The sequence below is a fragment of the Cetorhinus maximus genome, chromosome 5 (genome assembly GCF_964194155.1).
Source record: "Cetorhinus maximus chromosome 5, sCetMax3.hap1.1, whole genome shotgun sequence".
In the NCBI taxonomy this organism is placed as follows: domain Eukaryota; kingdom Metazoa; phylum Chordata; class Chondrichthyes; order Lamniformes; family Cetorhinidae; genus Cetorhinus; species Cetorhinus maximus.
In genome coordinates, this window is record NC_135883.1 from 63173117 (window position 1) to 63461474 (window position 288358).

A 288358-nucleotide genomic window follows, 5' to 3' on the forward strand; every position below is an offset into this window, starting at 1 on the left:
TGTGTGGCCGGAAGTGTGTTCCACTTCCTTTTGCCTTGCTTCCTCCTGTTTCCAATGCGATTACAATTAAAATTTAAAGAGCCGGCAGCATGCACTGGAGACAAGTGCAATTCTTCCATGGGGGGATGCTTTTCATTGGTGAAACCTGCTGTCAGCTGACAGTGCTGCAGCTACAGGTGGGCTATTAAAGAGCCTCCTGGTCAAAAAGGGAGGCTCTGCATCATAGCCACAACTGTCCTGCCCAACTCCATTAACATTAGCTTAAGACTTGACAGCACAAAGGTGGTGGGTGGTTTTCAAAATTAAATTTCACTTATGTTGGTTTCACTTTATTCATGCGTGCGTCATTGTTAATTGTTGAGATTAGCTTAGCCAGAGAGCTAAAGTACTGGCACAACTCATAGTTGACATGCATTGATGGTTACAGGGGTGTTGGGGACATTCCCTTTATTGTGGAAGAAACAACGTTGTTTTTATTTGTGTTCACTCTTTATTCAATGTTCCTGTTAGTGTCCAGTGCTGTACTCATCACTCTGTGGGACATTGCCAAACTTGCAGGCTCAGTTGGTCCTTTCTTCTATGCATTGTAAAGGGCATTGTCTGAGATCACTCTCAGCGGGATAATTTAAATATTGTAGGTGAATGTTGTGATATGCCTTTAAAGGATAACAGCATGACACCACTAGAAGGGAAGTGTGTCATGCGGTCTAGTCTTAGTTTCACTTTTGACTTTAAGCAGAGAACACACACAGCTCTGTTGCTGATGTCTTCAAACTTTCTAGCAATATATAAATGCCCCCTTGTGCCTAGTCTAAATAAGTGAACCCACACGTGTTTATACAATCCCTTATGAGTGATTGGTGCCTATATCCTTATAACAACATAACTGTGAACTTAAAGCTCTGTAAGGACTCTGTCAGCCAACACCCTGAGATGGATCCACATTTGAACACTACTGACAGTGCCTTATAGGCCCCTCATTTTTTTTACCTTGACTTACTCTCCCCACCACCCCTCCTCCACCGCATTTAGGGATGCCAGGCCATCCCATTTCACTCCACCATGCCCCCGACCCCATTCCACACCACCTCCCACCCCACCCCCATCCCCACCCACTGACTCATACTTGCCAGTTCCAAGCCTCCAAGCAAGCAAACATTCTCCGCCCACCCTCCCTTCTGCTGTAGAGTTAGACAAGGAAAACTGCTGACCTTACATACAACTGCACAAAACCGACTGGTGCCCACCACCTTTAACCGAACATGAGCCAGTTGCCATGAGATTCCTTTGCGCTTCTGACTTTATCTTGAATATAGGGCATAATTCAGAAGTGCTTTATGCTAAATACTATTCATGACATGCAAATATATTACAAGTATAAACCTACAACAGGCCGGCATGAGACTCGACAGGCTGCAAACACACTGCTGACTTTATCTCTGCATTTCAACCTGCTGTTAGGAAATTTAGGTTTTGTCTAATTAACTCACCCCGCATGTTTCCCACTTTTCCGGGCTCCATAAAATCCTCCCCGAGTGTATCACCAGGGATTGAGTGACTCATTTTATCAAGTATGAGCTGACCAAAGAGAGTTATTGTAGATTTGTGAAGCGTGGGTCATGTCCATCTAAACTACTTCAATTTTTTGCAGAGGTCAGCTAGGAGGAACTGTAAATTGTGTGCATTGGAAGGGTGTTTACAAAGGGAGCAAGAATTTTGGACTTTGCAACAGCAGTTTCAAGGGTTAATTAGTTTCCAGAGGAGCTGAGTTTGGTTAAAAGTGTTAACTCAATAAAGGAACTGTTAAACTGACTGTTCAATTGCATGCTGGGAAGGCTGACCAAATTTGAAAAGTGTTAACCAGGCTGCCTGGAAAGTTCTAAATGAGGGAGCCTTGAGAGACTGGAAAATCATGGTAAATAGCAGGTGCTGTTTGTTAACATCAGTCTGTATGACCATGGAAGAGAGACAATAGAGAATGACTAAAAAGCTGGTTCTTGTCAGCAAGAATGTTGTAAGAGCAACCATTCTAAAGTGAACAGAGAACTCAATCCACAAGACACATCAAATAACCACTGAGCACAATGGAAATGTATTATTAACCTTCCAGTCTCCTGCAGGAGAAGAATTGGCCAATCTCAATTTCAAATTCTACTACTGATTTAAAGACTGCATGGCTCTCTATCTATAAAACTGGCTGTATTTTAATATTAATCAAAAGAATTGATTAAAAAGAAAGTTTTGTTTGATCTCACCTGTCATTACCCCAAGATCAGTAAATAGTAAAATAAAAACCCTGGTGAATGGCCAATCATGGCCTATGTAATAATGCTGAATAGTTTAACGCTAGGCTGTCAGGAATTAGATCCTTCCACGAGACCATCAAAACAGATACAAATTCTGCCACTGGATCAGTAAAGAGTAGAAACATATCCCCCTCCTCCCAGCGGACGACGAGGCATGCCATGTTGAGAAATTAATAATCAGAAAGAAAACAACATGACACGAATACTTGCACAATCAATTTCCAGTTTTTCAATGACCTGGCGCATGTTTTGAATTTAATATTGTTCTACACTGCAAAATACTTAAGTCTCCATGTGAAAGAGAACCACCATGTAAATTGCTGCAGGCAGATGTATACAAAATTAAATAGTAAGGGAAGGAATAATGTTTTATCTTTTGCACTAAGGGGACTGAATCAGGGGCTGTTGATAGGAATGTCTGCAGTGTTGCCTAATTCTATTCTCTAAGCACTTCAGAGAACCTTCATTTCCATTTCTAGCAAGCCTTGGTTTGGTAATGACATTTTCCCATGCTGGAATAAATAACATTGAAACATGCTAGAAAAGCTACAGCTGGAAGCAGAGATGTTGAAGAAAACTTGACCCTGTTAGTCACTGTCAGTAAGTTTTGCGATGGAATGTTATAGCTCAGTTCGATACATTGCAGAGAAATCCAACTCTTTTATTATCGACTTAATTATAAGGAGTCATTAAATTGCAAAGGGGCGAATTTTTAGCTTGTCGGACGGGCACAGGCCCGACCCAACCCAGCGTAAAATGACGCCCAATGACATCAGGCAAGCGTCCCAATGTCATCACACACTCACGCGATATTTCGGTCGGTGGGCGGGCACCAGAGTCGGCAATAAAAAACCTATTAAGGCCATTAAAAAGGTCATTAAAATAAATTTTTTGCTGCCCATCCAACCTTACGGTTGGCAGGCAGTTGAAAAGGCCAAGTGTCCTTTGCATTTTTTTAGAAAACCTCATCCGCGGGCAGGATGAGGTTTCCAACGTCAAATAAAAATAAAATAAAAATTTTAAAATTTCATTTATAACACATCCATACTCATGTGACAGAGTCACACGAGGGGGCATATTTTATAACATGTCAGAAATCTTTATTTTTTATTTTGAAAAATGTTCATCTCCCTGAGGCACAGAGCTGCCTCAGGGAGATTTTCCAGTGCGCACCCGAACTTCGCGCTCGCCCTCCTCCCACCCCCCTCTCCCACCCCCCCGCCCCCCCAAACACAAGCAGCGCTGAACACTGCCGCTCGCATTTCACGCTGGGCGAGTCTTAATTGGACGGTAGCGTGAAATCGCAGTCCAGCCCTGATTGCGGGCAACGGTCGGCTTCCTAACTGCTCCCACTGAACACGAGGGAAAAATCCTCCCCAAAGTGTTTGAACATAAATGAGTTACACCCTTTGTGATATCTGCAATGTTTTATTGTTTTTTACTATTCAATTGATCTTGATCAGACCCTGCACATGAAGCTGGCCATATCCTTAGACTAAATAGCGAGATTCCACTGATTTCATTGCTCAAGGAAGGTGCTTCAAATGAAGTACACAGACACTGGCAGGAACATTTTTAAAAACTTCCAGTAAACATTTAATTGCACAATGTTCAACACCATTCGTGACTCCTCAGATACTGAAGCAGTCGATGTCCAAATGCAGCAAGACCTGGACAATTTCCAGGCTTGAGCTGAGAAGTGGAAAGTAACATTCACACCACCCAAGTGCCAGGCAATGGCCATTTCCAACAAGAGAGAATCTAACATCACCCCTTGACATTCGATTGCATTACTATTGCTGAATCCCCCACTATCAACATCCTAGGGGTTACCACTGACCAGCAACTGAACGGGTCTAGCCATATAAATACTGTGGCTACAAGAGCAGGTCAGAGGCTAGGGATCCTGTGATGAGTAACTCACCTCCTAACTCCTCAAAGCCTGTCCGCCATCTACAAGGCACAAGTCAAGAGTGTGATGGAATACTCTCCAGTTGCCTGGTTAAGTGCAGCTCCCACAACACTCAAGGAGCTTGATACCATTGAGGACAAAGCAGCCTGCTTGATTGGCACCACTTCAACAAACATTCACTCTCTCCACCATCAATGAACAGTAGCAGCAGTGTCTACCATCTACAAGATGCACTGCAGGAACTCACCAAGGCTCCTTAGGCAACACCTTCGAAACCCACAACCGCTACCATCTAGAAGGACAAGGGCAGCAGATAGATGGGAACACCACCACTTGGTTTTCCTTTAAGCCACTCACCATCCTGATTTGGAAATATATCGCCGTTCCTTCACCGTCGCTGGGTCAAAATCCTGGAACTCCCTCCCTAACAGCACTGTGAGTGTTCCTACACCACATGGACTGCAGCGACTCAAAAAAGCAGCTCACCACCACCTTCGCAAGGGCAATTAGGGATGGGCAATAAATGCTGGCTTAGCCAGCGATGGCCACATCCCATAAATGAATAATTAAAAAAATACAATGCTACCAGATTACCACCCTTAAATACATCAAGGAACACTTTTTAATGGAAAGAAAGCCAATAAACAATTATGTTCTATTAGGCTACCCAATTTCATTGGTTCATTGGAGATTTTACCTTTGTAATTATGTAAATTAATTTTAGCAGAAACTTGAACTGTAGCCAAACCAACAACAACAACATACATTTATCCAGCCTTTAATGTAATGCAATGCCCCAAGACGTTTCACAGGAACATTATAAAACAAAGTATGAATCCAAACCGCATAAGTAGATATTGGGCAGAATTTCTCTCTCATCTGGCTTGTGCACGCCTGATCTAAACAGGAGAAAAAAAACACGTGATGACGTTGGGCAAGTTTCCTGACATCATCACTCACTCGCACAATATTTCAGTTTGTGGGCACGCGCGGGAGTCACCAGTGGGCCCACTGACAATTAAGAGGGCTGTTAAGCCCATTAATTAAATGGAATTTTTCCCTGCCCGTCCAACCTTATGGTTGGCGGCGGGCAAACCAGCCAAGCGGCCGTTGGACTTTTGAGGAAACCTCATTCATGGGTGGGATGAGGTTTCCAATGTTAATTAAAAATAAAATAATTTTTTTTATATCTCAGTTCTAACATGTCCCTGCTCATGTGACAGAGTCACATGAAGGGACATGTTTACCTTAATTTTGTAATCTCTATTTTATATGTTATAAATCTTCAGCTCCCTGAGGCAGCTCTGCACCTACTGGGAGCTTTCTGTGAGCGCACTTGCGCACATGCGCTGACTTCCTCCCCCCTACCCCCACCCAGGCAGTACTGAGCGTTTCAGCATGCAGTTCGCACTGTCTGGCCGTTAATTTGCCAACCAGTGTGAAATTGCAGTTGGGGCCCGATCACAGCGCCATTGCGCGGCCGCTCCCATGTCTGTCCACCCCGCCCGCTGATGAGGAGAAAATCCTCTCCATTAAGTCAGATGACCAAAAGTTGGTTAAAGATGTACGTTTTGAAAAATGTCTTAAAGGAGGGAAGCAAGCTTGAGAGTGGAGAGCTGCAGGGAGGGTATTTCAGAGCATGTGGTCCAGGTAATTGAAGCCACCAATAGTGGAGCAATTACAATTGGGAATACACAAGAGGCCAATTTGACTGGCAGAATTTGAGATGCCATTTCCCAATTGCACCCAAAGCAGAAACACCACCTTTGATCTACTCTTCTACATTTGCAATAAGTTTTTAATGGGCTCTAAATTAACAATTTTCCTCAGAGAAACCATAACGTGGAAGAAATACCTGAGGCTATATGAAAAAAATGTGAATGTGAACAGTTTCTAATGTGCCCACACAACTGCCCTTGACATTGAATTTGAAATCTTACACAAAGGAACCACAGGCATAATTGGGGCAGAATTTTGCATCCCGCAGGCGGGCACACGCCTGACCCGATCGGGTGTAAAATAACGCGCAATATTTCAGTCAGCGGGTGCGCGTGAGAGTCGGCAGTGTGCCCGCCGACAATTAGGAGGCCTATTGTGGCCATTAAAGTTTCAATTAACGTGGATTTTTCGCTGTCCGTCCAGCGTTATGCTTGGCAGGCGGGCGAATCGGCCAGGCGGCCTTTTCCGATATTAATTTTAAAAAAACGTTTGGGCAGAATTTTTATTATCTATATGTTCAGGTGAGTGAATACTATGTGAGGACATTTTTTTCAGAATTTCATAATCTTTATTTTTGGATTTAAAATTCTTCAGGTCCCTAAAGTAGCTCTCTGCCTTCAGGGAGATTTCATTGTGCGCTCCCCCGTGCCTGCACTGACGTCAGCGCTCGTCTTCTTCTTACCCCCACCCCGGCAGCGCTGAGCTTTTCAGCGTGCCTTTCACGCTGGCTGGCTGTTATTTGGCGAACTAGCGTGAAATCGCGGTCGCGGGCCGCTCGCGGGTTGTTTCCCGGCTGCTCCCGGGCCTGCCCACCGTGCCCGCCCGACAAGCCGAAAATCTTGCCCTTGGTGCTCAGAACCCCTCTTTGTAACTCACTTACCTTTCAGATTTAGATAGTGAAATGATTTGCTAATTTATTAAATGAGCAAACACCATTTCTCCAGGATTTCCACACACCTTTGAGTCAAGTTGCAGCAGACGATCAGGAGAACTCCTGACCCCCTCATCCCATTACATCTGTGCCAATTCTGTGAAAATGTTCCATGAATATAGTGCCATAATAAAGAGGAATGATGTAGTAATTATGGATTTATTTAGTGTGCAATGTACCTTTCGGAATAATACTTGTTAAGGAAGATCGCATGATCTGTAGTAACCAATAGGAGAATAGCGTGGGCTACCTTAGCAGTCAGTGTAGAGATAGAGTTGGAGTTGAAAGCACATGTGAGGCAGAATTTTATCCTCAGCATGTGGACGCGCACCCGAGCGTAAAATGACACACAATGACGCTGGTGTGCATCCTGACGTCACCGCGCACTTGCACGATATTTCATTTGACGGGCGCATGCCGGAGTTGGCTGCACGACCACTGATAATTAAAGGCCTATTAAGGGCATTAACAAGCTAATTAAGTTCAAATTTATGCTGCCTGTCCAACCTTATGGTCGGAGGGCAGGCGAAAAAGCCTAGAAGCCTTTACATTTTTTAGGAAACCTCATCCACGAGGTTTTCTAAAGCAAATAAACATTAAATAAAAATTTGGAATTAAAAACATGTCCTATCTCATGTGACGTAGTCACATGAGGGAACATGTTTTATTACATTTTTACTGTCTTTATTAATTTTTTAAAGAAGCGCTTCAATCTCCCTGAAGCAGCTCCATGCCTTTCATGCGCAAGCACGAACTTCATGATAGGCCCGGCTCTCCCTCCACCCCCTGCCCGCACAGGTAGCGCTGAGCACTGCCGCTTGCGATCCACGCAGGGCGGGTCTTAATTGGACCACCTGCATGAAATCAAGGAGCGGAGCCAATGCGGGCCGCTGAACACCCCCGCAAAGGGCAAAATCCTGCCCGTGTAGTTGCTGCTGAATATATTGTAAATAAACTTTAAATTTCCACCCAAGAAGTATCTGCAGATCAACTCTATCACCAATAGTATAACTCGGCCACCCTACAACAAATAACAAAGAGAGAATGGGATTAGATTAGGTTGCTAAATGGAGAAAAACACTGCCAGGAGGCTTGAGACTTGGTACAGTTGCTTTTACGTTGTGAGGTGCTACAATTCTATGACGTCTATTTGATTGGTCAAATGTTCTTGCCTTATGACTTTTCCTTATATGCTTGTTTTCTTAAGAGGCGCAGGAGGAGTGATTTCTCCTCGGGGGCTACGAGATGCTGACCCAGGATACGTAAAAATGGAGAAGCGCTCCGTTCCTCTCTAATGGGGGAAAAAAATCTTCAAGGATAAAGGTCATTCACCACAGTGATAAAACTAGATCTTTATAATATTTCAATACACAAAATCAAAATTCTATACTTGACATAACTTTGCAAATTAATATTATCGCAAATTATATTTTATATTTACATTGTAAATTAATATTGAGTTGGAAAGTCCACTGTCTATTAAAAGCAGAATCCACTTCGCCATGGTAACTTCACCGGAATTGTTACACAAGCTCCAATTACTTTCGAATTACAGTGATGTAGCAGAAGGAGCTCGGAGGAAATATCTAGTCAATATATAACCACGTATCTTCTCACCAACCACTTCAGAATAGCAGACCAGTACAAAATATAAGATAATGGAAAATACTTTTAAAATACTTACAATTACAGCAGGTATAATGTGAACACTATTGAGCCTCATCCTCTTTCGCCAGAAAGCCACTGGCTTCAGTGAGAATTCAAAATTAGCATTTCTGTGGACCATTCATGCAAAATGCTCATCAGATTGGTTTTTTTTTCAATTGTTTTAATGATGCAAACGGCTATTTTCAAATTAGTGGAGTAACATGAGTAATAGTAGCAGCAGGATAATTGTGTCTAAATGATGAAGATCCTGTTTGGACAAAAACACGGTTTACATAAATTTAAATGTAATATTTTTCATGAGGATCCTTAATAATATGATATGTAATGGCTTTCAAAAACTGACATAGATTCATATCACATCAAATCAACAACTGACATGGGGGGCTTTCAAACGTCAGTTGATAAGAATTCAGGACCGGCATGTTCCTGCTAGGAGGAAGGATAAGTATGGCAGGTTTCAGGAACCTTGGATAACGAAGGATATTGTGAGATTAGTCAAAAAGAAAAGCGAAGCATGCGTAAGGGCTAGAAGGCTGGGAACAGATGAAGCCTGTGGAGAATATAAAGAAAATAGGAAGAAACTTAAGCAAGGAGTCAGGAGGACTAAAAGGGGTCAATAAAAGTCACTGGTAACCAGGATTAAGGAAAATCCCAAGGCCTTTTATACATATGTAAAAAGCAAGAGGGTAGCCAGGGAAAGGGTAGGCCCACTCAGGGACAGAGGTGGGAATCTGTGTGTGGAGCCAGAAGAAATGGGAGAGATACTAAATGAATACTTCTCATCAGTATTCACCAAAGAGAAGGACTTAGCGGTCGATTTGTCTAGGGAAGAGTGTGTAGACAGCCTGGATCATGTTGAGATCAAAAAAGAGGAGGTGTTAGGCGTCTTGAAGAATATTAAGGTGGATAAGTCCCCTTGACAAAAATCTTTGTATCCTCACTGGCTACGGGTGAGGTCCCAGAGGACTGGAGAATGGCCAATGTTGTTCCATTGTTTAAGAAGAGTAGCAGGGATAATCCAGGAAATTACAGGCCGGTGAGCCTTACGTCAGTGGTAGGGAAATTATTGGAGAAGATTCTTCGTGACAGGATTTATTACCATTTGGAAGCAAGTGGGCGTATTAGTGAGAGGCAGCATGGTTTTGTGAAGGGGAGGTCATGTCTCACTAACTTGATCGAGTTTTTCAAGGAAGTGACAAAGATGACTGACGATGGAAGGGCAGTGGATGTTATATACATGGATTTCAGTAAGGCCTTTGACAAGGTCCCTCATGGCAGACTGGTATAGAAGGTAAAGTCGCACGGGATCAGAGGTGAGCTGGCAAGATGGATACAGAATTGGCTTGGTCATAGAAGACAGAGGGTAGCAGTGGAGGGGTGCTTTTCTGAATGGAGAGCTGTGACTAGTGGAGTTCCACAGGGATCAGTGCTGGGACCTTTGCTGTTTGTAGTATACATAAATGACTTGGAGGAAAATGTAACTGGGCTAATTAGTAAGTTTGCAGAGGACACTAAGGTTGGAAGAGTTGCAGATAATGAAGAGGATTGTCAAAGGATACAACGGGATATAGATCGGTTGGAGACTTGGGCCGGGAAATGGCAGATGGAGTTTAATCCGGACAAATGCGAGGTAATGCATTTTGGAAGGTCTAATACAGGCAGGAATTATACAGTAAATGGCAGAACCCATAAGTGCATTGACGGGCAGAGGGATCTGGGTGTACAGGTCCACAGGTCACTGAAAGTGGCAACGCAGGTGGATAAGGTAGTCAGGAAGGCATATGGCACGTTTGCCTTCATTGGCAGGGGTATTGAGTATAAAAGCTGGGAAGTCATGCTGCAGCTGTATAGAACCTTGGTTAGGCCACTTTTGGAATATTGTGTGCAATTCTGGTCGCCACATTACCAGAAGGATATGGAGGCATTGGAGAGGGTGCAAAGGAGGTTTAACAGGATGCTGCCTGGTCTGGAGGTTATTAGCTATGAGGAGAGGTTGGAGAAACTCGGATTGTTCTCACTAGAGCGATGGAGATTGAGGGGCGACTTGATAGAAGTTTACAAAATTATGAGTGGCATGGACAGAGTAGATAGTCAGAAGCTTTTTCCCAGGGTGGAATAGTCAATTACTAAGGGACATAGATTTAAGGTGAGAGGAGAAAACCATAGAGGAGATGTGCGGGGCAAGTTTTTTAAGCAGAGGGTAGTGAGTGTCTGGAATTCGCTGCCAGAGGAGGTGGTGGAAGCAGGTATGATAGTGGTGTTTAAGAGGCAGCTTGACAAATACATGAATAGGATGGGAATAGAAGGATACGGACCCCGGAAGTGCAAAATGTTTTAGTTGATGGGCAATATGATCAGCGCAGGCTTGGAGGGCCGAAGGGCCTGTTCCTGTGTTGTACTTTTCTTTGTTCTTTGTTGTTTGTTCTTTGTTCAAATGACAATGGGCCTTATAATGTGACCCATGATATATAGTCAAGACACAGTTCCAGTTCGATTGAAGCCTAAATTCAGAATTAATGTCACATCCAATGTAAATTCAACTGGTGGACTAAAAGCATCAATTGAACCAATTACTAGCAGTAGATCACATCACCTTAGATTAATTTGGCATTTTCCAATAACTTGAAACCATTACACTATGCTAAAAGTGCTAAATAAGTTATTGTTGCTTATGAGCACCACAAATCACATATAGGCTGACCATTAAGGTCAATTTTGTGGGATAGTCCTGATGACCCTTCATTACTCTGGTGGAAGATCGGTGGAAACCCTGGAGAAGCAACATAAATGGTCATTTCTCTCAGGGTTTCACCAAAGTTACAGCAGTAGATCAGGAAACCTCCTGGAAATTCCAGGCAAATATATTAGATTGAATTGTAAACTGGAAAATGATGACTTAACAAATGAGGATATAAGGCTGCCTAGAGCAGAATTGGCCTAAAAAAATCAATGTGGTAAGGTGCACTGCTATTACATCAATGAAAAATGAGTGGCGCCCCTGATGGCCTGGAAAGATATTTGTACCAGACTTTCATGGGTGAATTCCTTTGCACATCGTTTGTTGGAAGTAATGGCATAAATCTCATGCAACACAGGAGTAATCTACTAGTGCACTTATTTGGTGCTGACATTCAATCACATGATGAATACTTGTACATATAGTATTGGCATATTCTAAGATGAGTACTAGATTGAAGGAGTGTTCCTTTAGTTGGAGATGATGAAGCAGGAGGTAAGGCAATGGTGCCAACAGCATAACCTGAATAGATGATTTTATTTATGAGATGCGCTTTGATGCTCCGTGCAGCTGTCTGTGAAAAGTCCTTGGAAGATCATAGTAATACTCTCCTCCTAGTAGGTCTGGCTTCAAAGTAGTCAGCAGTGCCTCCAAAACAATAGCCAGGTTTAAACCTCTTTGTATGGCAAAGTTCTGCAGGAAATATGATGTGTGGCATATAATCTGAAAGAATACTGCAGTGTCCCTCCCAACGTGTAAAGGCAGCAAGATCACCTCTTTAAGACAGAAATAGTCCCCTTGGTGACCATTATTGTCACTGTAAAGGGGAAAAAAACTGCTTTTATATATTGCCTTACACAATGAAAACACTTGATGCAACTAAGTACTTTTTTTTCTAAGCATAGTCGCTGTTGTAACCTAGGGAAACACAGAAACCAATTTGCATGCTGTAGAGTCCTACGAACAACAACGTGATAATGATCAAATAAACTGATGTAGTGATGTAAGTTGTGAGCTACTTATTACCTCTTGCTCTTTGGAGAACTTTCCTGTTCTTTTTCGATCTGTACTGTGAGACCCTTTACATCCACCTTATTAAGTGTATAACTTAAGGATAAGTATCTACAGATGGGGGGCACTCATTAGATAATTATTTGAACACATATAGAGAGATACTCAGCGGGAGGTTGAGGGAGTCATTTGACCTGTCTGCCTGTCCCTTTTCCATGGTTATGTCCGTGCCCAGAGGTCCCTGGAGGGGGAGCAGGCAGTGTTAGCCAGTACACTCGAGTCATTCTGCGACCGGTTGACCCCACTGAATTGCATCATCAGCCCAGGAATGTTATTTTAACCTGATAGGTTTCCTTTGTGGTTTTTGTTTTAGTTGCAGTACCCCTTTAAGGGCATGTTAATGAGTTGACTTGTTCATTTGTTTATTGTTTACTCAAAAGATGATAAAGGGACAGTTATTGGGGTGGGTTTTAGGGTTAGGAGCTATACTTTTATAATGCCTCACTTTGTGAATAAATCTAAAGCTGAGTAAAGATTGACTTCTGGACTCCTCCATCACCTGCTGACTGTAGGAAGTTTAACGCACTTGAGAAGGCAGATGGGGGCTCATTTTAATGTCTCACCCAAAGACACCTCCAACAGTGCAACACTCCCTTAGTACTGCACTGTCAGCCTAGATTATGCACTCAAAACTCTGGAATGGAACTTAACACATAAACTCCTGCCTCAGAGGTGAGAGTGTTACAACTGAGCCAAGACAAATGTATTTGTAATGCTTATCTATTGTTGGTTTGCTTTCTTTTCGGTGGGGTATATTTCAGGGACTGGAGGCAGGCCTTACCATCCATGGCACCATTTTGAGGAAGAGTAGGAGATTAACCCTGGGGACCTGACCAATGCTTTTCCCTCAATCAGCATCACTACAACTGGTTATCTGATCATTATCGCATTGCTATTTGTAGGATCTTGCTATGTACATATCGGCTGCTGCATTTCCTACATTAAAACAGTGATTACACTTCAAAAATATTTAGTGGTTGTAAGGTGCTTTGTAGCATCCCAAGGATGCTATATAAATGCAAGCATTTCTTTCCTCTTTCAAAATGGGTCCTGATTCTATCCTTAAGATACATCAATAACATGGTGGAAATTCTCAGCTATTACGTATTGTAAATAATTTTATTCTAAAAGTGTTGGTCTATGCATGATTGCCAACAAAACTATTTGCTTCACATTTCATTGTTACTTTGTTCTGAAGGATCATTAAAACACAGCTTGCTTCCTCAATACTGTTCCGATTTTCAGAAATAGAATCCGGGCTCTGCACGAATATATGAAAATGCTATAATTCAAGCGCATTCTCCATGGATGTTGAACATAATAAGGGGATTATATCTTGCAACTTTACGTTTCATTTATAGTTACAAGGGTTTGTGAGGACCAATTATCTTATACTTTGCAACCTTGATAATCCATTACCCATAGAATTGCATGTTTCAAGGAGATCTTGTATGGGGGTATTCTGCAGCTTTCCGATGGGGACCTGTTGGTTTTCTACCTATGCGATAATGAGCTTAATCAGTGAAACAACCACTAATTGTTGAAATCATTCATAAAGGGACAGCCTTGTTGGACCAAATTCTCTGGGTGGATGTTGAGAATTCATGCATCAGGGGAACACTTCAGGCGCAAAAGAAAAATACTGTGGTTGCATTTCAGGTAATTGGACACAGAGCTCAGTTTGCTCCACTGGGTTTTCCATCCATCCATTTTGTTAGATGAAAAATCGTGTGCACCTACTGACCTTTGATTTCAAATTCCCTACATTTATCCCTAGAACTTGTTCCCTTCACTATGTCCGACTTAATTGCATAACATTATGCAACACCCTTACAGCATTTGCTTTTGGGTGCACCTGGACAATTTTCAAGCCAAGGGAAGGATATGAGCAGTTTGTTTTAGTGTAGTACAAAGGTGTTGTGAGGGCATCCCATTTGCATCGTCTTTTGTCAGACAGATGTGTTCAATACTCTGGTTTTTTTTATTCATTCACGGGATGTGGGCGTCACTGGCCAGGCCATCATTTATTGCCCTTTCTCAGGGGGCATTTAAGAGTCAACCACATTGCTGTGGGTTTGAAGCCACATGTAAGCCACACCAGGTAAGCTTTTACAACAATTGTTTCATCATTAGATCTTTATTGAATTCAAATTCCACCATCTGCTGTGATGGAATTCGAACCCAGGTCCGCAGAGCAGAACCCTGGGTCTCTGGATTACCAGCCCAGTGACAATGCCACCACGCCACTGGAGTGTAACTCTAGTGTGTTTCGTATATTCCAAAGAATTTAGTTATAAGAGATCATTTTCAATTTCAGCTGGGAATAAAAACTTAAGGAATTCATCTAAAAACTAATCTGATTCCATGGGGAGAATTTTGATGTCGGCGAGCGGGAGCGGGGGCGGACCCCACACGCCGATGTGTAAAATGACGCGCGGTGACATCGGGCATGCGTCCCGACATCACTGCGCGTCATTCCGATCTTTCGTTCGGCAGGTGTGTGCTGGAGGCAGCTGCGCACCCGCCGAACTGTCAAAGGCCTGTTAAGGCCATTAATAAACTAATTAAACTAATTCTCCATGCTGCCTGTCCATCCTTAAGGTTGGCGGGCAGGTGAAGAACCCAGGCGGCCTTTGTGTTTTCCATGAAACCTCAACCACGGGCGGGATGAGGTTTCATCAAGGTTTTATTAAATTAATTAAAAATTTTTTGACAATTCATAAACATGTCCCAGCTCATGTGACACTGTCGCATGAGGGGACATGTCTGAATAATTTTTATCTTCCTTTTTGTCAAACTTTAAAACGGAACTTAATGTCCGTGAGGCAGCTCCGTGCCTCAGGGGGATTTCTGCACTCTTTCGCGCATGCGCGTGAAAGAGCGCAGGCCCCGACTCTCCCTCCTCTCCCCACCTGCACAGGTAGCGCTGAGCGGTACCGGGCGCGCATCACGCTGGGCGGGCCTTAATTGGCCCACGCACGTAAAATGGCGGCGCACAGCCGGTCACGGGCACCGATCGGCTCTTCGCCCACTTGTGCCCACTCCCGACCGGCCCACCCAACAGGCAGAAGATTCTGCTCCATAGCATCGGAAATCAAGATCTGTGTAATGCTGAAATTTTACCATATGTGGCAAAAATGACAATAGTACATCGTAAAACAATAAACAATGGAAGCTTCTGTTGTAATAGCATGAGGATTAAAAAGTAATGAAATGAATTAAAAAACTTAAATTGCAATATATGCTGCAGGTTGCTCATTTGTCTTCAATGTAACTTAATTAAAATTAACTGAATTCATTATTAGAATTATACTTCCAACTCGGAGCATTGCGTAATTTCAATTTGTGGAAAGTTACGTTGTTTTAGTGCAAATGCAACTTTGCATTATCAGGAGTAAAACGTGTTGACTTTGTGACATTACAATGGCAGCAAGAAAGTCAACATCAACTTTATGCTGATGTCCACTTACAGACACCAACAAAAGGTTACTGAAGAGCAATATAGCAGAGTTAAGTTGGTATCATGGAACTAATATGCTATAAGAGCAGTGGAGGTGGTGGCGTAGTGGTATTGTTGCTGGACTGGTAATCCAGAGACCCAGGATACTGGGGACCCAGTTTGAATCCCACCACAACTTTGAATTCAATAAAAGTCTCAAATTAAAAGTCCAATGCTGACCACAAAACCATTGCTGATTGTCATAAAAACCCAACTGGTTCACTAGCATCCTTCAAGGAAATCTGCCATCCTTACCGACCATCATACCTCTATATGTGACTCCAGGTCTGCAGTAATGTGGTTGACTCTGAATGCCCTCTGAAATGGCCTAGCAAGCCACTCAATTGTAACAAACCAGACGGACCACCTGGCATCGACCTAGGCACCAGAAACGACAACAGCAAAGTTCTCCTTGCTAACATCTGGGGGCTTGTGCTAAAATTGGGACAGTTGTAATGCCTAGCACAAAGGAAGATGGTTGTGGTTGTTGAAGGTCAATCATCTCAGTTCCTCAGGGTTGTGCCCAACTCTCTTCAGCTACTTCATCAATGACCTTCCCGCCATCATAAGGTCAGAAGTGGGGATCTTCACTGTTGATTTGCAACTCCTCAGACACTGAAGCAGCCCATGTCCAAATGCAGCAAGACCTGGACAATTTCCAGACTTGGGCTGACAAGTGGCAAGTGCCATTCATGCTACACAAATGTTGAGAGATATATTAACCATTGTGCCTTGACCTTCAAAGGCATTCCCCCATTATCAACATCCTGGGGGTAACCATTGACCAGAAACTGAACTGGACTAGCCATATAAATACTGTCTCTACAAGAGCAGGTCAGAGGCTAGGAATCCTACGCCGAGTAACTCACCTCCTAACTCCCCTGTCCACCATCTACAAGGCACAAGTCAGGAGTATGATGGAATACTCCCCACCAGCCTGGACGAGTGCAGCTCCCACAAGACTCAAGAAACTTGGCACCATACAGGACAAAGCTGGATCTGTGCTGCTGGTGGGACAGGACACACCTAGGGATGGTGATGGTGGAGTCTGGGACATTATCTGTAAGGTATGATTCTGTGAGGATGACTATGTCAGGCTCTTGCTTGACTAGTCTGTGAGACAGCTCTCCCAATTTTGACACTAGCCCCCAGATGTTAGTAACGAGGACTTGGCAGGGTCGAGTGCCGTTGTATTTTTCGATGCCTAGGTCGATGCCAGGTGGTCCGTCCGGTTTCATTACTTTTTTGTGCCTTTGTAATGGTTTGTTACAACTGAGTGGCTTGCTAGGCCATTTCAGAGGGCATTTAGGAGTCAGCTACATTGCTGTGGGTTTGGAATCACATGTAGGCAGACCAGGGTCCCCACAGCATCACCCTAGGTCTCTGGATTACTAGTCCAGCGACAGTACTACTACGCCATTGCCTCCCCACGTTCCGCCCTCCCTCAGCTGATGAATCACTGCTCCTCCATGTTAAGCATCACTTGGAGGAAGCACTGAGGGTGTCAAGGGCACAGAATGTTCTCTGGGTGAGGGACTTCAATGTCCATCACCAAGAGTGGCTCAGTAGCACCACTACTAACCGAGCTGGTCGAGTCCTAAATGACATAGCTGCTAGACTGGGTCTGATACAGGTGGTGAGGGAACCAACAAGAGGGAAAAACATACTTGACCTCATCCTCACCAACCTGCCTGGCACAGATGCACCTGTCCGTGACAGCATCGGTAGGAGTGACCACGAAGCCCCGTCTTCGCATTGAGGATATCCTCCATCGTGTTGTGTGCCACGACCACAGTGCTATATACAATAGATTTCAAACAGATCTAGCAACTCAAGACTGGGCATCCATGAGGCACAGTGGACCATCAGCAGCAGCAGAATTGCACTCGAACACAATCTGTAACCTCATGGCCAGGCATAACCTCCACTGTACCATTACCATAAAGCCAGGCAATCAACCCTAGTTCAATGAAGAGTGCAGGAGGGCATGCCAAGAGCAGCACCAGGTGTATCTAAAAATGAGGTGTCAACCTGGTGAAGCTATAAAACGGGACTACTTGCATGCCAAACAGCTTAAGCAGCAAGTGATAGACAGAGCTAAGCGATCCCACAACCAACGGATCAGATCTATGCTCTGCAGTCCTGCCACACCCAGTCGTGAATGGTGTGGACAATTAAACAAATTACTGGAGTAGGAGGCTCCACAAATATCCCCATCCTCAATGATGGAGGAGCCCAACACAGCAGTGCAAAAGATAAGGCTGAAGTATTCGCAACAATCTTCAACCAGAAGTGCCGAGTGGGTGATCCATCTCAGCCTCCACCGGAGGTCCCCAGCATCACAGATTCCAGTCTTTAGCCAACTCGATTCACTCCACGTGATATCACGAAATGGCTGAAGGCAATGGATATTGCAAAGGCTATGGGCTCTGACAATATTCTGGCAATATTATTGAAGACTTGCCGCGCCGCTAGCCAAGCTGTTCCAGTACAGCTACAACACTGGCATCTACCCGGCTATGTGGAAAACTGCCGAGGTATGTCCTGTACACAAAGAGCAGGACAAATCCAACCCGGCCAATTACCACCCCATCAGTCTACTCTTGATCATCAGTAAAGTAATGGAGGGGGTCGTCAATAGTGCTATCAAGCAGTACGTGCTTAGCAACTGCCTGCTTACTGATGCCCAGTTTGGGTTCCACTGGGGCCACTCAGCTCCTGACCTCATTACAGCCTTGGTTCAAATATAGTCAAAAGAACTGAATTCCCGAGTTGAGGTGAGAGTGACTACCCTTGACATCAAGGCAGCATTTGGCAGAGTGTGGATCAAGGAGCCCTAGCAAAACTGGAGTCAATGGGAATCAGGGGGAAAACTCTCCACTGGTTGGAGTCATACCTAGCACAAAGGAAGATGGTTGTGGTTGTTGGAGGTCAGTCATTTCAGCTCCAGGACATCACTGCAGGAGTTCTTCATGGTAGTGCCCTTGGCCCAACCATCTTCAGCTGCTTCATCAATGACCTTCCTTCCATCATAAGGTCAGAAGTAGGGATGTTCACTGATGATTGCACAGTGTTCAGCACCGTTCACGACTCCTCAGGTACTGAAGCAGTCCATGTCCGAATGCAGCAAAACCTGGACAATATCCAGGCTTGGGCTGACAAGTGGCAAGTAACATTTGTGCCACCCAAGTGCCAGGCAATGGCCATCTCCGACAAGAGAGAATCCAACCATCGCCCCTTGATGTTAATTGCATTACCATCACTGAATCCCCTACTATCAACATCTGGGGTTTACCATTGACCAGAAACTGAACTGGACCAGCCATATAAATACTATGGCTACATGAGCAGGTCAGAGGCTAGGAATCATGTGATGAGTAACTCACCTCCTGACTCCCCAGAGCCTGTCCAACATCTACAAGACACAAGTCAGAAGTGTGATGGAATAGTCCCCACTTGCCTGGATGAGTGCAGCTCTTATGACACTGAAGAAGCTGGACACCATCCAGGACAAAGCAGTCTGCACCACATCCACAAACATTCACTCCCTCCACCACCAACGCACAGTAGCACCAGTATGTACCACCTACAGGACGCACTGCAGGAATTCACCAAGGCTCCTTAGAAAGCACCTCCCAAACCCACGGCTACTACCATCTAGAAGGGCAAGGGCAGCAGATAGGTGGAACACCACTACCTCGAAGTTCCCATCCAAGTCACTCATCATCCTGACTTGGAAATATATTGCCGTTCCTTCACTATCGGTGGGTCAAAATCCTGGAACTCACTCCCTAACAGCACTTTGGGTATACCTACACCACATGGACTGCAGCGGTTCAAGAAGGCAGCTCACCACCACCTTCTCAAGGGCAGTTAGGGATAGGCAACAAATGCTGACCTAGCCAGCAACGTCCACATCCCATAAATGAAAAAAAAACACTGATTTAAAGGAATTTATACAGCAAATAGCATCAACAAGTTAATCAATTAATTCAGCAGTGAACTAAAAGTTAATGGAGCAGCCAACATCAGCAAAATGATCAATTATTACAGCAGCAACATTAGAAAATTAATGAAGCAGAATTCAGCAATGATTTAATACATTCGTAGACCAGTAGACCCACAAATAATAAATTAATGGAGCAGCAGGTAGCAGTGAATTAATTTGCAGAGTGGTGAGCAGACCAACAAATCTATACATTAATGGGTCAGCAGACATTGGTGAATTACTGAACTAAAAGAGAAGTGGGCAATGGAAAATTAGTAAGTTAATGGGGCAGTAAGAACAAGTGAATTAATAACTAGGAAGAGTAATGCGCTAAAAAGTCAATAATTTAATAGAGCGGTAGGTAACAACAAATCAGCTGAACTATTAGGAACAGGTGTAGACCATTCAACCGCTGGGGCTTGCTCTGCTATTTAATAGTACAATGGCTGAATGCGCCACAACTCCATTTTCCCACCTTTGCTTCATACCCCTTGATAGGAGCCATACTTAGATAATGAATGAATTATTAGTTATATGTGCCAGAGTATTACTGAATGAATGGACCAGCATGCAATATAAAATAAATAAATGGAGCATTGGGGACCATAAAAGGAAGAAACTAATGAAGCAGTGGATACTGCTGGCTTAATAGCTCACCACCGAAGGCATCCATGCCTTCAGCTACCAAGGCCCTGAATTCTGGAATTCTCTCCCTTAACCTCTCTACCTCTCTCCTCCTTTCGGAAGGCACTTAAAGTCTATTTCTTTGACCAAGCCGCTCATCATCCATTCAGGTATATTCTTCTTTGACTCAAAATAAATCTTTTTTTCTGATTGTGCACCTCTGAAGCACCTTGAGAGATTTTATGGTCTGCTGTTATATGTGATTCTGTGCTTGGGCAGCACTTGCTGAACAATCCTGAGTGTGCTAATAGCTACACTAACAACATTTAAGATAATAGTTTGAACTCAAAATGTGGCTCATTTATGCTTGCTAGATGTGACATACATTCATACACAGAGACACATTCTTTGTAAACAAAGGGATATGTTCAAGCTTTGTGCCTTTTGTTGAATTATCTGGGAGCGTAGGAAGCCCATAATTGCTCATTGCTTTCTCCATGGCAATGCTTCAGCCAATGAGAGTTGACTTGCCAACAAATCAGTACCCTTTTCTTCTGTAGTATAAATTGTTATGCTCACTTGAAATTTGGCATTCTTGCATTTGTACTGATGAGTGCAAGACATCAATTCTCTGTAACATGTTTAAAAGTTTATTCTTTCGCAGGGTGTGGGCATTGCTGGCTAGGCTAGCATTTATTGTCCATCCCTAATTGCCCTTGAGAAGGTGGTGATGAGCTGCCTTCTTGGACTGCTGCAGTCCATGTGGTGTAAGTACACCCACAGTGCTGTTAGGAAGGGAATTGCAGGATTTTGGCCCAGCGATAATGAAGGAACATGATATATTTCCAAGTCAGGATGGTGTGTGGCTTGCAGGGGAACTTCCAGGTGGTGGTGTTCCCATGCATAGCCTTGTTCTTCGAGGTGGTAGAAGTCACGGGTTTGGAAGGTGTTGTCGAAGAAGCCACACCTTCCAGAAGCGCATCTTGCAGATGACACGCACTGTTTCCACTGTGCGTCAATGGCGGAAGGAGTAAATGTTTAAGGTGGTTGATAGGGTGCCAATCATGTGGGCTGTTTAGTCCTGGATGGTGTCAAGCTTCCTGAGTGTTGTTGGAGCTGCACTCATCCTGGCAAGCGGAGACTATTCCATCACACTCCTGACTTGTGCCTTGTAGATGGTGGACAGATTCTGGGGAGTCAGGAGGTGAGTTATTCACCGCAGAATTCCCAGCCTCTGACCTGATCTTGTAGCCACAGTATTTATATGGCTAGTCCAGTTCAGTTTCTGGTCATTGGTAACTCCCAGGATGTTGATAGTGGGATTTTCAGCGATCATAATGCCATTGAATATCAAACTGAAATAGTTAAATTCTCTCTTGTTGGAGATGCTCATTGCCTGGACTTGTGTGGTACAAATGTTACTTGCCAGCATCAGCTCATGGCTGAATATTGTCCAGGTCTTGCTGCATAAGGACACAGACATGTCTCTCTGTTCAGCAATATTCAAGATTTTACTATGTTAAAGATGCTACATGAATGCAACTTCATGTTGTTATTTATGGGGTTGCAAACCTGCATGCCAACATGCCAGTAAAAATGCTTGGATCACCAGTGCTACCCCATTAATATTTACTAGTTCAGAATCAAGGTTTAACCGCTTCACACTCATCTTAAGTTTCAAGATAATTTGCATCTTTGCATTAACAATCCTCTCATTTTTGTAGGACTGAAAGACTCTTTTTTTACTGTGATGTTTAGCTTGGCAGCCAAACTCCTGTCTCTTTATATTGCCTTTCTGATTGCACTATTTTGGCACCAGAGGGGTTACCGCCAGCTTCCTGCAAGCTAATGTTCGAAAGGAAAAGGGGCCAAGGGGGAGGTGTCAGGTAGGAGATCAGACTGACAGGAGGTGCTCTGGACCTTCTCAGCCACAATTCAGCATCTGGAGGGAATTAGCTAACCTCACATTGGCAGATATTATTGGAGGCTTCTCTCCCAGTGACAGCTAGACCAGTTGACCCCACCCAGCACCTCAATGAGGTATGAATGCTTGCATAAGCCTAGGTTCTTCAGAAGCCGACTAATCATAGCAGGTCACAACTTACATAGCTTTGCATGAAAGAAGGCATGCCATAGTGATTAGGAATCCGCCTAGGAATAACTCAGGTTTTATTTATCATTGGAGATTTAACATTTATTTTAAATAATTCTTTTTAACTTGTTGTCTCTTTCTTAATCTGATCTTTCTTTCCTTCCTTTATCTGTCATTCTGTACCTGAGGGGGTTGACAGGGTAGGGAGTTGGAAAGGTAGATGGGTGGGGGGAGGGAAGGCGCTGAGCAAAACCAGGGGTGACCAGGGGTAGGGAGCAGGGTGCGGTGAGCAGAGCTGGGATGACAGGGGGGTGGAGGTGGTGAGCAGAGCCAGGGGTGACAGCAGGGAGGCTGGCGGGGGGAGGGGTGAGGAGAGCAGCGATAATGTTGTGGGAGGGGTGAGCATAGCAGGGCTAACAATAGGGGTGGGGTGAGCATAGCAGAGGAAACAATGGGGGTGGGGTGAGGAGAGCAGGGGTAACGAAGGGTGCAGGGTGAGGAGAGCAGGGGTAATAATGGGTGCAGGGTGAGGAGAGCAGGGGTAATGATAGGGGTGGGGTGAGGAGAGCAAGGGTAATGATGGGGCAGGGTGAGGAAAGTAGGGGTGAGGTAATAATGGAGGCGGGGTGAGGAGGAGTGGGTGAGGAAAGTGGGGGTGAGGTGAGCAGGGGTGCCATGGAGTTGAGGAGAGCTGGGGTGGGGGGGTGGGGTGGCGGTTGGGGGGCAGTGGGGCGGGCAATACCAGAGGTACAAAAGCATTATTTTGACACCCGTGTTGATATAAAGGGCTGCACTCTTGAGCAGGCACCACCCCTGTTAGGAGTATCCCCAAATAAATCAGAATAAATACTAATAACAGGACAATTCGCCCATATTTTCACGCTGACAGATCTCGGTGGGGCCATCAGCTTGGGCCCTCCCAGAGTCATTGAATGCAAACTGTAACTCTGCATTCCAGCATAAATCAGCTCCCCAGCAGTTATTACTTCCGTTACGGCCCTCAATAGCGCCAAATCTCCCGGCATTCGCTGCTTTGCAACCTGTTTCCCTCGCTGCATCATTATCAGCTCATACTTTCAGCAATTTCCCATGCAGAAAATTAGTAAAACCTTAAACTGTGAAGTTTAAATAATGGCAGACATTGTTAGAGACCCTGTGAAAGCAAATTATGGCCCATCGTGTGATTTGCCACAGGATGTTTAACATGTTAGAACTACCCAGCAATCCTGCTATCCAGTGGTGCTACGGTGCTGACTGAAATACATAGTGTGATGTTTCCCATTCAATATCATGTAATTGAAATGCACTCACCCAAGGTTGAATGGGCATATTCAAAGTGTGCCATCACCGCTGGCAGAAAGCCTTCGGGGTAGACCATGTGAGATAATGGGGCAGCTCTGCTTCAGATTATTTTATGCTGAGTCATTGTCATCCTGTTAAAGATTTGATGCAAATGTCTATGGGAGGTTGAACAGAAAATTCTCAAACACACAGCACTCTCCCCACCCCATCCCATCGACCTTGTAGCCCTGTACAAATTTCCACGTTTATAGCTTTGATATACTATAGGCAAGTTATAGATGAGTGTAATTGTGCATGGAAAAGCAGGCCATGAATTCAAATGAAGATTTGCTGAGGCTATACCTAAACAAGCATTGATATTAAAGGACAGACAGGCTTCAGCTAAAGAGGATTGAATATATTGTGCGCTGGGCTTCCTCTGTGGTTGAAGTTTATGACATTCTTTCACAACTCAGTTCTTTCCAAAGCTGATTTAGGAAATAAAGCTTCAAGCAAGAAAATGGCACGGACATATAATGCTTGGAAATTTTTAATTAACTTTAAATTATTGAGTTAGGTGAATGCACAAAAGCAAAAGAAAATTCTGCCAAGCAATATCCCTTACAAATATAGAATGCTAATTTTAATATAACCTAGAGACATAAGCTGTGAATCTCTAATTTAAGCATTAATAAACTTAATGGGATGTAAAGGAATAATTCTTGTATTAATGACGTTTAAATCAACCTAATAGAGACCAAATGAGAAGCTTCAGGCTGCAAAATACAATTTGAGGTATAATACTGAGAAACTTTGCTTGAAGCAACTTACTCTGAAACCTTTTCTTCAACACTTAGTGGCTTTTAATTAGGTCTTTATGAGGAAATGTGATAATTGTCATGTCAGGGCAGTGAGAAGATGAAGCTGATGGCCTAGGTGGATCAGAGAGGGTAGTGAGGACTGGCACACATGATAGCATCAAGCCTATTGTCAGGAAAATGAGCACCGATCTGCATGACTTGCTGCATGTGGTCACAAACAAGTTGAATAATGAATAACCTAAAGTCCTTTCTGTGGAGAAACACAGTTGGTTCCTGATGGGGAACACACAGGGTCACTTGCACTTCCCTCAATTTAGTCTACTGCATTCTCTGCCCCCAATGCGGTTTCCTCTACATTGGAGAGACCAAACGCAGACTGGGTGACCGCTTTGCGGAACACCTTCGGTCTGTCCGCAAGCATGACCCACACCTCCCTGTCGCTTGCCATTTCAACACCCCACCCTGCTCTCATGCCCACATATCCGTCCTTGGCCTGCTGCATTGTTCCAGTGAAGCTCAACACAAACTGGAGGAACAGCACCTCATCTTCCGACTAGGCACTTTACAGTCTTCCGGACTGAATATTGAGTTCAACAATTTTAGATCATGAACTTTCTCCTCCATCCCCACCCCCTTTCCGATCCCACTTTTGTTTCCAATAATTTATATAGATTTTTCTTTTCCCACCTATTTCCATTATTTTTAAATGTATTTCCATCCATTGTTTTATCTCTACCTTTTAGCCTATTTCGATCCATTCCCTTCACCCCACCCCATCCCCACTAGGGATATCTGTACCTTGCTTGTCCTGCTTTCTACCCTTAATTAGCACATTCCTTAGATAATATCACCACCTTCAACACCTCTTTGTCCTTTTGTCTATGACATCTTTTCATGCTTAGTATTGGTCTCAGAATTCCATGTGCAATTTCACAGGGAGGCAAAGCCTGATACACTTCAAGATTAAGTCATCACAGACTGAGCTGACTGAGTCCTAAAGGGCATAGTTGATAGACTGGGTCTGCGGCAGGTGGTGAGGGAATCAACAAGAGGGAAAAACATACTTGACCTCATCCTCAGCAACCTGCCTGCCACAGATCATCTGTCCATGACAGTATCGGTAGGAGTGAACACTGCACAGTCCTTGTGGAGACGAAGTCCCGTCATCACATTGAGGATGCCCTCCATCGTGTTGTGTGCTACCACTGTGCTAAATAGATTCCGAACAGATCTAGCAACTCAAGACTGGGCATCCATGAGGCACTGTGGGCCATCAGCAGCAGCAGAATTGTACTCAAACGCAATCTGTAACCTCATGGCCTGACGTATACCCAACTCTACCATTACCATCAAGCCAGGGGATCAACCCTGGTGCAATGAAGAGTGCAGGAGGGCATGTGAGGAGCAGCAGCAGGCATACCTAAAAATGAGGTGTCAACCTGGTGAAGCTGCAACACAGCACTATTTGTGTGCCAAACAACATAAGCAGCAAGTGATAGACAGAGCTAAGCAATACCACACCCAATGGATCAGATCTAAGCTCTGTAGCCCGGCCATATCCAGTCGTGAATGGTGGTGGACAATTAAACAACTCACTGGAGGAGGAGGCTCCACAAATATTCCCATCCTGAATGATGGAGGAGCCCAGCACATCAGTGCAAAAGATAAGGCTGAAGTATTTGCTACAATTTTCAGCCAGAGGTGCTGAGTGGATGATCCATCTCGGCATCCTCCGGAGGTCCCCAGCATCACAGATGCCAATCTCTGGTCAATTGGATTCACTCCACGTGTTATCAAGAAATAGCTGAAGGTACTGGATAGTGCAAAGGCTATGGGCCCTAACAATATTCTGACAACAGCACTAAAGACTTGCGCTCCAGAACTTGCTGCACCCCTAGCCAAGCTGTTCCAGTACAGCTACAACACTGGCATCTACCCAGCAATGTGGCAAGTTGCCCAGGTATATCCTACACACAAAAAGCAGGACAAATCCAATCTGGCCAATTACCACCCTGTCAGTCTACTTCTAATCATCAGTAAAATGATGGAAGAGGTCATCAGCAGGGCTATCAAGCAGGACTTGCTTAGCAATAACCTGCTTGCCAATGCTCAGTTTGGGTCCTGTCAAGGTCACTCAGCTTCTGACTACATTATAGCTTTGGTTCAAACATGGACAAAAGGGCTGAACTCCAAAGCTGAGGTCAGAGTGACTGCCCTTGACATCAAAGCAGCATTTGACTGAGTGTGGCATCAAGGAGCCCTAGCAAAACTGGAGTCAATGGGAATCAGGGGGAAAACTCTCCTCTGATTGGAGTCAAATCTAGCACAAAGGAAGATGGTTGTGGCTGTTGGAGGTCAGTCATCTCACTTGCAGGATATCACTGCAGGAGTTCCTCAGGGTGGTGTCCTAGGCCCAACCATCTTCAGCTGCTTCATCAATGACCTTTCTTCCATCATAAGGTCAGAAGTAGGGATGTTCGCTGATGATTGCACTATGTTCAGCACCATTCGCGACTCCTCAGATACTGAAACAGTCCATGTCCAAGTGCAGCAAGACCTGGACAATATCCAGGCTTGGACTGACAAATAGCAAGTAACATTTGTGCCACACAAGTGTCAGGCAATGACCATCTACAACAAGAGAGAATCTAACCATCGTCCCTTGACATTCAATGGCATTACCAACGCTGAATCCCCCACTATCAACATTCTGGGGGTTACCATTGACCAGAAACTGAACTGGACTAGTCATGTAAATACTGTGGCTACAAGAGCAGGTCAAATGCTAGCAGTCCTGTTATGAGTAACTCACCTCCTGACTCCCCAAAGCCTGTTCACCATCTACAAGGCACAAGTCAGGAATGTGATGGAATACTCCCCATTTGCCTGGATGAGTGCAGCTCCAACAACATTCAAGAAGCTTGACACCATCCAGGACAAAGCAGCCTGCTTGATTGGCATCCCTTCCACAAACATTCACTCCCTCCACCACCGATGAATAGTGGCAGCAGTGTGTGCCATTTACAAGATGGTACCATCTTCAGAAACTCACCAAGGCTTCTTAGGCAGCAACTTCTAAACCCACGACCACCACCATCTAGAAGGACAAGAGCAGCAGACACATGGGAGCACCATGACCTGGAAGTTCCCCTCGAAGCTACTTACCATCCTGATTTGGAAATATATCGCTGTTCCTTCACTGTTGCTGGGTCAAAATCCTGGAACTCCCTTCCTAACAGCACTGTGGGTGTACCTGCACCACATGGACTGCAGTGGTTCAAGAAGGCAGCTCACCACCACCTTCTCAAGGGCAACTAGGGATGGGTAATAAAAGCTGGCCTAGCCTGCAAAGCCCGCATCCTGTCAATGAATAAAAACAAAACTATTCACTCATACATTTTTTCCCCCTGATCCCATTTACTAATTCTATACTTAATCCATACTGAACTGCACCTAGTATGTACCTGCCATAAAGGAAGTTGACATGTATAAAGAGAAGATAATGACCTCAAATAAGTGATACGGAGGGCCAAGCAAGTTAGTGTGTAAAATGCTCAGCAGGTAAAAATTTAAACCAGGGACCGTCGCTTTGTCTCCAAAAGCCTGGTGGGCAAGATGTAAACACAAAAATGAGCACAAAAAAATGAACACAAAAAAATGTATTAGCAACACAGTTCAGCCACTCATACAGCTTTCATAATTAAGGTAACAGGGTTGGAGAGTTCCCTAAGGAACTTCTGAACTAATAGGAAAACAAATGTTAGAGGCTTTACCATTAATTACAACATAAGCAGAATAATTTAAGTGGAAACTAGTTAACCACAAAATTACCTTTGCTAATTTGTTTATTAATGCATAGTGCCTGACCCTGTCTAGAGCTTTAGAGATGGCCAATAACTCCCCAAAGTGTTTGCAGGGTTCATGCTACATGTTGATAACATAGGCAGCAGAATCTCTAATAGAATGACAATGCCAAAAAAATACTAATTGTCACGGATTCAGCCAGAACTTTCAATTTGTGAATTAACAGAAGCATCTAAAAAATCAGATAATACCAGTTCTGTGTAAACATTTATTCTGATTAATTCATCTTGCCTCCTATTTTTGTCCATTTCTATCCTCACTACCTCTGCTTTTGAAAATGGAGGTTTCTTGCTGTGTTATTGCTGCATGGGTGCATATTGCTCTCAGGTGCTTTTACCAAGCAATCATTTTTTTTGTGTGTGTGTATTGTTGAGATTATTATATTATGGAAAAGATCTTTCCTGGTGTTCTCACCCAACATCAATAGAACCACTTCCCATGTCAAATGCAAGATAGCAATTCACAACAAGAATCCAGTTCTCCTTAGCTCAGAGCCACTAATATCAATTGCACTGTTCTTAGTGTTACTTCATTGCGATCAGCATAGAACATGGAATGAAACTTGAAATCTCCCTGATCCAAACATCTCAAACATCTCAGCTATTCACAACTGTGTCTACAGGAGCCATTGGAACTTTTAGCAAGCGAGGTTAGAAGTCGCATAGGACATGATATCCTTATGGTCTGTCTTTCTGAGTTTAACCACCATTCCCAAAGGTCTTATAATAGTACAGGCCCTGAACCTTGATACTGACCATAAGAGTAAAAGAGAATAGAGCAATGGAGGGGTATTTTTTAAATCAGTTTCATTAAGAAAAAAGTTAAAGGAGAGGTCGCCTTTCCCTTTAAGAAAGTTAGCAACAAAGGACGGGATCTTTTGGATGACTTGCCCCGCCACCAAAAAAGTAGGCAGTCCCTGCTGCCATTTGCCGCTCCATGGAGCCTTAATTGACTGGAGACTGGAGTTCTGCCCCTTACCTAGGAGGAAGTCCTGCCTCAGCGACCTGTTGGCCATCTTATTGGTTATCAGTTCTGTGGTCCCATCAGCACCACTGGAGGTGGTGGCCACTGCTGGGGCAACAGGCAGTCCCCAAATTCTAAGAGTCGGGAGCCCAGAACCAAGGTTAGTGCAGGGGCTTCACATGGTTGGGGACCAGAGGGCAACCCTGTTGCTGGTTGTGGGGGGGGGGCATATGGGATGAGGGGTAGGTTGGAAAGACTAGGGGAAGGAAGAAGCACCCAGGGGATCTAGACCTTGGGGGCATTGCCTGACTGGGAAAGGGAGGGAGGTGCCACATCCCTTTCCCACTTGAGACTTACCTGCCTGGCAGTAAGCCCCCGCCTACCCACCCGCACCCCCGCCACCCCACCCTTGACTTCTTCCCACTGTTCTCAAAACTGCAGCCCAGCAGGAAGCAACCCTTAATTGGCTATTAATTGGTCACTTAATGGTCACAATTGCAGTGAGGGCTAGGCCTCATCTGGCCCCTGCTCTCATAAAATTTTAGACAGATCAGGGGCATGCGGGTGGGCAGCGGAAGGCCACCAGAGGAATTTTAAGGACACCCCCCCAACCCCCAGCCCCCACCTGCAAACCTGCCACAGGGGCATGACAAATTCTGCCCAATAGTATAAAGATATAAGAAGAGTGGGAAGGAGAACCAAGCAGAAAAGCAATGACTGCCTGTAGGGCAAAACAACAACAGTTGCCAATTATAAAGAGAAAATGCTGGATATACTCAGCATGCCAGGCTACATTTTGAAGCAAAAAACAGAGTTAATGCTTCAGGCTGGTGACATTTTTTCCCAGTTAGCAAATGTTACAGACAGAATTTTAAGAAGCTTACAAATATTTGCCGAACCTCCCAGCCTAGTCCACCAGTGTGCCCTTGATCTTCCAGTTGCTTGCTATTTTAATTCTACATTCCGCTCCCTCTCTAATTTCAACGCTCTGCACCTTTCTAATGAAGCTTAATGGAAGCTAAAGGAAAAGTATCCAATCTATCCATGAGGGGCTTCACAACTCCACAGACTCAATATCAAGTTAAACAATTTCATGTCATAACCTCTGCTGCCACTGTCCCCTTTATTCCATGGACTTCAACTTTACTGACAAGCCTATTGTGTTGCATATTATCAATCGCCTTTTGGAAGTCCATTTACGCCATATCAACCACTTTAGCCTCATTGACCCTCTCTGTTACCTCATCAAAAAACTCAAACATGTTTGTTAAACGTGATTTGCCTCTAACAAATTCATGCAGGTTTTCCTTAATAAATCCACATTTTTATGAGTGACCATTAAGTTTGGCCCAGATTATCATTTCTAAAAGTTTTCCCACCATTGAGGTTAAATTATAATTGCTGGGTTAACCTCGCATTACTATTTTGAATAAATGTATAACATTTACAATTCTCCAATTTCCTGGCACTATCCTCATATCTAAGGAAGGCTGGAAGATTAGGGCTAATACTTTTTCAATTTCCACCCTTAATTCCCTCAGTATCCTCAGATACATCCCATCCCATCCTGGTGAATTATCAACTTTAAGTACAGCTAACCTATATAATGCCTCCACTTAATCAGTTTTAGCCCATTCAGCATCTCAACTACTTCCTCTTTCATCTTGACTTTGGTGTCCTCTTCTTTCTTGGGACAGTCAGATGCAAGTTACCCATCTTTTCTCATAGTCTCTGATTGCATTTCTTATATATTTTTTTTAAATTCCCCCTGGACTGTTTGTATGTTCTATAACATTTTCCAGTTCCGAATTTGTTTGGGGCTGAATTTTCCAAGCCTTGTCGTGGCAGGTTTGGAGCTGAGGGTGATTGCTGGGAAAATAGGGAGGGCCCCTCGCCACCCCCCCACCCTCCCCCCAACCCTGGAGTGGCTCTCCAACACATTTCCATCACCGGGGATCTTTCCCAGGGGTGGTTTGTGATATTGGCTGCTTATTCCACAAGAGGTGGGCAGCCAATAGTCATTATTGAGGCCCCAGTTAGGGGTGACTTTGTGGCCTCTCCGCCATTTTACCGACAGTGAACTGGCTCAGCCACCATGTGTGGAGGCTGCCAGCTCAATGGAGGTAGCCTCCCTATGAGAGGCCTGGAGGGGCCATCAGAGCCAGAGGCTCCACGCCACAATGAGGAGGCTGCATAAAAGAAAGGCCACAATTGCGGACCAGGCAGGTCCAACAGAGAGGATTTCCTCCAGGCTGAAGCATCTACAGGTCTAGATGCTGGTTATTTGAATTTTGATGAGCAACCCAGCGAAAGTATCTCTTTGTTGAGCCCTGTGCAGGCTGCTGAGGCTCTAGATTGGGCCTGCAGTGTCAAGAGATCTCCCACCCTCCTTAATAGTATGGTGAGCGCAGAGGTGGCCAATTAAAAGGATTGCCCTGCCAGTCTCGCTGATGGCAAGTGTGGGCTCAGAAGCCCCAATGTTTCCAACATCAGAGCCCCAAAGCTCGGGAAAAAAATCTGGCCCATTAACTCTGGGCGGGATTTCCCGGCCCTGCCTGCCAGCAGGGTTTTCCAGTCCTGCTGAAGTCAATGGACATTTGCCTGGCTTGACACATCCATCGCGTGGGACCTGCCATGCCAGGGCTAGAAAACCCAGGCCTCTGTTTCTCTCTCCACAGCCTGGGCAACTGGAAATTTCCAGCATTTTGTGTTTATATTCCAGATTTTCCAGCTTCGGCAGGACTCCTGTCTTTGCAACTGTTGATAATTTGTTTCAATAGATGTGGCAAAGGTTGAGAGCATCAATCAAGTTGGCTCAGGATGCTTCAGGCTGACTGAGTTGCCAGGTTCATTAGGCAACATTTTTACAAGAAACGTCAAAATAGCAGACATTTATTGACCAAAGATACAGTGCCATAAGTGACAGAAGGCGATGAGGGAAGCATAAAATCTTCCATGCAGCTGAGAACAATATTAGTTACTTCACTGGAATAAATAAAAAGGTCAAAGGATGGAACCATCCCAGATTTGCACTAAATGCGGCAGTGGGCGGATAAAATGTTGTTTTACCCATCTGTCGCAATGGCAGCTTTTCACGCTGTATTGTCCCAGACCCGTCGCATTAATTATGCATTCCCGGGAAACACGCTGTTTCCATGGCGAGCGGGCTCTCAATCACATACCTTGCCGCTTTAGCAAGCCGGGCACCATATTTAAATTGCAGCCGCGCACAAATCTCAGTGCTTCCAACCCACAACTGCTGCAAAGAAGACATGGCCCTAAAAGGCAAAAAGACTGCAGCCCCCAGGTTTAATGATGCGTCCCTCGAGCGCCTTTTGGACGCAGTGGAGGTTCACCGTGATGTCCTCTACCCCCACTCTAGCCACAGGATGGGCAGCAGCATCCGATTTGGGAGGTGGTGGCAGCGGTGGTCAGTGCAAAAGCCCTTCAAAAGAGGACAGCCACCCAGTGCCACAGGAGGATGAATGATCTCCCCCGTTCTGCCAGGGTAAGTCACTCTTCTCATCACTCTCAAACTCACACACTCCTGGCACACAGCAACAGGGATAGATTGCAGACTTGGAGAGGAATTCCTGCAATCAAGGTCAAGGACTTTGAAAATAGAGCTATCCAGCTGGTCGGCGAGGATCGGGACCGTCGCTGTTCTGACGGTGAGGTCAGCGCTGCTCTATCAAGTGAGGATCTAGCAATGCAACATCCATCAGACAACCATACTGTGAGTGATGTGTCCTGTTTCACAAGCCACTACCATGCAATAACTATGTCCCCTTGCTTCCACAGGCACATTGGGGAAATGGCCAACAGGGTCTCCAATCAAGCCTCGAAGACACTTCTGAAGAGGAATCTGGAGGCACCCTCCTTGAAGACCCATCACAGCGCTCACCCACACTCTCCACCAGCACAGAGACACATACCTCAGTAGGTCGTAGCTTTATAGTATCCTCAGGATCACAATCTGGTGAGCACATCGCACTGTCTGATTCACAGAAAGTGGAGGCAGGGACTTCCTAGGTATCCAGCACTCGGAGGGCTGCTGGAGGCCAGTACTTTGTTGAGTCTGAGTCAGATGACAAACCTCTGGGCTCGGTCATGTCATAGTTGCTGGAGCTGCAAAGGCAAGCTCAGGAACACCAGGAAGGGATGTCCACTACACTCCTCAGATTGCAAGGCACGATGGAGGAGTCTGTCCGCCTTCAGGTTCAGGTGATAGTGTCAGCATGTCATGGCACCGAAGTCAACACTGGTAGGATGGCAGCCACCATGGAGACCTTGATCCAGGATGTCACTCCTGCACTGCTGCACGGGCTCAATGCCATAGTTGGCCTCCAATAGTGTGTACACGAGATGGGTACGGGGCAGCTCGATCTCACTCCAGCCACCCCTTCTTCTCCAAGAGTCAGCCTGGGGCCCTTGGGCACCCATAGGGAGGAGGATTAGCAGCTGCATACTCCGGTGAATTCCTGAAGTGCATCTTGTAGATGGTACACACTGCTGCTACTGTGCTTGGTGGTGGAGGGAGTGAATGTTTATGGATGTAATGCCAATCAAGCAAGCTGCTTTGTCCTGGATGGTGACAAGCTTCTTGAGTGTTGTGGGAGCTGCACTCATCTAGGCAAGTGGGGAGTATTCCATCATGCTCCTGACTTGTGCCTTGTAGATGGTGGACAGGCTTTGGGGAGTCAAGAGGTTGGTTACTCGCTGCACGATTCCTAGCCTCTGACCTGCTTTTGTAGCCACAGTATTTATATGGCTAGTCCAGTTCAGTTCCTGGTTATTGGTAACCCTCAGGGTGTTGATAGTGGGGGATTCAGTGATGGTAATGCCATTGAACATCAAGGGATGACGGTTGGATTCTTTCTTGTTGGAGATGGTCATTGTCTGACACTTGTGTGGCTCAAATGTTACTTCCACTTGTCAGCCCTAGCCTGGATATTGTCCAGGTCTTGCTGCATTTGGACATGGACTGCTTCAGTATCTGAGAAGTCGCGAATGGTCTTGAACATTGTGCAATCATCAGCAAACATCCCCACTTCTGACCTTATGATGGAAGGAAGGTCATTGATGAAGAAGCTGAAGATGGTTGGGCTGAGGACACTACCCTGAGGAACTCCTGCAGTGATGTCCTGGAGCTGAGATGATTGACCTCCAACAACCACAACCATCGTCCTTTGTGCTAGGTATGACTCCAACCAGTGCAGTGTTTTCCCCCTGATTCCCATTGACTCCAGTGTTGCTCGGGCTTCTTGGTGCCATACTCGGTCAAATGCTGCCTTGATGTCAAGGGCAGTCACTCTCACCTCACCCCGGGAGTTCAGCAATTTTTGTCCATGTTTGAAACAAGGATTTAATGCGGTCAGGAGCTGAGTGGCCCTGGCGCAACCCCAACTGAGTGCCAGTGAGCAGGTTATTGCTAAGCAAGTGCCACTTGATAGCCCTTTGATGACCCCTTCCATTACTTTACTGATGGTGGAGAGTAGGCTGATGGGGTGGTAATTGGCCGGGCTGATTTGTCCTGATTTTTGTGCACAGGACACACCTGGGCAATTTTCCACATAGTCTGGTAGATACCAGTGTTGTAGCTGTGTTGGAACAGCTTGGCTAGGGGCACGGCAAGTTCTGGAGCACAAGTCTTCAGTACTATTGCCGGATTATTGTCAGGGCCCATAGCCTTTGCAGTATCCTGTGCCTTCAGCCATTTCTTGATACCACGTGGTATGAGTCAAATTGGTTGAAGACTGGCATCTATGATGTTGGGGATCTCTGGAAGAGGCCGAGATGGATCATCCACTCAACACTTCTGACTGAAGATTGTAGCAAATGTTTCAACCTTATCTTTTGTACTGATGTGCTGGGCTCCTCCATCATTGAGGATGGGGATATTTGTGGAGCCTCCTCCACCAGTGAGTTGTTTAATTGTTCACCACCATTCATGACTGGATGTGGCAGGACTTCAGAGCTTAGGTTTGATCCGTTGATCGTGGGATTGCTTAGCCCTGTCTATCACTTTCTGCTTATGCTGTTTGGCACACAAGTAGCCCTATGTTATAGCTTCACTAGATTGACTCCTCATTTTTAGGTATGCCTGGTGCTGCTCCTGACATGCCTTCCTGCACTCTTCATTGAACAAGGGTTGATCCCCTGGTTTGATAGTAATGGTAGAGTGGGGGATATGCCGGGCCATGAGGTTACAGATTGTGGTTGAGTACAATTCTGCTGCTACTGGTGGCCCACAGTGCCTCATGGATACCCAGTCTTGAGTTGCTAGATCTGTTTGAAATCTATCCCATTTAGCATGGTGGTAGTGCCACACAACACGATGGAGGGTATGCTCAATGTGAAGGCAGGACTTTGTCTCCACAAGGACCGTGCAGTGATCCCTCCTACCGATACTGTCATGGACAGATGCATCTGCGGCAGGCAGGTTGGTGAGGATGAGGCCAATTATGTTTTTCCTTCTTGTTGGTTCCCTCACCACCTGCTGCAGACCCAGTCTAGCAGCTATGTCATTTAGGACTCGGCCAGCTTGATCAATAGTTGTTCTGCCGAGCTACTCTTGGTGGTGCACATTAAAGTCCCCCAGCCAGAGTACATTATGTACCCTTGCCTCCCTCAGTGCTTCCTCCAAGTGGTGTTGAACATGGAGGAGCACTGATTCATCAGCTGAGGGAGGGCGATAGGTGGTAATCAGCAGGAGGTTTCCTTGGCCATGTTTGACCTGATGCCATGAGACTTCATGGGGTCCGGAGTTGATGTTGAGGACTGTCATGGTAACTCCCTCCTGACTTCCACTGTGCTGCCACCTCTGCTGGGCCGATTGGACAGGGCATACCTAGGGATGGTGATGGTGGTGTCTGGGACATTATCTGTAAGATATGATTCTGTGAGGCTGACTATGTCAGGCTATTGCTTGACTAGTCTGTAAGAGAGCTCTCCCAATTATGGCACTAGCCCCAGATGTTGGTAAGGAGGACTTTGCAGGGTCGACTTCATCACAGACAGGGCGTCACAGTCAGCAGGCTGCCTCCACCTCCACTGTGGATGTCCGGGGACCAAGACGTAGTGGCAGGTTTAGGAAAGTTAAGAAGAATTAGTTGCTCAGCTTGGGCACGGGTGTTAATCACTTGTACACACTGTTCACTGTTGTCAATAAACTCCTAAGAATATCTCCCTGCCTATGGCTCCTTGTTCTGATGAGCAGTCACTCAGAGGTGAAACCTTTCTGCACAAGATAAAGGCAGGTATCTCAGTCCAGGGCCTCTTCCCCATGCTCTGTGCAGCCTTCAGGCCAAAGTGATGGTCTGGCCTCACACTCCCTGGACACATTACTGATGCCTGCACCTCGGTGGTGCTTGTCATTGCTGCCAGAATGTTGTGGGCAGGTGTCACAGAGTTCTCTCATTCTCTCTGTGTGCCCTCAGCACCTTTAATGTGGGGCTGGCCCCCAACTCTTCAGCATCTGTGACCAGTGATGCTGTGCTCCTGAAGGGGTCAGGTGCTGAAGGCGGACAAAAGATCAGGTGCTTCTCAGCTTTCATGGTGGTGTCTCTATGATTTGACCCTGGTCATGGAGCGCAAGTGAGCTGCCCTCGGCCAGACAGGAGTCAGACATTCTCAGAGGCTGTGTGAAGATCTATGGAGTGTCCTCACTGCATATCGTCATCATCCTCCAGCAATCAAGCGACTATTAGGGTCTCCACCGCTTCTCCATGACAGGACAATTCTCACAGAAGGTATTCGTGCTGCCATAAGCCAGACTGGAGTCAAACATTCACAAATGCGATGTGAGCATATATTGGGAGTCATCTCATTGTATGTTGTCATCATCCTGCACAAATCTAGCAGCTATTAGGGCCTCCCAAGTGTGCCTGCCTCACCTAACCAATGCGAGGGCCTCATCCCCATCATCGTCACCTCCGAGAGCCTCCTCACCCTCATCTCCATTGGCATCCTCCTCATCAGAGGAGACCTACAGTTTCTCCATGTCCTCCTCAGCCAGTTCCTCTCTCCATTGCAGCACCAGGTTGTAAAGGGCGCAGCAGACAACAATGATGCGTGACACCCCCAGAGGACTATAATGCAGGCTCCATCCCATCAGTCCAGGCACTGGAACCTTATTTTCAGCATCCTGATGGTTTCCTCCACCAAGTTACAAGCTGCAGCATGAGCCTCATTGTACTTTCGCTCTGCTGCAGTCTGACGCTGCCTGTTATGGCTCACCCAATGGTAAATGCTGAGTTGTTCAAATCCCAATGGGAAACTTGAAACAACTGCCACAACTTGTTTTGTAATTTGTATAAATTTTGAGATGTGTGCCCTGAATTCAGTCGTAATAAGACCACCAAGTCTTATTGGTTTTTACAAAACTAGGTTATACATTTTTTAATAAGAGAAATGATTTTAAACACATACATAGATCTACAAATTACTACTATAACTTCTAAATACCCTACTTAATCTGACTCCCAATTACATTTTTGTTAAGGCAATAGTAAGACACATGAAACAGAAATTTTCGCTCGGTGGGTGTGTGCACGACCCGCTCATGCGTGAAATGACCTGTGTTGACGTCAGCCGAGCGAGCCGACGCCAACGTGCAGTCACGTGGTATCTCGGTCAGAGGGCACACGCTGGAGCCAGCAGTTAAAAGGCCTATTAAGACCATTAAGTTATCAATTAACGTAAATTTTTCACTGTCCGTCCAACCTAATGTTTGACGGGCGGCTGAAAAGGCCAAATGGCCTTTGTGTTTTTTTGGAAACACCATCAATGGGTGGGATGAGGTTTCCAAAAGCAAATAAAAATAAAATAAAAACTTCAATTTTTCATTAATAACATGTCCCTGCTCATGTGACAGGGTCACATGAGGGGACATGTTTCATTACATTTATATTTTCTTTATTTTTTTATATATCTCTTCATCTCCCTGAAACACAGGCTTCGCTCCTTTATACATATTTTCCCACTTTGAATGCAAATTCCCATTGTTTCCCTAGGTCTTTGGACTTTAAAATTCTCTCATAGCACTAAGTTTTACCAGTAATCTTTGGGAAAAATAAACACATTGGGCAGGATTTTCCACACCCGCCTGCCGCCGGGATCTTCCGGTCCTGCCACAAGTCAATGGACTTCTGGCTGAGCCACCGCCTCGCCCGCGGTGGGTCCCACCCGCGATGGGGCCGGAAAATCCCAGCCAACGTTTCTAAACTTCACCTGGCTAGGTGACGCATTTCACCCCTCCTTTGAAAACAATCTAGCCTGGTTTATTTACAAATCAAATGTCCTTTTACACCTTATATTCTAAACATCCCCCATGTTTACCATGTTTACATCAAAGCCTTCAGGCCAGCTGCCTTTAATCCAATTAAGTCTCTCTTGCACACATACACACACACACACACACACACATACACACACAGATACCACTATTTTACAATAAATTCCAATAACATTATGAGAATTAATACATCTTTCTGACACTGCCACATGGGTGTCATCAGCCACGGCCTCTGCAGGTAGCCCTTGTTCCCAACGAGCCTTCCCTGCAGCTTCTGTGGGTCCTGGAAGACTACAGGGATCTGTGACTGACTGAGGATCTAGGAGTCATGCACAGTTCCTTGAAATCATGCGCACACTACAGGATGCATTTGTGGTGGTCGCACACCAGCTGCACATTCAGCAAATGGAACCCCTGGTGGTTAATGTAGTTGACCGTGTGTTACGATGGAGATCTGAGCGCCACGTGAGTGCAGTCGATGGCATCCTGCATCTGTGGGAGACCTGAAATCTGGGCAAATCCAATTGCTCTTGTATCCTGGCTGTCCCGGTCCCGGGCGAAATGCATAAAGTTGTGTGCCCTCGCAAAGATGGCTTCCGTGACCTCAAGGATGCATTTGTGAGTGGAGGCTTGTGATATCCCTGAGGTCACCTTTGGAGCCCTGAAAGGAGCCACTGGCATCGAAATTGAGTGCCTCTATCACTTGCACGGCCACTGGCAGTCGCTGCCCTCCTTGTCCCCGTGGCGCCAAACCCTGCAGTAGCTGGCAGATTCCCTAGACATGCGCAGTCTTCGGCGACACTTGTTCTTGGTCATCTGCAGGAATGTGTATATAGACCCTGGGCGTCACTAGACACCAACCAGCAACAGTTCGCAGTGGCTCTTAGGCAGCGTATGCGGGAGCTCCAGCGGCCCCTTCTTCCTGAGGTTGCTGCTCCTGCCTCTGCATAACCAGGAGCCTCAGTCACTCTCTCCTCCGTTGTCTTCGCTCTCTGTAGGCCATCAGGCATACAGCTAGTTCACCTGGCCCCATGCTCCTGATGTACTCTTCCTGCAGGATGAAAGGGAGAGACACGTGGATTAGCATGGGTGTACTAAGGAGCTGGCTTGGTTAAGTCTGAAGGCTCCTTAATACTACCCAGAGAGTGCTGGCCACCACTTGGATGGTGATTACTGCAGAGATTACTGCGCTGCATGGCTGTCAGAAACCCCACCCACCTCTGACCCACTCCACCTGACCAATTGGCAGCAGCTTTGCCCATTGGACTGCATGTTGTGCCCTCAGCTCAGGTGCGGGCATTCTCCTAACCCGCACTGCAAAGCTGCACTGTTAGCTTGAACCACGGGGGAGACTGGTCCAAACCAGGATGATGTCATTGCAAGAGGCTGTGAACACCTCCAGCAGTGACTGCTCCATGGCCAGCTTTAGCAAGGAGATTGTACACTGTGCGCAGTCATCCAACTGTTCTGCAGTCTACTAAAATGCTCATGGCTTTGCAGTCTGGGGCGGGGGTGGTGGCTAGGGGTGGGGGTGCGGGGTGTGAAAAGCTTTAGAGCACTTGATGGCACTTTAATGCCTCTTCACCGCTTGAGTGGGCAGAAAAGGAAGAGACCCAACTCCAATCATGCGGCTGCGCTTTGTCTCAGTTACAGAGGAATGGTCATTTTATACTGGTTTCACTCATGCATGGCCGCTTCCCTCGCCCACCCTACCCTACCACCCCGAATGCTTGCGCGCTATATTCAATGGCTGTGCGGTCCTTGCCCCCTCTTCCCCCCACCAACCAGATCGCCTCAACAGCTGGGCTGCCCTTAACTCCGACCCCCCCAGTGCCCCACAAGCTTGAAGTCCAACAGGCGACCTTGGCAGCGCTGCGCAACTTTGCAGTGTACTCACCTCCGAGTTCCCCTCAAAGTGCAGGCCGCCAAGTGCGCGCCTTTTATGTGTTGTTGTGAAACACGTGGCTGACGTGAATGGACGATCCAACCAGGGTGGGGGGATGTTCCAGCAGGCTGGCCTGATAATTATATGCTGATGTATTACAATGAGATTCCCGACGTTGGGAAACGTCCCAACGGTGGGAAACATGGCCTGCCATCGGCGGGCTGAGTGGACAATCGTGAACTGGCTTCACGCCATGGTGAAACCGATCACATCATGTTGTCCAATTACACCACCGGTCATGCCCGACTCCAGTGAGCACAGAAAATTCCGCCCTTTGAATTACATTAACTGTTATAACTACCAAAGAATTTCCATAAAATGCTTGAAGATAATATTCCTCAAATTCAGTACTTGTAGACTGATCAATTTGGGTAATGAGTTAGCTAAATGTTGAAGATTGCATGATTGGTTTCACCAAGTGAGGCTGAAGAGTATTCATGTCTGGGTCACCCCACATTCAGACTCAATGCACCTTGCTGATCTTAGGCTGATTAAAACCCAACTAGCGCTCAATAATTGTTCCTTTTTAGTCTATTCAGCCTACTCTACATTTTCTATTTCTGCCACACATCAATAAACTCTCATCCCTTTCTGAAACCACAATTGATTCTTTCTTCATTGCATGGCATATGCCTGCATAAAATCAATTCATAGAGCAACAAAATTAAGTTGAGAATAGCACAACATAGCTCAAGCTTTCTGGCTCTGCATCATTTTAGGTAGGCACCAGTGACAGCCAGGTAGTTATAGAATTACTTTATCTGACCTGTGTGAAAATCCAATGTCAAAACAAACTGTTGAGAAACCCTTATAAGTAGAATATTTTATTCCCAATTAAAAACTGCACACTTTCTCTTCGGGCTCAATTTGACATACCCAAGTTCAAGAGGCCTTAGGACCACTAAGTAGTTCTGCATTTCTCCAATTCTGGCCTCTTGCGCATCCTGAGTTTCTTCGCTCCATTCTTGGTGACCATGACTTCAGCAATCTAGGCCACAAGTTCTGGAATTCCCTCCTTAAAACTCTCTGCCATTCCACCTCTTTTTCCTTCTTGAGATGTTCCTTAAAATATACCTCTTTGAAAATTCATTTGATCACCTGTCCTAATATCTCCTTATGTGGCTGGGTGTCAAATGCTGTCAGATAACGTTCCTTGGGAAGTTTTACTGTATTAATGCTATATAAATGTAAGTTGCTTTTTCCATCTTGACGTCCTAAGGTCTTCTAAGTTCCACACACGAGGCATACTCATGAACAATGCCAATCTAGGTTCTTGTGAGTGACTTCATATTGTTAACATAGAGTCATCTTGGAAAAGGGAAACCATTGCGTAGGAAATGACTGTTGAGTAACAATTTGCTAAATGATCAAATATGCATAAAAATAAAACCTAGGAGAAGGGCATTATTTATAATCTTTTATAGACAGTCTTTACAAGCGTATTACCCTTTTCAGTTTTTAGTCCTTAATTGGTTTTGCCTTTAAGCTGATTAGTTACTAATGTTTATAGAAAGTCTGGGGCAGATTTTCCTTTCCAGTCCTTGAGGATAAAAAAGGCTTTTGGAGAAACTGCATTTATTATGAATTCAAGCACTGCCACTCTGCCAAGTACTTACACCTCAGTGCTAAAGAGAAGAGCCTGCCTCTCTATATCGCCACGCCTAAGGATTCTATACCAATGAATCTGCAGTAACAGGAAGACACATACATATGTAAATGTATCTCTGCTCCAATAAATCTCTGTAATTAAAAGATATTGTGTGGAGATGCTAAAGATCAAGGTAAATTCCTTTTCATGCCAAATTCTATTGAGCAAATTATTACTGTCACTCTGGTCTCAAGATATGCATTATTAAGGAGGCATTGTAACTATGGAAACTAAGATTTTCATCCATGTGAAGTGACATCTAATTTTTAGTGGAAAAAATAAATATTTGCCTGCACTTCATACATAAATATTGGTTTTCTTCTTTCTCTTGCACTTAGACGTGAAGGCAATCAAGCTACTTAGAATCATAAAATCAAAGGAACTTGCAGGGCAGGAGGCTATTCCTGCATGGTGCCTCTATTGGCTCTTTGAAGTCTCGCATCCCAAATTTTTGTCCAGAACCTTGTAAATTTCTCATCCTCAAGTACCTGTTCAACTTCCTTGTAAATTTATTTATCGAATCAGCTTTTGGTACTTTCTCAGGTAGGAGCATTCTGGATCACCACAGCTCTCTCCGAGTGAAAAATGTTCTCACTTCCCCTCCAGATCTTTTACCAATGGTTTTGAATCTATGAACTCTGGTTATTGATTCATTCGCCAGAGTGAATAAACATAGAAACATAGAAAATAGAAGCAGGAGTCGGTCATCCTCTATCTCAAAGCCATGCTCCAGCTTTCTCCCCATACCCCTTGACACCTTTAGAGTCTAGCAGTCTATTTCCTTCTTAAGTATATTCAGTGACGGCCTCCACAGCCTTTTGTGGTAGAGAATTCCACAGGTTCACCACCTTCTGAGTGAAGAAGTTTCTCCTCATCTCAGTCCTAAATGGCCTACCCTGTATCCTGAGACTGTGACCCCTTTTTCTAGATACTCCAGCCAGAGGAACCATCATCCCTGCATCCGGTTTGTCCAGCCCTGTCAGAATTTTATACGTTTCAATGAGATCCCTCTCATTCTTCTAAACTCCAGTGAACACAGACCTAGTAACGCAGTCTCTCCTCATTCTACAACCCTGCCATCCCAGGAATCAGTCTGGAAAATATTCGCTGCACTCCCTCTATGGCAAGTATATCCTTTCTTAGGTAAGGAGACCATAACAGCAAACAATACACCAGGTGTGGTCTCATCAAGGCCCTGTATGACATCCTTGCTCCTGTTCTCAAGTCCTCTCGCAATGAAGGCCAACATATCATTTGCCTTCTCAACTGCTTTCTGCACCTGCATGCTTGCTTTCAGTGATTGGTGTACAAGGACAGGTCCCTTTGTACATCAACATTTCCCAATCTATCACCATTTAAATAACACTCTGCCATTCTGTTTTTTTCCTACTGAAGTGGATAACTTCACAATTATCCATGTTATACTGCATCTGCCATGTATTTGCCCATGGATAAACCAGGGAACTACAGGCCAGTCAGTCTAACCTCAGTGGTGGGCAGACTATTGGAAGCAATTCTGGGGGACAGAATTAATCTACACTTGGAGAGGCAGGGATTAATCAAGGACAGTCAGCATGATTTTGTTTAGGGGAAGTCATGTCTGACCAATTTGACTGAATTTTTCGAAGAGGTGACCAGGTGTGTAGATGAGGGCAATGCATTTGACGTAGTCTACTTGGGCCTCAGCAAAACTTTTGATAAGGTCCCACATGGGAGACTGATAACGAAGGTAAGAGCCCATGGGATCCAAGGCAATTTGGCAAATTGGATTCAGAATTGGCTGAGTGTAAGAAAGCAAGGGGTGATGGTGGAAGGGTGTTTTTGTGACAGGATGCGTGTCCAGTGGGGTTCCACAGGGTTCGGTGTTGGGTCTTTTGCTGTTTGTGGTATATATAAATGATTTAGACTTGAATGTAGGCGGGTTGATCAGTAAGTTCACGGATGACACGAAAATTGGTGGGGTGGTAAATAGTGAGGAGGATAGTCTTAGACTATAGTAGGATATAGACAGGATGGTCAGATGGGCTGATCAGTGGCAAATGAAATTTAATCCGGGTAAGTGTGAGGTGATGCACTTGGGCAGGACAAACAAGGCATGGGAATACACGATGAATGGTAGAATCCTGCGAAGTACAGAGGAACTGAGGGACATTGGTGTGCATGTCCACCGGTCCCTTAAGGTAGCGGGACAGGTAGATAAGGCAGTTAAAAAGGCATGTGGGATACTTGCCTTTATTAGCCGAGGCATAGAATATAAGAGCAGGGAGGCTATGCTGGTTAGGCCACAGCTAGAGTATTGCGTGCAGTTCTGGAATCCGTATTATAGGAAGGATGTGATTGCACTCGAGAGAGTGCAGAGGAGGTTTACCAGGATGTTGCCTAGGCTGGACTGTTTTAGTTATGAGGAGAGATTGGATAGACTGGGGTTATTTTCCCTGGAGCAGAGAAGATTGAGGGGGGGCATAATTGAGGTGTATAAAATTATGAGGGGCATAGATAGGGTAGACAGGAAGGAACTTTTCCCCTTGGTGGAGGGATCAATAACCAGGGGGCATAGATTTAAGGTAAGGGGCAGGAGGTTTAGAAGGGATGTGAGGAAGAATTTTTTCACCCTGAGGGTGGTGTGAATCTGGAACTCACTGCCTGAAAGGGTGGTAGAGGCAGAAACCCACAGAACATTTGAGAAGTATTTGGATGTGAACTTGCGTGGTATACAAGGCTTTGGGCCTGGTGCTGAAAAATGGGATTAGAATGGTTAGGTACTTGTTTGACCGGTACAGACTTGATGGACCGAAGGGCCTTTTTATGTGCTTTAGACCTCTATGATTTTATCACTGTGTAACTCTAATACCAAACCTAGGATAACCTGTTCCCTAGTTGGTTCCTTGACATACTGCTCTAAAATTCCATCTCGTACACATTCCAGGAATTCATCCGCCGCAGCATTATTGCTAATTAGGCTTGCCCAGTCTATGGGCAGAATTTCACCCATGTCGGCAGGCTCAGCGGCGGCGGTCTGACTGCTGCCCGCGAATGGGGCTGGAAGGCAATTTCACGCCGGTAGGCCAATTAAGGCATGCCCAGCATGAAATGCGAGCGGCAGTGCTCAGCGCTGCCTCTGCGGGTGGGCGGGGGGTGTGAGTGCGAGCCGGGTGAGCGTGATCTTGGCGTATGCAGACGAGTGCGCGATTCATAGGGCTATGTCTTCCAGTCGCCGAGCGGGGGCGGGACCCACTCGTCGACACGTAAAATGACTTTGGGTGATGTCGGGCATGCATCTTGACGTCACGGCGTGTCATTCAGACTTTCAGTTCAGCGGGCGTGCACCCGAGTCAGTTGCACACCCGCCAACCTGTCAACGGCCTATTAAGGCCATTAACAAAGTAGTTGAAGAAATTAATGGACCTGCCCATCCAACCTTAAGGTTAGCAGGCAGGCCGGGAGCCCTGGTGGGCTTCTGAAATAGCATAAAACCTCATCCAAGGGCGGGATGAGGTTTCACGAGGGTTTAAAAATCTCACAATATTTTAAAATAAAAGTTATGGACATGTCCCAACTCATGTGACAGTGTCACACGAGGGAAATGACAGGGGAATTTTTTTCTCAGCTTTATTTAAAGTTGAAAATGTGAGCCAGTCTTCCTGAGGCAGAACTTTGCCGCAGCAAGATCTGTTGGCCCTTTTGCGTGCATGTGCAAAAAAGCCCACTCCCGGCTGAGGGAATCCACTCCCCCGCCCGCACAGGGCATTGTGCTTCCTGGCGGATGTCACGCTGGGCGGGCCTTAATTGGCCCGCCCACGTAAAATGGCAGCGTGCCCCCGATTGGGGGTGCCGATCAGGAACCCGCCCGCCTGCGCCCACTCCCGCACTTTCCCTCCCCCCACCCCGATGGGAGAAAAATTCAGGCCCATAACCTCCCTGAGGCATAGACCTGCATCAGGGAGATGAAGTGTTGAAACAAATAACAAAGAAAATAAAAATGTAATGAAAAATGTCCCCTCATCTGATTCTGTCACCTGAACAGGTACATGTTATTAATTAAGTCTTAAAATTTTTATTTATTTTTTATTTGTTTTAGGAAACCTTATCCCACCCATGGATGAGGTTTCCTAAAACGTGTAAAGGCCGCTTGGCCTTTTCGCCTGCCCGCCAACTTTAAGGTTGGACAGGCAGTAAAAAATTCAAATTAATTGATCATTAATGGCCTTAACAGGCCTTTTAATTGTCGGCGGGTGCGCTGCCGACTTTGGTGTGTGCCTGCCAAACGAAATAGCGCGCAACTGTGCATGGATGTTGGGACACTCGCCTGACGTCAACGAGCGTCATTTTGCACTCAAGCGGGTCGGGCGCATGCCCACCCGCCGAGATAAAATTTTATCCTATATGTAGATTAAAGTCACCCACGATACATTAGCACCATTGTTACATATATCGTTAATTTCCTGTTTAATGCTGTCGTCTACCTTACACAGCTATCTTTTTAAAATTAATTTATGGGATGTGGGCATTGCTGGCTGGGCTAGCATTTATTTCCCATCCCTAATTTCCCATGAGAAGGTGGTGGTGAGCTCCCTTCTTGAATCGCTGCAGCCCATGTGCTTTAGATACACCACAATTCTGTTAGGGAAGGAGTTCCTGGATTTTGACTCAGCAGCAGTGAAGGAACAGTGAAATATTTCCAAATCAGGATGCTGAGTGGCTTGGAGGGAAACTTGCAGGTGGTGGTGTTCCAATATGTCTGCTGCCCTTGTCCTTCTAGATGGTAGTGGTCGTGGATTTGGTAGGTGCTGTCTAAGGACCCTTGGTGAGTTCCTGCAGTGCATCTTGTAGGTGGTACACACTGCTGCTACTGTTTGTTGGTGGTGGAGGGAGTTAATATTTGTGGAAGAGGTGCCAATCAAGCAGGCTGCTTTGTCCTGGATGATGTCAAGCTTCTTGAGTGTTGTTGGAGCTGCACTCATCCAGACAAGTGGGGAGTTGACACTTCTGAATTGTGCCTTGTAGATGGTGGATGGACTTTGGGGAGTCAGGAGGTGAGTTACTCATCGCAGGATTCCTAGTCTCTGATTTGTTCTTGTAGCCACAGTATTTATATGGCTAGTTCAGATCAGTTTTTGGTCAATGGTAACCCCCAGAATGTTGATAGTGGGGGATTGAGTGACAGTAATGTCATTGAAGGTCAAGGGGCAATAGTTAGATTCCTTCTTGTTGTAGGTGGTCATTGCCTGTCACTTGTGTGGTGTGAATGTTACTTGCTGCCTGTCAGCCAAAGCTTGGATATTGTCCGGGTCTTGCTGCATTTGGACATGGATTGCTTCAATATCTGAGGAGTTGCGAATGGTGCTGAACATTGTGCAATCATCAGCGAACATCCCCATTACTGACCTTATGGTGGAAAGAAGGCCATTGATGAAGCAGTTGAAGATGGCTGGGCCGAGGACACTACCCTGAGGAACTCCTGCAATGATGTCCTGGAATTGAGATGATTGACCGCCAACAACCACAACCATCTTCCTTTGTGCTAGGTATGACTCAAACCTGGGGAGAGTTTTCCCCTATTGCCTCCAGTTTTGCTAGGTCTCCTTGATGCCATGTTGTGGCCAATGCTGCCTTGAAGTCAAGGGCGGTCACTCTCACCTCACCTATGGAGTTCATCACTTTTGTCCATGTTTGAACCAAGGCTGTAATGAGGTCAGGAGCTGAGTGGCTCTGGCAGAACCCAAACTGAGCATCAGTGAGCAGGATATTGCTAAACAAGTGCCACTTGATAGCACTGTTGATAACCCCTTCCATTACTTTACTGATGATCGAGAGTGGACTGATGGAGCGGTAATTGGCCAGATTGGGTTCATCCTGCTATTTGTGTACAGGACATACCTGGGTAATTTTCCACATAGCTGGGTTGATGCCAGTGTTGCAGCTGTACTAGAACAGCTTGGCTGGGGGCACAGCAAGTCCTGGAGCACAGGTCTTCAGTATTATTGCCGGAATATTGTCAGGGCCCGTAGCCTTTGCAGTATCAAGTGCTTTCAGCCATTTCTTGATATCACGTGGAGTGAATTGAATTGGCTGAAAACTGGCATCTATGATGCTGGGGACCTCCGGAGGAGACTGAGATGGATCTTCCACTCGGCACTTCTGGCTGAAGATTGTTGTGAATGCTTCAGCCTTATCTTTTGAACAGATGTGCTGGGCTCCTCCATCATTGGCAATGGGAATATTTGTACAGCCTCCTCCTCCAGTGAATTTTCCACCACCATTCACGACTGGATGTGATAGGACTGCAGAACTTGGACCTGATCCATTGGTTGTGGTATCGTTTAGCTCTGTTTAACACTTGCTTCTTATGCTGTTTGGCACGCAAGTAGTCCTGTGTTGCAGATTCACCAGATTGACACCTCATTTTAAGGCATGCCTGGTGCTGCTCCTGGCATGCCCTCCTGCACTCTTCATTGAACCAGGTTTGACCCCCTGGCTTTATGGTAATGGTAGAGTGGGGAATATGCTGAGCCATGAGGTCACAGATTGTGGTTGAGGACACTTCTGCTGCTGCTGATGGCCCACAGCACCTTATTGGATGTCCAGTCATGAGTTTCTAGATCTGTTCGCAATCTATCCCATTTAGCACGGTGGTAGTGCTACACAACATGATGGAGGGTATCCTCAATGTGAAGGCGGGACGCTGTCCCCGCAATGATTGTGCGGTGGTCAGTCCTACTGATACTGTCATAGACAGATGCATCTGCAGCAGGCAGGTTGTTGAGGTTGAGGTCAAGTATGCTTTTCCCTCTTGTTGGTTCCCTCACCACCTGTATCAGACCCAGTCTAGCAGCTATGTCATTTAGGACTCAGCCAGCTTGGTCAGTAGTGGTGCTACCGAGCCACCCTTGGTGATCGACATTGAAGTCCCCCACCCAGAGTACATTCTGCACCCTTGTCACCCTCAGTGCTTCCTCCAAGTGGTGGTCAACATAGAGGAGCACTGATTCATCAGCTGAGAGGGGGCAGTATGTGGCAATCAGCAGGAGGTTTCCTTCCCTGTATTTGACCTGATGCCATGAGATTTCATGTGGTCCAGAGTCAATGTTGAGGACTCCCATGGCAATTCCCTCCAGACTGTATACCACTGCGCCACTACCTCTGTTAGGTCTACTCTATCAAAGCCTCTCATCACCTTGAAAACCTCTGTCAGGCATAAGGGGGTGAGAGTCACTTGCAGAGTCTCACCTAGTTTCGGAGCCATATTCTGGACAAACAGGAATGTGTAACTCAATACCAAGCAATGTATGAAAACAACAATCCTTATTTGACCACTATTAAGCAATTATTAATGGTTAAAAGAAAATTAAAGACAGATAATGTTATTAAAAAAAGTAAAAAAAACACTTTATATTTCGTGTAAGCCTCAGGCCTACACAGGTCATGTCTTTGTCTTTTCTATTTCAAGGAGAACAGTCTTAATTTTTCCAACCTTTCCTCATAACTGAAAGTCCCTCACCCCTGGTAACATCCCTTTCCTCTGTACCCCTTTACCCTCTTTACATCTTTCCTGAAATGCAGTGTCCAGAATTGTCCACAATATTTCACCTGAGGCCTAACCAGCATGATCTCTTTGCTTTTACATTCTATCCCCCTATTCATAAAGCCAAGTAACACATATGTTTTTATAACCATCTTATCAGCTTACCCTGCAATCTTTAAGGATCTGTGTATATTTACACCAAGGTATCTCTGATTATCTACATTTTCAAAATTGTGCCATTTATAACATACTGCCTTTCCATATTGGTCCTCCCAAATGCATCACTTCACACTTCTCTGCATTGGACCACATCTGCCATATGCTTTTGCCCATTTCACTATCTTGCCTATGTCATCCTGAAGTCTGTAGCTATCTGATTATTAACTATTAGTTTGACAAGTGTTGTATCATCTGTAAACATTATGGCCAGGATTTTCCATGGAACGGGTGGGCTTGGTGGGAGCGGGCGGGGGCGGTCGTGGAGCCGACTGCTGTCTGCGATCGGCTCCACACCGCAGTTTCATGTGGGCGGGCCAATTAAGGCTCGCCCTGCATGGATCGCGAGTGGTTCCTGTGCAGGTGGGGGGGTGGGGGGGGAGAGGAGGGAGAGTCAGGCCCAGCGCTCTTTCGCAAATGCGTGCAAAAGAGCGCTTCAATCTCCCTGAGGCACGGAGCTGCCTCAGGGAGATTGAAGCGCTTTTTAAAAAAACAAATAAGTGCAATAAAAATTTAATGAAACATGTCTCCTCACGTGACTGTGTCACATGAGATGGGACCTGTTTTTATTTTTCAAAAAAAGTTTTTATTTAATTTTTAAAAGCTTTAGGAAACCTCATCCCGCTCGTGGATGGCCTGCTTGGCCTTTTTGCCTGCCCGCCAACCGTAAGGTTGGATGGGCAGCATAAAATTCTGGCTAATTACCTGGCTAATGGCCTTAATGGGCCTATCAATTATCGGCAGGCGCGCGCCTGCCAAATGAAATATCGTGAGACAGCACAATGATGTCGGGACGCACGCCCCGACATCATTGCACGTCATTTAATGTTCCGGCATGTTGGCCACGCACCCACACGCTGAATGGAAAATTCTGCCTTATAGCTCTACCCTGTGCGGCTGAGTCTCGCCCATTTGTAAAAATGGAAAAGAGTAACGGACCGAAAGCTGGCCCTTGTGAAACACTACGGCAAACTGCCTCTTTAAAAAATTCATTCACCGCCACCATCCTTTGCTTCTTGTCATTAATTCTATATCCATCCTGACACTTTCTGCTAATTTTCATGGGTTTCCATCTTTTTAATAAGCTTCCTGTGTGGTTTGTTGAATGTCTTCCAAATTCCATATATCCAACATTTACCATGCCAACTTGATCAACCTTCTTTCTCTGTTACCTCAAAAAAGAATTCAATCAATTTCATCAGGCACGATTAGCATTTAATAAATCCATGCTGGCCCTCCTTGATTAACCCATGCCTTTCCAAATGGAAGTCTCCTTTTTCCATGAAATTAGTTTCCATTCACCTCCCCACCACTGATTTTAGGTTAACTGACCTTACTCATTGATGTTCAATGTATTGGAACTTCAGTAGAGCATGTCAAAAGGAATCATCCATAAAAGCAACCCCTAACTTTAAGACAGATTTAGTACATATGTAAAACAAATGTACTTAATATTTTTATGTAATTTCTATGTTGCGTCTCTTGGTCTGTTTTATATTTTTTTAAGTGAAGAATGTGAATTTTCCACCCCAGTAAAGACCCATTGTTTCAATTCTTCCCCCATTTAGTGATACGATTGATGTAGACAAAGTATCCCTGTGGCTCCACTCAGTTTAAAAGGAATTCTGACTGGTTTGGAAATAAACCTTGGAGCTGCCTCATCCTGGACAATCACTTTATGGGCATAGTACCAAACAAATGTCAGTGATTAAAAACGGAGATCCTAAACATGTGCTTGTTATTCATGTACACCAACATACAAAACACATATAAAAGTATTCATTGTTATTAAAAAATATCATTGAGAAAGTTGAGAACTGTTCATGGCCCATTTGTTGACTGGTTTTCTTACTTTGTTGCATACAAACAATATTCTGTGTTTACTCATTAACTATGCTCTTGTCAGCTATGCAGTTATAGAGCAATGTCATTGAGTCTGTAACAGGAGATACCAATTTAATATGAATTCATTATTGCTTTACATAATGTGATGAGCATTAAGATGGCTGTTGCTCTTTTGTACTCTCCTGCAAAACATGGGCATAGCAAATAATGAGCCACAAGGTATCTTTGAATTAATATTTTAAATCATTTGTATGGTAAGTAGGTGCATGTACAACTGCCTGAGAAAAAATAGTGCACTCTCTAGACCTGGGTGTGTAGGTATTTACAGTACGCCATGATATGTTACCATCGCTACAAGAGTTAGAATCTTTTTCTAAGGAACGAAGATAGATTGCTCATATGTTTATTTCTCAAAACTGCTATAATAAATGTTTGTATAACAGAAAATATATTTGCATCTGATAGAGATTTTCTTATGTGGCACATGCAGTAATGTTGAAGCCATTGCTTAAAATAAAACAGATTTTATTTGTCAGAGTCAAAACATAATTGAGTTAAACATGAACCTACATCTGAGATGGATGATAATGACTGACCTTTTGTGTGAACTTTATTTCCCAGTTGTCGATGATAAAATTTATACAGTCATGCACTGGTCATTTTACTGAATTCATTTGATAGCATAGACCAAGTACGATTTTTCATGGCACTATTTCTTGAATGTGCTCACAGCCAACAGCTGCCTTGCACACTATGGAAAGGTATGTGCCAAATGACAAACAGCCACTAATGAAGAGTAAATTTAAGATAATAATTATAAATGTTTCTTCAGTAACAGCAATGGTATTAACAGACCTGCTTTTTAAATTTTTACTGCTTTAAGAAGTTGTCCTTTTTTTAACAATAGTATAGCATTGTGATATGCAGCATTAACTTAACCTGATGTAAATCCATTTCAGTTTAATTACTATTTCCTGACCAAAGATTCAAAATCAAATACTAGGGAATCCATTGCTGCTCGTGGTCCGTGGGATGATGCACACTTTCTTTTAAAGTGAGTCGGTGAAGCCCAAACAGCAACCATCCTTCCTCTTCTCAGTAAAGATCCTTTCCATTTACCAGGGCTCATCTCCCTACTTTTCTCCTGTTGGGACACATGAGAGCGCAATTTGGTGTCTTCTTTTTTTCTCTTCCTCCACCCCCAATAGGGCCTTCCCCTCAGTAAATGCTTTCTCCCTCTCTAGAATAGTGTCTGTTTCCCCTCTTTCTTTACCCCTCCTACCCTGACAAAGGGCCCACTTTCCTACAACACTGTCTATTTTTCAAATTCCCAAAGCTTTCCATTCATTTTTCAAGCTCTGAGCCAGGAGTACTGAAATGTACCCCGATTATCACAATTTTGTTAAAAATACAGAATCGAAGAATTCTTCTAAGTGCATTTACAATGTTGTTATGTGTAGTAGCTGATGAACTGCTATCTCGGTATCACATCAAAAAATATTTACCCAAGAGTCAGAATAATCTAATTTTAAAAATTCATTCTCAGGAGGTGGGTGCTGTTGGCAAATCCAGCATTGATTTCCCATCTCTAATTGCCCTTGAGAAGGTGATGATAAGCCATTTTCTTGAATTGTTGCAGTCCGTATGGTGATGATACTCCCACATGCTGTTGGAAAGGGAATTCCAGGATTTTAACCCAGCGCTGATGAAGGATTGGTGATATATGTCCAAGTCGGGATGGTGGATGACTTGGAGGAGAAGTTGAAGGTGGTGCTGTTCCCATCCACCTGCTGCCTTTATTCTTTTAGGTGGTGGAGATCACAGGTTTAGGATGTGCTGCCAAAGAAACCTTCAATGCAATTGATTATCCAAAAATATGAATATATAATCAACAGGTGGAATCTCGTGCCCTCCACTCTGGTGAGTTTGGTGGCACAGCATTTAATCAGACAGGTGGCAATGTCTAGGGCCCTGCCACCTTCCTGCCTCCACCTGATTTAAGTCTGAGGCAGGAAGGCCTGTGGATGATCCTCCTGCCTCGCTGCCAATTGAAGTGCTTAAATAGACAATTAATGCCCACTTAAGGGCCTCATCCCGCTGCTGCACAGCAGGGAACTTGTCATGCAGGAAGCATGACAAGCAAACTCATGTAGGGTTTCTGGGGATCCCTTGTTCAAAGACACTCAGAGCCTGATCAAGAAGGAACCTGACATCGGGAAAGAGATGGACCTTGCTGCTGACCTCCACCCACCCACCACCACAGCACCCCCCCCCCCCACCCCTTGACCCCCACCCTTCAAACCCCCTTGCGCCACCACACATCTCTGACTTGGGATCCAGTTATGGTACTAAGCCTTGAGTGGTGTCAGCATCTACTGCCTCCCCAGTGGGCTGCCATTCAATAGAGCTGCCAGCATCTGATTGGCTGGCAGCTCTCTGCTGGCGGGACCTCTTACCCCTTAATCCCGGGGGAAGGTCCACTGCTGGCCTGTCAAGTGCCTGAGTGGAACAACGTGCGGCAGGCCTTTCTAAAAAGAGGTGACACAGGGCTCTAGCCATCTCTCCAGCCGGTGGCCAAAACCCTCATTGCCTTCATAAGATTCCGGCCAACTTTTTCCATTGGATAATTAACTTGTATGTTTCAGTAAACAAAGGTCATATGGAAATAGTTGTTTGTGCACTGCGTAATGACGTCATAAACTTGATTAAAAAGAATAGGTTTAAAATTCCAGGTATCAGCCTTGGCTTAATGGTAGTACTCTCACCTCTAAGTCAAGAAGGTCATAGATTCAAGTCCCATTCCAAAAACTTGAGCACATAATTTAGGCTGACACCACAGCACTGTATCGAGGGTGTGTTGTACTGTCAGATATGCCAACTTTTGGAAGAGATGTTTAGCTGAGGCCCCATCGGCTCTGTTAGGTAGATGGATGTGAAAGATCCTCTGGCAATATTTATGGAAGAACATGGGATGGGGGGGGGAGAGGGGGGGTGTGTGTAGGGTGGGTGGTTTCTCCTTGTTCCCAGGCCAATATTTATTTCTCAACCAACACCACGGAAAAATAGATTGTTGCTTGTGGGATTTTGCTGTGCACAATTTGCCTGCTGCATTTCTTTACATTAAACAGTAATTACACCTCAAAAAGTAACTCACTGTAGCTGAAATGTGCCTTTGGGATATCCTGAGGTGATGCAAAGCACTAAATAAGTGGAAATTCTTTCTGTTCATTTTGCCCTGAGGAAATCTCCCTCTATGGACTTTAAAATGAAGCATGGACAATTGTGTACCTATCATTAGTAGTCCTGTTAGCTTGATCAAACTGAGGGAAGCTAACAAGCTGGCCTGAATGGCTCATTCCGAGTGTTAAAATACAATTGGCTCTAAATACTGCATTGCACTTGAAAGGGAAATCAGCAAGAACATATTTGTATTGCTGATTTTTATCTTGCTAATAATTAGCACAACATTCCTTTTCAAGATGTGCCAGCCATGCCCAGCATCATTCTACTTTGAGCAACAGCATCCTGCTGTACATCAGCCTTTTATTTCAGAGCTCAACCTCGGATTGCCAAATGTTGCTTCCAGGCAGTGGGCATGCAAGCTTAAATGATAGGAAGCAATGAAAGTTGAACCCCAAACCATCTGCTGGAGTGACAGGTGCCATAACTACAATGCTGTCTACATTTATGTTTCTAGATTGATGCAGCCCTGAGTGATAGAAGTGAAATCGCTTTTCTCATCTAAAATTCCACCAAATCAATACATATCCCTTATATCAACTGGTAAATATTTTAGTCTCCATTCTCTTCATGTGAAATCTTAGACCAAGTTCACAAGAATATCTCAGGGGCAGACAAATCGCTCTCATAAAATATCCCTAAGATTGTGTGCAGGGAGTCTTGCGAAAGCTCCTGAAGTTGCACTCTTTTACTTGCCTTAAACTATCTCTAAATTGCCTTAAATTCAAGTATTTATATATTTCAATATTGGTAACATTTCCCTACAGGGCAGTCGGCAGCAACAAACGCTTATTAAAGAACCAATTCAATTTGTCACGCAAAGAAACTTCAAATAACTTGTAATATAGATTATATATATGTGCCTTTTAATAATTTTAAGCACATAAAATTGAAGCAAATGCTTATCTTGCTTTATTAATTTAAGTTTATCAACAAAACCTAATTGTTCTTCCCACAAAAAAATTCTTGATCAGGTTGCTTTTATAAAAATATAGCTGCTACCCATTCTCCAGTTTGGATTGGCTGTGCAATATTCTTATATTTCTTACTCATTATAGCAATACCCTATACATTACTGTCAATCTTACTTAAGTTACTTGGGTCAGAGAGAAGTATTATTAGAAATATAGAATTGTGACTGTTTCTTTCATGCTGCCAAATTGCTGCCTGGAGGAGGTGCCTTCTCAGAATGACCGCTTGTTAGGCTTAATTACATAAGAACCTGAGAATATAATAAACAGGAGCAGAAATAGGCTATTTGATCCATAGCCTCTCCTGCTGTCTATCAGGCATCATGTGATGTTCTTGGAGGCTCCGACCAATGAACCCTAAGCGTGGACAATCCAGGGGGGGGTGGGGCTTTCTGACAACTGTAATGATCGAGTATGCAGCACCTGAAAAGCTATCTGTAATAAAGTTTCTCTGTTTCTTGTTGAAACCTGTCCGCTCCGTCAAGTCATTACAACCAGCATAGGTAAAGAGCAGGTGATGCCTGATGAACCTGATTGAATAGTTAACTAAAATAATGGACAGGGGAATATCTATGGATGTTACTTAGGAAATTGGCTAAGTGGCAAGAGACAGAGATGAGGGTTAATGGGCAGGTACTCAAATTGGCAGGATATGACTAGTGGGGTTCTGCAAGGATCTGTGATGTTGGGCTCAACTATTCCCTATATTCTTTGATGACTTAGATGATGTAATAAAAAGTCACACATTCAAATTTGCCAATAACACTAAGATAGGTGGCATTGTAAGCAGTGTAGATGCATACAATTACAAAGAAAAGGTTAAGTGAATGGACAAAACTATGGTAAATGGATCCATTGAGCTTATTCTGCTATTCAACAAGATCATGACAGAACTTCTTCATCGCAACTTTCCCACCCTATCCCCTTGATTCCCTCAGTGACCAATAGTCCATTAACCTCATTCTTGAATATACTGACCAACTGAGCAGCCACAGTTTATTATTCCAAAGATTCACTGCCCTCTGACTGAATAAATTCTCATCTCAGTCCTCAATGTCCAACCCTTTAAGATGAAACCATGACCCCCTAGTTCTACACCCTCCAGCCAGGGAAACAGTTTCTCAGCATCTACTCTGTCAAGACCTCTAAGAGTTTTATATATTTCCATGTGATCGCCTCTCATTCTTCTAAGTTGCAGAGAATACAGGCCCATTCTACCCAAATTTAGCTAATACTGTCAGCATAACTCGCAGGTAAATGCAAAGTGTATCATATTGTAAGGTTACAGCATCAAGCATATATAGATTGGTATAAACAGATTAGCTTATGAGATAAGGCTAGGCAATTTCTTGAGTGTGTTCAGGATAACTTTCTGCAACAATATGCCTTGGAACCAACAAGGGGGCATGTCATGTTAGGTTTAGTAATGAAAATAAGATAGGTTTAATTAATGGTCTAACAGTAAATGAACAAGTATCTAATAATGATCATAATAAGGTCAAGTTAATGCAGTGTTTAGAAGGGAAAAATGGAAAACATTTTTTTTAATACTAGATTTAGGTGAGGTTGACTTCAGTGTAATGAGACAGAGACTGTCCACAGTAAAACTGATAACTATGATCATGAAAATAAGGTTAAGGAAATGGTGGACATGTTGAATAATTACTTTGCATAAGTATTTACAGTAGAGGAAGGGGAAATATATTCTGGACATCCTAAAGAGACTAATATCAAATCAGGGCAGGAACTCATCAAAATTAGCATAAGCAAAATAACAGTAATGAAGAAATTAATGGCATTAAAGAGTGACAAATCCCAAAAGCCAGATACTTTCCATCCCAGGCTTTTAGTAGAAATAGGTGAGAATATTGCGGATGCCCTAAACTATAATCTTCCCATTTTCTCGGCATGGGAACCGAACCTTTTAGATTGGAAAATTGTGTGTGTCATTCTGCTTTTTAAGACAGCTTAAAAAGGGAAAGCAGGGAGTTATAGGCTAGCATCTAGCCTAACATCTACTGTCAGGAAATTACCAGAGTCAGTAATTAAGGATACTGTGACTGAATACCTTGAAATGTCTCATCTGAACAGAGAGAACCAGTGTAGTAACTGAAGGAAAAACAGAAAATGCTGTAAAAACTCAGAAGGTCTGACAGCATGCATGGAGAAAAAACAGAGTTGACGTTTTGAGTCCATATGACCCTTACTCAGAGCTACAGAGAAGTAGAAATGTAATTAAATTTATATTGTTTTAGGTGGGTGCAAAGGATGAAGCTGGATAGAAGGCCAGTGGTAGGTGGGGGCAAAGGAGAGATTGACAAAAATGTCATGGACAAAAGGACAAAGGGGTGTTAATGGTAGTGATACTGGTTAAAGGAGGTGCTGATGGTGGCATTAAGGTCAGGAAGCAGAATGTGGTAATAGCAGGACAAGCAAAAGAACAACATGAACAAGTAACAGATGGCCCTTGTGGGGGTGGGGTGGGGGGAGGGGGCGGTGTTGGGGTAAAAAGGATCGAAAATGGGATAAAAAAAAGAGGATAAAACAATGAATAAATAAATAAAAATGAATAAATAAAAAATAAACAAATAAAAATAAGTGGATTAAAACAAATGAATTTTGAAAAAAGGAGGTAAAAAAGGGATGAAGATGGAGGAGCGAGTTCATGGTCTGAAGTTGTTGAACTCAATGTTAAGTCCGGAAGGCTGTAAAGTGTCTAATTGGATGATGAGGTGCTGTACCTCCAGTTTGCGTTGAGCTTCATTGGAACATTGTTACCTAGTATAGCCACACCTCAGTTTGCCATGGCGGTTCAAATGCAGCTGGTACAGAATGAAGGCACCATGACTGCTGCCAGGATACCAGACATTGGCATGCATGATTCGCTGTGTATGATCACATACCAGCTGGACATGGAGCAGATGGAATCTCTTTCCGTTCCCATAATAGGTAGAGTTGACATGTGGTGACCGCAAAGTTATGTGTGTACAGCCAATGGCAGCCTACACCATGGGTAAGGCTGCAGTCCCAGAAAAGCCGCAAAAAAGAATGAAATATGGTTAGCTCTCTTTGACAGAAATTTGAGAGAAGCTCAGTGACCTCCCTTACACATTAGTGGACAGTAAATATCTCCAGCTTCAGTCTAGAAGGAACCAGATGATAAAAATTCATACTAATAGTGACCTTCACAGCCATTGGCAATGCGGTACTCACCCTGCTTTGAGCTTTTAGTTGCGTTTGAAGATAGAAGATTTCAGTGAGGATGTCCCTAATGAAGGCACACTTTGTAATTCGCTGAGATTCAGACAGGAGAGCTACTCCCTGAAACACCCTGGGCAGATAGGCCTCCTGCTGAAAGCCCTCGTCTCTTATTCTCCACCTCCAGCTCCCAGCAGTTTGCCCTACTCTGCGTGACGATCTGCTCATTCTCCAAGTCATGCTGTATTCCAAAGGAAATAAATGTTTACTAGTTTATTCATTTCTGGCAGAAACCTTGAAGTTAGGAGCTGGCACAACACTCCCTGTAGACCTTTGCAACTTTAAACTATAGCAAGGATCAAACACTTAATAAGGACAAAAGAACATATGAAATTGGAGCAGGAGTAGGCCATTCGGCCCCTCAAGCCTGCCTTGTCATTCAATAGGATTATGGCTGATCTGCCCCAGCTCCTCAGCTCCCTGATATTTCAAAAATCTATCTACCTCTTCTTTAAATACTTTCAGTGACCTAGCCTCCACAACTCTCCGGGGTAGAGAATTCCAGACATTCACTACCCTCTGAGAGAAGAAATCCCTTCGCATCTCAGTTTTAAATGAGCATCCCTTATTCTGTAACTATGTCCCCAAGTTCAAGATTCCCCCACTAGTGGAAACATCTTCTCAACATCTACCCTGTCAAGCCCCCTCGAAATCTTGTACGTTTCAATAAGATCACCCCTCATTCTTCTAAACTCTAATGAATAAAGGCCTAACCTGTTTACCCGTTCTTGATAAGTCAACCCCTTCATCCCAGGAATCAGCCTAGTGAATCTCTTTTGAACTGCCTCCAAAGCCAGTGTATCCTTACTTAAATACAGGGACCAAAACTGTACACAGCGCTAAAGGTGCGGGCTCACCAACACCCTGTACAGTTGTAACAAGACTTCCCTATTTTTAAACTCCAACCCCCTAGCAATACAGCCCAAAATTCCATTTGCCTTCTTAATTACTTGCTGCTCCAGCATGCTATCCTTTTGCGTTTCATGCACAAGAACACCCAGGTCCCTCTGTGCTGCACTTTTTTGGAATCTCCCTCCATTTAAATAAGTCTACCTTTAGATCCTTCCTACCAAAGTACATGACCTCACACTTTCCTATATTAAACTCCACCTGCCAAGTTTTTGCCCACTCACTCAACCTGTCTATATCTCCTTGCAGATTCCTTATGTCCTCATCACAACATGCCTTCCCACCTATTTTTGTATCACAGGCAAATTTGGATACATTGCACTCTGCTCCCTCCCCCAAGTCATTAATATAGATAGTAAATAATTGAGGCCCAGGACTGATCCTTGTGGCACTCCACTGGTTACGTCTTTCCAACCTGAAAAAGACCCAATGTCAGAATTTTGACGTTGGCATGCAGGGGCGGGCCCGACATGCCGACGTGCAAAATGACGCAAGATGACGTCAGGCGTGCGTCCCAAATTCATCACACGTCATTTAGATCTTTTGTTCGGTGGGCACACCCCGGAGGTGGCTTCGTGCCCGCCGAACTGTCAAAGGCCTATTAAGGCCATTAGGGAAGTAGTTTAGATAATTAACAGCGCTGCCCGTCCAACATTAAGGTTGGTGGGCAGGCCAAGAACCAAAGCAGCCTTCACATTTTTCAGGAAACCTCATCCACGGGCGGGATGAGAGGACATGTCTAAATAATTTTAACTTTATTATTTATGAACTTTTGTTGTGCACTTTATAATTATGTACTTTATTACCCCCAATAGCATGAGCTCCTATCCTGTGCAGTAACCTTTTATGTGGCACCTTATCAAATGCCTTCTGGAAATTCAAATACACTACATCTACTGGTTCCCCTTTATCAACTCTGCTTGTTATATCCTCAAATAACTCGGGCAAATTTGTCAGACATGATTTCCCTTTCACAAAACCATGCCAACTCTGTTTGATTGTGTTAAGCTTTTCTAAATGTACATCTATTTCTTCCTTAATAATGGACTCCAGCATTTTCCCAACGACAGATGTTAGGCTGACAGGCCTACAGTTTTTTGTCTCCCTTCTTAAGCAGGGGTGTCACATGCACGGTTTTCCAATCCACTGGGTCCCTCCTGGAATCTAGTGAGCTCTGGAATATTTTGACCAATGCCTCCACTATCTCTGTAGCCACTTCCTTTAAAACCTTTGGATGCAGGCCATCAGGTCCTGGTGACTTATCTGCTTTTAGTCCCATTAGCTTGTCAAATACTTTGTCCCTCATCCCATGCTCACTTTGGCCACTCTCTTTTTATATACCTGTAAAGGTTCTTGCTGTTTGTTTTTATATTCCTTGCCATTTACTTTCATAATCAATTTTCTCCCTCTTTATTAGTTTTTCAGTCATCCATTGCTGCTTCCTAAAAAAATCCCAACCCTCTGGCCTACTCCTAGTTTTGACTGCTTTGTATGCCTTGATTTTTGATTGGACACTCTCCTTGACCGCCTTTGTTAACTGTGGGTGGTTCATCCTTCTCATCGAGTCCTTCTTTTCGACCAGGATAAATTTTTTCTGAGTGTTATGAAATATCTGTTTAAATGTCTGCCACTGCTCATCCACTGACCTTCCCCTTAGTTTATTTTCCCAGCCCTCTTTCTCCATATCTCTGTAATTGCCATTATTGAAGTTGAGGACACTGGCTTGAGACCTGGGTTGCTCGCCCTCAAACTGAATTTAAAATTCTACCATGTTATGATCGCTATCCCCTAGAGGATTTTTAACTACAAGATCTCTTATTAATCCTACCTCATTACTAGATCTAAAATAGCCTGTTCCCGGGTAGGTTCTGCAGCATAATGCTCTTAAGAAACAATCCCTGATGCACTCTACAAATTTGTCTTCCATGTTACCCCTACTAATCTGATTTGTCTAGTCAATATGCAGATTAAAATCATCCATGACGATTGTAGTGCCCTTTATACACTCCTCCATAATTTCCTGCTTTATACTTTATCCTATAGTGAGGCAACTCTTCGGGGACCTAAAGACAACCCTCATCTGTGACTTCTTTCCATTACTATTCCTTATTTCCACCAAAACTGATTTCACATCATGATCTATTGCGCCTATGTAACTACTCACCACTGCACAGATACCTTCCTTTATTAACAAAGCTACCCCACCTCCTTTTCCTTTTTGTCTATTTTTCCAGAATGTCAAACACCCTTGAATATTGAGTTCTCAGCCTTGGTCACCCTGCAACCACGTCTCTGTAATAGCTATCAAGTCATATTCATTTATTTTTATTTATGCTGTCAACTCATTTATCTTGTTACAAATGCTGCGTGCATTCAGATAAAGAGCCTTAAGCTTTGACTTTTTACCATTATTACTCATTCTGGTTCTAATTTCTGCTGTACTCTTCTGGTTATATTTTCTGCCCCTTCCTGTCACACTTTGATAATTGTTCACCTTTTCACTACGCTGTATCTCTGCTCTCTCGTTTCTTTTTGATTTTTTAAACTTCCCTTCAGTTGAAGCCTCCCCCTCCACTGATTAGTTTAAAGTCCTGACTACAACCCTAGTTATACAATTTGCCAGGACACTGGTCCCAGCATGGTTCAAATGAAGCCCATCCCAATGGAACAGCACTCTCCTTCCTCAATACTGGTGCCAGTGCCCCATGAATCTGAACCCATTTCTCTCGCACCAATCTTTGAGCCACACATTTACCTCTCTTATCTTATATATCCTACACCAAATTGCACGTGGCTCAAGTAGTAATCTGGAGATTATTATCTTTGTGGTTCTGCTTTTTAATTTAGCCCCGAGCTGCTCATTGTCCCTCAGCAAAACCTCTTTCCTAGTCCTACCTATGTTGTTGGTACCTATGTGGACCACGACAACTGGATCCTTCCCCTTTCACTCCAAGTTCCTCTCCAGCCCAGAAGAGATGTCCTTAACCTTGGCACCAGGTAGGCAACACAACCTTCAGGACGCTTTGTCTTTTCTGCAGAAAACAGTATCTATTCCCTTAACTACTACATTTCTCTTTTCTCCCCCCACTTGAATAGCGTTCTGCACCACTTGTTCCCTTGTTAAAGGGAATTATGTTTTACTAAGTTGATTGAATTTGTTGATGAAGTAGTGGAGAGACTTGATGAAGGTAGTCTGGTTGATGTTGTCTCCATGAACTTTTAAAATGTGTTTGTCAAAATACCGCATAATAGGGTTTTAGCAAATTTAAAGGGATAGAGATGGCAAAATATACTAAGGGACAGAAATCATAGATTAGTGTTTCACATATTGGAATGGTGTTCCTTAGGGTTTATATTAGGATCACTAGCTTTTTTTGATATGTATTAATGACCTGAACTTAGGTACAGGACATAATTTTACAGTTTGCAGATAACAAGAAACTAAGAAATGGAGTAAACAGCGATATGAATAGTAACAGACCTCAGGGAGACGTTGGCAGTTTGGTAGAATGCTTGGCAAAAGAACTTGAGGCAACTTGAGGAAGCTTTTTTTACGCAGTGAGCTGTTGTGATCTGGTATGCACTGCCCAAATGAGTGGTGGAAGCAGATTCAATAGTAACTTTCAAAACAGGCTTGGATAAATAGTTGAAAGGAAAAAAAAAAAATGTGCATATGGGGAAAGAGCAGGGGAGTGGAATTAATTGGATAGTTTTACCAAAGAGCTAACACAGGCATGATGGGCCTAATGGCCTCCTTCTGTGCTGTATCATTCTATGATTACTGAGCACACTTAAGGTATGATTGCAAGATTCCGGATATCGCAAAGGAATTAACATTGGCTCAAACCTCAGATGTGCCAGGTCCAGCCTCTGATTCACAACCTGGCAAAACACTAAATGGTGGCAGCAAGGAGATGTTGGGGCCTTAACTATTATCACCATATTCATTAACATGTTAGATGATAGGACAGAAAGCTACATATCCATATTTGCTGATGACACAAAGATAAGCGATGTTGTAAGCATAAAATTATAAAGAGATATTGACAGATTAAGTAAACGGGCAAAGCTATGGCAAATGGATTTCAATGTAGGCAAGTGTAAGGTCATCCACTTATTGCTCAAAGAGGATAGAACAGTGTCCTTTTTAAATGGTGAAAATCTAGAAACATTGGATGTCCAAAGAGACTTGGGTGCTTGAGGTACATAGATTATTAAAATGTCAAGAACAGGAACAGAAAATAATCAAAAGGGCTAATGGAATGATGGTCTTTACATCTAGAGGAATAAAATACAAGGAAATGAAGGTTATGCTGCAGCCAAACAAAGCCCTGGTTAGGGCCCATCTGGTCTTGCCAGCACACCTTACTAAGGATATATTAGCCTTGGAAAGAGTGCAGTATAGATTTAATAGAATGATACTTGGACTCCAAAGGTTAAGCTACAAGGAGAAATAAAGCAAACTAAGGTTTTATTTCCTGGAATTCAGAAGGTTAAGGGGTGATTTGATCAAAAGTTTTCAAGATATTAAAGGGAACAGTGTGAGCAGATAGAAACTCTTTTCACTGGTCTAGGACTAGGGGGCATAGTCTAAAAAAACAGATATTTCAGGAGTGAAATTAAGAAATATTTCTTCATGCAAAGGATGGTAGAAGCTTGGAACTCTCTTCCACAAACAGCAGTTAATGCTAGATTGACTGTTAATTTTAAAACTGGGATTGATAGATTTTTGTTAGTCAAATGTATTAAGGGACATTGGGCAAAGGCTGGGTATATGGAGTTACAACACAGGTCAGTTATTTTCACATTGAATAGTGGAACAGGCTCGAGAGACTAAATGGCCTACTCCTGTGCCTATGTGCCTATGTTCATATGTATGCCCTGTAACCCGGCCACTTTGATGAAACTCTATTTATTCAACCACATGTAAACGGATTAAGCAACTATGGGATATGTATTAGTTAGGCCAAATGATGTAAGATACCCACTGAAAACTAGGAAACTATAAGAGCCCATCTTGTAGAGAAATAAGCCTGCACAGGATTAGCAGGATTGGTACCAAACAAAAAAATGAAAGCCCAGCACCATTGATCTCCAGTTGTCCAAGTTCACCCAATTCAAACCTCCCCCCTACCCCCCAAAAAAGGATAGCTCCTGCTATCCATCTATGCTAGCTTCCTCCTTGGGTCCTCTTAGATCCTGATAGATGTTGCACATACATATATCACTACGCCCATAATACTGTGTCCTAAAAATGCTGCCTTGAGAATATCTACGAATACTAGATTGGTGAAAACCAGGACGTATTTTCACTTGTATTAAAAAAGTATATTTTTATTACTATTTGCAATCACAATATATAATGTGCGGAATTTTCCGTGCCCATTGGCGTCAGACGTCATGGCAGGTGTGAGTGGATAATATGGCAGGAAGGCCAAAAATTGGTTTCACGCCGTTGTGAAACCCATTTGCAATCATCCTCTCCGCCCATCAATGGCAGGCTGTGATTCCCACTGCTGCACATCGGGAACTTCATTTTCATACTTCTGCATTTTATTATAAGCTCTGCTCGCTGGAATCATCCCTCACATCAAATTTACCCCCCATGTCGGCGGGAAAACACGCCTGTGCAGAACATGTCATGATAAGTGTGACGTGCAGAAGTCAAGACTTACCGTTAGGGCCTTGCTCATATCGTGGGCATCCAAGGAGCAGAAGATGCTGGAGCCTGACAGCTGCTGCACTCTGGAGGAACATGCATCACCTGCTAGGTGGATTCTCATGGACATGGTTCCACTGCGAAGCAGTTCACTGAAGGTGGAAGGTCACCGTTGAGAGTCTGCTTCAGGACATCAGTGTCTTGGTTATGGTCGGCTATGGATGAACGGCAAAGGGGTGGAGATGAAGGTCCAGCTGTGAGTGGGAGAGGAAGGTGCACCTGGGTTGGCGGGGGGGTGGGGAGGAAGGTCTATGTTTGACTGGGTTGGGTATGTGTACCAGGGAGTGTGGGGGTGGTGAGGTTGAGAGGTGGGGACAATGGTGTCAGGGGGGTGAGGTTGGGAGAGGGGGGAGGGAGTACGGGAGAGGAGAGTGTAACAGGCAAGAAAGCGGAAACTGGGGAGGTATGTGTAAGGGGGGAGGAAGTTGTAGGGGAAGGAGTTCGGAGTGGGGAACGACTCTGGATGGTGGGAGGAAATCGGAGGGGGGCAGGACTTTGGGGGGAGGAAGGAGTTTTGGGGGGTGTGATAAAACTTTGGGGGAGGAAGGAGCAGAAACATAGAAACATAGAAACTAGGAGCAGGAGTAGGCCATTCGGCCCTTCGAGCCTGCTCTGCCATTCATTATGATTATGGTTGATCATCCAACTCAATAGCCTGCTCCCAATTTTTTCCCCTTATCCTTTGATCCCTTTTGCCCCAAGAGCTATATCTAACTCCTTCTTGGAAACATACAATGTTTTGGCCTCAACTACTTTCTGTGGTAACAAATTCCACAGTCTCCCCACTCTCTGGGTGAAGAAATTTCTCCTCATCTCAGTCCTAAATGATCTACCCCGTATCCTCAGGCTGTGACCCCTGGTTCTGGACTCCCCCACCATCGGGAACACCCTTCCTGCATCTACCCTGTCTTGTCCTGTTAGAATTTTATAGATTTCTATGAGATCCCCCCTAATTCTTCTGAACTCCAGCGAATATAATCCTAACCAACTCAATTTCTCCTCATATGTCAGTCCCGCCATCCCAGGAATTAGTCGGGTAAACCTTTGCTGCACTCCCTCTATAGCAAGAGCACCCTTTCTCAGATAAGGAGACCGAAACTGCACACAATATTCCAGGTGTGGTCTCACCAAGGCCCTGTACAATTGCAGCACGACATCCCTGCTCCTGTACTCGAATCCTCTGGCTATGAAGGCCAATATATCATTTGCCTTCTTTACCGCCTGCTGCATCTGCATGCTTACCTTCAGTGACTGGTGTACAAGAACACCCAGGTCTCTTTGCACATTCCCCTCTCTCAATTTATAGCCATTCAGATAATAATCTGCCTTCCTGTTTTTGCCACCAAAGTGGATAGCCTTACATTTATCCACATTATACTGCATCTGCCATGCATTTGCCCACTCACTCAGCTTGTCCAAATCACACTGAAGCATCTCTGCATCCTCCTCACAGCTCACCCTCCCACCCAGCTTTGTATCATCTGCAAATTTGGAGACATTACATTTAGTTCCCTTATCTAAATCATTAATATATATTGTGAATAACTGGGGTCCCAGCACCCATTCCTGCGGTACCCCACTAGTCACTGCCTGCCATTCGGAAAAAGACTCATTTATTTCTACTCTTTGTTTCCTGTCTGCCAAACAGTTTTCTATCCATCTCAATACACTACCCCCAATCCCTTGCACTTTAATTTTACACACCAATCTCTTATGTGGGACTGTGTCGAAAGCCTTCTGAAAGTCCAAATAAACCACATCCACTGGCTCCCTCTCATCAACTCTACCAGTTACATCCTCAAAAAATTCCAGTAGATTTGTCAAGCATGATTTCCCTTTCATAAATCCATGCTGACTCTGTCTGATTCTGCCACTGTTTTCCATGTGCTCAGCTACTAAATCTTTTATAATGGACTCTAGAACTTTCCCCACTGCCAACATCAGGCTGACTGGTCTATAATTCCCTGTTTTCTCTCTAATTCCCTTTTTAAATAGTGGGGTTACATTAGCTATCCTCCAATCTGTAGGAACTGTTCCAGAGTCTATAGAATCTCGGAAGATGACCACCAATGCATCCGCTATTTCTAGAGCTACTTCCTTAAGTGCTCTGGGATGTAGATTATCAGGCCCTGGGGATTTATCGGTCTTCAATCCTATCAATTTCCCCAACACCATTTCCCTACTAATACTGATTTCTTTCAGTTCCTCCCTCTCACTAAACCCTGTGTTCCCCAACATTTCTTGTGTGTTATTCGTGTCTCCCTTTGTGAAGACAGAGCCAAAGTATGTATTTAGTTAGTCAGCCATTTCTTTGTTCCCCATTATAAATTCCCCTGTTTCTGACTGTACATGTGTCTTCACCAATCTTTTTCTCTTCACATACCTATAGAAACGTTTACAGTCAGTTTTTATGTTCCCCGCAAGCTTACTCTCGTACTTTCCCCTTCTTAATCAATCCCTTGGTCCTCCTTTGCTGAATTTTAAACTGCTCCAAATCCTCAGGCCTGTTGCTTTTTCTGGCCAATTTGTATTTCTCTTCCTTGCATCTAATACTATCTCTAATTTCCCTTGTAAGCCATGGTTTGGCCACCTTTCCTGTTTTACTTTTGCGCTAGACAGGAATAAACAATTGTTGCTGTTCACCCATGCGCTCTTTGAATATTTGCCATTGCCTATCCACCATTATCCCTTTAAGTAACGTTTCCCAATACATCGTGGTCAACTCACGCCTCATACCATCGTAGTTTCCTTTATTAAGATTCAGGACCCTAGTCTCAAATTCAACTATGTCACTCTCCATCTTGATGAAGAATTCTATCAAATTATGGTTGCTTATCCCCAAGGGGTCTCGCACAACTAGATTGCCAATTATTCCTTTCCCATTACACAATACCCAGTCTAGGATGGCCTGTTCTCTAGTTGGTTCCTCAATGTATTGGCCCAGAGAAACATCCTGTATACACTCCAGGAATTCCTCCTCTGCGGTATTGTTACTAATTTGATTTGCCCAATTTTTATGCATATTAAAGTCACTCATAATTACAGATATTCCTTTACTGCATGCGTCTCTAATTTCTTGTTTAATGCCATTCCCAACATCACCACTACAGTTTGGGGGTCTATAGACAACTCTCACTAACATTTTTTGTCCCTTAGTGTTTCTCAGCTCTACCCATACAGATCCCACATCGTCGGAGCTAATATCTTTCCTCACTATTGCCTTAATTCCCTCTTTAACCAGCAATGCAACTCCACCACCTTTTCCTTTTTGTCTGTCCTTCCTAAATACTGAATACCCTTGGGTGTTCAGTTCCCATCCCTGGTCACCCTGCAGCCATGTCTCCGTAATCCCGACTATATCATCCCTGTTTTTATCTATTTGCGTGGTTAATTCATCCATGTTATTGTGAATGCTCCTTGCATTAAGGCACAAAGCCTTAAGGCTTGTCTTTTTAACATTACTTGTCCCGTTCCCACTATTTTTCACTGAGGCCCTGTTTGATTCTTGCCCTTGATTTCTCTGCCTATCACCTTTCTTTCTTTTGTTCTTGTCCTTGATCCCCCTTCTTCCGACTCCTTCCATAGGTTCCCATCCCCCTGCCATTTTAGTTTAAACCCTCCCCAACCACTCTAGCAAATATTCCCCCTAGGACATCATTCCTGGTCCTGCCCAGGTGTAACCCGTCCAGTTTTTACTGGTTCCACCTCCCCCAGAACCGGTCTCAATGTCCCAGGAATCTGAAACCCTCCCACTCACACCATCTCTTCAGCCATGCAGTCATCTGATATTCCCTGCTATTTCTACTCTGACTAGCACGTGGTACTGGTAGTAATCCTGAGATCATTGCCTGTGAGGTCCTACTTTTCAACTTTCTTCCTAACTCCCTATATTCTGCTTTTAGGACCTCATCCCATTTTTTACCCATGTCGTTTGTACCAATGTGTACCACGACCACTGGCTGTTCACCCTCCCCCTTCAGAATGTCCTGTAGCCGCTCTGAGACATCCTTGACTCTAGCGCCAGGGAGGCAACATACCATCCTGGAGTCTCTTTTGCGGCCACAGAAACGCCTATCTATTCCCCTTACAATTGAATCCCCTATAACTATTGCATTCCCACACTTTTTACTCCTCTCCTGTGCAGCAGAGCCAACCACGGTGCAACGAATTTGGCTGTTGCTGCTTTCCCCTGAGAGGCCATTCCCCTGAACAGTATCCAAAGCGGTATATCTGTTTTGCAGGGGAATAGCCACAGGAGATTCCTGCACTGCCTGCCTCGTCCTCTTGCTCTGCCAGGTGGTAACCCATTCCCTTCCAGCCTGTGGGCTCTTAGCCTGCAATGTGACCACCTCTCTATACGTGCTATCCATGATACTCTGCCTCGCGGATGCTCCACAGTGTCCCCAACCGCCACTCCAGTTCCGAAATCCGGGCTTCCAGGAGCTACAGAAAGAGACACTTCCCGCACGCGTGTTGGCCCCGGGCATTAGAAATATTCCCAGCATCCTACATAGAGCAGGTGGAACACACCACAGCTTTGAGCTCTACTGCCATTACTTGCCCCTTTAAATTAAATTAAACCTTTTGGAAGATACTTAATATCAAATAATATCAATTACTCTTGGGCCCTTTTTCCCTGCTCCTCATTGTTACAGAATATAGCCCTTACAAATGATGAACCACAAAATAAGACCTTAAAAACTATAAGCAATAAAAGTAGGAAATGCTTACCAGGCGGTACTCACGATACTCAAATGATCACCTCATTCCCTACTCACCGAACTCCCTCAGTCACCTCTGGTCTCTCAGCTCCTCTTCAACTCCCAGCTCCTCTCACGCTTCTCTTCAACTCCCAGCTCCTCTCGCGCCTCTTTTCAACTCCTGGCTCCTCTCGCTCTCCTCTTCAACTCCCGACTCCTCCCCCAGCTCCTCTCCACCTCCCGGTTCCTCTCGCTCTCCTCTTCAATTCCCGACTCCTCTCGCTCTCCTCTTCAATTCCCGACTCCTCTCGCTCTCCTCTTCAACTCCTGGCTCCTCTCGCTCTCCTCTTCAATTCCTGACTCCTCTCGCTCTCCTCTTCAACCCCTGGCTCCTCTTGCACTCCTCTTCAACTCCCAGCTCTTCTCCCAGCTCCTCTTCAACTTCTGGCTCCTCTCGTGCTCCTTTTCACCTTCGGCTCCTCTGACACTTCTCCTCACCTCCGGCTCCTCTCATGCTCGTTTTCAACTCTCGGCTCCTCTCGCACTTCTCTTCAACTCCCGGCTCCTTTCACGCTCCTCTTCACCTTTGGCTCCTCTTGCGCTTCTCTTGAACTTTTGGCTCCTCTCGCGTGCCTTTTCAACTCCCAGCTCCTCTCGCGCTTCTCCTCAACTCCCGGCTCCTCTCGCGCTTCTTTTCAACCCCCGGCTCCTCACGCGCTCCTTTACAACTCCCGAAGTCCCGGGGAGGAAGGGGCTTTGGGCAGAGGAAGGAGTCTTAGGGGGAGGAAGGAAACTGGGGGAGGGTGATGGAAGGAGTTTGGAGGAGGGAAAGTGTCCAGGGGAGGAAGAAGTCTGTGGGGGGGATGGAGGATGGAGGAATGAATCCGGGGGGGAGAAGGAGTCTGGAGGGAGGAAGGAGCTTGGGTGGTGGTGGGAGGTGGGGGAGGGAGAAGTTTGGAGGGGGGAAGGAGCCCAGTGTGGGGGAGAAAGGAGTCTGGGGGAGGTTAGAGGAAGAAGTCCGTTGGTGGGGAGGGATGGGGGTGGGAAGGAGTCTTGAGGAAGGAAATAGCCCGGGGGAGGAAGGAGTCTCGGGGGAGGGAGAAGTAAGATTGGAGGAGGGAGTAAGGGTGGAAGAAGGAGTACGTGCAAGGGAGGAGCCTGTGGAGTCAATGACTGCCTCCTGGGGAGCGAATTGAAGGTGGGCATGGTAGGAGGGAATGGTGAGAATGAGAGAGGGCAGAGTGAGGCGGGAGGATGGGAGGGTAAGGATGACAGCAGTGGTAGAAGGGAGGTGAGTGTTATTAGTGGGGACTCAGATCCCTTGGGTTGGGAAGGAGGTGGTCAGGGAGGTCAATGTGGATGGGGTGGGATTTCCGGGAAGGTAGGGAAGTATATGTGCTATCCACGATACTCTGCCTCGCGGATGCTCCACAGTGTCCCCAGCCGCCGCTCCAGTTCCGAAACCCGGGCTTCCAGGAGCTGCAGCTAGAGACACTTGCCACACACATGTTGTCCCCAGGCATTAGAAATGTTCCCAGCTTCCTACATAGAGCAGATGGAGCACACCACGACTTTGAGCTCTCCTGCCATGACTTGCCCCTTTAAATTAAATTAAACCTTTTGGAAGATAGTTAATATCAAATAATATCAATTACTCTCAGGCCCTTCTTCCCTGCTCCTCATTGTTACAGAATATAGGCCTTACAAACGATGAACAACAAAATAAGACCTTAAAAACTATAAGCAATAAAAGTAGGAAATGCTTACCAGGTGGTACTCACGGTACTCAAAGGGTCACCTCGTTCCCTCCTCACCGAACTCCCTCAGTCACCCCTGCTCTCCCGGCTCCTCTCATGCTTCTCTTCAACTCCCAGCTCCTCTCGCGCCTCTTTTCAACTCCCGGCACCTCTTGTGCTCCACTTCAACTCCCAGCTCCTCTCGCACCTCTTTTCAACTCTCGGCTCCTCTCGCGTTTCTCTTCAACTCCCAGCTCCTCTCGTGCCTCTTTTCAACTCCCGGCTCCTCTCGCTCTCCTCTTCAACTCCCGGCTCCTCTCGCTCTCCTCTTCAACTCCCGGCTCCTCTCGCGGTTCTCTTCAACTCCTGGCTCCTCTTGCGCTTCTCTTCAGCTCCCAGCACCCCTTGTGCTCCTCTTCAACTCTCGGCTCCTCTCGCGCTCCTTTTCACCTTCGGCTCCTCTTGCGCTTCTCTTCACCTCCGATTCCTCTCGTGCTCGTTTTCAAATCCCGGCTCCTCTCGCACTTCTCTTCAACTCCCGACTCCTCTCCCAGCGCCTCTTCAACCCCTGGCTCCTCTCATGCTCCTTTTCAACTCCCGGCTCCTCTCGCGCTCCTTTTCAGTTCCCGAATCCTCTCGTGCTCCTCTTCAACTCTTGGTTCCTCTCGCTCTCCTCTTCAACTCCTGACTCCTCTCCCAGCTCCTCTTCAACCCCTGGCTCCTCTCGTGCTCCTTTTCAACTCCCGGCTCCTCTCGCACTACTCTTCAGCCTCCGGCTCCTCTCGCTCTCCTCTTCAACTACCGACTCCTCTCTCAGCTCCTCTTCAACCCCTGGCTCCACTCGCGCTCCTTTTCAACTCCTGGCTCCTATCACTCTCCTCTTCAGTTCCCGAATCCTCTCGCGCTCCTCTTCAACTCCTGGTTCCTCTCACTCTCCCCTTCAACTCCTGACTCCTCTCCCAGCTCCTCTTCAAATCCTGACTCCTCTCACTCTCCTCTTCAATTCCCAACTCCTCTCACGCTCCTTTTCAACTCCCGGCTCCTCTCACTCTCCTCTTCAACTCTCGGCTCCTCTCGTTCTCCTCTTCAACTCCCGACTCCTCTTCCAGCTCCTCTTCAACTCCCGGCTCCTCTCGTTCTCCTCTTAAACTCCCAATTCCTCTTCCAGCTCCTCTTCAACTCTCGGCTCCTCTCACTCTCCTCTTCAATTCCCGACTCCTCTCGCTCTCCTCTTCAACTCCCGGCTCTTCTCACACTTCTCTTCAACTCCTGGCTCCTCTCATGCTCCTTTTAACCTTCAGCTCCTCTCGCGCTTCTCTTCACCTTCGGCTCCTCTCGCACTTGTTTTCAATTCCCGGCTCCTCTCACGCTTCTCTTCAACTCCCAGCTCCACTTGCGCTCCTTTTCAACTCCTGGCTCCTCTCTCGCTTCTCTTCAATTCCCAGCTCCCGAGGCGCTGCTCTTCAACTCCCGGCACCCGTCGCGCTTCTCTTCAACTCCCAGCTCCCGTCGCGCTTCTCTTCAACTCCCGGTTCCTCTCGTGCTCCTCTTCAACCCCCGGCTCCTCTTGCACTTCTCTTCAATTCCAGCTCCCAGACTGGGCATTCACCTGGACATCTGAGAACGAAAAGGCTTCTGGTTGGCAGGTGACGGTGGGGAGGTGGAAGGTGATGCCAGTGGGGGGTCAACAGTGATGGGGGAAAGGACCTGGGTGACTGGGGTGGGGAAAGGACGGGGGAGCAGAAAACATACTTCTCCGGTACCATGGTTTCTACATTCGAAAGTGAGTGGAGCCTCGTGTTGGACGGGCACAGGTGCTGCATGGGAGTGTGATCAGTGGGTGGGCGGAGATGCAGGTCAGCTCAGATGGACAACTGAAAGAGAATCCCAGCAGGCAGCATTGAAAATACTTGGGTTGTAAATTGAGTGTGATGGATGAAGGCTCCACATGTGTGGGACAGTGCTTGCATGAGGCTCTGAAAGGCCCTGCCACACACACATGTCTCCCTCCAGAATCACTCATGGTCCAGCTGCGAGCAGCTGAACTGTTTGTGGGGTAGAAAATGCAGGGGGAGGACTTGCAAAGCCTCTCAATGAAGCTAAAAGACACCATTACACATTATTCAGTGGAAGTGAATATATTTTCAGATTATCAAGTGACAAAATATGTTCACCCATGCAACCACACGATCAGAATTTCTTAACTTTTCTAGGCCAACCACTTTTAGTGCTTCCCTGACATCCGCAGTAGGATGGAGACAGCCTATACAATGGTGGACCCTGTTGCCTCTGACGCCTTTGGTATGAGTCCTTTGAGCAGCCAAGGCCTTGGGGGCCCCGACTTGTTTTGGCTGTCCTCCTACTCTGTGGTGACAGAGGACCAGGTTAGGTCACAGGCAAAGGGGACTTGGAGGGAGAGGACAGCCTCTGGGATTCCTGAGTGGATTACCCAGAGGTGTCTAGCTGCTTCTCCTCCCCCCTTCAGTTGCCCAAGGGCGTGGCCTGAATCCTTGAGGGGAAGGAACGCCTGGAGGGACATCGAGGTTCCCCATTTCCCTCTCGCTGCAGGAACTCGCCCATGGCTACCGTGATGGAGTGCAGGTCTGTGCACATCTCCGCATTCTGCTGGACTAGCGTCTCCATGGCGTCTGTCATCCTTCCCATTGAGGCCTCCATATGTGTACATGTGGACACCACTTCATCGGGCTGACTGGTGAGGATGTGGACCATGCCTGCAGCAATGGTGGTGAATGGCTACGTGAGAATCTTGCACCACATGGCAGATGCACTCCTCTGACTCATGTGCCACTCTGTTCAGGGCTTCCAACATCTCTGTGTGATGTTCCCCTTCCTTCTGCTGACTCTGCACGATGAGTTGGAAGGCCGAATCCAGAGGTTTGTCATCTGACTCAGACCTCACAGATGCCTTTTCCCCAGCAGTGCTCTGAGTGCCGAGGAACTCAGCTGAACCTGCCTCCTCCTGTTGTGGATGCGTGTCTGCGGTGATCACCAGATTGTGAACCTGAGCCTGCTCTATGTCTAGGTCCCACCGAGGTGTGTGTCTCTGCGCTGGAGGAGGGTGTGGGTAAACACTGTGATGGGTCTTCCATGCTGCTTATCTCCAGCTCTTCAATGGAGGAGGTGTCCTCTTGGCTGGAGTTGAGGACCTGGATGGAGCAGAGGGGCTGGCTGGCTGAGGGTGGCAGTCGCTTGGCAGAGCTCCCTGTGAACCAATGTAGAGATAACTAGTGCATGGCAGCAGAGTCAAAAGCAGGAGAGAGAGCACTCAGTTGCATTGAGAGAGGGATGATGTGCTGCAGGATCCTCACATTGCTGTTCACCACCATCACTGCAGACATGGTCCACATCCTCACCAGTTTGCTCCTCAAAGTGAGTGAGGTGCCGAATGTGGGCCACTCCACCACTGGACAGGGACTTCTCCCTGCTGCTATGAGCAGTCTTCTCCTACATGAAAACAGATGGAGAGAGTGTGAGCAGGACACATGGCACTGTGTGGAATGCTTGTGTGGTGAGCGGAGCCTTGGTCAGGATGAGGATGCGAGCTCCAGAGGATATGAGCCTGATGGAGATGTGAGGGTGTGTGTGAGAGAGTTAGTGGTGTTGCCCCTTGAGGTGTGAGATCCCTGTAGATGTGTGATGGGTTTGTGAGTGTGAGAGTTGATAATGATGAGAAAGGTGAGTTACCCTGGCAGAATGGACGAGACCATTCATCCTCTTCCAGCACGGGGCAGCTGTCCTCTTTTGCAGGGCATTGGCGCTGACCACCGCTGCCACCACCTCCCAAGCTGGATTGTTGACCTCTCTTGGTGGCCTTCGCCCAGAGCAGGGGTAGAGGCCATCACGACGAGGCACCACAGCATCCAGTAGGTGCTCGAGGGAGGTGTGGCTAAACCTGGGGCAGCATGTTTCCTCCCTTTGGCAGCCATCAATTCGCAGCAGCTTCCTATCCCTTGAAGAGTGCTAGCTCTTTGAAGGGGCGGTCTTTAAATATGGTGCCCGGTTTATTGAAGGCCCAAGGTGATGGCAGGGAGGACGAATGAGAGTGACTAGGGGTGTTACCCAGGAATACATGATTAATGATGCGGGATTGGGATGATACAGTGTGAAAATCCACCACTGTGGCCATGGGTTAAACGTCTTTCTTCCCGCCTGCTACCACACTTAGGGCAGAATTGTCCGTGCCTGTTGGCATCGGGCATGTTCGGTGGCGTGAGCGGACAATATGGCGAGATGGCCAAAAATCGGTTTCACTATGTTGTGAAACCAGTTTGTAATCGTCCGCTCTGCCCGTCGATGGAGGGCCGTGTTTCCCACCATTGGACATTGGGAATCTTCTTGTAATACATCTGCATATCATCATAAGGCCAGCCCACCAGACTCAACCCACCCCCGCTGAATTGTCCGCCCACTCCGACATAATTGCACGCCAATGTGTTTCACAACAGCATATAAAAGACATGCACTTGGCGGGCTGCACTTTGAGGGGAGCTTGGAGGTGAGTACGCAGCAACGTTGTGGAGCACTCGCGAGGGATGCCTATTGGACTTCCAATTTGAGGCGCATTAGGGGAGGGGTGCAAAGGCTGCAAAGGTAGCGCACAAGCATGTGCGGGGCTGGTGGGGGGGGGTTGGGTGAGGGAAGCGGCCACGCATTAGGGACACCTTGTATAAAGTGACCATTCCTCTGCAGCTGAGACAGTTCAGGGGCAGCCACATTGATATGATTGGAGTCGGGCCTTTCGCTCCTCTGCCCACTCAAGCAATGCAGAGACATCAAAGTGTCACCAAGTACTCCAGAGCTTTTCACCCCTCAGGTGCAGACTGTAAACTAATGAGCATTTTAGTGGACTGCAGAACAACAATTGGACGACTGAACACGTTGTACAATCTCCTTGCTAAAGCTGGCCATGGAGCAGTCACTGCTGGAGGTGCTCACAGCCCCTTGCAATGTCATCATTCCAGTTTGGACCAACCTCCCTCATGGTTCAAGCTAACAGTGCAGCCTTGCAGTGTGGGTTAGGAGAATGCCTGTGCCTGAGCTGAGAGCACAGCATGCAGCCCAGTGGGTAAAGCTGCTGCCAGCCGGTCAGATGGAGTGGGGCAGAGGCGGGTGGGTTTTCAGACAGCCATACAGCGCACTAAACACTGGCCATCCAAGTGGTGGCCAGCGCTCTCTGGGGTGCATTAACCAAGGTAGGTTCTTAGTACACCCATATTCTAACCCACGCGTCTCTCTCTTTCATCCTGCAGGAGGAGTACATCAGGATCATGGAACCTGGTGAACTGGCTGTATGCCTGATGGCGTTCAGAGAACGAAGACAGAGAGCAATGGAAGCACCTGGCTGCACAGAGGGAGAAGCAGCACCCTCTGTAAGAAGGGGTAGCTGGAGCTCCTGCACACGAGCTGTCACTGGTCAGTGCCTAGCTAGATCCAGGATCTATAGATGCTGCCGGCTTTTATTCCTGCAGGTAATCGAGAACCAGTGTTGCCGCAGACTGCGCATGTTTAGGGAACCAGTCGATCACATTGATCAACTACTGAAGGATTTTGCGCCACGTGGACGGGGAGGGCATCCACTGCCAGTGGGCGTGAAAGTGACTGCAGCGCTCAATTTCTATGCCAGTGGCTCCTTTTAGGGCTCCACAGGTGACCTCTGTGGGATATCACAAGTCTCCACCCACAAATGCACCCATGAGGTCACGGATGCCATTTTCGCAAGGGCACACAACTTTGTGCATTTTGCCCCAGAACAGGATAGCCAGGATGCAAGAGCGATTGGATTTGCCCAGATCTCGGGTTTCCCAAAGGCACAGGGTGCCATCGACTGCACTCACATGGTGCTCAGGTCTCCATCACAACACGCGGTGAACAATGTCAACTGCGAGGTTTTCATTCTCTGGTGCGCAACCACCACAAACACATCCTGCAGGTCTGTGCACGGCTTCCAGGGAGTGTGCACGACACCTACATTCTCAGTCGGTCACAGATCCCTGACATATTCCAGGGTCCACAAAAGCTGCAGGGATGGCTCCTTGGGGGCAAGGGCTACCCGCAGAGGCCGTGGCTGATGACACCCGTGCGGCAGCCTCAGACTGCAGCAGAGTGAAGGTATAATGAGTCTCATGCAGCAGCTCAAAACTTGGTGGAGCAAACCATCAGGATGTTGAAAATGAGGTTCCGGTGCCTGGACTGGTCTGGTAGAGCCCTGCAATACAGTCTACAGAGGGTGACACACATCATTGTCACCTGCTGCGCCCTTTACAACCTGGCGCTGCAATGGGGAGAGGAGCTGGCTGAGGAGGAGATGGAGGAGCTGTACGTCTCCTCCAATGGGGAGGACCTCAACGGTGATGAGAGAGAGGAGGTTCTCGAAGGCGATGATGACAGCGATGAGGCCCTCACACTGGTTAGACAAGGCTGGCGCGCTTGGGAGACCCTCATAGCTGCTAGATTTGTGGAGGATGATGACAACATGCAGTGAGGCGACACCGTAAGATCCTCACATTGTATCTGTGAACATTTGACTCCAGTCTGGCTTATGGCAGCGCACATACCCTCTGTGATAATGCTCCCTACATTGAGATGCAGTGGAGGCCCTAATCGTTGCTCGATTGCAGGAGGATGATGATGACATGTAGTGAGGACACTCCATAGATCTTCACACAGCCTCTGAGAATGTCTAAATTCTGTCTGGCTGAGGGCAGCTCGCTTCTGCTCCATGATCAGGGTCATATCATGGAGACACAGCCATAAAACTTTAAAAGCATCTGATCCTTTGTCCGCCTTCAGCACCTGAGCCTTTCAGGAGCACAGCGTCACTGGTCAAAGATGCTGACGAGATGGGGGCCAGCTCCACCTTAAAGGTGCTGAGAGCACAGAGAGAATGACTGAACTCTGAAATGCCTGCCCACTACACTCTGGCAGCAATGACAAGCACTGTCGAGGTGCAGGCATCCATAATGTATCCAGGGAGTGTGAGGCCGGACCATCACTTCGGTCTGAAGGCTGCACAAAGCACAGGGAAGAGGCTCTGGACTGAGATGCCTGCCTTTATCTTGTGCAGAATGGTTTCACATCTGAGTGACACGAACACAGCTCATCAGAACAAGGAATCATAAGCAGGGAGACATTCTTGGGAGTTTGTTGACAATAGTGAACAGTCTGTACAAGTGATTAACACCCGTACCCAGGCTGTGCAACTACATCTTCTCAACTTTCCTAACCCTGCTGCTATGTCTTGGTGCTCCCCAGACTTCCACAGCGGAGGTGGAGGCAGCCTGCTGACTGTTACGTCCTGTCTGTGATGATCTTGGCGGGCGCCCTCTGAAAGACTGAGACCTGGAAGGCCCCGGCCTGCTTTCGGGGTTCTGCTGTGTGGTAGTGGTGCCCTCTTTGACCTGTGGAGCTGGAACTGCCTGGATCACAGGAAGAGGCAATTCGGATTGACCGGACACTCCCGGAGTCACCTGGATGGAAGGCCCCGGGGGGTACTCTACTGATCCTCCTCCCTATGGGTGCCAAGGGCCCTTGACTGACTCCTTGAGGAGAACGTGAAGCTGGAGTGAGATTGGGATGCCCAGCACCCGTCTCACATACACACTGATGGAGGCCAACCATGGCGTCAGTGATGGAGTTCAGCCCGCGCAGCAGTGGAGGAGTGACGTCCTGGACCAAGGTCACCGTGGCGGCTGCCATCCTGCCAGTGTTGATGTGTTAGTGTTGACCTCAGTGCATTGCAATGCTGATGCTATCACCTCAGCCTGAAGACAGATGGACTCCTCCATCATGCCTTGCAATCTGAGGAGTGCAGCAGACATCCCTTCCTGATGTTCCCAAGCTTACCTTTGCAGCTCCAGCAACTGAGATGTGACCGAGTTCAGAAGCTCATCATCTTACCGGCACCGGAAATGACAACAGCAAACTCAGCCTTGTCGATCCTGCAAAGTCCTCCTTACCAACATCTGGAGGCTAGTGCTAAAATTAGGATAGCTGTCTCACAGAATAGTCAAGCAACAGCATGACATAGTCATCCTCATGTAATCATATCTTACAGATAATGTCCCAGACACCACGATCACCATCCCTGGGCAAGTCCTCTCCCACCGACAGGACAGAACTAGCAGAGGTGGCGGCACAGTGGTATACAATCAGGAGGGTGTTGCCCTGGGAGCCCTGAACATCGATTCCAGACCCCATCAAGTCTCCTGGCATCAGGTCAAACATGGGCAAGGGAACCCCCTGCTGATTACCACATACCACCCTCCCTCAGCTGATGAATCAATGCTCCTCCATGTTCAACACCACTTGGAGGAAACACTGAGGGTGACAAGGGTGCAGAATGAACTCTGGGTGGGGGCCTTCAATGTGCATCATCAAGACTGGCTCAGTAGCACCATTACTGACTGAGTTGGCCAAATCCTAAGTGACATAGCTGCTAGACTGGGCCTGCGGCAGGTGATGAGGGAGCCAACAAGTGGGAAAGGCATACTTGACCTCATCCTCACCAACCTGCCTGCCGCAGATGCGACTATCCATGACATTATCAGCAGGAGTGACCACCGCATAGTCATTGTGGTGACGAAGTCCCGCCTTCACATTGAGGATACCCTCCATCTACCATGGTGCTAAATGGGATAGATTTTGAACAGATCTAGCAACTCAAGACTGGGCATCCATGAGGTGCTGTGGGCCATCAGCAAGAACAGAACTGTAATCGAACACAATCTGTAACCTCATGGCCAGGCATATCCCCCACTCTACCATTACCATCAAGTCAGGGGATCAACTCTGGTTCGATGAAGAGTGCAGGAGGGCATACCAGGAGCAGCACCAGGCATACCTAAAAATGAGGTGTCAACCTGGTGAAGCTATAACACAGGACTACTTGCGTGCCAAACAACATAAGCAGCAAGTGATAGACAGAGCTAAGCGATCCCACAACCAACAAATCACATCTAAGCTCTGCAGTCCTGCCACATCCAGTCGTGAATGGTGGTGGACAATTAAACAACTGACTGGAGGATATCCACAAATATCCTCATCCTCAATGAAGGAGGAGCCCAGCACAGCTGTGCAAAAGATAAGGCGAAGCATTTGCAACAATCTTCAGCCAGAAGTGCCAAGTGGATGATCCCAGTGAGCCTCCACTGTATCCAAAAGGCACTCGAGGGATGTGTCACTGAACCTGGGGGCTGCAGTCCTTTTGCCTTTCAGAGCAATGTCTTATTCACAGCAGTCATGGGCTGGAAGCACTGAGATCTGTGCGCGCGAATGCACTTTAAATATGGCGCCTGGCGTGATGAAGCGGCAAGGTGATGGCGTGGCGGTACAATGAGAGCCACCCACCATGGATACAGCGTGTTTCCCAGGAATGCATGATTAATGCACCGAGTTTGGGACAAAACAGCGTGAAAAGCCGCCATTGCGGCCGATGGGTAAAATGTTGTTTTACCAGCCTGCTCCTGAACTTAGAGCAAATCTGGAACGAACCCGCTCAATATTTACTATGAAATAGTGTTACTTAGTTTAACTGGGTTAACAGCATTGCCTTGACATTCGTAGCATATGTTGTAGATGACTCGCTTTCTGGTACAGTACTGTGATCAATGTAGGTTATGGGGGTCTTGCTTGTTGACTGGAGAGCTGGCAAGGGCCCCACATTTGCCTATTTAAGTGCCAATCAGAGCAACAGCTAGCCTCCTTCAGAATCAAGGACCCTGGAGGGCTGAAATTCCGCCCACACCCTACCTCCCTCCCCCGCCAAGGGAGCTGCTGACCAATCAGAGGCTGGAAGCTGTGCATTGATCACCAACATCAAGGTCCAGGATCAGGTGGGACCCAGGCCATATGCGAGCAATGGCAGGAATGGGGGGAATCATAGGGTGGGGGTGTTATGGGGGAGGGGCAGAGGGAGACGGCAGCAACGGTAGAGGGATGGCTCTCAGTAACCCCTCCTCCACTTCCTGGTGCCAGGTTAATCAGACATTGCATGCCTGATAATGAGGGACTTGACAGGATTTGCTTCTCGGGCTTCCCACTTGATTAAATGCCCCTACTGACACCAAACTCACCTTGGGGGATGCCATTAAATTCTGGCCATGGTACATTGATCGGATCATTGCTGATATCTCTCTAAAGCATCAAAACTAATGGAACTTCACAAATTCTATATTAACACAATATCATCTGAGTAACCATCTCTGGAACTTCCTCTGTGTCTGGCCCACCTTGTGGATATATGTGTGGTGTCCTTGCAATCCCAAACTAAACATTTTGTTGCCCCATCACACTCCATCTATAAAGCCACGAGAAGTTATCACGCCTGTGAACTGAAATGAGTATTCCTTGTCAACCTCCTTCATTGTCACACAATGTTGCAAAGCTCAAGCTGAATTTACAAACAATGGTCAATTTGCACTGCTGAGTTGATTTATTTGATGCTTCCCTGATGTCTAACTGCATTGTCACATCTGGGGCTTCATTGGTTCTTTAGTTGTTGCTGGTGGTAGCAGCACTGACCCAGCAGGAATTGAACTGCCCCTGAATAATCCCTGTATGTCTATTACATTGTGTGGAAAGCAATACTTGACATAACTCCCCTCCTTCAGATTTTTTGACACAGTTGTCTTGTTCCTAAATGGAACTTTCAATCTATTTTAAATTAGCTCATATAATTGTTGCTGGATTGCAAAATCATGATAGGTCTGATAATTAAGGGAGACAAAAGGTTGTAGAAATTGAATTGCATGGACTATTAGGCTCTTCTGCAAGAAAAGCATTTTCTTACAGGCTTTGTTAAAATTTACTAAAAGTTAGTTGCATCCAAATACACCTGAGCCTCGCTAACCCCACAGCCTCTCCACCACCATCCCCACTGGAAACAAATATTAGGGTAAGGAAGTGAAGAGGAACTGACATAACCTCTCCCTGAGAACGCTTGAGGGCTCTCCTCATTTCATTCCTGTCCAAATCTGCCCCATTTCCTTCTCTCCCGTGCACACCCACCCACTGCGTCCCCTCCCGCACCCGCATTACCACCTCGTTTTGTCAATTGTCAACCACGGCTCAGTTGGTGGCATTCTCACCTCTGAGCTGCATGGTTGTACTCAAGTACCACTCCAGGACTTGAGCACAAAAATCAAGGTTGACACTGTGTGCAGCACTGAGAGACTGCTGTACTGTCCGAGGTGCTGTCTTTCAGGTAAGATGTTAAACAGAGGCCCAGTCAGTCCTCTCTGGTGGACATAAAAGATGCTATGGTATTATTCAAAGAACAGGGAAGTTGTCTCCAATGTCTTGGCCAAAATTCACCCCTCAATCAACATCACAAAAGCAGATTATCTGGTCATCATTACACAGGTACAGCCCCTCAAATCCAGCTATGCCAAAACCAGCCATGTCTGAAAATTGGATATTTTTTAAGCTGCCATCACCAAACTTTCCCTCCTTATCAACAACTTCGGTCTAACTGTATGGCTGGGAAATCCCCTGGAGCTGCTTCCGCTCCACGACCAGCACTTCACTGAAGTGCAGCGGGAACCCCATTTACATAAACAGAGTTTCTGCCACATTTCCGGTAAAGTAGCACTGATGGAGATGAAGCAGCTCCAAAGAACTCCCTGGCTTATCATGCAGCATTGTCTCTAATTCTTTCAAAAGCTGCCCTTTGTATTCCTTACTTGAAAAACATACTCTCAACATTCTACAACCCGACTCAAGCCGAACTGCCTGGCCCGAAAACTGGCCTGACCTGAAATCTGGCAAAGACTTGGCCCCGACGTTGTTGGTTTTGAGACGCTGTGCCTGTATTGCTGTTTGTGGGAGCTTGGTGTGTGCATATTGGCTGCCACATTTCCTACATTACAACAGTGACAATACTTCATTAGCTGTAAAGTGTTTTGAGATGTGCAGTGGTCATGAAAAGTGTTATTTAAATACAAGTCTTCCTTTCTTCCCTTGCTATTCTCTACTCCTCTGTTAACTTCACCTCTTCCTCCTCCACATTCACGCTGTTTCTCTCTCTCCTTCTCTGCCTCTCCACTCTTTCATTTCATCTCATTTCCTGCTCCTCTAGCTCTGTTTTGGTTGAAATAGGACACTCAATCTTGACTCCCCTTTGGCAACACCACAGGATGGTGACTGCTATGAATTTAACTATGAGTATCTTCTGAAGTCCAACACATTAACAGTGTTGTACCATTCGTGGAATTGCTGCATATTGCAGGTTGCACATTGCATTCACGTTCAAAATGTACTATTCTCCCCGCAGGGGAAGCTGACATCTGAAAGACGTGACCAACTCCATGCTGACAATGGCACTCTCAAAATCAGGATACTTACTCTCTTTGAGAAAGTAATGGAAGACGTTATTGGCAGGGAGTCGTCAGAGGGCATGGAGGAATGATGCAGATGTGCACATCAACCTAGAAAACTCACCACAATCTGACAAACTGCTTCAAAAAACATTGACAACTGAAACAACAAAAATAGCTCAAGCCAGTGCTTGACAGTGACGCCACAAGTTAGCTTCTCTTTAATTACATAGGATTGCAAGATTTACGTCAATGTTTCAGGGTCACATTTCAGAATCCAAAACATTATTGTCTTGTTTGTCCCTTTCAGCTTAACCTTCTCCTGCTCCGTCAGCTGCACAAAAATAAAGGTGACTCAACTGCCCCAACAACAAGAGCCCATAAAATAAGAAAAAATGCAACACTTCAAATAAAGTTTCATTTGTTGCAATGGCACAGAAACAGGTTTTCATTTCAGTATGGGTTCTGTGCCATCAAAGGGTTCTGCAGAAATGACAGAAAACACCTCAAGCATTCACCCACCTGCAGCAAGCATAGTGTGGGACACACCTGGCATGGACAAAGTGCCGACTGGGTCACTGGCATGAGACTTGCAAGAAGGTTACATGGTCAGCCACCATATCTACTCTTTTTATTAAGGAATTACGTCAGCGTAATGCAGATCACTATAGTACACAAAGCACAAGGCAACAAGCAGAGTGGCGTAACACGTTGAACACATTCAGTGCATGTAATACCATACAAATATAACAGTGTGCTTCACTTACAGATTGCAAAGGGCCCTTTTCATCAGAGCTAAAAGCTATGTTTGCTGAATGCCACACATTTCAGAGAAAGAAAGGCTTTTATTTATACATTGCTTTTCTTGATCTCAGGACATCCCAAAGCGCTTTCCAGTCAATTAAGTACTTTTTGAAATCTGTTTACTGTTTTAATGTAGGACGCGCAACAGCCAATATGTGCACAGCAAGGTCCCGCAACTGCGAAAACTAATGACAAGATAATCTGTTTTTTAGTGACGATGATTAAGGAGTAAATATTGAACCGGATGCTGAGAGAAATCCCTTGTTCTTTATGAAAGAACATTATGGAATCATTTTCATCCATCTATGAAGGCAAACAAGACATCCTTTTAATTTCTGACTCAAAAGCCATCATCTCAGCTTTCCCTTAATACTGCACTAGAGTGTTAACCTATACTGTGCATAAAAGTGGCTATCCTGGGATTTGAGCCCCCAACCTTCTGGCTTAGAAATAAGAATGCTATCACTGAGCCACAGCTAGAACACTGCCAATACTGGCACTCAATCACATCACATACAGATGACTGAAAAAAATCAGTAGTCTGCAGATTTAATCATAAATTCTGGAAACTCTCTCTTGACCATCCTCTAAGCCTTTCAAACATCTGTTTAAAGATTTAAAACATCTGTGCAAGATCATCTTGCTTCTCCCATGACTCATTGTAGTTGCATCCTGCTATGATCGAGTTTGCATCATGGTATTATTAGCTAGCATTGCTGCAAATAACCAATATCTTTTTTCATATGGAGACTTGGGGCATACATGAATGTCTGTGAATGGAGCTATTGTGAACATTCGCTCAAAACTGTAATTAGGTATGCAACTTTCTGATGATTGTCAGACAGAATTTAGATGACACAAAAACAAAAATTGCTGGAAAAACTCAGCAGGTCTGATAGCATCTGTGGAGAGAAAGACAAAGTTAATATTTCGAGTCCGTATGGTTCTCCTTCAGGCTCGAAATGTTAACGCCGTCTTTCTCTCTACAGATGCTGTTAGGCCTGCTGAGTTTTTCCAGCAATTTTTGTTTTTGTTTCAGATTTCCAGCATCCGCAGTATTTTGCTTTTATCTTAGAATTTAGATGATCATGGAGTAAAAGCTCTGTCTATTGAGGTATCAGAATTCAATGTTCAAATGTATGCATATTGTCATTTATACTGATGAATACAATATGGATTGCACACCTGTGCAAATCACTACTACCTACATGTTATCATGGCAAGCTAAGGATCTGGCCCATCTTTAATGCAGGTGTCTATGCCAAAGTAGCAGACCCCAGAAATGCCTCCTGTATGGGAATGCAAGTTCTGTGCCACAAAAGTCAAGACAGACATGACTTTCACTGCCACTGGTGGTGTAATGCAGATGATGGGCTGTGCCTAGAAGTCTCCTTTCATCAGAAGGCAGAGTTGGGCAGCCAACTGAGGCTCCTGACGCGTTCACCTTCAGAGGCCAAGCCAGCTCGTTCTGTTATGGTACAATAAACTTAAGATGCTCTCCGGTGCCTCTGGTCCATTTGCTAGGTCTTCCAGCCTCTGAGACTGATCACTGCTCATTTGGTTTTAATTCTTTAATGTCTGTCACTGAAGCACTGACTGCTGCTGTCATCCTGTTGCACATACAAAAGTAATCAATTATACATGCATGGCACACAGGAGCTGGGATTAATCCCACGGTGGCAATGTTCAGGCAGGTTGTAAAATCCTCCTGCCCATCCAGCGCCACAGAAACCTATTTGCATTCAGCAGGTGGGAAGGAGTGACTGGCAGTGGCCCCAGAGGGATTGGAGCCTTGTGCTTTATCATCCGTATTTTCCATCAATCTCCAGTGCTACTCCACCCTCCCCCTGACCTGCCACTCCAGTGGGCAACATCATGGATGAGAATCCTATGGAAGTCAGAGGATGAAGCATTTTTTCACAAGTACCTTTAATTGTTATTTAGCAAAATGTTAACAGACTCAACACAATTTGACCTAAATTCTGTCCATTAATATTCATTGCACCAACCTGTACAAGGGAGAAATTCTAAACAAAGCGCTGGAAGTGCAAATTCTTCAAATTCCTAAAGTTTACTATTCAGCTTGTGCATAGCATAAATGTAAGACTGGAAATTTGTTAAGCATCAATGATAACTCGGGACATGAGCGTAGCATGCAGGGGCTGCAGCTAGTTCTGGTGGTTGGCTCCCATATGGGCTTGAGGCTGGGTGATTTTAACTCTTGGGCTCCATCATCATGAGGGAGGAAAGACTCCTGCTCAAACCCGGCTGGCGGGTGGGAATGGGATTTTGTGCAGCAAGAGGCCATGACTGGGACCGAAAAAACTTTCCCCGACATGAAGAAAATCATTCAGGTGGGGAGTCCGGTGGGGATTGTTGTTGGTCGGGAGGGGGAGGAGAAGGAAAACTTACGGCAGGGAAGCTCTGCTCCTCCTGTCCCACAAGGAATTTATACAAAAAGAAAAACATTGGAACTTACCTGGGCCTCTTCTTAACACGTTCTTGCCTGCCAGACAGGTTTAACTGACAGGTACATGATCATGTGTGACCTGCCAGCTTTAAAATTACTTTGGGATCCAATTGATGTCCCTGTTCTCACTTGGCTGACGGGATTAAAATTGTGCCCTTCTCTAGGTCATTGAAAACATCCAAATTCACAAAGTAACGATGGATAGCACATTTTTTCTTATCCTAAGTGCTGTGAAGTTATGCCGCTCACTACGGCATGCACGCACTGGTAGCTGAAAACATTTTGGTTTTTGATGATGAACATTGACATCTACGTCTATCTAAAACTACTTATTCCTCAACAGCCCACTAGTGACAGCCAAAGGGCCATGAGAGCTGGGTTATACTTATAATGAGCAGTGAGTGTGGAGCGGCATGATTGACAAGCAAACGCAAATGAACTTGGGGGCACTTTCATACCAAGTTGTAGCATTGGATGATGAATATTGTAAGATATGTGCTACAGAACTGTCAGACAGAGCTGAATGAATGTAGGTTGAACATATTTGAATACAAACACGAATGCAAGAGGTTATTCCAAGCTACTGCTGCAGGAAAAATCAGGGTCACAAATCAGAAGTGACTCCAGTGCCGTACTTCAGGCTTTGAATGCTATAAGCATGTGTGCCTTTTAGAAGTTCAAACAGAAGCTAGGAAGAGTTCAAAGGTATCCCTAGTGTATTGCAATTCACTGAACAAGTAAAACAAGCATCTGGAGGAATGTAGGGATGATGAGATGAAAGAATGTGGTCATCATAAAATTCAGCCATAAAACGTTTCCTTACCTTGCAATTCAGATAAATAGGCTCTCCTTGCATCCAAAAAATTTGAAGCTTATTTTTCAATTCCATGCCACCAATTAAATATTCTATATAGATTATGGGTAAACCTAATTAAAGAGAAAGCTATCCTGTTTCCAAATCTTTGTGGTTATCAGAAACTCTTTAATTGTCATAAGTAATGGATTTTAATTGTTAAATTCTCTAAACTATATTTATTGACATTAATGTTGGATCAGAATATATTAGGCAAAATCACTTTTTGGTGTTTGATAAGCTTTTATTGTATACATAGCTAGAACAGAGAAAATCGGGCAGGTTCCTATAGGTGTGGCAGTTGGAACTGCCTGATTTTCTGACATTCAATGCACCCAGAATGCCCAAGTGCAAACCCAGGAAAATTTCCTGTATGATATTTATGAAATCCGTATTTTAAATTATAGTATCGCCTGATTGAACAAAAGCTTCACATCAGTCCTTCTGAAATGCTTTCAAGGCTAGTTTTACTTTGGTAAAGAAAGAACTTGCATTTATAAAGCACCTTTCATGACCCTAAGATAGCCTAAAACAATAAAGTACATGTTGAAGTGTAATCACTCTCGTAATGAAGGAAACACAGCAATCAATTTGCACGCAGCAAGGTCCAACATCAGCAATCTGATGGCCAGATAATCTGTTTTAGTGATATTGGTTGGGGGATAAATTTTGGCCAGGACATTGGGAAGAAATCCCCCAATCTTCAAGGAATATTTTGGATCTTTTTTCTCCATGTGAAAGGACAGACAGGGAGCTGGTTTAATTCTCATCTAATTGTGCAGCACCCCCTCGGTACTTCGCTCAAGTCTCAGGCTAGATACAGGTGCTCATAATTCAGCATGTATACATCAGAGCTGGAAGGTAGAAACCATTTCATGGTCAATATCTATAGTAAGATGAATAAATCCACTATGTTTTATGGATGCATAAATATTCTCTTAACCTTATCATCTCCATAAAAGAATTGTTATACAAGATAACAGACCATTTTTAATGTTGTGAATATTCCATGCAAGCCAGTTCATCCCATATGGCATATATGAAAGCATAGAAACCTGCAGTTATGGTGTCCACATCTTTTGCATAGGACAAGTATTTAATTTTAGGCCTTGGGTGCATGCACAGAAATGCATACCTGAAACAGTTCTGAGCTGCTTTTTAATATTCTAATGATGCAGGAGGGTCCTTTCTTAACATATTCTTACCCGCCACCTCCTCTTGACACCTTCATTGTCTTTTTTAAGCTCTGTGCATTTTGAACTTCCTTCCCCTTTGAGTTGACCTAACGACCATTGGGAGGGGTGACTGGAAGCCCCCACTGTGTTCTGCAGCAAGCTTTTGACAGCATCTTCCTCAAACTTTCTTGCACTTCCTTTGCTATAACAGCTCACTAGCATTTCCCAGGGCTGTTGGAAGGGTATCAGCAATCAAATTTCAAAATAGCTCACTATCCCTTTGAGATCCACTGCAGCATGCAAATTATCCCCTAACCATGTACCTCTGGCACACATACTGACTGAACCTGGAAATAATATCCACAATGTATAACTTGAATTTATTCAAATCGCTCAACTTTTGCTGCATGCTGAAATAAGGTGAAAATTAACTTTGATGATTTGATAAATTGCTAAATTGCTGATTCATCTTCAACAATGCTTTTTAACTGGATTAGAACTAAGATTATGGGTTTAAACAAACAGGATTATTTATTCATGCATTCACTTCAAAAGCCTAAAAGCTACGTAACTCACTCAACCACTCACACACACATACACACACACACATACATTTGGAAGAAAGTACAGTTAGAGAGAATAGTGCACTTTTGAAAGTTGTAAACAAAAGAATAGTTAACAGTTTGCATGTTTGGCTCATCTTGGAAGGTCGCAGTTATTGTGAGCCCATTAGAAAAATGAGTCTTTTCCAGTCAATTGGAAGTTTAGATGGGTCCAAAATAGCTGGAGTCAGATATCAGGATTATTGCAGCATTCCCTGGAAAAGATGAATGTTCGGCAGGTCACAAAGTTAGGCACTTGTCTTTTTTTGTACCAGGAGGTCAAATGCCTTTATAGGTAAACTTGGATTAGGAATCAGGCTAGGCGGTCTTTTAAATATGTAACAGCCCCCAAGTTTTAAAAAGGTTTAGGTTTTCCTGCCTTGCTCTGCAGCTGATTCTACAGTGGTGTTCTTCACAGAGTCCCTGTTTCTTTCATTCTTGGGATAATAAAGGATTTTGGTATCAGAAGCCAGTTTCAGTTACATGTCCAACTGCCATTGTCCACCCAGAATGGTTTAAAGCTAAAAGTCATTGCTGTTCAATTGGGATATATTATGGCTGTTCATGCCTATTTGCAGTTATCTAGTTTTCTGCAGTTGTCTTTTTTTTAAAATTGCAAACTTGGAGACGTCAAGTCTGGAAGTCCATTAATTTTGAGTTTGGAGTAATTCACGAACAATGGCAGGTGTGAATTTCACAGAGGAGTTCTCTATGGGTATGTCAATTCAAGAGGGAGGCCACCAACCCCAGTGATTCAATTAGGAACTTTCCGGAAGCTTGAGGTAGTCTGTGTTGAATTTGCAAAAGTCACCTGGCCCGTGGCAGCCATCTTAACCACAATGTTAGTGCCCATTTTTAAAAAATATATGACAGTTCCAGAAGCTTCCATATGAACACAGTTCATGTTTAAAGCGGTGACTAGGAACACCTTTACTGGTCATATTGCACGGCTCGTACAAATCTCAGTCAGATGAACATATTCTGCCTCAGGAATCTATACATACATACACTTATTAGAAGTGAACTTATGCTGCTCTACGTTAACAGTCAGCTGATAACTGTACAGAATAAGGTTTCCAGCTATCTGTTTTCAGAGCATGTTGTCCATTTGTTAAAATGTAAACCAGGTAGGAAAAAGCTGCTTTCCGAAGCTCATGTTGAGTTTTAGTTTTTTGCTGTCAGTTGATGTTCCCCTCTGTTATTGCAAGTTTCATGGTAAATTATTAGGATTGTACTAATTTGAACGATAAATATTAACCAATAATAAGGCGACAAAAGCTACAGTTTAATCCCAGCATCAAAACAGAGGCAGGGAGATAGCAGCTGATAAATCCTGCAACAGAGAGAGCAAGAGAGAGAATAAGAAAGCATGTATTGAAATAATTGAACACCCTATACCAGTTGAATGTTCAGGCAAATTAAATAATTTTAATGCAGCTTTAGACAGTTCTTTCAGTGCACTCTGGAACTCCCCCAGTCCACTCTCTGTCTTTGAAATTGCTAACAGGTGGTTGCCAAACTCTTGAAAAGGATGGAGGAGGGAGTAGCGGAGGGAGGTGCGGCAGATTGGGGTACCTCTGTGGGTGTTGTGGAGTAAAGGGTTAACACCATAAGCATCAGATGCTGATGTAACTATGATGCAATGGCACATGACTTAGTAACAGAGAGCTGGAGAGAGGAGAAGTCTAACCCTGTGCAGGTTTCCTAAGATGTGTAGAGAGCTGTAAATAAATACAGGTCGAGTTCCCCTATCCGAAATCCTCAGGGCCGATTGCATTTTGGATTTCAGATAGTTTTGGTTTTCGGATACTGCATATAAACTTACATTACAATAGCCTAAGCCTAGGCTAGCTATATTCTAAAGTAAATAAAATGGCTAGGAAAGTGAGATGTATCACTGAATAATAAAAATAGGGCACCTGTAATAAGTCTCTTTTTGACATATTCAGCACAAAAATTGCTAAGTAAGCAGTGTAGACCAACAACTAGGCTCCTATGCTAAACGCTGATGAAATTCAAAAAAAGTGCGGCTTTTGGATGCTTCCAGTTTTCGGATTTACCGATAAAGGATACCCGACCAGTAATAATGGTTTTAACAAATTACAGTCTTGAGTAGCTTACTTAGGGAAAATAGACAAACCCTGAAGAACACCATGTGGGCACCAACCACATGACAGAGCAAGTGTAAGCCTGCTCATTGGCCTTAACTTCAGCAGAAAAGCTATGAAGACCCCAGAAAACAGCATCGTACCAATGTTTCCCCAGAAGAGTGAAAGAGCCCCTGGGAACTGACCCCAGGTAATGTAGAAAATGAAAGGGAGATTCCCGGTGAATGAGTGTAATGTTTCCATATATTTTGTACAGAAAGAAAGTAGTAGCATCACTCATGGTAAACACTGATTTGTCAAGAAAGGAGATTTCTGCAATGGAAAGTTAGCATTGATGAATTCAGATTTGCTTCACCGTATGTTTGAAGACTCCAGGTATCTCAGAATAAGAGATAAACAAAAGCTGCAGAGGCAAGGTGTAATATTCAGAGGCGATAAGTGAGGAAAGAAGACTAGGATGGACATAAGCAAGTCAAGTTGCTTTGGACCTGGAGCTGGAGTGGAAATTGGACTTGGGAAGAGGTAGAAATCAGGAAGAAGTAAAATTAGGTTTCAGTGAGAAACATAACGAGGGTGGGTTGACAGAAGATAAAATGGATAGAGCTGAGATGAAGGAGATGCCAGAAATGCTACAGAAGCATAGGTTATAGCGAGCAGAAGTAACATGCACAGTGAATACTAATTGGACACAAGAAGTTTTGTGTCTCTGGCTTTTTGAATGGGCAAAAATGTGGAGAATCTGGTGTCCAGCATTTTGTTGTTTTTTAATATTTGCTTTGATTTTGGTAAATAATGGATGGCGGTAATTGTTTTGCAGCTTAATTTTCTAAGTGTAAGGCTACATATGCTCCATTTCTTAAACTTTGGAAAGTGCCTGTAGCTGCTATCTCCATTGTAATATTGAGGAAGGCCAGAAAGATGTTCCAAACCTTAGGTATCTCTGAGAAACTCTTGTTTGATTTGTTGCTTCAACAGTTTTAGTTCATAAGCATCCTCTATGGAATCCACATGGGCTGCTCCATTGTACTGGAACTGGGTTGAGGATGGCAATGGTCCAATGAGTTCCTTCATGTCCCCAGTTCTGCACCATCCTTGCTGATCTACATTGATTCACAGGCTCTCAATGTCTCAAATTTAAAACTCTCATCATCACGTTGCAATCCCTTCTTCACCGCCCACCTGCCTAACTCTGGAGCCTTATGCAGCCCTGTAACACCACCCTCCTCCACTGCCAACCACCCCGCCCACCCCCCCCAAAGCCCACACCCCCCCTCTTCCCATCCTCTGCCCACACAGCCCCCCTGCCCCCCTGTCCCAGAACTTTCAATTCCTCTGACCCTGTGCTCCTGTTTCACCATTGATGGTAGCCCCTTCAACTGCCTACATTACACATCCTGGAATTCCCTTCCCAAGCTTTTCTGACTCTCCACCTTAATTGGCATTCTCTTGTTTTTCTTTTTAATGCACCATTGAGAAGTGTCATTGGAATGTTTTTCCACATTAATGTTGCTATATAAATGCAAATTGTTATCGCAAACAGTTCAGTCAGCATCAAAAATTGTCGCACAGAGTGGCTGTAAATGGATTGCATGGTAAATAGAGTGTAAAAGTTGGGAATTTGGTGAGATTGGAAATTCAATGCACAGTGTGAAAGATGTACTACTTTTTGCTTCCCATACTGGTACTGGTTTGTATAACCTTGAGGCAGTAAATACTTAAAATTTTCTTCATTGTTTTAGGGCAAGTTAGTGTGCAGAAAAAGAAAAAAATAACTTACAACAGCCTAAGAAGTAAAATGAATAATAGAATAAATGACTGAGCGGCAGGAGACAAAGATTGGACAATTGGCAGATGCTCTAATTGGCATGATGTGACTAATGGTGTTCCACAAGGAGCTGTCTTTTGGCCTCAGCTAGACACTACATTCATCCATGACTTAGATGATGGGATAAGAAGCTACATTTCCAAATTTGCCAAACAGTTTAGGTGGATGCCTAAAATTACCAAGGGGTATTGATAGATTAAATGAATGAGAAAAACTGTGGCAAATGGATTTCTATGGAAGCAAATTTTTTTTTTACTCATTCACAGAATGTGGGCTTCGCTGGCTAGGCCAGCATTTATTACCCATCCCTAGTTGCCCTTAAGGAGGTGGTGGTGAGCTGCCTTCTTGAACTGCTGTAGTCCATGTGGTGTAGGTACACTCACAGTGCTATTAGGAAGGGAGTTCCAGGATTTTGACCCAGCGACAATGCAGGAAGGCGATATATTTCCAAGTCAGGATGGTGAGTGACTTGGAGGGGAACTTCCAGGTGGTGGAGTTCACATCTATCTGCTGCCCTTGTCCTTCTAGATGGTAGAGGTCGTGAGTTTGGAAGGTGCTACTAAGGAGCCTTGGTGAATTCCTGCAGTGCATCTACACATTGCTCCCACTCTGCATCGGTGGTGGAGAGAGTGAATGTTTGTGGATGTGTTGCCAACCAGGTGGGCTGCTTTGTCCTGGACGGTGTCCATCTTCTTGAGTGTTGTGGGAGCTGCACTCATCCAGGCAAGTGGAGAGTACTCCATCACACTCCTGACTTGTGCCTTGTCGATGGTGGACATGCTTTGGGGAGTCAAGAGGTGAGTTACTCATCGCATGATTCCTAGCCTCTGACCTGCTCTTGTAGCCACAGTATTTATATGGCTAGTCCAGTTCAGGTTCTGGTCAATGATAACCCCCAGGATGTTGATAGTGGGGGATTCAGTGATAGTAATGCCATTAAACATCAAGGGGTGATGGTTGGATTCTCTCTTGTTAGAGGTGGTCATTGCCTGACATTTGTGTGGTGTGAATGTTAATTGTCACTTGTCAGCCCAAGCCTGGATATTGTCCAGGTCTTGCTGCAATTGAACATGGACTGCTTGTGAGGTAATCACTTTGGAACGAAGACTGGAATTTTACCAGCTCTTTGGGACAGGCTCTAGGGAGGTGTGGGCCCTCCTGTTTGGCCCACATAGGGACTCCATTACAACAAAGGCCACCGCCACATTAACAGCGCCCTTGCGCTCCATGAATGCCCAATGCTCGAACGCCAGGGCCTTCTGTTCTGGCCCCAGCATCCCCCAATCCCACTTAGCCCTTTTTGAGGGCACATCGGCCACTGAGGCACCCTCTCCTCGCAGCTGCAGCCTCAGCAGCGGCCACCGCTAGCAGTGGCGCTGTTGAGCTGCTGGACCTTTGATTGGACCTGCAGCTTTTAGGAGCGGGCCACCATCCTTAGGTACTTCTGATGGCCACCACAAGGAATACTCCTCCCTGGGTCCAGCCACCATCCTAAGTGTTGCCTCCTGCTTTCGGCCCTGATGGAGGGACTTCAGCCATCCCTGAAAAATTATGGGTTAAAAGGATAAAACAGAGTCGTTTCTAAATGGTGAAAAACTAGAAACTGTGGAAATCCAGAGACCTTTAGGGTCCAGGGACATAGATCATTAACAGAAAATAATCTGAAAGGCTAATAGAATGCTGATTTTATATCTAGAGGAATAGAATAAAAGTGGTTTGAAGTTATATTACAGCTATGGAAAGCCCTGGTTAGACCACATTTGGAATACTGTGAGCAGTTCTGGGCACCACACCTTTGTACTAGCCATGGTAGATTTACCAGAATCATAGCTGAAATTCCAAGTGATTACATAAACTAGGGCTGTATTCCCTGGAATTTAGAAGTCTTGAGGAGTGACTTAAAAGTTTAAGGTATTAAATAGAACAGATGAGTTAGATAGAGGGAACCTATTTCCCTTGGTTGGGGGAAATCTAGGACTAGGGGTCTTAATATAAAAGCTAGAGGCAGACCTTTCAGGAGTGAAATTAAGAAACACTTCTGTTTGTTAAACCTCTTACAGTCAGTCGGTGAAAGAGACCAGAGGTCAATCTTTACCATGTTTTAGATTTATTGACAAAGTGAACATTACAAATGTACAGCTTCTAACTCTAAAACCCAGTGTCCCCTAAATGTCTTTTTACATAACGCTTTGCACAACCACCAGACATCTCAATGTGTTTTACAGCCAACAAAGTATTTTTTGAAGAGTAGTCGCTGTTGTGATGCAGGAAACATGGCAGCCAATTTTTGTGCACAGCAAGCTCCCACAAACAGAAATGTGAACAGCCAAATAATCTGTTGCTTTTTGATGTTGATTGAGGGATAAATATTGACCAGGACATCAGGGATAACTCCTGTCCTCTTCTTTGAAATAGTGCCATGCAATCTTTTATGTTCACTGAAGCAGGCAGATGGGCCTTCCATTTAGCATCTTCTCTGAAAGACAGCATCTCCAACAGTGCAGCATCCCCTCAGCATTGCACTGTAGTGTCAGCCTGGATTTTTTGGCTTAAGTTCTGGAGTGGGACTTGAACCTGGAACCTAGTGACTCAGAGGTGAGAGAGCTACCAATTGAGTACCACCCACCATCCATCCCCCAACCCCATATAAACTTAACCTTAATTTATACAATTAACACACAAAGGGTGGTAGACGTGTGGAACTCTCTCTTCATATGTGACAATTGAAGCTAGATCAATTGTTAATCTTAAATCGGAGATTGATAGTATTTTGTTAACCAAAGTTACTAAAGGGATATAGAGCAAAGGCAGGCATATGGAGTTCGGCCGCAGACCAGCAATGATCTTACGTGTGGCAAAGCAGGCTCAAGTTGCTAAATGTGCTCATGTTCATATAAAATAATTTGTTGCTTTACCTCCACTGTGATAAAGGTAACTTTGCTCATTACATTTAGCTGATTGAAATTATGGCTTAAGTTCAATTATTGCAAGAGAAGCACCCAACTATTGAAGGATGGTTGTTTGTGTAGAAAGTAATTCTTTGGGTTAGAGAAATAATTAACTTTAACCGGGGAAGCAGCCTTCATCGAGGGAATACTTGTGATGGATTCGGGACCCTTTGGAAATTAATAATTGGGAAAGCCTCATGAAATCAATATAAGCAGCTGTGTAGACAAGTGAATAAATCTGCAAAACATCCTTCAGGTTAAGTGCGTAATACTTATATATTCTCAAATGGGTAGCCTTGTCGCCAGGGAAACAAATCAGGAATGTGGTCTCACTGGTATAGATAAATTCCACAAAGTAAAAACTCGGTACTCTGGCTTGGAAAGTAGCACTGTGAATTCGTAATATAAGACAGAGCAGAAGGTGAGCAGAGATACAGGAAGGCAGCTGTCAACAAATAGTATCTGCTTTGACCATATTGTGCATACCCCAGAGACTCCAACAACACTATGAAAATCTCTTTATAATAGTCTTTCCAGGCCTGATTAATGAGGTGGAATGCTGTATGCCACAATACGCTTCTGAGCCACTGAAGGTTTAAACAATATTTTCTTCCAGGATTTCCCATTATCACTTTTCTACATCACCCTGAATGAGAAAATTGTAAACCAAGTGACAGGTAATCCACCATCTGCTTAGTTCAGATATTATTAAATTGACCAGATGCTCCAGCCTAGCGGCAGTCCATGCACATGAAACTGAAACTTATCTATGGGGGAAAACTCAGATTAAAGTCTTAGCGGATTTCCATATTTACCGTTTTCCTATATGAACTATGCGTTGACATTATATCGAGAATTGTTTGACACGTGTATGCGCACAAAAGTACTGGGGCTTTAGGTCTCTAGGCCTTTCACTATGCTTCTGCTGTGACCTCAGTGGGATTACATTGGAAGGAAGCAAGTCGGGACAGGATTGGGGGACACTATGCCCACTAAGCCATCTGCTGAATGATGGTTGAGGGGCTCACTTGTGAATTAGACCAGATGTTCTGGTCTGGATCACCAAAGAAGCAGGACAGATTGGTAGTAGATTGAACGCCCTTAGAAAGGAGGCTTATAGGCATTATTTTGACTTCCCCAAGCCCCAGAAGAAACACCTGCCACGGTTGCAACCTCCAGAGTGAAGCGAGCAACCAAAATTCAACTGTAATGATGCCAGGAGGACCTCCTTTAGGTAATCGTCGGTCTTTGCTCTAACTTCTTTGCCCACTGCGCTATCCATTTAAGATTGATGGAACGTTGCGCATGCGTGCATCCTGCTTGTGCGTGGCCTGTTTGTTTTTTGTGCAGCACCTTCCTAATTGCTGTATGGCTGTGCATCTACACAGCTTAAAGGGAACATTGGTGACCAACTCCTGAGTCTGCATAAACTGGCAGCTCAATGTGATCTTGGCGTGAGTGGGTTTTCAGTCCCTAGGCGTGCATACACACACAAGAATACTGAAAAACGAAGAAAAGAAGTTGAATATTTATGCCTGCATGCACTTCGTGATTATCATACTTCCTTGTGCTGGAATATATTGGGCTCCTGCTCCTCAAACTATCAGATACAAAGGCCGAAGGTTTGTATTATTCCAAATCAACCTGCCAGTGCAAAGGTTCTGGCAGAAAACAGAGTCAACACACAAACTGTGAGCAAAATTTCCGGGGCCACCAAAAAAATGTTATATTTGTGACCCCCTCCAAAATGTACCTCAAAAGCCTGACAAATGGTCTAGCCACAAAATGTCAATTTGGAGCTGGACCCAGTCACACTCTGTGATAACCTTTGTTAATTATTTTATTTGGAGGCCTTAGTCTCAATCAGAAGCCTGGAACTATGGTTGATAATTTAACAAAATTATTACATCTTGCATTTCTTGTGTCTCACATGCCAATGAAAACATTTCATTTCTCTTCCACATTATTCCAGAAGGAATTCTTGGAATTGGTCATATTTTTTCATGTATCTTCAGTTGAATCTAACATGAATGCTCTCTCTTACCTCTGAGGCAGTCCGACAACACGAGATAAGCAAATAGATGGATGTTTAACAATTAGTGTGTTTCCTTTTATTTCTATTTAGAAATCTAACACAATAATGAGCTGAAAATCTTCAGACCTTAAGCTCTCGTTAGATGGCGGTCGAAGGGTCCCAAATTTAGTTGAGCTGTGAATATATCTGGTTATGGGTTATGACCTTGCCTGGAAGATTCCTATGGTTTTTTTTGGAAGGGGGGAGGTGGTGGGTGTGGTGGTTGGGAGGGTCGGTGAAGCTTGTGACTCCTTTATCAATGAAATTGAGCAAAGATTAGGCATCATTTGATTGAACGGCTGAGCAGCCTTGAGGAGCTGAATGGTCCACTCTTGTTTCTATGTTCCTTACCAAACAAGGTCATCGATATGGAAGGGATTTGGCAGAGAGTGTCTCCCAACATTCGAAGTTCTTGCATTCCTACCATGGTTAATGCTGAGGGATCAGATACAGCCACATCCAGACAAAAGAACCATTCAGCCCACACCAATAGCAGTTGTGGAGTTCACCTCGGGAATTTAGACAACTTAGCTGGAGCGCAGAAAGTTCCTCCTATGGCAAAATTATTTTGACCTCCTTACAATTAAACTTTCTTTTGGCGGTTAAGGCTTCTACTGGTGTGAGGGCTGCAGAATAATGGGTCATCTGCTAACTTTAACCAGGTCAGTGGTGGAGATTGTGGGTAACTCGGGTCGTGGCATAAAAGCTGAGTTTACTAACCCCACTCATTTTCAGGCTCTGGGAGTTTATAGAAAATTGGTTGGAGTTTCTATCGACAATCTGAGCACAAATTGTGCTTGAAATTGTTTTGGTATTACAAAGTGAAGTATGATTCAAATCATCAAGCCAAGGGATCAACTTCAAAGATGAGTGTAGAGAGTATGCAAGGAGCAACACTACCCGCACCTAAAAATGAGATGCCAACCTGGTGAAGTTACACAGTGCTAAACTGCAGAAGGTGTTAACAGGGCTAAGCGATCCCACAACAAAAGAGAAGGACTTAGCGGTCGATTTGTCTAGGGAAGAGTGTGTAGATAGCCTGGATCATGTTGAGATCAAAAAAGAGGAGGTGTTAGGCGTCTTGAAGAATATTAAGGTGGATAAGTCCCCAGGGCCAGATGGGATCTACCCCAGAGTACTGAGGTAGGCAAGGGAGTAGATTGCTGGGGCCTTGACAGAAATCTTTGTATCCTCAATGGCTATGGGTGAGGTCCCAGAGGACTGGAGAATGGCCAATGTTGTTCCATTGTTTAAGAAGGGTAGCAGGGATAATCCAGGAAATTACAGGCCGGTGAGCCTTACGTCCGTGGTAGGGAAATTATTGGAGAAGATTCTTCGTGACAGGATTTACTACCATTTGGAAGCAAATGGGCTTATTAGTGAGAGGCAGCATGGTTTTGTGAAGGGGAGGTCGTGTCTCACTAACTTGATCGAGTTTTTCGAGGAAGGGACAAAGATGATCGATGATGGAAGGGCAGTGGATGTTATATACATGGATTTCAGTAAGGCCTTTGACAAGGTCCCTCATGGCAGACTGGTACAGAAGGTAAAGTCGCACGGGATCAGAGGTGAGCTGGCAAGATGGATACAGAATTGGCTTGGTCATAGAAGACAGAGAGTAGCAGTGGAAGGGTGCTTTTCTGAATGGTGAGCTGTGACTAGTAGAGTTCCGCAGGGATCAGTGCTGGGACCTTTGCTGTTTGTAGTATACATAAATGATTTGGAGGAAAATATAACTGGGCTAATTAGTAAGTTTGCAGATGACACTAAGGTTGGAGGAGGTACAGAGAGCGAAGAGGATTGTCAAAGGATACAACGGGATATAGATCGGTTGGAGACTTGGGCGGAGAAATGGCAGATGGAGTTTAATCTGGACAAATGCGAGGTAATGCATTTTGGAAGGTCTAATACAGGCAGGAATTATACAGTAAATGGCAGAACCCTTAAGTGCATTGACGGGCAGAGGGATCTGGGTGTACAGGTCCACAGGTCACTGAAAGTGGCAATGCAGGTGGATAAGGTAGTCAGGAAGGCATATGGCACGCTTGCCTTCATTGGCAGGGGTATTGAGTATAAAAGCTGGGAAGTCATGCTGCAGCTGTATAGAACCTTGGTTAGGCCACACTTGGAATATTGTGTGCAATTCTGGTCGCCACATTACCAGAAAGATATGGAGGCATTGGAGAGGGTGCAGAGGAGGTTTAACAGGATGCTGTCTGGTCTGGAGATTATTAGCTATGAGGAGAGGTTGGAGAAACTCAGATTGTTCTCACTAGAGCGATGGAGATTGAGGGGCGACTTGATAGAAGTTTACAAAATTATGAATGGCATGGACAGAGTAGATAGTCAGAAGCTTTTTCCCAGGGTGGAAGAGTCAATTACTAGGGGACATAGCTTTAAGGTGAGAGGAGAAAACTATAGAGGAGATGTGCGGGGCAAGTTTTTTACGCAGAGGGTAGTGAGTGTCTGGAATTCGCTGCCAGAGGAGGTGGTGGAAGCAGGTACGGTAGTGGGGTTTAAGAGGCAGATTGACAAATACGTGTATGGACTCCGGAACTGCAAAATGTTTTAGTTGATGGACAATATGATCTGCGCAGGCTTGGAGGGCCGAAGGGCCTGTCCTTGTGCAGTACTTTTCTTTTTTCTTTGTTCTAACCAATGATCAGATAAAGCTCTGCAGTTCTCCCATATCCAGTACTGAATAATGGTGGAAAATTAAACAACTAAACAGAGCAGGAGGCTCCACAAATATTCCTATCCTGAATGATTATGGGGCCCAGCATATTAGTACAGAAGACAAAGCTGAGGCATTTGCAATCATCATCAGCCGGAAGTGCCAAGTCAATTATTTATTTCAGCCTCCTCCCGAGGTCCCCGTCATCACAAATTCCAGTCTTCAGCCATTTCAATTCTCTCCATTTTATATCAAGAAATAGGTGAACTCATTGGATGGAGTAAGGGCTGGGATCCCACTGTAATACTGAAGACATGTGCTCCAGAACTAGGCATGGCCTTAACCAAGCTGTTCTAGTACACCTGCAGTACCGGTATCTACCTGACAGTGTGGAAAAATGCCTAAGCATGCCCTGAGAACAAAAAGCTGGACAATCCAGCAAATTACAGCCCCATCAGTCCACTCTCAATCATTGGCAATGGCGTAGTGGTACTGTCACTGGACTAATAATCCAGATACCCAGAGTTATGCTCTGGGGACCCGGATTCAAATCCCACCATGGCAGCTGGTGAAATTTGAATTCAATAAAAAAAAAATCTGGAATTAAAAGTCTAATAGTGACCATGTCAACTGTTGTAAAAACCCATCTGGTTCACCAATGCCCTTTAGGGAAGGAAATCTGTCGTCCTTACCTGGTCTGGCCTACATGTGACTTCAGACCCACAGCTATGCGGTTGACTTTTAAATGCCCTCTGAATGGCCTAGCAATCCACTCAGTTCTCAAGGGCAATTAGGAATAGGCAATAAATAAGTGCTGGCCTAGCCAGCGACGACGCCCACATCTCATGGACGAATTTTTTAAAAGGTAAGTGCCGTCAACAGTACTGTTAAGCGGTACTTATACAGCTGACCAATGCTCCTTGGATTCTGGCAGGGCTATTCAGCTTTTGACCTCATAACTGTCTTGGTCAAAAACATGGAAAAGAGGGATGAATTTCATAGGTGAGAGTGACTGCCCTTGACACCAAGGCAGCATTTGACCAAGTGTGACATCGAGAAGCCCTGGCAAAATTGAAGTCAATGGGAATTAGGAGAAAAATTCTCCACATATTGCAATGATAATGCATACAAAAGAAGATGTTGTGTTTCTTGGAGGCCAATCATCTCAGTCCTAGGTCATTGTTGTAGGCATTCCTTAGATTGGTGTCCTAGGTCCAACCATCTCCAGTTCCTTCATCAATGAACATTCCTCCAACATAAGGTCAGAAGTAGGGGTGTTTGTTGATGATTGCAGTATTCAGTACCATTCACAACTCCTCAGGTACTGAAGCAATCCATGCCTGCATGCAGCAAGACCTGGACAACATACAAGCTTGGACTAACAAGTGGAAAGTAACATTCATATCACACAAGTGTCAGGCAATGACTTTATCTAATAAGAGACAATCTAGCCACCTCCCCTTGATATTCAATGGCATTACCATTGCTGAATTCGCCATAAACATTATTCTCAGGGTTACCATTGGCCAGAAACTTAACCAGACCACTCATATAAATACTGTAGCTACAAGTGCAGGCCAGAGGCTGGGAATTCTGTGACAGGTAGCTCAGCACTGAAGCTCACAAAAGCCTGTTCATCATGTTCTACAAGGCACAAGTCAGAAGTGTGTTGGAACCCGCCAGCAGCAATTGGCCAAAGCTCCATCAGCAGCATATTCTAAACCGGCAACCTCTACCAGCTCAAAGAACAAGGGCAGCGGCTGCATGGGAACACCATCACCTGCAAGTGCCCCTTCAAGCCACTCACCATCCTGACTTGGAAATATATCGCTGTTCCTCCACTCTCACTGGAGCAAAATCCTGGACCTCCTCCCTAACAACACTGTGGGTGTACTTACACCACAATGGACTGCAGCGGCTCAAGAAGCCATCTCACCACCACCTTCTCAAGGGCAATTAAGGATAGCTATTAATGCTGGCTTTGCCAACAATGCTCATATCCCGTAAACAAATCATTAAAGAAAAACTGAGGAAGAGGTAAAATTGGGATGGAATTTTGGGTGCCAGTAGCCAATAAAGGGTTAAGGGCTTCTGGCTTCCTGAACGGAGAGGTGGTAGAAACTGAGGTCAAAATCGAGGCCAAAGCACAGGACAGGGGACAAGTTGTGTAATTTTGGGAACAATTGGGATCATCCACACAAAAAAGCTTTTTACTTTATTGGGGCATTTGTGAACAGGCATTCAGTGACTGAAGTACTAATGAGTTGCATTATCGGGTAGCCCCATTTAAAATATTCTTTTAGGGTTTTAGTGAGGGTTACACACAGTTTGTGCATAATTTCACAAGTACCTTTCAGGTTGGTTGACCACACTGGAATGCATTGAATCCATCAAGCACACCCTGAGCACAGTGTCCATTAATTCAGAGCATGCATCACTTTATTGGGCTCTTCAATGTGGAATATTGTCCCAAAGACTACGTGAAAATTCTGAAGTTCTTTGTAACAGGAATGGTATTTTTCTTTGGTCACCAAACACTTTTGTTGATAACCTTCTCCTGGTCAACTTGGCTATTTGTTGAGGAATCACTGTGAAGAAACCTAACCATAATGAGGGCTTATAAGGTTAAAGGAGTTATTTTCCTATAAATTAAAGCTTAAAAAATTGAAAGGATTCATTTATTTAAAAAAGGTTAAATAAAGTTCACAGTGCTTGATCACAGGACTCTGCATGTAGGGGCTTGTCTCTCCTTACAGCAATAAGAGAATCCCTGATAAGAGAGATACACACACAATGTTGCAGAATAACACCTTTCTTTTGCAAACTGTCAGGAAGAACACCATATTTGATAAGGTGAGTTTACACTCATAATCCTAGACCGAAGTCAATTGGCATTTTTAAAACCTAGCCCACATTATAATCTGGAAACACAGACCCATGACTAATGGAAGATTGACCAGCATGAGTCCTTACAGTTTCCCTCATTATGTGGAACATAACAGTTATATAAACTTTCTTAGAATGAAAGAGGGCCATCCTTACTGGGAAATTAATAGCGACCAAAATCATATTTGGAACGTAGAGCGGCCGAACAATTAAGATACCACTCCGAAAAGTTTGAAATTAGCTATGCAGCCTCAAAAACACTAACAAAATCAAAGCACATATTAGATTTTTTAGATTCATTTAACACATTTGTGCATCTCTCGAGTTATAGGTATGGCTTCCAGGCTAAGGCGGTGATAATTCTCTTCTTAACTGGGACAGAGTCATCGTGCTAACTCTGTAGTCTTCATTCGGGAGTTTGGCTAAATGTCACTTTAATAATTGATGGATATCCTACTTAAAATATTTTACCTTAACAGTAATTGAATTTAAAAGCTGGATTCTCTATTAGTAATAAGATTGTATTTCTCTCTTTTCCTAAAACCTTTTTAGCATTGAAATTGACTGTTTTCACCACACTGTGAATTGATGTTCAGTTCTTGAATAAATATATGGTTTAGAATTTATACTGGTTCACAAAGTCCTCTGTACCTCTAACTCATGAACCCACTCCATCCCTCTTTGCTAGGAGATGCATTACTGAGGAGTTATACCCGGATTATCCAGGATATTATAATATGGTTGAAACTTGCTCAAAAGGCTTTCTGGAGCAAACTAATAATCTCAGCAGGCTTCTTTCCTTTTGGGATCATTCAGCCCCATTTAGCATCTTTAGGATCTGTTTTTCTCAATGTTGAGTGGAATCATCTAATCTGGGATTGTTCCAAAAAATGGCTAGGATTATAATTCCCCACTGTGAAGATCAACGTTATTTAAAAAAAAAACATTTTTGGGAATATGGTGGGATTCTGTAAAGAAGGCTGTGTATGTGTGTATCCCTGGGTAATTAAACTAGGGGAAGGTTATTAAACACAGCTTGTCTGTGGGAACTGAGAGATGAAAGGTAAAGGTGCTAGATGCACTTGTAATGAGACGCTATGGTGAACTTGGAATTACAAATAAATAAATTGGGTTTTAAAATTTGCATTAGACGATAGGTAAGGACTTGGCTTTTCAGCTGCTAAATTTCAAAGGGAGTTTTACAAAGGATTCATAAGTAAACAAAGAAAGGTTATTAAAGTTCATTTGACCCAAAAGTGGAGGTAATAGGCATATGTGAAAGATTTTTATATTTTGGAAAATTTGAATTCAAAGAGGTGCTTAGAACAATGGAATCTAGGATGAAAGGGGAAAAAATATTCAAGGGAGATGTCCTGAGACCAGCTCTGTGCTGAGAAATATTCTTTGTTTTCAGAAAACAGACTGTTTCTGAACTTCCTTTAGATTTCCACTGCAGAGTGAAAGAGAGTGAGAAGTTGTATGGTATACTTTAGTAAAGCAGCAGCAGGCTTTGCCTTGGTTAGTATTACTGGATTTTTATGCTTAAAATGTATAAGGAAGCTGTTGCCAAGTAGTTTACTTGTGTGTTCTGAACAAGTGGGTTTTTTTGGGGAATGTTTTGTAAGAATATTTCAACTGTGTAATTTTAATCTTGTGGGTTTAAGGTTTGTTTTCCTTCTTGTTAATAATTTTTTTGATTTTAAAATCCTAGAAGTGTTACTCGAGTTCTATGCTTCTGGGATCAGTAGCTTCCCCCTCGTTTTCAAAATACAAAAGAAAAGTTACAATCAGTAAGTCATAACAAATTTGGGGGCTCGTGCAGGATTTAAAATTCCTTAATTGAATTGTGATTTGTGAATTTAAAGGATACGAGTTCGGAGCACAGTATTGAACTCGAGTGTTTTTTGTTGAGGGGTTTTAAAGTGGTTGGATTGCAACATGGCTTTGGCAATTGCTAAGACTTTTCTGGGATTGGAAGATATAACTGTGGAGTATTTGAAGTCTCTGACTAAAACTCAGCTGAGACAGTTAGCAGATGAAGTGCAGACAGACATAAAAGCAGCATTTCATAAGGCTGATATGGTTAGAGTACTTATACAGCATTTAAAGCTAGAGCAGGAGAGACCTGAACTTAGTGTGTCACAGCTGGAGGTAGTAAGACTTCAGCTGCAAATGAAGCAGCTTGATATGGAAAGAGACAGAGAAGGGCAGAAGTTTGAACTGGAAAAAGAAATGGAACTGATAAGACTTGAATTGGGAGAAAAGGAGAAATTAGAACATTTGAATTAGGTAGAAAGTAGAAAGAGGAGGAAAAGGGCAGATTAAAGGAAATAGAAATAAAAAAGGCTTCAACGGGAAAAAAGAGGAGCAGGAACAAAAAAGAAGAGATCACAAGAGATAGAAATGCAGAAGTTTGAACTTAAGCTTCAGAGGGAGAAGTTAGCAATTGAGCAGAGAGAGAAGGAAAGAGGTAGAGAGCTTCAGCGAGAGGAAGAAGCCAAACAGTATGAATTGTCTAACGTGGAGCTAGAATAAAGGAAGAAAGGAGAGATAGTGATTCAGATGGTGACTTTGATTCCTTTGAGGAATTTGATTTAACTAAAAATCTTTGGTTAGTGCCGAAACTTACACAGGATGGAGTTGAAAAATATTTGTTAAACAAGGCAATACTAAATGTTTATGAGCTCGTCCCTGAAGCTTATCAGTTGAAGTTTAGGACTGTAAGAAAGAGATGTAATCAGACATTTATAGAGTTTGCAAGAGAAAAAGGAACTCTTTGGGATCAATGGTATAGGGCATTAAAGCTAGACAAAACTTTTGAAAATGTAAGAGAGGCTATGATTATGGACGAATTTACAAATAGTGTTCCAGTAACTATCAAAACATATTTAGATGAAAGACAAAGTAAAATGATCAGGGAAGCTGCTGTTTTCACTGATAATTATGATATTTCACACAGACAGTTGATTGTGGGAAAAAGGATCATATAGGAGTCAGCAAGGGAATTGGAGGTATAGAAAACCTAGTGATCGTAAATGTAATAATAACAAGGAGCCAGTTCAAGGACACCTGTCGATTAAAAATGGAAAGGTAGGAGACAAAGATGAAGGGAGAAAAGTAGTATGTTGACATGGTAACAAGGCTGGACATACAAGATCAAATTGTTCGAGGTTAAATGGGAGGCCAATTGCAGTGATAGGGACTGAGAAGAGTTCTGTAAGTAAAAGTGCTGTGGGCTCGGAGACCCAAGTGCAAGACAGGCCTTTGTACAGGTGAAAAAGGAAGAGTCAGTATTAACCAGAGAGATGGGAATGTGTTCACACCCTACCCAAGGAAGTTCTGAAGGGCTAGATTTTATATGCAAAGGGAAAGTTTTCCAGGAAGAGCAGGAAAGGCTGTTAAGATCTTAAGACATTAATGTTATGGGTATAGTGCCATCTGCTGTCCAGAAGGGCTATTGCAGGAGAAAGTATTTGTGGAATTCATGGTGGGTTCAAGCCTATTTCATTATATAAAATAAATTTAAAGAGTGATTTGAAAACAGGAGGTGACTACTGGAGTGTTGGAGAAATTGCCCATTACAGGGGCCTAATTTATCCTAGGGAATGAAATAGCTGGATCACAAATATTGACTATGCCTACTGTAGTAGAGGAACATGTTGAGATGCAATCAACAGAGGTTTTACAGAAGGATAATCCTGGATTGTTTCCAGATTGTGTGGTGACGTGGTCACAGGCACTCACACTTAAATAGGAAGAGGAAGAATCTAAAAGACGGGGGAAGATATTGAACCTTAGTTGGCTGGATCAATCTTTGAAATGATTACTCAGGAAGAGGAGATTAGAGAGGATGAGATTGAGGTGTTTAGTTCATTGAAGTTCATGGAATTACAGCAGCAGGATCCATACTTAAAGCAGTTATGCCAGACAGCTTATTCTGAAACTGAAACAGAATACATTTCAGAGTATAATTACCTTAAAGACAATGTGTTGTTGAGGAAGTGCAGACTGCTTCATGTCCCAGCAAATGAAAAGTGGGTGATTGTGCACCAAGTAGTGTACCATATGGATACCAAATGACATTTTGAGAGTAGCTCATGAAATCCCAAAGGCTGGACATTTGAGAATCAGGAAAACTCAAGCTAAGACACAAAAACATATCTATCGGCATGGACTACGCAAAGATGTAGTTAAAATCTGTCATGATTTATTGTGTAGGACCCCTCCCTGAGACTAAAAATGGGAATCAGTATTTACTGAATTCATGGATGTGTCCACAAGATTTCCAGAAGCAATGCCTTTAAGGAAAATCACAACAAAGGTGTTTGTAGAGGAGTTAACCAAATTCTTTACAATATATGGGTTACCAAGAGAAATACAGTTGGATCAGGGTTCAAATTTCATGTCACAGTTGTTTAAAGAGATAAAGAACAGCCTAGGAATAAAGCAATTTACATCATCAGCCCATCACCCTGAATCACAAGGTACCTTAGAAAGGTGACATCAAGACTCTTTAAAGACTATGATTAGAGCATATAGCCAATACTATCCACATGATTGGGATGGAGGGATTCCATTCTTGTTATTTACCATTAGGGATGCCCCTAATGAGCCAACAGGGTTCAGTCCTTTCATATTAGTTTATGGTCATGAAGTGAGGGAACACTCAAACTGATTCAGGAGAAATTACTGAGCCATAGTTCTGAAACAACTCACCCGGATTAGACGACAAAATTCAGAGAAAGATTGAATAGGGCATGTGAGCTAGCTAGGGAACATTTAAAGATATCACAGCAAGTGATGAAGGCAAATGCAGATGAAAGGGCAAAAGCTCGTAGCTTTGTGGCTGGGGAAAAACTGTTAGTATTGTTGCCAGTGAACCATTGAAGACAAGGTTTAGTGGACCTTACCAGATTTAAAAGAGACTGAGTGAAGTAAACTATGTAGTAAATACCCCAGGTAGAAGAAAGAGTCAGCAAGTGTGCCACGTAAACATGCTAAAAAGGTACTTTGACAGAGAAGATAAACAGAAGGAGATACTGTTAGTTGTAGGAAACAGAAATGAAAGATTCTGAAATGGACCTTCCTCTGATTAAATTGGACAATGAGGAAGTGCTTAATCTAAATGTGATATTATGTTACCTTGCAGAAAACTGTCGAAGTGATTTACAAGAGCTGTTGCAGTCACACAAAGCAATTTGTGGAAATAGACCAGGGAAGACAAATTTGGTTTTGCATGATGTTGATGTGGAGGATTTAGTTTCAATAAAGCAACACGCATTTACATTAAATCCAGTAAAATTGGCTCAAGTGTGGAAAGAAATTGAATTTATGCTTGAAAATGGCACCATAGAGCCCAGTCACAGTAACTGGAGTTCACTCATTGTAATGGTGCCAAAACCGAATGGGCCGCAAAGACTATGGGCAGAAATTTTCTGTCGGCGAGCTGGGGGCGGGATCCGCTCGCCGACGCAAAAATGATGCGGGATGACACCGGGGGGAACCTCCGACATCATCCCGCCCCATTTAAATATTCAGGAAGGCGGGCGGACAGCGCGATCGATCAGCTGTCCGCTCGCCGACCTGTCAATGGCCAATTGAGGCCATTGACAGGATCATTAAGCCAATTAAAGGCCCTGCCCGTCCAACCTTAAGGTTGGCGGGCAGGCCAGGAGCTCCAGTGGGCTTCTGATAATACATGAAACCTCATCCGCTGGCGGGATGAAGTTTCATGTCTGCTTTAAAAATGTTTAATAAAGTTTTTGTCATATTTATTAACATGTCCCATCTCGTGTGACAATGTCACATGAGGGGGACATGTTAATAATTTTTTTATTATTCTATTTTTGAAGGTTGAAACACTGTCAACGATCTCCCTGAGGCAGCACTTAGTCTCAGGGAGATGTGCGCTCTTTCGTGCGCATGCGTGAAAAAGTGCACTCTGACAATTGAGGAATCCCTCCCGTCCGCACAGGAAGCGTTTCCCGTCGAGCAGCCTGTTAGGTGGGCCTTAATTGGCCCGCCTACTTAAAATGGCAGCGGGGCCCGTTTTGGCGGTGGTGATTGGCTGCCTGTCCGCCGCCAAACCGGTGGGGCCCACCCGCCCATCAAGGGAAAAATTCTGCCCTATATGTATTGACTACCACAAAGTAAATGTAGTAACAAAGGCAGATTCGTATCCTATTCCATGATTGGAGGAATGTATCGAAAGTGGGACAGTCAGCGTTTATCACAAAAATTGACTTGCTGTGAGGATATTGGCAAGTACCCTTATCGGAAAGGGCAAAAGAGATATCGGCTTTTGTGACACCGGATGGTTTATATCAATGCAGAGTAATGCCATTTGGTATGGAAAATGCACCAGCAACATTTCAGAGACTAACAAACAAATTGATTGAAGGACTGAGCCATTGTGCTGCCTTAGTGATGACTTAGTGGTGTTCAGTCAAACCTGGGAGGATCATCTACCACATTTAAAGCAACTGTTTGAACGACTACAGGAAGCCAATTTGGTTGTAACTTTGGCTAAAAGTGAATTTGTGAGAGCAAAAGTTACATATTTAGGCCACACAGTTGGACATGGTCAAGTGGCCCATGAGATGCAAAAGTAAAGCTATTGTAGAGTTCCCAGTGCCTACAGCAAAACGGGAAGTTTTGCAATTTCTGGGCATGAGTGGATTTTATCAGAAATTCATGCCAAATTTCAGCAGTGTAGTTGCTCCACTGAGTGGATTATTGAAAAATACGGGAGCGCTAATGTGACGCCCCTGTTCAAGAAGGGAGGGAGGCAAAAAGCAAGAAACTATAGGCCAGTCAGCCCAACACCTATCATTGGGAAAATGCTAGAGTCCATTATTAAGGAAGAAATAGCAGGATGTTTAGAGAAGCTTAACGCAATCAAACAGAATCAACATGGTTTTGTGAAAGGGAAATCATGTTTGACAAATTTGCTAGAGTTCTTTGAGCACATAACAAGCAGAGTTGATACAGGGGAACCGGTAGATGTAATGTATTTGGATTTCCAGAAGGCATTCGATAAGGCGCCACATAAAAGATTATTGCACATGATAGCAGCTCATGGTATTGGGGGTAATGTATTAGCATGGATTGAGGATTGATTAACATACAGAAGACAGAGAGTCGGGATTAATGGGTTTTTTTCAGGTTGGAAAGACATAACTAGTGGAGTGCCACAAGGATCAGACCTAAGGCCTCAATTATTTGCTATCTATATTAATGATTTGGAGGAGGGGGCAGAGTGTAATGTATCCAAATTTGCTGATGATACAAAAATAGGTGGGAAGGCATGTTGTGATGAGGACATAAGGAATCTGCAAGGGAATAAAGACAGGTTGAATGATGGAGGAAAAACTTGGCAGATGCAGCTTAATGTAGGAAAGTGTGATGTCATGCACTTTGATAGGAAAAATCAAAAGCAGACTATTATTTAAATGGAGAGAAACTCCAAAAAAGTGCAGCACAGAGGGATCTGGGTGTTCTTGTGCATGAAACACAAAAAGTTAGCATGCAGGTGCAGCAAGTAGGTGGCAAATGGAATTTTAGCCTGTATTGCTAGGGGGTTGGAGTTTTAAAAAAGCAAAGTCTTGTTCCAACTGTACAGGGTGTTGGTGAGGCTGCATCTGGAGTACTGTGTACAGTTTTGGTCCCCGTATTTAAGAAAGGATATACTGGCATTGGAGGCAGTTCAAAAGAGATTCACTAGGCTGAATCCTGGGATGAAGGGGTTGACTTATCAAGAACAGCTAAACAGGTTAGGCACTTATGCATTAGATTTCAGAAGAATGAGGGGTGATCTTATTGAAACGTGCAAGATTCTGAGGAGGCTTGACAGGTGTTGAGAAGATGTCTCCACTAGTGGAGGAATCTCAAACTAGGGGACATAGTTACAGAATAAGGGGGCACTCATTTAAAACTGTGATGTGAAGGAATTTCTTCTCTCAGAGGGTAGTGAATGTCTGGAATTCTCTACCTCAGAGTTGTGAAGGCTAGATCACTGAAAGTATTTAAAGAGGAGGTACATAGATTTTTGAAACATTGGGGAGTAGTGGGCTATGAGGAGCTGGCACGAAAGAGCAGTTGAGGCCTGGGGCAGATCAGCCATGATCTTATTGAATGGCGGGCCAGGTTTGAGGGGCCAAATGGCCTACTCCTGCTCCTATTTCTTATGTTCTTAAAGTTACCTCATTCAGAAACCAGCCATTTTCAAGACTACCTCCTTTGCTCTGTTATGTGCAAACAATAACTTATATCATTAAAAAAAACATTGGGCCTGGAGTGGCAATCAGAGTTGGATTGCCACTCCGATCCTGGTTTCAGGATTGAAAGGATTTTTTCTCGCCTGACTTTCCAACTCAGGCCAAGTGAGAACTGTGTAATGCAGCATGCTTCTAAGGCCTTCAGTCAACAGATGCAGTCGGACGTAAGGAGGCCACATCTCATTTTTTACAGCACTGGCTGCTGTAAATCAGGTAAGTTTGAAGGTCCAGGGTCCCAATTTCAAGCCAGGGAGAAGGAGGGTTTGTTAGGTAAGCGGGTAGGATTTGATGGGGTTTGGGGAGGGGGCGGGGGTGGGTGGGAGTGGGTGGGGGGGTGGGGGGCAGTGGTCAGGCAGTGGGGTGTTAGTGTGTAGTTGGGAGGGTGTGTTGGGGGGAGTCCTGTGGGGCATCAGGTGTAGCGGTGAGGTAGATGGGGGTCCCATAGGGGCAGTCAGGGGGGCCGGTGGGGGGTTGTAGCGAGGGCTGGAGGGTAGTCGGAGGACCTGTTGGGGGGTCATGGGAGGTCAATACAATAATTACCCAGAAGCTAGAATTGGTTTTAATTCTTCTAACCTTTTCTGGGTAACTATTTCTCTATGACAGCAGGCTTGAGGGGCCGAATGGTTATGTCCTTATTCCAATGGACACAGGAGTGTCAGGCTGCATTTGACAGCTTGAAAGTTATACTAACCACTACACCTGTTCTCGCAGCACCTGATTTTACAAAGCAGTTCAGCTGGGAAGGCGTGACAAGCAGGCTAAACCTAGCTTTCTCTCATCCTGCTTTGCCTTGTCAATAAGGAAAGGTCATCGAGCTGAAATGTTGACGTTGTTTCTCTCCACAAATGCTGCCTCACCTGCTCAATATTTCCAGCAATTATTGTTTTCATTGCAGATGGTTGTCCTGGTGCAGAGAGCCTCGGTGATCTCCCTGATACATCTGTGTACTGTGAATTGTGAGATTTTAATGATGTCACTTGCTACAGACTGACAGGAGCCTTTAGCACAAAAGCTAAGATCTACAGTGACCTTAAGAGCCATAGGCAGTGCTGTCCCTATCCTGGTTTGAGGCTGGATGCATGGCTGCCTCAGCTTAATTGCAGCCCCCTGGGTTAAAGAGGAGATGCCTCATATATTGCTCCTCAGTAAATTCGATGTTCCATAAGTATTCCCTGAAGATCCTCTGTGGATATGACCTCCTGTTCAGTGGCCTCCTGTTCCTGCTTTTGGCAGCTTCTACTGCCCTGTAATGTCCTCCAGCCCCAAAGGCACCCACTCATTTCTGCAGCCAAGTTGTTTCTAAAACAAAGAGCAACAACAGCACAAGAGCAAGGGATAAAAAAAGCTCTCACTGTAGACAAAGTGAACTTTCCAGAGTGACACAACACAGCAGAAAATGCCGAGAAGTCAAGTGGCCAGAAATGGTCAAGCCAGCAACAACGAACCAGCCCTTTAAAAACATAAGAAATAGGAGCGGAGTAAACCATTTTGCCCCTGAAGCCTGCAAAACTTTTCAATTCAATCATAGATGATCGTCTACCTCAACTCCACCTTCCAGCAATATTCCCATATCCCTTAATTCCCTTAGTATTCAAAAATCTGTCCAATTTTGTCTTGAATATATGCAACAACTGACCATCCACAGCCCTCTGTGGTAGAGAATTCCACATCTTCATAACCCTGAGTGAAGAAATTCCTCCCAATATAGTGGTAAATGGTTGACCCTATTCCGAATCTGTGAACCCTAACTCCCCAGCTAGCAGAAACATTTGGCCAGTATCCTTTCAAATTTCTTAAAAATGTTATACATTTGAATGAGATCAGTTCTCATTCTCCTGAGTTCCAGGGAATATAGAAACCATTCTATCAATCTCTCTTCATAGGACTATCCCCTCATGCCATGGATGTGTCTAGTAATCGTTTGTTGCACACCATCTAAGACAAGGACATCCTTCCTCAGGTAAGAATGAGGAAAAACTTCTTCACCCAGAGGCTGGCGGGCATCTGGAATTCGCTGCCTAAATTGGTGGGTGAGGCTGAAATGCTCAACTCATTTAAAAGGTACCTGGACCTCCCTCTGAAATATTGTAACCTGCAAGGCTACAGACCACTTGCTGGAAAGTGGGATTAAAAATGAGCGGCTGGTTTCTTTTATTCTCTTTTTATGGCCAGCGCAGACACGACGGCTGAATGGCCTCTTTCTACGCCATAACTTTTCTATGGCTCTATGGTTCTCAGACCAAAACTATACACAGTACTCCAGGTATGGCCTCACCAAGGCCCTGTACAATTGCATCAAGGCTTCTTTACTCTTATACTCCAATGCCTTTTTAAAAAGGGCTAACAAACTATCAACTTTCCTAATTTTCTGCAATACCTGCATGTCAACTTTCTGTGATTGTGTACAAGGGCAGCCAGCTGCCTCAGAATACCAACATTTCCCTGTCTCTTACCATTTAAAAAATGTTCCGTTTTTTAATTCTCCCTTCCAAAATGAACAAATTCATATATCTCCCTTCAATACTACATCTGCCATGTCCCTGTCCACTCACTCAACCTGCTTAACTCCTTTTGCAGACTGCTTGCAACCTCCTTTCAGCTCACTTTCCCACCTAACTCTGTATTGTCAGCAAATCTAGAAACATTAGACATTGCTGGTGAGGGGTCCTTCCCATTAGTTGGTAGCACATTGTGCTGAGTGAGGTCAGCAGGTGGTGACTAATGCACTGGGGTGATCAAAAATAAAAAAGTGGGCCTGCAAGAAACACCAGACCCTAATTTAAGTATATTATTTCTTATTTAGATTGCTCTCAGCATGCACTCCTGTCAATAGTGTGATTTCCTAAACCAATATGGTGGGTGGCTACCATCTGCCAGAAGTGTACGCGTGCACTTGCCTGCTGTATTGGGAACTTAGTTACAAGCGCCACGCTGCTAGATTTCTTGGCCACCACCTACAAGTTCCCCTCCAACTTGCATATCGTCCTGACATGGAACTATTTCACTGTTCCTTCCCTGTCGTTGGTCAAAATCCTGGGACATCCTTCCTAATGCACTGTGGGTGCACCTACACCACATGGACTGCAATGGTTCAAGAAGGTGGCTCACCACCTGCCTTCTCAAGGGTAATTAGGGATGGGCAATAAATGCTGGCCCAGCCAGTGATGCCCACACCCTGTAAACAAATTAATTTTTAAAAAATAACCAGTATACAATTTTGTTTGCAGGCTGCTGAACTATGAAACGATGGGCATGTTAGGGATAGGATTGTGTAATCATAGAATCACAAAATGGTTGCAGCACAGAAGGAGGCCATTCAGCCCATTGTGTCCATGCTGGCTGTCCACAAGAACAGCTCAGCTTGCCTCACTCCCCCAACCTTTCCCCTTTTCCAGCCTTTTCAGATAATTATCCAATTCTCTTTTGAAAGCCACAATTGAATCTGCCATCATCACACTCTCAGGCAGTGCATTCCAGATCCTAACCACTCATTACATAAAAAAGCTTTTCCTCATGTCACCTCTGGTTCTTTTGTCAATCATCTTAAGCCTGTGTCCTCTGGTTCTTGACACTTCTGCCCATGGAGCAGTTTCTCTCTATCTATTCTGTCCAGACCCCTCATAATTTTGAACACGTCTATCAAATCTCCTCTCAACTTTCTCTTCTCTAAGGCAAACAACCTAAGCTTCATCAATTATCCACGTAGCTGAAGCCTCTCATCCCCAGAACTATTTTCATAAATCCTTTCTGCATCCTCTCCACTGTCTTCAAGTCCTTCCTAAAGTGTGATGCCCAGAATTGGACACAGTCCTACAACTGAGACAGGACCAGTGTTTTCTAAAGATTCACCATTACTTCCTATCTTTTGCACTCTATGCCCCAAGAACCCGTATACCTGATTAATTCTCTCTCAACCTGCCTTGCCACCTTCAATGAATTGTGTACATATAAACCCATGTCCCTCTGCCCCTGCTTTAGTATTTTATCCTCATTCTTCCTACCAAAATGCATCATTTCTCTGCATTAATTTTCATCTGTCACATGTCTGCCTAGTCCACCAGCCTGCCTATTTTTTTCTCTTGAAGCTTATCATTATTCTCCTCACAGTTCACAAAACTTCCAAGTTTTTTGCCATCTGAAAACTTTGAAATTGCGGCCTGCACATCCAAGTCTAGCTCATCAGTATGGATCAGGAAAAGCTGTGGTCCTAACACCGATCCTTGGGGGTCCCCATACCTTCCTTCAATCTGAAAAACAACAATTTGTCACTACTCTCTGTTTCCTGTCACTCAGCCAACTTTGTGTCCACGCTGCTACTGTCCCTTACATTCCAAATTGGGAAACTGCTTTGTTTGAGCAAAAATGGGAAATGGTCAGATTATGTTTCCATACTAGTTACTGTTTCTAAAACAGTGTGCTACTTATGAATGAAGCGCTTTATGCTTGTGTGCATGGTTTAGTCCTTGAATTCTTGAATGCATGCATTTTTAAACCTCATATGCAGTGAAGTTTAATATTTAGTAGATACTCAGGGGACAGTTGAGGACTGTGGAGACACTGAAAAATAATCTATTCAAAGGCTCGGAGAGCTTTGCCAACTTTCCATTGGTTGAAAAGAATATAATGCATTCTGACCCCACAGTCTCTATGTTAGTCTACCTAATTTCCATTTCCTACACATAAATATTCTTTTTACTATCACAGTCATGTAGCAAACTGGGCCAGGAGAGCATTGGAATAGTCAAGTCTAGAGATAACAAAAACATGGGCGGGAGTTTCGGCAATGTGAGCCGAGGTAATCTTATGGCAATAGAAGTAGATCTCAGTGATGGAAAAGATATGAGGTTGGAAGCTCAGCTCAGAGTGGAGTACCACCCTGATTCTCCCAGGACAAAATGAAAATGGCCTCAGAGTACCCTTTGAGTGTTGTGCCTGCTTGCTTTATGCAGGGAAATTACTTCAGAAAAAGTTAGAAGCATTTTTAATGCATAAGATGCTATTATGCGAGCGAATTTTTATCATATTCTTAAACCTGTTGTAAATTTTTAAAGTCTTTTCTATGTTCAAAACCATATGTTCATTAGCAGCTTCTCATTAATGGTGAATCTAAGATGTCAGTCGAAAGGTGTTCAAATATTTATTGGACAATTTGATGGGTTCAGCATTTTTATCAGTAGCTGTTGCTGACAGCCCATTGTTAATTCATAACCCTTGGCTTTCATTCTTTCATGCTTTCACGTTACGTGGTGATTGATACCTTCCCTACCTGTTCAGCTGTAATTTGTTGCAATATTATGAATGTGAAATGTAAATAAATCAGAATCAAATGTGACACAGAAACTTGCAAATATGAACCAAAATTTGACAGACAAATAAGACAATGCTATAGGCACAGAACTCCCACAGTGGCTCCCCCATCTCCTGTCATAAGCGACTGTTTATACCATTTCTCCAAGGATTCCACCAACACTCTTTTATGGCATTGGGTGAACGCCCTGTGGATAGCCCAGGCCACACTGAAGAAGCTGCTGCCTTTTGGATGGAACATTAAACTGAGGCCCTGTCTACTCTCTTAAATGAAAAAGATAACCATCCCACTATTTCAAAGAGATATTCCAGCCAAATCTATTCCTCAACTATATCCGGTCCTTATTATACTGCTGCTTGCAGGAGCTTGCTGTGCACAATCTGGCAACCACATTTCCGAGAAAAATAGTTATACTTCAAAGAGTACTCATTGGCTGCAAAGCACTTTGGGATGCTATGAGGTCATGAACATAAGAACATAAGAAATAGGAACAGGAGTAGACCATTTGGCCCCTCGAGCCTGCTCCATCATTCAATAAGATCATGACCTTGTGTTTTGATTTCCACATTCCCATCTAACCCCGATAACCTTTGATTCCCTTGCCTAACAAGAATCTATCTACTTCTGCCTTATAAATATTCAATGACCCCCACTTCCACCACCTTTTTAGGCAGAGAATTCCAAAGTTGCACAACCCCCTGAGAGAAAAAAATTATCCTCATCTCTGTCCTAAAAGGACAGCCCCTAATTTTAAAACAATACTCTCTAGTTCTGGACTCACCCATAAGAGGAAACATCCATTTACATCCACCTTGTCAAGGCCGTTCAGAATCTTGTAAACTTCAATCAAATCACCCCTCATTCTTCTAAACTCCAGTGGAAACAAGCCCAGCCTGTTCAACCTTTCCTCATAAGCAACCCACTCATTCCAGGTATCAATCTAGTAAACGTCCTCTGAACCACATCCAATGCATTTACATCCTTCCTCAAATAAGGAGACCAAAACTGCACAGAGTATTCGAGCTGCTGTCTCACCAATGCCCTGTATAACTGAAGCACACCATCCTTACTTTTATGTTCAATCCCTCGCATAATAAAAGATAGCACTCCATTAGCCATCTTAATTACTTGCTGTACCTGCATATTAACTTTTTGTGACTCATGTACTAGAACACCTAGATCCCTCTGCACCTCAGGGTTATGCAGCCATTCTCCATTTAAGTAATACTCTGCTTTTTCGTTCTTCCTGCCAAAGTGAACAGCTTCACATTTTCCCACATTAAATTCCATTTGCCAGATCTTTGCTCACTCACTCAACCTATCTATGTCCATCTGCAACCTCCTCATGTCCTCTTCACAACATACTTTCCTACCTATCTTTGTGTTATCTGCAAATTTAGCTACTATGTCTTCATTCCCCTCATCTAAGTTATTGATGTAAATTGTAAAAAGTTGAGGCCCCAGTACAGACCCCTGTGGGAAGCCACTTGTCATATCCTGCCAGTCAGAAAAAGACCAACTAATGCATACTCTCTGCTTTCTGCCAGCCAGCCAATCATCTATCCATGCTAATATGTTACCCACTACACCATGCACTTTTATGGTGCATTGGACACATATAAGAACACATATTAGATGCTATATAAATGCAAGTCTTTCATTTTACCTCTCTTGCCAGTAGTACAATGGCAGCACCAACTTGTATTTACATATTGTCTTTAATATATGAAACATCTGATGATCTGTAGGCTGGAATTTTATGGCTCTGTTGGCACTGGGTGTCATGGCTGGCGGGGAGGGGGCAATATGGTGAGAAAGCCAAAAATCAGTTTCATGCGGGGGTGAAATCACAGTGGGATCTTCCGATGGTGTCCGCCATGGCGAAACACCAATCCCACTGGAGGCCAGCGTGAACCCGATTTGCATCCCGCTGATGGGATGCAAAGTAAAGCCCGATCGGAATCATCCCCCTGTAACGCGGGAAAACACACCAGCTAAGAACACGTCTGGACAAGTGTGACATGCAGAAGTCAGGACTTACCAACAGGGCCTTGCCCACACCGCGGACATCCAAGGAGCAGAAGATGCAGGAACCCTTCAGCTACCGGACCGTGGAAGAACGTGTGTCGCCTGCTGCTTGGGTTCTCATGGACATAGTTCCGTGGCGAAGCAGCTCTCGGAAGGTGCGAGGTCTCCGTTGATGCTTCGGGCCTGTTTCGGAACACCATGGTTTTGGCCATGGGCTACTACAGATGATCGGTGAAGGGCAGGGAGAGGTAGTTCTAGATTTCATGGGAGAGGAAGGTGTACCGAGGTGGGGTAGGGTGGTGGGGTAGGGGGTAGGGTGGGGGAGCAATGAAGATGTTGCTGGGGGTGAGAATGGGGCAGGGAACAAAGTTGTCAGAGAGTGGTTAGGCTGGGAGGGGGGAGGAAGGAGTACAGGGGGAGGAGGGTGTAATGGGGGTAATGTGGAAAGTGAGGAGGTAGGCGTAAGGGGGAAGGAACGTATAAGGGAGAGAGTTCGGTGAAGGGAAGAGATTGGAGAGGGGAAGGAGTTCAGCGGGGGGAAGGTGTCTGTGGGGAGGACGGAGTTCAGGGGTGGGGGAACAAGGGAGTTTGGAGGCGAGAAGGTGTCCGGGGGGAGGAGAGGGTTTGGAGGGCGTAAGGTGTCCAGAGCAAAGGGGAGTTCAGAGAGGGGCGAGTGTCCAAGGGGGAAGGGAGAGTTCAAAGGGGGGGAAGGTGTCATGGGGGAGGATGGAGTTCTGAGGGGGAAGGTATCCCATGGGGAGGAGGGAGCTTGGAGGGGGGAAGCTGCCCAGGGGAGGAGGGAGTTCAGAGGGGGAAAGGCGTCCAGGAGGGAGGAGGAAGTTCACAGTGGGGAAGGTATCCGGAGGGGGGAGGATGGAGTTCGGAGGGGGGGAAGGTATCCGGGAGAAGAAGGAGTTCGGAGGGGGCAATGTGTCTGGCAAGAGAAGAGAGTAAGGGGTGGGGGATGTCCAGGTGAACATGCAAAGTGGGGGAAGTCTGTGGAGTCAATGACTGCCTCCTGGGAAGTGACCTGAAGGTGGGTGGGGTAGCAGTGAATGATGAGTATGAGAGGGGGCAGAGGGAGCCGGAAGAGTGGAAGGGTGAGGGTAGCAGTAGGAGGGATGGTGAGGGTGGTTAGTGGGAGCTCGGAGGCAGACATGGGCCCTGGGGATGGGAAGGAGTAGGTTAGGGAGGTCAATGTGGATGGGTGTGGGATTCTGAGGAAGGTAGGGAACGTGCTCATTCACCTGAACACCCTGGAGAGACAAAGGTTCAGGTTGGTAGGTGATGGTGGGGAGGTTGAAGGTGATGTCAGGGGGTCGGCAGTGATGGGGGAGCGGAAAGGACAGGGGAGCTGATCAAAAACTGCCTACGACCATCGTTGTTGAAATCAAAAGTGAGCAGAGCCTCATGTTGGATGGCGCAGGTGCTGCATGGGAGTGTGATCAGTGGGTGGGTGCAGGGCAGCTCAGATGGTCAACTGAAAGAGAATCCCAGCAGGCTTGGGACAGTGAAATGAGTGTGATGGATGAAGGCTCTGCATGTGTGGGAGAGTGCTTGCACGTGGCTCTGAAAGGCCCTGCCACACACACACACTTCTCCCTCCAGAATCACTCATGGTCTGGCTGCATGAAGCTGAACTGCTAGTGGGGGGGATGCAATGGGAGGACTCGCGAAGCCTGTCAGTGAAGCTGAAAGACAAATTGCACATTATTCAGTGAAAATGAATATCTTTCCAGATTATAAAATGACAAAACGTATACACCCGTGCAATCACTTGAGATCAGAATTTCTTAACTTTTCTAGGCCTACCACTTCTTCTAGGTGCTGCCCTGACATCTGCAGGAGGTGTAGAGACAGCCTGTGCAATGGTTGGCCCTGTTGCCTCTGATATCTTTTGAGTGTGTCCTCTGGAGAACCGAGGCCTCGAGGGCCCCGGCTTGCTTTGGCTGTCCTCCTGTGGGCCAGCTGCTCCCTCTGCAGTGATAGAGGACGAGGTTGAAGGGATCACAGGCAAAGGGGACTCAGAGGGAGAGGACAGCCTCTGAGATTCCTGAGTGGATAACCCAGGGGTGTCCATCTGCCGGTCCTCCTCCCTTCGGATGCCCGATGGTCCCAGCCTGACTCCGTGGGGGGAAGGAGTACCTAGAGGGACATTGATGTGCCCTGTTTCCCTCTCGCATTGTGACTGCAGGAACCCATGGCTACCACAATTGAGTACAGATGTGGGCACCACTTCATCAGAGAACAGGCAGACGCACTCCTCTGACTTGTGTGCCACTTTGCTGAGGGCTTCCAACAGCTCTGCATGATGTTCCATGCTTTCTCCTGACTCTCCAGAATGAATAGGAAAGCCAAATCTAGAGGCTCATCATCTAACTTAGATCTCAGGGATGCCTCTTCCCCAGCAGTCTTTTGCGTGCCGGGTGCTCGGCTGAACCTGCCTCCTCCTGCTGTGGGCACGTGTCTGTGCGGTGACCACTAGATTGTGAACCCGAGCCTGCTCTAGATCTAGGTCCCATCGAGGTGTGTGTCTCTGCGCTGGTGCAGGGTGTGGGTAAGTGCTGTGACGGGTCTTCCAGGCTGCTTATTTCCAGCTCTTCAATGGAGGGTGTGTCTTCTTGGCTGCAGATGAGGATGTGGATGGAGCTGAGGGATTGGCTGGCTGAGGGTGTCAGTCGCTTGGCAAAGCTCCCTGTGAACCAATGTAGAGATAATTAGTGCATGGCAGCAGAGTCAAAAGCAGGAGAGAGAACACTGACAGTTACGTTGAGAGAGGGATCATGTGGTGCAGGATCCTCACGAGGGTGTTCGCTGCCCACGTCACCATTGTCGCAGGCAGGGTCCACATCCTCACCAGTCAGTGCAATGGCACACTCCTCAAAGTGAGTGAGGGGTTAATGTGGGCTATTCCAACCCCAGTCTGGAACCTCTCCCTGCTGATCAGAGCAGGCTTCTCCTGCATGGAAACAGATGGAGAGAGTGTGAGCAGGATGCATAGCACTGTGTGGAATGTTGGACAGGATGAGAACAAAAGCTCCAGAGGATATGAGCCTGATGGAGATGTGAGTGTGTGTGTGAGAGTTAGTGATGTTGTCCCTTGAGGTGTGAGATGCCTGTGGATGTGTGATGGGTTTGGGAGTGTGTGAGTGAGAGTGATGAGGTGGTTGACTTACCCTGGCGGAACGGATGAGACTATTCTCTTCCTGCACTGGATGGCTGACCTCTCCTGTGCTCCAATGGCGCTGACCACATTACTCCTCACTCGCTGCCACTGCCTCCCAGGTCAGATTGGTGACTCTAGTGGACCTCCTTCTGCTGGGGCTGGGGTAGAGGACATTGCAGCGGCCCTCCACTGCATCCAGCAGACGCCCCAGAGTGGCATCACTCAATTAGGGTGCTGCTGTCTTCTTTGCTTTCGGAGGCATCTGTCACTTGGAGCAGTCCTGATCTATTAAAATGAAGTAGGCAGCGCGCTGGTGCACTTTAAGTATAGTGCCAGGAGTGAGGAAGCACTAAGGTCATGGTGTGGCGGGCAAATCTGAGCCTGCCCGTCACCGATCCAACGTGCTTCCATGAATGCACCATTAATGAGGCGGGACGCATTGGGAATGCGATGATGTGGTGCGAAAAGTCACCATTGCAGCTAATGGATAAAATAACTTTTTTCCCGCCTGCTACCACACTGCGCAAATCTGGGATGATTCTGCCCATAATCTTACGGTATCATGGCAACCGCTGCAAGCCACGTTTCCTTCCATAAACACCACAATCAGCTAAGGGGCCAGGTTGTACGATCCTAGCAGTTTCACAAACCTGCAACTATCACGGGCTGAATTTGGAATTACTTGCTGGGACAAGTTGAGTGCACTTTGAAAATAGCCCTTCTGGATGGCATGTCAGTCTTCTGACCTGTTTGGAACGCGCTGCAGTTTTCAAAGCGAGGATTAGGTGGGGTGAGCCTGCAATCCACTTGCCTCCAATTAATTACCTGTTCAGTTTCTTGAAGAACTTATTAATGGGCTGGATGGAAATTTTCAAAGCGGGGAATGGGAAAGGTGAACAGTTGGGGCATCTTAGCGCACAGCTGTCAGGAGCACAGCGGTAAGTATTGTTGCTGCTGATTTATAGTTTTGAAAGAATGGGAAATTCTAACTGAGGTGGCACAAAGCAGAGCAGATCAAGAACATTATGACTGACTGTTTGGATAATTGTCTGAACTGTGATTTTGCAGGCCCTCTACTCTCCTCCCTGTTTGACCCTGCAAGGCAACAGCAAGTCAAGTCATGGCTGCAATCTACCTTTGAGATTCACCCCCCTGAGTCAGTTCCTGCCTCCAGCCGCGGCCTGGCACCACTAACTTAGTGCCGAGGCTGCCTCAGGCCCAATTCGGGGACCTGCATATAAAAAATATTGTCCCATCAGCAAAGCAGAAGCAGCAGGCCTGGGACCTGGAAATTATCCGGATCTTGGATTCCTGAACCCACATTGCACATTGAGCCCCACATTTCAGTTACTGAGAACTAGAGTAGCTGAAACGATTTTAAATATTTTTTCTGGATGAAATTTGAATGACATTATTTGCATTATTTGTAGATTCTGATTTCATTGTGTAACTCTGTGACTAGTTGAGTATGAAATTTGACCAAGTCAAAGAATGTAACATTGAAGTGCAAGTGAATTAAAAAATCTGATGCTGAAATGTGATATAGGAAGTAGGATGCAGGTTGTCGTGCCATGTTTTGATGCTGCAGACGGGTAGATTAGGTGGCACAGTAAATGTGTAACCAGAGAAATAAACAGTTATCAACATGACTGATGCAATGCGATTTCACCATGATCTGTCAGTGCTGGATTTAATTTGATTAACATCAATGGTAGCACTCAAACGACTGAATATCCTTTGATGGATTCTCAGGTTAGAACCACCGGTCCACAAACTTCCTTTTTTGTTGGGTTCAAACCGACAATTTCTTATAGGCCTGAAGCAATTTTCTTCAAGTGCATTACGATCATGATGCAGAATTTGCTTTCCTAAAATGTAGATCCATAATTGTTGATGACATCCTCCTGAATCATGCAACTGCTGTTCCTATAACTGATGACATTGTTAGAGTCTGAATTTTTTTTTGAGAGGTTCAGAGAGGAAGTTAGGCAAATAATTGTCAATACTTGCAATAGTTTAACATGGGCATTGTTCACTTACTTTCTTTGGATTCTTCTAGGCTTTATCAATCCTGGTTATCTTGTGTCAGAATAAGCTTTTGACTTAGTGGTAGCACTCACCACCTTTGACCAGAAGGTGCAAGATTCAGACCCCACACCAAAACGTCTGGGTGAGTGGGAACTGGAGCTCCAGCTCTGAGTCCTGGATTGACGTCTGGAGCGGTACTCATATTCAGTGGGCATTGATTCTCTCCCTTTGAATGTGGAAGCTCACAAAACCCTCCTGCTGTATAAAACTAACCAACCTCTTGGCTGGTATAAAGATGGTTATGGCCATGGAAGGAGTGTTCATCTCATGGCATGCTTGTCATCGGCCTTTGAATCTTTCCACTATTTCACGCTATTCTCAAAGGAAGGTACGAAAACCACATTCACTATGTCAAATTCAGAAGTGGACAGCCCCTTTTCGGTGACACCACTGACTGCTGTGGCTTTTTTCTGAAACCTAGAAAATTCTTGACAGTGAAGGAATAATCTGAGGTAACAGAGGCAATGATAGATTAATTTTCCCCTTGTCCAGAATCCTTTATCACAGATAAACACTGTAACTTCAAAGGATATAGAACATGGCTACAATGTGCTGTCAATTCCTTACTTTTCTGCTTTTGGTTTGATGCAGAACCTTTGGCAGCTTTTCAGACATTAAATTACATTTGGAATGTCCTGAAAGATAGAGCTTAACATTAAAACTGCATGCCATCCACATTTCTAATCATGCATCCAGAATGAAATGTTATCTATTTTTCCAGATTGACAAATATTTTATATCAGAAAAGAACCAAAGGACCAAAGACCATTATTTGCTAAGGTGTTGGAAGATGAGACAGTTTTTAGAAAAGGAGATAAGCTATCAATATCGTTGTACTACTAAAGTAATTTAATCCACCATAAAAATTGGTCTCTCTATCCTACAATGCTACTTCCACTTGTCAGATTTTGTGGGGAAAATTTATGACTATTATAAATGGTGCAGGGCTATACTAGATATTCTTTTGAGCTCACATATACCATTGATCACATACACCACCCTTTCAGTCCTTGAATTTAGTGTCAGGCTCCTAAACATGGACACCTGGATCCACCCATTTCCCAATCCTACTTAAATGTGTCCTGTCTTAAAAGAATGCTCACTGTCCCAGGACGATTTCTGTCCTTTACCCTCAGGCTGTTGAGGATTGGAAGTTTAATGGACCTGTCTCCTGATTACTTATCTTGCTGTGTATTCTGTTTGGTGTGCTGGCACCTGCCTTGTGATGCCATTGGTCCCGCCCGCGATGGGGACGGAAAATCCCGGCCTTAGTCTCTCTGCATGTCCAACGATAGAAGACAGACCTTTCTCCTGCATATAGGTCTCTGGTTCTTCCACCCACAATGACTGAAAATGAAGGAGCAGATCCATATTGATGATCAAATATTATCTTTTAATGACATGACCATTTGCTGATTGACCTCAGCGGTGCCTACACCATTAATTAAAGCTACTGTAACATGCATAATTAGATGGCCTGATGGCTGTTCTACTTGTTGCCCAAACTGAGAACCATTCTGTCATCAGGATGTGATTTGTTTGGACCATGTTAAATGATTTCCCACTGTTTCTTAATTAACATTTTAAATAACTGTAGCAATAACTTAGATTTCAGGTTAGTTGGCTTTAAATATTCGGTGCAAAACACTGCATTTAATGGATCAAGAATGTTATAAATTGATAGCAGCTTAGATTGACTGAGATGCAGCAAAACAGTTGGTGAAGCTTCAACATAAGATTAATTTGATAATGAAAGTGATCTTTGGTAATGCACAAAGCAGAACATCTGGAACCATGCTCACAGTGTCCTTGCTCCCAGATTGATCTTCCATGTGAAATTATTCCAGTTTAGTGCAATTACGTAGGCGTGTTATTTCAATGCATCACAGAATTTTCTTGGAGCTGGTAAACATGGTCTCCCTCAATGCCCCTTCCTACATGGCACAATCAGTTAGCCCTCAGGAAAATTGCTTCATCACTTTGTAGATGTACATCTACAACTCTCCTTCCTCAGACTTCTCCACCTCTCTCTGCTCTTTGCTGATCCCATCTCCCATCCCAAAATAGATTTCTAACGCAACATCCTGGGTGTTATCAGTAACCAGAAACCTAACCTGGATGTGGAGAGGGTGTTTCCTCATGTGGGAGAATCTAGAACTAGGGGTCACTATATAAAAATAAGGGTCACCATTTAAGACAGATGAGGAGAATTTTTTTCTCTCAAAGAGCCGTGAGTCTTTGGAACTCTCTTCCTCAAAAGGTGGTGGAAGTTGAGTCTTTGAATATTTTTGAGGTAGAGCTGGATAGATTTTTGATAAACAAGGGGGTGAAAGGTTATCGGGGGTAGGAGGGAATGTGAAGTTCAAGTTAAAATCAGATCAGCCATGATCTTATTGAATGGCGGAGAAGGTTCGAGGGGCAGAGTGACCTACTCCTGCCCCTAATTCGTATATTTGTAACCTAACAACCATATAAGTACTGCAGCTGCATGAGCAGGTCAGAGGCTAGGAATCTTGAGGCGGGCAACTCACCTCCTGGCTCCCAAAGCCTGTCCACAAGTCAGGAGTGTGATGGAATATACTCCACTCGCCTGATGAGTGCAGCTCCAACAACAGTCAAGAAGCTTGAACCATCCAGGACAAAGCTGCCCATTTGATTGGCACCCCATCCACCACCTTGAACTTTCACTCTCTTCACCACTGGTGCACAGGGCAGTGCGTAGCCTCCACAAGATGCACTGCAGCTACTCGCTAAGGCTTCTTGGACAGCATCTTTCAAACCTCTCCCACCTAGAAGGACAAGGGCAGTTGAGACATGGGAACACCGCCACCAGCAAGTTCACTTCCAAGTCACATGCCATCCTGACTTGGAACCATATCACAATCCCTTCACTGTTGCTGGGTTAAAATTCTGCAATTCCCTACCTAAAGGCACTAGCATTCCAACATCACATGGGGCAGGATTTTCCCTTCGTCAAGCGCACGCGGCGGGCAGGCCTGGGAACGGCCGCGAAATGGACCGCCACCCGCGATCAGGCTCCGACCGTGATTTCACACTGGCCGGCATAACAGCCAGCACGAAACTTGCGCTGAAAGCCTCAGCGCTGCCGGGGTGGGGGTGGGAGGAGGCTGAAGTCTGCGCATGCGCGGGGGAGCACGCACTGAAAGCTCCCTGAACGCTCAGAGATGCCTCAGGGAACTGAAAAATTTTAAAATGAAAAATAAAGATTTTACAAGTGATATAATCATGTCCCCCGCATGTAACTCAGTCACATGAAGAAGGACATGCTAAAATGATGTAAACATTTTTTTATTTTTTTTTATTTTCAGTTGGAAACCTCAGCCAGCCCATGGATAAGGTTTTGTAAAAAGTGCAAAGGCCGCCTGGCCAACTTGCCCGCCAATGGGCAGCGAAAAATAGCTTTCAATTACTTGCCTAAGGGCCTTAATAGGCTTCTTAATTGTTGGTGGGCACACGGCCGACTCTCACATGTGCCTGCCAACCAAAATATCGCACGGATGCGCAATAACATTGGGACGCTCGCCCAATATCATCACGCACTATTTTACTACCGGTCAGGCCGGGCATGCGCCCGCCTGCAGGACGAAAAATTCTGCCCATGGACTGCAGCGGTTCAAAAAGGGGGCTCCGCACCACCTTCTCAAGGGCAATTAGGGATGGGCAATACTCACATCCCATGAATAATATATTTAAAAAGGAAATTTAGAAGATTGATAACTGTTTATTATTATCCTGTTGCCAAGCGGGGAGCTACCTTTGGTATCAGTCAGTGCGTATAGAGACAGGAAATGACTAAATCAAGATCAAATAGAAGTGATTAATGTGTCTCTAGATTTTAAATATGACACTGTACTTAGGTCACTTTTTTCATCTTACATTAAGCCAACCTAATATAGAATTACTTCCAAAAAAACTCTACTTGAACATAGTTCGGTATTGTTTAAAAACTATTTATCTTGTGGCTTGCCAGAGGTCATTAAACAAATGGCAACATGGAGTTGTATCACAAACACTACATTTTTTCCACTACTCTACACATGTAAAGAAAACATGATTATGATAGCACTCTCACAGCACTTACAATCGGACTAGTACTGGGGGTTTACTTTGAAGTAGCTTAACATTCAGTTTTGTAGAAAAGACACTGGTTTCCATATCCTTTATGTACATTAAAATAGTCCACGTGAGGTGTAATGGACTAGGAAAAGAGCTGGGGAGCTGGGCAGCTGGATGGCTCGCGCGCCACCATCATATCCAGTTATCATTTTTAAAAGGCAGCCGAACGTAACTGACCCATCATTGAAGATAGAAGGTGGACCTCCAGGAACACTCTGAAGAAAGAAGATGGACATCCTAAAGAAAGAAGATGGACCTTCAGGAACACTCTGAAGCTGGAAGATGGACATCTTAACGAAAGAAGATGGACCTCCAGGAACACTCTGAAGAAAGAAGATGGACATCTTAACGAAAGAAGATGGACCTCCAGGAACACTCTGAAGAAAGAAGATGGACATCTTAACGAAAGAAGATGGACCTCCAGGAACACTCTGAAGAAAGAAGATGGTCATCCTAAAGAAAGAAAATCGACCTTCAGGAACACTCCGAAGCTGGAAGATGGACCTCCTCGAAGACACTGAAGCTGAAAGATCCACCTGATAGATGCTCTCCCCATGCACAGTTACATGTTTCAAGGTCCATGGTTGCCGGAGACCTCCATCCTGAACTCTGAGAGCAGTGCTAGCCCTTCTTCAGGTAAGTACCAATATGTAGATGCCCCATTGGTCCAGGTGTGTCCTGGACCAGCATGATTTCCCGCTGGCATCACAGACAATCGGGCGTGGGGATATGACTCCAGTCGGGCCTTCATCTGCATCCCATTAATGAATGCAAATCGGTTTCATGCTGGCCTCTAGTGGGAATTGTGGCCTGCCATGGCGGGCAGGAGCGGAAGATCCTGATGTCATTGTACGCCTGAGTGAAACAGATTTTTGGAGCCCCCCCCTCAACCCACTACCACCCCCCTGCCCACCCCAGCCTGCCATTAATTCTACCGTGGGGGCACGGGAAAATTCCGCCCTTTAAGTCTGATATTAGAATATTAAAATTAGGCCAGGATGAGGTAATTTCATGCTACACAGTGTTTTAAAATGTTTGACCACACAATATGCAAATCATTAGTGCAAATTGTACATAGTAAATTGGTAGGAAAGCAGTTATAGCTGGTAATTCATTTAAAGAGTATAAAATGAGGCAGTTAGCGATTTGAAGATGTTTCTGGACAGTTTTTCCTAGTGTTATGACGTGGCAGATGATGTGTGCCAGGCAGAGAAAATCTACAAAGGAAACTTGGCCACACTATCACAATGGCTTTGCAATTTGTATTTATTACGAGAAGATGTGTGAACTGAATTAAGAAGTAATGAGTCCACTAAGACCTTTAGAGATTTTAAAATTTATACTAAAATACTTATTAACAAAATACAGGATTTCAGGCACATGCATGAAACTAAAATTACTTAATACTATAACAAATTCTAAAAATCCTAATTAGCCTGACTCTCAGTCACACACCCCCTTTTAAGGCAACAATCCAAAATAGATTTTAGGTTTAAAACAAAATCAGCAAGTTAACACAATATCCACTTGACATTGGAATTTCAAATGGCTTTCTCCAACTTTAGTTACTGGACGTAACAGGCTTATGCACAAATGGCTGGAGGCTTCTTGAAGGCTGTTTCATACACTCCTGTTAGACCTTGCATGGCCCCCAACATAGCCTTTCATTCTCCTTTATATATGTTTTTAATATGTAAATTCCATTCTTCTATATATCTTTGGAACTGTACCTTTCCCATAATATAAAAACTTTCATGTTGCCAATCTTGTCAGTAACCTTTGGGAAAAATAAGCACACTCCTCAGCCTTGCTTATCTGGCTAGTTGTAAACAGATGAACATCCCTTTGAAATCTAAACAATCCCTTCAGTTATCTAAAAATGCAAATTCCCTTCACACCTTACATGCGAAGACAGCATCCATGTTTACTCATTAGCATTTCAAGTACATCTCTACACCTAACTTCTTTTGATAATTTCAAGCTTGCCATCTACCTGACTCCAAATGTAATTAAATCACACAGACAGAACCATCTACACTCACACTCATAAACCTACTTTGCAACAAACCAGAAAAATATGAAAATTATTATACTTTCCTAACACTAATTTATTTCTAACTTGGCTTTCAGGCCTTTAGGTAATTGTTCTGCAGCTCCATTTTCCCTACAGCTTCAGCCCTTCCCATTGGTTTCCTTTCCTTTGTATTTTGTCTGTCACTTCCTGGCCTTTCTGCCAGTGTTTCATGCCTCTTGATTCTTTCCAAAGACTGCAACAATTTTCTTCCTCTATTCAGCCTCTTTGGCTGCTTGCAAATTTAAATTTCACTTCTGCACAATTTTCTGCTCCTTGCACACAGCCAAATTTGCTCCTGGGTCTGCAAATAAATTGACCCACAAGAATTACATACTATTTTTATTATTTACAATCCACTCTGGCAAGATTAACACCAATTCATAATCATTCAGAACTGATTTATGTCAAGTTCTCAATGAGCAGCTTCTTACAGTCCCAGCTGCAGATAGCAATTGTCTGCTGTCTGTTTAAGCCCATGATACTCATTATATGGCTTTCAAGCTTCATGGCTTCAGATGTGGTAGTATTATCGAATTCAGCCTGAATCTGCTTCTGCAGGCTGATCTTGATTCTTGTGATGCCATGTCATCAACCCTATGGGCAGGGTTTTGAGGTCATCGGGCGGGCAGAGCAGGCAGGTCTGGGAGTGGCCGGGAAACGGCCTGCCACCCGCAATCAGCCCCCGGCTGTGATCTCACGCTGGCTGGCCAATTAATAGCCAGTCAACTGCTATAACGCGCTGCAAGGCTCAGCGCTGCTGGGGTGTGAGCAGGAGGAGGGCGGGTGCTGAAGTCAGCACGAGCGTAGGGGAACACAGGGGAGCGCAGAATGAAAGCTTCCTGAAGGCAGAGAGCTGCTTCAGGGAGCTGAAGAATTTTAAACCCTTAATTAAAGATTTTAAAATGTGGGAAAAAATTTCCACACGTAAGAATCGCTCACCTGAACATGTTGATGATAAAAATTGTGCCCACACATTTTTACTTTTTTTAAAATTATTATTGGAAACCTATTGAGGTTTCCTCAAAAATCCAAAGGCCGCCTGGACGATTTGCCCGCCCGCCAACCGTAAGGTTGGATGGGCAGCGAAAAATAACTGTTAATTAATTGATTAATGGCCTTAATTGTCGGCGGGTGCACTGCCGACTCTCGCACGCGCCCGCTAACCGAAATATCGCATGACTGCACGATGACGTCGGGGCGCTCGCCTGACACCATCGTGTGCTATTTTATGCCCAATCGGTTCAAGCCAATGCTCGCCCACGGGCGTAAAATTCCACCCTATGTCTTATTACTGAACTGCTTGCACCCCTGGTTCGTCAAGAATTTGTGATGTTTCCTTGAGATTAACCCATACAACTATATATGAATATATGAAAGCTCTGCTTCAAGGATGCTTGCAAGTGTGACACAAAGGCCCTATACATTGATTATTGCGCCTGGGAGTCACTGGCCGATGACAAAGGAAAATGGTGACTCCTCCTGTGGGCTGGCATGCACTACCATGAGGACCAGTGGCTACAGCGGCTTGGAAGCAGGCGCCAAAGCCAAAAACAACAACCCACAATGACACTTAGAAGCTTCATGTGTAGCACTTGTGGCCAAACCTGCCTCTCAAGGATTGGCCTCTACAGCCGTCAGCAAAGATGCGCCACATGAAGACACCCCATCTGAAATGGAGTGTTTGCTGCATTTCCCATCATCTTTCGTAGATGGAAGGATGACAATGAATATACATGAATTCATGTGCTCAGTTTGGTGTTTGCCTGAACTGTAGTGTGTTTCTTAAAATAAGAACCATCATTGTAAAATAATAATGAATATGAAATAACCCAAGCGCTATTAGATTAATTGCCTAAAACAGACTCGTCGTTTATATAAAAAAAAGGGGGCCCTCAAAAATCTGCAGCGTTCAGGCAAAATCCTACCAGAAATTCTTCAGGAATCCAGCAGCACAGCCAGAAAGTCGGATCCCAGCCTTGTGTTTTTGGATCTATTGAAAGGACATGTTGGAGCATTGCCCAAAAGATCCTTGAAGTGAGGGGAGGTGAGAAGACCAGGAAGTCAGAGTTTCTGTGTGTCCGGATTTCCTTGGGACTTGGCATTTGGTCAGTGGTGACGTGCCTGGTAAGGCCAGGTGCACCCAGATGAAGATGAGGCAGAAGTGAATACCTGATGGTGGCCTGCACGTCAGAAGATGAAACTCATTTTTATCTGAATAATGGCCTTACAGGTTACCGGTGTAGCTGTGGAGTATTTCTGGGTGTGTCTGGACTATTTAATCGGGCTTTTTGGTCTCCTTGGCAGAAGATAGAGCTCCCCAGATATGCCCCTAACTCACTGAAAACACTTAAATCCCAGGACTTGTCCCTGACTTGTTGAACTTTTACTAGGTTAGTGCCCCGATGTGCCCCCGCTGCATGCTCTCTTTTTTTCGTACTCACCCATTTGTCCTGCTGTTTTCTCTTCCCTATTCTCTTGGTCCTTTTAAAAACATTTTAATTTAACATCTTCCCATATACTTTATATTTTATCCTTAACATATTTCGTTGATCATTTTTATCTTTTCAGCCTCATTTTTTTTGCCAGACAAGGAAAATATTAGATGAGAATCTGCTTTAAAGGGCCCATTTCGCACCAAGGAAAATCTTACCGGGTGATAGCATGGTCACATGCAACCAGGTCAATGTTTGAAGTGTAAAGCTTATCAAAGAACTACTGTTGATAACTTGCACAACAGGAAAATAGCCAGAAAAATAAACTCATCGGTGTTGTAGGAGGATGATTGTAGACTATCAGTGAATACAGGTGTCTATTAAAGAGGGCTCTGTCACATGCCAGCATTCTTAACAATGGGCAGAATCGTCCCCGATTTGCAAAAAAGTGTGGTAGTGGGAGGGAAAAAGAAAGTTTTAGCTGTTGGCTGCAATGACAGCTTTTTGCCTCCATCATCTCATATCTGATGCCTCATTAATTATGTATTCACAGGGAGCACATCAGATCACTGGCAGGCAGGCTCGGATTTGCCCGCCATGTCGTGACCTCAGCGCTTCCTCGTTCGGGGTGCCATATTCAAAGCGCACCAGAGCTCAGCCTACTTCATATCCACAGGCCAGGACTGCTGCAGGCAACAGATGGCTCCAAAATCAAAGAAGACGGCAGCCCCCAAATTTAGTGATGCCTCTCTGGGCTGCCTGCTGGACGCAGTGGAAGGCCGCTGTGATGTCCTCTACCCCTTCTCTGGTCGCAGGAGGTCCACCAGAGTTACCAATCCGCCCTGGGAGGCGGTGGCAGTGATGGTCAGCACCACCAAAGCACAGAGGAGGTCAGACATCCAGTGCAGGAAGAGGATGAGTGCTCTCACTCGTTTCACCAAGGTAAGTCAACCACCTCATCACCCTCAACTCACACACTCACAAACCCATCACACATCCACAGGGATCTCACACCACAAGGGACAACACCACTAACTCTCACACACACCCTCACATCTCCATTAGGCTCATATCCTCTTGAGTTCGTGTCCTCATCCTGTCCATGGCTCCGCTCACCACACAAACATTCCACACAGTGCCATGTGTCCTGCTCACACTCTCTCCACCTGTTTTCATGCAGGAGAAGCTGGCTCACATCAACAGGGAGAGGTCCCAGACTGGGGGTGGAGTGGCCCACATTAGGCCCCTCACTCACTTTGAGGAGCGTGCCATCGCGCTGACTGGTGAGGACGTGAACTGTGCCTGCAGCAACAGTGAGGTCAGCGGCAAACAGCAACATGAGGATCCTGCACCACATCATCACTCTCTCAACTACTCTCTGTACTTCTTAAATGGAGAACGGCTGCATAATTCTGAGGTGCAGAGGGATCTAGGTGTTCTAGTACATGAGCCACAAAAAGTTGGTATGCAGGTACAGCAAGTAATTAAGATGGCTAATGGAATGCTATTTTTCATTATGAGAGGGATTGAACATAAAACTAAGGATGTTATGCTTCAGTTATACAGGGCATTGGTGAAACCACATCTTGAATACTGTGTGCAGTTTTGGTCTCCTTATTTAAGGAAGGATGTAAGTGCATTAGGGGCAGTTCAAAGAAGGTTTACTAGATTGGTACGTGGAATGAGTGGGTTGTCTTATGAGGAAAGGTTGGACAGACTGGGTTTGTTTCCACTGGAGTTTAGAAGAGTGAGAGGTGATTTGATTGAAGTACACGAGATCCTGAACGGCCTTGACGAGGTAAACGTCGAAAGGATATTTCCTCTTGTGGGTGAGTCCAGAACTAGGGGGCACTGCTTTAAAATTAGGGGTCACCCTTTTAGGTTAGAGATGAGGAGAAATTTTTTCTCTCAGAGGGTTGTGCGACTTTGGAACTCTCTGCCTAAGAAGGTGGTGGAGGTGGGGGTCATTGAATATTTTTTAAGGCAGAGGTAGATAGATTGTTGTTAGGCAAGGGAATCAAAGGTTATCAGGGTTAGATTGGAATGTGGAAATCAAAACACAAGAAGATCAGCCATGAAGCAGCCTCGAAGGGTCGAATGGTCTACTCCTGTTCCTATTTCTTATGTTCTTATGTTCAACGCAACTGTGAGTGCTCTCTCCCACTTTTGACTCTGCTGACATGCACTAATTATCTATACTTTGGTTCACAGGGAGCTCTGCCAAGTGACCAACACCCTCAGCCAGCCAGTCCCTCAGCTCCATCCACGTCCTCGCCTCCAGCCAAGAGAACACCTCCTCGACTGAAAAGCTGGAAATAAGCAGCCTGGAAGAACTGTCGAAACACTTACCCACACCCTCCACCAGAGCAGAGACACGTACCTCAGCGGGACCTAGATCTAAAGCAGGCTTGTGTTCATAACCTAGTGGTCACTGCATGGCACGTGTCCGCAGCAGGAGGGGACAGGTTCAGCTGAGCTCTCCAGCACCCGGAGCACTGCTGGGGAAGAGGAATCTGTGAGGCCCGAGTCAGATGACGAGCCTCTAGATTCAACCTTCCAACTCATCATGGAAAGTCACCAGAAGGTGGGGAAACATCATGCAGAACTGTTGGAAGCCCTCAACAGAGTGGCATGTGAGTCAGAGGAGTGCATCCACCTGCTCTCTGATGAGAGGTGCCCACATGTGCACGTATGGAAGTCTGCATGGAAAGGATGGTGGACGCCATGGAGACCCTTGTCCAGCAGAACGCAGGGATGCGTGCAGACCTGCACTCCATTGTAGTAGCCATGGGTGAGTTTCTGCAGTCACAGCATGAGGTGGAAGCGGGCACCTTGACACCCCTCCAGGTTCTCCTTCCCCGAGGTGCCCTCGGGCACCTGAAGGGAGGAGGAGCGGCAGCTGGACACCCCTGGGTCATCCACTCAGGAATCTCAGAGGCTGTCCTCTACCTCTGAGTCCCTTTGCCTGTGACCACCTCAACCTCATCCTCTGTCACAGCAGAGGGAGCAGCTGGCCCACAGGAGGACAGCCAAAGCAAGTCGGGGCCCCCAAGGGCTTGGCTCTCCAGAGGACCCATGCTGAAGTCATCAGAAGCAACAGGGCCAACCATTGCATAGCTGTCTCCACCTCTGCTGCGGGTGTCAGGGCAGCACCTAGGGGAAGTGTAAGGCCTAGAAAACATAAGAAATTCTGATCACAAGTGGTTGCATGGGTGAATATATTTTATCACTTTATAATCTGAAAATGTATTACAGGATGCTGATTCTACAGTCTGTCCATTACAGAATCTAGCTTCATCTTAAAAGGGACCACAGTCCAATCCCCAGTGATCCCAACAATCCATTCCAGCTGTTGTTCAGCATAATAAAGTAATGATTCTTGAAATATGACCTAAATCATGCCTCCAGACTGCTAAATTAAGCTTCTTGTCCTGCTAAAACCAAGTTAGGACCATTCGGCGAATTTGTTTGTTTCATGGTGAGAAAATCCATGGAAATTAAATTACACAGTAAGGTAATATTTCATCACTACATTTTAAAACAAGAACACTTCTCTGGGTTTCTAGCTCTTGGCAACCACCTTCTCGAAGGCAATTAGGGATGGGTAATAAATCCAACAGAGGGCGGTAGCGAGAAGTGACTGAGAAGCATTCTGGGAGAAGTCAGCGCAGTCATCGCAACTCAGAAGGGGATCGAGGAGGACCCACTGTCAAAGAACAGAATAGCCCCAAACATTACATTGCTGTAGTGTTTCCATCCCTCCATCCTCCTGAAACGAAGAGAGAGAGAGAAAGAGAAAGAGAAAGAGAAAGAGACCTGCGAGGGACACTCTTCTAAAAGTGGATTTTGCTGATTGGTGAGTAAATCCTGGTGAGTTTTTTTTTCAATCTATTAAAGTAATTCATTGCTTGATACTGAGGTAGGAGCTAAACAAAAAGTATAGAATAGTACTGTACAAGTATAATTAGTCAAGAAACAAAGTTGCTAGCTAACATAAATAAGGCCCCGAGCTAGCGCATTTTTTAAGGGGGTAACTAGCTTAATCAAGAGGGACATCATGGCAGGAGAACTCAGACCCGTGATATGCTCCTCCTGCAGGATATGGGAAATGAGGGATGCTTCCAGCGTCCCTGGTGACCGTGTGTGCTGAAGGTGTGTCCAAATGCAGCTTCTAGCTAACTGGATTTTGGAGCTGGAGCTGCAGGTGGACTCATTGTGAAGCATCCGCGATGCTGAGCAAGTCGTGGATAGCACGTTTAGCAAGGTGGTCACACAGCAGGTGAAGATTACACAGGCAGAAAGGGAATGGGTGACCATCAGGAACAGTAAAAGACTCAGGAAGGAAGTGCAGGAGTTCCCTGTGGTCATCCCCCTCTCTAACAGATATACCGCTTTGGATACTGTTGGGGGGATGGCCTCTCAGGGGAAAGCAGCAACAGCCAAGTTCACGGCACCATGGGTGGCTCTGCTGCTCAGAGGGGCTGGAGGAAAACAAGTGGCAGGGCTATAGTGATAGGGGATTCAACAGTTAGGGGCACAGACAGGCGCTTCTGTGGCCGCAAACGTGAATCAAGGATGGTATGTTGCCTCCCTGGTGCCCGGGTCCAGGATGTCACAGAGCAGCTGCAGGACATTCTGGGGTGGGAAGGTAAACAGCCAGTGGTCGTGGTACACATTGGTACCAACGACATAGGTAAAATAAGGGATGAGGACCTGCAAGCTCAGTACAGGGAGTTAGGAGATAAATTAAAATACAGGACCTCAAATGTAGTAATCTCAGGATTACTCCCAGTTCCACATGCTAGCAAGAGCAGGAATAAGAGGATAGACCAAATGAACACATGGCTGGAGAAATGGTGTAACCGGGAGGGATTCAGATTCTTGAGGCACTGGGACCGGTTCTGGGGAAGGTGGGATCTGTACAAACTGGACAGGCTGCACCCAGGCAGAGCTGGGACCAGTGTCCTTGCAGGGGCTTTTGCTAGTTCTGTTGGGGAGTATTTAAACTAGTGTGGCAGGGGGATGGGATCCCAGGAGTAGGATCAGATAGGTCAAATTCAGATCAGTAAAATGGAGGTAGAACATTAGCTAGGGATGTTGTGATAGACATGGAGTTACAGCAGAAGCAAAGTTTACAAAGTGTCCAGCAAGGGAAATTGACGGGGTTAAACTGTTTACACTTCAATGCAAGGAGTATTACAAACAAGATAGATGAGTTAAGGGCACAAGTAGACACATGGCAGCAGGATGTCATTGCCATAATGGAGACCTGGCTAAAGGAGGGACAAAACTGGCAGCTTAATATCCCTGGTTATAGAGTCTTCAGACACGATAGAGTAGGAGATAAAAAAGGAGGCGGGGTAGCACTAATGGTTAAAGAATCAATTCCAGTTGTGAGAAGGGATGATATACTAAATGGGTCAACAAACTAGGTTTTATGGATTGAGCTTAGAAATAAAAAAGGGGCAGTCACACTACTGGGAGTATACTACAGACCCCCAAATAGTGAAAGGGAGATAGAAGAACAAATATGTAGGCAAATTTCTGCTTGTAAGAACAAGAGGGCAATAATAGTAGGAGACTTCAACTATCCTAATATCAACTGGGATTCAAACAGTATAAGGGGCACTGAGGGAGAAAAATACATGCAGTGTGACCAGGAAAATTTTTTCAACCAATTTGTGACAAACCCAAAGAGAGGAGATGCAATTCTAGACCTAGTCTTGGGGAATGAAGAAATGCAAGTGGGTGAAGTGACAGTTGGTGACCATATCGGGGACAGTGATCACAATTCAGTTAGATTTAGCATTACCATGGAAAAGGACAGAGGTAAGGCAGGAGTAAAAGTCTTGAACTGGGGGAAGGCAAATTTTGCAGAAATGAGAAGGGACTTGGCTGAGGCGAACTAGACAGCACTGCTGAAGGATAAAATAGTGGGAAGCACTAAAAAGCGAGATCCTAATTATACAAAGTAGACATGTCCCCTACAAAAATAAGAGTGGGACTGCCAAATCTAGACCCCCCTGGTTGTCTAGAGGAATACAGGGTAAGATCAAACAGAAAAAGAAAGCGTACGATAGGCACAAAGAACTAAGCACTGCAGATAGCCTAGATGAATATAGGAAGTGCAGGGATGAAGTAAAAAAGGAAATAAGGAAATCAAAGAGAGGGCATGAAAAAAGATTAGCAAGTTAAGTTAAAGCTAACCCAAAAATGTTTTACCAATACATTAATGCTAAAAGGTTAGTTAAGGAAAAAGTGGGACCTATCAGAGATGAAGATGGAAACTTGTGTGTAGATGCAGAGGCTGTAGGAATGGTTTTGAATTAATATTTTGGCTCCATGTTTACAAAGGAAAGGGAGGATGTAGATATTGTAGTCCAAGAGGAACATTGCGAGATATTGGACGAGATAGTCATAAAGAGAGACGAAGTACTCGAAGGGTTGAAATCCTTGAAAGTTGATCAGTCACCAGGGCCAGGTGGATTGTTTCTGAGGCTGCTGAAGGAAGTCAGGGAGGAGATAGCAGGTGCTCTGAGAATGATTTTCCAATCTTCACTGGATACAGGGGAGGTACCGGAGGACTGGAGAAATGCAAACGTAGTTCCATTGTTTATAAAGGGATCAAAGGAAATGCCAAACAATTATAGGCCAGTTAGTCTTACATCGATGGTGAGCAAATTAGTAGAATCAATCCTGAGAGATAAGATTAACTGTCATGTGGAAAGGCATGGACTAGTCAGAGATGGTCAGCATGAATTTGTTAAAGGAAGGTATTGCCTCACAAATTTGATTGAATTCTTTGAGAAAGTGACAAGAAGGGTTGATGAAGGTAGCGCAGTGGATGTTGTGCACATGGATTTTAGCAAGGCATTTGACAAGGTCCTACATGGCAGATTGGTCAGGAAAGTAAAAGCCCATGGGATTCAGGGTAATGTGGCAAACTGGATAAAAGGTTGGCTTTGTAACAGGAAACAAAGGGTAATGGTCAATGGATGCCCTTGCAAATGAAAAGTTGTCTCAAGTGGTGTTCCACAGGGCTCGGTGTTGGGACCCTTGCTGTTTGTGTTAAATATTAACGATTTGGACATGAATGTGGGGGACATGATTGGGAAATTTGCAGATGACACAAAGATTGGCCGAGTAGTGGATAGTGTAGAGGATAGCCATAATCTCCAAAACAATATAGATGGGTTGGTGCAGTGGGCGGTAAAGTGGCAGATGGATTTTAACATAGAGAACTGTGAGGACATACATTTAGGGAGGTCAAACAGTTACAGGGATTACAAAATAAATGGGAATATACTAAGAGGGGTAGATGAAGTGAGAGATCTTGGTGTACAATACACAGGTCCCTGAAGGCAGCAGTTCAAGTAGACAAGGTTGTAAAGAAGGCATATGGAATGCTCTCCTTCATTGGCAGAGGTATAGAATGTAAAAGTAAGGATATAATGTTGGAATTGTATATAACACTGGTGAGGCCACAACACAGTATTGTGTGCAGTTCTGGTCACCACATTACAGGAAGGACGTAATAGCTCTGGAGAAAGTGCAGGGGAGGTTTACAAGAATGTTGCCAGGGTTAGAAAAGTGTAGCTACGAGGAGAGATTGGATAGTTTGGGGTTATTTTCCTTAGAACAAAGAAGGCTGAGAGGTGACTTGATTGAGGTGTACAAAATTATGAGGGGAATAGATAGAGTGGACAGGATAAAATTGTTTCCCTTGATGGAGAATTCTAGAACCAGGGGACATAGATTCAAGATAAGTGGTAGAAGGTGTAGGGGGGACATGAGGAAGAACTTTTTTACGCAGAGGGTAGTGGGTGTGTGGAATTCGCTGCCCAAGTTGGTGGTAGAGGCAGAAACTCTAAACTCTTTTAATAAGTACCTGGATCTGCACCTTAAGTGCTGTAAGCTGCAGGACTATGGGTCGGGTGCAGGAAGGTGGGATTAGAAAGGGCACCTGGGTGTCCTCGGGCTGGCATGAACAAGTTGGGCCGAATGGTCTCCTTCTATGCTTAAAAACATGCTGGTTTAGCCAGCGACACACACATCCCAAGAATGAATATAAAAAACATATAGCACCAGCTGCGTTGTTCGCAGGAATGATACAGTAAGTCACACTTCACCATGATTAGAGGACCATTGTCCTGTTTCAGCCATGCCAAATCCAGACATCCTTTAACATCTTTCCCAGGTAAGGTAATAGTTCATGCACTTCATGTACCAATGTTGTAAAAGGGATTTTCACCCACTTCCAGTAAAGCAGAAGAGCAGAAACAGAATTTCCTGACAATTATTTGAAAGGCAAATGTGAGAAAAATTACGCAGTATGCATCGAGGAAATAAACTATACCGAACTTGGAAATTCCCTCATAGTGTAATAATTCTGACTGTTGTCCCATCCTTTTTAATCGGGCAAAGCGTTTTAAAATTTTCTTCCCAGGTCTGTTTTCCTCCTTCCATTGAGTGAGTGGTACCAATCAGCTTTAATGCAAAAGGTATCTTGTCACTAAATTCACAGGAGCGTTAACATTGTGGCCCGGAATTTGGCAATCAGTGGTGAAGGAACTGCACTCGCCATTCGCTGTGCTAACAGCTACCTGCAGACTGTTCAGTCTTTAGAGTGGCAACATGCTGCCACCCAGGGCTGGATTTTCAACCCCCCGTGGGACTGAGGTTGTGTGCAGGTGTGCTCTTGAATTGCGTGCCAGTCTTCCGGTGCCTCTGTGACATGCTGTAATTTTTCAAAGCGAGAGTTTAGGGAGTGAGTCAACCTGGACGCCTCCAAGAACTTGCTGTTAATCTCATTGAAGAGCTTGTTAATAGGCGGGAGAGGGACAGAATGACATTTTCAAAAGTATGGACAGGAAGAGTGAACGGTCTGGGCACATTAGTGCATAGCTGTTGGAGGTACAGCAGGGAGCTATTATTTAATGTTGCTGCAGATTTAAATGCCGGGGTTTTTCTGACCCCGCCAGTAGTGAACATCGTTGTGGCTGGGACAGGAAAATTTGGGGAGCGGTCGATTGATTACTGGACACTCTCCAAATTTTCCTGTCCCGCCCGTGACGATGCCCGCCGCTGGTGGGGCCAAAAAACCCTGCCCAAAGTCTTGAGATAAAAGGGAAAGTCTAACTGAGGTGCTCAAGCGGTCGCACAAAGTTGCTAACAATTGAGCGGAACGGATTAATGACCTGAGTGTTCAGGTTCTTGTCCTGTGCTGTTCGTGCTAGTGCCCGGTTCAACTAATCGAGTGCTAAACTCACCCTGAGCACAATTAGGGCCTTTGTATATCAAAATAGGGGTGGGGTCGAGACACTGAAACAATCCGGGTGTTGGGTTCCTGACCCTGGATTGAAAATTCAACCCCCATTCTTAATCCAGAGCGGTGCCCTCTAACAGGTTAATGGGCATGTGAGAGCAAATATAACAACGGCAAGGCTCTTCACCAGTCAGATTGAAGAATCTTACTGAGACGTACAGGAAATAACCTTAACACCATCCACCACCAGCCCTACCACAAAAAAAGGTGGATTGGGAGAGGGTGGGATGTGAACATTTTTAAAATCTGAAACTGGATCCTAACCCAGCTCCAGTCTCTCTCTTCAGGGTTTAACGGATATGAGATGGGGCTGGCAGCCAATCCACTCCCAGGAACTTGGCAGGTTCAACCCTGGATGGCCAGGTTTCTCAGGCCTTTGGAAATCTGGCTGCTCAATAGGGAGGCAAGGACAGCTGTAAGGAAAAGTCAAGTGTCCTTAGAGCACTGCTTGTGGGCCAGGAGCACCTTGACTCCCCAAATTTACCTTATTCCCTGCCATCAGACTTTGCATCGAAAAATTATTGCCCCCAGATTGTGGTCTGCATCTGAACAATTTTACAGTTTTCTTGGGGGCTTGAAGCACTCAATTGATGAATAAATGTAAATCGGGGCCCTATTATGTCAATGCTGTTCAGTGAAACATGGTGGACATTTAGCAGGGTAACTTTTGGGTAAGTTTGCGGAGCTCGGAAGATCAGTTGTCACTGTGCCCAGGGGGCCTCCCCCAACCCGTGCCCCCAGCTATCCAAAAAAGAATCCACACCCTTCCCCACCTCGAAAGCCTCCTGAAACCCCCAACAACTTACCTCAGTTCTGTTTGGATGGGATTTGGGCCATCTTATCTTCTCAGGCCACAAACCCGCACAGTCTCTCTGGATTCCCAGTGTAGGTGGACAGCTTGGCTGATAAAATTTAAACAAGGCCCAGCCTTTAAAATGGGCTGCGCGTCCCACTGCACCTCCCAGGTGAGTGACCTGCTTGACCCTACTGGCTTTCTGTCCAGTGGGTTAAAATTCCCTCTCCTGCTGCTGTTGCATTTGCAGCAAAATTACAGGGACGGAGCAAGAGCGAATCCAAGGGAATCCTGTGCCCAAGTAAATATATGGTTTCATATTTTAAATTTCATGCAGTTAAGTTTGTATTCATAAATTTGGATTGAAATTGTGTGTAAAGCTGAAACTGATTAAACAAATTTCCTCCTATCCATATACCAGTGCAAGTCTTCTTTCTAAGTGCTGACGGAAACAAATGTTCTCAGTTGCTCTCAGTATTCTTACTTTCCTTTTATAAGTTTATAAGTAACTTTTTTTCATCCCAACTTAATCCACAAAAGCTAAAATTTCTTTGATTTTGAAAAGTGCAAAGTTAATATAATACTTTAAGAACTAACTTGGACGTACGAACCTGCGGATAGAGTGCAGCATTAATATACAATTGCAGAGGATATGGAGCACAGTGCAGAATGTGTGCCAAGTTGAGGAGCTAGGAATTTGTTAACAGTTTAAACTCTTTGTTGGATAGTGGCTCTGGCATTTTCAGTACATAGGTACCGCAAAAAGTGAGGCATCTTCAAAGTGCTCGTAAATCTGATGTGCATTTAGTTGCTCCCAGGCTGGCGTGATGACAAGAATAAACAACCCCTGTGGGTTTTTATTTTCCATTCAATGATAAAAATTGAAAAAAAAATTAATAAATAAACAGACAAAATGACAAGCCTTCACTCAAGGTCACTTACTGCTTAAACTGCATTATGCTCTCCATATCTCAGTGTCGGCACTTGTCACTGGCTCACATGACATAGTTGAACATAAAATAGTCTTGACAGCAGAAGAGAGCCTGAACAGAAGTCAGCAAGAGCAATCAAGACTTGAATGAGAAACCTATCCTGGCACACTGGGAATCAGAATTTAGGTCATCTGGTTTTCAGTGATATTTTTCTTTCCTTTTCTTCTATAGAACTTTGAAAGTAAAAATATGAAAGGTAATGGGACATTACGGTGTTAAAAATTCAACTCATGGATGTCCGTTTAACCAGCATTAAAATCATTATTAAAATCAGCATTAAAGACTTGTGAATGTCATGTGGCAATCTGATGCACTGAGCGCACTGGATTTGCACTGGACGCCATATTGACTTGAGTAACTTTTAGTCATCTGGGACACCCACCAGAAAGCACCAGGGGCCTAAAAGCATTTGTAACTTATGGTCTTGTATGTGGTGAAAGATCCTTCTTCCAAATCGCCCTCAATGTTACTTAAAGGGATCCTCAGCAGTCTTCAAGCAAGTTTCTGGTTAGTTGCCAGTGGGCTTTTAGGCCTATTTCTTGTGTTTGTTTGTTCCAGCAGAGCTAAATAAATTATGCAGGTGTGTTTTTGGAGCTGCAGAACAATCTCTGCCTGGGGCTTGTGCACACACTTAGTCTCTCAGCCTGGGCATGTTGTTCAGTCTGCTGGACAATGAGGAGGAGGGACAGCAACAAGTCAAAGTCTGCAACAGCTTCGAGGGCTTCTCCTCACTACCATCTATCCTGCAAATCAATAACTGAGAGCCAGGGTTGAAAACTACCAAAGTGCAATTCCTCTTTAAAAGCTGCCTTCAAATAGTGTCACTGGCAATTGATTTTCCACCCCACCACCACCCACCCACCCCTGCCCTCCCAACCCTCCAGTCAGCAAGCTGGTAATGCAATGTAGCAATAGCGCTGTCAGTTTGACAATTATAATCGGTGGAGGCACAAGCTGGTGCCTCTTGCGGTTGCTGTTGCACTCACATATCAGACACTGCCCATTTTGCACTAGGCTTTAGCACAGGTTGAATTTCGCTTCCTATCAACGCATGTAGACTACTGTTAATTCAATGGTGCATGCAGGTAACAGCTTATCTTTCTGCAAGTTAATCCCACTGCTCAATGGATGAGTGTAGGAAGAATGATGTTTGGGGATCATGTTTGAAATTATAGCACAGATCAGTAGGATATCTTTTTACCTTTATTAGAAGGCTTTCATAACTACAGAATTGATGGGATTTTCCCCAATTGTCCTATTAGAACCAGTCGGATGAATGGTAGGATCCTCGGCCAGGAGATGTTGTTTCTTAGTGGCATTCATTCCTGGGATGAAGGGGTTATCTTATGAGGAAAGGTTGAACATATTGGGCCTAAACCATAGAAGAATGAGAGGTGATCTTATTGAAACACATAAGATCCAGAGGCGACTTGTCAGGGTGGATGCTGAGAGAATGTTTCCCCTTTGGGGAACACAGTTTAAAAATTAGGGATCTCCTGTTTAAGAGTGCGATGAGGAGAATTTTTTTTCTCTCTCAGAGGGGTCATTAGTCTTTGGCATTCCCGTCCCCAGAGAACAATGGAGAATGAGTCATCAGCCATGATCTTATCAAATGACAGAGCTGGCTCAAGGGGCTCCTAATTCGTATGTTCTTGTATAAAAGCAAAATACTGCGGATTGCTGGAAATCTGAAACAAAAACAAAAATACCTGGAAAATACCAGTTTTTCAAGGTATTTTTGTTTTTGTTTCGTACGTTCTTGTGTTCTCGTGTTCTCGTGTGTGTGAGCTGTACAGTCTTTCTCTGTTGTTTTCTAATACGTTATACAGACCAAATTGATCACTTACAACAAAGTTCATACCTTCGAACATATTGTTCTCCTTTTCCACTCATCGCAATCGGCTATAAACACAGCTAGCTGTGTGAAAATCAGATTATACAGACACTGGAGGCTCGCAACATTTAAAAAAGCATAGGTTATATTGACCTAGCCTCCGCTATTCTTAACAGGAGGAATAAGAAGCAAGATGGTTTTGGTTCAAGGTGGTCTTGCATGAATCACTGAGAATATCAAGGGTAGCTCAGGGTCCTAAAGAACATGGAAGAAAGTGAGAAAGACTTGTGAATAACCACTGTGCTAATAAGTAACTTGTTTATATATTTCAGTTTATGATGTAAATCAAACTGCAAATGTTTCAACTTTTATTCTGCATTCTTTTCACATTTATTCATTCTGATTGCTTAAAGTATTGGAAATATTGTGATCAAAAATCACACGCAATCCTGTATAGTGTAAAGATGTTATAATGAAGGCAATTCTTTTTTTCAAAAATAATAACTGGTCTCATAATGTTATGTATGCCCGTACTGTACAGGAAAGCTAAATTGTATCTTGGTGGACAGGCACTGCCATAACGTTGAGTCAAATAACTTTCACAGAAATGGCCTCAATACAGCACCTATCTTTAATGGCTCCTACGGGACCATCAATAGTTTGAATTCCCCCATTGCAAAGAGTGTGGTTGAAATCAGAATGGAGATAGCAGGAGGCATTCCCCCCGAGGAACTACAAGAGAAGCATGTGCCAGCTTGCATGTTCATAATCATGCTACCTTTCCCTGATTTCCAAAGGCAGTCTCGAAGCTAACACACACCAGTCAGCTTTCCACATAATTACTTTCAGCTGCAATGATGGATTGACAAAATGTACTAATGCACTCATAAATCTACCTTCATCTCTCTCTACAGATTATATTGCAGGAAGCAGTGAGGCGCAGCCGAGGGCAGAGCAGCATCACTAAAGGACTTGTGCACCAAATGGTAGTATTCTGGGATGAGGCAATGATAACCTTAGGAGTTTCCTCTTGACAAAGGTAGACATAGGCTACAAAATTCACCATCACCTCCGGCCGACTGAGGAAAAGAATATTTGAGGACCAGGATCTCAAATCCAAGACTAAGGTTATGGTTTCCTGGCCAGCAGTGGTCCCCATGCTGCTACATGCTTTGGAGACTTGGCATCTCTAATCACTGGAGAATTAGCACCTTCGCAAGATCTGCCAAATCTAGTAGTAAGAAACACGATCCAACAGAAATATCCTCTCCCAAGCCAACGTGCCCAGCATCATAGCACTAATCACTCAAACCCAGCTAGCCAGCTGCGCTGGGCAGGACATGTTGTTCGTATGCCTGACTATAGACCCCCGAAGCAGGAATCTCCCAGGAGGAGAGTGGAAACACTTTAGGGATGTCCTCAAAGCATCCCTGAAGATCAAACATACCCACCGACTCATGGGAATCCCTGGCTTGTGACCGACTGAAATAAAAAAGGTTTATTCAGGAAGGCACCAAACATATCAGGAGACTTCACCAGGAGCACACAGAGGCAATGTTGAGGTGTCGAAGGGAGCACACAAACCTCCAAACACCTCCTCTGCCTGGCCTTCAAGCACCACCCACCCTCTTGCGGCAGAGTCTGCAGATCGCACATTGGATTTATCAGCCATCACAGAACCCATCGCATGGGATTGGAAGCAAGTCAACTTCAATCCCAAGGGACTGCCTAAGGAAGAAAGGAAGATTCTGGGACGTGTGGACATGGAGGGGGAGGAAGAAGTATTGAGGTATATTGTGCAGCACAACAAAGAGCAAGGTCTTCGAAGCTGAGGAAGAGATGGGGACTGTTCTAGGGTAGCAGTGGCTGAGTAGCAAGCTATCACATTGTCTGCCTCTGTATAGGCTCTTCAGGCCAGAATGCTTAATCTCTGTATCTCAGAAGAAGGTGATCAATCACCTGGACAATGCAGAGAAAACTTCCTGCCCAATCCAGGTCGAAAGTCAATTGTTGGGAATTAAATTTGTCAGGTTAAAATAGCCTGTGCCTTATTTCTGGAGCAGGGGAATGAATGTCCAACTTGCCTCACCACTCATCACCCTAGAGTTAGAACTGGGACTATGATCTATTTGTAGCCTCTATGTGCTAAAGTAAAATATGTGCAGATTCAGTCCAAGCCCTAACAGAATCTTTAACCATTTGCTCCTACAATGGCAAATATCAACATAGGTACATCTACACCATGGGGGTCAAATATGAGTTGCACAAGGGTATACTCAGTGAAGGGACACAAGGACAGAAGTGAGGCAAGTGCTGAAGCTGAAGCATATAGAGTTATAGGAGGTCCAACCTCATTGTCGGCTCAAGGGCATATTCAGCCATGGAGTCCAGTTGGGCCTCACAAGCCTTTCCTACAAATGCAGTTTGGTAGTTCAGTATTTGGAGTTTACACAATCACTTAACACTGGGAAAGAGTCCATAGCTTTCAGCTGCGCAGTGCGGTTTGATTGAGCTGCACACCGACACAACATTCCAGGGCTCCCTGCAGTGGGTTTTCCTTCTGGTCAAGTCCATAGGCTCCACCAAGGCTTCCATTATACATCCCATGACTGGGACTCATAGAACCATAGAAAAGTAACGGTCAGAAAGAGGCCATTCAACCCTATCACATCTGCATCAGCCAAAAAGAGAAAAAAGAAACTAGCCGCTCATTTTAATCCCACTTTCCAGCACCTGATCCATAGCCTTGCAGGTTACAGCACTTCAGATGCAGATCTAGGTATCTTTTAAATGAGTTGAGCATTTCAGCCTCAACCAACAACTTAGGCAGTGAATTCCAGATGCCCACCATCCTCTGGGTGAAAAAGTTTTCCTCGTGTCCCCTCTAATCCTTCTACCAATCACCTTTAATCTATGCCCCCTGGCAACTGACCTCTCAGCTAGAGGAAACAAATATTTCCTGCCTACCCTATCTAGGCCCCTCATAATTTCGTACACCTCAATTACACCTTAGCTTCCTCTGGCCTAAGGAAAACAACCCTAGCCTATCAAATCTATCCTCATAGCTGCAATTTTCAAGCCCTGGCAACACTCTTGTAAATCTCCTCTGCACTCTCTCCAAAGCAATCATGTCCTCCTTGTAATGTGATGACCAGAACTGTACACAAAATTCCAGCTGTGATCTAACAAGAGTTTTATACAGATCCATCATTATATTCCTGCTTTTGTATTCAACACCTCGCCCAATAAAGGAAAGCATTCCATATGCTTTCTTAGCTACCTTGTCCACCAGTTCTGCCATCTCAAGGGCCTGTGGACATGCACTCCAAGGTCACTCACTTCCTCAACCCCTCTCAATAACTTCCCATTTATTGAGTATCCCCTTGCGTTGTTTGCCCTCCCCATATGCATTACCTCACACTTTTCTGAATTGAATTACATTTGCCAATTCTCTGCTCACTCAACCAAACCATTGATATAATTCTGGAGTCGACAGCTATCCTCTTCAATACCAAGTACACGGCCAATTTTTGTGTCATTTGCAAATTTCCCAATCATGCCTCTGACGTTTAAGTCTAAATCATTAATATATACAACAAAAGGCAAGGACCCCAACACTGAGCCCTGTGGAACACCACGGAAAACCATTTTTCATTTGCAAAAACATCCCTTGTCCTGTCACTGAGCCAATTTTGGATCCAACCTGCCACCTTACCCTGTAACTCATGAGATCTCACTTTCCTGACCAGCCTGTCATGTGGGATCTTGTCAAATGCCTTACTGAGATCCATGTAGACAACATCCACTGCACTACCCTCTTCAGCCCTCTTTGTTACTTCCTCAAAAAATTCTATTAAGTTACTAAGACAAGATCTTCCCCTAACAAAACCATGCTGACTAGCCCTGATCAACCCGTGCCTTTCTAAGTGACAGTTTATCCTGTCTCTCAGATTTGTTTTCAATAATTTGCCCACCACCAAGGTTGGACTGACTGGCCTATAGTTTTATGGCCTATCCCTCGCACTCTTTTCAAAAAAAGCATAAGACCATAAGACATAGGAGCAGAAATTAAGCCATTCGGCCCATCGAGTCTGCTTTGCCATTCAATCATGCAGATAAGTTTCTCAACCCCATTCTCCCGCCTTCTCCTCGTAACGTTTGATCCCCTTACCAGTCAAGAACCTATCTATCTCGATATTAAATACACTCAATGACCTGGCCTCCACAGCCTTCTGTGGCAATGAATTCCATAGATTCACCACTCTCTGGCTAAAGAGGTTTCTCCTAATCTCTGTTCTAAAAGGTCTTTCCTTTACTCTGAGGCTGTGCCCTAGGGTCCTAGTCTCACCTACTAATGGAAACATCTTCCCCATGTCCACTCTATCCAGGCCTCTCAGTATTCTGTAAGTTTCAATCAGATCCCCCCTCATCCTTCTAAACTCCATCGAGTATAGACCCAGAGTCCTCAAACGTTCCTCATATGTTAAGCCTTTCATTCCTGGGATTGTTCTCGTGAACCTCCTCTGGACCGACTCCAGGGCCAGCACATCCTTCCTGAGATACGAGGCCCAAAATTGCTCACAATATTCTAAATGTGGTCTGACCAGAACCTTATAAAACCTCAGCAGCACATCCCTGCTTTTATATTCTAGTCCTCTCGAAATAAATGCCAACATTGCATTTGCCTTCCTAACTACCGACTCAACCCGCAAGTTAACCTTAAGAGAATCCTGGACTAGGACTCCCAAGTCCCTTTGCACTCCAGATTACTGAATTCTCTCCCCATTTAGAAAATAGTCTGTGCCTCTATTCTTCCTACCAAAGTGCATGACCTCACACTTTCCGACGTTGTATTCCATCTGCCACTTCTTTGCCCATTCTCCTAAACTGTCTAAATCCTTCTGCAGCCTCCCCGCCACCTCAATACTACCTGTCCCTCCACCTATCTTTGTATCATCTGCAAACTTAGCCAGAATGCCCTCAGTTCCTTCATCTAGATCATTAACGTATAAAGTGAAAAGTTGTGGTCCCAACACTGACCCTTGCGGAACTCCACTAGTCACCGGCCGCCATCCTGAGAAAGACCCCCTTATTCCCACTCTCTGCCTCCTGCCAGACAGCCAATCTTCTACTCATGCTAGTACCTTGTCTCTAACACCATGGGCTCTTATCTTACTGAGCAGCCTCCTATGCGGCACCTTGTCAAAGGCCTTCTGGAAGTCCAAGTAGATAACATCCATTGGCTCTCCTGTATCTAACCTGTTCGTTACCTCCTCAAAGAATTCTAACAGATTTGTCAGGCATGACCTCCCCTTGATGAAACCATGCTGACTTTGCCCTATTTTACCATGCACTTCCAAGTGTTCCGAAATCTCATCCTTAATAATGGACTCTAAAATCTTACCAACGACCGAGGTCAGGCTAATCGGCCTATAATTTCCCGTCTTTTGCCTCATTCCCTTCTTAAACAGGGGGGTTACATTGGCGATTTTCCAGTCCTCTGGGACCCTCCCTGCCTCCAGTGATTCCTGAAAGATCACCACTAACACCTCTGCTATCTCTTCAGCTATCTCCTTCAGAACTCTGGGATGTAATCCATCTGGTCCAGGTGATTTATCCACCTTCAGACCTTTCAGTTTTCCTAGCACCTTCTCCTTGGTAATGGCCACCATACTCACCTCTGCCCCCCGACTCTCTTGAATTTTGGGGATGTTACTCGTGTCTTCCACTGTGAAGACTGATGCAAAGTACCTATTCAGTTCCTCCGCCATTTCTTTGTTCCCCATTATTACTTCTCCAGCGTCATTTTCCAGCGGCCCAATGTCCACTTTTGCCTCTTTCTTACCTTTTATATATCTAAAAAAAACTCTTGCAATCTTCTTTTATATTACTGGCTAGTTTACCCTCATATTTAATCTTCTCCCTCCTTATTTCTTTTTTAGTTGTCCTCTGTTGGCCTTTGTAGGCTTCCCAATCCCCTGGCTTCCCACTGCTCTTCGCTGCATTGTATGCTTTCTCTTTAGCTTTTATGCTGTCCCTGACTTCCCTTGTCAGCCATGGTTGCCTCGTCCTCCCTATAGTATGCTGTTTCTTCCTAGAGATGAATTTTTGTTGTGTCTCCCAAATTACTGCCAGAAACTCCTGCCATTGCTGTTCCACTGTCTTTCCTGCTAGGCTAATCTCCCAGTCAATTCTGGCCAGCTCTTCCCTCATGCCTCTGTGGTTACCTTTATTCAACTGTAATACCGTTATATCTGATTCCAGCTTTTTCCTCTCAAATTGCAGGGTAAATTCTACTATATTATGGTCACTTCCTCCTAAGGGTTCCTTCACCTTAAGCTCCCTTATCAAATCTGCCTCATTACACATCACTAAATCTAGAATTGCCTGTTCCCTCGTGGGCTCCACCACAAGATGCTCCAAAAAGCCATCTCGTAGACATTCCACAAATTCCTTTTCTTGGGATCCACTACCAACCTGATTTTCCCAGTCTACCTGCATATTGAAATCCCCCATGATCTCTGTAACCTTGCCTTTCTTACACGTCTTTTCTATCTCCTGGTGTACCTTGTGCCCCACATCCTGACTACTGTTCGGAGGCTTGTACATAACTCCCATTATGGTTTTTTTACCTCAACTCTACCCACACAGATTCTACATCATCTGACCCTACGTCGTTTCTTGCTATCGATTTAATTTAATTTCTTACTAACAAAGCAACCCCACCCCTTCTGCCAACCTGCCTATCTTTTCGATAGGATGTATATCCTTGGATATTTAGCTCCCAGTCCTGATCCCCTTGCAGCCATGTCTCCGTAATGCCCACCACATCATACCTGCCAATTTCAATCTGCGCCACAAGCTCATCTACCTTATTTCGTATACTGCATTCAGATGCAACACCTTCAGTCCTGTATTTCCCGTCCCCCTTCTCATTGTCATCCCTTTATCTGATGTGCTTGAGTTAGATTCCTAGCCCTTTCCAAACACTCTGTCCTATTTTGTGTTCTGGGAACTTTAATAGCCTCTCCTGGGCTCTCCTTCCTTTTCAGTTTTTTCATAATTTTCCATGAAGTTGAATCCACCCCCCCACACGCTAACCTGCTGCTTTGCTTCCCATTAGTCATACTTCTTGGAGTTTTACCCTTCCTTTCCCCCCCACTTTCTAGTTTAAAGTCCTGTTGACCACCCTATTTACCCTTTTCGCTAGAACATTGGTCCCAGATTGGTTCAGGTGGAGACCGTCCCAACGGTAGAGATCCCTCCTGTTCCAATACTGATCCCAGTGCCCCACGAAATGGAACCCCTCTTTCCCGCACCATTCCTTTAGCCACGTGTTTACTTCCTTTATTCTCGCGTCCCTATGCCAATTTGCATGTGGCTTGGGTAGTAACCCGGAGATTATAACCCTTGAGGACCTGTTCTTTAATTTAGTTCCTAGTTCCTGATAATCCCCAAACAGGTCCTCTTTCCAAGTCTTACCTATGTTATTTGTCCCGACGTGGACCACAACAACTGGATCCTCCCCCTCCCTCTCCAAAATCCTTTCAAGCCAGTCAGAGATGTCCCTCACCCTGGCACCGGGCAGGCAACATACCATGCAGGACTCTCGATCCTGCTTACAAAGGAAGCTATCAATTCCCCTAATTATATAATCCCCTACAACTACCACTTTTCTTTTTGCTCCCCCCTCTTGAATGGCCTCCTGTGCCACGGTGCCGTGGTCAGCTGGCTCATCCTCACTACAGCCCTGTTCCTCATCCACACAGGGAGCAAGTACCTCATACCTGTTGGACAAGGTCAAGAGCTGAGGCTCCTCTCTTCCTGAACACAGGATCCCTCTACCTTCCTCAATTGCAGTCACACCCTGCTGACCCTGACCACTGACCGGACTTGAGGTACTTAATCCACCGGGTGTGACCGCCTCCTGAAACAAAGCATCCAGGTAACTCTCCCCCTCCCGGATGTGCCGCAGCGCCCAGAGCTCGGACTCCAGCTCATCAATTCTGAGCCGGAGTTCCTCCAGCAACCAACACTTGCTGCAGATGTGGTCGCTGCGGCTCGCAATGGGATCTGCCAGCTCCCACATCATACAGCTACAGCACATCACCTGCCCAGCCATCTCTACTTAGATAATTAATTTATTAATTAGCTTTGCAGTGTTTTTTTTCAAATTTGGTGCAGGTTTCCTACCAACCAATCAGGTCACAGCTTTCCTGTGACGTCACTTTTTCAGTTTTATCCTGTGTCTCCGCCGCGCTCCTCGCGCTCTTTTATCCTGCGTCTACGCCGCTTTCCTCGTTCACTTTTACCCTGTGTCTCTGCCGCTCTCCTCATTCACTTTTATCCTGTCTCCGCCGCTCTCCTCGCGCTCTTTTATCCTGTGTCTCCGCCGCTCTCCTCGTTCATTTTTACCGTGTCTCCGCCGCTCTCCTCGTGCTCTTTTATCCTGTGTCTCCGTCGCTCTCCTCACGCTCTTTTATCCTGTGTCTCCGTCGCTCTCCTCGTTCACCTTTACCCTGTGTCTCCGCCGCTCTCCTCGCGCTCTTCTATCCTGTGTCTCCGTCGCTCTCCTCACGCTCTTTTATCCTATGTCTCTGCCGCTCTCCTCGCGTTCTTTTATCCTGTGTCTCCGTCGCTCTCCTCGTTCACTTTTATCCTGTGTCTCCGTCGCTCTCCTCACGCTCTTTTATCCTGTGTCTCCGTCGCTCTCCTCGTTCACTTTTACCTTGTGGCTCCGCCGCTCTCCTCGCGCTCTTTTACCCTGTGTCTCTGCTGCTCTCCTCGCGCTCTTTTACCCTGTGTCTCCGCCGCTCTCCTCGTGCTCTTTTACCCTGTGTCTCTGCTGCTCTCCTCGCGCTCTTTTATCCTGTGTGTCCACCACTCTCCTCGTTCACTTTCACCCTGTGTCTCCGCCGCTCTCCTCGTTCACTTTCACCCTGTGTCTCCGCCTCTCTCCTCGTTCACCTTTATCCTGTGTCTCCGCCGCTCTCCTCACGCTCTTTTATCCTGTGTCTCCGCCGCTCTCCTCACGCTCTTTTATCCTGTGTCTCCGCTGCTCTCCTTGCGCTCTTTTATCCTGTGTCTCCGCCGCTCTCCTCATGTTCTTTTATCCTGTGTCAATGGTACAATGTTTGCAGACCTCCAATCCTCTGAGACCTCACCTGTATCTAGTGTGGAATGGAAAATGATCCTCAGAGCATCCATTATTTCCTCCTTGGTTTCCTTCAACAGCCTGGGACACAATCCATCTGGCCCTGGTTATTTATCCACCTTCAAGGATGCCAGTCCCTCCAGTACTTCCTCCCTCACTATGCTTATTGTATCTAATATTTCACACTCCTCCTCTTTAACTAGAACATGTGCATCATCTCTCTCCTTAGTGAAGACAGATAAAGTACTCATTGAGAACCCTGCCCTTATCTTCTGCATCAACCCCTGAGTTACCATGTACACCTCTGATAGACCCTACTTTTTCCTTAGTTATTCTCTTGCTCTTAACGTACTGGTAAAACATCTTAAGGTCTTCTTTGATTTTATCTGCCAATTTTTTTTCGTATGCTCTCTTTGTTTTCCTAATTTCTATTTTTACTTCACGCCTGTTTTTTCTATATTCCTGCAGGCTTTCTAAAGTATTAAGTCTTTTGTGGTTGTCATAAGCTTTCTTTTTCTGCTTTATCTTGGCCTGTATGCTTCTGGATAACCAGGGGGCTCTTGGTTCGGCAGTACCACCCTTTTCCTTTGTGGGGACATGGCTACACTGTGCCTGGAGAATCTTGCCTTTGAATGCCTCTCATTGATTTGACACAGTTTTTCTTTCTCATAGCTGTATCCAGTCCACTCTCGCCAGCTCTCCTCTCAGCTTTGTAAAATTTGGCTTCCCCCAATTTAGAACTTTTACTCCTGTTCTATCTTTGCCCTTTTCCAAAATGATGCTAAATCTAACTGTATTATGGTCACTATCTCCAAAATGGTCCCCCACGGCTACTTCATCCACTTGCCCAGCTTCATTTCCTAAAACTAAATCTAGGGCTTGTTACGTGCTGGCTAAAAACGTTCTCTTGAATGCAGTTCAAGAATTTTGCAGCCCCTGTGCCCTTCACACTGTTCGTATCCCAATTGATATTATGATAGTTGAAGTCCCAACGATTACTGCCCTATTGTTTTTGCACTCAGCAATCTGTCTACGTATTTACTCTTCTAACTCCCTTCCACTATTTGGGGGGGCTATAGTTCACTCCTAGAAGTGTGGCTGCCTCTTTTTTTATTTCTGAGCTCAGCCCATATGGCCTCATTTGATGCTTCGTTTTTAATCATCCCTCCCCACAACTGTAATTGATCCTTTAACCAATAATGCTACACCCCCATCTTTTTTATCCTGCCCCCTATCCTGCCTGAGAAGTCTATATCCAAGGCTGTTGAGCTGCCATTTTTACCCTTCCTTCAGTCATTAATCTATTATAGCGATAATATCATGCTGTCATCTGTCTACTTGTGCCCTCAGCCCACTGGCTTTATTTACTATGTCCCTTGCATTGACGTAATTACCTTTTAACACTAGCAAATTCCTATGCTGTACACTTTTTAATCTGTGCTGCTTCTGTCTTTCAGAGCCACTCACTAATTCTCCATCTCCCATTCCCTGCTCTGAATTTGCCCTCAGGTTCCCATCCCCCTGCCAATCTACTTTAACCCCCACCCCCCCGCCCCGCCTCAACAGCAATAGCAAATCTCCCTGCGAGGATATTCATTGCAGTCCTGTTCAGGTGTAGCTTTGAAACATGGAGCTCAATGTTGTGCAGCTGGTGACACTTCCTGCACATGTGGTCATCTAGAACACTGGCAGTGTCCATAACTTCCCATATATTTCAGGACATGCATTCCACATCACCTAGCTGTCCTGCCATGATTTCAATTTACTTCCCTTGCATTAACTTTATTTTACTTTGGTTTACTTATGCAACTTTATTTTACCTGGCCTTGACTTAACTTGATTTCCCTATTGTTTGTGTTTCTTACTTAAATGTAAGTAGCCCGTTATTTTAAAAAGAATGTGTTTTTCTAATTCTCAGTTTCTTGATGACACCCCCCTAACAGCAGTTAATCACCAACCAATGAACTTATGTTTCTCCTGTGATGTTTGGTGCTAGGTGCTGCTGACTGCCTGGCTTGAAATCCTCCTCTTACACTCTCCTCTAGGCACTGCTGACTGCTGGTCCCAGTGTCCTCCTCTCACACTCTCCTCTAGGTGCTGCTGACTGCCTGGCTCAGAATCCTCCTCTCACACTCTCCTCTAGGTGTTGCTGGCTGTCTGTCCCAGGGTCCTCCTCTCTCACTGTCCTCTAGGTGCTGCTGGCTGCCTGGCTCAGGGTCCTCCTCTTGCTCTCTCCAAGGCTCCAGGTATCTTGGTCTCCAATCTGTTTGTTTCGTCTGGATTCATCACACTTGAGTCAGATGCAATCATCCATACCACAGATCTTCAACATCCTCATTCTGTCTAGCTGTCTATTCCAATATGGATCTTGAGGCAGACTGAAGGAATGCCACATAGTAGGGAAATAGCATATGATGGTTTGCCCTTCAGAGGAATGCTATACCTGTAACACCCAGTCAATTCCACTCAAATGGCTGCTGATCTGTCAGGTAGTATCTGGCACAGCCAGCACTACGTCAATATCCATGGTACTGTATCTATAGGATCATCTACTGTCTCCGCACAAAGTGATACTGAACCAGCTCCAAACAAAGGGACAACAATTGAATGTATTCAGCTCACTTCCTTCTTCCATTGGAGAAACATTTAGAGCAGTGCTTCCCAATCCTTTTCCCCGTGTGACCCCACTTTAATGTCCCACATTTGGCATGACCCCAGAGAGAAATTTTGGGAGTATGAGAGTGGTTGAGTTGAAGTGGCAGAGCGGGGGTGGTTGCCTAAAATTGCTGAGCGGGGTAGATGAGGAGGAAGTGGGGCTGAGCACATTAAAAATTATTTAAACTACAGGTTTTTTTTAAAAACACTCGCTCTTTCATAGCCTTTTTGCAGGAATGAGGCCTCAGAGGTCTGTCAAAGAGGCCACCCCCACCAGTAGAAAAAAGTGCAAGCGATTAGAGGGCCCTTGCAGCTTTCAACATTCAGTCTGAGCTCCGCAGCAGCCATTTCTGCTCAGTGCTTGCAACCCCAAAATCCCATTTCGTGACTCTATTGGTGGGGGTGGGGGCGCGGTATGGGCCATGTCATGAAAATCAAGTTCAAGGTTCATGCTAATACTTTAGAGATATAGCCCTGAGAAGATTAAACTTTAACTGTGGAAAATAGGATAAATGCAACTAAAACAGCTTGGAGCCTATTACACTTAAAGGGTTAGCTTAAGGGGTTAACAATCAGAAAGGCAAAAGCCAAAGAACAGCAGCTGGGTCTACTTAGCTGGAGAAATTGTAAAGGAAGAATAATTGACTTGGAGGTCAGCTTAATGATAGACCAGATCAGGCTAAGTCGGTATGGAGATGAGTGGAGTTTAAGACGGTTCTCTGGTTTCAATTTACCTGTGTGTTGGCTGGGAGACAGAGGGCAGAGTTGTCCCAGATTTGCACTAATTGCAGTAGCAGATGGGAAAAAGAACATTTTACCTGCCCGCCAAAATGGCGGCTTTTCACGCTGTATCATCTCAATCCCGTCGCATTAACTATGCATTCCCAGGAAACAATGGTGGGCGGGCTCTCATTCTCCCACCACACCATCACCTCGCCGCTTGCTCATGCTGGGCGCCATATTTAAAACGGAGCTGTGTCCACTCCTCAGTACTTCCAGCCCAGGACTACTGCACAGAAGACATGGCCTTGGGAGACAAGAAGACTGCAGCCCCCCAATTTAGTGATGCATCCCTGGAATGCCTACTGGACACTGTGGAGGTGCGCCATGATGTCCTCTAGCCCAGCTCTGGCTGCAGGAGGGGCAGCAACATCGCCAATCCAGCTTGGGAGGTGGTGGCAGTGGTGGTCAGTGTCAAAGCCCTGCAAAAGAGGACAGCCACCCAGTACTGAAAGAGGATGAACAATCTCCTCAGTTCTGCCAGGGTAAGTCACTCTTCTCATCATTCTCAACTCACACACTCACAAACCCATCACACATCCACAGGGGTCTGACTCACTGTCAGGTCAAGGGACATCACCATTCACTCTCTCACACACACCTTCATTGTCCTCATCCTGTCCATGAGATCACTCACCACCCACACATGCCAACCACCCTTATCATCTGGCTAGGCAGGCATCCTGCTTCCAATCTCTCTGTCCGTATTCATGCAGGACAGGCTGGCACACAAAAAGAGGGGGAAGCTGCAGACTGGTGGAGGAATGCCCAACATCAAGTTTCTAACAGACTTTGAAAATAGCATCATAAACCTGGCCGGGGAGGATCTGGACCATTCCTGTGCTGATGGTGAGGTCAGCGGTGCTGTACCAAGTGAGGATGCAGCAGTGCAACATCCATCAGATAACCATGCTGTGAGTGATGTGTCCTGTTTCACAGGCCACTGCCATGCACTAATTATCTCCCCTTGTTCTTGCAGGCACATCTGGGAAACAGCCGACAGAGTCCATGACCCAGGGCCTCCAAACAAGCCCCAAAGACACCTCAGAAGTGGAATCTGCTGAAACCACAATTGAAGGAACCCTCCACAGCGCTTACTTGCACCCTGCACCAGGGCAGAGACACACACCTCGGTGGGACCTAGTTCCAGAGTAGCCTCAGGGTCACAATCTGGTGAGCACATCGCACTTTCTGATCCTCAGAAGGCGGGGGCAGGGATTACCCAGGTGTCCAGCACTTGGAGGAATGCTGGAGGCCAGAAAGTTGCTGAGTTCGAGTCAGATGACGAGCCTCTGGACTTGGTCATACCTCAGTTGCTGGAGCTGCAAAAGCAAGCTCGGGAACATGAGGAAGGGGCGTCCGCTGCACTCTTCAGATTGCAAGGCACAATGGAGGAGTCTGTCTGCCTACGAGGTGATAGCGCCGACATGCCAATGCACTGAGGTCAACACTGGTAGGACAGCGGCTGCCATGGAGACCTTGGTCCAGGATATCGTCCTTGCGCTGCTGTGCGGGCTGCACTCCATCGCTGAAGCCATAGTTGGCCTCCAACAGTGTGTGCATGAAAGGGGTGTGGTGCACCTCAATCTCACTCCAGCTTCCCCTTCTCCTCAAGGAGTCAGTCAGGGCCCCCGAGCACCCATAGGGAGGAGGATCAACAGGTGCACGGCCCGGGGCCATCCATCCAGGTGACTCTGAGAGTGTCCGGCCCATCCGAATCCCCTCTTCCTGTGACCTCAGCAGCTCCAGCTCCACAGGCCAAGGAAGGAGCCACTGCCACACAGCAGGTCTCCAAAAGCAGACGGGGGCCCCCCAGGTCTTGGTCCTTCACAGGACGCCCGCCAATTTCATCACAGACAGGGGGTAGCAGTTAGCAGGCTGCCTCCACCTCCACTGTAGATGTCGGGTGAGCACCAAGACGTAGTGGCAGGGTTAGGAAGGTTAAGGAGAATTAATTGCACTGCCTGTGCATGGGTGTTGATCACTTGTACATAATGTTCACTCCTGTAAAAAGACTCCCAAGAATGTCTCCCTGCCTATGGCTCCTTGTTATAATGAGCAGTGCTCATGTCACTCAGATGTGACCCTTGGTTTCTGCACAAGATAAAGGCAGGTGTCTCAGTCCAGGGCCTCTTCCATGTGCTTTGTGCAGCCTTCAGACCAAAGTGATGGTCCAGCCTCACACACCCTGGATACATTACTGATGCCTGCACCTCGGTGGTGCTTGTCATTGCTGCCAGAATGTCGTGGGCAGGTGTCACAGAGTTCCCTCATTCTCTCTGTGCTCTCAGCACCTTTAAGGTGGGGCTGGCCCCCATCTCTTCAGCATCTGTGACCAGTGATGCTGTGTTCCTGAAGGGGTCAGGTGCTGAAGGCGGACAAAGGATCAGGTATATTTAAAGTTTTATGGCTGTGTCTCTATGATATGACCCTGATCACAGAGCTCAAGTGAGCTGCCTCAGCCAGACAGGAGCCAGGCATTCCCAGAGGCTGTGTGAAGATCTATAGAGTGTCCTCACTGCATGTCGTCATCATCCTCCTGCAATCTAGTGACTATTTGGCCTCCACTGTGTTCCATGACAGAAACATTCTCACAGACAGTATGCGCGCTGCCATCAGCCAGACTGCTGTCAAACGGTCACAGATGCAAAGTGACGATCTATGGGGTCTCCTCACTCCATGTCATCATCATCCTCCATGAATCTAGCAGCTATGAGGGCCTCCCGAGCGTGCCTGCCTCGTCTGGCCAGTGTGAGGGCCTCATTGCCATCATGGTCGCCTTCGAGGACTTCCTCACCCTCATCCTCATCGACGTCCTCCTCATCAGATGAGGCGTCCAGCTCCTCCATCTCCTCCTCAGCCTGCTCCTCTCCTCATTGCAGTGCCAGTGTGTGAAGGGCGCAGCAGACGACGATGACGCATGTCACCCTCTGTGGACTGTATTGCAGGGCTCCACCAGACCGGTCCAGCCACCAGAACCTCATTTTCAGCATCCTGATGGTTTGCTCCACCAAGGTGCGAGCTGCAGCATGAGCCTCGTTATACCTTCATTCTGCTGCAGTCTGAGGCCGCTGCACGCGTGTCATCAGCCACGTCCTCTGTGGGTAGCCCTTGCCCTTCAGAAGCCCACCCTGCAGCTTCTCCAGACCCTGGAAGACATCAAGGATCTGAGACCGACTGAGAATGTAGGAGTCGTGGACACTCCCTGGGAACAATGCGCAGCCCTGCATATTGTGGTTGTTTGCACACCAACCGAACATTCAGCCCTTGCGGTTGACATAGTTGACTGCTTGTTTCCATGGCGATCTGAGCGCCACTTGAATGCAGTCAATGGCACCCTGCAACTTTGGGAAACCTGAGAACTGCGTTCTTGCATCCTGGCTGTCCCGGTACTGGGCAAAATGCACCAAGGTGTGTGCCTTCACGAAAATGGTGTCCGTCACCTCATGGATGCATTTGTGGGTGGAGGCTTGTGATATCCCACAGAAGTCACCTGTGGAGCCCTGAAAGGAGCCACTGGTGTAAAAATTGAGTGTCATGGTCACTTTCACGGCCACTGGCAGTGGATGCCCTCCCTGTCCCCGTTACGCCAAATCCTGCAGCAGTTGGCAGATGTGACTGACCAGTTCCCTAGACATGCGCAGTCTTCAGCGACACTGGTTTTCGGTCATCTGCAGGAATGAAAGGCGGTGTCTATAGACCCTGGGTCTAGCTAGGTGCCAATGAGCAATGGCTCACTGTGGCTCTTCAGCGGTGTGTGCGATAGCGCCAGCGCCCCTTCTTCCTGAGGGTGTACACCTCCGTCTTCCCAGCCAGGAGCCTCCGTTGCTCTCTTCTCCTTTGACTCCGTTCTCTGTAGGCCATCAGGCATACAGCAAGATCACCAGACTCCAAGGTCCTGATGTACTCCTCCTGCAGGATGAAAGAGAGAGACATGTGGTTTAGTTTTGGTTTCCTAAGAGCCTCTCTTGTTTAAGTATGAAGGCCCCTTAACGCATCCCAGAGAGTGCTGGCCCCCACTTGGATGGCCAGAGTTTAGTGCCCTTCATGGCTCCCCAAAACCCCACCCACCTCTGCCCCACTCCATCTGACCGATTGATGGCAGCTTTGCCCATTGGACTGCATGCTGCGCTCTCAGCTCAGGCACAGGCATTCTCCTAACCCACACTGCAAGGCTGCACTGTTAGCTTGAACCATGAGGGAGGTTGGTCCAAACCGGGATGCTGACATTGCAAGGGGCTGTGAGCACCTCCAGCAGCGACTGCTCCATGGCCAGCTTTAGCAAGGAGATTGTACATGTGCAGTTGTCCAACTGTTCTGCAGTCCACTCAAATGCTCATTAGTTTGCAGTCTGTGCCCGAGGGGTGAAAAGTTCTGGAGCATTTGGAAGCACTTTCATGCCTCTGTGTGGCCAGATAAGCTAGAGGCCTGATTCCAAGTATGTCAATGTGGCTGCACCTGAACTGTCTCAGCTGCAGAGGAGTGGTCACTTTATGCAGATTTCCCTAATGCGTGGCCACTTCCCTCCACCCCCTCGCACGTGCTAATGCACGGCCATCAACAGGAGTGCAGCACTTGCCACCCACTCCCCCACAACTCGCCTCAACCAGAGTGCTGCCCTTGCCCTGTCAGCCAAAAGCGACTTGCCCATGCCCTACCTGAATGCGTGACATCTCAACCTTGAGGTCCAACAGGTGACCCTCGTGAGCGCTGCGCAACGTTACTGTGCACTCACCTGTGAGTTTCCCTCGAAGTGCAGCTCACCAGCTGCATGCCTTATAAATGCTGTTGTTAAACACATCGGTGTACAATCAGCTCGACATGCTCAGATGATCCAGTGTGAGGGGATGATTCCAGTGAGCTGGGCTTATAATGAAACACAGATATACTACAATGGGGTTCCTGATATCCAGCAGCAGGTAATGTGGCCCACCATTGACAGGTGGAGCGAGCGATTGCAAACTGATTTCACGGCGTCGTGAAACTGATTTTTGGCCTTCCTGCCATATTGTCCACTCACACCTGCCATGACACCCGACACCAGCAGGCACAGAAAATTCCACCCAGAGAGTTGTGGAGTGGGGGGCAAAGGCAAATTCCACCCAGAATATTCTGCAGCAGGGAAGAGGCTCAGCATCATAAGGGTACTGATGTTAGCAGGCTTCAGGCATTTAGTGCTCAGCAATGTCCATGGGGAGTTGAGAAGGTGGCAGAAGGTCACTTGTTCCATGCAAGGCATTTTGGGCTCAGAAGAAGCCTTGGGAGCCAATACAGCCAAGAGACTGGATTTTGAAGAAACCCAAGGACAGTACCAGCTTAGTGAAGCTAGCAGTTTGCAAACAAGTTTGAGTTGTGCTAGTAATTAGTGATAGGCATGTAACTTTGTGAATCCTGTGGAATGCAATCTCAGGAGGAGAGATTGAACCATTGGGAGGTGAGCAGTCATTGAGGCAGTCTGAGTCAGAGCAGCTTTTGAGGGAATTCAGAAGCTAGATCTTTGAAATTCTTCTTCAGGGAATCATTCCTCAGGGAATCCTCCCTGAGGGAATATATGAACATACGATTTAGGAGCAGGAGAAGGCCACTCAGCCCCTCAAGCATGTTCTGCCGCCATTCAATAATTTATTTAACCTCATATTCCTGCCTATCTCCGATAACCTTTCACCCTCTCGCTTATCAAGAATCTATCTACCTCTGCCTTAAAGATATTCAAGGACTCTGCCTCAACCACCTTTTGAGGAAGAGAATTCCAAAGTCTCACAAACCTCCGAGAGAATTTTTTTTTCCTCATCTGTGTCCTAAAGGGATGACCCCTTATTTTGAAACAGTGGCCCTGAGTTCTAGATTCTCCCACAAGAGGAAATATCCTTTCCACATTCACCCTGTCAAGTTCCCTCAGGATCTTATATGTTTCAATCAAGTCACCTCTTACTCTTCTAAACTCCAACAGATACAAGCCTAGCTTGTCCAACTTATCCTGGTAATATAACCTGTCCATTCCAGGTATTAAACTAGTAAACCTTCTCTGAACTGCTTCCAATCCATTTTTATCTTTCCTTAAATAAGGAGACCAATACTGTACATAGTACACTAGATGTGGTCTTACCAATGCCCTGTATAACTGAAGCATAACCTCCCTACTTTTGTAATCAATTCCCCTTGCAATAAATAATAACATCCTATTAGCTTTCCTAATTACTTACTGTACCTGAATACTAACCTTTTGTGATTCATGCACTAGGTCACCCAGGTCCCTCTGCACCTCAGATCTTTGCAATCTCTCACTGTTTAGATAATATGCCTCTTTTTCATTTTGAGTGAGCTGTCAATGTTGGCTCTGGATTTGCAGATTGCTTATGAAGTCTATTTTAGCCTTGCAGTCTTTCCAACATTGAGGACGTTGCTTGTCAGTCATTAGAGGTAGTGGCAGATTGTTGGTTCGAGCAGCTGCCCTCTTTGTTTCTTTTGCTGTTCTTTCTCAGTGTTGATTGGAAGGTCTTGACAACATTTTTGATGATGGATCACCATTTTGGTTGTGAATGTACATCTGCTTCCCATGTGTTGATATTAATAGAGTATACCTTTGTGGAGACTTTGAGATTGCCTTTGAATCATTTCCTTTGGCCCCGATGTGAACGGGCTCCCTGGCAAAGCTCTGAGTAGAGCTCCTGTTTGGGCAGTCCTGATTCGGGCATTCTGATAACATGCACTTCCACTGAAAGCTAGGACAAGATAATTGAAGAGAGATAGCTGAGTCCTGATGTAACACTTTAGGCAATCTTGGTCATGGATTGTTTGTCCAGGGTTTTGAGAACATAAGCAAATGATTCTTGTGCATTGGATCTTGCAAGCTCTTCAGTGAATGTGTCAATTATTAGAGCATGTGTAAGGCTGTTGCGAAATGATCATTTGATATGTCTTCTGACTCTTGGCCAAGGCTGTTTTCTGCCACTGTTTAAAGCAGCCTGCTTTCTACTTGCCTGCTTCATGACAAGGGTCCTTTGCAGACTGGCATTGTGTAATAGGCGCCAGGAACTTTGGATATCTGGCTTTCATTCTTCAGGTGCTGTGTTTTGCAATGTCAGCGATCGTGGCTCTCCAAGTTTCACATTCTTAGATAACTGTCAACATCTTGGTGGTCTTCTCAAATCTTGCAACTGTTCTGCTCCTTAAAATGTCAGTGTTCCCTCCTTTTCTCACTCTTGCTCTGCTGCCCTCAATTTAACCAGTCACTATCAGATGTTCTAGTTTCTCTGTCCTAGCTTGGAGAGGAATTTGGAGGTGGTGGTGTTCTCATGTGTCTGCTGCCCTTGTCCTTAGAGATGGTAGAAGTCAGGTGGCAGTATTGGAAGGTGCTATCGAAGGAGCCTCGGTGAGTTGCTGCAGTGCATCTTGTAGATCGTATACACTGCTGTCACTGTGCATTGGTGGTGGAGGGGCTGAATGTTTAAGGTGGTGGGTGGGGTGCCAATCAAGCAGACTGCTTTGTCCTGGATGGTGTCAAGCTCCTTGAGTGTTGTTGGACCTGCACTCATCCAGGCAAGTGGGGAGTATTCCATCACACTCCTGACTTGTGCCTTGTAGACGGTGGACAGGTTTTGGGAAGTTCAGGAGGTGAGTTATTCAGTGCAGGATTCCAAGCCTCTGAACTGTTCTTGTAGCCATAGTATTTATATGGCTAGTCCAGTTCAGTTTCTGGTCAATGGTAACCCCCAGGATTCAGCAATGGTAATGCCATTGAATGTCAAGGGGAGATGGTTAGGTGACTTCCTGTTGGAGAAGGTTATTGTCTGGCACTTGTGTGATGTACACATTACCTGCCACTTATTATCCATCATGCTCAGTAATGACAAGTCATATTCCTAACTTTTAAAATGCAAATTTTATTCAATGCAGACTCTTTGAAATTGACTTTTCCTTCAAAAACTGGACAACGTGCTGCAAAGATGGCACTGAATGTCAGACAACCTGCCTTGTGTATTCAAGAGTGGAGTCACTGTCCGATAGAAACAAAAGGTACATTCCAGGCTTAAAGGTGTGGATTACACATATCCTGAGACCACCAAAAATCATTCCTGAATTGAATGGGTATTTTTGAAACAAAGATTCCCTTAACCCCCTCGGGATGAATGTCTTAAAACAATAAACTAGGATGTGACTCATCAACTTATATCCACCACCATATTTGGAAAAGAAACGACAATTGTGGGAGTCACATGGTAGGGAAGCCATGTTTGTGCCCTATTAATCTTTAAATACTGTCTGCAGAAAAAGAGATACAGCAGCAGTCAAGGCAGCACCATCTGTGCCTTAAAGCACTGGAGGCTGTAACATCACCTGTTCCATTTCTGATCCACCAATATAACAAACTGACTTGCTGGTAATGAAACTAAAGCAGCTACTTTGTGACCTGCAGCAAGTCCATCTCTTTCAGAAAATCCTGAAATTACTCTAGCTGTTGAATTCACTTAAATCATACTTCAGGAGTGAAGACTTTTACCAAGTCTGCAACACATTTTCTTTAGAACAAGATCACCATGTGGAATTATGTACAACTTTTCTTATAGGGCTTGTAAAAGTGCACTACTCTCTCTAACTGTTCTTTCCATGAGTGTCTATGTGTGTGTGATTGTGTGAGTGCTGTAGTGTTAGATTTTGGGTGAGTGTTTAAATAACCAATCATCTTTGTTTAAACCCATGAAAACCTTGCTGCTGGTTATTGAAATTGTCCACAAAGGGGTTAAAACACACACATACACATCTTTCTCTCAAAGGCTTACTGATTGTGGACAGTTGGAAAGAAAATGGGGATTTCAGCAGTTCTCTCTCAACATGCCTGCAACAAGCCCAAAACTTAATCTTGTTCAGATCATGCTGCATTTGGACATGGACTGCTTCAGTATCTGAGAAGTCACAATGGTGCTGAACATTGTGCAATCATCAGCGAACATCCCTACTTCTGACCATATAACGGAAGGAAGGTCATTGATGAAACAGCTGAAGATGGTTGGGCCTAGGACACTACCCTGAGGAACTCCTGCAGTCATGTCCTGGGACTGAGATGATTGACCTCCAACAACCACAACCATCTTCCTTTGTGCTAGGTATGACTCCAACCAGCAGAGAGTTTTTCTCCTGATTCTGATTGACTTCAGTTTTGCTAGGGCTGCTTGATGCCACACTTGGTCAAAATCTGCCTTGATGTCAAGGTCAATTAACCTCACCTCATGCCTTGAGTTCAGCTCTTTTGTCCATGTTTGGACCAAGGTCATAATGAAGTCAAGAGCTGAGTGGCCCTGCCAGAACCCAAACTGAGCATCAATGAGCAAGTTATTGCTGTGTAAGTGCCATTTGATAGCATCGTCAACGACACCTTCCATCGCTTTGCTGATGATCGAGAATAGACTGATAGGGTGGAAATTAGCCAGGTTGGATTTTTTTTTAATTCATTCACAGGATGTGGGCATTGCTGGCTGGGTCAGCATTTATTGCCCATCCCTAGTTGCCCTTGAGAAGGTGGTGGTGAGCTGCCTTCTTGAACCGCTGCAGTCCCTGTGGTGTAGGTACACCCACAGTGCTGTTAGGAATGGAGTTCCAGGATTTTGTCCCAGCGACAGTGAAGGAACGGCGATATATTTCCAAGTCAGGATGGTGAGTGACTTGGAGGGGAACTTCCAGGTGGTGGTGTTCCCATCTATCTGCTGCCCTTGTCCTTAAAGGTGGTAGTGGTCATGGATTTGGAAGGTGCTGTCTAAGGAGCCTCGGTGAATTTCTGCAGTGCACCTTGTAGATGGCACACACTGCTGTTACTGTGTGGCGGTGGTGGAGAGGGTGAATGTTTGTGGATGTGGTGCCAATCAAGTGGACTGCTTTATCCTGGACAATGTCCAGCTTCTTCAGTGTTGTAGGAGCTGCATTTTTCATTCTTTTTGTGTACAGGACATACCTGGGCAATTTTCCACATAGCCGGGTAAGTGCCAGTGTTGTGGCTTTACTGGAACAGCTTGGCTAGGGGCTAGGCTGATTCAGGAGCACAAGTCTTCAGTACTATTGCCAGAATATTGTCCGGGCTCATAGCCTTTGGAGTATCCGGTACCTTCAGCCAATATCACATGGAGTGAATTGAATTGGCTGAAGACTGACATCTGCAATGCTGGGGACCTCAAGTTGATGCTGAAATTATTAATTCCAGCAAACAAAGCACCTGAAAGCTGTATCATTCATGTGTGTCTTATAGGTTTCAGCAAAATGTAACCAATGTTGTGGTAGAATTTCTTGTTATTGGATTACATGGATACCATGAATAAGGGTAAATTGTTTTGGGAGGACTTCATGCTGGTACCAGAGCTTATTCGATTAATTTAATTGGGAAAAACATCAGGCAGGTTCCAATACCAGTGTATGGCCCCACCTGCCCAATCTTCCTCGATCTGCTGCACTCAGAATATCCATCGAGGAGGGAGGGCTGGATGGGGCCAGAGACTCCTTGTGCTGAGACAACGCTCGTAGGGTTGTTAGTCCCTGCCAACCCATTTCCTTCCTACTTAACCAACAAGCTCAAGAGCCTAGATTTTCACTTACCCGATCTCCCGGCACAGGTGAATCAGAATGTTATGGGGAACACGGAAGTCAGGGTTCCCTCACTCACTGTGGATTCCATTAGCGTGCTTCTGACCTCACTGATTGATTTTCTGCCTGGAAGTTAAGTCTGATTGACAGGCCTGGTTTCCAGTTGGGCGGGGAGCCCATTCGTGGTGGCTGCAGGACCAGGAAAATCTGTGCAAGGAATGGGGGATGGGGGTAAGGGTAAACAATAGGGGATTGATCTGGGGTAGTGGGGGGTGGCGGATGGAGGGCGAAGTGTAGACGGAGTCAACTGGGGTGAAGGGGCTTCGATTAGTGGGGTACAGGGGGTCTATCCTGTAGGGAGGTGGAAGTCGGAGGCCTTGGGGAGAGATTGGGCGATTACAGAATCAGTAACCAAGTGGGAGGTTGGGAGGGTTCCAAGGTAGGGGCTGCTTAAGAGGCCTGGGTGGGGAGGATTGGCCGCTTCGGTGGGAGGGACATTGGGAGCCCTGGGGTGGATTGGAGGTCTGCAGTTGAGATTGAGGATTTGAGTCAAGATCAAAGGCTTGGGAAGGATGTTGAGAGCCTTGAAGGATGGATTGAATCCCTGGTGGGGTAGATCTGTGGCCTTGTGTGTGGGGGAGTTCAGATGCCGTGGAGGGCTGGGTGGAATCAGAGGCTTTATGTGGAAGGGCATGGGATGAAGTGTGGGGGATAATCATAGGGGTTCCTCAAGCAGGCAGGCTGGATCCAGGAGATAGGTCTAAAGGTACTTATTCCTGAACCTGCTAGGGTTTCATGGCCATGTTCTTCATAGCTCAAGGAACCAACTAAAGTTAACATTGAAAAACTAAATGACAATGAGGCCCTCCTCCTGGGAGTGGGTTGGTCACTTGGCCACATTCCTGCCTCAATCATAGCCGGAAGTGGGCATGTTGGGTCGGGATTTTGATTTTTAAGACTTTAGCCCTCTTCAAACCCACATATATATTTTTTAGGTTAAATTTCCCCCCTGGACAGTGTGTAGAGTCAATGATGGAGCATAGCAGTGACCTATTGTTGTAACTGTCATTAGGCTGCTGGTTTAATGCCCAACTGTACCCAATATTCTAACATGGAATTGGAGCTAGCTCTAGTCTAACACCTGAGACAGGACAGTGCCTAAGAGCCAAATGGCTACCATGGCATTAAGGTCCTTATCTAATGACTGACATTAATCCAATCTCTCTGCTTGAAGATCTCACACCAGTTGGACAAATTATACCATGGGCAGGATTTTTGCTTGGCTTGTGGGCCCGAACGTAAAATAGCATGCGATGACGTCTGGCGAACTCACACGATATTTCGGTTGGTGGGTGTGCGCAAGAGTCGGCAAAGCGCCCGCAGACAATTAAGAGGCCTATCAAGGCCATTAATGTATTAATTAACCTGGACTTTTTGCTGCCCATCCAAGGTTACAGTTGGCAGGCGGGCGAATCGGCCAGGCAGCCTCTGCATTTTTGAGGAAACCTCATCCAAGGGCGGGATGAGGTTTCCCATATTAATTTAAAAAAATAAAAATGCTTGGGCAGAAATTTTGTAATCCATACGTTTAGGTGAGTGAGTCCATTGTGTGGGCATTTTTATTTACATTTTAAGATCTTTATTTGATGGTTTAAAATACTTCAACTCCCTGAGGTAGCTCTTTGCCTTCAGGGAGCTTTCATTGTGTGCTCCCCTACACCCACGCTGACTTCAGCGCTTACCCTCCTCCCCCCCGCTCCCACCCCGGCAGCATTGAACATTTCAGCGTGCCTTTCGTGGTCGGGGGCTGATCGCGGGTGGCGGGCCATTTCCCGGCCGCTCCTGGGCCCGCCCACCACGTCCACCCGACAACCTCAAAATTCTGACCCATGTTTGTGGCAAGATGATGCTTGCAATATACTCCAGTTACCTTGACATTAACAATGCCCCTGTCAATATATGTAATTTCTTTGTCCATTATTTTAATGAAGGCATTAATCCATTTCATGTCATATTGAATTTTGTAGAAAAGCATTAGTGCGTTGATTACTATTATTGCAAATCATAAAACTGTTCATTGCCCTAGCACTGACACTCTTCACCTTGATGAGTACAAAATAACATGAGGTCGATACTGGGAGATTTCAGGACAAGGTTGAGTACATATTACCTACTTGGCCTATTTTACAAATCCTTTAATATCCCAGTCTTAACAATCATGCAGTCACAGATTCTATTTGACGTTTTGCATAAACACCCCTCATAAATGTCCTCTCCTCATGTGGAAAAGGGACAGGTATAATTTTTTACTGATATTTTTTCAGTTATTATTCAGTTCTAACTTGGGCTACATCTGTAAAGTAAACAAACTGCAAAATTTGGCTCTGAAGTGCTGGTAGCTTCATTGCTGCAGGTGCAGATTTAGTCACAAAATGACATTAATGACACTCAGCTGATGTGCATTCGGTTGAATAAAGGACTTCACCCCCCCACACCACCAACACCCCTGCGCCAGCCCCCCCTCCCTCACTGCCAGCACCATTCAAAGGGATTATCAGCAACTTGCAGACTAGATGCTGATGATTTTCCACTGGCTCTGTTTCGGTGTGTGGAAATGCTGGGTGGTTTGAGGAGTTGGTGTCAGTTGATAAAGCCCACAGAGAGCAATGCTGCATGTCATGGGGGAAGCATTGTTTGTGTCCGTAAGGACTCAGATTATAACACCTGTACGCTCAGTCATGGTAGCAGTCCCCCCTGGGCTGCAGCATTATAGGGAGGTGGACCAAAGGCGGTAAGAAGACAAGAATTGTATAGGTGTGGTAGTTGGTGGAGAGAAGGGCTCTCAGCAGGAGGCCTTCCCCACCCAGGCTCTTCCAGGAGCACTTCTGTCTCCATTTAAGCCAGGAGCAATGTGTTTAACACCTGCAATTTGGGAAGGGGGTGCTCACAGAACTCTGTCATCTCCTGGAACAAGACCTTCAGCCTCAGGTCAGGACAAGGGCAGCGCTGCCAATGGCAGTGAAAGCGACCACAGACTTCAGCTTCTCCATGGCCAGACCCTTCAGGTGACATTGTAATCATCTCCTAGCTCACTGTCCATTGCTACATCTGGGAGGTGACGGAGGCTCTGTACTCCAGGACGGGGGTCTTCATTGTCTTCTCTCTGAACAGAGAGAAGCAGGAGGAGTATGCGCATGGTTTTGCCAGGATAAGGGGCTTCTTCAAGGTGTAGGGTGCCATCAATTGCACATGCTTTGTGGTTGCCACACCTCAATGCTGAGATATACTGAAAGCGCAAAGATTTCCACTCATTGAATGTGCAGTTTGTGTGTGGCCATGCCCAGCACATCATGCTAGTGACTACCTGCTATCCTGGCAGCAGTCATGACATGTTCACCATTCAATACCAACATTACCCCACAAAACATCTAATATTCAATGCAATACTCAGCTAATTACCCTTGTGCATTCTCTTAGTACCTGTCTTGCAGCTGCCTTTGCCTGTCTTAGTGCTGCTACACAGAGCTACCCCAATGACTGAAGCATGACTGGTGAAGGCTGCTGACTTTCAGTGGGTGAGATTGCAGATGGTCGTCTAGCATGCCCTTGAGGACTTCTGGGTTACTACTGCTGTGTATATTGAGCCACCTTCTCATGCTAGAGAGAGGAAACTGTGTCAATGAGTGTGGTACCATGTGTTTGGGTGATTGGGCTGTCATGATTGAATAGCTGGCATTGTGGGCAAGCTGTAAGATGTGGGTGTGAAACTTGCAGCAGTACTAAGTGCGTGAGGATGAGGTGAGGCTATGAAGTGGGGTATGGATGGGTCTTGGTTGTTAGAGATTGTCGGTAGTTGAACGAAGGGGTTGAATGTCGAAAGAATAGTAATAAATCTGAGGATTGGGAGTGCCTTAGAAACTAGCACAGGTCCATTAATAAGTTGATAAAAAGGAAAAAAGTAGAATGAGAGCAAACTAGCCAGAAATATAAAAAACAGATGATAAGATTTTTTGCAAGTATGTTAAAAGGAATAGTGTAGCTAAAGTAGACTTTAGTCCCTTAGTAAGCAGACACAGGAGAAATTACCATGGAAAATGAGAAAATCACAGAGATGTTGAACAAATATTTTGAGCCTGTCTTTGCAGTAGAAGACACAAGTTACATACCTGAAATAAAGGGTTACCTAGGGGCTAATAGGAGTGGGGAAATTAAGGTAATTAATATCAGCAGAGAAAGAGCACTAGAGAAACTCAAGTGACTAAAATGTGGCAAATCCGTAGGATCTGATGGCCTACATCCTAGAATTCTAAAAGAGTTAGTTGCAGAGATAGTGGATGCACTGGCTATGATTTTCCAAAGTCCCCTAGATTCTGGAATGGTCCCAGCAGATTCGAAGTTAGTGAATGTAACCGCTATTCAAGAAAAGAAGGAGAAAGAAAACAGAGAACTACAGGCCAATTAGCCCAGCATCAGTCACTGGGCAATTGCTGAAATCTATTATTAAGGTAGTCTTAACAATGTGCTTAGAAAAGCAAAACATGATTAGAACAAGTCAACATGGTTTTACAAAAGGGAAACCTTATTTGACAAATTTATTAGAGTTTTTTTGAGGATGTAACTTGTAAGGTAGATAAAGGGGAGCCAGTAGTAGTATACTTGGATTTCGAAAAGGCATTCAATAAAGTGCCACAAAAAAAGGTTTTTTTTAAATGTATTCGTGGAATGTGGGAGTCGTTGGCTAGGCCAGCATTTACTGCCCATCTGTAATTGCCCTTGTCCAGAGAGCATTTAAGAGTCCACCACATTACTGTGGGTCTGGAGTCACAGGTAGGGCAGACCAGGTAAGGACAGCAGATCTCTTTCCCTAAAGGACATTAGTGAACCAGATGGGGTTTTGCAACAATCGGCAATAGTTTCATGGTTATCTTCAGACTTATAATTCCAGATTTTTATTGAATTCAAATTTCACCATTTGCCATGGTGGCATTTGAACCTGCGCCCCTACAGCATTACCCTGGGTAATACACAAGATAAGGACTCATGGAGATAGGGGTGATATATTAGCATGGATAGAGGATTGATTAAAGAGTAGGGATAAATGGTGTATTTTCAAATTGGCAGGCTGTGACTAGTGGAGCGCCACAAGGATCAGTGTTGGGGCCTCAGCTATTTACAATCCATATTATAATGAGTCCTAAATCCAATGACTTAGACAAAGAGACAGAGAGTAATGTATTAACATTTTCTGATGATACAAAGCTAGGTGGAAATGTAAGCTGTGAGGAGGACACAAGGAGGCTGCAAAGAAATATGGACAGATTAAGTGAGTAGGAAACAAGACAGCAGATGCAGTATCATATGCGGAAATGTGAAGTTATTCACTTTGGTCATTAGAATAGAAAAACAGAATATCTTGTTAAAGGCATGAAACTTGTTAGTGTTGATGATCAGAGAGACTTTGGTGTACCCATACAAGGAACGCAAAAAGTCAGCATACAGGTACAGCAAGCAATTAAGAAGGCAAGAAGGCCTTTATTGCAGGAGGATTAGGGTACAGGAAAAAAAGAAGCCTTGCTACCAATTGTACAGGGTTTTGGTGAGACTCTGGAATATTGTGTGCAATTTTGGTCTCCATATTTAAGGAAGGAGGCAGGACAGCAAAAGTTCACTGGATTGGTCCCTAGGATGAGAGGGTTGTCCTTTGATGAGAAGCTGAGTAAATTGGGCCTACATTATCTGGAGTTTAGAAAATTGAGAGATGATCTCATTGAAACGTAGATTCTGAAGAGGCTTGTCAAGGTAAAGACTGAGAGGTGTCTGCAGGCTGGGGGATCTAAAACACACAGGCACAGTCTCAAGAGAAGGGGACAATCATTTAGGACTCAGATGAGAAGAAATTTCTTCACTCAAATGGTTGTGAATATTTGGAATTCTCTGCCTGGGAGGCTTATGGATGCTCCATTGATGAATATATTTAAGGCTGAGATAGATGGATTAGTGGTCTCTCAGCAAATCAAGGGATATGCGGATTGGGTAGGAAAGTGGACTCCAAGATCAGCCATGATCATATTAAATGTCGCAGCAGGTTCAACAGGCCACATGGTCTACACCCGCTCCGATCTCTTGTGTTCTTGTGTTCAGTCACTCAGCAGTGACTGAGGCTGACCGTGCAGTTGGTGGGAAATGACATTTTGACATTTGAGGAAGTGCTCGCTGACTTTGACAACTTTTGTGAGATCATTAAACTTCTTTTGGTACTCCATACAGGTGACATGGAACTCCACGACTAACTGTTCGCACTGCCTTCCCAGTATCTCTCTGGAGAGCCACATGGCCCCCTAAGGACCTCTCTCCCCCTGTCCACCTTCTGCATCAAGGTGCAACATCTAATAACCCAAGGGCATGCACCCTGGCCTTTTACGCTATTTTTATAGCTTCCTCCTGGTTTTCCATCCTTCTCATACCACATCTAGTCACTGCTGCAGACAGAATGCTCCACACCTTTAAGAAGTACGGTTTGACTTTAAGCAGTGCAGGTTACCTGTAAGAGCTAGCTGCTAGCCTCACATGAACCTGGGGCCCCCTGCTGAGGCATGCAGCCACTCAATAGCGTGTTCATACATGAATGTAATGACCTTCGGTGTTGTGTGGCACAGCCATTATTTAAGTAAAAGCAAAATACTGCCAATGCTGGAAGTCTGAAATAAAGACAGAAAATGCTGGAAATACTCAGCAGGTTTGGCAGCATATGTGGAGGGAAAACCAGAGTGTTTCAGGTCAAGATCAAGGATTTGAAGAAAGGTCCCTCCAGGCAGCAGCAGGTGCTAGAGTGCCAGGCCTTTGTAGGCTATCGGGTAACTGTGATGCCCTTCGAGTGGAACAGATATGCCGATGAGTTGGCATCACACTGACCACATATACTTTGTGGGGTCAGCACTAGAAGGACCAGTGCACATGATACCACCATAACTGCTAGGATTGTGTCTCATGCAAATTCAGACCCATCTTCTCTATCAAAGAGATTCCTGTATAAATGGTAAGCCTAGTCACCATTTATAAGTTTTGTTCATTGTCCATTGAGCAGAAATGTATTGTATTCCATAGCCATGCTGCTTCCTTAACACCTAGAGACTGGGGCTGGTTTCAAGAATTAACCAGAAGGAGCTGAACAGATTCTTCCGAACAGTCATCCTGGTTGTACAGATTGTAAATGATTAGTTACGCCATAAAGTATTTTTCTAGGTTTCTTTTTCTCAACCGTTTACATTAGAAATAAAGGTAGCCAATGCTTCCGCCAGTAGAAACTGTAACAATTTCCAGCTTCTGGGTTGAGAGAAGATGTGGCAAGCACCCTACTTGCTCATCAGGGAGCAATTTAGCACATTATGAGGTAGTGTTTAGGCCTGAGGTGTGTTACCTAACTGTGACAAGAGCAAAAGGCAATAGACTTCGGGCTGCACCAAGGATTTTGATATGAATGCATTAAACATTCATATGGTAATCTGCACATAGCATAGTTTTAACGTCCTACTTCTTGGTTATGTTAGAAATACAAATAGCCTGGATAACAGCATACACACACAAGTGTTTGCACTGAGGTGTACGCAAAACGCATCATACTAGAAATGAGGTCTGTTTATAGATCAGTTTGCTGTGCATTTTTGGGAAAGGTAATTATCAAGAACAGGTATTAAAGAAAGGGAGAAATTCCAAGATTTATGCAATTTGTTTTTCTCTTTTATAGCAGAAAGTAACACATAAATGAATGTTTAACTAATTAACATGCAACAATAATATCCTAAGAAATATCAGAGCAATTTCTTACACTTTTCTGCCTATCGGGGTTTGCATCTATTATACAGAGAAGCCTTGCATAACCAGATTTTCAGCCGTATGAAGGAGTTGCTATGGATACAGCAACCTAAAGGACATAAACCTTTCACCTCCTTCAGAAAAGTAGGCAATGCAACAAACTAATTAATTTTATGCTCTCAGCATGATTAATTTTGTGTGCTTTTCTGATGTTATGTGAATGCAAAGTGCAAAGAATTCCAACTGAGGAAGGTAAATGTTAACATTAATAAGTCTGACATTTGGGGGAATTAGTAAACCAAAAACTTTTGATATGAAAGATCCGGTCTAATTCTACTCATTTCAGTTCAAATAATCTGCATTATTCTCATGATTCCAGAAGTAAATCAATTTTCTTTCTGAAGGAGTAATTAAGTTATATGGAATTTGATATTTTTAAATATTTGATTCATCAGGGAAAATCATATACAGATTGCTGTCAGAAACACTCTATTAGTATGGTAACTGTCTACTGTTCACTGACATTAATCGCTTTCCATGAAGCTTATAAAGAGCCTAGTATTGCTGAAAAGAGAGACATGTTGCTGAAGATTTTCATCCATGCACTCATCAGGACAAATGCAAGAATACCAAATTTCAAACGCTCACAACACACGGACATTTCTGTCCATGGCCTACTGCACTAAACCAGTGAGGCTCATCATAAGCTTGAGGAACAGCACCTCATCTTTTGATCACAGCCTTCTGCACTCAATATTGTGTTCAACAATTTCAGACCAAATACTTTGCTCCATTTTGTTTCCTTTTCTTTGCTTGTTTTGTTGTTTTTTTCTTTCAGTCACCAGCAGACCTGCTCCAGGCACATCATCGCCAGTCAGGCGGGAGCAGTTGGGCCTCGACCGCAATTTCACACTGGCCGGCCACTTAAGGCCCGCCCAACATGAAATGCGCACTGCAGCGCTTCCTGTGTGTGGATGGGGGGGAGGGAGGGCGAGTGCGCAAGTTCGCACATGCACGTGAGTGCACACAGGAAAGGCTCCCTGAGGCACAGAGTTGCCTCAGGGAGATGAAGATTTTAAAAATTAAAAATAAAGACTTTTAAAATGTTAACAAACACGTCCCCTCATGTGACTCTGTCACGCCTTGTCCCACCCACGCCTTACTCTGTCACATGAGCAGGGATACGTTATTAATGAAATGTTAAAATTCTAATTTAATTTTTAATAGCTATTGGAAACCTCACCCACCTGTAGATGAGGTTTCCTAAAAAATCCGAAGGCCACTTGGCCTTTTTGCTGCCCGCCAACTGTAAGGTTGGAGGGACAGTGAAAAATTACATTTAATTGGGACTTTAATGGCCTTAATAAGCCTGTTAATTGTTGGCGGGCATGCTGCCGACTCCCATGCACACCTGCCAACCAAAATATCACGCGAGTCATCACGCATCATTCTTACACTCAGTCAGGTCGGGCGCATACCCGCCCGCCAAGCGAAAAATTCTGGCCCATGTATTTCTTTGTTTATTTACTTGCTCCATCACCATTCACTTTGGCCCTAGAAGACTAACTCTTCTGACATATTTTCTTACTTGACTTTCACCCTATTACAGGCCTTCCTCTTGTCCTTCTCCCACCTACACCTTGCTCAAAACCTATTGCATCTATCTCTAACCTTTCCCAGTTCTGATGAAAGGCCAGAGACCTGAAACGTTAATCAAAAACAGAGAATGCTGGGAAAACCCAACAGGTCTAACAGCATCTGTGGAGAGAAAGATAGAATTAACATTTCGAGTCCGTATGACTCATACGGACTTGATTTTTTCCAGCATTTTCTGTTTCAGGTTTCCAGCATCTGCAATATTTAGCTTTTACCTGAAATGTTAACTCTGATTCTCTCCACAGATGGTGCCATAACCTGCTGAATATTCCCAGTATTTATCGTTTTTATTTCAGATTTCTAGTAATTGCAGTATTTTGCTTCTTGATTGTCTTTTGAATGTTGTACTGTATTTTTCCATTCAAACTACCTCCAGGATATGGGTTAATAAGAGGATAGAGCCATCATTTCCCGCTGCCTTGGTTGTGGAAACTTGTTCGTGGTTCGTGGATGAGAGTGAAGTGGGATGCGAGAAAATGGATTAGGTGCAAACTTACCATCATCCCCTATGGTTTCAGCCCAATTGTTAGCCACAGGCACAATCATGGCTGCACCAAACACTGGCAACGCTGTCTCTTCCATGGAGGTAAGGACATGCAGCCATAGCTGTCTCCTACCTGTGAGGTGCTGCTGCCTCCAATTATGGGCCACCTTATCCTGCAAGAGGGAGGAAACTGTGTCAGTGAGTGTGGTGCAACATTTGGGTGATGCACCTTTCACAGTTCAATAGCTGGCAGTGTTTGCAAGCTGTGTGGTGTGAAGGTGAGGCTTGTAGAAGTGCTAAACGTATGAGGGTGACAGGAGGCAATGAATGTTGGGTTTGAGTTGTGCTTGATAAAAACCGTTGAGATGTGAGTGAAGGGGATGGAGTGAATTAAGCTGTGTGTGTGAGACAGATCATTCATTTGAAAGGAAAAGGCATATGAACTTGCATTCACTGACCTTTAGCGCCCATGTGAGCTCATTGAACTTTTTGTGACGTTGTATCCAGGTCCTCCTGGCTAGACTGTTGGCATCGACCATGATGGCTATCTGGAGGGTCTTCTGACCCCATGAAGGAATAGGGTCTCTCTCCTCCTATGCACCTCCTCACCTCCTGCACTAAGGTCTCCAGTGCTGCATTGGAGAAGCTTGCAACACACTTTCTGGCCTGTTGTGCATTTTCCACTCCTTCTTCTGCTCAAAAACTCTTCCACAATGACTTCCACCATCACTTACAGCCAGAATGCACCTGGCCTTTAAGAGGTGTAGGCTGATTTTAACTGGTGTCAATCTTGAAATTGGATACCCTGCTGAAGTATATACAGCCACACAGCAGTGTTTTTAACACTGGGCTACATTATATTCTCATTATAATGAGCAGGCAGCCCAGGGTTTGCATGTTGCTGTATTACTTTGAATGGGTGTGGATCAATCATGTATAGTGATCTCTGCACCTGCTTTTGGGCACAATGAAACTTTTTGCCCATTTTGTCTTTGGTCCCCACCTTAAATTCCATTCCCTAGCCACCGATTCCATCCCTCTCCCTCATTACTGCACGAGGCTGAAGCAGGTCATTCCCAACCTTGGCATCCTATTTGACCCTAAGGTAGGCTACAAATGCTCTCTATCACCAAGAGGATGCTCCAATGCTCTTCTCCGTATATTTCAGCTCATCCAAAATGCACACCAAGGGCTGAACCTTATGGCGGGTGGGGGGTAACATCTTGGGGGTGATGCCCCAAATGTGCACAGGGCACCCCCCAAAAGATGAACCCCCCTTCCTTCCCGCCTTTTCCACAAAGTTATTAAAAAACTGGCCTTCTGAATCTCACCCTCCTGCCCATACCAACTGTTTTAAGGCTTGGGCAGCATATTGTTTGGGTCAATTGGCTTGTTAAAAGCTCAACTGCCCATTAATTATTTATTTAAAAATAGCAGGGGAGCTGCCGATTTTGACACCTGCCCACCTTCCCTATTACGGGTCCCATGTCGGGGGCTGGACAGAAAGGCAGTAGGCTAACACCCATCATAATTTACATGCCCATCCCCACCAAAAATACGCCTGGTTGGGTGGGGAGAGGGGATGGGCAGGGTTGGTGGGGGGGGCTGCGGGTGTGTCGTGAAATCCACCGTGTTCACCCGTCACTCATGTCTGAACGACTTACATTGGTTCCTGGTCCAGCAGTGCCTCATTTTGAAATTCTCATCCTTGTTTTCAAACCCCTCCTTGACCTCAGCCCTCCCTATCTCTGTAATCTCCTCCTGTCCCACAGCCTTCAAAGATTAGGCCATTCTGGCATTTAGCACACTCTCAATTTTAATTGCTCCAGCATAAGTGTCCGTGCCTTCAGCTGCCTTAACATAGGGTCTGGAATTCCTTCTCTAAACCTCTCCACCTCTTTCTCCTCCCTGAAGACACTCCTTAAAACTTAGCCTCTTTGTCTAAGTTTTTGATCATCTGCCCTAGTGTCTCCTCATGCGGATCGTTGCCAGATTTTATTTGATTATGCTCCTGTGAAGCACCTTACTCATCTATTACATTAAGGCTGATATATTGTTGCAAACTGGTGTCATTCTTCGAAGCAACTATCACACATGCACAAACTCAACTTCAGTAACATCACTGAAAATATAATTCAATGAAAGCAGTGCTTGACATTTCTTACTTAAGGTAATATTTTTACATTTTATTCTGTTGAATTTTTCTCTTGTGAATGATAGAATACATTGTGTTCTCTAAGCAAGCCAATACCTCACAACACCATGTCATTATCACTGGCACTGGGGAGAACCAGAGCAGCTACACACAGGCTGGAAGATTCTGAGAATGTAACCAATTTTCACTCAGGACTTTAAGATCTGTGAGAGCACATGTCCTATTCACTTTACTGCTACTGGGATGTGGCCTCAGGTCTTAAAGATGTCCTTCTGATTGATGCCAACTAGTTGGGAAACCACATAGTGGTCCAAGGTAGGACTCAGTGCTGACAAAGTTCTGTCCTGAGACAGATCAGTGGACAAAGAGGGCGCACCTAAAGTAGGAATGGATTAGGTGATATTAGGCGATGTTGATGAGTATATCAATGCAGGATCAGGCTGCATGATGTTTTTACCACCTGATATCTCTGACAGTCCTTTCCTGCACTCATTAGGTTTCTTAAATCATGTCTGATGCTGGAGGACCATTGTCAGACAGATTTCTACATCTTGAAGCTATTTTATTTTATTTTTTATTCATTCATCGGATATGGGCATCATTTATTGCCCATCCCTAATTGCCCTTGTTCGATCACATTGCTGCAGATCTGGAGTCACATGTAAGCCAGACCAGATAAGGACGGCAAATAAACCAAATGAGTTTTTACAACAATCAGCAACGGTTTCATGGTCATCATGAGACTTTAATTCCAGATTTTTATTGGATTCAAATTTCACCATCTGCCCTGGTGGGATACAAACCCCAGTCCCCAGAGCATTACCCTGGGTCTCTGGAATACTAGCCCAGTGACAATACCACTATGCTACCGCCTCCCCCTAATACAATGCCTTCAATTGGAAAGTTATGTGCTATCTCACCCTTACAATGAGCTATTATTCCAGCAATAATACACAAATAGTTTAATTGACCTCTTCAATGCCGTGTGACATAGGAGTCACTTCTCTAAAAGTAGTTGGGTAATGTGAATGAAATGATTGGGAAATGATCGCTGCTCCATTCTCCTGAATTACTCAGTGTTGGTAACCTCCAAAAATTGTTAGGCAATTATGGCTCAAACTCGGGTGTGGGAATAAATTGCTAAGCCTTCGAAGGAAGAGCCCAAAAGTGACTACACTTTAAGTTCAGTATGACAACTGGAATTATAAGATCCTTAGGCCTGATCAGATCTGCTTTCCTTATACACAACATAATAGTCCTCTTTTGATCATTAGAGTGTCTACATTCATCGTTCATTGCAAAGAAGAAACCGGAGAGAATTTATTATTTCACTAATCAGTTGATTTATTGAAACCATTTGGCAGAACTCCTGCAGTGTTACTGCAGGGCCCTTCATTTTGTCAATTGTAATATTTAGCACTGCACTAATAAGTGTATCCAATATATTAGAAGCAAAGAACATAGCTAATGAGTATTCCTATCCTGCTGATGAGAGTATAATCAGTGGCTGTGCACATTTATATTATTGCTAATGTAAAAGCAACTGATCACCTGTGAACCAATAAGCGGATGTATATAATTAGGAAATTCCATTTGCAAAGCACCTAGCTGTTATTTCTCCGACATCAGTAAAAGATTTAGGATATAAATTATGAATAGTCCATTCAGTATTTGAGAATCTGTGCTAATATCGAGCTGGGTCTATACATAATAGCTGCCAAAATGTTATGGTTTACTGCAGGGTTTTCAGTTACAACATTATCAGTGGCAATTTCAAGTTCTCACTGAATGTCAAAATCTAAGGGTTCATTTCTGGGTGCTCTTACTTCATTACCATGATTGTAGCCTGGGGCCAAGTGGGTTCCATTCTGCCGGCTGCCTCTGCATTTGGCATGCGGCCATACTGTGTTGTGCCAAGAGAATATGGTGCAACCGGCCAACTCTTCTTAGAGGCCATCTGGACCTCTTAAAGGGAAGCCACAGTGAATAACGTCTGTGAAAGTCAAAAGTTGGGAATGGAACGTAAGAGCAGAGAGTGGTTTCCAGGGTGACAGAGGCGGCGCTGAAGGCATTAATGATGGAGATGGGCGGGAGGAGAAATGCCACAGTTCCACAGGGGACCATGAGGCCCTCAGGAGGGAACTGGAGCAGGTGGCCAAGAAGGTGAATTCGTGGGGCTGAATTTTATGCCGATTGGGCAGACACGTGCCCAACCCAATCAGGTGTGAAATCACACGAGATGACATCAGGCAAGCGTCCCGACATCATCCTGCACTCGCGTGATATTTCGGTCGGCGGACAAGCGCAAAAGTTGGAAGTGCGCCCTCTGACAATTAAGAGGGCAATTAAGCCCATTAACGGCACAATTGTCTGTCACTTTATGTCGCCCGTCCAAACTTACGGCTGGCGGATGAGCGACTCGGCCAGGCAGCCTTTACATTTTTCATGAAACCTCATCCGATAATGGATGTTTCCATTATTAAATGAATTAAAAATAGAAATCTGTGGCCAGCATTTTTATAATCTATATGTTCAAGTGCCTGATTGTGATGCTTGGGCATTTTTCCCCGATTTTAAAAACTTTATTTCCTGGATTTCGGGTCTTCAGCTCCCTGAGACAGCTCTCTGCCTTCAGGGAGCTTTCTGTCAGTGCTCACCCGCACCCGCATTGACATCATCGCCCGCCCTCCTCCCACCCCCACCCCAGCAGCGCTGAGCTTTTCAGCACACGCCAATTAACGGCCAGCCAGTGTGACATCATGGTCAGTGGTCCCTTTCCTGCCCGCGGAGCTGAAAATTCTGGCCCTGGTGTCTGACCCTGAGGACCTGGCAGTAGTGCCGCAAGAATTCTAATCACCTCACGTGTGTGGTTGAGGTCAGTGAATGCATCTTCCTATGACACATATCCAAAGTACCAGCTTCTAATGCTGCTCAATCCACCACATTCCCATCAATCAACCCTCAGCACTCACAACTCATACCTAACATCCAGATACTCCACCTCAACATTACACATCTACCAACACTGTCAGTCTTACGCGTACCTCTAACTGCCTCCACGTATCCCCAGCTATTCAGCTATGGGAGGCATATTATTCCAACCAAGTGCTACAAAATCACTGCCATTATGCCTCCACTTATGTAGCTCAAGCTGACGCACAATAGAAGGGAACAGCACAGTACTTGTGAGAGATTTGTTTTTATTTTTCCATAACATGCAAGCGTTGCTGGCAAGACCAGCATTTATTGCCTATCCCTAATTGCCCTTGAGAAGGTGGTGGTGAGCTGTCTTCTTGAACTGCTGCGTGTCTATGTGGTGCAAGTACACCCGCAGTGCTTTAGGGAGGGAATTCCAGGATTTTGACCTAATGACAGTGAAGGAACAGCGGTTTCTTTCTAAGTCAGGATTGTGAGTGGCTTGGAGGGGAACTGCCAGGTGGTGGTGTCCCCATGGGGAGAACTTTCCCAGCGACTGGCTGGGTGCCGCCATTTTACGTGGATGGGCCAATTAAGGCCCGTCCAGCAGGACGATCACCTGGAAGCGCTGAGCACTCCCTGTGTGGGCCGGGGGGGTGGTGGTTTCCTGAGTCAAGGAGTGCGCTCTTTCACACATGCATGCAAAAGATCGCAAAAATCTCCCTGAGGCACAGAGGTGCCTCAGGGAGATTAGTTTAAGTTCTGAAAATGTTAATAAAGAAAAAAAATTTAAGACATGTCCCCTCATGTAAAAATGTCACATGAGCTGGGACATGTCTATGAATGTTGTTAAAAATTTTTATAAAACTTTAAATACCTTCATGAAACTTTATCACGCCCATGGATGAGGTTCTATGAAAAATGCAAAGGCTGCCTGGGCTCTTCACCTGCCCGCCAACCTTAAGGTTGGACGGGCAGCTCAGTTTATTGTTTTAATTGATATTTAAATGGCCTTAATAGGCCTTTGACAGTTTGGCGGGTGTGCAACTGACTCAGGTGTGCGCTCGCCGCACTGAAAATCTGAATGACACGTGGTGACGTGGGGACGCATGCCCGATGTCACTGTGCATCATTTTACACGTCGGCGAGCAGGCTCCGCCCCCGCTCGCTGACCCGAAAATTCTGGCCCATGCATCTGCCCTTGTCGTTCTATGTGGTAGAGGATGTAGATTTGGAAGGTGCTGATGTAGGAGCCTTGGTGAGTTGCTACTGTGCATCTTGCCGATGGCACACACTGCTGTCACTATGTTGCTTTGTCCTGGATGGTGTCAAGCTTTATAAGTGTTGGTGGACCTGCACTCATCCAGGCAAGTGGAGAGTATTCCATGGAAAGAATTTTCCCCCTGTTGTGGGGAAAGTGCAGGAGCGGGCACGTGCAGGCGCGCCTCCGATCAAGACTTTACGTCTTAAAGTTTAGTCACAGTTGCTACACAGTCAATTTGCATACAGCAAGCTCCCATAAAGAACAATATGAGACAATTTATAAGAAACCCTACTGCTTGTGGGTCTGTTGCTGAGACTAGATCCCAAACTAATGTAATGTTTGAATGTAGTGTTGTACCTAGGAATGGCTCTATTCTTGCTAGACCTTCTGTGTCATACAGAAATGACTGGAATATGAACTTATGAGCTCAGCAACTCGTGCAGTTGAGTTCAGTTTTAGTGACACCATGTATGCCCAAATAGATGGTGTTGCCATGGGATCCCACTAGATCCAGCTCTCACATCTTTGCTGGGTTCCATGAGAAACGTGTCTTCAATGGAATGACACCTAATCTCCTACTCCTCGTTTATTTCTGATATGTGGATGATACGTTTGCTATATTTAAATCCACAGCTGCATGTAATAATTTCCATACATGTCTTAATGGGCTCCATCCTGCGCTCAAATTTACCTTTGAAATGGAGCAGTCAAATGAACTCCCCTTCCTTGACATACTAGTTGAGAAATCTGCCAGGGGATTCTCTACCACGGTCTACCACAAGCTTACCTTCGCTGGTCAATATACGTGTTGGGATTCTTACAATTCCACACACTATAAGATTGGTCTTATCAGCAACCTTGTAAATAGGGCCCGAGCCATTTTCTCACCATGCAAGCTTGATGCTGAAATAGGGTGCATCAAAGGTATCCTGCAGGATAATGACTACCCTGTTCAGATCATTTTGAACTGTATATCACACAAACTCATGAACAGGCCTAAGGCCATCACTTTCAGCCCAGAAAAGTGCCCAGTCTACCGTAGATTACCCTGGAAGGGCAAGGTACCTCACAAATTTGAGCAACTGCTACTATGCAATAGCAACAGGAGTGGTATTTGCCACAAAAAGGATGCTGCCATCAAGCCAAAAAGATGTTCTGCCTATAACACAATGAGTAATGTGGCGTATGAATTTCAGTGCTAGTGTGATGTTGGTTATGTATGCCATATGTCCCAAATGCTGGCGGATCATATCAAATAGCACGTCCCAGCCACTGCTCGCAACAAGCAGGGTACGGACCGTGCACAACCAGCCGGTGCTTGCACAGCATCCAACATTAGATGTGATTGTGTGATTGGACAGCATTTGCTAAATAATCCTCAATGTTCTAAGAATTACATTGACAACCAATTTAAGATTGTCAATCGGGCTTGCAATGTGGCACATTTGTGTGTACTGGAAGCTACATATATTAATACTCAGGGCCTTGTTCTTTGCAGATATAAGGAACATGTACACAAACTGGGCACAATTTTCCCCCCGTTTGTTGGGGGGAAGTTCAGGAGTAGGCGCTTGGAGGCGCGCCTCCAACAGGCGCCCACAATTGGGGGCGCGCCGCCATTTTACGTGGGTGGGCCAATTAAGGCCCGCCCAGCGTGATGTCCGCAAGGAAGCGCTATGCGCTCCCTGTGCGGGCGGGGGGTTCCCTGAGCCGAGAGTGCACTCTTTTGCGCATGCGCATGAAAGAGCGCACTCATCTTCCTGAGGCCAAGTGCTGCCTCAGGGAGATCAGCTCCACATTAAAAAATTTTAAAAACCCGAGGAAAAAAAAATTCCCTGACATGTTGCTCAAATTTTTGAGATACCTTGCCCTTCCAGGGCAATCTGAGGTAGACACTGTCACATGAGTTGGGACAATGTCCATCACTTTTAGTTACACTTTTATTAAATGTTTAAAAACCTACATGAACCCTCATCCCGCCCGTGGATGAGGTTTCATGCTTTGTTCAATGCCCTCCAGGGCTCCCAGCCTGCCCACCAACCTTAAGGTTGGACGGGCAGGTCCATTAATTATGCTAATTACTTTGTCAATGGCCTCAGTTGGCCGTTGACAGGTCGGCGGGCGCACAGCTGATTCGGCTGAGCCCCCGCCAACCTGAAAATTTAAATGAGGTGGGGTGACGTCGGGAGTTCTGGCCGACGTCATCCCATGTAATTTTACGCATTGGCGAGCGGGCCCCGCCCCGCCCCCCCCCTCTGTTCACCGGCTGGGAAATCCTGGCCATTGTGTCTGTTTCAGCTAAACAAAATAAGTGACAGCCCGACTCATTCCTCAGGGCAATGCCTTGATCAATCAGGGTCAAGCTGCTTGGTTTAAATTTCAAACAATGCTTGCCAGTTAATTGTCAGTCACCATCAGTAGTGCATTCTCCATAGCAACGCCATTTGCCAACCAATCAGCACTCTCTTCACATACAGTATAAATTGTTGCATTCCCCCTTATTTTGGTATTCTTGTGAGTGTTCTGATGAGTGCAAGACGAAAAGCTTAGATATGTCTCTTTTTTTCAGCAACGCGCAAGTTCTGTATTAACAAATGACACTTAATATATAAATTCAGAGATGCAAGTTCTTTGATTGCCTGTATGCATGCAAGCTGCATTATGGGGAAGTTATTTTTTAGGTGGGATTTCAGAACTAGTGGCCAAAATGGAAGCAGGCAAGAAATGATTTAGGGGCCACATGTCAGTACTCCACAGCAAATGCAACTGAATTAACACAAGCAAGAGAGTAGGATATCCAATCCCAAATGTTATATGAATTAAATGAAGATCAGAGGAAGCTGGATGTACAAAATGGAAGCCAGCTATTTGTGAAGACAAAGAAAACTGATGTTACGTAACTGATGTTAAGATGATTATGGATGTCTGAGTATGGGGGGAAATTTATTCGCAAGCAAATTATGAAAGAAGAGCCAATTTGGGACAAATTGATTGAGATTTATCCAAAATGACAAATTAAAAACTGGGTAGAAATAAACAAGAATTTAACTTGCTGAGTGTATAGATGTGCAGTCTGTGTATATTGTGGAGGCTATTCTACAATATAACTGCTGGATACCTTAAGAGAGCCCATGAATTATGCATCCAGCAGAAATCCAGAATTTGTTCCACTCAGGTATCAAACCGGACAGGCTCTTGGGCATTCTGGCTGTCCTTTTCGACCTTGGCGGAGAAGCCAGTAATTATCAGAAACACCAGGACAGAAAAATACTACAGTAGCTGATGCACCAAAATTAAGCATGTTCACTGAACAGTGTTTGAAACGATGGAGCAAAAATTATTGTGGGTTCTCCCGCTGTTAGTGTGCAGAAACTTCCTAGAAAACCTACAGAATTGACCAAAATGGGCTGTTTTATGCCATTCCCTGGTATATCTGCTGATTTTCTGTCAAAAGATCAGACAGCCCCCGTGGAAATTCTAGTCCAGTGATTCGATTGCCTGGATCACTCAGAGGAAGGGTTGCAGTACACCCCAGAGAAGATGTTGAAGGCAGTGATACTGTGCTGCATGTTGCATAATATTGTCATTGAGAGAGGCATCTACATGCAGGTTGCTGGTATGCTGAAACTTCTGGGGGTTGAACATGGAAGAGAGACCAGAAGATGTGACTGCTGAGGAGGAGAAATCACTGGCAGACAGCCAGTATTAATAGCAACTAACTGGCACCGTTATAGAGAGGAGGGGGAGCTTTTTCAAACAGCCCTGAGTTCACCTTTCATCACCCATCTGTAAACAGAAAGGTGTTTAGATTTGATTTCTCCTTTTATAAGAGGTGGCGTATTTCCCAACCCCCCCAGTTTTGGTTGTGATCCAATTTCTATTAATAACCCCATAGCAAACTCAAGATAGGATAAACTCAGAGGGTTAGTATATTGCGCACACTCAAATGCAAGAGGAGGGTCACAACGTAGCCCCGTGTGCTTTCATATAATAAAAGAGGGATAGAGAAAGAAAGATTTACAGGGCAAAGACAACAGGGAAGAGAGTTATTGTTTCACCTGTGTCCAGAGTCCAGAATCAAAGTCCAATGGGATATTCCTTCACAAAGGGCAGCAGGTTGAAAACTAATGCTGGATAATTCACTTTTCATGTAGAGTTGACTTTTTCGATGAGATAGGCATGCAGAGGTGATTCCGTCTTGTAGGTGATAGTGCAGAAGTTCCAGTGGAAACAGTATAGATGGGGGCCAGGCATTCAAACCTCGACAGAGCCCCTTTTCTGTGCTGCTGCTAGGTGGATGGAAAGATGGCAGACTGATTTGCAGCATAGCAAGGCAGTATGACTGGTTCTCCCAGCTAGGGGGGGGGTCATGTCACATGATTTCTACCTCCCCACGTCGGCTTTGACAAATGGTGTATAATCCTTTGGGTTCCTGAGATTGTTAATGTTCCAACAATTAAGAATTTGAAAGGAAGGTTACAGGGTCCTTTGTTCTAGCAGATGGCTCGGCTCTGGTTTGCCAGGTTTGGCTTATGAAATGGCGATGGCCTTTGTCTAATTTCCTTTGAATTTGGTCTCTGCAGTCCAGAGCGGTCATTAGTGTCTCTTCAGAGATAATGAGATACAAGTCTCTACGATACTGCCCTAAAAGCTCTTTTGTTTCGGGTCACAGCTTCAGTCATTTTAAAAGGCCATTGTCCAGTTTTAAAATTTTAGGAATTAGCCTTGAGGATATATATGTATATATATTTCATAAAAATATAGTGTGAGATCTTAACCCAGTTACAGTCTTTGCAGCCTCAGAGAAACAAATGAATTCTAGTTCATTATTTTTTTACATTTTCTTCTGAAGGATCACTATGATCATTAGAATCACAATGATTCTGGAATGAATTGCCAGAATAGGAATTTATCAGAACATGTGAAATGTTCCAAACAATAGAGGGAAAACTCTCAGGCCTGTAATTTGAAGCTTCATTCCTCATGCATTTTAGAAATATTTTCTAGTTCTAATCAGCTAGGATATTGTCTGATTTTATAGATATAGGGCATAATTGTCCCAGATTTGCACAAAGTTCGGTGGTGGGCGGGAAAACAAGTAATTTTACCCGTCGGCCGCAATGGCGGGTTTTCACCTCGTATCGTCCCATTTCCGCCTCATTGATTATGCAGCCAAGGAAAACATGTCATCATGCTGGCGGGCAGCCTCTGTTGTGCCCGCCACACCGTTACCTCATCACTTCCTCAAACTGCAGCCGCGCACACACTTCTCAATGTATGCAGTCCAGGACTGCTCCAGTGAATGGCCCCAAAAGCCAAGAAGAGAGCAGCCCCCCGATTCAGTGATGCATCCCTGGGATGCCTATTGGATGTTGTGGAGGCCCATTGCAATGTCCTCTATCCACGCCCTGGCCACAGGAGGTCTCACCACTCCAGTTTGGGAGGCGGTGGTGAAGGTGATCAGTGCCAATGCTGTACAGAAGAGGTCGGCCATCCAGTGCAGAAAATGGATGAATGATTTCATCCATGCTACCAGGGTAGGGCAACCATCTCATCACTCTAAACTCACAAGGCCATCACACATTCATTGGCATCTCACTCACTGCCAATTCAAGGGACATCACCACTCACTCTCTCACACACACCACCACATCTCACCTGGCCTCATCTCCTCTGGACGCTGCTTCCTCAGCCCTTATCAACTTGAGGCCACTTGCACAGATCAACATGTGCCCCCCACGCACTTCTGGGGTACACTCCTTCCCCAGCCTTCATGCTGCAGCCTCTTCCCTTGTCTGAGGCCACTTCTCCCCTTTCCCTAAGCAAGCCCTAACCCTGCTGCCATTGAAAAGCCACTCCCATCATATGGCTGGTCTGGTAGGCAGAGGCCTGCCTGTGAGCCCCCTTAAAAGTGATGTGGCGCTGCCTGGCACTGAGTAGCAAGTGCTGCCTGAAGCAAGGTAGGCAAACAAACCTCAAAGTCCCGAGCGAAGTGCAGCTCGCCAGGTGCACGTCTCTAATGTACAGTTGTGAAACCTGTCGGCGTGCAATCCCAGCAACGTGCCTGGATGGTCCAGTGTGGGGGGATGATTCTGGTGAGCAGGGCTTATAATGAGATGTTAAAGTATTGAAATTAGATTCCTGACATGCAGCAGTGGGAAACACAACGTGTCATTGATGGGTATAGCTGACAATTGCAAACTGGTTTCACAATGGTGTGAAACCAATTTTTAGCCATCTCGCCATATTATCCCCCATCCCCTGCCCGCCATGGCTTCCGATGTCAACAGGGTGGAAATGTCCGGCCATAGATTTTAAAGATTGCAGAAATGATCAAGAGACAAAAAAAACGACATATAGAGGATGAAGGAGTGTGAGCGGTAATGAATGGGTACTTTGATTGAATTTTTATGAAAAGAATTGTAAGAACTGTAATAGTTAGACGAGGAGGTGCACAACAATTAGTCAAGGTAACTCAGAGATAAGGAAGTGGGACTGAAAAAAATACTGGAAATTAAAGTGGAAACAGGACTGAGCCCTGACGGTATGTATTCTCGACTGTTGAAGAAAATTAAAGAGGAACTAGCAGAGGTTCTGAGAAATGGGCCTGGCTTTAGCCATGTGTAAGTGAATGTGTTTTAAATGAGTTAAAATCAAGCCCCGAGTACAATCTTGCAAACATGCTTAGACATGTAAGTTGGTTCAGAAGACTGGAGGATTGTGAACAGGGGCGATTTTCACCCCTGAGGTGAAGTTTCCCTGCTCGCCTCACCCGCCTCAGGAGAAAGTGCCATCAGACCCAATTTTGACTCCAGGGTGGGGGGATAGATGTAGGATGGAATGAGGCCCACTGCTATGGACGCAGTTCAGATGCGGCCATAGGAACTGCTGAGTCTGAGGTGAGCAAAAGCTCACTTTGGTTCTCTAGGGCTCTGTCCCAGTTGTTTACTCAAATGTTTGGCCCTCTAACCCTCACCCTCACTCACCATCATCCCCCACCCACACCCCATGCTGTATCCATGCCCCCATGCCAACTCATGCCCCCCATCCACCCCCATGGCCCCTTATACTCCTTTGCCAACTTAATGTTAACTCATGCCAACCCATGCCCCCTCCCTCACCACCCTTTGCCCTTACAGCCTTTGTGCCAACTCACCCAGTATCCACCATGGGCAGAGCTCAGGACCCATGTCGAGGTGAAATAAAATAGAAGTCTAAATATCTATTAAAGGCTTCACTATATTTAAAAACAAACTTCCATTTCATGAAAGCCTATTCAAAACTTCTAAAACCCCACAAGTACTTAATACTTTATAAATACTAACCGACCTGTAATCATAACCTCACATCAAAGACAGCTAATCCTTTAATAACTCTTTAAGCCGTCAATCAAGCTGTAAAGCTAATACACCTTGTTGAGATAATTGTAGGTTTTGGGAAGCAGCGAACCATTAATAATGACATAATGATATCACTTGGGGAAATTTCAACCAACAGCTATTGTAACCGCTAGAACATTTTTTTTTCAACTCTTACTGACATAGCTGTCTATCTTTTAATTTTTAAAGGACTGGGATTTAAATAAATTCACAGCTTGACAGGTCTAAGACCTTATCTGCCCTTCACAAGCATTTATGGTTATTCTAAAAATTTGTGATTTCCACACTGTGGGTTAAGGCCCTTTCTACAATGGCAAAGGGGCTTGTTTGAACTTAACACTGAGTTCATATGGCCCTGCTGGTTTCAGCTTTCCCTCATGTGATTCAGATCCCACCCCCTTTCCCCTACCAGTGAAAATGGGATTTGTCAGAAACGGGGGTATTTCCGAATCCAGGTACCACCTAGCCCATTTAAAGGCTTGCAGAGTCTCCACAACTCTGTGGAAATAAACCCAGGGTCTCTGTTCAAAAATAGAGAAAGAGAGAAATGTAGTAGCTGTAAACTGGTCTGCCTAACTTCAGTAATAAGGTTTTGGAAGCCTTTAAACAGGATAAAATGAATACTCATTTGGAAAGAGAATGATTAATTAAGGAAAACCAGCCTAGATTCATAAAAGTCACATCATATTTGATGAATTTAATAGACTTATTTAAGAAAAGAACAATGTATTAACATAGGCAACGCAAAAGATGTGTACATGTGGATTTTCAAAATAATTTAATGAAGGACTGCATGAAAGGCTTGTTGATAAATTAAGGAGTAAGTATTAAAAAGCAATATTGTAGCATGGATAAGAAATTAGTTTAAGACAGAAAACTGAGAGTTAATGGATATTGGTCAGACTACAGAATATAAACAGTGCTGTATCCCAACTTCTCCATTAGCCTCAGCTACTGCCCAATTCACTGCACACTATCAATCAGGACTCATATTTAACCTTCATATGCTTCACTTCACCCTCACACTCTTAGCACTGGTGCAAACCTCATAACCACATCTCACAGCTTGCGCATTCAGCCAGCTGTTTAACCATGAAACCACATCACCCAAACAGATTTCACCACTCTCGCTGACACATTTTCCCCTCTCTTGCAGGAGAAGGTGGCCTGCAAATGGGGACAGGAGGAACTAACCAGAGGAGGAGAGGCACGATTGTGTGTTCTAAACCCCATGGAGGAGAAGGTGCTGGTCATTTATGGAAGAATGATTGCTGAGGCTGTGGCTATTGGAAATGATGAATCTATTGAAGATGGAGCTATCCGCATGCCTAATCCTCCTTCCCTCATCCCACAGTCTCTCCTGACAGGGAAGTTCCTGATGATGAAAGATGCACTATTTATTTTCTCCTCTCCCCTCACCATAATCCGACTCTTGTCCCCTTCTCCTTTCAGGTACTCAAGAACTACAACCTGCCATGGAAGTGGAGACAGATTAAGAAGACAAAGAAGACAATGAGTATGAAGTGACGCTATCACTCGACCTTACACTTGCGGCCACCAACTCAGATACTGGCAACTGCGTGTAATTTAGAGGAGAGCGTAAAGGTGGGATGTACAAAAGGTGAGATACTGGGCATGAGCAGTCCATGTCATTCATCCCTAGGAAGAAGAAGCATACTAAAGGGAGGACGAGGCAACCATGGCTGACAAGGGAAGTCAGGGACAGCATAAAAGCTAAAGAGAAAGCATACAATGCGGCGAAGAGCAGTGGCAAACCAGGGGATTGGGAAGCCTACAAAGACCAACAGAAGACAACTAAAAAAGAAGTAAGGAGGGAGAAGATTAAATATGAGGGTAAACTAGCCAGTAATATAAAAGAAGATTGCAAGAGTTTTTTTAGATATATAAAGGGTAAGAGAGAGGCAAAAGTGGACATTGGGCCGCTGGAAAATGACTCTGGAGAAGTAGTAGTGGGGAACAAAGAAATGGCGGAGGAACTGAATGGGTACTTTGCATCATTCTTCACGGTGGAAGACACGGGTAACATCCCCAAAGTTCAAGAGAGTCGGGGGGCAGAGGTGAGTATGGTGGCCATTACCAAGGAGAAGATGCTAGGAAAACTGAAAGGTCTGAAGGTGGATAAATCACCTGGAACAGATGGATTATACCCCAGAGTTCTGAAGGAGATAGCTGAAGAGATAGTGGAGGCGTTAGTGGTGATCTTTCAGGAATCACTGGAGTCAGGGAGGGTCCCAGAGGACTGTGCCCTTGGGGGCACAGCCTCAGAGTAAAGGGAAGACCTTTTAGAACAGAGATGAGGAGAAACTTCTTTAGCCAGAGAGTGATGAATCTATGGAATTCATTGCCACAGAAGGCTGTGGAGGCCAGGCCATTGAGTGCATTTAAAACTGAGATAGATAGGTTCTTGATTGGTAAGGGGATCAAAGGTTACGGGGAGAAGGCGGGAGAATGGGGTTGAGAAACTTATCAGCCATGATTGAATGGCGGAGCAGACTCGATGGGCCAAATGGCCTAATTTCTGCTTCAATGTCTTATGTCCAAATGCAGAAAGACCTGGACAATATCCAGGAGTGGGCTGACAAGTGGCAAGCAACATTCGCGCCACACAAGTGCCAGGCAATGACCATCTCCAACAAGAGAGAGTCTAACTATCGCCCCTTGACATTAAATGGCATTAGCATCGTTGAATCCCCCACTATCAACATCCTGGGGGTTACCATTGACCAGAAACTGAACTGCCCGTCTCTCTCCTGTCTATAACCATGGGGGTGGGGTGCCAGTCCTTCATACCCTCGAATGCTTATTCACCTATGGAAGGTTAAGAGAGGGAGTGAGCTGAAGCATGGTGCTCCAGAATAGCAGCGCTGACATAAAATCAGCACTGCACTCTGATTGAGGTCATGATCTGCCTGATCTGCATACCTCTAATAGACGTTAGGTGCACCAAGGTAACCAATGTGGCATGTGGTACATTTTGTGTCATGAATGAGTGCTCACGCCATGGATGCCATTTTTGAACCTTAAGGGATCACATAGGCCTGGATTTTCACTCTTGGATCAGGAGTGCAGAGTCAGGACATTTCCCAAATTTGAAACCTGACCCGGGAGATAGTGGCCCCAGATGTTGGACTTTTGTTCCGGGGTGGTGGAATTCCCTGGGAGTCAGGCCAGATGTCCCTGGAACAAGTACGGAGGGTGCCGGGTGCAGAGGCTGGCTGGGTGGAAGGCCTGCCTCAGTGAATCAGCACTGTATCAAAGTTTAAAAAGACACAGAAAAACAAAAAACAACCCTCCAGTCCTTACTCCTCACACCTCCTCATCCCCCAAGTACTCCCCATGCCCCATCCATGACAATCCATGCCACATCATTCCCGGCCTCCGTGGCCCCTCATACCCTTCATACCAATCTATGCCCCTTTGCCTACCCCCTTGGCTCCTCACATCTTTCATGCCATCCTATGACCCTCTGCTCATTCCCATGGTCCCTCACACCCTTCATGCCATCCTATGACCCTCTGCTTATCCCCATGGTCCCTCACACCCTTCATGCCATCCTATAACCCTCTGCCTACCCCCTGTTCCTACCAGACCTAATCTGTGCACATCAGGTTTCAGACACCTTTCATACCAAAATCACACGAGTGGAATCAGCTGCTGATTTCCTCCATGAAACACGTATGCGCGAAACGTGACCAATACCCATTCCTGCCTCCTGCGAAAATGATAGGTGCCGAGTTCGGGAGCAGGACTTCCAATTTTTGGGCTCATCCACCATTTTCACAACAACTGAGAGGCTCTGAAAATCCAGGCCATAGTGTCCGAAAAATGGGTGCTACCAAGCCCAATTTCACTTCCAGGGGTTTTAGTTATGAAAGTAGCATTAAGGGCTGAATTTTACATCCTGCGGATGGGCGCGCCCGACCCAATCGGGCTTAAAATCACGTCAGAGGGCATCGGGCGAGCGCCCCGACATCATCGCACGATATTTCACTTGGCAGGCACAAGCAAAATTCAGAAGTGCACCCGCCGACAATTAAGAGGGCAATTGAGCCCATTAATGGAGCAATTGACTCCGATTTTTCGTTGCCCGTCCAACCTTACGGTTGGCAGATGGGCAAATCGGCCAGGCAGCCTTTGCATTTTTCATCAAACCTCATCCAAGGGTGGGGCAAAGTTTCCGTGATGAAATAAAATAAAAGTAAATTTTTTTAACAGCATTTTTATCAGCTATATTTTCAGGTGATTGACTATGATGCATGGATTCTTTTTTTCAGCTTTTAAAAACTTTATTTTAATATTTTCAGGTCTCCAGCACCCTGAGGCAGCTCTCTGCCTTCAGGAGCTTTCTTGCAGCACTCGCCCATGCCTGCAGAAAAGTCATCGCCCGCCCTCTTTCCGCCTGCACCCTGGCAGTGCTGAGCATTTCAGTGCGCATTTTACGTTGGCTGGCCGTTAATTGGCTAGCCAGTGTGAAATCACGTTCGGGGGCCGATCGCAGCTGGCGGTCTGTTTCCCGATCATTCCCGGGCCCGCCAATTGGGCCTATCCACCAAAGATAAAATTCAGGCCTAAGAAACTGGAGTTCTCTTCACTGAAACGGAGTGCATTAAGAAAGGATCTAAATGTGGTGTTTTGAATTTTGATGCAACAGACAGAGAACATCTATTTTAATGGGATTGCTCATTCAGTAAGGAGAAAGTGTAAATTTAATATTGGCTCCAAAAGGATGGAAAAAAAGACATTTGGGGAATTTGGCTTTACTTAAGGGTTAGTAATGTGGACAGGTGTGGGTCAGGTGGGGAAGATCCAAAACATTCTAATAACTTTATTAAACACTCACTATGATCCGACTAGGGACCATTCATATTTAAAGAGAAATCCGAACACCTTGTTTTACCCAATCGGACTATGCTGCCACATTTCAGACTTTTAAACAAAAAAAAAAGCAAACATTATTGCATATAGAACAAATTAAACAAAGCATACACAATTAAGTTAACACAAGAGTTTATAAACACATTGGGTAGGCCCTTAGGTTTACTTTTTACATCCCTCAAGAAATCCCTCATATGTTATGATATTGTAAAGTTATTTACTTCTCTCGGGAATGACCATAAATATGCCTCAGTCCTCTGGAAAATATTTTTTGATTCTCCTCAGCTCCAGATATTCCCAAAGGTAAAACTTTCATTTACCAGCTATTGACTGTGGATGCGTCAGTCCCTTGTTCTGGTTACTTTTCAATACTTCCAAGCTAATCAGCTGGTTGCTTTCTTTGCCAGAAGACTCTGTGGGGACCATTGCAGATCCTTCCACTGGTTTCAAACTAGGCAATATCTTCTATCTATTGTTCCCTCACAAAATTCAACCTGAGATTAAGCCTTGCCTGCATTCCACATTGTGAATGATGAAAATAAAAGCTGTTTACCCTGCTTACAGTGCAGGTCTATCTCACTGTCATTTACTTTGGCTATCTTCTCTCTAGTGAGCTGCAAACTGTGCACACCAGTTCTAAGCTGCGTCCCAACATAGCCTCAACCGGTTTCAGTCCCAGAAGTTTTGGTTCCTGAACCTCAGGTTCAATTTTTGTTTCCTTAATTTCCTTTCTATATTTCCCTTCTCTGTTTCCATTTTCAGTTTCTGTTTCAGATTTGTCATGTATTGTTTCAGTTTCTCCACCTTCTGTTAGATAGCTCTATCTCTTCTATTCTGGCCTTTTAAGTATAATAACCTCCTGGATACTTATATTGCATTGACTCCATTTCCTACAGTTAAGACCTTAAAACTACAAGTTATATTCTAAAGTGAAAAGGTATATTCTAAAACACATGAACCATGAACTAGATATTCACAACACATTTCTCAATATTAAAGATACTTTTGCATTAAAAATTGGTAACATAAACAGGTTCCAAGAAGTCATGTTCAGGTCAAGATTAAGACCTGTGAACAAATATTAATAGACTAATAATCTTCAAGGACAGACACAATAATGTGTTCTGAGCACCAAGCCAGATAATCGGGAAATGATCAGGGTGCTTACAATAGACTGGTTGAGGGGGGTTTGAATATCAAGGTACAGACTGTGGGAAAAGCAATGATCATGTCACGCATGTGTCACAAAGGAGGATTACATAACTTAGAAGGTGACTTAATGGGTTAACGTGCTACAAGTTAAGTTCAAAAATAGCAGAAGGTGTTGACGTTCACTCGATTCTGTTGTTTTTATTTTTCGGCGTAATTTCATTGATATCGGCATAGCGGTTACAAAAGATCACTGAATTTTAAATGCAAATTGCATTCATTTCCGTTTAAGTTTCCGCAATCCTTTTCACTCATTTTAAAAACATCATGCTGAAAGCAGGCCCTGTACCACAAAACTGGCCATGCCCCCAAAGGTGAATTATGAATGAACTGATTGTGCTCATTTGCAGACCTTCAAGGGAATTCGAAAAATTAATCTAAATCCTTTAGGCACCCATTAAGGACACTAATAGATGGGTTTTGAAATATTTTAAATGTTGTTTTTACTTTTAATTTACTAAGTAACTGACTACTGTCTCACAATCTAACTAGAAAATAGCTTTGTATATTTTTTTAAAATCATTTTTAGTCATTTAAAGTCAGTTTGTGCACAGATGGTAGATTGACACTAATGCTCATTTTTGTGCTAAATTCATTTTCAGCTGCATTAATCAAGCTTTAATGATTGCCACTCTTAAATACATTAAGGACTGTCTTTTAAAGCAAATTTGTTAGTTAGGAAGCATTACAATTTGAAGGACCGGGGCTTGTATTGGTTCATTTCAGATTTTGCACTCAGCAAAATACAAAGATGTTTGAGTCGAAGCTTGGGGAAATAACCACTGTAAGCCAATGCATCATTTAAATTGTATTGTATCATGTAACCATGCTTTTATTTCTTTCACATTCATGAATGTAAGCTGGTTGTGGTGGAGCCCAGTGGGCATTTTGCCTCATGGTGGTAAGAAGATGGAGCTACGGAGAAGAGTTTTGACCAAAGACATTGCTAAGACAGTTTCAACTAAACAGACACACACACACACGTGCAATGCACACACACACACACACACACACACATGTGTGTGTGAGGACAGGCCCCTCAGGTGGTGGTTTGTCACAGACATTTTGTCTACAGAAACTGAACTAGGCAATGGCCACCTGGGAGTTTGTGAATGGCCTACTTCCTGCCCCAAGATACTGTGATTGCACCCATTGTTGGTATGCACCTGGAGACACCTCCTCCCCACCCTTGCTGAGGGCAGGATATGACCACATAGGGGTAGCCCTGGATGCCCAGGCTGGGTTGATAATCCAGTCAGACGGTCCAATTTAAGGCCTTTTTTGCCAAGGGCCAGGTTCAGGAAGGTGTATAAAGACACAGCCCTCAAGGACATTGTTATTGCAGTCGGTAGAGTGACCTGGTCAGCCATTCCGAAGTCGTGCTGGGAGATCTGTTGAAGGACTGACCACCTGAGACGGACCCAAGCTCGTGGGATTCCGATGTAACCAGTGTCATTGTCAGTATGTACTATTGCTTAGAACTTAAATAAAAGTGTTTCACATTGAACGAAATGGTATACAAGTTGGTGTGTGCCATTGATATCAAAAGCAGAGACAAGAGCTTTTAGACCAGAAAGGGGGTGTCTTACACCACTTTGAAAAACAGAGGCAATTTGCTCCAGAATCACAATTATTGCCAAAGCAGAAATTCCAACCCGTTACCATCATGGTAACAGGACATTACAAACACCTTAAACAGTGCAACACACAAAACCTCAGGGCAATGAACTCCTAGCTTTGACCAGCATAAGCATATTAACACTGTATGTGTGTGTGTGTGTGTGTGTGTGTCTCTATCAGCAATCTCATGGTCAAGTGGTGGCCTGTGTAATATAATTAAAAAGCATTAAACCAATGTCTCCCCACTTCCTAGCTTTCGAGGGTTGCGGATATGGATTATCCTGTAAAAATCTAACATCTATTTAGCCTACTGAGGATGAAAACCTACAGGTAGGACAAGGAATGCCATATTCCAGACCTAGGAATAGAAACCGAATCCATAATAGTTTTTAAAAGCAAAGTAAATAAATGTATGGAAAAGAAAAACTTAAAAGGGCATGGGGAAAGGACAGGGCTGGGGAGTTAAACTGATAACTTTCAGAGAGTGGGGAAGGCACAGTGGGCTAATTGGTGTCAATCTGTGCAGTAAAACTCTACGGTTTCATAATCCATTGTCAGGTATTGATCGCTAAGGGAATGTCTCTAACTTCCATATCAGTTTCAGTTTGTAACATTGACACTTACTGAAGTAAAGGGCATCTAGAAATGTTCATAGAAATGTTCGGTTAGCTCAGTTGGCTAGCGTGTGATGCAGAATAATAACAACTACATAGGTTACAAACAGAGGAACATAGAAGCGGGAGTAGGCCATTTGGCCTGTTGAGCCTATGCTGCCATTCAATTAGGTCATTCTGATCATCTACCTCAATGCCACTTTCCCGCATTATCTCCATATCCCTTGATGTCATTAGTATCCAGAAATCTTTCGATTTCTGTCTTGAACCTGCTCAATGATTGAGCTTCCAAGCCCTCAACCCTTGACTCCCTTGCAGATCAAAAATCTGTCTAACTCAGCCTTGAATATATTCAATAACACTGCCTCCTCTGCTCTCTGGGGTAGAGAATTCCAAAGATTTACCACCCTCTGAGTGAAGAAATTCCTCCTCATCTCAGTCTTAAAGAGCCTACCCCTTATTCTGACATTGTTTCCCCTGGTTCTAGACTCACCAGCCGGGGAAACATCCTATCTACATCTATCCTGTCACGCCGTGTAAGAATTTTGTAACTTTCAATGAGATCGCCTCTCTATCTCTGTGCCAGCTAAAGTAGTTCTTGGGATCTGTCTTCTCACCTTTCCTCAGAGTTATATCATGAACCATGAATAGTAACCCCCTGACAATAAGGACAGTACATGTAGAGAAAGTTATGCTCATATTGCAGACTGATATTCCCATCCTGGTGTTCTGTGCTCCCAGGATGGCTGCACATGCTGAGGGAGGAACATAATTGATCAGAAATTGTGAGCCCTGTTTATGGTTAGTTTATTTAAACTTGCTCCCTGGTCACTTGAGCAGTGAGTACGGTTTTGTGGAAGGTAGAGGAACCTCAGGTGATACAGCCCCTGAAAGTTGGGCAATTCCAACTTAAAAACATAAACAGAGGTTGCTACCACCCAGGAAGAAATAATCTATTGAGGCCTTAATGTTGAAAATGTTTGTAAAAGTTGGTAGTTGCAATGGCTGTAAAAGAATGTAAGAAATAGGAGCAGGAGTAGGCCATTTGGCCCCTCAAGTCTGCCCTGTCATTCAGTGAAATCATGGCTGATTTGATTGCAGCCTAATTCCACTTTCCTGCCTGTCCCCAATAACCCTTCACTCTTTTGTAGATCAAAAATCTGTCTTACCCAGCCTTGAATATATCAATAATACAGCCTCCACTGCTCTCTGGGGGAGAAAATTCCAAAGATTAACAATCCTCTGAGAAGAAATGCCTCCTCATCTCCAAATGGGAGGTCTATTTTGAAACTGTGCCCCCTAGCAGGGAGAAACATTCTCACAGCAACTACCCTGACAAGCCCCCTCAAAATCTTATATGTTTCAATAAAAATCACCTCTTATTCTTCTAAATTCCAGTGAGTATAGGTCCTTCCCTCATGGCTCAGCCTTTCCTCATAAGACAACACCTTCATACTAGGAATCAACCTAGTGAACCTTCTCTGAACTGCCTCCAATGCAAGTAAGCTGAAGCTTGAAGTCCACTTCAAATAAGGAGACTAAAACTGTACACACTATTCTATTTGTGGTTTTATCAACACCCTGTACAGTTGCAGCAGGACTTCCCTATTTTTATATTCCACACTTATTCAATAAAGGCTAAATTTCCATTGCCTTCCTAATTACTTGCTGTACCTTCATGCTAATGTTGTGATTCACATATGAGGATCCCCGATTCCTCTGTACTGCAGTATTTTGCAGTCTCTTGCAATTTAAATAATATTCTGCTTTTCTATTCTCCCCACCAAAGTGGACAACCTCACATTTTCCCACATTATACTTCATCTGCCAAATTTCAGCACACTCAATTAATCTGTCTATATAGGTATGAAGGGGAAGGGGCAGAAAATCTCACTTGTAAAGTCAAAAGGAAAGAAGAGCCAACTTGAATATATCAAATGGAGCCTGTGGGTATGTGGGAAAGGTAAACTCTATCTACCCTCTGTCTCCTATGTGCAGGAGTGAATGTGCAACTGCTCAGTGTGTCTCTAAGGATAGCTAAACTGTTCACATTTCAGAGCAATCCCCCCCCAGATGACAGAGATATTTGGGGTTGAAATCTATGTTGGGCCAAAGAGAAACAGCTGTAAACATTACGACTACCTATTACATGGCCCACATGATATTCAGCTCTATTGAAGTCTTGGGACTAAATATCGAGTGAGGCATACACCAAAAATGAGACAACTTGCATTATATAGTGCCTTTAACATAGTAAAATGTCCCAAAGTGCTTATAGGAGCATTACCAAACAAAATTTGACACCAAGCCACATAAGGAAATACGAGTCAAATGACCAAAAGCTTGCTCAAGTAGCTAAGTTTTAAGGAGTGCCTTAAAGGAGGAGAGAGAGATAGAGAGATTTGATGAGGGAATTTCAGAGTGTCAAGCCTCAACAGATGAAGATATAGCTGCCAATAGTGGAGTGAGTAAAATCAGGGATGCTCAAGAGGTTGGAATTGGAGCAACATAAAGTGGTTGCAGAACCGGAAGAGGTTACAGAGATAGGGAAGGGTCAACCTATGGAGGGATTTGGACACAAGGATGAGAGTTTTAACATCAAGGTATTGCCTGATCAGGAGGTATTGTAGGCTGGTGAGAACAGGAGTAGTGAGTTAATGGGACTTGATCTGAGTAAAGACGCAGACAGCTGAGTATTGAATTTGCTCAAGTTTCTTGAGGGTGCCAGCAGGGTGATCAGTGAGGAGAGCTTTGGAATAGCCAAGTCATGTGGTTATAAAGACACGGATGAGGATTTCAGAAGCAGATAAATTGAGGTAAGAGTGGTGACGAGCAAAGTTAGGGAGATGGAAATTGGAGGCTCTGGTGATGGGGAGGATATAGGTCGGAAACTCAGCTCAGAAAACCAATGCAATCCAGCCGTTTTAACACTACCATCTAAAACCAATGTATATGCAATGTATATGTAATGCAATACCCCATGTATTTCAGGTAGCATGGGGCTGATGCCTCTTAGGATGCCACATCTGATCAACCTTAGCCAGTGCCCAAAAAGAACTGAAGAAATACAATTTAGAGGGAAGGCCAAACTGTCCCCCATAGGAGAAGATATGGTCCAAAACGTTATCAAGCTATATTAAGGCCCAGGATAGAAAGAAGTAGGGATAGGTAGCAAAGGCTCCCATAAGTAATTTATAATCTGTCACCATAATTAGTTGTCAGACTGAGCTAAGATCTCTCTAAGGGAAAACGCTGGAGCAAGATACATGCACATCATATGCTTTTCATTTTTAGGTGAATTAAATAACAGCACTTCTTAGTCCAGAGAGCTTCCTTCAGAAGGACCACATTAAAGGAAGCATGAAATTGACGGTTGTGCATGAATAGTCCTTAAAGTAGAAGAAATTAAAATAGATGGTGCAGGCTTCAATAGTAATCCCATCATGATAGGCTGGAGAATGTCAGTACACAGGTTAAAATGTCAAAATCCACCAACCGTCATTTCTACAGCAGTGGTTATTGGGCCACTCAGGTTTCCTGCTGTGGTGAGGCAGGAGGCTCATAAACACATTTAAAGCAGGATCTATGAATGTAATTCAGGGCCCTTGTTGAATTTAACTGCTGCATGGATTTTAATCCTGAGTGAATGGAGATGAGATTGCTCACAGTTGTATCATTGTGGTTAAAGGTCAGTAGGCCTGATGTGATTAAAGGTTCAGCGCTCACAGGTCTCTCCTCTGTTCCTTGTGGGATATGGTTTAGTGAGAGTACTTGGTGTGAGAGAGCGATCTAGAAAGTTTGAGTTGTTCGTACAAAGCAACTCATGGTGAGTGGCATCATTTGATATTCCAGAGAATCATTATTTTTGTCAAAAAGCAGGGATGCAGCAATCAATGTTTGGTATTATTGAATCTTATAGACATAGAAATCATAGAATCTTAGAGCGGTTACAGCATAGAAGATGACTATTTGGCCTGTCGTGTCCATACTGGATCTCTGTAAGAACTACTCTGCTGGTCCTACTCTCCTGTCCTTTCCCCGTAGCCCTCCAGTATTTTTTTCTCTTCAGGTAATTATCAAATTCCCTTTTGAAAGCTACAATTGAACCTGCCACCGCAACACACTCAGGGAGTGCGTTCCAGGTCCTTACCAGTCGCTGGTAAAAGAGTTCTCCCTTGTGTCACTGTTGCTTGTTTTGCCAATAACCTTAAATCAATGTCCTCTAGTTCTGGACCCTTCCACCAATGGGAAGTTTCTCCCAGTCTACCTAAATGTTTAGAACCCTCACAGAACATCTTAATCAAATTTCCTCGCTGGTAGATTGTAGAGGAGCCAAAGGAAGAGAGAGAGCAGAGGATGTCCTTGCATAAGGAGTTACACTGATCTCAGTTGCTCAGCCACAATAAAGTCTGTTAGCTGGGTATGGGCAAAGGGGCAATCAGGGAAAGGATCAAACTCAACTGGAAGATGATGGCTGAGGTGTGCTAACTGGGTTGCAATGACCTGCAAAGCCAGACTTCTATTTGCATTGCACTAACAATGGTAATGTGAGCTATCAGTACATTCAACGTTGACATCACAGTGGCCTTGTGCGCACCTATGCAGAATGTTTCATGATGCAGAAACCTTGGCCCTGAATTTATGATGCAGAAGACCAGCAGATTCCAGTTTAATGTGTTTTTGTAATAATGTTGCTACTTGAATTCAGTGGAAGTCTGATCTGTTGCCTATAGCAGCAGCATTAAAATCGCAGATCAATGAAAACAGGGTGGGAAACAGTGCCACTCCATTTTAACAACTCCCTGAGCAGAATCTTGCCCTTGAATGGCGAGAGGGCAGCCGACCCCCCGCCACTGTAATGGGGCCCACCGCCATTTTAAGTGGGCGGGCCAATTAAGGCCCTCCCAGCGGCCTGCCCGACAGGAAGCGCTATGTGCTTCCTGTTCTGGGGGGGAGGGAATCCCCATCTGTCAAAGTGTGCTCTTTCGTGCATGCGCGCAAAAGAACGCACTTCTCCCTGAGGCAAAGTCCTGTCTCAGGGAGAATAATGACAGTGGAAAAACTTTAAAAATAGAAACATCAAAAAATTAACATGTCCCCCTCATGTGACAATGTCACACAAGAGGGACGTGTTAATAAAGAACACATAAATTTTATTATTTTTGTACAAAATGGACATGAAACTTCATCCCGCCAGTGGATGAAGTTTCATGAATAATCAGAAGCCCGCTGGGGCTCCTGGCCTGCCCGCCAGCCTTACGCTTGGCTGGGCAGGTCTTTAAGTACTTTAACCAGCCTGTCAAAGGCCTCAATTGGCCATTGACAGGTCGGCGGGCGGACAGCTGATTTCACTGTCCGCCCGCTTTCCTAAAAATTTAAATGGCCCGGGATGATGTCGGGTGTTCCTCCCGACGTCATCCCGCGTCATTTTCCCCTCGGTGAGTGGGCCCCACCCCCAAATCGCCGAACGGAAAATCCTGTTTTTTTCCTGTTGACTGGAGACAGTTAAAATCCCCTGATTGATTCTACTAACCTGGAGATTGTTGTACAAGTTTGTTCAGTAGTTCTCACTCAGAGGTTCAGAGGCTTATAAAGTTGAACAGTAGTGTTTATTGGGAACACATAACTATTTACAAATGTACAAAGTATAGCCAGGAGTTAACTTCACGCTGACTTCTTGACTCTTTCCATGCAACTCTGTCTCCTGTCTACTGTCACATGTTTCTCCACATCATACTGTGGGTGGTACTGTTCCCCAGTCCCACATTAACCCTTGCTATGCTGAACACCCTTATACTACAGAGATAACTACTACCAAAACATCGTGTTATGCTATTCCATGCATGCCACAGGGACGTCTTGGCTATGCCTATTGATCAGTGTAAGCACAGCACACTGAGCATCAATGATGGCTTTGGATCCATTCCAATATTGCAAATTGAAGCTGGCACTGTCTGTACCTGGATTTTGAAGTCCAATGCCTCCATAACACCAGTAAGAGCTTTGAAGACAGGTGCACTTAAATTGCCTATATCCTGTATAACAGATCTTGGCTGACTCTGTGTGCCCAACAGAGGGTTGAGTTCAAATCAAAGGAAGGTTGCCAAATTAGCACTGGAGTGTTATCATCCGATCTTTGGCTTATACCCCTTTTGAACACAACCCCCCACCAGGACTGCAGGGTCAGTGAACCTCCACTGAGAAGGCAAGTCCCATGCAATCAATTCCAGAAAATAGTAATATACATGTAAACTGTTAAATGCTTGACTTAAAATAGGTTTAAAAAATCAAATATATTTGTAAATTGTAGGCTAGACTTTAAAGCTTAGGATTATAATTAGCAGCAATGGGAGGTTTATCTCAGGGGGAAAGATATCTTTGCTCCTCAGTCCTTCTGTAAGTTTCCAGTTAATGCATTGGACGTTTTTATCCTTTGTGCGCTATTATTTGAGTGTTAACCGTGCCATTTGAACTTAATGTGCATCTAATCATCAAATCATGACTGAACATTGAGCTCAAGAGCACAAAGTAAAGTAAATCCTAACCACACATGTCCTTCTTTCTTTTCAAAATGCATCTGCAGTAAATGTTCTATTTTCAGCCACTGGGGGCTATGGATTCTCAAAGCCCGTGCACTGGTACTTGGCCAGAGAGTGCAGCATTAAAGGAATTGTTTGCAATCTCTCAATAGGCTTAGCCTTTTTATCTTTAAAATTACAATAAAACCAATGTTCCTCTACACCTATTCTTGACATTGACCCCAGCATTCTCTGCTGCAAATTCTATTTTCTGGCTTTGAAATTCAGATATCGTCCAATTGTATATTTATAAAATAGCCAGTTTTCACCTTACCTGGTGTTACAGGGAATGCCGCAAGTACCTCAAATCTCCATCATTCCTGTCATTGCTCATAAGGGCTCATGCTGCAGGGGTGTACAAGTTTTGGAATAGCTGCAACTATCTTGAAAATTGAGCCATTTAACTTTCTTTTATAGTCTGATAAAATCTAACCCAGCAAATCATGCCCTCAGAATGAACATCCCCATCCCTATGTTACTGACAAGCTGATGTGAACATGACTTTAGTACATGGGTACTTAACTTATTCCTCTGTTATTTTTAAAAATCTATTAACTCTTCTTTAGGGGCAGGATTTTCCCTTCATCGGGTGGGCGCAGCAGGCGGGCCCAGGAGTGGCCGTGAAACAGATCGTCGCCCACGATCGGGCCTCGACCGCGATTTCACGCTGGCTGCGAGCCTCTGTGCTGCCGGGGTGGGGGCAGGAGGAGCACAAGCGCTAAAGTCTGCACATGCGTGGGGAAGCGCGCACTGAAAGCGCTTCAAAGGCACAGAATTGCCTCAGGGAGCTGAAGAATTTTACAATCAAAAATAAAGAGTTAAAAAATAAGGGATACATGTCCCCACATGTGACTCAGTCACATGAACAGGGACATATTAAAAACTATGTTTAAATTTTTTTATTTTTTGTTTAGTTACTGTTGGAAGCCTCATCCTGCCCATGGATAAGGTTTCCTAAAAAATCAAAAGGCCACTGGGCCAATTCACCTGCCAACCGTAAGGTTGGACGGGCAGCGAAAAATATGACTTAATTAATTGATTAATGGGCTTAATCGCCCTCTTAATTGTCGACGGGCGCGCTGCCAACTCTCGCGCGCGCTCACCGATCGAAATATCGCACGAGCATGTTGGGATGCTCGCCCGATGTCATTGCGCATTATTTTACACTGAACCGGGTCGGGCGCGCACCTGCCCGCGGAACATACAACTCTGCCCTAGATTACTGCCTATGTTAAAATAACAGATAGAGGAATGTCATATGAAACCTTTAAGAATTTGGACAGCAATTCTAATGCTGTTATTTTCTATGTTTACCCATAATTTCAATTGCCTTAAACACACTCATTTAATAGTGTCTTCCTAGAACTTAACAACTAATACACTACTAATGCTACTGTTGTAATTAGATTTATGTTAGCACCTCTAACATAGAAAACTGTCTAAAAGCACTTCATGGAGTCATGAGGAAATAAACAGATGTTGAGTCAAAAATGGAGAGATTTGGAGGGGTGATCAGAAATGAGAACTGAGGATAATTGTTGGAGGAAATAATGACTCATCCAAGCCTGGATGCCAAATCAACAGGCTAAAGGGTTATAAATTGCAAACTCTAAAGAAGTGGAGACTTAGAGCTGGAAAAGAAAGTTGGAGTTGTGGCAGTAAGTAATGAGGGTAGGAGATTGAGAGTGAGTTTTTGAATAGGATGTGATGATGATGATGACTTTGAAAGGGAGGAGTACAGTGCTGGATGGGATGGAAGTACTTAGGATACCAACCAGCATGGATACAAGGAAGCAAGTTGGGTTGTTAGCAATTTAGTGGGAATGTGGTTGTGGGAGCAGGAGTTAGGTCTGATGGGTAAGATAAACTTCTTGGGGAGAACATGGGAGGATGGAAGAAACACTGGAGAGAAAAGGAGACTGAGGGTTAGAACAAGGGAGAGAGGCTGAGGAACAATGTTCCATAGCTGTATGGGTGCGCAGCTGTGCAGCAATCGGGAATATGCTGTGCAGGGCACAAACAATATTCCTTTTTAAGATGTGCACACACCGAACTGCACATCAACCTTATGGCCGGGGCCATACAGTCCAACAAATAGACCACACACAGCAAACACAGGTTAGAGGGGTCGATGCAGGAGAGGTTTGGCTTGAACAAGAAGAAGGGGCAAAGTAGCAGAGTTATCTGAACAAACGGTCTCAGTTTTAGTGAGAAAAAAACGTTTGTGATCGCCGGACTTATTGGAGGCAAGTGTAGAAAATGCAGGAGAGAGAGAGGGAGTTTAAAGGAGATGGTTAGTAATGGAGTAAAGGAGCCTGAGGTTAGCTTTGCTCCAGGAAGGCCCTGGAGCAGTAAATGATTTTGAAAGAGAAGACTGAGACAATTAAACTAGCAAAAGTCTAGGTGGCAAACATTTTATATTCTACCTAGTTTTTGACCTTGCTGTTAAGTTTTCTGACTTCAGGTGATACTTTGATGAGCTAACTGATGAAGAAAACAGGTTGCATTGTTTATTGCCGAATATGTTAGTGCTGAAATCGATCGTGGCTCTCACTAGGGCTTTAGAATTCTGATAAGAAACCTTGAGAATGATTTCAATATAAGAAATATTCCAGCTAGTTCACTGCATTGTTCACATATACGACGCCTATAACCCCATAAGAGGATAATCAGCAATGAAAATAAAATCCTCTTTGTTTTATGGGTTTACATGTAGACGATATTCAAAATAATACATTGTATTTTAAAATTTATCATGCAAAGTCTGTATTTAGTACAATCAATGAATACAGCAGCAGAAGATCCCTCATGTAGCAAGCCTGCCATCTACTGACGAATGTTACAGATGGGGGCAGGGAGATGAGATCCCATACCATTTGTATAGTTTACTGAGATACTAAAGATGAGGTGGTAAAGTTCAATGGGTTTGTTAAAAATGGAACCAACAAGAGAGCTCTCCTGTATTATGAAACTGCAATAAATTCTACATGATAGCCTTGCATGTTTTTTTTTTAACTTCTTCGGATAGTAGTTTTGGGGACTCATTTGTGGCCAAGCGACAGCCAGTGTGATTTACAAAGCACTCTGCCCACACAGTTAAAGCATGGTCTGTCTAAATACTGTGACCTCCGAAAATCCATGGATCAAAAATCTTGTCCTTGGCACTGATCCCTCAGGATTTTACGGGGTTAGTGGGAGGGCACCTTATTTTTCATGCGTTGGTGAGAATCTGTGTCACTATGCATCATCATTGCTCACCTACCACATGTTGTTGAAACTCCAGAACCTGGTTAATACCACTGGGGATGCCTAGCCCCTTTTGAGGTTCTATATTCTATCCTGTGTTAGAGATCTGATTGAAAAAAAATAGAATAAGCTTTTGCCTTTCTATGTTGCTCTGGAACACGTGGTGGAACCCATATGCACCGTAATGGAAGCCATCAAGCCTTATCTGATTGAGTTATCAGCCTCCAAACTGTTACAGAAATGTTACATTGCTACCTCTAAAAAGTACCTTTGAACAGAACTCATATTGCAAGATAATAACAGTGCATATTGGTAGTTTTGTACGCCTATATGGGAGGGAAAGAGAGGAAGAAACTTAAATGGGATGTTACTCATTAAAAGCTCAAATGATGTTTGTGCCTTTGTCTTCTGTTACTCCTAGTTGCTCTTACAGGCAGTCAGGTATAACCTCCTCCAAGGGAGTAATGATCTAATCATTTCTGAATCCTTCCCCAGTTCTGGTTTATTCCTTTGTATTAAGCACATTGCATGGTGAGAATTAGTCCTGCAATGTTGAAGGTTGAAAGAGCACATATACATTAACAGAGATGTGCTGAAGCCTCAATTCATCCTGGGTGCAGAAAATGACTGTGTCTCTGCAGTTAGGTTTCATTGTGCATTTGTGTGTGCAGCCCTTTGAAGATGTGAGTATGGTAAGACTTTTGATATACAAGAGAAATGATGACAGGAAGAAAGCAAGACTGAAAGAAAGCAAGCAAGAAAGAACTCACATTTTATAAAGCCCTTTGTATCCTCTGTACATCACAGTGCTTCACAACCAATGAAATCCTTTAGAAGTGTGTAGCAAATACAGCAGACAAGTTTCTCACCATAAACAGCGAAAGACCTGTAAGGGTTGTGTGAGGGCTTGACACGGACCAGCAATACCAGGTTTGTTGGCAACACTTTGTGGTATTCATCAATGTAACTGATAAAAGGAAATGTTGGATAATCTTGGCAGCTTCTGTGAATGTACCATCTTCTTTTATGTTTGTTCCGAGCAGGTGGCACACAAATTGTTGAGTCTGTCCATTACTGCCTTCAATGCACATCACACTGCTGTCCTCTGTAAAGAGTGCCAGGAATGCAAAATAGGACAACACTCTTTACATCTACCTCATGAAAAATCACCTCTACTTTGTCAGCTTTCAAACAAGTGGTTCACATGATGTACTGCTGTATCATTAGTCCACAGCTCGGAATCCTGCCTGCATATTCATTTTCCTAAACAATGCGTATTACCTGACATTTTACACCCCAAGCACCCTGTGAAAAAGCTAACATACAGATGACAAATACTTACAACCTTTTAAGAGGCAAGACAAATGTTGGCTTCTATAAATAGACACATGCCTTAAAGATTTCTCTCATGCCATCTCAATAACTTTACAATTTCTGAGCTCCGTTTCGAGTGAGCTTCCAGCACTAGGATGAATATGTGTAGGCTGACTTTGGAAGTCCTGGCCGGATGAACATTCACACAACGGGGCAGTATTAATCCTCTCTCCCTACTAAGTCTAAACCTGAAAATTACTAGTGCATGTTTAAAGATATCAAAAACTACACAGAAAAATGATGCACATTATATAAATAAGTAAGCTTCATATACAACAATCTTTTTAATTATAGAACTCAGAATACCCAGGCAAGAAAAACACCACATAATTTAATGAAACGGTTCTCACAAGGCACCTTTACCTAAAGCCAAAAGTGCATTAGTGTAACTATAAGTACAGCCTAGACAAGGAATGATGGATTGATCTACTCCAGTGACTATGGGCAGAAATTTTCGCTTAGCGAACGAGCGTATGCCCAACCCGCTTGAGCGTGAAATGACGCACAATGATATCGGCCGAGCGTGCCGACATCAACGCGCAGTCACGTGATAGTTCGGTTGGCGGGCGTGCACTAGAGCTGGCAGCACGCCTGCCGACAATTAAGAGGCCTGTTAAGACCATTAAGTTATCAATTAATGAAATATTTTGCTGCCCGTCCAACCCAACTAACGTGGGCAGGCGAAAAGGCCAGGCGGCCTTTGCATTTTTTGGAAACCTCATCCACGGGCAGGATGAGATTTCCAAATGCAAATAAAAATAAACTAAAAACTTTAATTTTTCCTTAATAACATGTCCCTACTTATTTGACGGAGTCGCATGAGGGCTCATGTTTTATTACATCCTTATTTTTTGAATTGTTTTTATATCTCTTCGTCTCCCTGAGACAGCTTGGTGCCTCAGAGAGATTATGAAGCGCTTACTCGTGTGCATGTGCAAAGTTTGTGCTCGGCCGGCTTGCACTATCTCCCCTGCCCCCCGCACAGGCAGCGCACAGCGTTCCCGCTCGTGTTTCACAATGGGAGGGCCAAAATTGGCCCACCAATGTAACATTGCGGTGCAGTGCCAATCGCGGGCAGTGGTCGGCTTCCCGCCTGCCCCACCGAGCACCCCCACCAAGGGCAAAATTCTGCCTTATGTTCCTGTACAATTAAATCAGCTAAATCAATAACCATCTACAGTCCCTGGTTAAAAGTGAAAAGAAACTTTTGGGGGCAGATTTTCCTCTAGTTAAGTTTAGATCACAGCTAGTAGAGGAGCATCAAGTAGGAAACATAACAAGGTTTTAGCAGAACCCTCTGATTTTCCATTCATTGGCCAGGATTTCCCCGTCGGCGATTTGGGGGCTCGCTGAGGGGAAAATGACATGGGATGATGTCGGGAGGAACCCCCGACGTCTTCCCGGTCCCTTTAAATATTCAGGAAGGTGGGCGGACAGCAAAATCAGCTGTCTGCCCGCCAACCTGTCAATGGCCAATTAAGGCCATTGACAGGCTAATTAACCTTATTAAACACCTTGCCCGGCCAACATTAAGGCTGGCGGGCAGGCCCAGCGGGCTGCAGATTATTATTGAAACTTCATCCACTGGCGGGATGAAGTTTCATGTCCGTTTTTTAAAAATTTAATAAAGTTTATGTGTTTATTATTAACATGTCCCATCTCGTGTGACATTGTCACATGAGGGGGACATGTTAATGATTTTAATATTTATCTATTTTTAGACTATACTTACCTCTCACGAATCTCCCTGAGACAGGACTTTGCCTCGGAGCAGTGCGCTCTTTCGCACGTATGCACGAAAGAGCGCACTTTGACAGTTGGGGAATCCCTCCCCCCCCGCACAGGAAGCGCATAGCACTTCCTGTCGAGCAGACCGCTGGGCGGGCCTTAATTGGCCGGCCCACTCAAAATGGCGGCGGGCCTCGTTTCAGCGGCGGGGTTCGGCTGCCTACCCGCCGCCGAGCCGGTGGGGCCTGCACGTCAGCCAAGGGCTAAATTCTGCCCATTATTTCAAATGGTCAGAAAACACACATATGATCCCCTGCAAGGCCTTGCTTTTCATCCATGTACACCACCCAGGGATTGCTTTTCACTTAAACACAACCAAAGCAAACAGCTTACCCGTGGACCCAGAGAAAAGCATTTGATCTGTGAACATGTTGGTCCCACGCACCTTGTAAAATTGTTCAATGATGGATCAAATCCACAGCTCAATCACCTGAGTTTGGTGATTAAACATGAGTGAAACTCATGAGAGGATAAAGTTCCCTGACTCTTTAAGGTAATCTACCAAAACATCAGATTATTAACTAAGTATAACAGGCTACATCATTCTGCCCCAAGTAATCAAGCAGTTCAGGAACTGTAACAATATTTTAATAAAACACAGCATAGAACAAGCACCCAAGATCATTTTGTAATGCTATTAATTTCAAGAAATCACAAATATATTCATATATATATATATATATATATACAATATATATCATTTTATATTAGTTAAGTACATAACACGATTAAACCAACTTCTAGACCCAGAAAAAATAGAAAGCTTTGCAAAGCACTTTACAGCCAATGAAGTAGTTTTCAAATGTAATCTCCGATATAATGTAAGAGATATGGCAGAAAATTTGTACACAGCAAAATCCCACAACCACCAACGTAATAATGACCAGGTAATGTTTTTTTCAGTTATGTTGATTCAGGAATGAATATTGGCCAAGCCTCCCCTTCTCTTCTTTGATATAGCACCATATGGGACCCTCTGTATCTACCTAAGAGGCCTCAGCACTGCACTGGAGTGTCAGCCTAGATTTTATGTTCAGGTCTCTGGCCTGGGACTTGATTCCAGGTACTGAAATTTGAAGCAGAAATAAATAAGGCATTGGCAGGGACAACAAGTTACTGGATCTGGTACCAGTCGAAGACGTCATTAGGTGGACCAACAAATTCTTTTGAAAAGTTGTTCACTGATGTCTCTAACCTTCAATCTTTTTTTTAGCTGGGTATTTCAGTCTGTTTTTAAATGAATTAACTAACAATGGATTACTTTTGCATGCGTTATTTGTAGCTGTGTGCTTTTAATTTTGGTGTACATTGACACTAGAAGGCCTTATTTCAAAACCATCCCTGTGTCAATTGATATTTGCTACTTTAATAAAGAAGCTAGTCTAATAGATAAACACTAGATAACAAAATTGTTTCTGAAAAACTAAATATTAATATGTTTGGCTAAATAGGACTATGGATGATATAATTTGTGAATAGGTTAATGTTTGTTCAAGCTATTCTCTTTTAAGTGTAGTAAACTATTAAAATTGTACATAAATTTCACAAAGGTCAAAGGAAGCATGATAAGGTTTTTAACACCTAAATGGTCCAATTTTTGTGTTGATGCAGGAAGATGATAAATATGATTCTCGCAATCTTTTATGAACAATGGTATGGATTTCACGGTCAAGGCTGAAGGAACTTTGCATACCATTAACCTCACTGATAGTTGGCCACAAAGCATTTATACTGTTTGGAGTGCAAACTTGTTCTAACCCAGTGTTTTATCCAGCATGATGCCCTCTACAGGAGTCCTATGGTGTCTGTGAGCAGGACAAGAGACATCGAGGCTCTTCAAACATTGCAGGATCCTTACTGAGGCGCACTTGAGGAAAAATATATTCATGTAACACCGCCTCAAGTGGTACTAAATGTTGGCTGTGGCTCAGTTGGTAGCACCGTCCTTTCTGAGTCACAAGGTCCCTGTTCAAGTTCCACTCCAGTGGCTGAATAATACAGGTTGGCGGAGGGGGGGCATGAGATGGCGGACAGCATTACAGCACTGCAGGGTGGCTAAGCGAGGGCCAACCCAAGAGAGACTTCTGCCCTTCATTGGGGAGGGAGCCCCACCCTCTGGAGCTACTGGCCAATTGGGCAATCAGTCTTGGCACTGCCAAGAGCGCATCAGTGGCCACTGCCCGGACTGCAAGAGAAGGAGAAAGAAGGCCCATGGACCTCCAGAACAGGTAGGTCTGGGGTCTTGGGCAAGGAGGGTTTGAGGTCAGGGAGGGGGTCAGGGGAGGGAGGGAAGAGGGTGGGATGAAGGCTGCGGTCTCAGGGAGATTGAAGCGCTCTTTCGTGCGCATGCGCGAACTGCGTACCAGGCCCACTGTCCCTCCTTCCCCTGCCCACACAGATAGCGCTCAGCACTACCGCTCATGATCCACGCAGGGCAGGCCTTAATTGGCCTGCCCGCGTGAAATCACGGTGCGGAGCCAATTGTGGTTGGCAGTCAGCTCCCCGACCGCCGCCCACCCGCTCACGGCGAGTCCGCCCGATGAAGGTAAAATTCTGGCCCATGCCAGATTGGGGCAAACAAGATTATATGAACAAAGTGGCACAAGTGTAATATCCACAGAAGTGGATGTTTTCCTCACTGTAAGTGAGAAAGAGAGAACAGTACAAATAAATGGAAATAAAGCTTCAGGATTGTCCCCCAACTCCAGCACACATGGAAAGATGTATTTCATTTCACAGTTCTAATCCAATTGATGGAAAAGAAAAGCAGAATTGTTGAGTAACCAGATCATCTTGATGGCAACATGCTGAAAATGAGCTCCCTGATAAAAAAAGTTGCATTATAAAGATATTATATAACCATCAGAGCAATGCTCGAGACACCAGCTGATAGAAAAGGCACAAGCTATTAAAAGAGCGTCAGTATGTACGAAGTGGGAATCCTGAGATTTTATTTCTTTTATGAAATGAAGTGGAATAAAAATGTTAATGATACAAAAAGGAAGAGGGGTTGAAGGAATATGGGTTTATTCACTTAAAGGAGGCTATTATAATCAAATTTTGAATGTAAAACAATGACGTGTTTAAGGATGACTCGCATTTAGGATACAAAAGTAAAAGAAAGCGTGAATCAAAACAGTAGAGGAATTCATTAGGGTGATGATACGTGAAATCTTTCAGCTCAGTGCCTCCAAATGAGATTCAGCACAAAACAATGTTGTGCCATATGACTAGGGGACTTGTTCACCAAATGCAAGACAAAAAGCTTCTGCAGATAAGAGGGTTAAGGCCCTATGTTAACTCAATGCAAGTGGGATGGAGGGAAGAGGGTAGATGGAAAAGGCCCATTACAGTGGCAACATGAGTCCTGCAGCCAATTTAACTCCCTGGCCTTGGCATCATCCTCCAGGGCACATTACCACCTGGGAATGAGAAGAAGGTCAAAGATTGGAAAAGAGGTTTTTCCCAGAAACCCGAGGAAATGGTCCCCAGCGTGAAGGTAAGTGGTGGAGGAGGCCACGGGTGGGGGAAGGTGATGGTAGAAGACAGCATTGGGTGGGGTTGGATCCGAGCTGAATTCAGTTGTGGGGGGAAGGCCCAGAGCAGGGGAATCTGAAAGTTTTCTTGTGAGGACCAGGGATCCACTGCTGATCCATGTGCCCCGCAACTAGAGGCAGAATCGTCCCCAGATTTGCACTAAATGCGGCAGCGGGCAGGAAAAATGACGTTTTATCCGCCGGCCCGCAATGGCGGCTTTTCACGTTGTAATCGCCCCAAACCCACCGCATTAATTATGCATTCCTGGGAAACACGCTGTTTCCATCGTGGGCAGGCTTCGATTCATCTCCCATGCCATCACCTCGCCGCTTCATCACACCAGGCACCACATTTAAGCTACTGCCGCACTCAGTGCTTCCAGCCCAGGGCTGCAGCAAAGAAGACGTGGCCCCAAAAGGCAAGAAGACTGCAGCCCTTGAGTGCCTTTTGTACACTGTGGAAGTCACCTGTGATTTCCTCTACCCCTGCTCTGGCCGTAGTGGGGGCAGCAACATTACCACTCCAGCTTGGTAGTCAATGGCAGTGGTCGTCAGTTGCAATGCTGCACAGAAGAGGTTGGCCATCCAGTGCAGATGGAGGATGAATGATCTCATCCATGCAGCCAGGGTATAGCAACCATTTCATCACTCTAAGCTCACACACTCAAGACCATCAAACATTCACTGGCATCTCACTCTGCCAGCTCAAGGGACATCACCATCCATTCTCACCCACATACCCTCACATGTCCATCTGACCTCATCTCCTCTGCAGACTGCCTCCTCAGCCCTCACCATCTTGAAGCCACTTGCACAGATCAACATGTGTCCCCACACACGCCCAGGGATACCTTCCTTCCCCAGTACAGTACTCGTCCTGCAGCATCTTCCCTTGCCTGAGGCTACTTCTCCCCCCTCCCTAAGCAAGCCCTAGCCCTGCAGCCATTGAAAAGCCACCCACCTATGGCTGATCTGGTAGGCAGAGACCTGCCATGAGCCTCCCTAAAAGTGATGTGGTTCTGTCTGTGAAGCCTGGCGCAGATGACTGCGAGTGCTGCCCAAAGCAAGGTAGGCAAACAAACCTTGAAGTCCCGAGTGAAGTGCGGCCTGCCAAGCGCGCGCCTTATATATGCGGTTGTAAAACACATTGGTGCAGTCGGACGATCCAGAGGATGGTGAGTCCGGCGGGCTGGCCTTATAATGATATGCTGATGTATTGCAATGAGGTTCCATATGCCCAATGGTGGGGAACGCGACCCACCATAGGCAGGCTGAGCAGACGATTGCAAACTGGATCCACAACATCGTGAAACCGATTTTTGGCCTTCTCGCTATATTGCCCGCTCACGCCACTGAACACACCTGACGCCAGCGGGCACAAAAAATCCCGGCCTAGGCCTATGCTCATGACTATATTCCATATGAGACTCCTCCTACAATTTACTTCATCCCCCCAGTTAAGATCCTTCTATCACATTCCCTTTCATCGGTCACTCTTCTCCTTAAATGCATCTATGCTATTCCCCTCAACAACTCCATGTGGAAGTGAGCTCGATATTCTCACCATTCTCTGGATAAAGATGTTCTTCCTGAATTCCTTATTGGATTTTTTAGTGCCTATCTGGCATTGAACTTTCCCACAAATGGTAATAATTTCTCTCTGGCCAGAATTTTAGGTGCCATGGATGGGCGCACGTCTGACCTGAACGGACAGGAAATAGTGTGAGATGACAGCGGGAGAGCGTCCCGCTTCACCGCGCACCCGTGCGATATTTTGTTTGGCGGGCGCACGCAGCAGACGGAAGCGCGCCCACTGACATCCACATTTGCGATTGGCGGACAGGCCATTCTCCCAGGCGGGGGATGGAGAAATAAAATAAAGAGAGATATCTGGGGACTGTTTTTTTCATATAAGGTGTGCTTTCAGGTGCTTGATTGTGCTGCGTGGACATTTTTTTGCAGCACTTTTGTCGTTTTCTTTATTCTGTGGAGGGTTGTAGTTCCCCGGGGCAGCTGTCTGCCACGAGAAGCACTCGTCCACGCCCTCAGTTAGGTCGGCACTTGCCCTCTTCCTGCATTTCTCAGCGCATGTTTCACACTGGCTGACCGTTAGTTGGCCAACCAGCATGAAAGCGTGGTCGGGGGACCGGTTGCAGCTGGAGATCCAGTTCCCGTCTGCTTCCGGGCCCACCAATCGCACGCGCCAGGCAAAACCAAAAATTCAGCCCTATGTCTAATGCACCAAACCCATCCAAAAATTGAAAGATCTCTATCATGTAAGCGCTGTCTTTTTGAAATAGAAAAGAACCTAGCCTGCTCGGCTTTCCTGGTACCCTCTCAATTTAGTATCATCCTTGTAAATCTTTTTGTAGTTTACTCATTACTTCTATATCCTTTTTGTGATTTGCAGGCTAGAACTGTACTCAAGTATGGTCTAACCAAAGTGCTATATAGAAGTTTAATATAACTTCTCTGCTTTTGACTTCTATTCCTCCAGAAATGAACCCTCATGTTTTGTTTGCATTTTTTATGGCCTTGTTAACCTGTGATATTATTTTTAATGCTCTGTGTATATGTAACCCTAGATCCCTTTGCTCCTCTACCCCATTTATACTCTTATTTTCCAAGAAGTAGATGGCCTCCTTATTCCTCCCACCAAAACACACCAGCTCACACTGAAGAGGAACTGTTTCTACTACTCTGGGAGTTGATAACCAGAGGACACAGCTTTAAGATAATTGGAGAAAGTTCCAGAAGGGAAGAGAAAACCCTTTTTGACAAAGTTGAGTTGATATAATCTGGAATGCACGACTAAACAGGTTGCGCAATCAGCTTCAATAATAAATTTCAGGAGGGCATTGGATATGGGCATGAAAAGGAAACAAAAAGGAGATTATGAGGAAACAGCAAGGCAGTGGACAAATTGTCCCTTACAAATAGCCAGCGCAATGGGCCGAATAGCCATCTTGTGTACCACATTATTCTAAGATTCTATGAAAATGCTGATCTACTCCACCTGAAATAGTGAGGAGGAGAATTTCAGATGAATCCACCGTGTCCCAAGATTGGTAATCCCTCAGAGGGCTAATCTTTATTATGTGACAGAATCTGTGGCGGGGATTTTCCAGTCCAGTTTTGCCCAAAGTCAACGGACCTTTGGCTGATCCATCAAGTTTTCTGTCTCACCCACGACAATTCCTGCCGCGGGAGGGACTGGAATATCCTGGCCTGTGTCCTTAAATTTAATTCGTATACTTTGCAGCAGTCCCTAACTAAAACAGACACTGAGCTGAAAAGGGAAATAATATAGGTAAACATAGAAAGGGACCTAGCCATTCCAGCTTCTAAGGAAACAACAAAAAACTGATGTTTGGAAACCAAAAGTTCAGGCAAACTGAGCCTGTTTAAAAAGATATAAAAGGACATAGATCAGTCCAAGCAGTTGATGAGTCCAATGGTGCAGTATAAGCAAGCTGAAGCAGACTGAGGAAGATGGTATCTCGATCCAGCAGTTGAGAACAAGTTGCTGCAGCTGTTCCTCTTACTTGAAGATAACATTGGTGGATCCATACCCTCCAGGTTGAATTGAACAGGTTCTTCTGATACGTGCCTTTTGTGGAACTCAGGTTGGTTGCGCGCTGCTGTCGGCTGGAGATCAGTCTAGCTTCTAGAAGGATCAGAGCTGAAATTCTTCATGAGAAAGACAGAGTTTGAAGGGCCTTGTGACTGAGTGTGATCACCAAAATCAAGTCGACTGCTGAGCCAATTCATAAGAACTCTTAGTTGTATCTGCCATTTCGTGTGCAATTTATAGTTTATATTTGACAACAATTTGCCTGTTAATTCATGTTTAACTCATGTTCATTCTGGATGTTAGAGTATAGAATAGATAGTATTTAGCGTTTGCTGTTTAAAACCATGGCATCTTGAGGAGGCTTTATTCTTTTAGTAAGTAACTGGGATTCCAAATTTCGTCTACTTTAAAAAAAAGTTACTGGTCTCTACCAAGATCATAACAAATGCAAGAAGCATTATTGCTATTTCATTTTTTAAATTAAGAACTACTTTGCAGATTTTATCAATAACAGAATAAACTGCTGTGAAAGTGAACGGTAACTGAAGAAACCAAATGCACAAATGGTTAAAGATAACTTGCTGGAGTGACATTTTAAAGACTCCTTTTAATATGAATATTTGAATTAAATTGCTAATATAAAATATCTCACGGTATGTGAACAACATGTTTACAACTTTGTGTGGGTTAAAGGTAATATTTTTACAAGATGTATGTGTTGGAGCTGTTCTCGTATCTCATTGATTTTTGGTACATAAAATAAATTATGAACACCACTCGACCATCAGTAAGGCTGATGAATGTTTATGAAAGCTTTTTAAAAAGCAGTCTGGGGAGAGCGTGTAATAAAGGATGAGGAATATGATTGTATGGAGGGAGTCAGTGCATTGTGTTCTGCTGGCTGGAAGTGCAAAATCAATTTCCAGATGGTCACACAAAATCATACAGGAAATCTTCCTCACTTTGCATCACCCAAGGACCAATGCGATAGTAAACTACTAAGTGGAAAGCACTTAACTACTTATGTTAACGCAAACCAGCATTGTAAAATATTGTAAAGATTCCTCCATTCTCTCACCGTGGAAATGTTGACAGAAGTGCACACGTTTCTTGTTGGTACTCCAGATGTTTCCTTATCATCGATGATTCCCAATGCTCAGCATACGTATCCAGCTGAGCAGAGCTCAGAGTGTCCTGGACCCTAGAGTTGGGTCTGTCCAATGCTGTACCTCCTTCTGCTCAGAAGGTCATAAGAAAAAGAAGCAGGGGTAGAACACATGGCCCCCCTCAAGCCTGCTCTGCCATTCAATACGATCATTGGTGAGCTTCTGCTTCAAATCTACTTTTCTGCCTGCTCCCCAAAATCCCTTGATTACCAGAGAGACCAAAAATCTGCCTAACTTAGCTTTGAGTATACTCAACAATCCACAATCCTCTGGGGTAGAGAATTCCAAAGTTTCACAATCCCCTGAATGTAGAAATTTCCCTTCATCTCAGCCATATGTGACTTATGCCTCACCATGTGACAACCTAGCTATCTCTAATGCAGTGCTGTTTCTCTGCCGGTGGAGGGATTGCTTGAGTCGCATGATGGATCAGCATCAGAGTGCTCACCGTCCTTTGAGTACCACTCAGGTTCTTCCCCCAGCAACTCCTCTGTAACATGAATTATTGCTGACATGGGGCAAGGTTTCCAGCTCTACATTGTCCATATCATGGCATTTCAGTTAATGGTAATGGAAATTCTGCATGAGTGACTGTTAAGTGCTTAGTGAGACTGTTTTATCTTTTGCTGTCATCAGGTATTTGGGAGATTGCATCTCTCCATCACATATGCCTAGTGGTCTGTGCCACCCTGTCCATCTCTGATACTTGTCCCTCTGCAGTGGTCAACATTGTTATGATTGCTGGCCCAACCCTAGTTCTCTGCCCCTCCCCGGAGCTGTCCACACTCTCTTCTCCTGCAGTGAAAGAAAGCATAGAGTTATGAGTGTGAGAAGTGGAAAGTGACTGTGGAAAAGGGGGGAATGGCAACATTTGTGGAGGATGACTCTGGGGGATGGGTGCAAACTATCAATAAGATGAGGGTGAGTGTGAGCACTGACTGTCAAGATGGAGGTTTGAGGAGATACCTGGAGAGGGAGGAATGACTGGAGCTGCAAGGCATGCTGTTCCAAGGAGATCAGTGCAGGAGAATGTACTTTAACATTGGAAAGTGGGGTGCCGCTCACATTTTCTGCTCTAATTAGGTCAGTAAACCTCTTGAGGTACTGTATCCAGCTGCAAGGGACCACACTCACTATCTTGGCGAACTTCAGCCGGACATGTTTGGTTTGGACATTTGGCTTCCCTCTGTGAAAAATGGGATTTCCCTTTTGGCAATCACTGCCTCCAGCAATACTTCCAGGAAAGAGTCAGAGATCCAGAGAACATCCTTCCTATTCTTCATCTGCCTTCACAAAGATTGTGGGGTGCAGCCAGTTTGACCCCTGCCAAGGGCTCCTTTAACTAGAAATCTTTGACAGGTAAAAGTTCTCATCACACCGTACCCTGTGATTGGTTGAGAAACCCAGCAGCGTTGGCTGAGAGAACAGGTCATATTGGGATATGTCCTGGTATGAGAGCCTGGCATGGCAAATGCAGATGGTGATGTAAGGATGGGTCCTTGTCTGCGCATCTAAGATTCCAAATGCACTTCCGCCATTTGTTCCATGATCCCCCTCCTCTTCCTCTGTCAGTACCACAAATAGAGAGGTGCATTCATAGGGATGGATACTCGCTCCTCTCAAGGAGTTTAAAAAGAATGACTATGGGATTCCTGGGAACTTTAAAAAATCTCCCAAAGACTCAAAAGAAGTTTCACAACATTTTGTCTGTCACAGGCACAATATAACAGCGAAGAAATGACTTGTAAACAACAGTATAAAAACCTAACCATGTACCTTTAAGAAAAAGGCAGGCCGCATCCATTTTATCTGAACATACGAAGCACAGGGTGGAATTTTCCATTCTGGAGACTAAGTGTGGTGGTGGGCAGTATTAGCGGCGAGTTTCCCGCTAATTGACGGGTCAGTTTCTCAAGCCCAATTTTCCACTTGAAACGTCATTAATTATGCATAGATGAGTTGCTCACTGAATCACGTGGCGGGGCGGGCACGGAAACGTCCACCCGCCATCACCTCATGGGGTCGAAGTTCCTGGCGCCATATTTAAATGCCACCCGAACACACACATTACTCTCTGCATGGGGGTGGTTTGAAATTCTGGGGATGTCCCCAAGGAACAAAAGGAGTGCGCCAAGGTTTAGCTACAGCTCCCTGGAGGCTTTAATTAGAGGTGCCCGGCAGCGCCAGGAGGTTCCCTTTTCCAGGGATGGATCCAGGAGGTCCACCAACCTCACCTTCCCGATCTGGGAGGTGCTCGTGAAGGAGGTCAGCTCCGTGGCAACTGCCAGAGAAATGTCATCCAGTGCAGGAAGGGGATGAATGTTCTCATCCGCACTGCCAGGGTAAGTCAACCTTCATCTCACTCCAAACTCACACTCTCATTACGGCATTATGCACCCAAAGTGTCACATGGCTCAGGGGTCTCACCCAATATTATTGTGGGAGATATCAGCATTGAAAGCCTATTCAGAAGCATGTCATCTATCATCCTGCACAAACAACATCTTCGGCCCTGGCTGGGGAGGGCTCAGCACACACAGCAGGCATGCATGCTCCCCAGCCTCTACTCCACCCCTTCTCATTACATCCCATTCCTTTGTCTTCATGTAGGCCAAGCTTGCTCACAGCAAGAGGGAGAGATCCCAGACTGGAGGAGGGATGGCCAACATTCAGGATCCCTCCAAATTTGAGGAGGATGCCTCTGAGTTGGCAAGGGAGGACAGAGATCGCTCCTGTAGTGAAGACGAGATCAGCCTCTCTCAGTAAGCCAGTATGCATGAGCCCTCCATGAGTTAATCACATTCTAACATTCACAGTGAGTAACAGGCAATGTTGCATTCAGCCTGTTCATGAACTAAATCTATCTTCCCTCTCTCTCTTACAGGCAGCAGCAGGCCCAGACAGACCAGCAGATCCAACATAAGCCCCAGCCCCCAGACCACCTCATGGAAGGATGCTGAGGATCCATTTGAAGAACACCTGTCACTGCGTTCACCTGCACCCTCCACCAGCGCAGAGACACACACACACCCCTGTGGGTCACACATCTAGATTAGGCTAGGGGTCACATACTGGGAATACCTCACTGACATGTTTCTGCACAGTCAGAGGCAGTGACAGCTCAGTTCTCTGGCACGCTGCCATCACTGAATCCCCCACTATCAACATCCTGGGGGTCACCATTGACCAGAAACTGAACTGGACTAGCCATATAAATACAGTGGCAACAAGAGCAGATCAGAGGCTAGGAACCGTGTGACAAGTAACTCACCTCTTGACTCCCCAAAACCTGTCCACCATCTACAAGGCACAAGTCAGGAGCATGATGGAATACTCTTCACTTGCCTGGGTGCGTGCAGCTCCCACAACACTTAAGAAGCTTGACACCATCCAGGACAAAGTAGCCTGTTTGATTGGCACCACATCCAGAAACATTCACTCTCTCCACCCCCGACGCACAGTAGCAGCAGTGTGTACCATCTACAAGACGCACTGCAGGAACTCACCAAGGCTCCTTAGACAGCACCGTCCAAACCCACAACCACTACCATCTAGAAGGACAAGGGCCGCAGATAGATGGGAACACCAGCACCTGGAAGTTCCCCTCCAAGCCACTCACCATCCTGACTTGGAAATACATCACCGTTCCTTCACTGTCACTTGGTCAAAATCCTGGAACTCCCTCCCTAACAGCACTGTGGGTGTACCTACACCACATGGACTGCAGCGGTTCAAGAAGGCAGCTCATCACCACCTTCTCAAAGGTAACAAGGGATGGGCAATAAATGCTGGCCCAGCCAGCAAAGCCCACATCCCGTGAATGAATTTTAAAAAACTTGAAGGGTTGCTGGAGAATAGCCACCGGCTGTCTCCGAGTCAGATGATGAACCTCTGGAAGCGGCCATCGCAAATATGCTGGAGATGCAATGACAGGTGGCAGAACATCAGGTAGAGTTATGAGAGGCAGATAACAGACCAGAGCGAAGGATGGAGGAGTCTGTCCGCGTTCTGTCTGATGTCGTGACTCTGACATGCAAGCGCCTCGAGGTCGCTGCCTTGGAGACCTTTGCCCTGCAGGTTCTCCCGGATTTGCGCTAGGACTGGCATTCCATCACTCTAGGCATTGGTGGGATCCATCAGGGCCTAGGCAAAAGGGGGGTCTGGCACCCAGACCTTACTCCTGGTGCCCCTTCTCCTCAAGAAGTCAGGCTCTCGGGCACCCATGAGGAGGACAGTCAGCTGGACACCCCAAGGCCATCAACCCAATTCCCTCCGAGAGCGTCCAGCTGATCCCTATCCCCCCTGCCTGTGATCCCATCACCTCCAGCTGCACAGGCCGAGGAAGATGCACCTGACCCTCAGCATGAGATCCAAAGCAGGCATGGGCCCTCCAAGCCTCGGCCCTCCAGAGGATGCCTGCCAATGTCATCACAAACAACAGGGCGTCGCAGTCAACAGGCTGCCTCCATCTCTGCTGTGGATGTTGAGGATGCACCTAGGGGCGTAATGGTAGGGTTATAAAAATTAAAAAACATTGACCTTACTATAGGGGCATGGGTGTTCGCTCACTGTATATACGATGCATCTTTGTAAATGCATTTGCTGCTCATGACAATGGTCTCATTATTTGAATGCGTTTATGTACCCTCATATTGAGAGGGTGACCCAAGCTCCCACTCCGTGAATGGCTGCTTTTTTGTGCCTCAGATTCATGTGGTGCTTAGTGAGCTCCTTACACTTGCCCCTTGTGTAATGTCAGGGAGATGTGCCCAGCTCTTTCCAGAAAGTGTCTGCACTTTGATAGTGCAATATTAATTCCTCACAAGTCACCATGGAGTTACGTGTACTCGTGTGCCTTGGAGGGTTATCAGTAATGGTGCCTCATCAATAATGATCTGTCGTAATTGTTAGCGCTGAAACACAGGACCTCCAGCCACGTGCGCATCTCTATCACTCCAAGAAGTGCCTCATTCAGGAGGCCCTGAATGCACTAAGTCCAGTAGACGCAGGGTTTTTGCTGAAGAGCTGCTGTCCACTTCCCAGAGCGGCTACATGCAGCTTTGGCTGCTGATCTTTCCATGGTGTAGGTTATCAATGAGGACGGCAGGTCCAAGGCCACATGCAGATGTTGCTCTCAATGTAAAGGCTTTTCTGAGCACTACATGCACTAAGGGGCAGGAGATATGGGCTCAGTTTCCCTTGCCTGCACCTTACTTTCCCTGGAACCTTGTGGCTATCAGTGTGTCACAGGCATGTCTTCCGCGTCGCGCTGCTTCAAGAGCTTCATTACGTGGAAGCTCCCTGTCATCGGCCTCTTCAGGTTCCTGCCCTTCCAGGTCCTCATCGTCTGAGAAGTTTTCAGCCTCTTCCATGTCTCCCTCTAGCAAGTGATCTTCTCTTTGAGGCACCAGGTTGTGCAGAGCACTACAGACCATGATGATGCAGGTCAGTCTCTCTGGAGAGTACTTCAGAGCCCCACCAGAGTGGCCCAAACATCGGAAGCTCACCTTCAGGATGCCAATGGTCTGCTCTATAATGGATCTTGTCGCACAGTGTGCCGCATTTATCTCTCCTCCGAGGCACTTTGAGGATGATGCATGGGGATCATGAACCATCTTTTCAGCGGGTACCCCTTATCACCCTGCAGCCTACCCTGTAAGCGCTGTGGCCTTTCGAATATCTGTGGCACTTGAAAGTCATGAGAACTCCCAGGGTACCTGGCACACATATGCATGATGTGCCTTTGATGCTTGCACACCAGTTGAACGTTGAGGGAGTGGAACTCTTTCCTGTTAATGAAGGTCAAGGGCTGCTGCCATGGAGCCCTTAAAGCTACATGTGTGCAATTATTTGCACCCTGCACTCTAGGGAAGACTGAGATAGCTGCGAATCCAAGAAATCTAGCAGCCTGGCTAGTGTAATTGTGAACTTCATATAATGATGAGCCTTACTGTAGAGGGCATCCGTCACCTCTTTGATACATTTATGTGCTGAGGGTTGTGAGGTGTCACACAGGTCCCATGTGGATCCCTTGAATGGTCTGCTTGCAAAAAAATTGAGTGTGGCGGTGACCTTCAGGGGCACTGGCAGGGGGTGGCTTCCCAGTCCATGAGCCAATAGGTCCTCCCACAGAATGTGATAGATAGGAGCCACCACATCTCTTGACAAACGTACGCGTGCATGGCATTGCCTCTCATTCATCTCCAAATATGCCATTGGTTGTGCCAGTCTCCTCTGTGGGCTGTGTCTGACCTCCTCATCCTCTGATTCTCCTTGGGGCTCTCATGGACTAAGGACCTCAAGCTGGGGCCCCCTCTCAAAGCTGAGCCAGGCAGTGCTGGGCCCTTCTTCACTTCCTCAATCAGAGCCCTGCCATCAAGAATGAGTGCATCTTCCATCCTGCAATCCTCCTTCTTCCCGTGTAAGGGGAGATCCAACTGATTAATGAGAAATGCTCAACTATAGTAGACCTCCAACTCTCAACCAGAAAGCTACCTCACAGATCTAGATGCCTAAGAAGCCATTCCAGCAACTATACATCTCAATCCCATTGAGGTTGGAAAGGCTTGAGCAGAGCGATGCTACCTTCACCCTCACTAAAGGCACTCACATGATGCTGGATTTGATATACTGATGATGCCAAACTTGCTCTTTTGGAATGAGTGGATGCCCTTTGGCCCGTGAAACATGCAATTGGTCAATGCACCTCAGTGATCGCTTTGCAGATATCCAGCAGCAGTGGTCCATTGATGACTGGCTGCATCTTCCCTTCTCGCATTCCTCTCTTTAAATGTTCCCATTGTTCACCTTAACTGTGACTCCAATGACTTGCAGTTCCCAGTTAAAGCGCGCCATATGTCAGTGGCCCCAAATCTGCATTCTCATTACAGTGTTCATGTGTTCTATCAGGTGAGACTTCACCTCCATGTTGGGAACCTTACAAGTATGAAGATCCCCCTGCAAGTCTACTGAGCCTGCTGTGGGCTCCTCCCACACTGCCTGAGGCCCCTCCCGTGGAGGATTTTTTTCCAGTTTTGATTTTAAACTGCATCATTACTTCAAGGCCTCAAGATGGTGGTGCTGCATTTCTACTTCGAGACCAACTTCGACCCTCCCTCTCTTACCATTGGTGGCCCGCTGATCATCCTGGAACCCCACAATGTGCAGGTAGACCTCCCTCCAGTTATTCTGCAGCCTTCACTGGTAACCTTGGATGTCATAGTTATTGTTGTGGACATTCTTACCCTCCCTGCTGAAAGCAACACTTGATGAACCATGCCCCATATGGACCTGACTCCCCACATCTTGAGACTGTGTGCATGGTTACATACTGAGGTGACCCCACCAGCAGCCCTCCCACCATCCCCCTACCAAGAGAGCTTCAAGTATCCCCCCTTTATTATGTTTTCCCCATTTACAGGCTGCAGGCGCCTGCCCTGACCATGGCCATCCCATCTGCAGCCTAGTACCGAGCCAGACACCCCCATCACCACCAAGTGTGAGACAATAACCACACCCTGCATACCAAGCTGTGCCTTATCTCCATTGAGCACAAGGCCTTGCCCCTCACTGGAGGGGGACCATATCCTGTATGCCATGCATAGCCCTGTAGCATGGCCCGCAAAGTCCCAGGACTGTCTTAAATCTCTAAGCCTGACTATGTGGTCCACACTGCCCGAGGACTGCCTTTAATCTCACAGCCCGACTTTCTGGCATCAGTTCCTGGGCTATGACTGTTTGTCACTCAGCTCCACGGTTCCTTCAGGACTGACCACAACACCATCTCCCCTCCCCCTCCATGAGTCTCTGTGCAACTTGTCCCTCATGTGCAAGCCTTCCCCCGCCCCCCCACCACACCACTCATGAGGCTCTGTGCGACCATTCCATCCCCTCCCTTTCCTGCCAAATGATTCTGACCCACCCACCCACCCACCCCTCCCTGCCCCCATTCTGTGTCTGCATTCTAGTCTTCCATGTTGGGCTCCAGCTTTCCAACCCCCAATGTTCCCTCTGCCTGCCATCGCTCTTCAAACGTGTCCCCCACCCAACCAAGACCAACATCTCCACCACACTTCACCCTCACATCTCTGTCATTTCCTACCCCCGACCCTCCCCGGACACCAAGCTAGTCTCTGTTTTAGAGTACAAGCCTGACTGAGACCCGAGGTGCACTATGAGTGCCCTCGTCCTGGAGAAGCACAACAACAACCTTGAGCTGCCCTAATGCTCACCCCAGGCTCTCACCGTGAGATGCCCTACCAGTCTGGCCTAACACTGCAGCTTTGGCATCGGCTATGACCTGGAGCAGGTAGGCTTTAAATGTTGCACTTACCTCGAAGTGATGAGCGAAGTGAGGGCGGACAGCTGCATGCCACTTATATCCGGTTGTGACTCAAGCCGGTCTAATTTCCCATCTGGTGTGGTACATAATTGGGAGGGGGAATGAAATTTCGGCGAGTAGTGTTCTTAATGAGTATTCATTACATGCTAATGTGTGCAGATGGCGTTCCCAACATGGAACAGCGGGAAACCCGACCCACCATCATCCTGTCATGAAAGTGGTGAGGGGAAAATTTCGACTCTGACTTCCGGCCTTCCTCTGAATTTTCCACTCCCGACTGCCACAAAACCGGCCACTGACGGGACTGGAAGATTCTGCCCACTGTTCAGGCACTTCAAACGTTATAAGAATATTCCATCATACCATTTGAATTAAGACTTTTAATGAGCCCAACATATAGCTTGTGACTGGCTCCAAGTATCTCAGGCAACCCCAGGCTGGCTAGCATTGGGTGCACAGAAGGGTTCAGCCTAATGCACAGTGAGCTAGTATTAAATACACAGATACGCATACTATTGTTGACCTATTGTACATAGAAATGCTGTTGAGGGGCAGCTGCAAATAATATGAAAGAAAAATGAATTATGAATTCAAATATGCTTCGCATCTCTACACGAGGAAAGTAAATTCAGGAAAATGATGTAAATGAAGAACATTTTCCTCAAAGCCATTTCATGTCGGAAAGTAAGTGCATATTTCATATGTCTAGATGAAGCATTTCAAGCAAACATTTTATATAGATGCTGGGCATGAAGTGGAAAGATTATAGAAGAGACAAAAATCCACACCTGAGCTTTCCAGTTATCAAAGAAATCGGTGTCTTCAAAAAAGGATAGGAACTGAAAACAGGATGGTCAAGAAATGGTAATTGCTCCTCATAGAAGAGGGTGGAAAGGTTATCACAGCTGGAGTTGTTAATACCACTGCAGCAATTTGAGGAATTGATATTGAAGTACACTTAAATCTTCCTAGCAGCATCTACGGTTGAATGTTCCCAGCACATTTCTACTGATGGTAACATTTGGGTGAAATTGAGCACAAGCAGTTCTGCCTGGTCTCACTGAAAACTGGCCTAATCAGAACTTCTCCTTTTCGTCTACATTGCTCTGCTACTGACTCTTATTTACTGTCAAGTGGGGGCTTGTTGGCGCCCTGTCATCTGTGAAAACTGATGGGAATGAATCCTCAGAACTTTGGTGAAGTCAGATGAGATCATCTGCTGCACTTCTTTTGATGGCTGAACGAGCTGATTCTGGAAAAGCAGAGGCTGGAATTTTCCGGTCCCATCGGCGTTGGGCATCATGGTGGGCATGAGCGGATAATATGGCGGGAAGGCCAAGAATCGGTTCCACAACGTTGTGAAACCAGTTTGCAATCGTCCATTCCACCCGTCAATGGTGGGCTGCATTTACCACCGCCAGACTTAGGGAACATCATTTTAATACATCTGTATATAATTATAACTCCTGCCTGCCGGAATCATCCCCCCATGTTGGATAATCTAGGCACATTGCTATGATTGCACGCCAACATGTTTCACAACTGTACATAAGTGACATGCACCTGGCAGGCTGCACGTCGCTCAGGACTTTGAGGTTTGTTTGCCTTCCTTGCTTCAGGAAGCACTCACAGTCATCAGCACCAGGATTCACAGGCAGCACCACATCACTGTTAGGGGGGCTCATGGGCACTCATGGGCACACTTACCAGAGGAGCCATAAGGCGGGGGTGGCCTATCAATGGCTGCAGGACTAGGGCTTGTTTGGGGAAGGAGGAGAAGTGGCCTCAGGCAAAGGAACAGGGTGCAGGGCGAGGGCTGTACTGTGAAAGGAGGGTAACCCAGGGTGTGTGTGGGGGCACATGTTGATCTGTGCAAGTGGCCTCACGATGGTGAGGGCTGAGCAATCAGTCTCCAGAGGAGATAAGGCCAGATGGAAATGTGAAGATGTGTGTGAGAGAGTGAGTGGTGATGTCCCTCGAGCTGGCAGTGAGTGAGATGCCAGTGAATGTATGATGGCCTTGTGAATGTGTGAGTTTAGAGTGATGAGATGGTTGCTTCACCCTGGCAGCACAGATGAGATCATTTGAACTCATTCTGCACTGGATGGCCAACCTCTTCTGTGCAGCGTTGGCACTGATCACCACTGCCACTGCCTCCCAAGCCGGAGTGTGAGATTGCTGGACCTCCTGCGCACAGAGAGTGGGTGAAGAACATCATGGCGGGCCTCAAAAAGGCATTCCAGTGACAGGTCACTGAACTCTTCCTGGCTTTCAGGGCTATGTCTTCACCAGAGCAGCCCTGGGCTGTGAACATTCAGAATTGTGTGCGCGGCCGCAGTTTAGATATGGCACCCGGAGTGAGGTAATGGTGTGATGGGTGATTCAGAGGCTGCCCGCCAGCGAGATGGCATGATTCCTGTGGCTGCATAATTAATGAGGCGGGAAGCGGACTAGGCGGCATGAAAAGCTGCACCCGTTACAGCACTTAGTGCAAATCTGGGGTGATTCCATCCAAAGTCTGTCACAAATGCCACACATAAAGTTGTCCCTTGCCGTTGGTGTGGGATAATCTCTGCTGATGCCTTGTTTGCAGGGTTGTTGTCTGCTTTAGCAGCCCCTGAAACCACATGTCATCATTGGTGATGAATTCTTACCCACAGCTGATGTCACCATTTGCGCTAATTGTCAGCTAAAGTTTCCCCAATTGTCATGATTGATGTTGAGGGAATTCAAGTCCCTTTTGACATCATTCTCTTCTGTGCAACATTGGCACTGCTCACCACTGCCATCGCCTACCAAGCCAGAGTGGTGATGTTGCTGTCCCTCCTGAAGCCAGAGCTGGGGTAGAGGACATTATAGTGAGCCTCCATGGCATCCAAAGGGCACTCGAGGGCTGCAGTCGTTTTGCCTTTCGGGGCCACATCTACTTTGCTGCCGAATCGGATCTCGCCCGCCATGGAAATGATGTGTACCCAGGAATGCATAATTAATGCGATGGGTTTGGGATGATACAGTGTGAAAAGCCGTCATTGTGGCCAACAGGTAAAGCATCCTTTTTCCCACCCGCTACTGCACTTGGTGAAAATCTGGGATGATTCCGCCCTGTCTTTCCATGTGTGGCCAAGGATGTGTTGTAGACACCAGGGATGGAAGTTATTGAGCCTACGTTATTGGTAGGTGTAATATGTCCAGGCTTCACTGCCAAACACCAATGTGCTGAGGATACAGACCTTGTATATAAGCATCTTGGTCTTGTGGGTCGGTTGTTTCTCCATGCCTGTTTTGTTAGACAGCCAGTGTTGGTGACTGCCTTTCTAATACTTGTGCTAAACGCTTCATCAACACACAGGTTGTCAGTCACTGTAGATGCAAAGTAACAGAATTTACTCCAGTGGTACATTGTTGAGTTTGATAACATGCGGTGACACAACACCTTGAGCAGAATCGTCCCATATTTGCACCAAGTGTAGTAGCGGCAGGAAAAAGGATATTTTACCCGCTGGCCGCAATGGTGGCTTTTCGCACCATATTATTCCCTTCCCGCCTCATTAATTATGCAGCCACAGGAAACACGTCGGGCAGTCTTTGAATCGCCCGTCACACTGTTACCTCACTCCAGGCGCCATATCTAAACTGCGGCTGCGCATACAGTTCTGAATGTTCACAGCCCAGGACTGTTCCGGTGAAGACATAGCCCTGAAAGCCAGGAAGAGTTCAGTGACCCATCACTGGAATGCCTTTTGGAGGCCCGCCATGATGTCCTCCATTCCCGCTCTGGTCACAGGAGGCCCAGCAATCTCACCACTCCGTCTTGGGAGGCGGTGGCAGTGGTGGTCAGTGCCAACTCTGCACAGAAGAGGTTGGCCATCCAGTGCAGAAAAAGGATGAATGAACTCACCCGCCAGGGTAAGGCAATCACCTCACCACTCTAAACACATCCTCACCAGGCCATCACACATTCACTAGCGTCTCACTCACTGCCAGATCAAGGCACACCCTCACATCTCCATCTGGCCTTATTTCCTCTGGAGGCTGCCTCCTCGGCCTACACCGTCTTGAGGCCACTTGCACAGATCAACATCTGCCCCCACTTACACCCTGGGTTATCCTCTTTCCCCAATACAGCCTTAGCCCTGCAGCCCTCCCCTTGTCCGAGACCTCTTCTTCCCCCTACCCCAAACAAGCCCTAGCCCTGCAGCTGTTGAAAAGCCACCCTGCCTTATGGCTGGTCTGGTAGGTAGAGACCTGCCCATGAGCCTCCCTACAAGTGATGTGGTGCTGTCTGCGAAGCCTGGCGCTGATGACCACGAGTGCTGCCCAAAGCCAGGTAGGGAAACAAACCTCGAAGTCCCGAGTGAAGTGCAGCCTGCCAGGTGCACGCCACTTATGTCCTTATGTGTTGCGAAACACATTGGCGTGCAATCGCGTCAGCTTGCCCAGATCATCCAGCGTGGGGGGATGTTTCTAGCTAGCAGGGATTATAATTATATGCAGATCTATTAAAATGACATTCCTGACATCCGGTGGTGGGAAACGCAGCCCGCCATTGACGGATGAAGTGGACGATTGCAAACTGGTTTCACGACAGCATGAAACAAATTTTTTGATTTCCCGCCATATTGTCCGCTCATGCCCGCCATGATGCCTGATGCCGACAGGGACGTCAGATTCCAGCCCTTGTCCCACAGCTACAGGTTTTCTTGACACTGATGGTGACAGAGAACGTGAGGCAGGCATGGGAGAGACGACCCATGAGCTTTTGGAACTGGTCCTCTGTCAATGCAACCAGAGCAGCGTCATCACCATACAGAAGTTCTCTGATCAGGACACGCTGCGCACTTGTCTTGGCTTTCAGCCTTGATAGGTTGAGGAGTTTCCCATCTGATTGTGTGTGTAGGGGTAAACTCCATCCAGGTCGGCAGTAGGGTCAGTAGGACAAAGAAAAATATATAAAATGGAATAGGGGCTAAGATGCAGCCCAGTTTCAACCTGTTCTTGGGGGAGGATTTTTCCCTCGTAGGACAGGCTCGGCGGGGGTGGGGGGTGCGGCGGTCAGGAAGCCGGCCTGTAATTTCATGCTGGCGGGCCAATTAAGGCCCACCCAGCGTGAAACACGAGTGGCAGTGCTCAGCGCTGCGTGTGTGTGGGGTGGGGGGAGGAGGCCATGCGTGAACTTGGTGCCTGCACGCGGGTGCGCGCTTGAAAATCTCTCTGAGGCACAGATAAATAAAAATAAAATTTCCAAATAAAAAATGAAGATTTTTGAAATGTTATAAAACATGTCCCCTCATGTGACTCTGTCACCTGAGCAGGGACATGTTAAATATAAGCGTCAAAGGTTTTAAATTTCTTTTTATTCACTGTTCGATACCTCATCCCGCTCGTGGATGAGGTTTCGCAAAAAATGCAAAGGCCACTTGGCTTTTTCGCTCACCCACTAACCGAATGGTTGGATGGGCAGCGAAAAACTTAATTCAATTACACTGCCGAATCTCGTGTGCAACCATCGACTAACATATCGCGTGGGTGCACAATGACATCGGGACGCTTGCCCGACATCATCGCGTGGCATTTTAAGTTCGAGCGAGTTGGGCGTGTGCCCACCTGCTCAGCAAAAAATTCAGTCCTTGATCTCAAAACTGTCAGAGGTGGAGCCATCAAACTGAATGGTGACGTGCATATTATGAAAGGACCATATGAGAATGCAAAGCCTGGGAGGGCAGCCAATTTTTACCAGCATCCAGTGGAGGCCTGTCCTGCTCACGGTGTCAAATGGGAGACTTAAGAAGTAGGAACAGAATGTGCTAATGAAGCTTTTTGCTATTACATTGTGGTGGAGTAGACTGCCCAGCCATGAAAACCAGGGATTAAAGGGAAGGGGCCCAAAGTCCTCAGGTCACTGATGATAAGGTGACACAAGTTAGGAAGTGGGAGGCTCATTCAAGATGGAGATTCAATGTTGTTTGAGGAACATAGACTGCTAAATTTCAGTGATTTACTGCACCCCCACACACCCCACACCATCCCCAAATCCACCCTCCAACAACCATCACAACACAATTTAACACAGAACCTGTTATAATCCTGGAGTCTCCCATGTTGATTTACAACTGCATTTGCAGTGTCAGACTCAGGGAGGTGAGATGATAATTCTCAACATTTTCATTTGAAACTCTGAGGTTATTTATTCACTGCTGCAAGTCGCTTCACAGTAATTTACACTTTTCAATCACTTTTTCCACTTCAGCTACTGAAGATCATCCAGGGTACAAGACAATTTCAGTCTCGAAATTATAATCTCTCTCGACTCAAGGAACACATTGTGTTAGACAGCAAAAATCTAGTGTTGATCATCAGTTACTATAGTAAGTGCTTACAATTACAGAACACAGCAATGATCATTATTTATTATACATCATTGAGCCTTGTCCTCATATGTAACATGAATATGGTACAAGTGAATCTGCAGCATATCCTTTCTATGGCCTGGATTTTCTACATCCCGCTGGAGGGAGCAGGGATAGAATTCTAACCGTCATACTGACCTAACCCAGTTTCCTGGTAGAAAGTCATGTAAAATTAGCCCAGTTTCTTCAGGGCTCATCATCTATGTAGGGCAACCTGTTGGCATGATGCCTGCCACCAAGAGAAAATTGAGGAACAAGCCATGACAGTGCTGCAGCAGGACACCTGAAGAGGAGGGAGACCATTGGTAAGAAAGTAGATGGGCCCACAGAGGGCAAAAGAACTGAAGTTTGTTGGGCCAGGGAACAAGAAGAGGTGCCCACTGCTTTACACTATTTCTCCAAAAGACACTCAGCAGGGTTTCTGGAGGAAGTGCATCAGTTGCATGTATTCTAAGCCATTGTTACTTCTAGCAGAAATTCCTTGAGGTAGTAGCCAACAGAAAATTTTTTGGGAGCTGCACCACCATTGGTATAGGCTTATCTCAAACTCAACACTGTGTCAATAAATATGTCTTTTTGTTGATATTTTCATCCTGGCTCTAAAGTTTCCACTCACCTTATCTACATTGATTAAATGTTTGCCCTTCAAAGGAGTCGAGGGATTAACCTCCTACTCATTAGTATGCTAAAATAAATGTTCCCTTTAACTGATTCTCAGGATGCAGGCATCACTAGCAATGCTGCCATTTATTGCCCATCCCCAGTTACCCTTGAGAAGATGCTGGTGAGCCTTTAGCTTGAACCACTACATCCCATGTAGTACTCACAATATTCTTCTAGGAGAGAGTTTCAGGGTTTTGAACCAGCAAAGATGAAGGAAATAGGATCATCACCGCTTTGTTGTGAATGGCCCTACTCCGCTTCCAACATTGATGAATGTTGAGATGCTAAGAGGTATGTTCTGCATTCCTAACTGGTGCCAATCCTTCACTTTTGATGTTAGGTCCCATTTGAGGTCCAATTTATGATATAAATTATTTTGTTTCATAAAATAGATAATCACAGTCAAAGACAGTAATTGTAGTGAAATGTTATTGGGTTGAAACCATAGAATGTGATATCAGTGAATGAATACTTGGCGCATGCACTTGAAATTTCTTTGATTGTTATTTTAATGGAGGCATTAATCCACATCGGAACATTGCTCTCACATTAGATAAATATTTCAATGAGGGACCTGCCTACTTCAAACTGGAACCTTTTCTGTCCACCTGCAATACAGAGCATGAGCAAATGGGGCAGAAGTCTGGTGTTATGGGCCTCACCTTAATATCCCTTAATTGGTACACATGGGGCACACGATGAGGAAATGTGGCCAATGGTAATTGGGGTGCTTCAGAGAGAACAGCCAAAATTTCAGTTAATCAGGCATTCACATATTATAATGGTGGTGCCAGATCTGCAGTCCTAAATTGCTTTGGGAATTGCAGCCTCCATACACAATAATCATTTGCCAAAGCACAATATGTTCTCTGTCTACAACTATCCCTCTTGTGAAGTCTGACCTGCCAAGCCTCATTTTATTGGCCCTCCTCTTGTTCCAAACATCTGAAGATGGGAGGATTTCCATTGGAAAAGGCTTTGGTGTCAGTAATTGTGCTGGCATCAAAATAAAATGAAAGCAAATGACACCAAGTTTCATGCGAATTTTCCTCCGCATTACCTTGTTCTCTAAATTGCCTCCATTGATTTCCCAGTCCTGAGCAATCACCAGCATAGTATTGCCAAACTAAGACTATCCATCACGTAAGTATGTTGGAAAATCATGTGCAGAACGTCTCCACTCACTACTTAAATAAGGCTCCCACTTGCTTTAGGTGTGAGCTGCTTTAAACTACCCCTAGGCATATGAAAAAAAATGTCACATTCAAACAATTTGGCCAGAAATTTTCACTTGGCGTGCGGGCATGCGCCCGACACACTCGAGCATAAAATAGTGCGTGATGATGTCAGGTGAGCATCACTCACACGATATTTCGGTCGGTGAGCACACGTGAGAGTTGGCAGCGTGCCCGCCAACTATTAAGAGGGCTATTAAGCCCATTAACAGTGCAATTAAATGGGATTTTTTGCTGCCAATCCAACGTTAAGGTTGGCAGGAGGGTGAGTCAACCTCCATTGATTCTTTGCATTTGCATTTTTCAGGAAACCTCATCCAAGGGTGGGATGAGGGTTCCAAGATTAATTTAAAAAAAGATAAAAATGGACACAAATTTCAGCATCCATATGCTTAGGTGACTCATTCTGATGCATGGGCAATTTTTCCTGATTTTAAAATTTGTTTTTATTGAATTTAAATTCTTCAGCTCCCTGAGGCATCTAATTCAAGCTTGATGCAAGTTTGGATAGGGGCAGCAGAGTTTTGAATGACCTGAGGTTTACAGAAGGTAGAGGTAGGATGTTGGCCAGGACTGCTTTAGAATAGCCATTCCAAAAGTTAAAAAGGCATGGATGAGGGCTTCAGGGGCAGATGAGCTGAGACAGGGATTCTGTTGAGTGTTTTTATGGAGATAGAAATAGGTCATCTTAGCTATTGCATGGATAAGTGGTCGGACGCTCATCTATGGCCCAAATGTAATAACAAAGTTGGAAACAGTCTAATTCGGCCTCAGGCAGTTGACAGAGAGAAGGGTGGTGTCAGTGACTAGGGAATGCAGTTTCTGACATAGACCAAGGACAATGACTTTGGGTCTTTCCAATATTTAGTTGGGGGGCATTTCTATTCACCCAATTCTGCCAGACAAGCAGTCTGATAACTTGGAGATGGTGGAGATGTTGGTGAAGTAGAGCTGGGTGCCGTCAGATGTTGTCACCAAATGAGGTATAGAAAGGGCCAAGGAGAGATCCTTGGAGGACACCTGAGGTGACGGTGCAGGAGCGGGAAGAGAAACCATTGCAGGTGATTCTCTGTCTAGGACTGGATCAATAAAAATGGAATGAGAGAAGTTCCACCCAGCTGGAAGATGGTGGACAGGTGTTGGTATGGTCAACTGTGTCAAAGGCTGCAGACTGGTCGGGAAAGATAAGGAGGAATAGTTTTCCTTTGTCACAGTCACATATGATGTGATTTGTGACTTTACAATTGTTATGCTCTATGAACAGGCATGAATGAAGCGTAGCAGGCTCATAAATAACCCCCTCTATTTTTTCAGTGTCAGTAAGTTAAGCCTTATTGTCCCATAACTTATAATAACAAAAAGAAATCTGGAGTTGAAAGCTAGTCTCAGTAATGGTGAAAACTATCATCAATTGTTGTAAGAACCCATGAATTCACTAATGTCCTTTAAGGAAGGAAATCTGACGGTCTTACCTGGTCTGGCCTACATGTGACTCCAGACCCACAGAAATGCAGTTGACTCTTAACTGCCCTCTGAAATGGCCTAGCAAGCCATTCATCTGTGCCACACCACTAGCACTGTGAGTGTACCTGCACCAGATGAACTGCAGCAGTTAAAGAAGGTGGCTCACCACCACCTTCTCAGGGGCAATTAAAGATGGGCAACAAAGGTTGGCCTTGCCAGCAGTGCCCACATCCGGTGAAAGAATTTTTTTTTAAAAAGACATCAATTAGCTTTTGTCTTATTTTAATGATGATAAAATTAGACAGCTATCCAAAAATACTAACAATGATGTAAGGGAATAACTGATACAGCATTCTGGCAACCAGGTGCCCAAAAAATGTGCATGGCTCTCATCTTTTGTTGCAGAATAATTTCTCTACATGAAATATTTTGTTTCCTTGTCATGGAGAATTGATTGAAAGAAAAGTCAATGATGACTTCTGATAGAATTTAAACCCCTATGGGCTATTGCTAAGATATAAGCCAATAGCTCTTTTGGCACGCGCAGCATAGAACGTGATTCTATTTATAGTTCCAGCCAAGTACAGAAAGAGTATAAAAGTTGCTGTGTTTTGTCCCTTTGGATAGTGTATCTGAAATAGTTACAATCGCATTGTGGTTGAGGATGTTATTGAGGGAAAGTCTAAATAATTACAGGCACATTTACAGGGAAGGTTTCCTTTACACAGTGCTTGTGAAGAAGGAGTAAAAATGCATTCGTTATAAATAAGTTTACCTCAGAAATAGTTTTTAATTTGTAGCACTCTGCTCTTGAAGGATTTTACTGGGTAATTGTGAATAGTGAGAGGATTCTATTGAGCAAGTGACATAACTGAGGCTCACTGCAGAAGCGCAAGAAGTGAAATAAAGGAATTTGGATACTACAACTGAACTTAGCACTAACATCTGACTTTGATGAGCACAGATGTCAGCAGATAAAGGGAGGGAAATGAGAAGACTGTGTTTTCTGGCTCACGTCAAAATAGCTCCACATATTGCTTGGTGGAAAACTGCAAAGATAATTAACACAGTGAATCAAAGGCTAAAAGAGATGAGGCTAAAAATTGATTTGCTTGGTTTTTTGGGCACGGGGCTGAGGTTTCTTGATTCATGACCTGCTTGCGCTGGTTCCGATGGGTGTAGGCAGCATGCAAATTTGATGATGCCATTTCACTTTCCCAATAGCTGTGGTTCCTGGTTTGCCAGCTGCCACTGCCCTCTGCAGGGAGTTGGGCAGCTTTGTGCTGATGGCACAGGGTGCAACTGGATTTCTGTTTGTAAAGATAGTCTGTCCATCTTAAAGGGAAGCTGCACTGAATAACAGGAGACTGCTGCCGAATACTATTATTGCAATTCCAAATAAAGAAACTTGAACAGCAGGGCAGAGAGGAGGCTTCAGGAGTACAGATGTGACCTGGAGGCTGTAATGGTGGAGGTAGACATGAGGCAAGACACCATAGTTCCCCAGGGGGCCAGGGGGCTCCCAAAGACCACCCTCAGAATGAAATGAGGACAGGTGGCCAGGAAAGTCAAGTTCCAGAGTTTGGACCCAACAGCATGGCAGCAATACATCAAGGAGGCACTTAAAGTCAGTGAATGAATCTTCACATGACATCTTTTATCCACTGCACGCTGTTAAATGCACCCCACCCCCGGTACTCAGCCAGCAGTCCCTGGCACTCAGGGCTCGTACATAAAACACAGGTGCTCCCATCACCCTCACAAATCTACCAATTTTTTAAAAATTCTTTGATGAGATGTGGCAAGGCCAGCATTTGTTGCTTTTCCCTAATTGCCCTTGAACAGAGGATAGTTGAAAGTCAACCACATTACTGCAGGTCTGAAGTCACATGCAGGCCAGACCGGGTAGAAACAGCAGATTTCCATCCCTAACAGGCATTCGTGAAACTGCTGGATTATTACAACAATCGAGGATTGTTTCATGGTCACTATTACCGGGGCAAGTTTTTAATTCCAGATGTTTATTAATTGAAGTTATGTTTAAATTCAAGCAGCTGCTGTGGTGGGATTTGAACCCATCTCCCCAGAGCATTAACCTGGGTCTCTCCAGTGACATGACCACCACTCCATCATCAACCCCACTGTCTTAGTTGTTGGCCTCACACCCACATCACGCTGCTTTCACATACCTTATGCTATTCAGCTATATCAGGCACCACACACAACCAGTGTTATTCAATCACCAGCATTCCACCCTCTATCTTGCAGCATATGTTGGCACAAAATAGAAGGGAGCAGAGGAGAACTGACAAGGGACAATGAAGCCCACATCTCCTGAACCCTAGGAAGGGGATGGCCCTGCGCATCATGGGATTATCTGTAACCGAGCCAATGGCATCTGACATCGCTGAGAACATTCAGGAAAATGGTATGTTCCTACCTTATACACAATGCAACAACAGTCCCTGTCAAATCCAGGAACTCAGTACAATACCTCTAGAAATTGTCTGTAGCACTTCCAGAAACTTTGGAATCACAGAAGTTCTTCAAATTCATCTCACTTGCAGGCTTTTTATTTTTATTCATTCATGGGAGGTGGGCGTTGCTGGCTAGGCCAGGATTTATTGCCCATCCCTAGTTACCCTTGAGAAGGTGGTAGTGAGCTGCCTTCTTGAACCGCTGCAGTCCATGTGGTGTAGGTACACCCACAGTGCTGTTAGGGAGGGAGTTCCAGGATTTTGACCCAGTGACAGTGAAGGAACGGCGATATATTTCCAAGTCAAGATGGTGAGTGGCTTGGAGGGGAACCTCCAGGTGATGGTGTTCCCATATGCCTGATGCCCTTGTCCTTCTAGATGGTAGCAGTCTGGTAGGTTAGGTGCCTGGCCCTTTAAATAATGCTTGTGCTGGCCTTTTCTTGCTTCTGAATGTTTGATCTTCAGTGAGTGATGAATGAAATTGTTGAATGGACCTGCATGGACCAAATTAGGACAATGGGCATTATGTCAACAAGTACGGCAGCATGCACCCCAGGGAAGGCAGTCGGCATCTGGTGCTATGATATGAATTTCATGACCTCAGGGTTTTACTGAGGCAAACATGATTGCCAAGGACATGTTTGCTGTGATTGTACAATCTGGATGTACCACAGGTGGGAGTTTCCAATCTCAAAGATATCTGATTCATTGAAAGGAAAAAGTGGGTGAAAAGCCCTTTTGTCTGGGGCGCACAGCGTGGGAAAGATTTTCCCTTCATCGGTCCAGGAGCAGCAAAACAGTCCGTGGGCCTATACTGCGATTTCACACTGGCTGGCTGGGCCACTGAAACGCACACTGAGAGCCTCAGCACTGCCATGGTGGGGGTGAGAGGAGTGTGAGCACTGAAGTGTGCGCATGCACGGGGCAGCACTCACTGAAAGCTCTGTGAAGGCACAGAGCTGCCTCAGGGAGCTGAAGATTTTTAAAAACAAAATTAAAGATGTTAAAAATCTGGAAAAAAAAGTCCGCACAGCCAACTCACGCACCTTTACATGGTGATTAGTAAAATCCTGTCCAAACATTTTTATTTCTTTAAATTTAATTACAGAAACATCGTCCCGCCCACTGATGAGGCTTTGCAGAAAATGCAAAGGCCACCTAGCCTATTTGCCCGCTCGCCAAAAGTAAAGTTGGACGGACAGCGAAAAATTCAACTTAATTACCAGCTTAAGGGCCTTAATAGGCCTCTTAATCATCAACGGGCATGCTGCCAACTCTTGTGTGCACCCGCTGACTGAAATATCGTACGGGATGCTCGCCCGATGTCATCTCGTGCTATTTCACGCTCAGGCGTGTCTGGCTAGAAGAGCTGGGAATTAGATTGTATAATCCCCACGAATTTGAAGAATGTAATATGGTAAGAACCATAGAATAGTGCCGAACAACAGGAGGCCATTTGGCCCATCTAGTCTGCGCTGGCTCCTTTGAGGAACAATCCAGTTAATCCCACACTGCTACTCCTTCCCCATATCCATGTAATAATTTTTCTCCTTCAAATAGTTATCCGATTCTCATTTGGAAGCTACTATTGAATCTACATCCACTGCCCTGTTAGACAGCTAGCGTATTCCAAATCCTAACACCTCATTGCGTAAAAGGATTCTGGATTTTTTTTTGCCAATCACCATCGATCTGGTGCTCTCTGGTTATCAAACCTTCTGCCATTGAAAACTGTTTCTCTTTATTTACTCTATCTAAACTTTTCATTATTTTAAAACACATTTACAAAATTTCCTCTTAAGTCTTCTCTTCCCTAAGGAGAACAATCTCAGCTTCTCCAGTCTATCCAGGTGACTCAAGCCCCTCATCTTGGGGAATCTCTTATGTCCAGCACATTCACGCTCTTCTTAAACTATGGTGACTAAATTTGGACACAATACTCCAGCTGGGGCAGAAAGAATGTTTATAAAATTTTAGCATAACTTCCTGATTTTATATTCTATGCCTCTCTTTTTAAAGCCTACGTGTCCCATATACTTTAATAACTGCTTTGTTAACCTGTTCTGCCACCTTTAAAGATTTGTGCACCAACAACATCAGCCTCTCTCTTTTTGCAGCCTGTTTAAAATTGGACTATTTATCTTGCATTGTCTCCCTTTATTCTTCCTAACAAAATGTATGACCTCACACTATTCTGCACTAAATTTCTTGTTTTCTATTCATTCACGGGATGTGGGCTTCGCTGGCTAGGCCAGCGTTTATTGCCCATCCCTAGTTGCCCTTGAGAAGGTGGTGGTGAGCTGCCTTCTTGAAGCGCTGCAGTCCATGCGGTGTAGGAGGAGTTTTGGGGTATGGGGAAAGCCCGAAAATAATTGGGTTCAGGCCTCGGGCAGGAAGGGGGGTGCACCTGCATCAGCAGTCCCCTTTTAATTTCAGGCGTCCTCCCCTTAAGGTTGGACAACTACAGGTCCTCCCTCCCCACAGCATCTCCCCAACACCCCAAACTCCCAGTGTCCACCCCCATTCCCCCAGGCCTCCCCTACCCTCCCTGCCACTCCATGTCAGGAACCTAATTCCAATACTTTAGCATCTCATTATAAGCCCTGCTCGCCAGAATTATCCCCCCCTCGCTGGATCATCTGGGCACCATGTCAATGTGTTTCACAACTGTACCTGGCGGGCTGCACTTCGCTCGGGACTTCGAGGCTCGTTTGCCTACCTTGCTTTGGGCAGCACTCACAGTTATCAGTGCCAGGATTTGCAGGCAGCACCACATCATTTTCAGGGGGTCTCATGGGCAGGTCTCTACCTGCCATAAGGCGGGGGCGGCTTTTCAATGGCTGCAGGGCTAGGGCTTGTTTGGGGAAGGGGGGTATCCTAGGGTGTGTGTGGAAGCACATATTGATCTGTGCGAGTGGTCTCAAGATGGTGATGGCTAAGGAGGCAGTGTCCAGAGGAGGTGAGGTCAGATGGAGATGTAAGGATGTGTGAGAGAGAGTGAGTGGTGATATCCCTTGAGCTGACAGTGAGTGAATGTGTGATGACCTTGTGAGTGTGTGGGTTTAGAGTGAAGAAATGGCTGCCTTACCTGGCAGCACAGATAAGATCATTCATCCTCTTTCTGCACTGGATGGCCAACCTCTTCTGTGCCGCATTGGCACTGATCACCACTGCCACTGCCTCCCAAGCCGGAGTATTGAGGTTGCTGGGCCTCCTGTGGCCAGAGAGTGGGTGAAGAACATCATGGCGGGCCTCCAAAAGGCATTCCAGTGACAGGTCACTAAACTCTTCCTGGCTTTCAGGGCCATGTCTTCACTGGAGCAGTCCTGGGTTGCAAACATTCAGAACTGTGTGCATGGCTGCAGTTTAGACATGGCACCCGGAGTGAGGAAATGGTGTGGCGGGTGATACTGAGGCCACCCACCAGCGAGACAACATGTTTCCTGTGGCTGCAAAATTAATGAGGCAGGACGCTGACAATCTGGTGTGAAAACTCATCATTGCGGCCAACAGGTAAAACATTGTTCTTCGCAGCCGCTACCGCACTTTCGAGCAAATCTGGGATGGTTCCCCGCTTAAACTTCGGTGAATGTGTGCAGTCCCAGTCCTGTCCACTGCAGCTTCTGGCACTGCAGGGACTAGAGAACTGATAGCCAATCAGGTTGACCGGCAATTCTGTAAGGCGGGACTTCCATTCGAGTGAGGGGTGGGAGTCCGGCCTCCTGCCAAATGGCACTTGTTGGAATGTGAAATCGCTGCGGGGCAGACAGTGCCAGTGGGGATGTGTTCCTGCCAACTCTTTGGATGGTCAGAAGGGAAACCCCACAGTCCTAAAAATCCTGGCCATGGACTTCAGTTTTGATAACAAGCCTAAGATGTGGTACTTTCAAACACATTACAATAAAAGGTGTATTATAAAAAGTAAAAGTTACTGGTCCAACATGGAAAGCACATAATATATCCTAATTGAATCTCTATAAACACATAAACATATAAGTTAATATAAAATATGCAGCATATCCTGTGTTGGACTGCCTGATTTTAAATACCTATCACTGAAATTCCAGCATGGCACATTGGAATGTGAGGAAGCTACTTCAACCAGGAATTCCAGGAATTTGCAGCAGCGGAGCATTACTGTAGCTTCCACCCGATTCAGTTGACCCTTTAAATTTTGGTTTGGAAAGCCATGGGTGGATCTTTCTTTCAACATGTCCATACCCTGCCCTTTGCTCCAAGGTCAGAAGGGTTTGCCTGGCATTGGGGAAGTTCCTGGTCTCCTTGGGAAAAGTCCATTCTGTTCTTATGAGGAATGAAGCAAATAGCATAGATGCATTTAAAGGGAGGTTAGGTAAGTACTGAGGGAGAAAGGAATTAAAAGGATACTCTGATAGGGTGAGATGTAATAAGGTAAGAAAAGGCTCATGAGGAACATAAACACCATCACAAATCAGTTAGGTCAAATAGCCTGTTTGTGACGTACAATTCTATGTACTTCTTGAAATAACTAGTTGGCTGGCATCTGTTCATATGGGGTTAAATGAAGAAATCAGGCAGACTTTGATGCTATTCTTTTAAAACATGAGATAAAATAAATAGGTTTTGTTGAGAGAGAATGGGCTGATTCCTTAATGAGCAAATTCTTACGGGATTTCTACAGAACGGAGATTTCAACTCAGTGTTTGATTGCCAGGCTGAGCCAGTCTGATTGGGCATTGCAGACGCGTATATGCCTATGTTCCTTCTTTGATCTAAGACTAATTTCCTTCTGAGACATTCTCAGCAGTCGGTCTTGATGAAAATTCCAATGCAGGTAACACTTCTGCCTTATTTCCAAGTGTGGCTAAGCCATGCCTGTGTTTGCCAGTGATGTGAGGGGGGTTGGCTTTGCTGCATTTGCTGAGGCAATCCTCTTCTAAAACCAGTGCAGCAAGTTGAGCCCTGAAGGTGTCAAAGAACTGAATAAACCAGCAGCTGTTAGAAGCTGCTGGTATTTAAAGGAAATTATCTGCAGCTGTACTGCTGAAAGGAGTAATAAACCTGGTTACATTGCCTGTGAGATGAACAGCACCCTGACAACTTTTGATTTCTGTTGGAACTGATGCTGCATGAAGTGCTGCAAGTGAGGGTAGCCCTGTTTGATACCTAAAATCTCCCCCCACCCCACCCCCCACTCCAAAAGTTCAGCTACAGGCTGGATGGGTAGGAATTTACAGTGAGCAGTGTGACACATGTTGAAGGCCTTAGTTCTGCTTTCAAGGATTCTTCTCAGACCACCAGAAATGGGTGCAGTAGCTTGTATCGCCCTTGACCTGCAGCATGACAGGAAGAATGAGCAGAGGCAACATAGACCAGGGCAAGCTTCTGAAAGAGGGAGGAAGAGTAGAGGAAGGAGGGCTCTTAGCAGGAGGTAATATCTGCCCAGACTGTTAAGGGAGCAACACTCCTACCTGAACTTGGGGTGAAATAGTGTCAGACATCTGTGCTTCAATAAGGAGGTTCTTACTGAAATCTGCAGCCTGCTATAGCCACGACTATAACGTCAAAGCAGAGTGAGGACAACATTGCCACTGCCTGTGATGGTGACTGTAACTGCGAACTTTAATGCTTCTGGCTCCTTCCAGCTGCAGCAAGTAATATTTGAACCTTTTTCCAGTTTACCATCCACTATCACTTAAGAAAGTTTACAGAGGCTCTGAATTCCAAGACAGATGAATACATTTTATTCCCTCTTGCCAGAGAGAAGTAGGTGGAGGGAGCACTCGGCGTCACCAGGGTTGCAGGCTTCCCCATGGTGCAGGGTGCCATTGACTGCACACATGTCGCTTTGCAGGCACTGCATGTAAACCCTGAGCTGTCTGACAACTCCCTCAACGTGCAGCTGGTGTGCGGCCATATTCAAGTCACTGCTCAGTACTCTGGCCACAGTTCATGATTGGCCTCATCCAGCGACAACCTGCTGTGCCAGCAGCATTTGAGCCACCACAACAAACCCAAGGGTGGCTGCTGGGTGACAAGGCTGTCCACTGAGTCCCTCACGACTCTGGTGCGTAACCCATGCACACATGGGCAGCAAGCATATAGCAAAGGCCATGCTGCCAAATGAAATATGATCAAACAGACTATTGGAGTGGCTTAAACAACAATTCCATAGCCAAGACAACTCTGGAGGAGCCGTGCAATACTCTTCAGAGTGCATGTCATAATTTATCATGATCTGCTGCATCCTACACCTCAACATCATGAGGGCACAGCCCCTGCCATCAGGTAAATGGTGAGCAGCTGAGGGCAAGGAGCAGCAGAGGGAGGAACATGAAGAGGAGGAAGAGGAGAAGGAGGAAGGGAGGAGGCAATCAACACATTCCCTTTCCAGCCAGGCTGTCCATGATCAAATCATTTGCCTGCGGTACCAGTGAATGCAATCCCAATTCCAAATTCACCTTCCCTTTGTTTATGACCATTGTTTGGTCAGAATGCTGAAATCAAAGCCACCACTAAACAAACATTCCAAAGCAACATTAGGAATCAAACATTGTCATGTTGCATACAAAGGTCAACTATTCACCCTTGTGCAGTCCCTTGGTGCCTACCTTCAATGCGTCTTTGCCTGACCTAGTGCCACAATGCCACTCCTCTGGTTACAGCATGCCCAATGGAAGGTCATTTCAGTGGGGAAGGCTACAAGTGGCCTTGCAGGACCACCATTGGCCCTACAAAACCCGGCTTTTGGCTGTACCACCTCAGCATGGGTGGCTGTAGTCTGGGCTGGCTGGCTGACAGGCAACAGCACAAGTACTGATGGAATGACAGTGATGGGAGCACGAATGTTGTCATCCTGAGAGAGGACAGCAGGTTTGTGCACCATATGGAGCCACTGTCACTCTCCCTGTTGCAGCACCTTATCAATCTTAGTAATCAATTACAGGATAGGCTGCTGGGATGTGAGCCTCTGCCCTTTAACTAGCTCCACTGTCACATGCTCCTCATACATGAGCCAGAAAATTAATTGACTGTGTTATAAAAGTAAACTTGAGGTCATCCAAAACTCTGCCTTAACTTGCACCAAGTCCCATTTCCCTATCACCCCTGGGCTCACTGACCTACACTGGCTCCCAGTCAAGCAACATCTTGATTTAAAAATTCCCATCCTTGTTTCCAAATCCCCTCATGACCTCGCCCCTCCCTATCTATCTCTCCAGCCCCACAACCCTCCAAGCTATCTGTGCACATCTAATTCTTGCCTTCAGTTGTCTAGGACCTAAGCTCCAGAATTCCCTCCTCCCACCTCTCTGCCTCTCTACTCATTTTCCTCCTTTAAGACACTCCTTACAACCTACCTCTTTGACCAAGTATTTGATCATAATTTGTTTTATAAAGCTCCGGCGAAGTGCATTGGGATGTTTTGTCACATTAAAGGTGCTTATAAGGTGGCTGCTGTTTCATTTCTTTAAAATTTTCCTTAATTTCTACAATGCTTGGAGTTAGTTTCATCCATGTTTGTGGCTGTTGATCTTTACAGGCGCTTAGCTACATGGATACTGAAGCCTGGAGTTTCCTTGTTTCTGCTGATTTAGTGGCCTCACTGTCAATGTTAAACTGTTTTAATTCTGACAGTACCCTGTTGTGTATTGTCCCCATTTTCCATTTGCCACTGTTCCTTATGTTCCAACAGTGATTTAACAGTGGGAATAGAAGGGTGAACCATTGAAATCTTAATAAGATGGTGGTTGAAGCAGATATCTGTGCAATTTTCCTTGTAAATTTGCAATGTTAATCAATAGCAATTGAGCTGAAACTGGTTTTAACAATGTCTGAGAGCTATAAGAGTCCTCACAGAAACATAATTTGCTTAACTGAGCTATAAACTAAACACCAAAGAATACACCATGCGGGAAAATAGCAACTCTCTATTTTTTTCCCTGAAGTAATTATGTGATATATAGGCTCCATTACAGAGTAGAGGCAGGTTCTAAACAATATAAAGATGCAATATCCCATTTGTTTTTCCCTGAATTGATTAATTGCCGTGAATTGCTTAATGTTTATTGCACACGAAGTAACATCACACAGCTTGACATATACATCAAGAATGGAAGTCAGTGTAATTGCCATGAAGAAAATGTCTACTGAGTTCTAAAGAAAATTCACAGATAAAATTTAGTCAAAATTAAAACCTGTTTTCAGTCCAACTAGAACTGAGGCATTGCTCTATCTGGTGCTGGGGAATGAGGTAGGCCAAATGGACAATACTTGGGTTAGAGCAATCATTGTATTATAAGGTTTAGCCTAGTGATGCAGAAAAGCAAGGCTAATCTAATGTAGAATGTCTAAATTGGAAGAGGGCTAATTTCAATGGGATAAGAAGGGATCTAGTGAGGGTAAAATGGAACCAAAAACTAGTAGGAAAAACAACAACGGAACAATGGGTGATCTCTAAGGGCTACATGTTTATAACCTGGAACTGGCTGCTGCAAGGGTGGTGGAAACGGAAACAATCAATGATATCATAAACAAATTGGATGGGCATTTGAAGGAAATAAACTTGCTGGGCTACAAGGATAGAGCAGGGAATGGGGCTGACTAGTTTGCTCTACAGAGAGCCAGCATGGACCAGATGGGATGAATGGCCTCCTTCTATGCCATAAATTATTCTTTGGTTGACTCAATTAAAGCCAGGAGCCATAATTGGCCACTGCTCATTGTCTTTTCCTCCTTCCACCTCCCCGCTCATCCTGTCATTTTCCCCTTCTCCTTCCCGATTGGTTCCCATCCCTTTTTCAAGACATACCCGAGGTCCTGACACAGTGACCTGGAATTCAAATCTGCTTTGCAGGTGAACTACCTGGAGATGCTCACCAGGCTCCTGCAGCTTGCCAACCTGCATGTATATGGATGTCAGAATTGGTGTCATGTCCCTATGGGTTCTATAGCATTGTAGCACAAGGCACTCACATCAAGAACAGTCAATTAGATGAAATATGAAGAGGGGCATGGTCCCTTGAATTGATTAAGAGTTAACAGCTTCAGCACTGCTAAAATTGTCGTCTTTCTGATAAGATGTTAAACCGAGGCCCCATCTGCCCTGCTTGGGCGTATGTAAAGGAACCCATGGTACTCTTGCTAAGAAGAGCAGGAGAGTTATCCCCATATCCTGGCAAATATTTATTACTCAATCAACATCACAAAAACCGATTATCTGGTAATTATCACATTTCCGTCTGTGGGAGCTATCTGTGTGCATATTGGCTGCCACGTTCCTACACCACAACAGTGACTACACTTCAAAAGTACTTCATTGGCTGCAAACCACTTTGGGACTTCCGATGATCATAAGAAGCACCATGTAAAAGCAAGTTCTTAAAAAATGCAAGTCTTTTTATTAAATCAATTAATTCACTGCAGGAATAAATAGTATTTCCTTGATGGTTGATGAGGTAGTAGATGCAGCTAAGCTTCTGAGTAAAGGACTGAAGGGGGGTGTTTGGGGTTTGGAGGGGTAAAAGATAAAAGAAGGATAATTCAAAACTCATTAAATGCAGGAATGAGACCAAACAATTTGGAAACAATTAATGTTGCTGCTAATACTAATTGAAAGTATTTAAAATCAAATGTAACCAAGCTCTTTATTTGTGATCGACAGTATGAAAACATTAGAACCTGTGTTAGATAAAGAACCTCACAACCAAGAGGAGAGTGTTCCAAGACAGCAGCAACCTGTGAAAGACAAGTAACAGAATTTAATAAAATTCTTATAACAAAATTGGGGAATGCTGTATATCCTGTCTTTTAACAGTCATCTGCTACCCAAGATTTGAAATCCAGCACATGGCTTGTTGATGTTCCAACACAGTTCTTTGAAGCAGTGCCGACTGATTGCTGTACTTAACTGTTCTCCAATTGCATTTGGGGTCCACAATGCTCACGTCCCAAAATAGGAACTGAATTACTGAATTTTACTGTAGGCATTGAGATCCTGGGGGAGAATTTTCTCCCCATCAGGCAGGCAGTTTGGCAGCAGACGCAGGTGGGTGCGTAGCCGATCGCCGCCCGCAATCGGCTGCGCGCCGCCATTTTATGTGGCCGGGCCAATTAAGGCCTGCCCAGTGTGACATGCACCCGGAAGCACTTAACGTTACCTGTGCAGGTGGGGGGAGGAGGGAGAGTTGGGGCTTGTGCTCTTTCGCACATGTGCGCGAAAGAGTGCAGAAATCTCCCTGAGGCACGGAGCTGCATGCCAAACTGAGGATCGGAATGACGTGTGGTGAGGTCGGGATGCATGCCCGATGTCACCGTGCATCATTTTACGCACCGGCGAGCAGGCCCTGGCCCCGTACACCGACCAGAAGATTCAGGCCCAGAAGATCAGGCAAGAAAGGAGTACCGAGACCACACTTGCCGAAATTGGGAATGGCTCAAACATTTTTCAATAGGCAGCCTCCTAATTGGATAGTTGAGGACAATGGGTAGGCTCCTGATGCTGGCAGCCCAATCAGAGAGACAGTGGTTCTGAAGCCTGAGCAACCCCACCAGGGAGAGGTGAATGCTGCTGAGCAGATAGGCGATCTCAGAGCACCTACAGGTGAGTCAATTCAAAACAAAAAATTCAGCGGACCGAGGGTTAGACGGAAAACACCTCTGCAGGGTCATAGAGACCATTGAGGGCGCCTTCCCTGTCCATGGCCCCTTCTCCTGGCCATCGGAATCTCTGGGCCCAGGTTGCCACAGAATGGCTGCCTCCAGCAAGCAGGTGGCCTTCTCACACGGATGGGGGGGTAAGGAGGGCAGACCACCATCGACAAAATGCCCTTGGCTTTGTGAATGACCATTAATAGGGCCTTTAGGTATGCAAATTGGTTTCCCACCTCCTTGGGGTGGGCAGCCAATCTGCCTCACAGCCCGCCACTGGGAAAATTCCTAGTGCCATAACTGCATCGTCCTGTTATATTACCAGCCACCCACCTACCACCCCACACCTCCCCCCCACACCTCCCCCCACCCTGGCCCACACCCACCCCCCTGGTCTCCCAGCACACCACCTTCACTTCTTTCCATTGATTAGCAACATCATTTGCCTGCATAGTGATGATAACTCTTATGGCCAAATCTGGAGTGGTGAATAATTCTCTCTTTCCCACTCCTGTGCCTCTAGCAGAGTTTGAATTTTCAAAAGAAGTTTTGATTTTTCAATCCAATATGTACTTGACCGCATGTAAAGCTATATGGAGAAATAAGCCTGCCAGATCGCAAATTAGCAAGTAAGGAACTCGTTCTGTTGTTAAAACTCACTCGGGGCTTATTAAAAAGATAAAATATGTCCTGAATCCCACGACACACACACACAGACACACACTAACATGCAAGACTGAATAAATTACAGGGTGTAGGAGGTGGAATTGATAAGAAAAGAAAGAATATACATTTCCACATTCCTTTGGTGGTCTTGAAATTTTATTGGTGTTGCTGATTTAAGCTGGTTGTTTTTCTGGAGACAGTCTCTTTTAAACTGCAATATGTATTTTTCCAAAGCAGATGTTATGACACTTGAAGTTCCTCTTGATTAAAATTCTCTATCTCTGTGATGTATTCCAAAATGTAACAAAGAAAGGGTGCTGAACTTGAGAAGAGCAGGGAGAAAGTGATGATATTACATTCTGCAGTCTTTTTTGGAAGCTAATGATGCCTTCTGCAGATTCCTTATTTTTCTGCAACAAACAGATAAGCTAATAATGAATGCTTTTCACAAATGGGGTTCTGATCATGTGATAGCTGCTGTAGGCATGAAATGAAGGGCAATCTATATTAATGAAGGAGTTTTGATCTCCCATTGTCAAAGCTATCAAGATGCCATTGAAATAGTTAGGGGGATCCTTAACACCCTCCTTCCATTATGAGTTTTGTTAGTCCTTCTTTGTTCCTGGCAGCTTTTGAAGCCAGGAAGTCTAGTAGCCTATTGATGTTACATTTTGCAGGGAGTTCAGACAATGGCAGGTGTGAAATCCATATGGGAACTGCCTAGACATGACCCCCGGTAATCCATGTTCGTACACTTCTAGAAACTCAGCCAGTCTGTAGGTCAGGTGACTTCTGCAGCCATTTTAAAACACAGTGGGCAGAATTTTGCAGTCGGCGAGCAGGGGGTGGGGCCCACTCACTGACACGTAAAATGATGCGGGATGATGTTGGGTGGAACTCCCGACATCGTCCCGCCCCTTTTAAATTTTCAGGAAGGCAGGGGCGCAGCAAAATCAGCTGTCCGCCCGTCGACCTGTCAATGGCCAAGTGAGGCCATTGACAGGATCATTTAAACAATTAAAGGACCTGCCCGCCCAACCTTAAGGTTGGTGGGCAGGCCAGGAGCCCCGGCGACAAATAGTAAAAACATGAAACCTCATCTACCGGCGGGATAAGGTTTCATGCAGGGTTGTAAAAAGTTTAATAAAGTTATTATGTAAATTATGAACATGTGTCATCTCACGTGACATTGTAACATGAGGGGGACATGTTAAGCAATTTTTTTTTCTATTTTTAATCTTTTTTAAAGTGGAATCGATCTCCCTGAGGCTGCACTTTGCTTCAGGGAGATGTGCGCTCTTTCGTGCGCATGCGTGTTAGAGCGCACTCTCGCTTTTGGGGAATCCCCCCCTGCCCGCACAGGAGGCGCATAGCGCTTCCCGCCGGATGTCATGCTGGGCGGGCCTTAATTGGAACGCCCACGTAAACTGGCGGCGGGGCCCGCTTCTCCGGCGGGGATCATCTCCCCGCCCGCCGGAGATTGGGTCGGGCCCGCCCGCCCGACAGGCAGAAAATTCTGCCCAGTGTCTTTGCAGTTCTAGCTGTTTCATTTTCCTTTTTAAACACTATGCACAGCATTACAACAACCGATGAAACTAGCGATTAATATTCCACACTGCACACGACACATCGTCACAACATAACGCAGAATGAATGCAATCTCTACAATTGGCACAGTAGCATTAAAGCGTTATGCAGTACACAGTCACCTCCATCTGCAGGGAGTGGAAGCTGGATTTTGAGTAAGTGACAATCTCAGCATCAATAGCAATATATGATAATTTTCTGACAGGTGGTTGAAGTATCACACAGGAATTTATATCCCTTCAGGAATAAAAGGCTATAGAAGAAACTTTCTAGAATGGTATCTGTTATAGAGTTGATTTTCCAGGCAACTTTTCTTGGTGGAAACATTGAACTTTATTTACAAGACAGCAGCAGTAGCTATGTGTTTGCATCTAACTCTGTAACTAAAGAAGAACTCCCTCCTAGAGGTTGCTCGTGCTGCTAACTCACTGGTTTACACAGATCGCGTGATCTTACAACACAGGATTATTATTAAAGCTACAGTCCTATGTTTATCAAAACTATAATAACTACAGTATCACAGATGATGAACATGAGTTACATGAAGAATCTGGAGAAACTGGATTTATTCTTCTTACAAGGGAAAGGGCTAAGAGGAAATTTGATAGAGAAACTAAAATTACAAAAAGTATTGATAGAGTAACTAAGGAGGAAATATTTCCAGTGGTAGAAGATTCTGTAACTAGGGTTGAAATTTTATGGGACCCCATGGCTGGATTGGTAATGGGACATGCTGTAAAACTGGGCAGTGGCACAGTGCCTTCTGCCTCCCTATCCCCACACGGTCCTGCTGTGATTTTACCAGCACTGAGGGAAGTGGCGGGCAGCGTGCTCACCTGTGGGCCAATCGAGGGCTCCTTCCACCAACACTGAGATTTTACCCACTGCAAGGTAGCATGGTGCCAATGACCAGCCTGCCAGTTGAAACCTGGCAGACCGGTGACTGGGTAAGAGGAAGCACTGACTCCTTTTATGGGCCCCAAGTGCCATTTGAAGGTGCAATCCCCCGAGTGCACCACCCCCCGCCACGCAAGTTATTCCTCCACCCTGTTTTCCCCATTGCCCCTGCCATGTCCAACCCAGCCCCAAACCCATTTCGCTGGGGCATGCCAAAATGACCCTGATAAGACCCCAGACTTAGCTTCATCTGGGCTCCATCGGCAGCTCTTCCTCAGGGACTGTTGCAATTCCAGCAGTAGCCATGGCTCCTGATGGCTCTGCTGAATCAGGAAACCTGCTGGCCATTTGAATGGAGGTATGAATTCATCCCCAATAGGGGCAGAAGGTCCACCTCAAGCCAGGTAATGGCCATTAAATGGCTGCAGTTTGAGCTGGCTAAGCAAGTGCAAACTCACCCTGGACTTTTGCACCAGTGATTAGGAGCCAGCCTCCTCTGTAAAATTCAGCCCTAGAAGACACATAAGTAATTGGGAAAACAAGCAGAGGCAACATCAAAAAGGTTACATAGAGTCATTATGATCAGGAATGCATTCAATGAATGGATGGTGGAAGCCGATTCAGCAACCTTCAAAAGGGAACAAGAGAGTTCCTTGAAATGAAAGATTTTGCAGATCATTGGGGAAGGAGCAAAGGGGTGGGATTAATTGATTAGCTTTTCCAAAAAGTTGGCACTGGCATGATGGGCCTAAGGGCCTCCTTCTATGGTATATCATTTTTTCATTCTCTGATTCTGTGGGCTGAATTTTCAGGGGCAGGTGGAGCCGGGTCTGGCGATGGGATTGGGGGCTGGTGGGGGGGAGCTGAAAATAGGAGGGAATTCCCATCGGGCTGGCTCTATGGCATGTTCCTGCCTCTACAAGACTCTGCAGGAGGTGGGGCAATGGCAGCAATATTTACCCTACCAGTCACCAATTAAGTCCCTTGAGGGCTTAATTAAGGGCACTCTCCCAACATTGTTGGAATTTTCCAGCCAGTGCGTGGGGTACTCGCTGAGTCAGGAGGCTCTTTGTGAAATGGTGGCAGCATTTCAGTAGCAGGCCAGGTAGCCATAAGAGCCAGAAGCTCCATTCAATGTGGAAGAAACCATGGTAATGAACAGCCACAACCATGGTAGTGCCCATTCATTTGAAGAGTTTTTCCCCTCCTGTCCAACAGCCCTAGCCCATGTGGTCCTGCTTAAATTCTCCATATGTGGCCGGTGACCTGGAATTGAGGTGCCCCCACGGCACCCTACACACTTTAGCAGCACCCACCTCTGAAGGTGGGGCTGCTGATCTTTCAGCACTGGGAAGTCTCCTATTGGCCCTCCAGACTCAGAAGCTTGCCAGCCATCCTTAATTGAATGAGGTTCCCAGTGGTGGCTTACTCAAAAAAATCTTCCTTGGGTTTCTGCCTTCCTGGGTTCCTAACCTTCCCACAGGGTCGGGACCCACAAGTAAAAATTCTGCTTCACGATTCCATTGAAATGCTATTCAAGCTGAAGGTATTGGGGCGGCAAAGTTGAGAGGGGAGAATGAAGGTGTCGGGAAGTGAGGTTGGGGGGTGGTGGTGAAGGTGCTGGGGGAGGTGAGGTTGAAGGGGAATGAAGTTATCGGGGGGGTGAGGTTGGAAGGGGGGAATGAAGGTGTTGAGGGGGTGCTTAGGAGAGGGGAGGAAGTATGGGGGAGGAGGAGGTAACGGGAAAGAAGATGGTGTAGTGGTATTGTCACTGAATTAGTATTCCAGAAACCCAGGGTAATGCTCTGCGGACCTGGATTTGAATCCCATCACAGCAGATGGTGGAATTTGAATTCAATAAAAATATGGAATTAAAAGTCTAATGATGACCATGAAACCATTGTCAAATGTTGTAAAAACCCATCTGGTTCACTAATGCCCTTTAGGGAAGGAAATCTGCTGTCCTTACCTGGTCTGGCCTACATGTGACTCCAACCCACAGCATTGTGGATGGCTCTTAAATGCCCTCTGAACAAGGGCAATTGGGGATGGGGAATAAATGCTAGTCACTGGCCAGTGACACCCACAGCCCATGAAGGAATAAAAACAAAACTGGGGAGGTAAGTGTAAGGGGGGTAGAAGGTGTAAGCGAAGGAGCTCGGAGGGGGGATGGAGTGCATAGAGGGGAGGGAGCCTGGGGGGAGGAAGATGTGTGGAGAGGGGAGGGAGTAAGGGTGGAGGAGGGAGTCAGGAGGGAGGAAGAAGTAAGGGTGTATGAGGGAGTCAGGAAGGCAGAAGGGGTAAGTCTGGAGGAAGAAGTGAGGCTGGAGGAAGGAGTCGGGGTGGGTGGAAGGACTAAGGTGACAGAAGAAATAAGGGTGTCTGAAGGAGTAAGGACGGGGGAGGGATTAAGTGGGGGGGAGTTCTGGGTGGGTGGGAGGACTAAGGGGGGGGTGGAAGGGGTTTGGATGGGGGGATGGGGTTCAGGGGGGGAAGGGCTCTGGAGAAGGGGATGTCCGGGTGAACATGGTGGGAGGGTGAGGGTTGAAGAGTAGTGGTAGCAGAGACGGCGAGAGTGATTGATGGGGACTCGGAGGCAGGCATGGACCCTGGGGATGGGGAGGAAGAGGTCGGGGAGATGGATGGGGCTGGGATTTTCGAGAAGGAAGGGAATGTGCATGCTCACCTGGGCATCCCCGAAGGAAAAGGTTTGTAGCTGGTAGGTCATGGAGGGGAGGGTGATGCCACAGGAGGGTCAACTGTGATGGGGGAAAGGAAATGAGTGACTGGGGGAGGGTAAAGGACAGGGGAGCAGAAGTAAAACCGAATTAGCACCGTGCTCTCCAAATCGAAAGTGAAATGAGATCTGTGGTGGGTGAGCTTATGTGCTGCATGGGAGTGTGATCAGGTGGTGGGCGGAGACGCAGGTCAGCTCAGATGGACAACTGAAAGTGAACCCCAGCAGGCAGCATTGAAAATGCTCAGGACATTGAGATGAGTGTAACGTGGGAAGGATCAGCATGCGTGGGAGAGTGCTTGCACGAGGCTCTGAAAGGCCCTGCCACACACACATTTCTCTCTCCAGAATCACTCGTTGGCCAGCTGCTCTCTCTCTCTGGTGACAGAGGATGAGGTTGAGGGTCTCATAGGCAAAGGAGACTCGGAAGCAGCGGACAGCCTCTGAGATTCCTAAGTGGATGGCCCAGGGGTGTCCAGCTGCTGCTCCTTCTTCCTTCAGGTGCCCGAGGGCCCTGGCCTAACTCATTGAGGGGAAGGAGCACCTGAGGGGCATCGAGGTGCCCCATTTCCCTCTCGCATTGTCACTGCACCAACTCACCTATGGCTGCCATGATGGAGTATAGGTCTGCGCACCTCTCCGCATTCTGCTGGACCAGGGTCTCCATGGCATTCAACATCCTCCATACATGCACATGTGGGCACCACTTCATCAGGGAGTAGGCGGACGCATTCCTCCGACTCATGTGCCACTCTGTTGAGGGCTTCCAACAGCTCTGCGTGATGTTCCCCCGCCTTCTGCTGACTCTCCAGGATGAGTTGGAAGGCCAAGTCTAGAGGTTTATCATCTTACTCAGACCTCACTGATGCCTCTTCCCCAGCAGTCCTCCGAGTGCTGGGAAGTTCGACTGAACCCGCCTCCTCCTGCTGCAATCACGTGTCTGTGCAGTGACCACCAGATTATGAACGCAAGTCTGCTCTAGATCTATGTCCCACTGAGGTGTGTGTCTCTGCGCTGGAGGAGGGTGTGGGTAAACACTGTGATGGGTCTTCCAGGCTGCTTATTTCCAGCTCTTCAATGAAGGAGGTGTCCTCTTGGCTGGAGGTGAGGACCTGGATGTAGCTGAGGAACAGGCTGGCTGAGGGTGTTGGTCACTTCGCAGAGCTCCCTGTGAACCAAAGTTGAGGTAATTAGTGCATGTCAGCAGAGTCAAAAGCAGGAGAGAGAGCACTCACAGTTACGTTGAATGAAGGATGATGTGGTGCAGGACCCTCACAAAGGTGTTCGCTACCAACCTCACCGTTGCCGCAGGCACAGTCCACATCCTCACCAGTCAGCGCGATGGCACGTATCTCAAAATGAGTGAGGGGCCTAATGTGGGCCACTCCACTCCGGTCTGCGACCTCTCCCAGCTGATGTGAGCCAGCTTCTCCTGCAGGGAAACAGATGGAGAGAGTGTGAGCAGGACACATGGCACAGCGTGGAATGTTTATGTAGTGTGCGGAGAGATGGGTGGGTTGAGGACGCGAACTCGAGATGATATGAGCCTGATAGAGATGTGAGGGTGTGTGTGAGAGTTAGTGTTGTTGTCCCTTGAGGTGGATGTGTGATGGGCTTGTGAGTGTGTGAGTTGAGAGTGATGAGAAAAGTGTGGAACGGAGGAGGCCATTAACCCTGTAGCAGCACTGGGTGGCTGTCCTCTTTTGCAGGGCTTTGGTGCTGATCACCGCTGCCACTGCCTCCCATGCTGGATTGGTGATGCTGCTGCCCCACCTGTGGCCACAGCGGGCATAGCAGATGTCATACCAGGCCTCCACGGCATTCAAAAGGCACTCAAAGGATGTGTCACTAAACCTGAGTGCTGCAGTCTTTTTGCCCTTTGGGGCTATCCTGTCTTCCATGCAGCAGTCCTGGTCTGGAAGTACTGAGAGGTTTGCGTGCGGCTGCACTTTAAACATGGTGCCTGGCATGATGAGGCGGTGAGGAGATGGCATGGTGGGTGAATGAGAGCCCGCCCGCCATGGAAACGCCGTGTTTCCTGAGAGTGCATAATTAATGCGGCGGGTTTGGGACGATATGGCGTGAAAGGCCGCCCTTGCAGCCAGCAGGTAAAATGTCTACAGAAGCCTGAGGCCCACTTGATTTTCAATGGGATACCTGAATAGTAATTAGGAGAAGGAACATAGTCTGAAATTTTCTGTCCTTGCCTAGTGGTACTGAGGACAATTTTAATAGCAGCATCACCAGCATAGCTGTGGTTGTATAACTCACCACAGTCAGGGACCGAATCTGGGATCCTCCTGGTACATATACCCCACCTACTCATCGGAATGCTCACCTTCTTGGAGATAAGGGGAGAATGGAGAATTGGGTGAGAGAATAAAAGAACAAAAGATTTGATGTTTCTTTAACTATTCAAGCTTTTGGATTACGTCAGCATCGGAAATGAATGATGTTACCAATAACATGAAACACAAATGTTGTAAAGAAGTAAGCATTGTGGGTTTTTAAAAATTTTTACAGCATCGATGTTGACCCTAATTGCAAGAGTAATCAGTAGACCTATGGCCATTTCCACAATAAGAAACCGCTTGTGGCTGTGTAGGCTTGTACACTTTATCATACTGTGACATCTTGACATTTGGCTCTTTGTAATTGGCATCAAAAGCTGGCTTCGAGTCACAACTAAAATCTAAATGGGTAGTGCCGCTGAGTACTTATATAATAGTTCACAAACATTAAAATAGTGAACTAGCAAAAAAAAAATCCCCAACTGTTACAAAACACAGCTTGGAGCTTACTTTTCAGGGGCATCCATATTTCTGTTGTAGCATTGAAAATGCAGCATTTTAGGCTATTGGCTGTGGCCAGAAATGAATTGGAATGAGTGGTTACACAGTATTTGGCATTTTGATACAAATTCTTACATTTATGTCCCTGCTCACTCTACAAGAGCAATATTTCTGACGCATTTCTTTAAAAAGCTGAAAAGAATGTGCCTCCTTTCAACGTCCATAATTTTGATTTTTGGGGGAATCTTCAAAATATTCCTAGTTTACGTCTGACGCCACATAATTACCTTTGTCTGCTATATTCCATTTCCCAATGTTCCGATCTCCACCATAATCACACATCATTTGCTGCAACTAGTAGGACATCTCCCCTAGTTGAGATTCTCAAAGAATTACATAAAATCCATTTGGTTGACAAATGCAGGTTTCATTCATTCATGGACGAATCCATAATTTTCCTTTGTTAAGAAACTGGAGGCAGTTTATTGTTATAGAGTGATACATTCTTAACACCAAGAAGAGCCTCCACTCAATAACTGTAAAGGAGCTATAACTGCCTTGAATGTTATATTCTGACTAGTTCCTTGTTTACCCAGCTTCATACGTGTGTCTGAAAACTGAACTGTGCATGCAGTCTCGTCCTGAAAATTCTTAAAACATCCCTTTACATTTTATCTGAGGTAATGAGTCTTTATTAAATCCTGATAATGGAGTTGGTTGTACCTCTTTTGGGTAGAAAGGCCCACTGACTGGTCAGGTGACAGCAAGGGAGCAAGGAAGCTGGCTTGTTTGTCAGTGGTTGTAGATAATGTCGGATAGAGGGAAAGGTGGTAAGGGACTGGGCAAAGGCAGAGCCAAAGGACACCATAATGTCCTTTGCGATAATATCCAGGGTATTACTAAGCCAGCTATTCAGCTGCTGGCTCGCCACGGGGGTGGCAAACACATCTCCTGTCTCATATGCGAAGAGGTTCACGGAGTCCTGAAAGTTTCCTATGAAAATGTTATCAGGGACTCGGTCACCTACACTGAGCACGCCAAGCACAAGACGGTGAAGGCCATGGATGTGGTGTACGCACTAAAGTGCCGGGGCGGACCCTGTATGGCTTCAGTGGTTGAAGATAGTTTCAGAAAGATAATGACAGCAAGGAATTCACGCAGACTTTGCTGACATTTGCTGACGTTCCTTCTGTTTGGGCTGGGAAGTCAGTGGGAATAGCTGCCTGGCCATTAAAACACACAACAAGGAACCCATGGTAATAGGTTCTACACAGTCTATTGTTGTAAGGCTTCCACATGGATCCATTCTTGACAATGTGATTGTCAATGTTCTCATTTTGGCTATTCCCCTAGTATAACCCTTATCTCCATCCCCTTCAGCTGCTGCTAGGTCTAGATGGACCACATAAGGCTCCACCGGGTCCTCCTGTCGTCTGCCAAAACAATGATCTCTATTCCATGATCAATCTGTAATGCAAAGATAACACCTGGCTTCTTTTCTCTTCAGCAAACCTTAAAATGCCTCTACCCTTTTTTTCCAACTTCACCTCCAACACTTAAGTGTGCGGAACTCGTGGGTTTCTGGGTCACTAAGATTGAGACGATCCAAGCAGATGCCTCTGCTATGTTCTTCTCTCCCATTACCTCATTACGTCAAACTTCCTCTCCAATGCCTCCCTGCCCTAACCTTGAAACCACACCTTTCTCTTGTTTCTCTCCTATCTCCCCTCGTGTCCTCTCTGGGCTCATCTTGTCCTAGAGATCTGCTAGACCCTGTTCCTAACAAATTGCTGGCCGCCCAACTTCCCTTCTTAATCCATTGTTAGCTGATATTGTTAATGGCTCTCTCTATTCAGATACAGTCCCTCTCCTCAAAACCCTTAACCCCACTGTCCTTATAAAATAACACCCAAGTTCCAGCCTCACCCTCCTCTCCAAAGTCCTTAAATGAGTTGTTTTCTCCCAAATCCGTGGCCATCTTTCCCGGAACTCCATGTTTAAATCTCTCCAATCAAGTTTCCATCCCTGCCACAGTATGGACGTGGTGCTTATCAAAGTCACAAAGGACATCCTATGTGACTGTGACAACAGTAAACTATTCCTCCTTGTCCTTCTTGACATTTCAGTGGAGATGTTAGAGGACAATTGACAGATGTGAAGGAGAGGTTAATAGCACAGACCGAGAATCAGATAAATATGGAAGAGGAAGGCAAGCCTTTTCTTTCTTTCGTCATCCAGAAAGATCTTATCCTCCTATTGCAGTATCCAATTGATTTTTAACTAATTCCAGGATTTTGCCTTCTGCTACTCTAACTTGAAGTCTACTTCAGGTGTTGATTGGACTAAGTGGAGAGCAATTCATGCCTAAATTTAAACCTGTACTCCCTTCTGCTACTTTCCTGATGTACTTTGAAGTAATTTTCTGTAGGTCTACATTTCCCATAAATTATATTGAGGTTAAAAAACCCCAAGTTTCTCCAGTTTTTCCACATTACTCAGAAAGTTGACACGAGGGATCAGCTTCATGGCTCTTCTGTGCTGCCTCCAAAACTTGTGTCTCATTGATCACAACTGGGCACAGTACTCAAGGTCTGACCAATGCAATATACAATTTGCTCATGACTTCCTCTGACTTACGTTTTGCTTATATATGCTGTGTGTTTATAATGATATAATACCTTGGGCTTATTTATTGTACAAAACACAAGCCACCAGTTGCTCATAAGGGATTTGGTAAACACATTCTGAGTTCACTTATTAAGACTAGACACATGAGAATAGCTATACATAGCTGTTTGGTAGTACAGAACTTGAGTGTTGCTGAAAAAAGAGACATGCTGTCGAAGCTTTTCATCTTGCACTCATCAGGACAGAATACCAATTGTAAAGGGAACAACAATTTATACTGCATGGGAACAGAGTCCTGATTGGTTGGCAAGTGGACTCTGATTGGTAGAGGCATTGTCATGGAGAATGCAGCTTGACACAGTTAACTGCCAAGCTTTTGTTTAAATTCAAACCAGGCAGGTTGACTCTGATTGCTCAAGGCATTGCAATAGGGAGGCTCTCATTGATCAAGGAATTGCCATGGGGAATGAACCAGGCAATGGCAGCCCCCCCAAGCTTTTGTTTAGTTGAAAGAGTCGCAATGCATTGTCATGCGCTTTCTGTCTGCAAAGGACAGAGCCCTGTGTATATGTACCATCTAGCACACATCAGTGAGCCACGCTGTGAGCCTGACTGATAATCCTCAATCGATTGTCAGTGTAATTCTTACCACAATCAGGATTGTTTAGCAAGTGCTGTCCAATCATGGAATCACATCTAATGTTGGACACTATGGGCAGGATTTTCCAGCCCCACCTGTTGCTGGGATCATCCGGCCCTGCAGAAAGTCAATGGATTTTTGGTTGGGCCGCCGAACCTCCTGTGGCTGGTCCCGCCATGATGGGGCTGGAAAACCCTGGCCCATGTTTTGAGTTTAGCAAGCTGGATGGGTGCAGTCAGTATTTTGCCTGTTGCGGATAGCTGAAGGGGCATGTTGTTTGATACAATCCGCCAGTCATTGGGGCGTATGGCCTACATACCTAGCATCACACTGACACTGAAATTCATTTACCACATTTCTCATTTGTGTGATAGGCGGAAAGTCTTTTTGGTTTGATGTCAGTACCTTGTTAGTGGAGAGTTAACAGTGACTAGTTTTGAGCAAGATGCATTAGCCAAATGGTTGGGCAAGTTGCTATAACCACTTCTGAACAAGTTTTCTACATACATGATGAAGGATTTCTTCACCTCTGCAAAAACCACACAGGACTTTAATATCGATAGCAATGCTGTGTCTATGTGCCCATTCACCATTTCCAGCCATTTCACCAATGTACTACTCAAGGAAGCCATAGACATTTGCATCGTGTCACTATATCATGGCAATCTAGATGCAGCACCATTGTCTGAATCTGTATTCATTGAACTTATAAACTCGGCAACTCGTGCAGTTGTGTTCAGTGTTAATGACACCATGGGCAGGATTTTATGCTCCGCGGGGGAGGCACGCTCCCGACCCGAACAAGCGTAAAATAGCGCGATGACGTTGGGTGAGCATCCCGACGTCATCGCGCACTCGGGCAATATTTTGGTCGGCGGGCGCACGCGAGAGTCAGCAGCGTGCCCGCCGACAATTAGGAGGCCTATTAAGACCCTTAATCAAGTAATTGAAAGCAATTTTTCACTGTTGGTCCAACCTTATGGTTGGCGGGGGCGGGCGGGAGAATCAGCCAGGCAGCCTTTGGATTTTAATAATGAAACCTCAACCACAGGCGGGATGAGATTTCCAACAGTAATTAAAAATGTAAAAATTTTTAGATATCATTTTTATTATGAGGAGGATTTTTCCCTCAGAGGGCGTGCGCTTGGCGGGAACAGGCAGGGGCAGTTGGGGAGACGACTGTCACCCACAATCGGGGCCGGTCCACGATTTCATGCTGGTGAGTCAATTAGGGGCCACCCAGCGTGAGTCGCGCGCAGCAGTGCTCAGCGCTGCCTGTGTGGCGGGGGGAGGAGGGTGAGTGGGCCGAGCTCGAACTTCACTCAGAGCTGCCTCAGAGATGAAGAGTTCTAAACATTAAAAGTAAAGATTTTAAGAAGGTTATAAAACATGACCCCCTCGTGTGACTCTGTCATGAGCAGGGACACATTAGAAATGAAATGTTAAAATTTTTATTTGGTTTTTATTTGCTGTTGGAAACCTGAGCCCGCCTGTGGATGAGGTTTCCTAAAAACTGCAAAGGCCGCTTGACCTTTTCACCTGCCCGTCAACCATAAGGTTGGATGGGCAGCGGAAAATTTCTTTCAATGACCTCTTTGATGACCTTAATAGGCCTTTTAATTGTCGGCGGGCGTGCTGCTGACTCCGGCGTGGGCCTGCCGACTGAAACATCGTACAAGTGCCTGATGACGTCGGGACGCTCGCCCGAGGCCATCGCGCGTCATTTTATGCTCAACCGGGTTGGGCACGTGCCCGCCCGACTAGCTAAAAATTCTGGCCAATGTTTCTGCTATTGAGTTCTGAGTTCTATGACAGGACATGTTTTTAACATTTCTAAAATTTTTCCTTTTGATTGTACAATTCTTCAGCTCCCTGCCTTCAGGGAGCTTTCAGTGCATGCTCCCCTGCGCGTGTGCAGACCTTAGCGCTCGCCCTCCTCCTGCCCCCATCGCGGCAGCACTGAGTTCCTCAGCACACTTTTCACACTGGCATGAAATCGCGTTCGGGGCCCGATTGCGGCCGCTCCCAGGCCCGCCTGCCGCACCCACCCGACAAAATGCTGCCCCATATATCCCCAAATAGATTGTGTTGCCATGGGATCCACTCCAGGTCCAACTCTCGCAAACATCTTTGTCGGATTCCACGAGAAACGCATTTTCAATGGAATGACACCTAACATCCTACCCCTTGCATATTTTCAACACATAGGTAATACGTTTGCTATATTTGAATCCGCAGTTGCATGTAAGAATTTCCTTACACACCATAATGGGTTCCATCTTGCTCTCAAATTCACATTTAAAATGGAGCAGTCAAATGAGTTCCCTTTCCTTAATGTGGTGGTTGAGAAATCTGCCAATGGATTCTCTATTACTGTTTATGACAAGCCTACCTTCACTTGTGAATATACAAATTGGGTTCCTACAGTTCCACACGCTATAAGATTGGCCTTATCGGCAACCTCATAAATACAGCCCGAGCCATTTGCTCACCGTACAAGCTTGATGCTGAAATAGGGCACATCAGAGCCATCCCGGGGGAAAATGGATACCCTGATCAGATCATTGCTTGCTGTATATCATACAAATTCATGAATGGGCCTAAGGCTGCCACTTTCGGTGCTGATAAGTGCACACTCTACCTCAGATTACCCTGGATGTGCAAGGTGTCTGAAAAAATTGATAAACAGGTGAGGCTGGCCATTTCAGGCCACTACGATGCAGCAGCAACACGAGTGGTATTCACCACTAACAAGATGCTGCCGCCAAGCCAAAAAGACACTCTATCTACCACAAAAATGAATAATGTAGTATCTGAATTTCAGTGCTGGTGTGATGCCAGGTATGTAAGCTGTACATACCAACAACTGGCATATTATAATAAACAGTATGTCTCTTCAGCTGTTCACAACAGGCAAAGTACTTCTTGCAAAACTCAAAACATAGTGTCTAACATTAGATGTGATTCAGTGATTGGACAACACTTGCTAAATAATCCTGATTGTGCAAAGAATTATACTGACAGCCAATTTAGGATTATCAGTCAGGCTTACAGTGTGGTTCACTTATGTGTGCTAGAAGCTACATGTATTCATACACAGGGCCCTGTCCTTTGCAAGACAGAAGGAGCATGTCCACGCATTCCACCTTTTTCAACTAAACAAAAGCTTGGGGGACAGCCATTCCCTGGTTCATTCCCCATGACAATGCCTTGACCAAGCAATGTTGACCTGCCTGGTTTAAATTTAAATGGTTGGCAGTTAACTGTTCCCTTGTGCATTCCCCATGGCAATGCTTCTACCAATTAGAGTCCACTTGCCAACCGATCAGCATTCTTTTCTCATGCAGTATTAAATTGTTGTCCCTTTAACAGTTGGTACTCTTGCATATCTGTCCTGATGAGTGCAAGACAAGAAGCTTTGACAGCTTGCCTCATTTTTCAGGTATACATAGGAATAAATCTTGAAGGCATTGGAGCTGTTTTTGTGTGTTCTGCCCCAAGCAAAAGTGAAACTTATGATTGGATCACATAATAGATTTCCCTTCTAATGATGTCACGCTGATACCCCTTAAAGGCATATTACAAAAATATAGTTCAACATTCCTGGTTGATTGCAGACCTGCAGGAGTTGAACGTATTCTGTGTCAAGTCTATTAGGATCTCCTAGGTCTCTTTAGGTCTCTTTCAACTTCATACTTAGCTATTTCAACTTGTAAATACATTGCTCATTTTCACTTCCTATGTACAGTATGTTAAACTTCTCATCAGCCATTTTACCACCCACTAATACATTTTGTCCAACTCATTTTTCATTTCCTGAGCTGCTCAGAATTGACTACCGTCCCATCTTAGTACCATCTACATTATTTTCTGGACTTAGTCCCTGCTGAAACGCCAGCACCAAGAGTGGGTCAGGGACTGTTCTGATTAAGTAGCAGTCTTTGCAAAGATCGTTAACTGAGCCATGGAACTATCATCCTGTTGCCAATGTTCCTTGCCTAATCAAAGATGTCAGATGGAATGAGGGTTGAATCTGTCAAAGGAGTGTTTCTAATTAAAGGGACCCACACGGGCCAGAATTTTATGGCCCCGTCACGATGGGGACAGGGCCGTAAAATGTGGCGAGCCATTCTAAACTGCACTGACTTCAGCGGTAAAGTAAAATTCCACTGCTGTAAAATTCCACCCATGGATTAGATAGGCTCAACAGGACATGGATTTTTAAGGCTGCAGCAACCAATAGGAACATAGGAATATAAGAACATAGAAAGAGGAGTAGGCTATTCAGCCCTTTGAGCCTGCTCTGCCATTTAACTAGATCATGGCTGATTGTCTACTTCAACACCATTTTCCCCACACTAACCCCATACCCCTTGATCTTATTAGTACCTAGAAATCTATCGATCATTGTCCTGAACATACTCAATGATAAAACTTCCACAGCCCTCTGGGGTAAAGAATTCCAAAGATTCACTACCCTCTGAGTGAAGAAATCCCTTTTCATTTCAGTCCTAAATGGCCTTCCCCTCATTCTGATACTGTGTCCCCTGGTTCTAGAACCCCAACCAGGGGAAACATCCTTTCCACATCTACCCTGTCTAGACCCTTAACAATTTTGTAAGTTTCTTTGAGATCACCCCTCATTCTTCTAAACTCTAGCAAACACAAACCTGGTCTACTCTGGGAAGGCTGCTCCCTGGAAATCTCATTTGAATCTGGATATCCTGCTGAGGGATCTGGGAAGCTGCAGTCAGATGAGTTCTCCCAAAGACTAGGAAGAGGACAACCTCCAAATGCACAGGCATGCATGGAAGTGGCCAAGGAAGTCAGCCGCAGGAGTGTGGTTATCCCCAACATATGGAGGCAATGCACCAAGAGGATTCAGAACCTCAGGAGTGCAGGAAAGGTGAATGGCAACATGCTTTCAAGTGCTAATTCTCATAGCCTGACTTACCCAGCATTCTCCAGCATAGCACTCCTCAGCCCAACATACCTTGCAGCTCCACTCATTCCTCTCTCTCTCCAGGCAGCTCCTCATATCCCCATCTGAACAGCCAATACTCACCCTCGCCCTCATCTTATTGTCGTCTCACACCCTTGCCTCAGGGTCACCCTCCACAGATATTGCCCTTCCCCCTTACCCACACAAGCCATTTCTGACCCTCATAACTCTTTACTTTCTCTCCTTGCAGGAGAAGAGAGCAGGCAATCACAGGGACAGAGAGAGACCCATCGGGAGGCAGGGTGGGTGGTGAAGTTTCCAATAAGTCTCATTGGTGGCCACCGGCAATGTGTGTCCACCTGGCACACTGGGAAGGAGATCTTTTTCCTGGAGGCTGCAGATTTCAATAATGACCTGCCAAGAAAGCCTGAGCCTCCTGAGGCACTGTTGCCGACATATCGTGATCCTCTGACCGGAGACCTGGCGTTGGGCTCCTCCCTTGTTCTGTGTCCAACCCCTGTGCCCTTTGGAGTAGCATGTCGCTGAGGAGAAGGCAGCTGCTCTTGGTGCTGATGTTGCTTCTGTTATTTGCCCCTCATCAGAGGTGGAAGCTGGCATTGCATAAACTGCTCCCATGCTGTGTTGAAGGGTGACAGCAAGGAGCTGAGGGAAAATCATATATCAAGCACTGAAAGCACTCTCCGAGAGAAGAAGTGCTGTAAGCAGCATTCTCACTTCTAGCCACAACTGGAGCCCTTCACTTTCACTGATAAAAGCCTTGTTCACCTTAGTAAGCTGCAGCTGACAGGTCAGAAACAGGTCTGCTGGTTGTTAAAGCTAGAATTGAAGGTTAAATTCAATACTTAATTGCCTATTATAATATTGAAATGCCTTATCTGACAGCTTCATGGAGGTTCCCCACTTACCTTCAATCCCACCCAGTGAGGCCTGGAAGAGGATGGGATGAACCCATCCCAATGTCATATTTGGGGATTTAACTCTCCGTATGCAACCAAACCAGCCTCCCCTTGCTTGTAAAATCTCTCCCCATTGTGTTGAGTTTCTGAGTCCAAATACTTATATAAATTAGAAACAGTAGTGAGTGCTCCTACTCCCTTTACCCTACCCTGACATAACTTCCCTAACAAGCACCTAATGTTTTCTACCTGGCAGCCAATGATTTTTCTGTTCCCACAGTTCACCTTGAATCCCCAGTCCTTTGAATTCAACTGGGTAGCATCTCAAGCAAAACTCTGTCAAATTCTTTCTTTTCCATTAGTTTATAAAATAATTTCCTAAGCTGTTGTGATATGAGTTGTCTTGACAGCAGGATATAGAAAATGCTGACAGTGTAGAACTGCTCTGCTCCTCTGAGAATACAGACAGCCCTTAATAAAAGAAAAAAAAAATCATCTGAACCTGAAGGTATGAAACACCTAAATTCAGATATTCAAGAACTAATTTCAAAGTGGTGGATGGTCAGTTTAGGCGAGAAATCTGATTTGGTGTTTTAATATAAATATTGTTGGAAGAATTCACCCCCATAACCGTACTCTATTATTAATTTGCAATCCTATTCATTACTGTACAACAAAGAGATATTATCATGTCAAGGTGACAGAAATAAATTGGCATCCTGTTCACAATTTATTGCAGTTTTGATTTACTTCAACTAACTTAAAAAGGAAAGAAGCCTGGAAATGACTGCAAGAATTGTTATTGTATAAATGCAGAGCTCCAGTGTATCAAATTTCTCCCTCTGCAGTATTAATGGATGTGTTAGCCTGGGTTAATGGCATAAAAATTCAGCTATGGACACCCATTTATTGGTTTCTAAATGGGTGTATTAGCCTCCAATCTTCTTTATATTCATTCATGCGATGTGGGTGTCGCTGACCAGACCAGCGTTTATTGCCCACCCCTAACTGCCCTTGAGAAGGTGATGGTGAACTGCCTCTTTCTTGAACCACTGCAGAGATGTGCAGGAAGCACACCCTCATAATGAGCTGAAAATCCATTACCTGCCGCAGTGAACTGGGTTTTTCCATAGGCATCCAGAGAGTATGTCAGGACTAGTTAAAAGCAATCAATGCCCTGGATTTTGGGGTGGCAATGGTGGCACAATTGTCAATGTTTGCCGTCATTAATCCTCTGAAACTAACAGCAACTTCTGGATTCTGCACATGCAGAGTTAAATATGGGAGTCCAGAGGTTGCTGCTAATTGATGCTTTTCTTCCCCAAAGGATGCATTGTTGAAGTCCTCCCATACTGCAATCAAGTAGAAATCACTGAACTGATGAGAACGTGGCCTTTCACAGCGTTTTGTCTTGCTGCAAAAACCCTTGAATAGGTTACACCTTTTTGAATGAAGTGTAACTAGGCTATTACTGCAGGCTAAACTCATAGTCACTGCCAAGAAAACTTTTTGACACCGAGAAACTGATTATATATTTGTTGAATGTCTAATTTCTCCATTAGGAGAAAAAAAAAACATATTTTTTCAAAAATACATTTTTTTGTAAATTTGTTTATGATATTTTGGTTTCAGCTGCCCTATTTTTTTTATTTCATTCATGGGATGTGGATTTTGCTGACTGGGCCAGCATTTATTGCCCATTCCTAGTTGCCCTTGAGAAGGTGGTGGTGAGCTGCCTTCATGAACCGTTGCAGTCCATGTGGTGTAGGTACACCCATAGTGTTGTTAGGGAGGGAGTTCCAAGATTTTGACCCAGCAACAGTGAAGGAACAGCGATATATTTCCAAGTCAAAATGGTGAGTGACTTGGAGGAGAACTTCCAGGTGGTGGTGTTCCCACCTATCTGCTGCCCTTATCCTTCTAGATTGTAATGGCTGTGACTTTGAAAGGTGCTGTCGAAGGAGCCTTGATGAATTCCTGCAGTGCATCTTGTAGGTGGTACACACTGCTGCTACTGTGCGTCGGTGGTGGAGGGAGTGAAAATTTGTGGATGTGGTGCCAATCAAGCGGACTGATTTGTCCTGGATGATGTCAAGCTTCTTCAGTGTTGTGGGATCTGCACTCATCCAGGCAGGTGGGGAGTATTGGGGAGTATTCCATCACGCTCCTGACTTGTGCCTTGTAGATGGTGGACAGGCTTTGGGGAATCAGGAGGTGAGTTGCTCATCACAGGATTCCTAGCCTCTGACCCTCTCCTGGAGCCACAGTATTTGTATGGCTAGTCCAGTTCAGTTTCTGGTCAATGATAGCCCCCCCCCCAGGATGCTGACAGTTGGGGATTAAGAGATGATAATGCCATTGGACATCAAGGGGTGATGGTTAGTTTCTCTCTTGTTGGAGATTGTCATTGCCTGGGACTTGTGTGGCAGGAATGCCACTTGCCACTTGTCAGCTGAAGCCTGGATATTGTACAGGTCTTGCCAAATTTGGACATGGACTGCTATCTGAGGGGTCAAGAATGGTGCTGAACCTTGTGCAATCATCAGTGAACATGCCCACTTGTGACCTTATGATGGAAGGAAGGTCATTGATGAAGCAGCTGAAGATGATTGGACCAAGGACACTACCCTGAGGAACTCCTCCAGTGATGGCCTGGAGCTGAGATGACTGACCTCCAACAACCACAACCATCTTTCTTTGTGCGAGATATGACTCCAAACAGTGGAGAGTTTTCCTCCTGATTCCCATTGACTCCAGTTTTGCTAGGGCTCCTTAATGCCATATTTGGTCAAATGCGGCCTTGATGTCAAGGGCAGTTTACTCTCACCTCACCTCGAAAGTTCAGGTCTTTTGTCCATATTTGAACCAAGGCTGTAATGAAGTTAGGAACTGAGTGGTCCTGGTGGAATCCAAACTGGACATCAGTGAGCAGGTTATTGCTAAGCAAGTGCTACTTGATAGCACTTTTGATGACCCCTTCCATTATTTTACTGATTATGGAGAGTAGGCTGATGGGGCAGTAATTGACTGGTTTGGATTTGTCCTGCTTTTTGTGTACAGGACATACCTGGGCAATTTTCCATATAGCCAGGTAGATGCGAGTGTATAGCTGTACTGGTACAGCTTGGCTAGGGGTGCTGCAAGTTCTGGAGCACAAGTTTTCAGTACTTTTGTCGGAATATTGTCAGGACCAACAGCAGTTGATGTTGAGGACTCACAGCACAATTCCCTCTCGACTGTATATCACTGTGCTGCCACTTCTGCTAGGTCTGTCTTGCTGGTGGGACAGGACATACCCAGGAATGGTGATGTCTAGGACATTATCTGTAAGATATGATTCTGTGAGGAATCTGTAAGATATGATTCCGTGAGGATGGCTACATCAAGCTGTTGCTTGACTAGTTTGTGAGACAGCTCTCCCGATTTTAGCACTATCCCCAGATGTTAGTAAGGAGGAATTTTGCAGGGTTGTTTCTGGTGCCTAGGTCGATGTCAGGTGGTCTGTCCAATTTAATTCCTTTTTGTGATACGTCTCAGAGGGCATTTAAGAGTCAACCCACATTTCTGTGGGTCTGGAGTCACATGTAGGCCAGGCCAGGTAAGGACAGCAGATTTCCTTCCCTAAAGGGCATTAATGAACTAGATGGGTTTTTAACAACAATTGACAATGATGTCATGGTCATCATTAGACTATTAATTCCAGATTTGTACCCAGGTCCCCAGAGCATTACCCTGGGTCTCTGGATTCCTAGTCTAGCGACAATATCACTACGCCATTGCTTCCCCATGTGAAGAGGTATTTGTTTATTAAAGTGCAGTATTTGAGGGGGTTAAATTTATTTATCCAGCTAGATTGGGTAAGGAAAAGACTATTTATGTCTCACACACCAATTAGAAAACACCCACTTTACTGTCTAGGAGGATGCGGTGAGGCAGAGAAGGATGGCATGGGATGGGGAGGGCAGAACTCACAAAATTTTCTTTCCAAATTTTTTCAGCAGACCTCTCCCCAACTTTCACATCCACCACTCCTTGTAACAGTGTAACCTAACTATCTTTGCTTCTCTAATTCTAGCCTTTTAAGCATCCCAGGTTGCAATCTCTCCACCATTGCTGGCCATTCCATCAGCGCCTGGGACCTAACCTCTGGAAAATCCTCCCTACACCTCGCCATCTCTCTCCTTCACCCTCCTTTAAGACGCTTCTTAAAGCCTACCTCATTTGACCAAGCTTTTGGTCATCTGACCTAATATCTCCTATGTGGCTCAGTGTGATATTTTGTTTTATAAAGCTCCTGTGAAGTACATTGGAATGTTTTATTGTTAAAGATTCTATATAAATGTAAGTTGTTGTTATTGAGAAACACCAGAGGACATAAGCTGATGGACTGAATGATACCTTTATACATTGTACAACACAGAATCTACAACACAAAAAAACAGGTCATTCAACCCATCAGTTCATGCCAGGGTTTACACTCCACAAGAGCCTCTTCTCAACCTTCTTCATTTAACTCTATCAGCATAACCTTCTTGTCCCTTTGCCCTCACACGCTTATCTAACCTTCTCTTAAATTTACACTAATCATCTCAATTACTCCCTGTGGTAGTAGGTTTCACATTCCCACCACACTCTGGGTAAAGTCAAAATGTTTATTTAGGTTTTTGTTAGACAGGCATATTAAGAGCTACAGAACCAAGCCAGGTAAATGGAGTTATGATGCAGAATAGCAATGATCTGTTGGATTACAGAATGGGCTTGAGGGGCTGAGTGGCCTATTCCTGTTTGCCTGTTCCTTAGTGCCTACAAATATTAATTAGCTTTGTTGGGGAGTGGGTGGGTGGGGGGGGGGGGGGGTTGGTATCAGGGTTCGTTCCACTGAAATTTTAAAGTCAGTAAGAGATGTTTCTATCCACCTTCACCAGTGGGGCCAATTAGTCAGTGTATTTTTAATCTCTTGTTTATTTGTGATAGTTGAGGAAATAGCTGCAATCCTCATTGCAGGTGATGGCAACAATGCTGCTCTATGACAGCTGTCTTCCACAGCTAAATGCCACCAAATGGCTGTGAATGAGCATCATTTTAGACCAAGGTTAATGCTTTCCTTACCAATGGAAGTTGGATCTGTAACTCAGTTCAGTGAAGTAACAACGTTAACTCCTTCACACCTGCTGGCAATGCCAGCTAAGCCAATTAGTAATAATGAATTTAGGTGGATTCCCCAAGTCATTCTGAATAATAACACAGCGATTTGGGATTATGTAGGTTAAGGAACTTTAGAAGCTAACTAAACATTTCAATTTTTTAAGATATTTAAAATGGTGTTGAGTTTTTCAGGAGGGGAGAGAAGACAACTCCAATCAAGCATTTTCTTTCCAGAATGGTTCTAATATTAATATGAGCCTCAAGCCTTTCTGTCACAGTGAATGGAGAAGCTGTTCCAGTCCACTGATAAATGACAGCTATAATACTGTATTAAATAAAGAGTGTCACCAATCTCAATTTATTTTAATACACAGAACAAGCGCTGTAAGATATACAAGATGATATATATCCTATTTTGCAGGTCACAACCATGTATGACATTGTCATTTATTGTCACTTCACACCAAAATATCCATGAATCATAATTACATTCTTGGGCTATACACTGGGTTTGTATTACAATACGCTTCCTTTGCATGGAGATTCAGAATTCATCACTGTCATATGTGAAGAAATGGAGTGTTGTAAGACAATATAGGCAATTGTTTCTCAAGGCAAGAAAGATAGAATCCAGTAGTGTTCACTCATTGTGTAATAAGAACATTCCCTACATAAGTTATTAGACTCAGTCAAAATACTTGTGCCATCAGCAACCACCCAGGTACACAATAATTACATTCTAAATTAATAATAATAGGCTTGTGGAATCGGGGACTAAACTTAAACCAAAACTTTACCAAAGGAATACAAAATGGCATAAGATTTTTCATGTGAATTTTCTACATGGATTTTTAAAAAATTATTTTCAACCTGGAGTGATTCCCCTGTAATTTGCTGTCTTCGGAAACTGTATCATCACCATTTGGACATTAATTACCTGAAACAGGAAGATCCAAGATTCTATCTGGAATAAATGCAGTGCTGTGTGGTATAACCTGAACATGGCAGCCTGGAGGTTTTGCTAAATTTCGCTCAAGCCCCTGCGACCTGGGAGCATGGCCAATTTTGTGGATGGGAATGCTTCAGGCAAATTGACTTTTGAAGCAAGATGAAGGATTGCACAAACTCAAGGTTAAGTGGTTATCTGCGTAACTCACAACATTTTAAATTTAGTGCTATTTCAGTCACTTCCACCCAGGTTGCACTGATTTCTGGATGGAAACCAAACTGAAACTCAATGCCTGCATGTTCACTTATTAGTTTTGGAGTTGGTAAATGTAAGGTGCGGAATGTTGGGAAAGAATTGCCAATTCTTACAATTCAACAATTAACATCATGCAAATTATGAACAAGGGCACAAATGGCTTTATTTTCATCTGAGCACTTACAAAGTTAAGACAAGAATAGTTGTTGTAATCTCTTCCTAAAATAAAGAAATCGTGATGGCTGTATTGGAAAAATGACAGATAGTTTCATTTTATTTTAGAAAACTTTGTATTTCAGAGAAGGAACCCTTGAAAGCTCCAGTAAGGATTTAGATCGCCCCAACCGATTAAATATCTATTTGTACCACTGGAACCACTGAAAAGGATGATCCAAAAATTAACAGAAAAATGAATCTTTGGGTTCAAACGGAAATATGAACAGATTTTGTATAAAGCCGGTGATTTTAAATGGCTGTTGAACAATTTTAGCTCTATGCTCGGTGATATGTATTTAACAGGGATGGGAGTGATTGTGATACATCATGAAGAATTTTTTGATCCTTGGAATAATCTTGTAATTTCACCACTTCATGTCAAGAGAAAAATTCTTGTCTGCTGTAGGGTGACCGAGTTGTATTAATGTTTCCACCCACTTCTTGGGTGGGAACATTAAATTTATTTACAACATACTCAGCAGCAACTACAGGTGTGCTTTCAACTCCAAGGTTGGTGGGGGGGGTGGGGGGGTGGTTGTGCAGGGGCGGGTGGGCAGGGGTGGGCGTGAACCCAATCGCCCCCCGCCCCCAATTGGGGCCAGGCCACCATTTTAAGTGGACAGTCCAATTAAGGCCCGCCCAGCGTGACGCACACCTGGAAGCGCTTAGCGCTACCTGTGCAGGTGGGAGGGGTGTTCCCTGAGTCAGAGCCTGCGGTCTTTTGCGCATGCGTGGGAAAGAGTGCAGAAATCTCCCTGAGGCACAGAGGTGCCTTAGGGAGATTGGTTTAAGGTTTAAAAATTTAAATAAAGAAAAGGAAATATTTTAAGACGTGTCCCCTCATGTGACAGTGTCACAAGAGCTGGGACACGTTCATGAATTTTGATAAAAAATGTTAATTAATTAATGAAACCTTCATAAAACCTCATCCCACCGTGGATGAGGTTCCATGAAAAATGCGAAGGCCGCCTGGGCTCTTCGCCTGCCCACCAACCTTAAGGTTAATCGGACAGCCCTGTTAATCATTTTAATGACTATTTAAATGGCCTTAATAGGCCTTTGACAGCTCGGTGGGCATGCAGCTGAGTCGGCTGCGTGCCCACCAAACTGAAAATCTAAATGACAAGCAGTGACGTCAGGACACCCGTCCAATGTCACCACGTGTCATTTTACGTGTCAGCAAGTGGGCCCTGCCCCCCCTCACCAACCTGAAAATTTTTCCCCAGCTCTATCTCTATAGCAACTGCAGAGGTAGCCCGTGCTACTCTCCTATTGGCTGCTACAGATCATGTGATCTTCCCTAACAAATGTTATTCTTAAAGGTACATTAAACACTAAATAAAACCATAATTACCACATTGTCCAAACAAAGAGGTTGGGGAAAATATCTTGATTGGTGTGGACCAATCAACTACTTTAAAGTAAATTGCATGAGCAGAACAAGGGGACACAGGTTCGTACTAGTTACCAACAAATACAGGTTGATATCAGAACTGATGAAAGGTCACTGACGAGAAAGACAGGGTGAAATTTAATTCCCTCCACAGAAGTGGGCTGGGAGACAAAGGCTAGCTGTATAATTGGGCAGGAAGTTACATAATGGAGACTCCCTTGCCTTCCTGATTTTTTCCAATTAAGTCCAGGCGGAGAAGGGCCAAGGATGGCCTTCCTGCCCAGAGGCCATTTGGAACCTTTAAGTGGCCACTTAAGGATCCTATCCCATTGCTTCGGTTATTCAACCAATACCAGGTGAGGATCACGCCATGTGGGCAATCCACCAAGAAATCCTAGTGAAATCCTGAGGTCTGATGGGAAGGGGCATCACCCCTTCCCCCCACGTCCCCCCTCCAAACACAAGCATCATGCACCTAATGGAGGGACCCACTGGTGGCAAGGAAGCTACCACCTTGCCCTTTACAATGGATGTCTCTCATTGGGGCCTTCCTGGCAATCCCGACAGGATTTAATCCCAGTGTTGCTCTGGGAAATGGCTGCAGTGGGGTTGCCACAGGCTCTCTAGCCGGTGAATAGGTCCACCACCATGAGCTTTACATTCCACATTAACTCTGATACTCTGTCATGAAAATAAAATAACTTTCATAATATTATTGTGATTTATTGTAAAGGTAGGTTAATGATGGAGTTTGGATTAGTTTCTCTGCGTGAGGTTGTGTGTGTGGGGGGGGTTTAATTTTTTTAGTCATTCACAGGATGTGGGCTTCGCTGGCTAGGCCAGCATTTATTGCCCATCCCTAGTTGCCCTTGAGAAGGTGGTGGTGAGCTGCCTTCTTGAACCTCTGCAGTCCATGTGGTGTAGGTACACCCACAGTGCTGTTAGGAGGGGAGTTCCAGGATTTTGATCCAGCAACAGTGAAGGAACAGCGATATATTTCCAAGTCAGGATGCTGAGTGACTTGGAAGGGAACTTCCAGGTGGTGGTGTTCCCATCTATCTGCTGCCCTTGTCCTTCTAGATGTTAGTGGCTGTGGGTTTGGAAGGTACTGTCAAAGGAGCCTTGGTGAATCCCTGCAGTGCATCTTGTAGATGGCATATTGCTGCTACTGCGCGTCGGTGGTGGAGGGAGTGAATGTTTGTGGGTGTGGTGCCAATCAAGTGGGCTGCTTTGTCCTGAACAGTGTCCAGCTTCTTGAGTGTTGTGGGAGCTGCACTCATCCAGGCAAATGGAGAGTATTCCATTACACTCCTGACCTGTGCCTTGTAGATGGTGGATAGGCTTTGGGGAGTCAGCTGGTAAGTTATTCATCGCAGGATTCCTAGCCTCTGACCTGCTCTTGTAGCCACAGTATTTATATGGCCTAGTCCAGTTCAGTTGAATTCAATTCAATTCAATTCAATTTAATCCAGTTGCAGACACCTAGTCTGGAGCTTTTGAGTTATCAAAAGAGAAGATAGGTGAAATGCTAAATACATAAACATGGCTGGAGTTTTAGAATGTGAGGAACATTTACATTTTTGATAAACCAGAGTCATGAATTTCAAAGAGATGGTAAGGTGTTACACCTAGCCAACAGAGGCTAAGCCAAACAATGTGTTTATTTTTCCCAAAGATTACTGATAATGTGAGTATTATGAAACATTTATATTATGGAAAAAGTAAAGTTGCAAAGACATACCGGAACAATGAAATTTACATTAAAAAGGGAGAAACATGTACAAAGGAGATGAGGTTATGTATAAGAAGAAGGAATTCTAAGATCTAACAAGTGTGAAAAGCTTCCAGCCTGTATGTATCAAGTTGCCATCTACAGGAACTGAAGCTAAGAAACTTTACTGTGAATATCACTGTCCAGGGTATTGTGTGCTTTGCCAGGGTCTGTTGAAATAGATTTTGTTTCACTGTTGCCTTAACAGAGGTGTAAGTGGGAGTCAGATTAATTAGGGGAGTTAGGAATTATTATAGGACTAATTTGTAGGCCTACGTGTATGCTTAAAACCTTTTCTACTATTAATAAATGTTTAATTCAGTTTTGTAAAAACCCTCTAAGACTTGGTGGACTTATTACTACTGAATTCAAGACATGCATCTTGAAATAAAAATACAAATTGCAAAACAGTTGTGGCAATTGAAACTGAGGTGTATTTTTGTAGTAGCTCTGGTAACCCACTTGCTCTCAGCTGGAAAATTTCAGCCTATTCTAACTTAATCTACTTCAGCCAGTTTCATCCAAGGAGACTTGGCCCCTCACCTGCTGCCACCATCAAGGGTAGTTTATCAATTGGCTCCTATAATGCACAGTAACTCTGCTTATGCCTTTGACTTGGATGTCTTCACCCGTGTAAGTTTTTATGCTGGCATCAGTTTCTTCCAAATTTAATTTATGTTCACCATAATTCAGATACTTGAAGGTGTGTTCACTGTAGTGGAATCTCCCGTGTCCACTTCCATTCTAATAGGTCTGCCATTTACCTTCACTGTTACATATATTGGTTCTGTTTTTTCAACCTTCAAATTAACTGATGAATAAATATCTGAATTTGTTGCTTCAGGCTCTTCTACTTTGTAGATCTCATGGAGTTTTTTCTTTTGTTTGAAAGTCTGCCTGATTCTCTCCTTGCACTACCTCATTAGTTATCCATTTTGATGACAATAAAAACATTCGATTTTTTTAAACCACCAATTGTTAAAAGGTTCTGTTTCCACCTCTGTTGTAATTATTCCTTGGTTTTGCTGTAAGTGATTTATTTTTATTTTCCTGCTAGCAATGGCTGTTTCCCGCTTCTCGGCAGAATCTTACATTTTCACACCCTTTTTGGCTAGGGATTCCCGCCCAATGTGGAGGACGGCACCATTTTGCGCTCCCTGTATTGCTTTTGAATCCCTTACTGTGCTTTCCATGGCCAGTGTTATCTCTAGTGCCTTTTAAAATCCAAATTTGTTTCAGACAGTAATCTCGTCTGAATCGTGGCCTCATTTACACCGCACACTAAACGATCTCTGAGCATGTCATTTAAAGATGTACCAAACTCGCAATGCTCTGTTAACTGTTTCAAACTTGCCACATAACAAACAACTGTCTCCCCGGGGCTCTATTTCTTGAATTAAATTTGAAAAGTTGCATTGTCACTGAGGGCTTTGGCTGGTAGTGGCCCTTTACGATGTCCACCAATTTATCAAAACTTTTCAAATCTGGGGCATTGGGTGCCATCAAACATCAAATCAATCCATAGACTTTACTCCCACACGTGGATAAGAGGATCACTCGCCTCTTCTCTTCCCCCACAATGTCATTCATTTGGAAAAAGAATGTGAGGTGTTCAATGTAATGAGACCAATTGCCCATGCTGAATTGAGGCATTCTGTGAGGGGATTGCTTCGATGACTAGGACATAAATTCTACTTGCAATTACTGTGTGAGGTACACCCAATTTCATTTCTCTTGATTTCTTTCATTAACTTGTTTTTTTCTTGAAACCAGTTTATTGTATTTTTGCTTTTTTCTCACTTTCTTCTTGTTTTTTCCTCATCACCAGTTTGTTGGATCCTAGTCACCAGTTTGTTGGGACTTAGTGATCCAGGTTGCACGCTTGTTTTGGGATGGCCAAGTTGGTACAATGGACAAAGTTGATCAGCAGGCAGTTCTTGGGTGAAACATATCCTGTTTATTTACAAAGGTACCCAGCAGCTACACTTGTGTGCTTTCAACTCAAACCCTGTCTTCATACTTCTCCTTGCTAACTCAGACTACTGACTAGAGGTAGCCCGTGCTACTCCTCTATTGGTTACAGAAGATCATGTGATCTTCCTTTATAACATCCTTCTTAAAGGTATACTACACATTACATAAAACCATAATTACTACAGTGGTTGAAGGAGGTTACAGAGATAGGGAGGGGCAATGTCATGGAGGACTTTGAAAACAAGGAGGAGATCTCTAGGTTATAGCAAACTAATTAAAACTCTGTTCATTCTAGTTTTTGAATATGCATCTGGTCAATTTAATGATAGACATATGATGTTATTAATGGTTATATTCTCTAAAAGAGGGCTTCCTTGATGAAACTGAAGGTATTTAAAGTCATACTTTACCCACTGAAATTTGGAAGTTTGAAGTAATGTTCTCAAGAAGAATGAAGATTGAAGGAAGTTGTAAAGAGCATTTGAAGCTGGTCTTCAAAGGTTGAAAAAGAGTTTCAGAATGAAAGAAATTTAAGAAAGGTTAAGCTTTTGGACAAAGTGTTTGTAATGTATGTCACAGAATACAGACAGCAAGCTACAGTACAAATGTACTCAAAAATTATAGCTCGGAAGAGAAGGAAACAGAAGATAGCCATGGTGATAATGAAGTCTGCATCATAGAGGAAGATGAAGTTGCTCAACATTACAGCAAATAATCCTTATAAAAGGAGGATGTAAATCTTATGATTATGGGCAGACTCGTTCCAAATTTGCACTATGTGCAGTAGCAGGCAGGAAAAGGAAGTTTTATCCGCTGATTGCAGTGGCAGTTTTTCACTCCATATCATTCCAATCCCACCTCATTAATCATGCATTCCCAGGAAACACACCATTTCGATGGTCAGTGGGCTCCGATTCGCCCATCACACCATCACCTTGTCGCTTCCTATTGCCAGGCACCATATTTAAAGTGCAGCCGTGCGCAGACCTCTCAGTACTTTCAACCCCGGACTGCTGCACAGTGGACATGGCCCCAAAACGTAAGAAGACTGCAGTGCCCCGATTCAGTGATGCATCCCTGAAACGGCTTTTGGATGCTGTGGAGGCCCATCGTGGTGTCCTCTACTCCCGCTCTGGCCACAGGATGGCAGAAATCTCACCACTCTAGCTTTGGAGGTGGCGGCAGTGATGGTCAGTGTCAACGTTGCCCACAAGAGGTCAGCCATTCAGTACAGAAAGAGGATGAATGATCTAATCTGTGCCGCCAGGGTAAGGCAATCATCTCATCACTCTAAACATACACACTCACAAGGCCATCACTCATTCGCTAGCATCTCACTCTCTCACACACACTCTCCCATCTCCATTTGGCCTCAATCCCCTGGAGATCACCTCTTTATCCTGTCCATGAGTCCATTCAGCACACACTCATGCCTGGCACCCTTCTCATTTGGCCTGGCATGGCCTTGCCCACACTCTCTCCACCTGTCTTTATACAGGATAAGATCGCTCACAATAGAAGGGGGAGGTCCCAGTCCGGGGGATGGAGTCCTGGACATCAAGGTCCTCAGTCCCTTTGACGACCACTCATTAGAGCTGGCCAGAGAGGTCGTGGACCATTCCTGCAGTGATGGCAAGGTCGGCGTCAAGCATCCAAGTGAGGATCATGCACCAGGTCATCCATCTGGCAACTCAACTGTGAGTCAGCTGTTCTGTGTACCACGGCTGCCATGCGTTAATAATCTCCACTTTCTCTCACAGGCACATCTGCCACATCACCCTCAGGCAAACTTGGCCCTGACACCAATACCGACAGCATCTCGGATGAGGACCCTGAGGACAGCACCCTCGAAGACCCATCACAGCGCTCACCCACACCCTCCACAAGCGTAGCGGCACACGCCTCGGTGGGACCAACATGTACAGCAGGCTCAGGTTCATTAACTGGTGAGCACACCACACAATCTATTCCACAGCTGGAGGAGGCAGGGACATCCGAGGTCGCCGGCACTCGGAGTACTGCTGGAGGCAAGGGATCTGCTGAGTCTGAGTCAGATGATGAGCCTCTGGACTTGGTCCTCAATCAGTTGTTGGAGCTGCAATGATAATCACAGGAACAGCAGGAAGAGATGACAGCTGCATTCCTCAGATTGCAAGGCACTTTGGAGGAGTCCGTCCACTTTCAGCCCGATGTGATCGCACCACCTTGCCCATGCACTAAGGTCAACATTGACAAGATGGCATCCGTCATGGATACCTTGGTCTAGGACATCTGTCCTGCACTGCTATGTGGGCTGAACTCCATTGCTGACCCCATAGTTGGACTCCAACTGAGTCAAAGCAAGAGGGGTGCAGGGCTGTTTAATCTCACTCCAACTTCCTTTTTCTTCAAGGAGTCAACCAGGGGCCCTTGGGCGCCCATAGGGAGGAGGATCAGCAGATGCACACCCCAGGGCCATCACCTTGATGACTCCAGGAGCGTCCGGCCCAACCGAATCACCTCATTCTGTGACCTCAGCTGCTCTTGCTCCAAGGCAAGAAGGGTGCCACTGCCACACAGCAGGACCCCAAAAGCAGGCTCGGGCCCTCCAGGTCTATGCCTTCCAGAGGACGCCCGCTGAGGTCATCACAGGCAGGACACATCAGTCAGCAGGCTGTCTCCACCTCCACTGTGGATGTTGGGTGAGCACGAAGACAGAGTTAGGAAGGTTAAGAAGATATAGTTGTACAGCCTGGGCAAAGGTGTTAATCACTTGGACATAATGTTCACTATTGTCAATAAACTCCCAATAGTCTCCTTGCTTACGGCTCCTTGTTTTGATGAGCAGTGATCATGTCGCTCAGATGTGAAACCTTGGTCCCAGCACAAGATAAAGGCAGGTGTCCCAGTCCAGGGTCTTTTCCCTGTGCTTTGTGTAATCTTCCCAGCTCCATGATGGTGTGCCTTCACTGTCACTGGTCACATCAGTCATGTCTGCACCTCGATGGTGTTTTTCATTGCTGCCAGAATGTCCTGGGCCAGCGGCACAGAGTTCCGTCATTCTCTCTGTGTGCTCTCAGCACCTTTGAAGTGCGGTTGGCCCCGCATCTCATCAGCATCTGTGTCTGGTGACAGTGAGGTCCTGAAGGGCTCAGCTCACGAAGGCTGCCATAGGATCAGGAGAAGTTAAAGTTTCCCCACTGCATCTCCATGATAGGACCCTATTCACAGAGCGCAAGCCATCTGTCATCAGTCAGACAGGAGTCAGACATGTACATAAGCTACGTGAGGATCCATGAAGTGTCCCCACTGCATGTCATCATCACCCTCCTGGAATGTAGGGATTATGGGCATCCATTGTGGTCTCCATGACATGAGCCTTAACACAGAGGGTATGTGCACTGCAGGATTTATGGTGTTTCCTCACTGCATATTGTTATAACGTGGCAGATGATGTGTGCCAAGCAGATATAATCCACAAGTGAAACTCAATCCTGCTATCACAATGGTTTTGCAATTCGTATTTATTTCGAGATGTTGAACTGAAT